Source organism: Symphalangus syndactylus, chromosome 11 (assembly GCF_028878055.3).
Source record: "Symphalangus syndactylus isolate Jambi chromosome 11, NHGRI_mSymSyn1-v2.1_pri, whole genome shotgun sequence".
Taxonomy (NCBI): Eukaryota; Metazoa; Chordata; class Mammalia; order Primates; family Hylobatidae; genus Symphalangus; species Symphalangus syndactylus.
The window spans coordinates 45,746,000-46,025,000 of NC_072433.2; the positions used below are offsets into that span (position 1 = coordinate 45,746,000).

Below are 279,001 nucleotides of genomic sequence, written 5' to 3' on the forward strand. Positions count from 1 at the left end.
ATGTGGTATTTGGTTTTCCATTCCCAGGTTCCTTCACTTGGAATAATGGCCTTCAGCTTTATCCAAGTTGCTGCAAAAGAACTTCTTTCTTTCTTTTTTATGGCTGAGTAGCATTCTATGGTATATGTATGTCACATTTTCTTTATCCACTCATCGCCTGATGAGCACTTAGGTTGATTCCTTATCTTTGCAATTGTGAATTGTACTGCAATAAACATATGCACACAGGTGTCTTCCTGATAGAATGACTTCTTTTCCTTTGGGTAGATACCCAGTAGTGGGATTGCTGGATCACATGGTTGATCTGCTTGTAGTTCTTTGAGAAATCTCTATTCTGTTTTCCCTAGAGGTTGTACTAATTTACATTCCCACCAGCAGGATATAACCATTCCCTTTTAACTGTATCCACAGCAGCATCTATTGCTTTTTGACTTTTTAATAATGGCTATTCTGGTTGGGGTAAGGAGGTATGTCACTGTGGTTTTAATATGCATCTCCCTGATGATTAGTGAGATTGAGCATTTTTTCATTGTTGGCCATTTGTTTATCTTCTTTTGAGAAATGTCTATTCATGTCATTTGCCTACTTTTTGGTGGGATTATTTGCTTTTTTCTTGCTGATTTGTTTGAGCTCCTTGTAGATTCTGGATATTAGTCCTCTGTCAGATATATAGTTTGCAAATACTTTCTCTCATTCTGTGAATTGTCTGTTTATTCCGATGATTATTTCTTTTCCTGTGCTGAAGATTTTTAGTTTAATTAGGTCCCGTGTATTTATTTTTGTTTTTATTGCATTTGCTTTTGGGATCTTAGGCACAAATTCTTTGCCTAGGCCAATGTCCAGAATAGTTTTTTCTATGTTTTTTTCTAGAATTTTTATAGTTTCAGGTCTTAGATTCAAGTCTTTAACACATCTTGAGTTGATTTTTATATGTGGTGAGAGATAGGGATCCAGTTTTATTCTTCTACATGTGGCTATCCAGTTTTCCCAGGATTATTTATTGAATAAAATGTCCTTTCTTCAATTTATATTTTTGTATGATTTGTTGAAGATCAGTTGGCTGTAAGTATTTGGCTTTATTTATGGGTTATCCATTCTGTTCCATTGGTCTATATATCTACTTTTATATCAGTACTATGCTGTTTTGATAACTATAGCCTTGCAGTATAATTTGTAAAGTAATATGATGCCTCCAGATTTGCTCTTTCACTTAGGATTGCTTTGAACTATTTGGGCTCTTTTCTGGTGCCATATGAATTTTAGGATTGTTTTTTCTAATTCTGTGAAAAACAAAGTTGGTATTTTTATAGGAATTGCATTGGATCTGTAGATTTCACTGGGCAGTATGGTCATTTTCATGATATTGATTCTTCCAATCCATGAGCATGGGACGTGTTTCCATTTGTTTGTGTCATCTACAATTTCATTCAGCAGTATTTTGTAGTTCTCCTTGCAGAGATCTTTCATGTTCATGGTCAAGTATATTCCTAGGGTTGTTTTTGTTTTGTTTTGTTTTTTTGCAGCTATTGTAAAAAAGATTCAGTTCTTGATTTGATTCTCAGATTGGCCGTTGATGAGTAGCAGTGCTACTGATTTGTATACATTGATTTTGTAACCTAAGACTTTATTGAATTCATTTATCAAATCTAGAAGTCTTTTGGAGGAGTCTTTAGGGTTTTCTATGTACACAATCATATCATCAGCAATTTGGATTTTCTTTCTTTCCTTCCTTCTTTCCTTCCTTCCTTCCTTCCTTCTTTCCTTCTTTCTTTCTTTTTTTCTTCCTTCCTTCCTTTATTTCTCTTACTTGATTGCTCTGGCAAGGATTCCTTAATTTGCATCTCTCTGACCTGAACATCTTTATCTGTGCTTATTGCAAAATAGAATTCTTGTTTTTTTTTATTTTTATTTTTTGAGATGGAGTCTCACTCTGTCACTCAGACTGGAGTGCAGAGGCGAGATCTTGGCTCACTGCAACCTCTGCCTCCTGGGTTCATGCCATTCTCCTGCCTCAGCCTCCCAAGTAGCTGGGATTACAGGTGCCCGCCACCACACCTGGCTTATTTTTTTGTATTTTTAGTAAAGACAGAGTTTCACTGTGTTAGCCAGGATGGTCTCGATCACCTGACCTTGTGATCCACCCGCCTCGGCTTCCCAAAGTGCTGGGATTACAGGCGTGATAGAAGTCTTATCTCTGTCTTGCTTAAGACGGTACTGATGGATTTGAGATGGGATGAGGAGTAGCAACGTGGAGTTCTCCAGTGTTGTCCGAAGGGATCTATTCCTCATCAAAAATCTCTCCCTACATAACTCATGTAGTAAAAGAAAACAATTTCTGTGGAACTTGTCAATGTTTTTTTAGAAAATATCCATGATTATATAAAAATACGAATATATGAATATTAAATTATATAAATTTCTATCTAAGCATACCAGTTAACTCTATCCCCCCTCAAAAAAGCTTTTTTTTTTTTTTTTTTTGAGACTGACTGGAGTCTTCCTCTGTTGCCCAGGCTGGAGTACAGTGGCAAGACCTCAGCTCACTGCAATCTCTGCCTCCTGGGTTCAACCGATTCTCCTGCCTCAGCCTCTGGAGTAGCTGGGATTACAGGCATGCGCCACCACACCCAGCTAATTTTTGTATATTTAGTACGAACGGGATTTCACCATGTAGGCCAGGCTGGTCTCGACCTCCTGACCTGAAGTGATCCGCCCGCCTCAGCCTCCCAAAATGCCGGAATTACAGGTGTGAGCCACTGCATCCAGCCTTCTTTTGTTTTTTAATGTATACATACTTAAGCAAAAAATGTGGCTTTAATTTATGACATAACTATTGGGAATATAACTCTAGAAAAAATATTGCTAGAGAGTACTGAACGTCTTTACTGATAAAGTGCATATATTTTCAAAGTATAATTAGTATGTAGAGAATAAAATATCAGTTATTCACTTACAATAACATATAAATGATATTTACAGTGAATTATTTTGAGAAATGTAGTTTGATAGTGTTTCCATTAGAAGAAAAGATGAAGCACTCAAGTACAGCAGTTCTTCCACTGCAAAAGGAAATCTGAACTTTTTGTGAAGAGAAAGTAATGTAACCAAGTCCAACCCGACCTCATTCTGCTCCTGCACACCAGCCAATACGTCAGGAGACAAGGAGTTGGGGCAAGGAAGGTGACTTTAGTTTGAAGATCCAGAAAATGAATAAGATAGTGGACTAATGTTCTGAAGAAGCAGCTTAAGTTAGTACAAATGTCAGGCTCTTTTTATGTAAAGGGCTGGCAAAGGGGAGAGGGTTGAGATCCAGAGGGGGCTAAGGACCACAGACACCTGGGAGCCAGCGAGGGTCTGAGGAGGCTGGGAACTTCCTTGTCCTTGGCCAGGTCACAATGTTCCTATAAATCTCCACCAAAACATAGTTGTTTATATACTTCCCCTTTAACCTCAGAGTTAGTTACTAAAACTATATGATTGCTGCTTTTCATTTTATCTCAGTGCTGTAAAATTATCCTTGCCTACGTGCAGGGATAGAAGAAGGAACCTTAAACGGAAATGAAGTTAGTTATGTGAATTATTTTGCTGTTTCACTGTTACATTAAGTCCCATATTTCTTGGTGTGTTTCAGAATCTCCAGTATTATTTTAATGTATAAGAATCGACTATGAGGAGCTGACTGCTGTGTCCACTGCTGTGTCCAGCATGTGACAGTGGAGGAATTCTGGCCCAGCAGAAAGCTCCCCTAGATCCACTGGCCTCAGTGACCCTCAGATGCAGCTGATGTCAGTGAACACAGCCTGGCAGATTGGGAGGCATCGGTGGAGAGGAGGGAACAATGCTGCTTTAAGGTCCAGGCTCACTGCTGGGGAAGAAGTCAGCAGGACTCAGCTCAGGCTATTTCTCCACTGTGGCGTAAACAGGAGACCGAGAAAACAGAGTAGTGCTTTGCCATGCCTTTATTCATGACTTTTCTCCTGGGTAGCCTCAGGCATACCCTTCAGCTGCACAGTGAGTTGAAAGGGCCTTGGCTGGGCATGGTGGCTCATGCCTGTAATCCCAGTACTTTGGGAAGTTGAGGTGGGCAGTTCACAAGGTCAGGAGTTCGAGACCAGCCTGGCCAACATGAAGAAACCCCGTCTCTACTAAAAATACAAAAAATTAGCCAGGCATGGTGGCAGGTGCCTGTAATCCCAGATACTCGGGAGGCTGAGGCAGGAGAATCACTTGAACCTGGGGGCATAGGTTGCAGTGAGCCGTGATCATGCCATTGCCCTCCAGCATGGGTGACAGAGTGAGACTTTGTCTCAAACAAACAAACAGACAAAAAAGGGTCTCTTTTGGAACGTCTTTTTATTTTGGAATGATATATCAAAATTAAGTTTGTTTTACTGTTTATTTTATTATAAAGTTGGAATCTCAGAAAATGTGCAAAAAGTGCATACATGAAAGGGGGGTATCTCTGTAAATCCTGGCAGATACTGGTCACCCTGTGGAAACACTGGGGTCCAGCACTGTGCTCTTGTCTTTTCACCTGCATTTGTGGCCCTGGGGGGAGATTCTCAGGACTAGCATTGCTACGTGCTTCTTTTCTGTATTTTATTTATTTACTTAATTATTTGAGGCACAGTCTTGCTCTGTTGCCCAGGCTGGAGTGCAGTGGCACAATCTCGGTTTACTGCAACCTCTGCCTCCCGGGTTCAAGCAATTTTCTTACCTTAACCTCCTGGGTAGCTGAAATTACAGGCACGTGCCACCATGCCCGACTAATTTTTTTAAATGTATTTTTAGTAGAGACAGGGTTCCACCATGCTGGCCAGGCTGGTCTCAAACTTCTGACCTTGTGTTCTGCCTGCCTCAGCCTCCCAAAGTGCTGAGATTACAGGTGTGAGCCACTGCACACGGTCCCTTTTCTGTATTTTAAATGTTAATAGATATTGTCTGGTTGCCAACTCCTAAATGTGAAACGCTTTATAATCCTAATATTATGTATGAGAATTCTGTCCTTATTCATCATCACGTTAAATATTTATTCATTAAAATTTTTATCAGTCTAAGCAATTTAAATGAGATATGTTTTCCTTGGTTCACCATTGTTGAAATGCCTTCCCTTTTCATGCTAAAGAAAAATTGAGAAGAAACAGAAGATGGCCGAATAGGAACAGCTCCCGTCTCCAGCTCCCAGCCCCAGCGACACAGAAGACGGGTGATTTCTGCAATTCTGCTTGAGGTACCGGTTTCATCTCACTAGGGAGTGCCTAACAGTGGGTGCAGGACAGTCGGTGAAGCGCACTGTGCGCGAGCCGAAGCAGGGCGAGGCATTGCCTCACTCGGGAAGCGCAAGGGGTCAGGGAGTTCCCTTTCCTAGTCAAAGAAAGGGGAAACAGACGGCACCTGGAATATCGGGTCAGTCCCATCCTAATTCTGCGCTTTTCCAACGGGCCTGGAAAACGGCACACTAGGAGATTGTGTCCCGCACCTGGCTCGGAGGGTCCTATGCCCACAGAGTCTTGCTGATTGCTAGCACAGCAGTCTGAGATCACGCTGCAAGGCGGCAGCGAGGCTGGGGGAGGGGCGCCCGCCATTGCCCAGGCTTGCTTAGGTAAACAAAGCAGCCAGGAAGCTCGAACTGGGTGGAGCCCACCACAGCTCAAGGAGGCCTGCCTGCCTCTGTAGGCTCCACCTCTGGGGGCAGGGCACAGACAAACAAAAACTCAGCGAGAACCTCCACAGCCTTAAATGTCCCTGTCTGACTGACAGCTTTGAAGAGAGTAGTGGTTCTCCCAGCACGCAGCTGGAGATCTGAGAACGGACAGACTGCCTCCTAAAGTGGGCCCCTCACCCCTGAGCAGCCTAACTGGGAGGCACCCCCCCAGTAGGGACAGATTGACACCTCATTCAACCGGGTACTCCTCTGAGACAAAACTTTCAGAGGAACTATCAGACAGCTGAATTTGTGGTCTCACGAAAATCCGCTGCTCTGCAGCCACCGCTGCTGACACCCAGCCAAACAGGGTCTGGAGTAGACCTCTAGTAAACTCCAACAGACCTGCAGCTGAGGGTCCTGTCTGGTAGAAGGAAAACTAACAAACAGAAAGTACACCCACACCAAAAACCCATCTGTACATCACCATCATCAAAGACAACAAGTAGATAAAACCACAAAGATGGGGAAAAAACAGAGCACAAAAACTGGAAACTCTAAAAAACAGAGCACCTCTCGTCCTCCAAAAGAACGCAGTTCCTCACCAGCAACGGAACAAAGCTGGATGGAGGATGACTTTGATGAGTTGAGAGAAGAAGGCTTCAGACGATCAAACTACTCTGAGCTACGAGAGGAAATTCAAAACAATAGCAAAGAAGTTAAAAACTTTGAAAAAAAATTAGAAGAATGGATAACTAGAATAACCAATGGAGAGAAGGGCTTCAAGGAGCTGATGGAGCTGAAAGCCAAGTTTCGAGAACTACGCAAAGATTGCAGAAGCCTCAGTAGCAGATGCGATCAACTGGAAGAAAGGGTATCGCTGATGGAAGATGAAATGAATGAAATGAAGAGAGAAGGGAAGTTTAGAGAAAAAAGAATAAAAAGAAATGAACAAAGCCTCCAAGAAATTTGGGACTATGTGAAAAGACCAAACCTACGTCTGATTGGTGTACCTGAAAATGATGGGGAGAATGGAACCAAGTTGGAAAACACTCTGCAAGATATTATCCAGGAGAACTTCCCCAATCTAGCAAGGCAGGCCAGCATTCAGATTCAGGAAATACAGAGAACGCCACAAAGATACTCCTCGAGAAGAGCAACTCCAAGACACATAATTGTCAGATTCACCAAAGTTGAAATGAAGGAAAAAATGTTAAGGGCAGCCAGAGAGAAAGGTCGGGTTACCCACAAAGGGAAGCCCATCAGACTAACAGCTGATCTCTCAGCAGAAACTCTACAAGCCAGAAGAGAGTGGGGGCCGATATTCACCATTCTTAAAGAAAAGAATTTTCAACCCAGAATCTCCTATCCCACCAAACTAAGCTTCATAAGTGAAGGAGAAATAAAATACTTTACAGACAAGCAAACGCTGAGTGATTTTGTTACCACCAGGCCTGCCCTAAAAGAGCTCCTGAAGGAAGCACTAAACATGGAAAGGAACAACCGGTACCAGCCACTGCAAAAACATGCCAAATTCTAAAGACCATCGAGGCTAGGAAGAAATTGCATCAACTAACGAGCAAAATAACCAACTAACATCATAATGACAGGATCAGATTCACACATAACAATATTAACGTTAAATGTAAATGGGCTAAATGCTCCAATCAAAAGACACAGACTGGCAAACTGGATAAGGAGTCAGGACCCATCAGTGTGCTGTATTCAGGAAACCCATCTCACGTGCAGAGACACACATAGACTCAAAATAAAGGGATGGAGGAAGATCTATCAAGCAACTGGAAATCAAAAAAAGGCAGGGGTTGCAATCCTAGTCTCTGATAAAATAGACTTTAAACCAACAAAGATCAAAAGAGACAAAGAAGGCCATTACATAATGGTAAAGGGATCAATTCAACAAGAAGAGCTAACTATCCTAAATATATATGCACCCAACACAGGAGCACCCAGATTCATAAAGCAAGTCCTCAGTGACCTACAAAGGGACTTAAACTCCCACACAATAATAATGGGAGATTTTAACACCCCACTGTCAGCATTAGACAGATCAACGAGACAGAAAGTTAACAAGGATATCCAGGAATTGAACTCAGCTCTACATAAAGTGGACCTAATAGACATCTACAGAACTCTCCACCCCAAGTCAACAGAATATACATTTTTTTCAGCACCACACCACACCTATTCCAAAATTGACCACATAGTTGGAAGTAAAGCTCTCCTCAGCAAATATAAAAGAACAGAAATTATAACAAACTGTCTCTCAGACCACAGTGCAATCAAACTAGAACTCAGGATTAAGAAACTCACTCAAAACCGCTCATCTACATGGAAACTGAACAACCTGCTCCTGAATGACTATTGGGTACATAATGAAATGAAGGCAGAAATAAAGATGTTCTTTGAAACCAACGAGAACAAAGACACAACATACCAGAATCTCTGGGACACGTTCAAAGCAGTGTGTAGAGGGAAATTTATAGCACTAAATGCCCACAAGAGAAAGCAGGAAAGATCCAAAATTGACACCCTAACATCACAATTAGAAGAACTAGAAAAGCAAGAGCAAACACATTCAAAAGCTAGCAGAAGGCTAGAAATAACTAAAATCAGAGCAGAACTGAAGGAAATAGAGACACAAAAAACCCTTCAAAAAATTAATGAATCCAGGAGCTGGTTTTTTGAAAAGATCAACAAAATTGATGGACCACTAGCAAGACTAATAAAGAAGAAAAGAGAGAAGAATCAAATAGATGCAATAAAAAATGAAAAAGGGGATATCACCACCGATCCCACAGAAATACAATCTACCATCAGAGAATACTACAAACACCTCTATGCAAATAAACTAGAAAATCTAGAAGAAATGGATAAATTCCTCAACAAATACACCATCCCAAGACTAAACCAGGAAGAAGTTGAATCTCTGAATAGACCAATAACAGGTTCTGAAATTGTGGCAATAATCAATAGCTTACCAACCAAAAAGAGTCCAGGACCTGATGGATTCACAGCTGAATTCTACCAGAGGTACAAGGAGGAACTGGTACCATTCCTTCTGAAACTATTCCAATCAATAGAAAAAGAGGGAATCCTCCCTAACACATTTTACGAAGCCAGCATCGTCCTGATACCAAAACCTGGCAGAGACTTAACCAAAAAAGAGAATTTCAGACCAATATCCTTGATGAACATTGATGCAAAAATCCTCAATAAAATACTGGCAAACCGAATCCAGCAACACATCAAAAAGCTTATCCACCATGATCAAGTGGGCTTCATCCCTGGGATGCAAGGCTGGTTCAACATACGCAAATCAATAAATGTAATCCAGCATATAAACAGAACCAAAGACAAAAACCACATGATTATCTCAATAGATGCAGAAAAGGCCTTTGACAAAATTCAACAACCCTTCATGCTAAAAACTCTCAATAAATTAGGTATTGATGGGACATATCTCAAAATAATAACAGCTATCTATGACAAACCCACAGCCAATATCATACTGAATGGGCAAAAACTGGAAGCATTCCCTCTGAAAACTGGCACAAGACAGGGATGCCCTCTCTCACCGCTCCTATTCAACATAGTGCTGGAAGTTCTGGCCAGAGCAATCAGGCAGGAGAAGGAAATAAAGGGTATTCAATTAGGAAAAGAGGAAGTCAAATTGTCCCTGTTTGCAGATGACATGATTGTATATCTAGAAAACCCCATTGTCTCAGCCCAAAATCTCCTTAAGCTGATTAGCAACTTCAGCAAAATCTCAGGATACAAAATTAATGTACAAAAATCACAAGTATTCTTGTACACCAATAACAAACAGAGAGCCAAATCATGAGTGAACTCCCATTCACAATTGCTTCAAAGAGAATAAAATACCTAGGAATCCAACTTACAAGGGATGTGAAAGACCTCTTCAAGGAGAACTACAAACCACTGCTCAATGAAATAAAAGAAGATACAAGCAAATGGAAGAACATTCCATGCTCGTGGGTTGGAAGAATCAATATCGTGAAAATGGCCATACTGCCCAAGGTAATTTATAGATTCAATGCCATCCCCATCAAGCTACCAATGACTTTCTTCACAGAATTGGAAAAAACTACTTTAAAGTTCATATGGAACCAAAAAAGAGCCCGCATCGCCAAGTCAATCCTAAGCCAAAAGAACAAAGCTGGAGGCATCACACTACCTGACTTTAAACTCTACTACAAGGCTACAGTAACCAAAACAGCATGGTACTGGTACCACAACAGAGACATAGATCAATGGAACAGAACAGAGCCCTCAGAAATGATGCCGCATAGCTACAACTATCTGATCTTTGACAAACCTGACAAAAACAAGAAATGGCGAAAGGATTCCCTATTTAATAAATGGTGCTGGGAAAACTGGCTAGCCATATGTAGAAAGCTGCAACTGGATCCCTTCCTTACACCTTATACAAAAATTAATTCAAGATGGATTAAAGACTTATATGTTAGACCTAAAACCATTAAAATCCTACAAGAAAACCTAGGCAATACCATTCAGGACATAGGCGTGGGCAAGGACTTCATGTCTAAAACACCAAAAGCAATGGCAACAAAAGCCAAAATCGACAAATGGGATCTCATTAAACTAAAGAGCTTCTGCACAGCAAAAGAAACTATCATCAGAGTGAACAGGCAACCTACAGAATGGGAGAAAATTTTTGCAACCTACTCATCTGACAAAGGGCTAATATCCAGAATCTACAATGAACTCAAACAAATTTACAAGAAAAAAACAAAGAACCCCATCAAAAAGTGGGCAGAGGACATGAACAGACACTTCTCAAAAGAAGACATTTATGCAGCCAAAAAACACATGAAGAAATGCTCATCATCACTGGCCATCAGAGAAATGCAAATCAAAACCACAGTGAGATACCATCTCACACCAGTTAGAATGGCCATCATTAAAAAATCAGGAAACAACAGGTGCTGGAGAGGATGTGGAGAAATAGGAACACTTTTACACTGTTGGTGGGACTGTAAACTAGTTCAACCATTGTGGAAGTCAGTGTGGCGATTCCTCAGGGATCTCGAACTAGAAATACCATTTGACCCAGCCATCCCATTACTGGGTATATACCCAAAGGACTATAAATCATGCTGCTATAAAGACACATGCACACGTATGTTTATTGCGGCACTATTCACAATAGCAAAGAGTTGGAACCAACCCAAATGTCCAACAACGATAGACTGGATTAAGAAAATGTGGCACATATACACCATGGAATACTATGCAGCCATAAAAAATGATGAGTTCGTGTCCTTTGTAGGGACATGGATGAAACTGGAAAACATCATTCTCAGTAAACTATCGCAAGGACAAAAAACCAAACACCGCATGTTCTCACTCATAGGTGGGAATTGAACAATGAGAACTCATGGACACAGGAAGGGGAACATCACACTCCGGGGACTGTTGTGGGGTGGGGGGAGGGGGGAGGGACAGCATTAGGAGATACACCTAATGCTAAATGATGAGTTAATGGGTACAGGAAATCAACATGGCACATGGATACATATGTAACAAACCTGCACATTGTGCACATGTACCCTAAAACCCTAAAGTATAATAAAAAATAAATAAATAAAAAAAAGAAAAGAAAGAAACACATAATTTTTTTTGTTTGTAAGAAGGGAGAAATAAAAGAGAAAGTGAGAAAAAAAAAAGAAAAATTGATATTTCTCTATATTGATGCCTATATATCTACGCATGTCTATAGAGATATATCTAACTGAGCACTTCTCCAAGATTAATATAATTGTGCTACACCTGTTTTCAAAGGTTTAGGATCATAAAATAAATTTTTTCAAAAGCGTTTCCTTTCTAAAATATTTTATTTAATCTATATAACACACTAAGTAAAATTTATGGCTTAATTTTCTTTTCTTATGGAACACCTGATATTGCTGCATTCTTTCTTTTTTTCATATATGTATATATGACAGGAAAGAAAAGAGTGAATATTTTTAAATACTTATAATGTGAAACGCATATGGGACACATCCGTGGAAAAGAGATAAACTGGAGATAAATCACAGGATTAAAATGGGTCATTAATGATGGACAAGGGACTGGATATAATATTGAATCATATGACTAATTATAAGTTCAAAATAAAATACAACTCCGAGCCAGGGATAGATTCCAGTGTGGGGGGGATTTAACTTCAGTGAGAAGAGGATCTTTTATTTCAGAAATGGGGCTGGGCGCAGCGGCTCACACTTTAACCCCAGCACTTTGAAAGGTCAAGGCGGGAGCATCGCTTGAGCCCAGGAGTTTGAGACCAGCCTGGGTAACATAAGGAGACCCCATCCCTACAAAAACTAAAATAAAAAATAATTAGCCGGGCCTGGTGGCGGGTGCCTGTAATTCCAGCTACTCAGGAGGCTGAGGCAGGAGAAGCGCTCGAACCTGGGAGGCAGAGGTTGCAGTGAGTGAGCCGAGATCGCGCCACTGCACTGCAGCCTGGGCGACAGGGTGAGACCCTGTCTCAAAACAAACAAACAAACAAAAAATCTAAAAGACGTCTAATCCACAGAATTGGAGAGAATATCTTTTTGAAAAGCTCGTTAAGTTTAAAACTCTAGGTGTGGAATAAACAAAGACGGGCAAACGCGGACAGGCACCAGCGGACTGGAAGGGAACTCGAGCCGGCGACCTGGGGGCTGTGAACGGGCCTGGCGGAGCCTCCAGCAGCCCAGCGCGCTCCGCAGTCAGCGGCGCCGGGCGTCTGAGAACCCGGCAGAGGCTCCGGCGCGGCGGGGACACGCCCGGAGTCCCAAGAGTGAAGAACCAGGAGTCCCGGAGCCAGGACGCCGGGAGGAGCAGGGGAAGAGCGCGTGGTCTGGCGGGGCAGGGCCCGATCCCGAACGCCGAGGTTCCCAGAACGGCAGCAGCCTCGCCACAGCCTGCAGCAGCCGGGGGCCTAGGCCTGGGTGGCCGCTGGGAGCCGCAGCCCCGCTCTCCAGGCAGCGCGACCCCTCGCGACTGCGGCGCCGCCGGCAGGACCGCGCTCCTTCAGGACGGGGCTGCCCAGCAGCCGATTCGCGTGGCGGGAAGTGCGGGCCGGGGGCGCACGGGAGACCCAGGGACGGCGGCCGAGAGCGTGGAGACCTCGGAGCCCGGGCGCCCAGCCTGTCCTCAGCGCCTCTGTTCTTTAAACCCTGCCACATCCTGAGACCCTGTCCCTGCTCCGGCTGCTTTTGCCGACGTAAGCCGTCTCCTGCGGCCTCCGAGCTCCTTCCCGGGAGGCTTCCCCTTGGCCTTGGCCGACGGCTTGGGTGTCTCTCCTGATGGAGGGGCCTGGGCCTCTCGGGGGCTGGAACGGGAGACCTGCCCCGGCCTCGACGCCTCCCTTCTCCCCTCACATCCTCCCGCCCAGCTTCTCACACACCCGCACGTCCCGTGGCTGGGGGAGGCGGAGACTCCAGGACCCCCAGGCAGGGGCTCCACGCAGTCCCCACAGTGGGAGCCACTCCCTGTCCCTGGGATGAAGACTGGGCTCCGCCTTGTGTAGGAACCGGTGCGAGGGGCTCTGCCTCTCTTTCTCAAAGAGGGGGCTGCTCTTCCACCGGGGTCTCCCTCTCCACCTTCTCCCTCCTCCAGGGCGACGATAGGAGCAGGGCGAACGCTCCCTCCACGCCCCGTGCGTTCCTCGCATCCAGTGATTCTGCCTCTTGCCCACGCAGACCTGCAGTGAACAAAGGGCGCCCCAGGAAGCACAGTTTGGGTCAAGTTCGCCTTTTTTAATTGTAGGACAGCCGCAGGAAGGACGAGAACGGGGAGTTCTCCCCTGCAGCCCCTTTTCCCCACGCCCACCCCCAGTCTTCAGGGACCCATCCAGCTTAAGAGGAAGCCGGAAGCCGTGGTCTGAGCCGTGGTCCGAGGGGAGGGCAAAGACGCCTCGGGCCTATGGGTCTGCAGCGCCCCCAGCTCCCCCAGCTCCAGGGATCTGCGTTAGGTGGGCCGCCCCTCCCTGCTCCTGCTGGGAAGATGCCATGGGCCTTCCATGGCCTCCTCTCCCCAGCTCAATGCCAAGTGGACTTGCAGATGCACAAAGCTGGCAGGGGCCACTATGTCTCCAAGACCTGGCGGGCAGAGGCAGGAGCATGAGTGTCTGCGGGTGCCTGACACGCGAGTGTGAGAGATGGGGCAGGCAGCGTGTCCGCAGGTGTCTCTGGGCCTGTGTGCAGTTGGGAGTATGTGGGCCTGTGCAGAGTCCTCTTCCCTGGATAATTTCCTCAAAACCCACAGTGAGAGGAGAGGGCCCTGGGGGAAGAGAAGTTCCTTCCCTTGTCTTTGAAATGATTTTACTCTGGAAAGGTATTTACTATTAAATGTTCTGCCTTTTTCACCTCAGAATGAAAAATGACATGACACTGTAGCCTGATTACTTTGCATTCTTCGCTCTGATTTTCCAGCAATTTGCATTCCTTTCAAATGCTCATAAGTTGGATATCTCAATGAAATAATCACAACAGGCCCATCTCCTTGAACAGTTTGAAGGTTGCTCAAAAAAGTAAACATTGATCTGCCATATCAACCATATCATTGAACAATCTCACTGCTTAGTGTATACCCAAAAGAAAGGAAATCACTTTATCAAAGAGATATCTGCACTTTTATGTTTGCTGCAGCACTGTTTACGATAACTAATATTTGGAAGCAACCTAAGTGTCCATCAACAGATGAATGGATAAAGAAAATGTGGTACAGATATACAATGGAGTACTATTTAGCCATAAAAAATGAAAGCCAGTCATTTGCAACATGAATGGAACTGAACATCATTATGTTAAGTGAAATAAACCAGGCACAGAAAAGACCAACATCACACATTCTCACTTATTTCTGGAATCTAAAAATCAAAATAATTGAACTCATGGACATAGAGAGTAGAAGGGTGTTTACCAGAGTTGGGAAGGGTAGTGAGAGGGTGGGGGGAGGTGGGCATGGTTCATGGCTACCAAAAAATAGAAAGAATGAATAAAACTTACTATTTGATAGCACAACTTGGTGAGTAGTGTCAATAATAACTTAATCATATATTTGAAAATAACATAAAGCGTGTAAGTGGATTGTAACTCGAAGAATAAATGATTGGGGGGATGGATATCCCATTCTCCATGATGTGCTTATTTCACATTGCATGCCTGTATCAAAACCTATCATGTACCCCACCAACACTATGTATCACAAAAATTAAAAATAAAATAGAAAAAAGAACCATCTCCTTTCTGTACAATAAACATCACAGTTTGAAATCCAAGACTACAGAGCCCTCCTGATACAACATACACTCCATTTGCCTTGAAGAGTTTCCCCTTTGCTCTATACAAAGGTATTTGTAGAAGTTGACATTCTGGAACATTGACTTCTAACACAGCGAGAGGGATAGCCACACATGTGAGATATGATGACAGAGCAAGATTCACTAGTGCATTCTGTTGAAACAGTGAGCAAGCCAAATTCAAGTTATTTTCCAAACTCATTGATTGTAGCCACTTAAAGGTCCGTGGGACACCATCAGGGTTTCTGTAAAACCCGGTTAAGACTTAGAATGTGGACTTGAATGTGATTGTGATCATTATGTAATACTTGCTATAAAAACTCAGGTTGGTGTTGGCCACATATAACAGTCAGGTGGGGAGAGTCAAAGAGTGTTTCTTTGACAAGTTGCTCTAAAGGTGGCAGTAAATTTAATGCCTTTCAGTGTCTCCATTTTGCCATAGACCCAGAGAGAGCGAGAAACACTTGACAATCCCAGACTACTTCCTTAGCTGCCAAGGCTAGCATTTTACCTAGAATGGATTTTTGCTGTGGGGAGAACATGGCAAGCATGCAGAGATGTTTGGCATTTGGTAATACCTGGGTGAGAGTTTTCCAAGCTCTTATGAAGTATATGATGCACAAGGCCCATTTCTAAATATTGGAAACATCTTGCTGTGAAAGCACATGATGTCAGGAGTTAAGAACTTTGATGATGCCATGCACCATCACCAGTCTTTACCTCTTGAATGGGCTTGCACATGGCTGCTCCTGTACTGCTGAAGTCCAGTGCCAGTAGTTTATGTTTCCCCATTATTTCATCAGCCCAATACAAATTATTGTCAAAATTACACCCGGAGGTGCTAATAGGAAAATAATCTTCTGAGTAAATGCATATTTTATCAGTCTCAACTTCCAAAAATTGGTCATCGAACAGTGTGAGTTAGTGTCTTTCTATCTTGGCTGTCACCTTTATTACATTGTAGGGGTCTGAGGTGTGCAGAGTGAACACCTCAGAGTTCTGGCTGCCCTTGTGGGTTTTGCTATCATAAACCCTTTCAAAGCACACATGCCTGATTGCAGAAATGAATATTGTCCCCTGACAATCAATATAGAATTCTGGATCATTCTTCCCTTTACTTTTCCTAATAGCTTCTGCTAAGCTTGCGATATTCTGTGGGATTATATCACATGTATCTGTCATCTGAAATGTGATGCAAGGCACTTCTATCAAAAAGGCCCTTGTCATGCCAGAGAGAACAAATCCTAGATTGAGGTAATCCACATTTCTTATTGTTCTGTAAGTGAGCACTGTCACAGAATAATCAAGATTTTGGTCTTTTAAGGCCAAAATAAGTTGAAATGCCTCAAGGCCAAAATAAGTTGAAAAATGGCTCATGAAAATGCCTCAAGGCCAAAATAAGTTTAAAAAATGCCCCATGAAGAAGAGTTCCTGGGATCTCTTCATTTAGTTTTTGAATTCTCCACGAGAATAAGACATAATGAAAGTCCTTTATTTCCATTCTCATCGTATCACTCACTCTCATCTCAGATGTGGACTTGTTTCTCTTTCCTGAAATCTGATATACTTGGAGTCATAAGGCAAATATTTAGCTATTTCAGATGTGTTGCCTAGAACTATTCATGGAGGCACTTCGCCAGGGTTTCCAAGCACATGAATTATGATATTTGCTTCCACGTTTCCTAGAAGCAAGTTATCATGAGGTTGTGTTTGTTTACTACACATGAACACAATCTGTTCAAGTCTTGATAAAATGGAGGTATATTTGTTTGCAAAGAACCCACACACTTCACAGTGGCTTTCTGTAGATAGATTTGTTGACCTTTATGTATATATTCATTTCCCTCTCCAGATTTTTGAAAACTATCAATTTGCCCATCTTTGGTGGAAAAACAGCTTTTCCTTCTACCTTTCTGCATCTTGTGGCCATGACAAATGCCATTTGCAAAAAAACAGTCTAACAGCACTAGATTGATACGATATTCTTACATTACTCTCTGGATATCTTCACTGACCTTGCTTGTTGTTATGCCATCCTTTAGCTCATTGCAGAATAAAAAAGTGGCTTTTAACTGTTTGAAAATGATATCATAGTAAAATCCAACATGGAAGAGAGATTCAGAAAGTTCATCAATGTCTGAAATCAACTTACACTTTCTAGCAATTCTAGAAGGCATCTTCTTTCTTTATCTTAAGAATTTTGTAGATGGCAGCTATATTAAAACTCTTTCAAGGTATCTTGTAGTGATTATGGATTCACGTCTTTGTATCTTGAGAGAATCATTTTCAATCTCTTTTATTAAGTCTAACATGATTTGGCAAACCAGTGTCTCAACAAGGGAACCAAGTCTGCCTTGGAACTACACATTAAGTTCAAAATAAACTATTTTTCAACTTATCTAGAAATACTAAAAATAAACACCCCTTGACTCAAAAATCTTCTCTGGCACCGCATCTGCATTTATACCCTCTTTCATTGTCATCTTGTGAAATGATATATTACCCGATTTTGCTGGTAAAAACTAATTAGAACACTTATATTTAAATCGTGCTGAACAGTTTACAGAAGTATTTTTCATTTTCTTCTTGTACCCAGTGGCAGAATTTTATGATTCTGAAGCACTTAGACTCTCATCATCTTTTTGCAGAGAAATAAAACAAAACTAACAATATGATTTTTAAAATCAGCTACCTAGGATTTTGTAATTTATGTATTAAAACAAGCATTTAATTTGTTCTCTTTTAAGCTATTCGGCTGCAATGCTTTCTTAAAAACTTTAGATTTGCTCTTCTATGATGTGTTGGGACATGAACCCAGATAAAGAAAGAAGTTTAAGGCCTCATTTAACATGGGTCTATTATTACTTTTCTGTGCATTAAGATCATAAAAACACCATGAAAACTATAAGCCAAAGTGCATTGACTGAATTTTTAATAACAATGAGACACAAAAAACTAGTTACAATTTACTTATTTTATAATTTTATATAAATTTTATATAACAAATATTTTATAATTTTTATAATCTTTTCAAGACACAGGGTCACGCTATGTTGCCCAGGCTGCAGTGCACCATCATTTCACACTACAACCTTGAACTCCTGGGCTCAAGCAATCTTCCTGCCTCAGCATTTGCAGTAGCTGGGACTACAGTTGTGTGCCATTGCACCCAGTTTTTGTAATTTTCCAGTGGTTGAAAGATGGTCAAACCTTAGACAAAGTTCTTAAAATAAGTCAAGCATAGTTAACTATTTTTTTCCTTACCAATTCTATAATTGATACACCTTGTCATTATTGGATTCACTTTGAGATCCCCAGAAATGGACTCCTACTATGAATGAAGTCACATGTTGATGTTACCTATCTAGGGTGATCCAGAGTGTTCTTGGTTGTATTCTTCAAAGAAAGAATTCACTCAAAAGACCAATTAGTAAAGCAGGTAAAAGTTTTATTGGGGCAGTAAAAGTACACTCCAACAGAGGAGTGGGCTGACCCTGCTGGAAACAGCCCCGGGACATTCTGCATTTGATATTCTACGGTCTTGCTTCTTTCGTTGCCCAGTTCTCACCAAGGCTTGGAGGGATCATCCCTTACTGTGGTTCATGTACGTGCACTGGATGCAGTGATCAATATAAATCCCACCTGATGGGGACATTGCTCATTACTGCCACCCGGGAAGGTCATATAGCCATCAAATTTGTACTCATTGCACCTGTGTGGCTCTCAAGAATTCTGCTTTTGCCTTTTTTCTCCCTTGTCAGGATCTAGTTAACCACATTTTGACAGTTTGACCATAGAGTGAGTACTGGGCATCTTAAGAGGTGTTCTGGGCTGTTCCTTCCAACATGGGTACCTCCCCTCCTGCCTGCTAATATCTGACTAACTGCCTCCTTTTACGTTTATCCCTTAAGGAGTTGGGACCCAGAAATCTTTTGGGAAATAGGGTGGAGGTCATTCTTCTGTAGCTACTTCCTGCTGAAAAGGGGCGTCGAGGGTCTTCTGGTCCCTCCTCCTTGCTTGCTGTCATGGCAAGAAGGTTTCAGAGGTTGTTGTTGTCTCTCAAAAGGTTTGACCCACAGTGTCCAGAGGAGACATACAGAAACTTGGTTGTCCTCAGGGGCAGGAAAGAGGTTGATATCCTTGTCACAAGACCATTTGAAGTCTGACGGCTTCTAGATGGGATGAAATAAACTTAGTAGATTCAAGAAGCAAGGCCCAGAAAAGAGAAGAAGGAAGATAGAGGTCAGGGGTCCTAGGAAGGGGAGGAGCCATGAGAATCAGAACCAGGTGACACCCCAGTAGCCTCTTCCCAAAGGTGAGAAGACTAGTTTATGAGATCTCAAATGTGCTCCTGAGCCTGCCCTGATCTCTTAACCCAGATCAGCACTCTTCTCCAAGCACAGCCAAGTTCCTCCCTGAGCTGCAGCCAGCATGTCAAGACCTCTACCATGTTTGAGAACTATAGCTGGGAGAGAACTGACTTGCCACTGTAACTGTTATAGCAAGCAGTTGTTTCTATCTCTTGAGCCAATTCCAGAGACAGGCTGTGGTAGGTTCAGAAGTAAGTGCCAATGCTGGCTATTCCCATCATGGCACCTGTGGTGATGCCAAGCCCAACGAGAAAGGGAATTAATTGAATTGCTTGGTGGGCCCCAGGGTGAGGTTATAAATAAGAGCAAGGGCAGAGAAGCATCACCTGGGGCAATGAGATGCTAGGGGTGAGGTAAGCCAGCATGCGTGTTCTGGTCCAGTTTGCAGAGAGGCAAAGGTGGGCCTGTGTCCCACATAGAAAACAAAGTTCTGTCATAGGTAGACAAGAATGGATATGGAAGGAGGCAAGGTCAATTCCAAACATTACCAATATCCTTGTTGGCTACGCAAGATGTGATATCTGTCACTGAAGTTGCAGCTGCTGGGGGAGCCAGACATGAGTAAGTAGTTTGAATAGGAGGATGGTTCTTATTTTCCCAGAAGAGCATGTGTCTAGTAATGTCAAGAAGAGCCTCCAAAGGGAGTTAAAGATTTGAAATTTTTGCATGACCCCTACTGGCTTGGTAAGGTAGAGAACCTTACTTAGTATTGGGAGATTTCAGTTTCTAGACAAAAAGAAGTATGAGAGGTATTGACAATGGTGATGGTTGTGTTGCAGTGTGCAGGGTTGAGAGAACCCACCAAAGTTCCAGAATCTGTGGCACTAGTGATGGCTAGGGGTACTTGACTGATGGTGATGGGGGAAAACAAGGGGCCTAAAATAGTGCAAGTGGGTTTAAGAAAAGCCTGAAAGTCCCCTTTGCTTGTGTTAGGTACTATACGCATCTCTGGGAAGGTTTTGTATAGAGAAGCCCCAGTGATAGGTGAAGCTAAATTGGGCTTGAGAAGTTGCCTATTCTTGTATCGTGGCTGGGTAGGCTGCTCCTGCCCTGGACAGAAATAATTCATGTGTAGCCCATATGTTGAGGGATAGGAAGATTTGGTGAACTTCAGTAGTTGTTGAGCTGCTTGTAGATTTTTTTTTTATATAGTTATGGGCTGTTGGCGCCTATGAGGGTGATTTTAGCTAGAAGCATTAGTGAGCATAGAGCATGTGGCTGCATGGTCCCAACGAGAACAGATTAGAGCCAAATCAAGATGTCTGTTGATTATGGAAAAAGAAGCTGTTAACTCAGTGAGTATTAGAGAGAACACCACCCAGATTATGGCTTTGAGATTTAAATCCAGGTAGGGCAGAACAGACCTTTTCCTGGCGGTGAGTGGGGAGTGGTATTGGTTCACAGTAGCAAAGACATATTAGTAAACCTACAAGGAGTATTATGATTCATGGTATAACAATCCGAAGCATTATTAATTTACTTATCTTTATTCTTTCGGCTTTGCTTGGTGTTTGAGACCCTGGAGGGGCTCAGTGGTCCAGGTGTCCAATGGGACCTTTACGACTTCCTCTGCCAGAGATGAGTACAGCTTTACCTTGGAGTAGTGGATCCACCTAGTGGTGCCACCTATCCCTGGCACCATAACTGCTGTAGGAGTGGAGAGCAAAACAGTGTAAGGACCTCTCCAAATAAGACTCAGTTGAGAGTTTGGAGTTCCATCCTTCCAAGTCTTGATGAGAACTTGAGTTCTCATCAACTTGAACTCAAGTTCTCATCAACTTGGAGGGTATAAAATTTGGTCAGGATGTGGAAATATCTTTTGATCTAGTTTTTGAGCCCCCCTGCTGAGACTGGGATAGGGAAGTAACATAATTAGTGAGTTGATAAGTTTCAGTATCCAATAGGAAAGCGAAGAAAGGATCTTCCACATAATAACTCGAAAGAACTGAGCTGTAAGTTAGAGGTGGGTATGTTTCTCAGCCTTAGTAGAGCAATATGTAGTAGCTCTGGTCATGGTTTTGAGGTTTCCTGGCATAATTTTTCCAAGGTTTGCTTGAGAGTTTGGTTAATTCTATCAACCATTCCAGAGTGTTGTGGATGCCAGGAGGAATGTAGAAAGTAACTGATTCCCAAGGCCTGAGAAACAAGTTGAGTAAACTGTGAGGTGAAGGATGTACTGTTATAACTTTGCAGCGACCTGGGGATGCCAAACTGGGGGATGACCTCCTTGAGGAGGGCCTTTACTACCCCCACTGCTTTTTCCATTCACATGGGTAAGCTTCTATCCAACCTGGAAAGGTATCTACAAAGACCAGAAGATATTTATACAGGCAGGAAGTTGGTTTAAGTCAAACTGCCAGTCCTCCCCAGCATAAGTACTCCTCCATTGGACTGGCTGGAAAAGAAAAGGAGGTTTGGCTCCTTGTGGGATGTTTAATGTGCAAAGGGCACAGGCCCTGCAAACTTGTTCAAGAGTCTTGGAAAGATTTTTTTTCCCCAAAAGAGCCATTTGCACATTATTGAAAGTTTTTTGTTGCCAAAGTGGCAGGAGTCATGCAAAACATAGCTAACTTTCCATTGAACATTTTAAGGCAGATGTAGGACCTCTCTCAGTTGATACCATCCTCCGGGGCCTCATGTCCCAGTGCCCATTTCTATTCCTCTGGTGAGTACAAGGGGCTGGTGGCTTTGGATCCTCAGTGGGAGGATGAATTAAAGGAGGCTGAGGATGCTCTGCTGGGAAATTTCCTAAGCCATTTATAGGAGAATTATCCACTGAGGGGCTCACAAGAGCCAAAATAGCAGGGTCTAGTTTGCATTTTTAGCAGAGATTCTGATCTTCTTTTAAAGCCATAAAGGCCTGGACATAGGGTACCTCTGACCATTTACCCTGTCACCTGCAAAGTAGGTCCAACTGCAAGATGGTATTAAAATTAAGGCTGCCATTTTCTGGCCAGCCTTCCTATAGTCATATAGCTTTGTATTGAGACCATGCAGAGTTACAAAAGAAAACTACTATATTTTTCTTTAATGTCTGGGGATCAATCTTGTCCTAACTTTTGAGAATGCATCCAAGGGGTGAGTCCAACAGTGTGGAGTGTTGAATGTCCATCTGAAAAACAGAGGGAAGGCCAGGGGAGAGTGAGCATCCTCGCTCTCTGTCCATTCTTATCCATTATGAAAGGGGAAGAGCATCCTCTCCATCTCTTTCCCACACTAGGCCATGCATCTCTAGCCTGTGAGGAGCTTCACACTTCATGCACCCTTACTGCATGCTCCCAACTGAGCGGTGACCTCTTTCTCTCATTTGGTCTGCTGACCCCCCAGGTCCATAGGTCTCACCTCTAATTATAGATGACTGTGCCCAATTATAATTTCGTAGCTTTTTGTCATAACCCTCTGCATATAGGCAAAGCATGTCAAGGACAGTGAGGAGGGCCAGAGACAAGAGGGAAGTTGATTGGTAAATCCTGGAGAATTCAGTGGTAAGAACATGGAAAGAATATTGGGTGCTAGGTACATCCAGGAGACCCCTAGACCGAGACCATAGCACCCGAAATTTACCTAAATTCCTTCTGGAGGTGGAATTAGTGCAGAGGAGACAGTGACAGAGCATTCAAAAAGTCACTCTATTGGAGCCTACCTGGGAAGAGAGAGGACAAAGTAGGTGCATTGGCTAGCAAGAGAGATGCTGCAATGGCATAGGCAGCAGGACCAACTGTGAAGAAAGACAGGGTGGTGAGTCCCCAAAAGTCAGTTGTGAGAATGTGGAAGTAATCAGAAGCCTTAGGGTCTCTGTCAAGAAGAAAGCATTCTGTGCCTGGAGGGGCTCTGTTGGGCATTAGGTGGACATGCTCCAGCTGAGCACACAAAGCAGAGATGCCAGGGAGCTTGATCGGCATGCTCAGCATTCTCATACACTATGCTGGATAGGAGCAGACATGTGAGAGGAGACAGCAGGGAGCACAGCACTTACCTCACAACAGGATGCGAGTCACAACATCAAGAGATGTTGCCAAGCCTGGAGTTCCCAGAAAGTGTCCTCGGTTCTTGTCTTCTTGCAAGAAAGAATTCAGCCAAAAGATCAGTTAGTAAATCTAGCAAAAAATGTATTGCAGAAGTGACAGTACACTTTAAGAGAAGAGTGGGCCAACTTGGCTGGGAGCAGCTCCAATACATTCTGCATTTGATCTTTTTCCTCACTTTCTTCTTTGGGTTCCTGCCTTTGTTCTTGCCCAGTTCACACCCAGGCTTGGGGGACCCTCCCTTACTCCCTTAACCAAGTTTAATGCACACGTGCAGAACCTGGTGATCAAGACAAATTCTACCTAATGGTGGCATTGCTCATTACTATACAACCAGGAAGGTTGTATAGCCATCACATTTGTACTCACTGTTTCCACGCAGCTCTTAAGAATTCCCCTTTTGCCTTTCCCCTTTTTATCTGAATGTAGTTAACACATTCTGACAGTTCAACCATAGAATGAGTGATTACTGAGCACCTTAAGAGTCATTTGGGGGCGTTCCTTCCCACATAGCTACCTTTCCTCCTGCCTGCTCATATCTGACTAACTGCCTACCCTAACAGTTGGATTGCAAGGTTCTTGTTCAACTGAACCTTGAAACATTGAAAGGGTCATGTCCCAGGGAGATGGGAACCCTGTGCAGTTTTACATGCAATTCTGAGTAGGAAGAACAGAATGGATTCTGTTTGGTCACATTTGCTATTTAACTACTCTTGATATCATTGCCATCTTAGCCATAAATCATTCAAGTGATGGTAAGATAGACATAAGTGAACTTCACTTTACAAATTCAAATATTGCTTTAAGTATTTAAAAACTGCTGTACGACTGCACAGCAACAGGCACATTTTACAACAACTGATATTAAAATGCTGTAAGTACAATAGCAATTAAGGATGTACTCATGTAAGAAAATCACAAAACTTTAAACTGAAAAACAGAAGGAATCTTTTTTAGTGTTACAGGTTCATAGAATTCATAAAAAGTATTTATCTTGGATTCCTTTACATAATAATCATCCATATGTGGTTAGGTGTTTGAATATCAATCATTCATATCTGATTAGAAGTGGGAAACTTGAGATGCTACAGGAAAACTTTAAAAACATTATGAACCCAAGCCAAACTAAAATCAATTAGAAAGTAAGCCAAAGCTTCTCAAAGTATACTTTTAGTTGTTAGGCAATACCATTCAATTTCCAAGATCTAACTTAAATGCAATTTTTACAGAAATTTAAAATGTGCCGGTTTAGTTACATGTATTGAAAAAAGTTAACAAATGAATATCTCTTGACAATGAGAGCTCCAAGGACTTTAAAAAAAAGCTGTAAAGTTTCTTTCCTTTCCTTAAAAACACAGATATTTATGACCTTTATTTAAAATACATAAGTCAATGAGACAACTCAATATTTTGCCAAAAAAATGCAAGAATTATATCAGAAGTCTGAGAAGGAAAGAAAAAATGATGCTATACCTACCCTTTGACAAGTCGCTCTCCATTCTGGTATTTGAAGACAATGAGCTTAAGGTAGGAATTCTTAAGTTTTCTCTTGGAATATGTATTCTGTTGAGACCTAAATGCTCATTAAGATTTCCATTGCATGCTGGCTCTAGGACTGGCCTTGTAGTATGAGAAGTAAATAAAGATCCGCTCCACTCTTTTTCTTGAAGAAGTTTGCTACTGACATCTGCTAGAATTTCTTTACGTCTATGAAGATTGCAAAACACAGATACTGAGTATTTTGGGTTTTTTTTTTACAAATTATATCTAAATGACTTGCATTGTTTAAAAAGTCACCATGAGTCAATGAAAGATACCACAAACCATGTTTTAACTCTGAAAATGTATGAGAGCATGTGTATTGTACACAGTTTTAATTTTAAAATTGTTCTAAAGAAGTACATATACTCCTAGAGGATTTTAACAATTCAAACAAAGTAGGGAGGGAAGAGCAAAAGCTATCAATGATGCATGGATTAACAGGTGACATTTGTTGCCTTCTGAAATGGCTCTACTTATAAGATTCTTAAGGATGCCATTAGAAATACTAGTGCTTAGGCTGGGCATGGTGGCTCACGCCCGTAATCCCAGCACTTTGGGAGGCCAAAAGAGGTGGATCACTTGAGGTCAGGGGTTCAAAACCAGCCTAGCCAACACGGCAAAACCCTGTCTCTACTAAAAATACAAAACATTAGCCAGGCATGGTGGTGGGCACCTGTAATCCCAGCTACTTGGGAGGCTGAGGCAGGAGAATCACTTGAACCTGGGAGGCGAGATCATGCCACTGCATTCCAGCCTGGGACAAGAGCAAAACTCCATCTCAAAACAAAAAAAAAGTAAAAAAGCAAATAAATACTTGTGTTTAAAGGGTAACTACATTAAATGATAAACGTGTTAATTTGCTGGACTAGAATCACCATTTGACTATGTATAAATATATTAAAACATCATGTGGTATTCCTTAAATATATAGGAGTACCAAAATATATCTAAAAATATAAATCCAAAAATATTTTACTCTGGTGAAATAACTAAAAGTAAAATAAAGCTAGAAATACCTGTACTTAGTAAGCCAGTTACAGAAAAAAAACTATCTCTCAAAGACACTTTCAAGCATTTCTTTTTACCACCCTTGTACATTTCACCTATTATTTGAGAAGCATTTGGCACTGGGGAATCATTCTGAGCAACAATTCCCTGGGGAGAAGGAGATAGCTGAGATCAAAGAGAACTCAGTCATCTCCAAAGGCAATTTACTCCTAAAATTGTGACCCAGGCATCAGAAGTGGGACCTGCCCTTTTGGACTTCCAACCACCACCTCAGGCTGACCAAGGTGTTATTTTTCACCACTTTGTGAATTATACTTCCTTTCAACCCTGTGTTAATTATTCTCTACTTCACAAGTATGCCTTTATGTGGTGTGGAAAAACTATACAAAATACTTTGTTCCAAGGTGGCCTCTAATGATAATACCAAAGATCGCAATCAATGACAGTTAAATTACTGAGTGCCAGAATGTGCAGAGGAGTAGAAGTACCTGACCCTTTTTCAGTTTAAATTGTAATCTTATAAAAAATAATTAAATTCATTAATATTTCTATATAGGGGAATGCTGACAAACTATTGTGTAACAATATCACCGTCAAAATTATGAAGCTTCAAAGATACTTGGCTGAAAGACTAACAGATCAGGTTAACTAAATAAGAACATTAAGGGGATAAAGAGCCATATAAAACCAAAAAACAGGCCAGGCACCATGGCTCAGGCCTGTGATCCCAGCACTGTGGGAGGCTGAGGTGGGCAGATCACTTGAGGTCAGGAGTTCAAGACCAGCCTGGCCAGGATGGTGAAACTCCAGCTCCACTGAAAATATCAAAATTAGCCAGGAGTGGTGAGAATATGAAAGGTCATACTCAGGAGGCTGAGGCAGGAGAATTGCTTGAACCTGGAAGGCAGAGGTTGCAGTGAGCCGAGATTGTGCCACTGTACTCCAGCCTAGGTGACAGAGTGAGAATCCATCTCAAAAAAACAAAACACAAAACACACAAAAAAACCACATCCAAAATCAGGGGAGTGACATGAATTGTCCTGGATTAATTTTTTTTTTTTTTTTTTTTTTTTTTTGAGATGGAGTCTCTCTCTGTCGCCCAGGTTGGAGTGCAGTGGCATGATCTCGGCTCACTGAAACCTCCGCCTCCTGGGTTCAAGCAATTCTCCTGCCTCAGCCTCCCAAGTAGCTGAGATTACAGGAGTGTGCCACCATGCCCGGCTAATTTTTGTATTTTTAGTAGAGACGGGGTTTCACAATGTTGGCCAGACTGCTCTTGAACTCCTGACCTCAGGTAAGCCACCCTCGGATTAACATTTTAAAGGTAAGCTCGTTTACTAACATTATTTTCCAAAATTGTTTAATCTAGTTAGCTTTGGCTTCCCCCAATCTCATAAACCTGTCTCAATAAAAATTATGCTTTTGAGGCAAATTAATGAGCTTTATTTATTTTCTATGATTCTGTGTTTTGACTTACTTATTTAGTTCATCTGACAAAGATTCTCTAAGTTTTAATTCTTCTAGATACAGCTCCTTATATTTTTCCAGTTCTGTTGTATTACAGTCCGCTTGTGAAGTTTTTGCTTTGTAGAGTTTGAATTCCAGCTCTTTAATTCTAAGTTCCATCTGACTTTTCTTAGTAGCCTTCCTTGCCTCTGTTAACAACTGTAACTTGACATCAGCTATTTTCTGCATCTAAAACAAATTGAAAGGGTACATTAAACAAATAATTATAACCTGAATACTTATTGTGTATTTGTTTCTTTTTGTTTTGGGTTGGTGATCTAGAGAGCATTTCTCAGTATGTGAAAAAAGCAACTGAAGTTTAATATATTTATTATGAGTATCAACTAAATTAATAATTTAATCTGAATTGTAAAAAAATGAAATCATGCTTATGGTAGTACTTATGAAATGTAACGCTCCAAGTGGAGCCAAGATGGCCGAATAGGAACAGTTCTGGTCTACAATCCCCAGCATGAGCAATGCAGAAGATGGGTGATTTCTGCACTTCCATCTGAGGTACCAGGTTCATCTCACCAGGGAGTGCCAGACAGTGGGTGCAGGACAGTGGGCGCAGCCCACCGTGCACAAGCCAAAGCAGGGCAAGGCACTGCCTCATTCAGGAAGCACAAGGGGTCAGGGAGTTCCCTTTCCTAGTCAAAGAAAGGGGTGACAGACGGCACCTGGAAAATCGGGTCACTCCCACCCTAATACTGCGCTTTTCCAATGGGCTTTAAAAACTGCACACCAGGAGATTATATCTCCCACCTGGCTCCAAGGGTCCTACACCCACGGAGCCTCGCTCATTGCTAGCACAGCAGTCTGAGATTAAACTGCAAGGCGGCAGCCAGGCTGGGGGAGGGGGGCCTGCCATTGTCCAGGCTCGATTAGGTAAACAAGGCAGCCAGGAAGCTCGAACTGGGTGGAGCCCACCACAGCTCAAGGAGGGCTGCCTTCCTCTGTAGGCTCCACCTCTGGGGGCAGGGCACAGACAAACAAAAAGACAGCAGTAACTTCTGCAGACTTAAATGTCCCTGTCTGACAGCTTGGAAGACGGTAGTGGTTCTCCCAGCATGCAGCTGGAGATCTGAGAATGGACAGACTGCCTCCTCAAGTGGGTCCCTGACCCCCGAGCAGTGTAACTGGGAGGCATCCCCCAGTAGGAGCAGACGGACACCTCACATGGCCGGGTACTCCTCTGAGACAAAACATCCAGAGGAACGATCAGGCAGCAGCATTTGCAGGTCACCAATATCCGCTGTTCTACAGCCACCGCTGTTCTGCACCCACTGCTGCTAATACCCAGGCAAACAGGGTCTGGAGTGCACCTCTAGCAAACTCCAACAGACCTGCAGCTGTGGGTCCTGTCTGTTAGAAGGAAAACTAACAAACAGAAAAGACATCTACACCAAAAACCCATCTGTACGTCACCATCATCAAAGACCAAAAGTAGATAAAACCACAAAGATGGGGAAAAAACAGAGCAGAAAACTGCAAACTCTAAAAAGCAGAGCAACTCTCCTCCTCCAAGGAACGCAGCTCCTCACCAGCAATGGAACAAAGCTGGGCGGAGAATGACTTTGACGAGTTGAGAGAAGAAGGCTTCAGATGATCAAACTACTCCGAGCTACAGGAGGAAATTCAAACCAATGGCAGAGAAGTTAAAAACTTTGAAAAAAAATTAGATGAATGGATAACTAGAATAACCAATGCAGAGAAGTCCTTAAAGGACCTGATGGAGCTGAAAGCCAAGGCTCGAGAACTACGTGAAGAACGCAGAAGCCTCAGGACTCGATGCGATCAACTGGAAGAAAGGGTATCAGTGATGGAAGACGAAATGAATGAAATGAAGTGAGAAGGGAAGTTTAGAGAAAAAAGAATAAAATGAAACGAACAAAGCATCCAAGAAATATGGGACTATGTGAAAAGACCAAATCTATGTCTGATTGGTGTACCTGAAAGTGACGGGGAGAATGGAACCAAGTTGGAAAACACTCTGCAGGATATTATCCAGAGAATTTTCCCGATCTAGCAAGGCAGGCCAACATTCAGATTCAGGAAATACACAGAACGCCACAAAGACACTCCTTGAGAAGAGCAACTCCAAGACACATAATTGTCAGATTCACTAAAGTTGAAATGAAGGAAAAAATGTTAAGGGCAGCCAGAGAGAAAGGTTGGGATACCCACAAAGGGAAGCCCATCAGACTAACAGCTGATCTCTTGGCAGAAACTCAACAAGCCAGAAGAGAGTGGTGACCAATATTCAACATTCTTAAAGAAAAGAATTTTCAACCCAGGATTTCATATCCAGCCAAACTAAGCTTCATAAGTGAAGGAGAAATAAAATCCTCTACAGAGAAGCAAATGCTGAGAGATTTTGTCCCCACCAGGCCTGCCCTAAAAGAGCTCCTGAAGGCAGCACTAAACATGGAAAGAAACAACTGGTAACAGCCACTGCAAAAACATGCCAAAATGTAAAGACCATCAAGGCTAGGAAGAAACTGCATCAACTAACAAGCAAAATAACCAGCTAACATCATAATGACAGGACCAAATTCACACACAACAATATTAACTTTAAATGTAAATGGGCTAAATGTTCCAATTAAAAGATACAGACTGGCAAACTGGATAAAGAGTCAAGACCCATCAGTGTGCTGTATTCAGGAAACCCATCTCACGTGCAGAGACACATATAGACTCAAAATAAAGGGATGGAGGAAGATCTACCAAGCAAATGGAAAACAAAAAAAGGCAGGGGTTACAATCCTAGTCTCTGATAAAACAGACTTTAAACCAACTAAGATCAAAAGAGACAAAGAAGGCCATTACATAATGGTAAAGGGATCAATTCAACAAGAAGAGCTAACTATCCTAAATATATATGCACCCGATACAGGAGTACCCAGATTCATAAAGCAAGTCCTTAGTGACCTACAAAGAGACTTAGACTCCCACACAATAATAATGGGAGACTTTAACACCCCACTGTCAACATTAGACAGATCAATGAGACAGAAAGTTAACAAGAATATCCAGGAATTGAACTCAGCTCTGCACCAAGCACACCTAATAGACATCTACAGAACTCTCCACCCCAAATCAACAGAATATACATTTTTTTCAGCACTACACCACACCTATTCCAAAATTGACCACATACTTGGAAGTAAACCACTCCTGAGCAAATGTAAAAGAATAGAAATTATAACAAACTGTCTCTCAGACAACAGTGCAATCAAACTAGAAGTCAGGATTAAGAAACTCACTCAAAACCACTCAACTACATGGAAACTCAACAACCTGCTCCTGAGTGACAGCTGGGCACATAACGAAATGAAGGCAGAAATAAAGATGTTCTTTGAAACCAACGAGAACAAAGACACAACATACCAGAATCTCTGGGACACATTCAAAGCAGTGTGTGCAGGGAAATTTATAGCACTGAATGCCCACAAGAGAAAGCAGGAAAGATCCAAAATTGACACCCTAACATCACAATTAAAAGAACTAGAAAAGCAAGAGCAAACACATTCAAAAGCCAGCAGAAGGCAAGAAATAACTAAAATCAGAGCAGAACTGAAGGAAATAGAGACACAAAAAACCCTTCAAAAAATTAATGAATCCAGGAGCTGGTTTTTTGAAAAGATCAACAAAATTGATAGACTGCTAGCAAGACTAATAAAGAAGAAAAGAAAGAAGAATGAAATAGACGCAATAAAAAATGATAAAGGGGATATCACCACCGATCACACAGAAATACAAACTACCATCAGAGAATACTACAAACACCTCTATGCAAATAAACTAGAAAATCTAGAAGAAATGGATAAATTCCTCGACACATACACCCTCCCAAGACTAAACCAGGAAGAAGTTAAACCTCTGAATAGACCAATAACAGGCTCTGAAACTGTGGCAATAATCAATAGCCTACCAACCAAAAAAAGTCCAGGACCAGATGCATTCACAGCCGAATTCTACCAGAGGTACAAGGAGGAGCTGGTACCATTCCTTCTGAAACTATTCCAATCAATAGAAAAAGAGGGAATCCTCCCTAACTCATTTTATGAGGCCAGCATCACCCTGATACCAAAGCCTGGCAGAGACACAACCAAAAAAGAGAATTTTAGGCCAATATCCTTGATGAACATTGATGCAAAAATCCTCAATAAAATACTGGCAAACCAAATCCAGCAGCACGTCAAAAAGCTTATCCACCATGATCAAGTGGGCTTCATCCCTGGGATGCAAAGCTGGTTCAACATACGCAAATCAATAAATGTAATCCAGCATATAAACAGAACCAAAGACAAAAACCACATGATTATCTCAATAGATGCAGAAAAGGCCTTTGACAAAATTCAACAACCCTTCATGCTAAAAACTCTCAATAAATTAGGTATTGATGCGACGTATTTCAAAATAATAAGAGCTATCTATGACAAAACCACAGCCAATATCATACTGAATGGGCAAAAACTGGAAGCATTCTCTCTGAAAACTGGCACAAGACAGGGGTACCCTCTCTCACCACTCCTATTCAACATAGTGTTGGAAGTTCTGGCCAGGGCAATTAGGCAGGAGAAGGAAATAAAGTGTATTCAATTAGGAAAAGAGGAAGTCAAATTGTCCCTGTTTGCAGATGACATGATTGTATACCTAGAAAACCCCATCGTCTCAGCCCAAAATCTCCTTAAGCTGATAAACAACTTCAGCAAAGTGTCACGATACAAAATCAGTGTACAAAAATCACAAGCATTCTTATACACCAATAACAGACAAACAGAGAGCCAAATCATGAGTGAACTCCCATTCACAATTGCTTCAAAGAGAATAAAGTACCTAGGAATCCAACTTACAAGGGATGTGAAGGACCTCTTCAAGGAGAACTACAAACCACTGCTCAATGAAATAAAAGAGGATACAAACAAATGGAAGAATATTCCATGCTTATGGGTAGGAAGAATCAGTATCATGAAAATGGCCATACTGCCCCAGGCAATTTATAGATTCAATGCCATCCCCATCAAGCTACCAATGACTTTCTTCACAGAATTGGAAAAAACTACTTTAAAGTTCATATGGAACAAAAAAAGAGCCCGCATCGCCAAGTCAATCCTAAGCCAAAAGAACAAAGCTGGAGGCATCACGTTACCTGACTTCAAACTATACTACAAAGCTACAGTAACCAAAACAGCATGGTATTGGTACCAAAACAGAGATATAGATCAATGGAACAGAATAGAGCCCTCAGAAATAATGCCACATATCTACAACCATCTGATCTTTGACAAACCTGACAAAAACAAGCAATGGGGAAAGGATTCCCTATTTAATAAATGGTGCTGGGAAAACTGGCTAGCCATATGGAGAAAGCTGAAACTAGATCCCTTCCTTACACCTTATACAAAAATTAATTCAAGATCGATTAAAGACTTACACGTTAGACTTAAAACCATAAAAACCCTAGAAGAAAACCTAGGCAATACCATTCAGGACACAGGCATGGTCAAGGACTTCATGTCTAGAACACCAAAAGCAATGGCAACGAAAGCCAAAATTGACAAATGGGATCTCATTAAACTAAAGAGCTTCTGCACAGCAAAAGAAACTATCATCAGAGTGAACGGGAAACCTACAAAATGGGAGAAAATTTTCACAACCTACTCATCTGACAAAGGGCTAATATCCAGAATCTACAATGAACTCAAACCATTTACAAGAAAAAAACAAACAACCCCACCAAAAAGTGGGCGAAGGACATGAACAGACACTTCTCAAAAGAAGACATTTATACAGCCAAAAAACACATGAAAAAATGCTCATCATCACTGGCCATCAGAGAAATGCAAATCAAAACCACAATGAGATACCATCTCACACCAGTTAAAATGGCGATCATTAAAAAATCAGGAAACAAGAGGTGCTGGAGAGGATGTGGAGAAATAGGAACACTTTTACACTGTTGGTGGGACTGTAAACTAGTTCAACCACTGTGGAAGTCAGTGTGGTGATTCCTCAGGGATCTAGAACTAGAAATACCATTTGACCCAGCCATCCCATTACTGGGTATATACCCAAAAGATTATAAATCATGCTTCTATAAAGACACATGCACACATATGTTTATTGCGGCACTATTCACAATAGCAAAGACTTGGAACCAACCCAAATGTCCAACAACGATAGACTGGATTAAGAAAATGTGGCACATATACACCATAGAATACTATGCAGCCATAAAAAATGATGAGTTCATGTCCTTTGTAGGGACATGGATGGAACTGGAAACCATCATTCTCAGCAAACTATCACAAGGACAAAAAACCAAACACCACATGTTCTCACTCACAGGTGGGAATTGAACAATGAGAACACATGGACACAGGAAGGGGAACATCACACTCCAGGGACTGTTGTGGGGTGGGGGGAAGGGGTAGGGATAGCATTAGGAGATATACCTAATGCTAAATGATGAGTTAATGAGTGCAGCACACCAACATGGCACATGTATACATATGTAACAAACCTGCACATTGTGCACATGTATCCTAAAACGTAAAGTATAATAATAATAAAATTTAAAAATAATAATAAATAAAATAAAATAAATGTAACACTCCAAAGAATAATAAAATCAATTTAAATTCTGAAAAATTGAGCAATATAACTTAAGAATACTTCAAGAGTATAGCATAATTTATAAATCACATTTTTCTTTCTCTATTAGTCTTGTTTTATGCAACTTGTCTTAGCAATCAAATGATTCACTAATGAGAATCATTATTATAGAAGATCAGTTTAGTTACAATAATGATGGCAAGTGAAATATTTAAAGAGAGAAACAGATACCACCTTCCTTCTAGAAATGTACCAAACAAATTGTTATAAGAGAAGTAGAGGAAACACATACAATGTATGTATCCCAAATATAATTTGCACTGAAATGAATGAAGACACCTTATTGATAATAAACTAACCTGTAAAAGTAGACCAGCAGTTGCTAATTGTTCTGCTATCTCCTGCCTTGCTCTTTCTTCGAACTCCCGTTTATGGTGTTCCAATTCACCACGTTCTAACACATTCATTTCCATGCGACTTTTGAGGTTTACTAGTTCTTCTTCCAACTTCTCCTGATCCTTCTGTAGTGTTTCACGTTTCTCTTGCATTGTTTTCATATATAATAATGCCTGTTGAAGAACTTCAATCTCTGCATCCATATGTAGACCTTCTGAAGATGCAGTTTCCACTGCTTCTGTAAGATCAGCCTGCATGAGTAAAATAATATGGTTTGGTAATGAAGAAAGAAGACAGAATGGTCTAACATAAAATAATCATTTTTGAAATTAATTCGGTTGCAATAAAATGTTATCTATACTGCAGTAGATTCTTAAACCATGAATCCTTGAATTACTTAGAAAATCAAAAACAAATTTAAAACCACCAGGAATCACAAAAATATATGTTTTACACACATCATCTTTGCCACAAAACATTTTTATGTGATAGTAGGTTTTCATTTTCCTCTTTAAAATTGCTCCAAGTCACTTCTCTTTTTTTTGTTTTTTGTTTGTTTGTTTGTTTGTTTGTTTTTGAGGTGAAGTCTCGCTTTTGTTGCCCAGGCTGGAGTGCAGTGGCATGGTCTCGGCTCACTGCAACCTCCGCCTCCTGGATTCAAGCGATTCTCCTGCCTCAGCCACCTGAGTAGCTGGGATTAAAGGCACCTGACACCATGCCCAGCTAATTTTTTGTATCTTTAATACAGATAGGGTTTCACCATGTTGGCCAGGCTGGTCTCAAACTCCTGACCTTGTGATCCACCCATCTCGGCCTCCCAAAGTGTTGGGATTACAGGCGTGTGCCACCACACTCGGTCTAAGTCCCTTCTTAGTACAAAGTCTCTTGCCCCCTCACACCCTTTGTCATTCCCCGTAATTTCTAAAAAAGCTTTAGGGACACCATATTAAATTATCCAGACCTAAGCCAATAAATCACTCTGAGAAGGAGACTTGAAAATAAGACTCTAATTAATGAATATTTATGATAAAAACTCCAACAAATTAGGCATAGAAGGAACATATTTCAAAACAATAAAGGCCATATATGGCAAAGCCACAGCTAACATTACACTGAAAGAGGAAAAGCTGAAAGTCTTTCCTCTAAGAACTGGCATAAGACAAGGATACCCACATTCAGCACTCACATTCAACACAGTATTAGAAGTCCTAGCCAGGGCAACTGGGTGAAAAAAAAATGAAGGGCATCTAAATTGGGAAAGAAAAATTGAAATTTCTCTTTGCACATGACCTAATCCTGTATATAAAAAACCTAGACTCCTCCAACAAACTCTTAGAACATTTCATCAAATGGCTACAGAATACACATTCTTCTCATCGGCACATAGAACATTCCCCGGGATAGACCATATATTAGGCCAGAAAACAAGTCTTAGCAAATTTCAAAAACTTAAAATCCTATCAAGTATCTTCTCAAACCACAATGGAACAAAACTAGAAATCAATACCACTTACAATTGCTAAAAAATAATAAAATACTATTCAGGAACAAATTTAACCAAGGAAGTGATAGAGCTCTCCTGCAAGAAAACTACGAAACACTGATGAAAGAAATGGTAGAGGACAAAAACAAATGGAAATATATCCCATGCTCATGAATTTAAATAATTAATATTGTTAAAATACTACCTGAAGGAGTCTACAGGTTAAATACAATCACTATTAAAATACATATTAGTCTATTTTCACACTGCTATAAAGATACTACCCAAGACTGGGTAAAATGTATTTAAAAAGAGGCTTAATTGACTCACAGTTCTGCATAGCTGGGGAGGCCGCAGGAAATTTACGATTACAGCAGAAGGGGAAGTAGGCACATCTTACATGGTGGCAGGAGAGAGAGGAAAAAGTGAAGGGGGAAGAGCCCCTTATAAAACCATCAGATCTCATGAGAACTCACTCACTGTCATGAGAACAGCATGGGGGAAACTGTCCCCATGATCCAATCACATCCCTCCCTTGACATGTGGGGATTACAGATCTCTTCCTCCACACATGGGGGTTATAATTTGAGATGAGATTAGGGTTGGGACACAGAGCCAAACCATATCAAAATATCAATTACATTTTTAACTGGGGAACAAGATGACCAACCAGATGCAGCCAGAAACACCTCCTCCACAGAGAGAAAACAAAATATTGAGTAAACCATCACACTTTGAACAGATTTTGGGGGGAAAAAGCACTCAAAGTCAATAGGGAGGCAATGCAGACACTGAGTTTGAAAAGGAAGGAAGCTGGGAAGCCAGATGGAGTCACCAATCACCAGGACCAGCTCTTGGTCCAGAATTGGACCTAAGGAAGGAGAGAGTGAAGGAACTAGGAGTCACACAATCCTGCCAGGGACTTCTGAGATCCTAGGTACAAGAGATCCCATGATACACACAGACATTTGAATTGGCAGGGGGAACTGCCAGGAGAGTAGGGAGAGGCAGAGCTTGAACATGAAAGGTTTCATGCATGAGGCAGCTGCAGGAAAATATGAGAATAGGCACCCATCCCCCAAGGCTCTCCATCTTTCTGAGTCACTTTAGCCCCTGCTGACAGCCTGACTAGGAGAGACCAGCGCTGCCTTTCCCAAGGGCCTGGAGTGCATCTGATTTGCACACCCCCTTGTTTGCCGGTCTCTTCCCTGGCTCCTGCCTGGTTGCTCCCTCAAGGGTGTACACATAGCACAGCCTCCACTGCCCCACCTGAGCGTTTTTCTGGCAGCCTGAAAGCAGTTTGCCCACTCCAGTACAGCCAGTGCTTGACCTCAGGGTACCAGAGGATATAGCTATGAGACCCATCCCAACTTCCCAGGGTTTGAGTGCACCGTTAAGGGATATTGAGCTGGTATCTGTGGCCTGAGCTCAAGTTGGGGTTGCACCCCCACTCTCAGAACACTGAGAAGAGTGAGGCACAGATTCATGTGCTGGCATGGAAGCTGGGTGTGCCTCCTTCTGCAAGACTGGTCTGGGAAAAGCATAGCCTGTTGGATAGCCACAGACTCCATCCAAGGGAAACCTGTGGCCTGGAACACATATCAGGCCAAAGATTTGGGTTCAGAAGGCTTGGGACAAAACTAGCTCATCAGGCCTTACCTAAAAGCACACATCACAGAAAACCTGATCAGGGGAGCATGAGTTGTATGGTCCTCAAAGCCAACTGCTGAGCAAAAAACTCCAGGCTGTGGGTACCACACCAGCTGCATACCCATGGCACTACCCACCCTGCCCAGGGGACCTTCACCCTTGACCCACAGCATCCACAGACACCTGCAGACATACCCCATATCCCATTCAGACTCTTCCAAGCACAGGGAATCAGGAGGTCCCTGGAGATTTGGAGGACTAACCTTTGGCTCAGGCTGCCCCTAAAGCAAGCTTGTCCTGGGCCCAGCAGCTGCATGCAGACCAGGAAGACTTTGAATGTGGCCCAACACACATTTGTAAATTTTCTTAAAACATGAGATTTTTTTTTGCAATTTCTTTTAGCTCATCAGCTATCATTAGTGTTAGTGTGTTTTATGTGTGGCCCAAGACAGTTCCTCTTCTTCCTATGTGGTCCTGAGAAGCCATAAGATTGGACATCCCTGGCCTTAAAGATGGGGGCTGTGCAGCTGTCCAGGGACTTCTTTGGAGCTAAGAAAGAGGGAGTATGGCACCAGTGATTGAAGGGGATTCTCTGAAGGCTTGGGAACAAACTTTGTGAGAAAGGCATTTCTTGCCTCCCTGCCAACTGTTTCCCCCTCCTCAGAGGCCTGCTCCAAACACACTGATATACAAAAGAGTTACGCAGCTGAGTAAGAGCCTATCTACCAGCCCTTACTCCAAAGCACCATCTATGGGATTGAAGCCAGAATTACACCACCAAACAAAATTAATTCCTTAAACACAGTTAGCCCGTGAAAACCAATGCAGGAAACTAGCCACAACTAAGAAATCCATAAAGGCCAGGTGCGGTGGCTCACGCCTATAATCCCAGCACCTTGGGAGACCAAGGCAGGTGGATCACCTGAGGTTAGGAGTTCGAGACCAGCCTGGCCAATATGGTGAAACTTCATCTTTTCTAAAAAAAAAAAAAAAAAAAAAAGCCTGGTGTAGTGGCAGGCACCTGAATCCCAGCGACTTGGGTAGCTGAAGCAGGAGACTCACTTGAACACAGCAGGCGGATGTTACAGTGAACTGAGATCGCACCACTGCACTCCACCCTGGGTGACAAGAACAAAACTTCATCTCCAAAAAAAAAAAAAAAAAAGAAAAGAAAAAGAAAGAAATTCATAAAGATCCTTGGCCTTCTGAAAGAACACAGAAACTAAACCAATGAACTGTTCCAACATACACAACAGTCAAACACTCAAGGGAAGAATAGGAATATAGAAACCAGAAGTCATATCCAAATGACAGCAATTTCAAAAAGATAAATAAACACTAGCCCTCTCAGATGAGAAAGCATCTGTGAAAGAAGTCCAGCAATTCAAAAAGTCTTAGTGTTTTCTAACCCTCAGAGGATCACACTAGCTCCTCAGCAATTGATCCTAACCAGATTGAAATGCTGAAATGATAGTCTTAGAATCCAGAATCTGGATGGTAAGGAAGCACAATGAGATCCAAGGAAAGGCTGAAACCTAACCAACGAAGCCAGAAAAATAATTCAAGAGTTGAAAGATGACATAGCCATTTTAAGAAAGAAGAAAACTGGGCTTCTGGGATTGAACAACTCACTCTAGGAATTTCAAAATACAATTGGAAGCTCAACAACAGACTAGACCAAGCAGAGGAAAAAACTATAGAACTTGATGTCTGGTCCTATGAATCAACCCAGTCAGATGAAAATAAAGAAAACAGAATTTTTAAAAGTGAACAAAACCTCTGAGAAATATGGGATCACATAAAGATACCAAATCTATGACTCATTGGCATTGTGGAGAAAGAGTAAGTAATTTGGAAACACATTTTAGAATACAGTCCACAAAACTTTCCCCAATCTCATTTAGAGAAGCTGACATGCAAATTCAAGAAATTCAGCAATAAGATACTATACAAGATGGTCATTCCAAAGACACATAGTGAAAAGCATCCAAAAGCCAATGTGAAAGTCATATGGCAGCTAGAGAAGGGTCAGATCACATACAAAGGGAACCCCATCAGGCTAACAGCAGACTTGTCGGCAAAACTTTACAAGCCAGAAGAGTGTTGGCCTATTTTAGCATCCTTAAATAAATTCAAACCCCAAATTTTATATCCTGTCAAACTAAACTTCGTAAGTGAAGGAGAAAAAAATCTTTTCCAGACAAGCAAATGCTAAGAGAATTTAATACCATTAGACCAGCACTACAAGAGATCCTTGAGGGAGTTCTAAACATGGACATGAAAGAACAATACCTGCAACCACAGAAACATACATAAGTACATAGCTCACAGACCTTATAAACAAATACACATTGGAGACTACAAAGCAACCAGATAACAACATCCCGGCAGGATAAAAATCTGACATATAAATATTAGCCTTGGATAAAATGATCTAAATACTCCACTTAGAAGGCACAGAGTGGCAAGTTGGATTAAAGAAAATCAAGAATCAACCATCTGCTGTCTTCAAAAGGCCCACCTCACATATAATTACACCCATAGGCTCAAAGTAAAGGCATAAACTAAGATCTATCATGCACACAGAAAACAAAAAATCAGGGGTCATTATTCTTACATCAGATTAACACACTTTATACCAACAACAGTTTTTAAAAGGGACAAAGAAGAAGATGATAAAGAATGATACACAGTGATAAAAGAAAATTCAACAAGAAGGCATAAATATTTTTAAATATATAGGCACCCAACCTTGGAGCATCGGATTTCTAAAACAAGTACTTCTAGATCTATGAAAAGACTTAGTTAGCCACCCAATTATAGTTAAAAATTTCAACACCTCATTGGCAGCATTAGACAAATCGCTGACACAGAAAAGTAACAAAGACATGCTAGAATTAAATTTGGCATTTCACCTATTGAACTTAATTGACACTTACAGAATCCTCCACCCAACAACCACAGAATGTACTTTCTTCTCATTGGCACAGGGAACACACGCTGAGATCGACCACATGCTCAGCCACAAAGCAAGTCTCAATACATTTTTTTAAAACTGAAAGTATACCAAGCATAATCTCAGACCCCAGTGGAATAAAAATAGAAATCTATACCAAGAATTTCTCTCAATGTCACATAATTATATGAAAATTAAACAACTTGCTCCTGAATGACTTTTGGGTAAACAACAAAATAAAGACCCGATATTAAAAACTCTTGAAAATAAATAAAAACAGAGACAGAATATGCCAAAATTTCTGGGATACGGCAAAACCAGTATTAAGAAAAAAGTTTATAGCACTAAATGCAGACATCAAGAAGATAGAAAGGTCTCAAATTAACAACTTAACATCACACCTACCAGAACTAGCAAAACAAAAACCAAATAACCTCAAAGCTAGCAGAAGAAATAACTAAAACCAGAGCAGAACTGAATAAATTTGAGACACAAAAATCCTTACAAGTAATCAACAAAATGAGATCGATAGCTAGCTAGCTACATTAACAAAGAAAAAATAGAGAGGATCCAAATAAGCACAATCAGAAATGGCAAAGATGGCATTACAATGGATCCCACAGAAATACAAAATATCATCAGAGACTATTATGAACACCTCTATGCACAGAAACTAGGAAATCTAGAGGAAATGGATAAGTTCCCAGAAATACAAAATCTCCCAAGATTGAACCAAGATGAAATTAAAATCCTTAATTGACAATAACAAGTTCTGAAATGGGACCAGTAATTTAAAAACCTAGTAACCAAAGAAAAAGTCCTGAACCTGATGGATTCAGAGCCAAATTCTACCAGACATACAAAGAAGATCTGTTACCAATCCTACTGAAACTATTCCAAACAATCGAGTTTGAGAGACTCCTCCCTAACTCATTCTATGGATACAGCATCATCTTGACATTAAAAGCTGAAAGAGATGCAGTGAAAAAAGAAAACTGCAAGCCAATATATCTGATGAACATAGACACAAAAATTCCCAACAAAACATTAACAAACCAAATCCTGCAACACATCAAAAAATTCATTTTTTTTTTTTTTTTTTTTGAGACGGAGTCTCGCTCTGTCGCCCAGGCTGGAATGCAGTGGCGTGATCTCAGCTCACTGTAAGCTCTGCCTCCTGGATTCATACCATTCTCCTGCCTCTGCCTCCCGGGTAGCTGGGACTACAGGTGCCCGCCATCACGCCCAGCTAATTTTTTGTATTTTTAGTAGAGACGGGGTTTCACTGTGTTAGCCAGGACGGTCTCGATCTCCTGACCTCGTGATCCACCCACCTCAGCCTCCCAAAGTGCTGGGATTACAGGCGAGAGCCACCGTGCCCAACCCAAAATTCACTTTTTTACAATCTAACAGGCTTTATTCCTGGGATGCAAAGTTGGTTCAACATATACAAAGTAATAAATGTGATTCACCACATAAACAGAATTTTTAAATACCATATGATCGTCTCAACAGATGCAGGAAAAACTTTCAGTAGACTTGCAATATTCCTTCATGATCAAAACATTCAACAAATTAGGCATCAAAGTAACATACCTGAAAATAATGAGAGCCACATATGACAAACATACAGCCAACATCATACTCGATGGGCTAACCTTGGAACCATTTTCCTTCAGAACTGGAACAAGAAAAAGATGCCCACTCTCTCTATTCCTATTCAACATAGTACTAGAAGTCCTAGCCAGGGCAATCAGGCAAGAGAAAGGAATTAAAGGCATCCAAATAAAAACTGAAGAAGTCAAACTATCTCTCATATGATTGTACACCTACACAACCCTAAAGACTGTCAAAAGGCTCCTAGATCTGATAGCAATTTCAGTAAAGTTTCTAGTTACAAAATCAACATGCAAATATCAGCAGCATTTCTATACACCAATAATGTTTAAGGTGAAAGCCAAATCAAGAACACAATCCCACTTATAAATAGCCACAAAAAAAAAAATACCGAGAAATGCATCTGACCAAATAAATGAAAGATTTCTACAAGAAGAACTATACACAATGCCAAAAGAAATCAGAAATTAAACAAACAAATGAAAAAAATCCATGCTCATGGATTGGAAGAATGAGTATCATCAAAATGCTTACACTGCCCAATGCAATCTACAAATTCAATCCACACTATTCCTATCAAGCTACCAACATTGTTTTTTCACAGCATTAGGAAAAATGACTCTAAAACTCATGGAACCAAAAAAGAGCCACACTAGCCAAACCAATCCTGAGGGAAAAAAAAGCTGGAGGCATCAGTCTACCTGACTTCAAATTATATTACAAGGATACAGTAACTAAAACACAAGGTTTTGGTATAAAAACAAATACACAGACCAACAGAAAGAAAAGAGAACTCAGAAATTAATCCACATATTTACAGCCATCTGATTTTTGATAAAATGTCAAGAACATCCATGGGGGAAAGAACATTCTCATCAACAAATAAGGCTGGGAACACTGGATATCTGTAGGCAGAAGAATGAAACTAGATCCTTATAGTTCTCCATATACAGAAATCTACTGTAAATGGATTAAAGACAATCGTAAGAACCAAAATTATAAAACTACTAGAAAAGAACATGGCAGAAATGCTTCAGTACCTTGGTCTAGGCAAAGCTGTGATGACTAAAACATCAAAAGCACAGGCAAAAACAGACCAATGAGACTATATTAAAATTAAAGTTTCTTCATAGCAAAGGAAACAACCAACAAAGTGAAGGCACAACCTGTAGAATGGAAGAAAATGTTTGCAATCTATTCATCTGACAAAGGTCTAATATTCAGACTATATAAGGAGCTCAAACAACCCAACAGCAAAAACAAAATTAATAATCTGATTAAAAAGTGGGCAAAGGATCTGAATAGACATTTCTCAAAAGAAGATGTACAAATGGCCAACAAATATATGAAAAAATACTCAACATCACTGATCATTAGGAAATGAAATAAATCTGCAATGAGATATCATCTCACTACAGTTAGAATGGCTACTATGAAAAAGACAGAAAGTAAAAAATGCTGGTAAGGTTGCAGGAAAAGGAAACTCTTATGCACTGATGAAGGGAATGTAAATTAGTATAGCCATTAAGGAAAACAGTATGGAGGTTTCTTAAAAACTAAAAATAGAACTATAAAACAATCCAGCAATCCCACTACTGAGTATTTATCAAAAAGACAGAAAATAAACGTATCAAAGAAATACCAGCACTGCCATTTTTATTTTATCACTATTTATAATTACTAAGATACGGAATCCACCTAAATGTTTATCAACAGATGACTGCATAAAGAAAATGTGGTATCTGTACACAATGGAAGACTATTCAGCCATAAAATAGAATAAAATTATATCATTCTCAGCCACATAGATGACCTTAGAGGATATTATGTTAAGTAGAATAAGTCAGGCACAGAAGAACAAATGCTGTATATTCTCACTCATGTGGGAGCTAAATTTTTTTTTTAAAATGAGTTAATGGTAGTAGAGAATAGAATTGTGGACATTAGAGGCTGGGAAATGAAGGGGAGTGGGGGATGGGGTGAGATTGGTTAATGGATAAAAAATTATCACTAGTTAGAATGAACTCTAGTGTTCTGTGGCATTGTAGGGTGAATATGATTAACTATGACTTATTGTATTTTTTTGAAAGCTAGAAGAGAGGATTGTGAATGTTCACAAAAAAAAGAATGGTAAATGGTTGAAGTGCTGGATATAATAATTAACCTGATTTTATGATTATACATTGCTTACATGTATCAAAATATTACTGTGTATCCTACAAATATGTACAAATATACATGACCACAGAATATAAAAGAAAGCCAGGCATGGGGTAACATGCCTGCAGTCACAGCAATTTGGGAGGCTAAAGCAGGAGGATCCCTTGAGCTCAGGAGTTTAAGGCCAGCCTGAGTAACGTAGTGAGATCCAATTTCTAATATACATAAATAGATAAATAATAAAAATAGAAGAAAAAATTTATCCTATAAAGAAGTAGACTGTGGTCCAAACCTACTGACTTGCCTCTAATGAAGAAATGTGGTAAACGTGACATCATGTGCCTTCCAACATTAAGTTAGAAAACGCCCTCTACCTCACACTGCTTGTCCTTGGAACTTAGCCCCCATGTTGTGAGGAAGCTCAGGCCACAAAGACAGCATAAGAGTTCCAGTGAAGCTATTTGAGCTGCCCTTCCCAAATAAAGTTTCAGTCAATGGCCATCATGAACAACCAGACAGTTAGGGAACAAGGCTTCAGGGGATTCCAGTCCTCCAACCTCTGATTTATCCCAAGTGAAGCTCAGGGGAATGGAGAAAAGCTGTCCTGGCCAAGGTTTTCCCCAGCCACAGATGGCTGAACTAAATAAATGTTATCGGCGACTCAACTTTGGGTAATTTCTTAGGAAAAAATAAACAGAAAATTTTATTTAAACAAACAGACATCAAGAAATAATAACTTACAGGAGCCAAGATGGCCAAATAGGAACAGCTCCAGTCTACAGCTCCCAGCGTGAGCGATGCAGAAGATGGGTGATTTCTGCATTTCCAACTGAGGAACTGGGTTCATCTCACTGGGGAGTGCCGGACAGTGGGTGCAGGACAGTGGGTGCAGCACACCGTGCATGAGCTGAAGCAGGGCAAGGCATCGCCTCACCCAGGAAGCACAAGGGGTCAGGGAATTCCCTTTCCTAGTCAAAGAAAGGGGTGATAGACGGCACCTGGAAAAGTGGGTCACTCCCACCTTAATACTGCGCTTTTCCAATGGGCTTAACAAATGGCACACCAGGAGATTATATCCCGCACCTGGCTCAGAGGGTCCTACGCCCACGGAGCCTCGCTCATTGCTAGCACAGCAGTCTGAGATCAAACTGCAAGGTGGCAGCAACACTGGGGGAGGGGCGCCCGCCATTGCCGAGGCTTCAGTAGGTAAACAAAGCGGCTGGGAAGCTCAAACTGGGTGGAGCCCACCACAGCTCAAGGAAGCCTGCCTGCCTCTGTAGGCTCCACCTCTGGGAGCAGGGCACAGACAAATAAAAGGCAGCAGCAACCTCTGCAGACTTAAATGTCCCTGTCTGACAGTTTTGAAGAGAGTAGTGGTTCTCCAAACACACAGCTTGAGATCTGAGAACGGGCAGACTGCCTCCTCAAGTGGGTCTCTGAACCCCGAGTAGCCTAACTGGGAGGCACCCCCTAGTAGGGGTGGACTGACACCTCATGCAGCCAGATACTCATCTGAGACAAAACTTCCAGAGGAACAATCAGGCAGCAGCATTTGCTGTTCACAAATATCCACTGTTCTGCAGCCACCGCTGCTGATACCCAGGCAAACAGGATCTGGAGTAGACCTCCAGCAAACTCCAACAGACCTGCAGCTGAGGGTCCTGACTGTTAGTTAGAAGGAAAACTAACAAACAGAAAGGACATCCACACCAAAAACCCATCTGTACGTCACCATCATCAAAGACCAAAGGTAGATAAAACCACAAAGATGGGGAAAAAACAGAGCAAAAAAACTGGAAACTCTAAAAATCAGAGTGCCTCTCCTCCTCCAAAGGAATGCACCTCCTCACCAGCAATGGAACAAAGCTGGATGGAGAATGACTTTGACAAGTTGAGAGAAGAAGGCTTCAGAAGATCAAACTACTCTGAGCTAAAGGAGGAAGTTCGAACCAATGGCAAAGAAGTTAAAAACCTTGAAAAAAAATCAGATTAATGGCTAACTAGAATAACCAATGCAGGGAAGTCCTTAAAAGACCTGATAGAGCTGAAAACCACAGCACGAGAACTATGTGACGAATGCACAAGCCTCAGTAGTTGATGTGATCAACTGGAAGAAAGGATATCAGCGATGGAAGATGCAATGAATGAAATGAAGTGAGAAGAGAAGTTTAGAGAAAAAAAAAAAAGAAATCAACAAAGTACCTGAAAGTGATGGGGAGAATGGAACCAAGTTGGAAAACACTCTGCAGGATATTATCCAGGAGAACTTCCCCAGTCTAGCAAGGCAGGCCAACATTCACATTCAGGAAATACAGAGAATGCCACAAAGATACTCATCCAGAAGAGCAACTCCAACACACATAATTGTCAGATTCACCAAAGTTGACATAAAGGAAAAAATGTTAAGGGCAGCCAGAGAGAAAGGTCGGGTTACCCACAAAGGGAAGCCCATCAGACTAACAGCTGATCTCTCAGCAGAAACTCTAAAAGCCAGAAGAGAGCAGGGGCCTATATTCAACATTCTTAAAGAAAAGAATTTTCAACCCAGAATTTTATATCCAGCCAAACTAAGCTTCATAAGTGAAAGAGAAATAAAATCCTTTACAGACAAGCAAATGCTGAGAGATTTTGTCACCAACAGGCCTGCCCTAGAAGAGCTCCTGAAGGAAGCACTAAATATGAAAAAGAACAACCGGTACCAGCCACTGCAAAAACATGCCAAATTCTAAAGACCATCAAGGCTAGGAAGAAACTGCATCAACTAACAAGCAAAATAACCAGCTAACATCATAATGACAGGATCAAATTCACACATAACAATATTAACGTTAAATGTAAATGGGCTACATGCTCCAATTAAAAGACACAGACTGGCAAACTGGATAAAGAGTCAAGACCCAAAAGTGTGCTGTATTCAAGAAACCCATCTCATGTGCAGAGACACACATAGGCTCAAAATAAAGGGATGGAGGAAGATCTACCAAGCAAATGGAAAACAAAAAAAGGCAGGGGTCACAATCCTAGTCTCGGATAAAACAGACATTAAACCAACAAAGCTCAAAAGAGACAAAGAAGGCCATTACATAATGGTAAAGGATCAATTCAACAAGAAGAGCTAACTATCCTAAATCTATATGCACCCAATACAGGAGCACCCAGATCCACAAAGCAAGTCCTTAGTGACCTACAAAGAGACTTAGACTCCCACACAATAATAATGGGAGACTTTAACACCCCACTGTCAACATTAGACAGATCAATGAGACAGAAAGTTAACAAGGATATCCAGGAATTGAACTCAGCTCTGCACCAAGCACACCTAATAGACATCTACAGAACTCTCCACCCCCAAATCTACAGAATATACATTTTTTTCAGCACCACACCACACCTATTCCAAAACTGTCCACATAGTTGGAAGTAAAGCACTCCTCAGCACATGTAAAAGAACAGAAATTATAACAAACTGTCTCTCAGACCACAGTGCAATCAAACTAGAACTCAGGATTAAGAAACTCACTCAAAACCGCTCAACTACATGGAAACTCAACAACCTGCTCCTGAGTGACTACTGGGTACATAACAAAATGAAGACAGAAATAAAGATGTTCTTTGAAACCAACAAGAACAAAGACACAACATACCAGAATCTCTGGGACACATTCAAAGCAGTGTGTAGAGGGAAATTTATAGCACTAAATGCCCACAAGAGAAAGCAGGAAAGATCCAAAATTGACACCCTAATATCACAATTAAAAGAACTAGAAAAGCAAGAGCAAACACATTCAAAAGCTGGCAGAAGGCAAGAAATAACTAAAATCAGAGCAGAACTGAAGGAAATAGAGACACCAAAAACCTTTCAAAAAATCAATGAATCCAGGAGCTGGTTTTATGAACAGATCAACAAAATTGATAGACCACTAGCAAGACTAATAAAGAAGAAAAGAGAGAAGAATCAAATAGATGCTATAAAAAAATGATAAAGGGGATATCACCACCGATCCCACAGAAATACGAACTACCATCAGAGAATACTACAAACACCTCTACACAAATAAACTAGAAAATCTAGAAGAAATGGATAAATTCCTCGACACATACACCCTCCCAAGACTAAACCAGGAAGAAATTAAACTCTGAATAGACCAATAACAGGCTCTGAAATTGTGGCAATAATCAATAGCTTAGCAATCAAAAAAAGTCCAGGACCGGATGCATTCACAGCCGAATTCTACCAGAGGTACAAGGAGGAACTGGTACCATTCCTTCTGAAACTATTCCAATCAATAGAAAAAGAGGGAATCCTCCCTAACTCATTTTATGAGGCCAGCGTCATATTGATACCAAAGCCTGGCAGAGAGACAACCAAAAAAGAGAATTTTAGACCAATATCCTTGATGAACATTGATGCAAAAATCCTCAATAAAATACTGGCAAACCAAATCCAGCAGCACATCAAAAAGCTTATCCACCACGATCAAGTGGGCTTCATCCCTGGGATGCAAGGCTGGTTCAACATATGCAAATCAATAAATGTAATCCAGCATATAAACAGAACCAAAGACAAAAACCACATGATTATCTCAATAGATGCAGAAAAGGCCTTTGACAAAATTCAACAACCCTTCATGCTAAAAACTCTCAATAAATTAGGTATTGATGGGACATATCTCAAAATAATAACAGCTATCTATGACAAACCCACAGTCAATATCATACTGAATGGGCAAAGACTGGGAGCATTCTCTTTGAAAACTGGCACAAGACAGGGATGCCCTCTCTCACCACTCCTATTCAACATAGTGTTGGAAGTTCTGGCCAGGACAATCAGGCAGGAGAAGGAAATAAAGGGCATTCAATTAGGAAAAGAGGAAGTCAAATTGTCCTTGTTTGCAGATGACATGATTGTATATCTAGAAAACCCCATCGTCTCAGCCCAAAATCTCCTTAAGCTGATAAGCAAGTTCAGCAAAGTCTCAGGATACAAAATCAGTGTGCAAAAATCACAAGCATTCTTTACACCAACAACAGACAAACAGAGAGCCAAATCATGAGTGAACTCCCATTCACAATTGCTTCAAAGAGAATAAAATACCTAGGAATCCAACTTACAAGGGATGTGAAGGACCTCTTCAAGGAGAACTACAAACCACTGCTCAATGAAATAAAAGAGGATACAAACAAATGGAAGAACATTCCATGCTCATGGGTAGGAAGAATCAATATCGTGAAAATGGCCATACTGCCCAAGGTAATTTATAGATTCAATGCCATCCCCATCAAGCTACCAATGACTTTCTTCACAGAATTGGAAAAAACTACTTTAAAGTTCATATGGAACCAAAAAACAGCGTGCATTGCCAAGTCAATCCTAAGCCAAAAGAACAAAGCTGGAGGCATCATGCTTCCTGACTTCAAACTATACTACAAGGCTACAGTAAGCAAAACACCATGGTATTGGTACAAAAACAGAGATATAGACCAATGGAACAGAACAGAGCCCTCAGAAATAATGCCGCATATATACAACCAACTGATCTTTGACAAACCTGACAAAAACAAGCAATGAGGAAAAGATTCCCTATTTAATAAATGCTGCTGGGAAAACTGGCTAGCCAAATGTAGAAAGCTGAAACTGGATCCCTTCCTTACACCTTATACAAAAATTAATTCAAGATGGATTAAAGACTTACATGTTAGACCTAAAACCATAAAAACCCTAGAAGAAAACCTAGGCAATACCATTCAGGACATAGGCATGGGCAAGGACTTCATGTCTAAAACACCAAAAGCAATGGCAACAAAAGCCAAAATTGACCAATGGGATCTCATTAAACTAAAGGGGTTCTGCACAGCAAAAGAAACCACCATCAGAGTGAACAGGCAACCTACAGAATGGGAGAAAATTTTTGCAACCTACTCATCTGACAAAGGGCTAATATCCAGAATCTACAATGAACTCAAACAAATGTACAAGAAAAAAATAAACAACCCCATCAAAAAGTTGGCGAAGCCATCTGGGATGTGAGGAGCGCCTCTGCCTGGCCACCACCCCATCTGGGTAGTGAGGAGTGCCTCTGCCCGGCCGCCGCATCTGGGAAGTGAGGAGCGTCTCTGCCTGGCCACTGTGCAACCTTCCAAGTGTGAAGTGACAGCCTTTCTGCAGGTGTACCCAACAGCTCCGAAGAGACAGCGACCATCGAGAATGGGCCATGATGACGATGGCGGTTTTGTCAAAAAGAAAAGGGGGAAATGTGGGGAAAAGAAAGAGAGATCAGATTGTTACTGTGTCTGTGTAGAAAGAAGTAGACATTGGAGACTCCATTTTGTTCTGTACTAAGAAAAATTCTTCTGCCTTGGGATGCTGTTAATCTATAACCTTACCCCCAACCCCGTGCTCTCTGAAACATGTGCTGTGTCAACTCAGGGTTAAATGGATTAAGGGCCCTGCAAGATGTGCTTTGTTAAACAGATGCTTGAAGGCAGCATGCTCCTTAAGAGTCATCACCACTCCCTAATCTCAAGTACCCAGGGACACAAACACTGCCGAAGGCCGCAGGGACCTCTGCGTAGGAAAGCCAGAGATGTTTGTTCACATGTTTATCTGCTGACCTTCTCTCCACTCTTATCCTATGACCCTGCCATATGCCCCTCTCCGAGAAACACCAAGAATGATCAATAAATACTAAGGGAAAAAAAAAAGTGGGCGAAAGATATGAACAGACACTTCTCAAAAGAAGACATTTATGCAGCCAACAGACACATGAAAAAATGCTCATCATCACTGGCCATCAGAGAAATGCAAATCAAAACCACAATGAGATACCATCTCACACCAGTTAGAATGGCCATCATTAAAAAGTCAGGAAACAACAGGTGCTGGAGAGGATGTGGAGAAATAGGAACACTTTTACACTGTTGGTGGGACTGTAAACTGGTTCAACCATTGTGGAAGTCAGTGTAGCGATTCCTCAGGGATCTGGAACTAGAAATACCATTTGACCCAGCCATCCCATTACTGGGTATATACCCAAAGGAGTATAAATCATGCTGCTGTAAAGACACATGCACACGTATGTTTATTGCGGCACTATTCACAATAGCAAAGACTTGGAACCAACACAAATGTCCAACAACGATAGACTGGATTAAGAAAACGTGGCACATATACACCATGGAATACTATGCAGCCATAAAAAATGATGAGTTCATGTCCTTTGTAGGGACATGGATGAAACTGGAAACCATAATTCTCAGCAAACTATCGCAAGGACAAAAAACCAAACACCGCATGTTCTCACTCATAGGTGGGAATTGAACAATGAGAACACATGGACACAGGAAGGGGAACATCACACACTTGGGACTGTTGTGGGATGGGGGGAGTGGGGAGGGATAGCATTAGGAGATATACCTAATGCTAAATGATGAGTTAATGGGTGCAGCACACCAACACGGCACATTTATACATATGTAACAAACCTGCACATTGTACACATGTACCCTAAAACTTAAAGTATAATAATAATAAAATAAATAATAACTTACACAGTAGAAAATGTCCCTTAAAGTAGGAATTAATAAATGCTGAATTTAATTTATTAACAACAAACAATGCTAATGAGAAGCAGCAGACAATTAGGAGAAAAGCATAAGAACTATTGAGGAGAAAGTTTTTCTAAAATTTTCTTCAATTACGAAGTCTGATAAAGCAAAAGAGCCTTTTTAGAATTTGTTCCTCAAGTTATGGGATAAAGATGGTGAGGATGAAAGGAAATATATGATTTGGAGTTGTGAAAGGAAAAAATCTTGGGACCCCAAAATCACTATGGAAAACTCCAGCTGGAAACTGCTTTGGGCAAACCTACCTCCCATTCTATTCCAAGTCACCTCTCTGCTCACTGAGATAAATGCATATCTTACTTGCCTCCTTTGGAAAGGCTAATCAGAAACTCAGAAGAATGTATTCCTTTGTGTATAACCTAGCTGGGACCTGGAAGCTCCCTCCCCACTTTGAGTCTTCCTGCCTTTGCTTCAAGTTGTCCCACCTTTCTGGACAGAACCAATGTACTTCTTACATATATTGATTGATGTCTCATGTCTCCCTAAAATGTATAAAGCCAAGCTGTGAGTTGACCACCTTGTCCACATGTCATCAGGACTTCCTGAGGCTGTGTCATTGGCACGTCCTCAAGCTTGGCAAAATAAACTTTCTAAATTAACTGAGACCTGTCTCAGATCTTCTGGGTTCACAAAGTATAAATGGTGAAAAAAAACTAGCAATATTTGATTTTGTAACCAAAATCAGATGTTTGACCTGATTTCAATTCATTGAAATTCTAAGAGATAAGCAGCTTTGAGTATTTATTAATCAATCTAGTATTCGATGTTTATGTTCATTTCTTTAATGAGGAAATAAAGAGAATATCATGGAACTATTTTTAATCCTCTCAGTAGTAAAATAAATGTGTCCTTTGAATGTTAAGAAATTAAGTACAATTTCCCCTTTATCTTACTTTAAGCCCATTTGTATGAAGAAGGTGAGAGCATCTCATCTTTATTTTGTAACAAAATGCTTCTGCATATCATACAAATTGAGCAAGACATGTTAGTGAACAAGGATAGACATAGACCAGCATATTAGAATTGAGAATCCAAAATTAAATCTGTATGTTTGTGTTCAATTGATTTTCAACAAGAGTTAAAAAACAAATGAGAAAAGAATAGCATTTCCAACAAATGGTATCATCTCACCAAATGCCATATCTAAACATTTATTCAAAATAGAATAGGTAAATGTAAGAGCTAAAACTATAAAATTCTTAGATGAAGACAGAGGCATAAATCTTTGTGACTGCATTTGCCAGTGGTTTCTTAGACATAACACCAAAAGGAAAAATAGATTAACTGGACTTGATCAAAATTTGGAACTTGAACAGGAACCATCAGGAAAGCAAAGAGGAAGGCCATTGAGTAGAAGTAAATATTTGAAAATCATGCATCTGATAAGGGACTTACACCTAGGATATAAAAACAACTCTTAAAATTTAGAAATAAAAAACAATTTAAAAATGGGCAAAGGATTTGAATAGATATTTCTCCAAAGAAGATATACAAATGGTTCATAAGCACATAAAAAGATGCTTAAAGTCATTAGTCATTAGAAGAATGCAAATCAAAACCACAATAAAGTACCACATAGCACTACTAGCATGAAATCTTTTCTCAATCAAAAATATGGAAAATTTTGGCAAGGCTATGAAGACATTAGAACACCTTCACGATGCTGAGAAGAATGTAAAATGGTGCAGCCACTTTGGAAAACAGACTGGCAGCTCCTCAAAGAGTTAACACATGACCCAGCAATTCCACTCATAAGTATAACCCCAACAGAAATAAAAACTTATGCAAACACAAGCACTTTTACATAAAAGTTCACAGCAGCTTTGTTAATAACAGTTCAAACTGGAAACAAGCCGATGGTCCATCAATTGATGAATGGATAAATAAAATGATTGGTATATTCACACAATGGAATATTACTCAGCAATAAGAAGAAATTAAGTACTGATACCTGCTACCACACAGAAAACCCTTAAAATGTTATGCTAAGTGAAAAAAAAAAGTCACAAAAGACCACATATTGTGTACTTCCACTGATAGAAAACATCCAGAATGGACAAATCTATACAATCAAAGGAGACTGGTGGTTCCCTGGAGCTGAGTAAAAAGGGGGAAACTGGTCAGTGATAGCTTAGGGATGCAGAGTTTCTTTTCAGGGTCATAAAAATGTTCTAAAATGGATGGTGGTGATGGTTACACAACTGTGCGAATATACTAAGAAACTGTGAATTGTACACTTTACATGGATGAACTGTATGGTAGGTGAATTATATCTTAAAGTTGTTTTTAAAAATCAAATGGCAAGACTTTGATAAATTTCTTACTTCTCTACTTTGGATGATATACTATACATGATCTGTATATTTCTGTTTTACAATATATTTAAAAGAAACAAAATAGGAAGGAAATGCCTAACATTTCAAGTAGTTTGTAAACTAATCTAAAACATTTGTATTTTGAAGACCAGTATAACAGTCTTTCCTGTACAAGTTATCCTGAAATGCATGAAATATACAGAGATTCTGTACGCATTCACAAAAGTAAAGATAAGAAATAAGACAATTTTCTGAAATAAACATTATCCTCGATTTAATCTCGTGTGCCTCACCATGGCAATAGAGAAAAATCACTAAAAAATACTGTTTCACAGAAAAAAGTCTCACAACTTTTGTGAGATATGATGTCTAATTCTCAACTTTTCCTGAAGGTAAATATTATAAGAAAAACATGTACATACTTAAGAGGAATAAATGACAGAATAAAAGTCAAGAGGTTAAGAAATAAGTACATTATAGTGATAATAAAATTAATTATAATGAAAATAAAAAAGTTGTTTACTGAAATTAGTATACTAAAACACTTGATATTATTTAACCAGCTATAGACTGTTGACGTGTAACATTTTATACATACTTGACTTCTGATTTGACCTGATCTCCTCTTTGAGTCCTGTGTTTCATCTAAATTAACATAACATGGTGTAGCCTCTAGTGAAGGCTCTGATATAGGTTGTTTTTTTACAGTATCAGCCAGTTCTTGAAGTTGTCTCACAATTTCCTGGAAAGATATTTTTGTTATTGATTTTATGTCACCTTATTATTAAATGAGGGTCATAGAATTTAACTCTAACATATATACTTTGAAAAATATTACCACACACATTGATTTACCTACCTTTCCTCATGTGTAATGAACATTCCTGTTCAATACTGAATTCAGTTAAGGACAGAAAAGGTGTTATTTTCTTGCCAAATCAGCATTCTGTAACTTAGACAACAGATACAGCCCATTATACCTGCATCACCTAAGTTTGCAATGCTTAATCATCTACTGAAGTCTCAGAAAGAAATGGGTATGTGAGTGAGACTAGTGGTGGTAAATTCTATACTCTGAAATGTTTTCTCTCTTCTTTATTAGAAGTTCAAATCAACTTCACAATTCCTCATTTATTCAATTGCCTGCTCAAATCCTTCCAATAGATTGCTGTATAGAAATAAAACTAAAATTTCAATGGTCAGCTCCTACACTCTCTCCCCTACTCACTCCATTCCCACTATACGTGAATCCTGTCACCCCTCGTTAGTTTGAACATGGGGACCCAATGCCAAACAAAGAAATCTCAGATTGCTACAATTATCTTTGTACTGGACAAAGTTATATCCAAATGAAATTAGTCATTGAGTCTTGAAATAAAAATTATGCACAAATTACTTGTAAAAACATTCAAAATAAATTACAAATGCCAGTGGTAACAGTAAATCAAATATGGCTTTACTGATATTCACATCTGTCCCAAATGATATTTAATTAAAAGTGGGTCCCATCAAAGAGTTGAGAGGTCATGACAATAATTTGAGATTGAAATAGTTTCAGATTTAAGTCAAACTGACATGAATAAAAATAAAATTACACTAACTTCAATATATAAGAAGCTCCTGAGGGAAAGTCTTATGAGATACAGCAGTACGCTTCAGTTCACCTGGGAAATCTGGACCTAACTGTCAAAATCACCCACTAAATTGAATCTTAATTTCAAAATATTCATTTCAGGTATGAGCATTTCCATTTATCTGTTTCATCATGGTCTCAAAATGTGGCCACATAAAGACATTAAAATTATTATTTCAGGCCCGTTGCGGTGGCTTACGCCTGTAATCCCAGCACTTTGGGAGGCCCAGGTGGGTGGATCACCTGAGGTCAGGAGTTTGAGACCAGCCTGGCCAACATGGCAAAACCCCATCTCTACTAAAAATAGAAAAATTAGCCGGGAATGGTGGAATGCGCCTGTAATCCCAGCTACTCGGTAGGCTGAGGCAGGAGAATCACTTGAACCCGGGAAGCGGAGGTTGCAGTGAGCCAAGATCATGCCACGGCACTCCAGCCTGGGCAACCGAATGAGACTCTGTCTCAAATTTTAAAAAAAGGTATTATTTCAGCAGTGTAAGACTGCATTATTGAAGTTAGTCTCTATCTATTAACAACTTGTAACTTAACCTCTCAATGTTTCATAGGTGACATTATTTCTTTACTCAAAGTAAAGCATCTTTCCAGTCTAACTTTTTTTGCTGGTATGCTTCTAGGCTAATAAAGCAAATATGTTTATAATACATATATTTTTATATTCAATGAGACTCATCATTTAGCAAAAACCAAATATTACTTTACATTTTCTTTCAAGAAGTTTGAAAAATATTTTCTTTCTCAATACTTAAATTTCTTTCTGCTTTCTCTTTTTCATATTTGTACAATCTTTTTTCTATGAAATTGCATTTATTGATTAAATTGTTTTTCTGCTCTAGTAGAAGACTTTGCTCTTGAGCTTGATCTTTCAAAATAGCACTAAATTGCTCTTGGATATTAATTATTGTCTCTTCTTTATTGTCAGCTTTCTTGTGAGCCTCATCCAGTTCCTGTCGAAGTAACAGATTTTCGTTTTGTATTTGAGATAATCTCTCCTCTAGAGATTCTTGCTTTTGAATGTATTTACTCACTTTGCCTTCTTCATTCTGAAACATTTGTTCAATTTCTTTCCTCTGATGTTGTGATTGGGTTAGTTCTCTTTGGACATCTTCTAAAACCAATGTCTTTTCCCTTAGAGCATCTTTTGTCTGGTGCAACTTCATTTTGAGGCTTCTGATTTTATTTTCAGCATTAGAAAGTTTTTCAGAAAGCAGCTCATTCTTATCTTTTAGGTTACTCATATCAAAATTCATTTTTTCCTTTAAATGAAACCACGCTTGTCTTGTTCTCTGGAAATCAAGTTCTACATCTCTTTTTGATGCCTGACTTTGATCACAGTCTTGTATAGCAGCAACTAGTCTACAACGGTATGATTCAGTTTCTCTTTCCAGTCTCTCATGATATGATTCAGTTTCTCTTTCCAGTCTCTCCTGGTTTTGGTTTTTATCCTCCAATTTAAAACTGAACATTTTATTCTCAGCTTTCAAAACTTCAGGCTGTATACTGTCCTGGAATATCATTGTTGCAAATGTTTCCTCTTTCAGCTTCAAAGTATTTTGAAGGAAATCATTCTTTTCTTTCACAATTTTAATCTCCTCAAGATAATTATTTTCCTTTTGCTGGTTCCGATTTTTCTCTGTGTCTATTTCCAGTCTTAGCCTGGCAATTTCTTCCTGCAACATGCAATTTTTATGCAACAGATCTTTTTCCTTCTTATGCTCATGAGAAATCTAAATAAACAAAGGAAACTTTTAGCTAGCATTCAATACAATGACATCTCATTTCTTTCTCTGAAATCAAAGAATATCCTGCACATTTATACAATGAAAGCATTGCCATGAATGAATATCTAACTGGGAAAAAAAAGTTGAATTAAAACTTCAAACCTCATAGGCATAAATTCTCCAAAGGTCAAAGATTTATTTAAAGACAATGAATCCATAAAAGTAAAAGAGAAACCACTAGAGAATGTGTAAGGTTCCCAAAAATGGAAAAACCTTTCTCAGAACAACAACAAACACAAAGGCATAAAATAAAAGATTAAAAAAGTTTGCTACATTAAATATTGGGTTTACACTCTGATATCTAACCTATATACCACCGTATACTAAGAGCCTTAGCTCTGCATATATTTGGACAGATGAAATTTCCCAATGTCCTTTAAGCTCCTTTTTCCTGAGAATATTCTACAGATATACTATTTTTGTACTATTTTTATAGTCAGTTCTAAGAATGACATACATGCTAAATATAAGCATCTCACTAAGCACTTCTATATATATCACTGAACTCAAATTATCACAATTCTGCAAAGCAGTGGTCAAAAAACAAGCAAGCTGCAGAATTTTCCCCAGGTTTTCTAACTCTACTTCGAGTGTGCCTCCACTGAATCACATTTCTTTCTTTAGTGTAAATAAATACAAAAAGAAGCTTTTTTATTTCAAAACACCAATAGTAAATAAGATAAAATTATAGAGCTTTGCTTAGAGAGTCATAAAATCATTTGCCATTGCAATAACTTCTATTTCCTCTTTATAATGTTGGAAAGAGTAATAAATGTGAAATGGGGGAATATACTGAACTATTTTACTAGGAACAAAATACATATTAGTAAAGTATTACCAGTTTATATTGTGGCATACCATTGTGTTCAAACTCTTTGTACTCAAATTAGACACTATTGGAGCAGACTGTTAATCTTCTCAAAAGTAAAAAGAAGAACATCCAAAATATGGTCTCTGAACTGCCTATACATTTTCTTCTTACCAATCAGTGGAAGTAATAAACTAACCCCTCCATTAATATAAAAATAAGATTAAATGACTTTCAACAACTAGAACACGTTTTGTTAGTAGCAAGGGTTTTGACATTATAGAAAGATCATTAATTCCAATGGAAAGTATCAAACGCTTCTGCTTTTCATGAGGCCAATATGAATATCACTACTTGACTATTGCAGACAAATGGCATTAAATTAAGGACATCATTTTATTCAGTGGGCCAAAGGCCAGAACCACCACCACCACCTCATAAAAGACAAAGACAAAAATTGTCTTCTTCCTTCTTTACAACTTGGATTTTAAACGGCCAGATTTAGAGGATGTGACATTGTGGGGCTTCAGGAACAGAAGGAAGCTTCACCCTTTGTGCTCTAAGCTATTCTTTTCCCCACTGCCTTTTATCTTTCTTTTTTATCTGTCTAGAACTCAGCTTTCTACTTTAAAGTCATATACTAAATTTTTGGCTGAGGATTTATGCTACTTATATAAAAATATCATGTATGCCATAACTCACCATACTCTATCAAACAATAGAATGTAGAGGTCTGACTCAACAGAAACATTTGAGAGTTATTAAAAATATGTGAAAGTGGCCAGGCGCGGTGGCTCACGCCTGTAATCCCAGCACTTTGGGAGGCCGAGGCAGGCGGATCACGAGGTCAGGAGTTCAAGACCAGCCTGGCTAACATGGTGAAACCCCATCTCTACTAAAAATATAAAAATTAGCCGGGCGTGGCGGCATGTGCCTGTAATCCCAGCTACTTGGGAGGCTGAGGCAGGAGAATCGCTTGAACCCAGGAGGCGGAGGTTGCAGTGAGCCGAGACCGTGCCACTGCACTCCAGCCTGGCAACAGAGTGAGACTCCATCTCAAAAAACAAACAAACAAGCAAACAAACAAAAATAACAAACAAAAAAACAAACAAAAAAATACGTGAAAGTGTATATACTTCTCAAAAATATTTAAAGTGGTTATAACATAATTATGTGTTGCAAGAGTTGCAGTTAAACAGATACACTACAAAACATGAAAGCACAAGAAACAGGAATATTTCTTACAACTCTCAAGACTAATACATTTTTATCTCTTTTCAGTCATTTCTTCCTTCCCATTGTATTCCCACTTTATTGCTAAACACATCTCATCTTTATGTAAATAGAAGGGAAAACCCTAGGGCTATAATTTTTTAAGCAATTTTCTTTATGCTTAGCCTGGTTCTGAAGGTCATAGGCATATGGATAAATTAGTTTACGGTTTCTTATACCACTTGGAAAACTTAATAGACTTTGCTTGATCAAGGTACAAAGATTAGAGAAAGTTTTTCTGAACTTCAATCATTTAGATAGCAGAAATAATCTATTTCTATGTACAATTACAGATTTAGATAACCCTATTTTACACATGAGTTTCTCATCAGTAGAAACTCAGAATGGATCAGATAATTGATAAAGAGAAAAAACAAAGAGTAGCAACAAGTAAACCTCCAGGAACTCTACTTGTAATATATCTACTTCATTCTTAAACCTTTGCATATCTTGCTCTAATTTTCTTTGTAGATATACTTTTGATGTTCTGTCATGATGTAGTGGTAAAGAACTCACATTTTCTAATTCAGGCACCATGATTTTATAGTTACTAGCACTAAGACTGTCACAGAATGGCTTCTGGAACAAGTCCTGTATTGCTTTTATTTTCTTCTAAGTGTCTATATCTGCAGAAATACTGTGGTTTTTGTTTGTTTGTTTGTTTGTTTGTTTGTTTTTGAGACAGAGTCTCGCTCTGTCTCCCAGGCTGGGGTGCAGTGGTGCAATCTCGCCTCACTCCTTTAATTTGAATCATGTTTTATCTCTCTGGAGGGGGTACCCCATGAATCTAAAAGACCTTTTGGATCATTAGATAGAGGCATATGCCTGATGTCTAATTTGGTGCCTCATGGTATCTTGGTCATATTTTTTGTCATTTGCATATCAAACTCGACTTTCTTTCATTTCCATTGTAACAACTTCTGGGTCCCTTGCTTTTTTGTTTGTTTGTTTGTTTGTTTGTTTTGTTTTGTTTTGAGAAGGAGTCTCGCTCTGTTGCCCAGGCTGGAGTGCAGTGGCATGATCTTGGCTCACGGTTCCTTGCTTTCTTAGAGTCTCTATCATTGTAAAAATTCTCCTCATCTATGTTAAAAACATGTTCATTATCTGGTTTGTTATTTTCACCATCTAATTTACTTTCATTTAAATAAAGCTTAGAAGATGACTGGCAAACATGTACCAAAAACCCAAAACATGAATGAGATATACACACATTTTTGAGACTGGGTTCCATGTGTTCAACAAAATGCCTGGAAGGCTACAAAGACAGACACTCCAGATGCATCTTTTTCCCTCACAAGTATATTATTTGTCAAATTAGAAGGAATTTCCTTTATGTTTGTTTCTCCCTTTGAGCTATCATGGAGTGGCTTCAGAAAAAGCAGTAATTTGTATTTTTCACAGATTTCACCAAACCTCTGATTTAACTCATTTGTGAGAAGTTTTATTTTCCCACTCTAATTTGCCTCATTTAATACACATTTCCTCAGACTTTTACACAAAAAAGTCCTGAATATACAGACATATCCTCTCTATCCAATCCTTATTTTATTCTTGTTCTTGAGATGTTTTTGTCAGATGCAAAAGGGGAAGATTAATTTGCTTGCTTTGTTTCTCAGAAGTTATCTTTGTCAGAGTGCATGTTTTTGTTTTTATTTATTTTTTTATCATACATATAATCTGGTTTATTTTCATGAATATCTTTCTAAGGCAATGGGTAATTTCTCCAAGGTCATAATTAATGATTATATACAATTTCACTCATATACTCTATTTTATTGGACTATCATTTACTTAGTTGCCTACTATTGGGTATGCTATTGTTTCTAACCTTTCATTATTATTAACAGCACAAAGCAAAAATGAATTGTAAAAATTGGTTGTAAATAAAAATGAAATGCATTTTGAACTGTAAAGAAAAACAAAACCTTCCAACATTTAAACACAGACAAAATAGACTCAGAACAATTTTGAAAAAATTCCCCCAGGTGTACCAGTTACCAGCACCACCTGCTATACATATTCATTTTCAAACAGTTAATTGTCATGGTCTCACTCTGTTGCATAAGTTAGAGTGCAGTGGTGCAAACATGGCTCATTGCAGCCTCAACCTCCTGGGCTCAAGTGATCCTCTCATCTCAGCCTCCCATATAGCTGGAAACACAGGCACATACTACCATGCTTAGCTAATTTTTGTAAAAAATTTTGTAGAGATGGAGCGTCACCATATTGCCTAGGCTAGTCTTGAACTCCTGGGCTGAAGCAATCCTCCCACCTCAGCCTCCCAAAATACTAAGATTACAGGCATTAGCCACTGAGCCCAGCAGGGAGCATGTTTTTAAAATAACTTTATTCTCAATAAAGTATAAAGAAAAAAATTTAAACTAATTAAAATTAAAATTTAATTGTTAAACTTCTTAATGTATGTTTAGCTTCTCCCAAATCACAGGGAGAAGTAAAAAGTAATTTGCCTTAGCTAAAACTGCAAAAAAAAAACAAATCAGCAAACTTAACTTCGGCACTGTTGTTTGAACTAAATTCATTTTGTGTTATATCTACCAAAACATGAATTAGCAGATGATTAGTAGTGTTACAAAAGTGTCCTCACTTGAAAAGATTTTACCTCAGCATACACTAATTAGTGAGCACATGCGGTGCAATTAAGTACTTTTTCTAAAGATTACTAACTGGACTGTAGGCAAACTTTGTTAGAAACCAAAATCAATACCAATCAGAAAGAAAAGTAAATTCTCAAATTATAATTCAAATTATATTCTGTAATATGACACTCTGATGTATCCAGTTAAGTCTGCTTAAGTCCAGTTCTAATATATTCTAATATCCACCAATGATGATGGATTAAAAATTTTATACTATTTACTGACTTCCTGCATTGAAATAAATTAGAAAGTTATTGTTCATATCCTAATACCAAAGGTCCCATTCTGCAGAGTATGGTTCTCTTAATAAACAGTTAGGTTGATTTTATGACCCAGTTTTCTTCCTAAACATGACCTGAAGTCAATGAGAGACCATGAGGCAGAATACATCTTTAACCTTGGCATTAGTGACTGGCAATATAAAACTGCACATTTTGAACCACTGGCCATCATGACTCCTTTAACGTGAATCCAACTCAATGGCCATCACTCTTAAATTGTTCATAACTTCTGTTGCTCAATAATATGATTTAATAATTCATGTTACTTTCTTCATCATGCAAACATGTTAATAAAGATGAAAGAGTAAAGAAAATTTTGAAAATGTTTTCTCTCTATTCCAAGGGTAAAGATGAGCTATAAGTTACTATAGATTTTAAAAATCTTTAAAGTTTTATAACTAGTTAAAATGTACTTAAAATTCAATATTAAATAGTAAATTAGAATCTATTGCTTATCAAAGGCTAATCTGAAAGGTAATTTCATTTGGACTACCCTACATTATTAAAGCAAAGAACATAATAGTCAACAAGAAATTTAAATGAAATTGTTGTATACTTGTAGCTCGTTTTCACTTTCTTCAAGTCTTTCTTGCTCTTCCTCTGATATCACTGCTAAGACTTGTTCTGCTGAAAAAATTATACATTTAGTTAAAATGAACTACTTACAACAGTTAGATTAAACTATAGTCTTTATGAAAATAGATTAAAACTAATATTTCATTTTATTTTATACGCTGTGAATTTAAAGGAAGCTTAATCTTCAGCAGGATATTTACTTCTTTAATAAATACTCCTAAGTCTTAAAACTTCAAGAAATCACCTGGGGAGACACTAGACGTCACCAGGTTGAAGATAAACACACATGTCAAACATTCACTCAAAAATGTATCTACCAAACATAAATAAAGAAAACCACCACAAAGAAAATAAAATTTTAACACTCACAAATATATCTACCAAACATAAATAAAGAAAACCATCATAAAGAAAATAAAATTTTAAAATGTGACCCCTGGGGCCTTAAGTGAACACTGGTGGGACCCTGGCAGGACTCCTCCTAGGTCTGTGGTGGTGGTGGACATGGGAAGAGATTCCTCTGCCTGGGGTAATGGGAGGGAAGAGTAGAAAGGACTTTGTCTTGTGGTTTCAGTGCCAGCTTAACTGCAGTAGAATACAGCACCAGTTAGATTTCTAAGGTTTCCAACTTCAGGCCCTGGCTCCCGGACAGTATCTGTGGCCCCACCTGGGGCCTGAAGGGACTCTCACTGCCCTGAATGGAAGGACATAAGACTGGCTGACTTCACCACCAGCTGATTGTAGAGCCCTACAGGCTTGAGCAGTCTGATGCAGTGAAATCCCAGTGGTGGTGGACACAGAGGTGCTTATATAAATCCTCCCCCAGCCCCAGGTAGCACAGAGACAGACTCCCATTTGTTTGGGAGATAGTAAGGGAAGAGAACGAGAGTTTATGTCTGGTAATTCAGAGACTTCTTCCAGCTCTTATTGAACAACCACCAAAAGCATGTCTCTATGAGGCTGCAAACATGACAGAATTACTGGGCTTAGGGTCTCTGACCCCTAATGCAGATATGGGTGCAGTGACCAAAAGCATAGACAATATACCCAAGTCCCTTTGAGTACCTGGAAAGCCTTCCTAAGAAGGATGAGTACAAACAAGTCCAGACTGTGAAGATTACAATAAATACAAAGCTCTTCAATGCCCAGACACAGACAATCATCCACAAACATGAAGACCATCCAGGAAAACATGACCTCACCAAGTGAACTAAATAAGGCACCAGGGGCCAGTTCTAGAGAGACAGAGATATATGACCTTTCAGACAGGTAATTCAAAACAGCTGTGTTGAGGAGACAAAAACATTCGAGATAACACAAAGAAAAAAATTCCAGAACTCTATCAGATAAATTTAGCAAAGAGACTGAAATAATTAAAAAGAATCAAGAAGAAATTCTGAAGTTGAAAAATGCAATTGATGTACTGAAGGATGCATGAGTCCCTTAATAGCAGAACTGATCAAGTAGAAGACAGAATCAGTGAGCTTAGCTTGAAGATAGGCTACTTGTGAAAACACAGTCAGAAGATACAAAAGAAAAAGGCATAGAAAAGAATGAAGCATGCCTACAAGATCTAGAAAATAGCCTAATAAAGCAATTCCAAGAATTAATGGCCTTAGAGAGGAGGAAGTGAGACAGATGGGAGAAGAAAGTTTATTCAAAGAAATACAAAGTTCTTCCTAAACCTCAAGAAATATATCAATATTCAAATGCAAGAAGGTTAGAGAAAACCAAGCAGATTTAACCCAAAGAAGGCTACCTCAAGGAACTTAATAATCAAACTTACGATGATCAAAAATAAAGAAAGGGTCATTTATCCCTGCAGCAAGCAAAGAGAAACAAATAACATACGATGGAGCTGCAATACAACTGGAAGTAGACTTTTTGGTGGAAAGCTTACAGGCCAGGAGAGAGTGGCGTGACATATTTAAAGTGCTGAAGGAAAAACACTTTTATCTTAGAATAGTATATCCAGTAAAAATGTCTTTTAAATATGAAGGAGAAATAAAGATTTTCCCAGACAAACAAAGGCTGAGAAATTTAATCAATACCAGACCTTTCCCACAAGGAATGCTAAAGAGAGTTCTTCAATCTGAAACAAAAGAATGTTAATGAGCAATAAGAAACAACCTGAAATCAATGAATCTTACAAAACTCACTGATAATAGTAAGTACACAGACAAACATAGAATATTACAACACTGTAATTGTGGTGTGTAAACTACTCCTACCTTAAGTAGATTTGAAATCCTCATAGTAACCTTAAATCTAAAAACATACAATGGATACACACACACACAAGCAGGAAATTAAAACATACCAAAAGAGAAAATCACCTTTACTAAAAGGAAGACAAGAAGGAAGAGAAGACTACAGAATGATTAGAAAATAAATTACAAACTAACAGGTGTAAGTCCGCACTTATCAATAACATTGAATATAAATAACTAAACTCTCCAATCAAAATACATAAATTGAACGAATTAATTAAAAATAAACAAGACCCAATGATCTTTTGCCTATACATAGACTGAAAATAAAAACATGACATATGATATTCCCTGACAATGAAAACTAAAAAAGAGAATCAATAGCTATATACTTATATCAGACAAATAGACTTCAAGAAAAAAACTGTAAGAGACAAAAAAGGGAACTGTATCATGATAAAGGGGTCATTTTGGCAAAAGGATATAACAATTTTAAATATATATGCACCCAACACTGGAGAACCCAGATAAATAAAGCAAATGTTACTAGAGCTAAAGAGAGAAAGAGAGCACACTCTCAATACAATACTAGCTGAAGGCTTCAATACCCCACTTTCAGAATTTTACAAATCATCCAGACAGAAAATCAACAAAGAAACATCAGACTTAATCTGCCCTATAGGCCAAATGGACCAAATAAATGTTTACAGAACATTTCATCCAACGGCTGCAAAATACACATTCTTCTTCTCAGTACGTGGATCATTCTCAAGAACAGGCCATATGTTAGGCCACAAAACAAGTCTTAAAACCCTCAAAAAATAGAAACGATCAAGTATCTTCTGGGACCACAATGGACTCAAACTAAAAATCAATAACAAGAGGAATTTTGGAAACTATACAAGCACATGGAAATTAAATAACATGCTGCTGAATAACCTGTGAGACAATGAAGAGATTAAGAAAATAAATAGAAAATTTTTCTTAATAATGGAACAAGAACCAAAACCTATATGATACCATGAAAGCAGTGCTAACAGAGATGAGTACAGCTATGAGTGCCTGCATCAAAAAGGAGACAAAACATTAACAACCTAACATTGCATCTTAAAGAATTAGAAAAGCAAGATCAAACCAAACCCAAAGGTAGCAGAAGAAAAGAAATAACAAAGATCAGAACAGAAATAAATGAAATTGAAGCAAACAAAACAATACAAAAATCAACATAACAAAAACTTGATTTTTTGAAAAGTTACATAAAATTGACAAACCTTTAGTCAGATTAAGAAAAAAGAGAGAAAACCCAAATAAATAAAATCAGAGATGAAAAAGCAGTCATTCAAAAACAAGCAATCGGGAAAGGATTTCCTATTTAATAAAAGGTGCTAGGAAAACTGGGAACCATATGCAGAAAACTGAAACCGGACCCCTTTCCTTACCTTATACAAAAATTAACTCAAGATGGATTAAACACTTAAATGTAAAACCCAAAACTATAAAACCCCTAGAAGAAAACCCAGGCAATACCATTCAGAAAGTAGGTATGGGCAAGAATTTTATGATTAAATCACCAAAAGCAATTGCAACAAAAGCTAAAATTGACAAATGGGATCTAATTAAACTAAAGAGTTTCTGCACAGCAAAAGAAACTATCATCAGAGTGAACAGGCAACCTACAGAATGGGAGAAAATTTTTGCAATCTACCCATCTGACAAAGGTCTAATATCCAGAATTTACAAGGAACTTAAACAAACTTACAAGAAAAAAACAACCCCATCAAAAAGTAGGCAAAGACCATGAACACACACTTCTCAAAAGAAGACATTTATGCAGCCAACAAACATATGAAACAAAAGCTCAACATCACTGATCATTAGAGAAATGCAAATCAAAACCACAATGAGATACCACCTCATGCCAGTCAGAATGGCGATTATTAAAAAGTCAAGAAACAACAGATGCTGGCAAGGCTGTGGAGAAATAGGAACACTTTTACACTGTTGGTGGCAATGTAAATTAGTTCAGCGCTTGTGGAAGACAGTGTGGCAATTCCTCAAGGATCTAGAACCAGAAATACCACTTGACCCAGCAATCCCATTACTGGGTATATACTCAAAGGAATATAAATCATTCTTTTATAAAGCTACATGCACATGTACATTTATTGCAGCATTATTCACAATAGCAAAGACATGAAACCTACCAAAATGCCCATCAATGATAGACTGGATAAAGAAAATGTGGTATATATGTGCCATGAAATATTATGCAGCCAGAAAAAGGAATGAGATTGTGTCCTTTGCAGGGACATGGATGAAGCTAGAAGCCATCATCCACAGCAAACTAACACAGACAAAGAAAACCAGATATCTCATGTTCTCACCCATAAGTGGGAGTTAAACAACCAGAACACATGGACACAGGGAGGGGAATAACACACACTGGGGCCTCTCAGCAGGAGGACAGGAGGGAGTGCATCAGGACAAATGGCTAATGCATGCAGGGCTTAATAATTAGGTGACAGCTTGATAGGTGCAGCAAACCACTGTGGCACACATTTACCTATGTAACAAACCTGCACATTCTCCACATGTATCCCAGAACTTAAAGTAAAATTAAAAAAAAAAAAAAAGGAACAGTAGTCATTACAACTGATTCTGCAGAAATTCAAAGAGTGTTAGAGGCTACTGTGAAAAACTATATGCCACTAAATTAGAAAACCTATAATAAAAATGGTCGAATAGGAACAGCTCTGGTCTACAGCTCCCAGCGTGAGCGACGCAGAAGACGGGTGATTTCTGCATTTCCATCTGAGGTACCAGGTTCATCTCACTAGGGAGAGCCAGACAGTGGATGCAGGACAGTGGGTGCAGCGCACCATGCGTGAGCCGAAGCAGGGCAAGGCATTGCCTCACTCAGGAAGCACAAGGGGTCAGGAAGTTCCCTTTCCTAGTCAAAGAAAGGGGTGACAGACGGCACCTGGAAAATCGGGTCACTGCCACCCTAATAAGGCGCTTTTCCAACAGGCTTAAAAAACGGCACACCAGGAGATTATATCCCGCACATGGCTCGGAGGGTCCTATGCCCACGGAGCCACGCTCATTGCTAGCACAGCAGTCTGAGATCAAACCGCAAGGTGGCAGCGAGGCTGAGGGACGGGTGCCTGTCATTGCCCAGGCTTGATTAGGTAAACAAAGCAGCCAGGGAGCTCGAACTGGGTGGAGCCCGCCACAGCTCAAGGAGGCCTGCCTGCCTCTGTAGGCTCCACCTCTGGGGGCAGGGCACAGACAAACAAAAAGACAGCAGTAACCTCTGCAGACTTAAATGTCCCTGTCTGACAGCTTTGAAGAGAGTAGTGGTTCTCCCAGCACGCAGCTGGAGATCTGAGAATGGGAAGACTGCCTCAAGTGGGTCCCTGACCCCCGAGCAGCCTAACTGGGAGGCACCCACCAGTAGGGGCAGATGGACACCTCACATGGCCGGGTACTCCTCTGAGACAAAACTTCCAGAGGAACGATCAGGCAGCAGCATTTGTGGATCACCAATATCCGCTGTTCTACAGCCACCGCTGTTCTGCAGCCACCGCTGTTCTGCAGCCACCGCTGCGGATACCCAGGCAAACAGGATCTGGAGTGAACATCTAGCTAACTCCAACAGACCTGCAGCTATGGGTCCTGTCTGTTAGAAGGAAAACTAACAAACAGAAAGGACAACCACACCAAAAACCCATCTGTACGTCACCATCATCAAAGACCAAAAGTAGATAAAACCACAAAGATGGGGAAAAAACAGAGCAGAAAAACTGCAAACTCTAAAAAGCAGAGCAACTCTCCTCCTCCAAAGGAATGCAGCTCATCACCAGCAACAGAACAAAGCTGGACGGATAATGACTTTGACGAGTTGAGAGAAGAAGGCTTCAGACGATCAAACTACTCCGAGCTACAGGAGGAAATTCAAACCAACGGCACAGAAGTTAATAACTTTGAAAAAAAAATTAGATGAATGGATAACTAGAATAACCAATGCAGAGAAGTCCTTAAAGGACCTGATGGAGCTGAAAGCCAAGGCTCGAGAACTACATGAAGAATACAGAAGCCTCAGGAGCCAATGCGATCAACTGGAAGAAAGGGTATCAGTGATGGAAGATGAAATGAATGAAATGAAGCGAGAAGGGAAGTTTAGAGAAAAAAGAATAAAAAGAAATGAACAAAGCATCCAAGAAATATGGGACTATGTGAAAAGACCAAATCTAAGTCTCATTGGTGTACCTGAAAGGGATGGGGAGAATGGAACCAAGTTGGAAAACACTCTGCAGGATATTATCCAGGAGAACTTCCCCAGTCTAGCATGGCAGGCCAACATTCAGATTCAGGAAATACAGAGACCACCACAAAGATACTCCTTGAGAAGAGCAACTCCAAGACATAATTGTCAGATTCACCAAAGTAGACATGAAGGAAAAAATGTTAAGGGCAGCCAGAGAGAAAGGTCGGGTTACCCACAAAGGGAAGCCCATCAGACTAACAGCGGATGTCTCGGCAGAAACTCTACAAGCCAGAAGAGAGTGAGGGCCAATATTCAACATTCCTAAAGAAAAGAATATTCAACCCAGAATTTCATATCCAGCCAAACTAAGCTTCATAAGTGAAGGAGAAATAAAATCCTTTACAGACAAGCAAATGCTGAGAGATTTTGTCACCAACAGGCCTGCCCTAGAAGAGCTCCTGAAGGAAGCACTAAACAGGGAAAGGAACAACCGGTACCAGCCACTGCAAAAACATGCCAAAATGTAAAGACCGTCAAGGCTAGGAAGAAACTGCATCAACTAATGAGCAAAATAACCAGCTAACATCATAATGACAAGACCAAATTCACACATAACAATATTAACTTTAAATGTAAATGGCCTAAATGCTCCAATTAAAAGACACAGACTGGCAAATTGGATAAAGAGTCAAGACCCATCAGTGTGCTGTATTCAGGAAACCCATTTCACATGCAGAGACACACATAGGCTCAAAATAAAGGGATGGAGGAAGATCTACCAAGCAAATGGAAAACAAAAAAAGGCAGGGGTTGCAATCCTAGTCTCTGATAAAACAGACTTTAAACCAACAAAGATCAAAAGAGACAAAGAAGGCCATTACATAATGGTAAAGGGATCAATTCAACAAGAAGAGCTAACTATCCTAAATATATATGCACCCAATACAGGAGCACCCAGATTCATAAAGCAAGTCCTGAGTCACCTACAAAGAGACTTAGACTCCCACACAATAATAATGGGAGACTTTAACACCCCACTGTCAACATTAGACAGATCAACAAGACAGAAAGTTAAAAGAATACCGAGGAATTGAACTCAGCTCTGCACCAAGCACACCTAATAGACATCTACAGAACTCTCCACCCCAAATCAACAGAATATACATTTTTTTCAGCACCACACCACACCTATTGCAAAATTGACCACATAGTTGGAAGTAAAGCACTCCTCAGCACATGTAAAAGAACAGAAATTATAACAAACTGTCTCTCAGACCACAGTGCAATCAAACTAGAACTCAGGATTAAGAAACTCACTCAAAACCGCTCAACTACATGGAAACTGAACAACCTGCTCCTGAGTGACAGCTGGGTACATAACAAAATGAAGGCAGAAATAAAGATGTTCTTTGAAACCAACGAGAACAAAGACACAACATACCAGAATCTCTGGGACACATTCAAAGCAGTGTGTAGAGGGAAATTTATAGCACTAAATGCCCACAAGAGAAAGCAGGAAAGATCCAAAATTGACACCCTAACATCACAATTAAAAGAACTAGAAAAGCAAGAGCAAACACATTCAAAAGCTAGCACAAGGCAAGAAATAACTAAAATCAGAGCAGAACTGAAGGAAATAGAGACACAAAAAACCTTTCAAAAAATCAATGAATCCAGGAGCTGGTTTTTTGAAAAGATCAAACAAAATTGATAGACCACTAGCAAGACTAATAAAGAAAAGAGAAGAATCAAATAGATGCAATAAAAAATGATAAAGGGGATATCACCACCGATCACACAGAAATACAAACTACCATCAGAGAATACTACAAACACCTCTATGCAAATAAACTAGAAAATCTAGAAGAAATGGATAAATTCTTCAACCCATACACCCTCCCAAGACTAAACCAGGAAGAAGTTGAATCTCTGAATAGACCAATAACAGGCTCTGAAATTGTGGCAATAATCAATAGCTTAGCAATCAAAAAAAGTCCAGGACCAGATGCATTCACAGCCGAATTCTAACAGATGTACAAGGAGGAACTGGTACCATTCTTTCTGAAACTATTCCAATCAACAGAAAAAGAGGGAATCCTCCCTAACTCATTTTATGAAGCCAGCATCATCCTGATACCAAAGCCTGGCAGAGACACAACCAAAAAAGAGAATTTTAGAACAATATCCTTGATGAACATTGATGCAAATATCCTCAATAAAATACTGGCAAACCGAATCCAGCAGCACATCAAAAAGCTTATCCACCATGATCAAGTTGGCTTCATCCCTGGGATGCAAGGCTGGTTCAACATACGCAAATCAATAAACGTAATCCATCATATAAACAGAACCAAAGACAAAAACCACAGGATTATCTCAATAGATGCAGAAAAGGCCTTCAACAAAATTCAACAGCACTTCATGCTAAAAACTCTCAATAAACTAGGTATTGATGGAATGTATCTCAAAATAATAAGAGCTGTTTATGACAAACCCACAGCCAATATCATACTGAATGGGCAAAAACTGGAAGCATTCCCTTTGAAAACTGGCACAAGACAGGAATGCCCTCTCTCACCACTCCTATTCAATATACTGTTGGAAGTTCTGGCCAGGGCAATCAGGCAGGAGAAGGAAATAAAGGGTATTCAATTAGGAAAAGAGGAAATCAAATTGTCATTGTTTGCAGACGACATGATTATATATCTAGAATACCTCATTGTCTAAGCCCAAAATCTCCTGAAGCTGATAAGCAACTTCAGCAAAGTCTCAGGATATAAAATCAGTGTACAAAAATCACAAGCATTCTTATACACCAATAACAGACAAACAGAGAGCCAAATCATGAGTGAACTCCCATTCACAATTGCTTCAAAGAGAATAAAATACCTAGGAATCCAACTTACAAGGGATGTGAAGGACCTCTTCAAGGAGAACTACAAACCACTGCTCAATGAAATAAAAGAGGATACAAACAAATGGAAGAACATTCCATGCTCATGGGTAGGAAGAATCAATATCGTGAAAATGGCCATACTGCCCAAGGTAATTTACAGATTCAATGCCATCCCCATCAAGCTACCAATGACTTTCTTCACAGAATTGGAAAAAACTACTTTAAAGTTCATATGGAACCAAAAAAGAGCCCGCATTGCCAAGTCAATCCTAAGCCAAAAGAACAAAGCTGGAGGCATCACGCTACCTGACTTCAAACTATGCTACAAGGCCACAGTAACCAAAACAGCATGGTACTGGTACCAAAACAGAGATATAGATCAATGGAACAGAACAGAACCCTCAGAAATAATGCCACATATCTACAACCATCTGGTCTTTGACAAACCTGACAAAAACAAGCAATGGGGAAAGGATTCCCTATTTAATAAATGGTGCTGGGAAAACTGGCTAGCCATAGGTAGAAAACTGAAACTGGATCCCTTCCTTACACCTTATACAAAAATTAATTCAAGATGGATTAAAGACTTACATGTTAGACCTAAAACCATAAAGACCCTAGAAGAAAACCTAGGCAATACCATTCAGGACACAGGCATGGGCAAGGACTTCATGTCTAAAATACCAAAAGCAATGGCAACAAAAGCCAAAATTGACAAATGGGATCTCATTAAACTAAAGAGCTTCTGCCCAGCAAAAGAAACTACCATCAGAGTGAACAGGCAACCTACAAAATGGGAGAAAATTTTCGCAACCTACTCATCTGACAAAGGGCTAATATCCAGAATCTACAATGAACTCCAACAAATTTACAAGAAAAAAACAAACAACCCCATCAAAAAGTGGGCAAAGGATATGAACAGACACTTCTCAAAAGAAGACATTTATGCAGCCAAAATCACATGAAAAAATGCTCATTATCACTGGCCATCAGAGAAATGCAAATCAAAACCACAATGAGATACCATCTCACACCAGTTAGAATGGCCATCATTAAAAAGTCAGGAAACAACAGGTGCTGGAGAGGATGTGGAGAAATAGGAACACTTTTACACTGTTGGTGGGACTGTAAACTAGTTCAACCATTGTGGAAGTCAGTGTGGCGATTCCTTAGGGATCTAGAACTAGAAATACCATTTGACCCAGCCATCCCATTACTGGGTATATACCCAAAGGATTATAAATCATGCTGCTATAAAGACACACGCACATGTGTGTTTATTGCGGCACTATTCACAATAGCAAAGACTTGGAACCAACACAAATGTCCAATAATAGACTGGATTAAGAAAATGTGGCACATATACACCATGGAATACTATGCAGCCATAAAAAATGATGAGTTCATGTCCTTTGTAGGGACATGGATGAAACTGGAAAACATCATTCTCAGTAAACTATCGCAAGGACAAAAAACCAAACACCGCATGTTCTCACTCATAGGTGGGAATTGAACAATGAGAACTCATGGACACAGGAAGGGGAACATCACACTCCGGGGACTGTTGTGGGGTTGGGGGAGGGGGGAGGGACAGCATTAGGAGATATACCTAATGCTAAATGACGAGTTAATGGGTGCAGGAAATCAACATGGCACATGGATACATATGTAACAAACCTGCACATTGTGCACATGTACCCTAAAACCTAAAGTATAATAATAAAAAAATAAAGAAATAAATAAAACCTATAATAAATGATTAAATCCCTAGACACACATGACCCATGAGATTGAACCATGAATAAATCCAAAACCTGAACAGACTAAGAACAAGTAATGAGATTGAAGTCAGCAAAGTTTAGGGGATCCAGCGAAGTCTCCCAGCAAAGTCTGGGACCTGATGGCTTCACTGCTAAATTTTACCAAACATTTAGGGAAGAAGTAATACCAATGCTACTCAAACTATTCTGAAAGACAGAAGAGAAGGGAATAATTCCAAACTCATTATACAATGCCAGTACTACCCTGATACCAAAATGAGACAAAGACACATCAAAAAAAGAAAACTACACACTAATATCTCTGATAAACATTGATGCAAAAAATCCTTAACCAATATTAGCAAAACAAATTCAACAACACATTTCAAAAATTATTCTTCATAACCATGTAAAATGTATCTCAGGAATGAAAAGATGATTCAATATATGCAAATCAATCAATGTGATATAGCATATCAATAGAATGAAGAATAACAATCATATGATCATTTCAACTGATACAAAAAAAAGCATTGGGTAAAAATGCAATATCCCCTTATAATAAAAACCCTCAAAAAACTGGGTATAGAAAGAACACACCTCAACACAACAAAAGTCATATACAACAGACCCATAGCTAGTATCATAATGGGGAAATCCTGAAAGTCTTTCCTCTAAGATCTGGAACATGACAAGAATGCCCACTGTCACCAATGTTATTCAACATAGTACTGGAAGTTCTAGCTAGAGCAGCTAGACCATAGATAGAAATGAAGAACATCTAAATAGGAAAGGAAGAAGTCAAATGATATAATGATATAATCTTATGTTTAGAAAACCTAAACACTTCATTAAAAAACTATTAGAACTGATAAATTCAATAAAGTGGCAGGATGCAAAGTCAACATACAAAAATCAGTAGCATTTTTAGATGCCAAAAGTGAACAATCTGAAAATAAAATCAAGGAAGTAATCTCATTTACAAGAGCTACAAATAAAATTAAATACCTAAAAATTAACATAATCAAAGAAGTGCAAGATCTCTACAATGAAAACTGTAAGTCTTTGGTGAAAGAAATTGAATGGAATAATATTTCACCAAATAATGAAAAGATATTTCATTTTCATAAACTGGAAGAATCAGTATTTTTTAAATGTTCATACTACCCAAAGCAATCTACAGATTCAATGCAATCCCTATCAAACTACCAATGACACTCCTCATAGCAATAGAAAAAAACTGTCCTAAAATGTATATAGAACCACAAAAGACCCAGGATTGCCAAAGCTATCTAGAGCAAAAAGAAAGAAACTGGAGGAATCACATTACCTGACTCCAAATTATACTGCAGAGCTATAGTAACCAAAACAGTATGGTACTGTCATAAAAACAGACATATAGACCAACACAACAGAATAAAGAAGCCAGAAACAAATCCACATACCTACAGTGAACTCATGTTTGAGTTCATACACCGGGGAAGAAGAACATACACACTAGGGAAAAAGATAGGCTCTTCAATAAATGGTGCTGGGAAAACTGGATATCCATATGCAGAAGAATGAAACTGGACCCCTGTCCCTCACCATGTACAAAAAGCAAATCAAAATGGATTAAAGACTTAAAACTAAGTCCTCAAGCTATAAAACTACTAGAAGAAAACATTGGGGAAACTCTCCAGGACATCATTGTGGGCAATCATTTTTTGAGTAATATCCTACAAGCACAGGCAACAAAAGCAAAAATAGACGAATGGGATCACATCAAGTTAAAATGCTTCTGTACAGCAAAGGATACAATCAATGAAGGGAACAGACAACCCACAGAATGGGAGAAAATATTTGCAAGCTACCCATCTGACAAGGGATTAATAACCAGAATACACAAAGAGCTCAAATGAATATACGGGGAAAAATCTAATAATTCAATTTAAAAATGGGCAAAAGATCTGAATAGACATTTCTCAAAAGAAGGCATACAAATGGCAAACACGCATATGAAAAAGTTCTCAACATCACTGATCAGAGAGATGCAAATCAAAACTATAATGAGATGTCATCTCACCCCAGTTGTCATGGCTTATAGCCAAAAGACAGGCAATAACAAATGCTGATGAGCATATAGAGAAAAGGGAAACCTTTTATGCTGTTGATGAGGATGTAAATTAGTACAACGACTATAAACAATAGTTTGGATGTTCCTCAGAGTACTAAAAATAGAGCTACCATATGATCCAGCCATCTCACTGCTGGGTATATACCCAAAAGAAAGGAAATTAATATATCAAAGAGATAACTGCACTCCCATGTTTATTGCAGCGCCATTCACAATAGCCAAGATTTGGAAGCAACCTACACCTTTCACAATAGACAAATGGATAAAGAAATTATGCTACATGTACACAATAGAGTACTAATCGGCCATGAAAAACAATTACATCCTGTCATTTGCAACAGCATAGATGGAACTGGTGGTCATTATGCTGACTGAAATAAGCAAGGCACAGAAAAACCAACTTTGCATATTCTCATTTATTTTTGAAAACTAAAAATTAAAACAATTGAACTAATGGAGATAGAGTATAATGACGATTACCACAGGCTGGGAAGGGTGGTGGGGCAGTGTTGGGGGAGGATGAGGGGATGGTTAATGGGTGCCAAAAAATAGAATGAATAAGATCTAGTATTTGACAGCTCAACAGTGTGACTAAAGTCAATAATAACTTAATTGTACATTTTAAAATAACTAAAACAGTATAATTAGATTGTTTTTAACACAAAGGATAAATCCTTGAAGTGACGGATATCCTATTTGCTGTGATGTGATTATGATACATTGTATGCCTGTATCAAAATATCTCATGTACTCCATATATACACCTACCTTGTACCAAAAAATTAAAAATTAAAAATATACTTAAAAATTTAGTAGAAACATCCCTACATTGTAATGTGGTATACTATTCTCTGCTTCATGGTAGTACCTTATTGATGATTTCCAAAATGACTGTTTACACTTTTATCCATGTGCACCCTGTTCCTAATATCTGAAATGTTTTCCTTTACTATTCTGACAAATTTATTTTCTTCTTTTAAAACGGGTGGCTACGTGAAGTCTTCCTTGATTCTGGTGATTTTTTTAATTAATATCTTTATTCCCCAGATAACCAGGTGTCTCCTTCCTTGGGGCTGCCTTAGTATTTTATTGACTTTTCTACTGCATCTTTACCACCTGAACTGTACATTATTGCTTTACATGACTGTCCCCTTTGTTCCTACACAATAGGGGACAACTTGCAAATCATCTTTGTATAAACAGCCTTTATATATTTTACTCAGCAATTATTTATGGAGTCCTGCTATGTGTCAGGCACTAGGGCTTAAAGAACAAAAATGAAGCATATAGAAAAAATAGAAAAAATTAGCCAGGCATGGTGGTGTGTGCCTGTAATCCCAACTACTCGGGAGGCTGAGGCAGGAAAATCGCTTGAACCTGGGAGGCAGAGGTGGTGGTGAGCCAAGATTGCACCATTGCATTCCAGCCTGGGCAACAAGAGTGAAATTCCACCTCAAAAAAATAAAAAATAAAAAAGTCATTTTAAGAAGTTTTCTCTGGCTATTAGAATATACTACTGCTTGTGTTTTTAAAGAGACATACTGTCAATCGACTTATTCTATGACTACAGTTTTTACCTTCTTCTTGCCCATTTACTACAGATTTTGTCTTACAGTCTGTAGCCCCAGATACATGACTGTCACCATTCTCTGTGTGATTCTTGAAGATCTTCTGTAAAAATTAATAACAACAATGAGTTTCAAGAAGATGAAAAAGAAGCAGTAGTTACATAAAGATTTCCCAAACACTTTCTTTTAAAGAAGGTGTTTTTCATTCAGATAACTTCAAAATAAGAAAAGCATGTGTTGGGAACCTAAATTATTCAATAGAGAAGCTTACATAGATAGGCTCTCTAAATCAAACTTATCTTTTATCTTCACAGGGCTACTGCCTCTGCACACCCAGACTAAAAGGCTACAAGAAATATATTCACAGACTAAATAATAATTTACGTGCATATTGCAGCAAGAGACTAACTTCAAAATACCTAACTCCACCCTACATTGCCAACCAAAAGTAAGAGACCATTTAAAATACTACATAACACACTTGGTGTTATACTTAAAGCATTAAATATTTAAAAGATTTCTAGTTACAGAAAATGTAAATGTTAAGACAGCACAATAAGAAACTGTGGCATACGTCATGTTGCATTTAAACAGAACATGGTAGAAGCTCCTTCATTTAGGTAAACAAGGGCTTGGAGAAATCTACACAGTCTTTGATATCATTTTTACTGATAGAAAAAATGGTTGAATACAACTACAAAGCAATGAGAAAACCTTTAGCTTATGTCTACATATAAGTAAGCAACTATTAGATATAGTAAGCAACACTCTCCCAATAAAAAAATAACTTCAACAAAGTATATCAAGCCTTAGTATAAAAAGCAGAACAAGGCTGGGAGTGGTGGCTCATGCCTATAATCTCAGCACTTTGGGAGGCCGAGGCGGGTGGATCACCTGCGGTCTCAAACTCCTGTTCGAGACCCACCAGGCCAACATGGCCACCTCTACTAAAAACATAAAAATTAGCAGGGTGTGGTGGCACGCTTCTGTAATCCCAGATACTCTGGAGGCTGAGGTAGGAGAAACCCCTGAACCCAGGAGGCAAAGATTGCAGTGAGCCAATATCACGCCATTGCACTCCAGCCTGGGCGAGAAGAGTGAAACTCCGTCTCAAAAAAAAAAGCAGAACAAGAACATTCAGAACATTCATTTGTGAAGCATTTAAAATGTGCCAGGCAACTTAATTGCACATTTTCTTTTCTACACATTATACTAATAAAAATAATGATGATGATGAAGATGATGATGGTAACCCCACTTTCTGGTCATTCCAGGATGTTAACAAGAAAATGATGAACAGCTGAGATCCATTGTTTCCTCTCTGTCCAGAATGTCCTCCTCCTAGACTTTCCCATGGCTGGCTCCTTTCATCCTTTAGTTGACAGTTTCAATGTCACATGCAGAAACATCTCCTCTGACTACAGAACTTTACTGCCACTCCCATCCCCATGCTAACTACAAACCTCTCCAATAATCTCTGTCTCCTCTGTTTTCTTTATAGGAAGTACATTCAACTTGTAAGACTGGGTTATTTACTTGTTTTTCTCTTCTTGCTGCTGTAACCTAAGCCCCCATCATCGATAATTCAGTCTCTAGTTGCCAGGCAGAGTTGGTGCTCAACAGCAGAAATTCACTCAAGGTCAAAACACTTAAATTTCCATGGGAATGTCTCAAGCACCAAACCACTAGATTCCTAGAAGAGTTCTCTAGTAACAGTTTGCTGAAACTCCATGTTCTCCAAACTAGAAATCCACATGCCCACTCTGACTTTCCCAAACTTTTCTTGATGCTATGGTCATTTTATTGCCCTCCGGGTTTACATGAAGCATCCCCAATACTTAATTGAGCCACCAAATACCCCTGTGGATCACTTTATTGTACATTAGTGTACACACTTTCAAGTTTGCAAAATGCTTTCCAATTTTTTAGCGCACTTGTTCATTACACATGCCTAAGAGGTACATACTAGTACCCTTTTTATGAAGGGCATCACTCGACATTCAAATAAGTTAAATAATTTTTACCAGAAATTCATAGCTAGTAAGTAAAAGCACCAGGATAACAACATGTCTTTTGACCAACTTGGTGCTGGTATCACGATACAGCAACTGCTTCTAAGAAGCCAGGCCCCTTCATCTCTTTCTACTGTTGTCACCTTAGAAAAGTCTTCATTTACCATAAAGGTACTCAACATTTTCTTTCTTTAAATATGATTTCTACTTAATAAAACACCACTAAACCAAACTACTGTGTTTATAGCTTCACTTATTTACAATTCCCCATGCTTTTGCTTCTTCTGAAATTTTTTTGCAGATCTATACTAGTCAATCCAAATACAGTAGTATTTTAAGTCCCAGGCATTGTCTTTTCAGGTTTCAAGTTGTACAAAACTACAGTCGAAACTCTTTCTCTCTGAATCTCATTAGCACTTTTACACATCCAGGTAGAACATAGAATCATACATTCGGCCATATATTGACGTGGAACAATTTTTTAGTTTCTAGATAAACTTAACTTTAGAGCCCAAGCTGATTCCTTGTGACTTCTAACCCTGATATTTTTTGCACTATATGACACTGGCTTTTTACACGAATCCTCCAAATTAACAGAACTGTACTATGCAGCAGTGATATACTTTGTACATAATTATTGTACTAATTATGGGCTGATAATGTAAGAAAATAAATTTTTTGAGACAGAGTCTTGCTTTGTTGACCAGGCTGGAGTGCAGTGGCGTGATCTCAGCTCACCGCAACCTCCATCTCCTGGGTTCAAGTGATTCTTCTGCCTCAGCCTCCCGAGTAGCTGGGATTACAGGTGCACACCACCACATCTGGCTAATTTTTGTATTTTTTTAAGTAGAGACTGGGTTTTGCCATCTTGACCAGGCTGGTCTCCAACTCCTGACCTCTGGTGATCCACCCGCCTTGGCCTCCCAAAGTGCCGGGATTACAGGCGTGAACCACAGTGCCTGGCCAGAAAATAATTATTTATGGGCATATGCAGAGGTGCAAAAGTGAAGTGAAAGCATTCTCTTTTATGTTGTAATATCACTGAATGCCTATTTTCTAAAATAATAACTGCAGCAATAACAATAGATAATACCTTGCTGTCCAAATGTGATTGCATGTCTTCCTTTTGTCCTGATTTTACTGTGAATGGCATATCTATAAAATGTTATACACAGATACATTCATGAGAAAATTTATCACTGTGAATTTTATATACCTATACAAGTTTGTCTTCACCCATAAATATTTCAGTGAAACAAAGTAATAGCAAAAAGAAAAAGAAAAAGAATTTCAGGGAATTGAGGAATTGAAGTAGTTTTAGGAAAAAGTTGGTAGTATAAAGAAAGACAAAAAAATTGTGGAAAAGAAATGAATATTATGTTTGGATCTACATAGTTCGGTGGTTTTTCTATTGAAAATACTTAATATACACTGTTTTTCAGAGATATTCACTAACTTACCACCTCGAACATTTTTGAATCAAAATTAAATTTTCATTATTTGTGTGCTCTTGTGGAGCACTCTCAATAATACCCATACCATTTTGTCTTTTTCCATTTGCTGGCTCTGTTGCTTTCTCCTATTAAAAAGAAAAGAACGGCAACTTCAGAAAACATTGTATTTACTCACTCACCCACTCTGTCAGTAAGACAACAAAAATGTGCTGTGTTTATCAGATAATAAGCAATATTTGGGGAGAAGCCAAAAATATAAAGTCAGATCCTGCCTTATATTTCAGTGAAGGTAGAGATATAAAGTATAATAATAATAATAATAATAATAATAATAAATAAAATAAATATAAATAAATAAATAAATTTTTAAAAAGATAATAAAAACAGAAAAGTGTAATCCATGAGTTCTACAACTAAAGTGAATAAAGTAAGTACAGGCACAAGGAAGAGAACAGTCAGTTCTACTTGGGAAGCTCAGGAAATGCTGCAAAGATAGAGCCATATTTTGAAACATAGACCAAGTACACAGTGAGGGTAGGATGGGTTTCTAGACAGAGGAGCATGCTCAAAAGAATAAGGCATGAAATGACAGGGCAAATGAAGGGTACCAAAATAATGCGGTAAAAGTGGAACATAGTCAGAGGAAATGGAATGGAGAGATAAAATGGGAGAATCAGGCCAAACCACAAGATATGGGCCATACTAGAGTGTGAACTTTCCCTATCATGCAATGGGGAACCATTCAAAAGCAGATGAGTTATATATCATTATAAATATATTTTATAAAAGTCACCTTGGCAGCAACAAAAAGATAGAGATGAACATGGTGTGAGGAAAATTAAACAAGAGTATTTCAAAATTATGAGTCAGAGAGTGAATTATGATAATGAGATATAAAAAATGCTAAGCAGGTAGAAAATATAGAATTTGCAAGGGACTGAACTGATGATCTGAGAAAGGGCTGAAATGTAGAAATTTTCCTGCTTCATTGTTTCAGTGCTACTTACTAGGTGTTATTTCCTAGGATGATGAAACCAGATGACACAGTAGATTACAAAACATCAGGAAAGGGTCAAGGACAATGTCTTCAGTGTGGGACATAACAAATTTGAGGCACCCAGAAAGCAAGAGTGGATGATCTTACTCAGGAAAAGCACATAATGTGAAGAGGAGGAATATTTTTAAATTATACTAAACTCAGAATTAAATCATGTAAAACTATACACTTTTCTGAAATTTTGAAAATGAAAAGAGGAGAAAAAATCTTGAGATTCAAAATTTCAATTATATATTTCAACATTTGTTTCAAGGATATAAAATATACTTTTACTAATATACACAAATATTTATTTCTGAAATATTATGGTAATATGTATTTTAAATTGAATGAAAAGATGTAATTCTAAAACATAAACTCAAGATGCTGCTCAAGCAGGACCCCATATTCACATGAGGAGAGAAAATGGGGACTAAAAAATCAAGTCAGGCCAAGCACAGTGGCTCACACCTGTAATCCCAACACTTATGGAGGCAGAGGCGAAGAGGATAGCTTGAGTCCAGATGTTTGAGGCCTCCCTGGGCAATATAGTAAGACACCATTCTCCACACACAAAAATCAAGTCAGCAGAATTCCTGAGTTTTAGAGATGCAAGAATTTATGTATAAGGTTTAACAACTATGAATACTAAAGTTAATAAAGCTTCCTGACAATAACATAAAATGTCTTTATTGCCAGGGATATTTTTAAAATTAGAAAATCATCTTCTAGAGATAACTGTTCATACTTTCTTGGAAATCCTAACTTTCTTATAATCCTATGATAACAGGTAGTTTATTTTAGAAAATCATAAATTTTGATTGCATTTTGATGTGTGCATGTGTGTCGATTATATACCAATATTATTAGAAATCAGAATACCTCCAGAAATAATTTCTGAATTTATCTCATTTACTTTAATATTTTTATTTATTTTTGTGGGTACATAGTAGGTACATTATGCACATATCAATACATATTTATAAGATACATGAGATGTTTTGATATAGGCATGCAATGTGAAATAAGCACATCATGAAGAATGGAGTAACCATCCTCTCAAGCATTTGTCCTGTGAGTTATAGGCAATCCAATTACATTCTTTAAGTTATTTAAAAATATACAATTATTATTGACTATACTCACCTTATTGTGCTAACAATAGTAGGTCATATGCATCCTTTCTATTTTTTGTGCCCATTAACCATCCCCAACTCCTGCCAAACCCCACTGCCCTTCCCAGCTCCTGGTAACCATCCTTCTACTCTATGCACACAAGTTCAATTGTTTTGATTTTTAGAACCCAGAAACAAATGAAAACATGCAATGTTTGTCATTCTGTGTCAGGCCTATTTGACTTAACAATCTCCAGTTCCATCCACGATGTTGCAAATGATTGGATCTCATTCTTTTTTATGGCTAAATAGTACTCCATTGTATATCTGTACCATATTTTCTTTATCCATTCATCTGTTGATAGAACCTTAGGTTGCTTCCAAATCTTAGCTATTGCAAATGGTGCTGCAACAAACATAGGAGTGTAGTTATTTCTTTGATATACTGATTCCCTTTCTTTTGGATAGACACATAGCAGTGGGATTGGTGGATCATATTGTAGCTCAATTTTTAGTTTTTTGAGGCATATCTGAACTGTTCTCCATAGTGGTTGTACTGATTTACATTCCCATCTGTAGTGTACAAGGGTTCCCTTTTCTTCACATCCTCACCAGCATTTGTTGTTGCCTGTCTTTAGGATATAAGCCATTTGAGCTGAGGTGAGATAATATCTCATTGTAGTTTTGATTTGCATTTCTCTGATGATCAATGATGTTGAGTACCTTTTAATATGCCTGTTTTCCATTTGTGTGTCTTCCTTTGAGAGATGTCTGTTCAAATCTTTTTCCTATTTTTTGATTGGATTATTAGATTTTTTTTCCTAGAGTTGTTTGAGCTTCTTACATATTCTGGTTATTAATCCCTTGTCAGATGGGTAGTTTGCAAACATTTTCTCCCATTCTGTGGATTGTCTCTTCATTTTGTTGACTGTATCCTTTGCTGTGCAGAAGTTGTTTAACTTGATGTGATCGCATTTGTCCATTTTTGCTTTTGTTACCTGTGCTTCTGGGGTATTGCTCAAGAAATTTTTACTTAGACTACTGTCCTAGAGATTTCCCCAAAGTTTTCTTATACCAGCTCCATAGTTTTAGGTCTTAGATTTAAGTCTTTAATCCATTTTTATTTGGCTTTTGTATATGGTGAGAGATGGGGTCTAGGCGAGGTGTGGTGGCTGACGCCTGTAATCCCAGCACTTTGGGAGGCTGAGGCGGCTGGATTACCTGAGGTCAGGAGTTTGAGACCAGCCTGGCCAACATGGTGAAACCCCTTCTCTACTAAAAATAGAAAAATTAGCCAGGCATAGTGGTGGGTGCCTGTAATCCCAGCTACTTGGGAGGCTGAGGCAAGAGAATCACTTGAACCTGGGAGGCAGAGTTGCAGTGAGCCGAGATCGTGCCACTGCACTCCAGCCTGGGTGACAGATCCAGACTCCACCTCAAAAACAAACAAACAAACAAAACAAAAAAACCAAACAAACAGAAAAAAAACATAGTGGTCTAGTTTCATTCTTCTGCATATAGATACCCAGTTTTCCTGGCACCATTTATTGAAGAGACTGTCTTTTCCCCCAGTAATGTTCTTGGTGCTTTTTTCAAATATATTTTCACTGTAGGTATGTGGCTTTCTTTCTGGGTTCTCTATTCTGTTGCATTTGTCTGCTTTTATGACAACACCATGTGTCTGTTTTTATGACAGTACCATGATGTTTTGATTACTATAGGTTTGTAGTATAATTTAAAGTCAGGTAATGTGATTTCTCCAGATTTCTTATTTTTGCATAGGATAGCTTTGGCTACTCTGGGTCTTTTGTGCTTCCATATAAATTTTAGGACAGTTTTTTCTATTTCTATGAGGAATGTAATTGATATTTTGATGAGAATTCCATTGAATCTGTAGATTCTTTGAGGTAGTATGAAACTTTTAACAATATTGATTCTTCCAATTCATGAACATAGAATATTTTCCATTTTTTGGTGTTCTATTCCATTTCTTTACCAATGTTTTATACTTTTCATTGTAGAGATATTTCACTTCTTGGGTTAAGTTAGTTCCTAGGTATTTAATTTTACATATAGCTGTTGTAAATAAGATTACTTTCTTATTTCTTTTTCATACTGTTCACTGTTGGCATCTAGAAATGCTACCAATTTTTGTATGTTTATCTTGTATCCTGCAACCTTACTGAATTCATTTATCAGTTCTAATAGTTTACTCGTGGAGTCTTTAGGTTTTGTTACATATAAGATCATCTCATCTATAAACAAGGATAATTTGACTTTCTCCTTTCCAACTGGATGTCCCTTATATCTTTCTCTTGTCTGATTGTGCTGGCTAGAACTTCCAGTACTATTTTGAACAACAGTGATGACAGTGAGCATTCTTGTTGGTTCCACATCTTAAAGGAAACTCAAATTTGGGTTCCCCATTCAGTATGATACTAGCTGTGGGTCTGTCATACATGGCTTTTATTGTTGAGGTATGCTCCTTCCATATCCAGTTGAGGGTTTTATCATGAAGGGAGGTTGAATTTTATCAAATGCTTTTTTGGCATCAATTAAAATTATCATATGGTTTTTATCCTTCGTTCTGTTGATACGATGTATCATGCTGATTGATTTGCATATGTTGAAGCATCCTTGCATCTCAGGGATGAATCCCACTTGGTTGTGATAAATGATCTTTCTAATATATTGTTGAATTCAGTTTGCAAATATTCCATTGAGGATTTTTGCACTTTAAATACGTCATGCCACTCTCTCACGGCCTGTAAGGAGGTTTCCACTGAAAAATCAGATTCCAGATGCATTGCGGCTCCATTGGCTGTTGTTTCTTTTCTCTTCCTGCTTTTAGAATCCTTTCTTTATCCTTGACCTTTGGCAGTTTGATCAATAAATGCTCTGAGGTAGTCTTCTTTGGGTTAAATCTGCTTGATGTTCTATGACCTTCTTGTACTTGGATATTAATGTCTTTCTCCAGGTTTAAGAAGTTCTCTGTTATTATCCCTTTGAAAAAAACTTTCTTTTTTTTTTTTTTTTTTTTTTTTTGAGATGGAGTCTCACTCTGTTGCCCAGACTGGATTGCAGTGGTGTGATCTCAGCTCACTGCAATCTCCACCTCCCAGATTCAAGTGATTCTTATACCTCAGCCTCCCAAGTAGCTGAGACTACAGGCATGTGTCACCACACCTGGCTAATTTTTGTATTTTTCGTAGAGATGTGGTTTCACCATGTTGGCCAGGCTGGTCTCAAACTCTTGACCTCAGGTGATCCACCTTCCTTGGCCTGCAAAAGTGCCAGGATGACAGGCTTAAGCCACCACATCCAGCCTGTATTTCTTGAAAAAGATGAAATTCAGTTTTTATAAGACTGGCTGTAATAAAGATGAACATCAGTGATTTATTAGGGATATGGGCAGATCTGTCAAATTGCCACATCTCTGACAGCTGCAGTGTGAGGCTCATGAGTAGTGACCACTGAGTGGCCAGGACAGCATAAGGTGCTGCAGGAACAGGTGCTTTCTCACTGGTCACTGTATCTTGAAAACCCATGGCCTATGTCCCAAGGCATGGAAAGAGTTGGGGGAAGCCTCAACCCATAGCCACCATCACCTCAGGCCATGAGAAGTATTGCTAGACTACTGTCTATGTTCTCTTAAGGCCCAAGGTCTCCAAAGTCAGTTTGTCATAAATGCTGCCTGGCCTGGGACTCACCCTTCAAGGCTGTGGGCTCCCCTCTAGACCACAGCATGTCCAAAAATGCCATCCAAGAGTCAAGTCTTAGAATCAGGGACCTTCGAGAGCCCACTTCGTGCTCTACTCCCCACTCCCATGGCCGTGCTGGTGCCTAAGGTGCAAGACAAAGTCCCCTTTATTTTTCCTTCTGCTTTTCTTAAGTAGAAAATATTTTGCCCTATAGCCACCACAGCTGGTTATATGCTGACTCTCACCTCAGGCCAGCAAGTCACAGAGGCTCACCCAAGTCCTTCGATGTAGTACCTGGGTGTCACCGTTGTTTATTAAGGGCTTAAGGGCCCTTCAGTCAGCAGGTGAGGAATACTGCCAGTCCAGGACTGGGTCCTTTCCTTCAAGGCAGTGGGTTCCCTTCTGGCCCAGGGTGTGTCTAGAAATGTCATCAGAGAGCCAGGGCCTGGAATGGGGGCCGCCCAACTCTGACCAGTGCCCTGTCTTGCTGCTGTGGCTCAGCTGGTATCTTAGATGTAAAACAAAGTGCTCCCCGCTCTTTCCTCTCCTCTCCTCAAGCTGAAGGAAGGGGCCTTTATCGGAGCTGCGAGCTGTGCAGCCTGAGGTTAGGGGAGGGTTGATACCAACACTCCCTTGGCTACCCCAGCTGATGTCTCAATACGGCATATCTTCCCCAGCCAGCTTGTTGTCTCTTGGCCTAGTTCAGCACTAAGACTCATCTGTGAGTTGCAGTCCTTATGGCCTAGACTGTCTTTTGACATTACTTGGAGACACAGAGTGCTGTAGCCCTCGGTGGCAAGGTTTACAGGCACTCAAGTTCAGACCACCGGGACTGGTGATTTCCCTCTGGCTAGGGCTGGTTTAAATGCTCCCTCCATGGGTGGACATCAGCTGAGTTTGGTCTAATTTTCCTTTTTGCTCTAACAGAACAGCACTGAGTTCACAGCCTCACACTTGCTGTGTTCTCCCTCCCCCAGCACTCAGAGACACTCCACACTATGTCAGGCTGGTAGGGATGGGGGAGGGGTGATGTCAGCCATTCAGGACTTTAAAAAATCTCTTCAGTGCCTCTTTCAGTGACATTAAGTTAAAACTAGGTACTGTGAGTGTTCACCTTACTTTTGGTTCTTATGAAGTTGTTTTTTCCTGTGTAGATAGTTGTTAACTTGGTGTCCTTGTGGTGGTGGGGAACAGTGGAATTTCTATTCCTCCATCTTCTTCCCTGAATTTATTTAAGAGGATTTTACCTTGAAATTTATTTTCTCACTGAATGGATACAATTAAGAACCTCCTTTATATAACCAGAAATTTTAACTAATGAAAAGATTAAATATAATGTATTTATTTATTTTCTTTCTTTATTCTCAGAAACATCTAAAACGGCTATCAAGATTATATGAAAGAGTAAGATAAATTAGTTAAGTCACGGATATGCCAAACACTAAGTTAGAAAACTTAAACAAGAAGCAAGAGTCAAAAATTAAGAATTCATAGTAAATCTGATAAGGCCTAAAACAGATTTCACTGTGCATTATTTATAAACAAGGTTTTACTAGATCAAATATATGATATAACTTTGCTAAATTCAAAGATGTGAGGATATAAATTTCCTTTTTAAAAACTGATACATAATAGATGTGCGTATTTTTGAAGTAAATGTGATGATTTGATATATTCATATAATCAAATCGGGGTAATTGGGGTACCCCTCACCTTAGTTATCTTTTCTTTCAAATGTATAGTAGATTAATGTTAACTATAGTCACCCTTATATTTTCTTTCAGTTCTTCATAAAAATCAGCTATAAGACATTCAGAGGAATCTCAGCAATTTTTTTATTACCTGTCTTTCTTTTCTTAATTTGCATTTAAAATAAGTTCTATCATAATTTATAATGTAAAGAGTTCCTGCGCTCATTAAATCCCACAGTTTCTGATGTGTTTTTACAATAATCTGACTCAACTTGACTCTGTTATTCAATCTTTACATTTATCTTGCCTCTCTTTAACAAATTCTTTCCCTTCATCCCCCTCTTCAGCTTCATATTTGTTAAGCTGCTGTTGTGGGTTGCTTTCTAATTCTTTAGTATGAGTTGTTTCTATTCTGTTTCTCAAAAAGCTAAGGACAAATGATTGTTTAAATTCAGCTCCTTCCAAGAAACAGAGAGAAAAAGCATAAATCTTGTAGGGCAATGATAGATGAATAAAAGTCTCACATAGCTACTACATAGAAAGCTACACTATGCTGGCAGTAAAGACACACATGGATTGAAAGAAGAGACGTTGTAGAGAATGTGCTCTAGGAGGAAAAACATAGGTTGGGATAAATCATTTTTAAAAGATTGGGGAGGAGGGAGAAAGAAACAAACAAAAAGACATAACCTGACCAGTCAATCAAGTATGAGCTTGAAAGAAAGCCAAGGAATAAAGCCAAAGCCAAGGAAAAGAAGAAAAACATCACATACAGTAAGGTACATGGAGAAATACAGATGTAGAGACTTTGGGTCATAGTATATTTCCAATAATACTGAGTAGTATTTATAACTAGCTTTTGGTAAACATTTCTGTGACATAGAATTGAATTGTATACTGTAAAACGAGACATTCAATTAGTTAAATATGGTCATCTACCACTACCTAAAAGCTGGAACATTACTACCTCAGAGAGAGAAAAACGGAAAAAGAAACATTCCATCAACTTTCTACTTGGAGGAAAAATACTAATCAGAATTCTAAGCAGTAATATATAGATTGAAAACATATATTTAGTAGAACATGGGTTGGGGCTTTTAAATGTTTAAATATTTTAAATCTAAAATCTTAATTTATGCTTATAGTTGGAAGATGCTAGAAAATATATTAACACTTTAACCCTCTTTCCTATTGATGATCTATTTCTAATTTATTTTCCTCTTATTTATGACACTTTTTTCAATATAACTCATCTGAATTTATACATCCTAAATATTAAAAAGAAATATAAATTTAGGCTATACCTTATAAATGAATGGATTTATTCATTAGATATGTTAGGCATATTACATAATTGCTAACATTCCATTATATAGAAATGCATTTGTCTGTTCATTCGTAGTACTCCAGGATACAAAAAAAAAATTCCCTAACCTCCAGTAGCTCATAGTAATAAAGGAGTTTTTAAATGATTACTAAATAAATACAAAAACTTCTGAAATCGGAAATATCAGCATGTGATGTAAGGATTTAGTTTGGATATTTTTAAGAACTACAATACAAATAATTCTGAAATTAAGTCCCACCATATGGTTATTAAGAGTCTCTGCTTCTAGAACTGGTTGTTATTTTGGACAAAACAACTATTCTTCAATTAGGTAAAAAGTTTTAAATATAGTCTTAATGAAATGACATAGAAAACACAGTGGAATCTCATTGTAATAAACATTTTGAGAAAGAAAATGTAAATTTCTAAATTTCCACAATTTTTTAAAAATCAGAGGCACGTTCTTGCTATGTTGCCCAGGCTGGTCTCAGACTCCTGGGTTCAAGCAATTCTGCCACCTCAGCCTCCTGAATAGCTTGGACTGCAGGCATGCACCACCATACCCAGCTAAATTTTCACAATTTCTAATATTATTTTAGTCTAGTTACATAACCAAGGATAGAAATAGGAAAAAAGCTCACACCTAAAAACTATATATATCATACTAAAACAATGTGTCTAAGAAAGAAAAGTATATGCTATCTGCTGTACAGTTTTTGAACCAAAAGGCATCAAGGAGATTCCATGGTTACTACAATAAGTAATTAGATCCATTAAAGATTTATTTAGGCATAAGTATTATAAAAGCCATCTTAGTATAACTTAAAAATCACACACAGTAAGAATACTTATTCAAATCAACCTTGACCAAATTTCAAATTTGCTCTGAGAAAGCTTTGCCTAATATAATTTTCCTGTCACTATGTATTTTCCAGCCCATTCTTTTTTCACCCCCACTCCCTCTACATATGTGCCAAGTCTTTGTTATTTATCAAAGTAAAAAATGTTCGAAAATATTTAGTCATGTTTCTATAAAATGGTTTTCTCTAATGAACTTTCCATAACCAACATAATACGATTATAAGTAGATTACTACTAAATTTCAAGAGTAAATGTTATAGAAAATCAGATTCAGAATGAGAAAATTAATTTTGCAAGAGACCTCTTTACCTCAGTATCAAAATCAAAGTCTTCATTAGCTGACATAGGTCGTGAGTCGTCAATAGATGGTTTGTTGAAAAGCCTTTAGAATAAAAATATACAACAAAAATGAGTGTGTTCATTTCTTTAAGCAATTTGAAGGTTCATACCTGGGTGCCCTCCCAAAACAAAACAAAAAAAAAAGTAAATCTTGTGGAAGGTCAGCTATCTGTATTTAAAATAATGTCTCCTAATATAATTAAAATTTGGCCTCTGTTTTGGGAAAGATCTTAATTACCTATTTCTACTTCCTCCTCTCCAAAGCTATGGAACAGTCCACGAAGACTCGCCCTTAGTTCCAAAACAAATCATGACAGCTAATATATTGGTAAAGCCTGAGAATAATTGGGCTTCACAAATTATTTGTCCTGGAGGCACAACTTAAAATCCAAGTAATGGCTGACATAGCTTTTTGTTACCTAAACTGGAAGAAACCTGATAACTTAAAATAAGGTAAAAAGATCCACTGTCCCATCTCCATGATCTATCTCTGGTTCAAAGACCAATCTGTGTCACTTGAAAATGGCAGTCCTGGTTCTTCTGCTTGGAAACCACTTAAGGAGGCCCCCATTGCTTCCCTTTTCCTTAAAATAGTACAGAATCTTCCCTGACACATCTAAAATACTTGAAAGCTAAATGTATGAATGTCAAAGGACAAATGTATGTATTGTCATTAAAAAATACTCTTCCCGGAGATACTAAAACTTAATTATAAAATCTAATTATTTTAGATTTTAGACTCTGCCAAATTCAGGGCCACATAAGGCACTAAGCTCTTAAAAACCTCCATAGGCACTCAGATACCAAAGGAGAGAGACTCCTGGAAAAACAGAGTCCTGGTAGTTGTATCTCTATTTCCCTAAGAACTATCTAAATTTCTTCCTCCCTATGGGCTCCCACTTCCAGATCCCTCTTCTGCAGGGCTCTGTGGCAGTCTCCAACCTTTAAATCTTCAGCCAATAAAAGCACAAATTCCTAAAAGAGTGAGCTCAAATGACCAAAAGACAGAGCTCTCAATTTTACTGCTGCTAGAAAACAAGCTAAATGGAATTTCAGTCGTCTTCCCCCAGCACAGGCATGTTATCAACTACCAAACTTAAGGTCCATGACTGATTTGCCAGACAATCTGACCCCAACCTTACCCTACATGGAAATGGGAAGGACAATTGGTGAATTGGGAAAAGAGGCAGAGGTAAGAGGATATGTGCTCTGGGGCACAGATCTATATAGTTCAGGAACCTTCAGTCCTCTAGTACTGGAGGGACTCGGAGCCATCCCTCTATAAGCTGGGGTGGAAGTAGATAATACTACAATTCAATCTGCTATAGAGACTCTTCTCAGTGGCTCAAATTCTTTTAACATCTTTCAATAGAAACTTTGAAGTTGGTCAGTCACTCTAATTAAACAAACAAAAGAGCAGCAACCTGTTTAGGACTCCCTTGAGCCACCTACTTAAACATGCCTTTCTAGATAACTCCCAACATCCTGCATTCTTCATTACTATAATTTATCTTTATAAAACTTGTCATAAACCCCAATATTCACTTCTCTTTTCTAAAAGCCTTATTCCTATCCAATCCAGTGTTATTTCTCTTCAAACATGGCCTTACCCTACTAATTTAATTCTTTTCCTCTTCCATTGGGTTCCCCAGCTAATTCCCTTCCTAGGCTCATCCACTGTGTTCACTAGACCCACTTTCCCTTTCTATTATTAAAACACTCACTAACAGGATGATAAGGAAGAGTAATGGGCTTTGAAATGAGTTCAAATCTAATTTCTGCAACTTCTTATATCCAAATAAGTCATCTTAATCTCTTTGAGTTTCAGATATTCCATCTGAACAACCACTTCACCAGAATGTTAAACACAGATTGAAGTACTAGAGGGTATTTTGATTAGTCACTAAGATTCCTTAAAATCCTGAAGTTGTGTGTGCTTTTGATTCTGTCTATATAAAAATGGGGAATACTTAGCTGGCAGAAATGGAAAAATAAAACAAAAGAAACACCACAGAAAGCAGAGAAGAAAGTTAACAACTAAAGAAAAGATTATAGAAAAGTAATGGAAGAAGAAAAAAGACTCTTAAAAAAAAGCCCATAGAATTAGGCACGGTAGTGGCCTAAAGGGAAAACTAAACTAGGGATCAATAAGTAGAGAAATCAATTAGAAATAGGCTCTATTTAGATGCTAAATATAACTAACATAATAAGTAAACTTAACATAAATAGCCTTCACTTACAATAAAATAATTCCTCTCTAGGACATGACTGGTCTTGTCTATGTAAAACCCATGCTCCTGTGGCCACAGCTAAGTGAGATCTGCCCTAAAATATTTGATGGTAAAAACAAGATACTGATTACCACTGAAATTGCCAAATATATTAAAACAAACTCAGACTAACCAGGCTTCTAAGAAAAACCATAAATGAGAGTTAACTAAATTTGGCTTTCTGAATTTATCTGGTTTGGACCTATATCTTGATTCCAGTGCTGTACAGGTCTCTGCCAATCTATGCAGAGGGGCAAAAGAAGGGATTTGGGAGCCAGGCAGGCTGCCAGTCAAATCATGGGCCAGCTACTTGTTAACTATGGGGACATGGGGCAATTAATCAACCTCTCTGAACCACAGTTAGCTAATTAGGAAAAAGTAGGTTATAATAACAGAGAACCTTTCAAAGCTGCTGTGATAACTATATGAGATGAGATAACCACATGAAATACTGTCTACCCCAGAGTACAACACTCAACAGATGTTAGTTTATTTTCTCTATATTCCCTCAGGTAACACATAATATTTTAAAACCTGTAAGTCGTACCTTTTTACAGGATTTCCAGGAATCTCATCCACTATTAAAGAAAAAAATGCATTTTAAGTCAACAATAGAAAAACACAGAATATTGAAAGTATAAGAGGGCCCAGTGGCACATGCATGTAATCCCAACTACTCAGGAGGCTGAGGCCAGAGGATCACTTGAGAAGCCCAGGAGTTTATGACCAGCCTGGGCAACATAGTGAGACTCTGCCTTCATTAAAAGAAATCATGTACCCTTTTGTGCATGCTTTAGACCTTTCTTTTTTTTTTCACAAAGTATTCCTTTAGGACCATACCTTGAGACTATACTAGAATTAATATTGATTATACTACCGGTAGGCAATTACTACATTAAGAATTCTTACTTCTCCTCCTTTGTATCAGTCAAAGCAAAAGAGAATGGGATTTGCCAAAATGTGATACCTACAAATGAATTGCTGTGTACAATAATCATAATCCTAACCAAACCCTATCAGACTAACTAGCATCACTAGCAAACTGAGTCAAACTTCAAGAACATGCTTTCTGGACTAATGAACTAGTAGTAGTTAGAACAGAGTATACAGTAATGCTCCCATACCCATGATATGTGTGAAAAAAACACACTCAACATATTTTTCCTCTGCTCTCACACCACAACAGCAATCACCAACACAGAAGACATCTCTGACCAAATGTTGGCGGGCGGGGGGGATTTATCCCCACCAATAAGCAAGCAGTCAGTTCTGCAGCAGACACCAGCTGGGTGTCCTCTAATTCCATTCCCACGTTGTCTAGCTGGAGATAGTGTCAGATCCCACAGCTGAAAGCTCAGTCCCCAAGGCTGCCCCCTCCCCAAACCAATCACAAGCCTGGGCCTTCAGAACCTCTGACCAACTATCTTCAAGGTTCTCACAACCCCACCTTGGGTTTGATTAATTTGCTAGAGTAGTTCACAGAACTTAGGGAACCACTTACTCACATTTCCAGCTTATTGTAAAGGATATTAGAAAGGACGTAGATGAGGAATTGCACAGGGCAAGGCATGGGAGAAGGGGCGCAGAGTTCCATACCCTCCGAGGGTACACCACCCTCCAGGAACCTCCACATATTCAGCTATCTAGAAGCTCTCTGAACCCAGTCCTTTTGGGTTTTTATAGAAGTTTCATTACATAGGCATGACTGATTAAATCATTCATCATTGGTGATCAACTTAAACTTCGGCCCCCCTCCCCTCCCATGAGATTGGGAGTGTTGGAGGTCGGGGCTGGAAGTCCTAACCCTCTAATCATGCCTTGGTCTTTCTAGTGACCAGCCCCCCCATCCTGAAGCTCATTAGGGGCTGCCAGCCATAATGAATCATTCACATACAAAGGGACATCACTGTGGGGATTCTAAGGATTTTAGGAGTTGTATGCCAAGAAAAGGGTTCAAAGTTCGAATACATATTTCACAGCATCACATCTGTGGTTTTGCTTTCTGTGGTTTTAGTCACCCACAGTCACCTGATATAGTTTTGCTGTGTCCCCACCCAAATCTCATCGAGAATTGTAGTTCCCATAATCCCCACGTGTTGTGGGAGGGACCCTGTGGGAGGTAATTGAATCATGGGGGCAGTTATCATGCTGTTCTCATGAGAGTGAGTGAGTTCTCACAAGATCTGATGGTTCTATAAGGGCTTTTTCTTTTTTTTTTTTTTTTTTTTTTTTTTGAGACGGAGTCTCGCTCTGTCGCCCAGGCTGGAGTGCAGTGGCGCAATCTCGGCTCACTGCAAGCTCTGCCTCCCGGGTTCACGCCATTCTCCTGCCTCAGCCTCTCCGAGTAGCTGGGACTACAGGCGCCCGCCACCACGTCCGGCTAATTTTTTTTGTATTTTTTAGTAGAGACGGGGTTTCACCGTGGTCTCGATCTCCTGACCTCGTGATCTGCCCGCCTCGGCCTCCCAAAATGCTGGGATTACAAGCGTGAGCCACCGCACCCGGCCAGGGCTTTTTCTATCCTTTGCTCTGCACTTCTCCTTGCTCTTGCGGTATGAAAGAGGATGTGTTTGCTTCCCCTTCCACCATGATTGTAAGCTTCCTGAAGCCTCCCTAGCCCTGCGGAACTGCGAGTCAATTAAACCTCTTTCCTTTATAAATTATCTAGTCTTGGGTATGTCTTTATTAGCAGTGTGAGAAATACTAATACATCACCCATGGTCCAAAAATGTTAAATGGTAAATTCCAGCAATAAGCAATTCATAAGTTTTATATTGTGTGCTGTTTTCAGTAGCATGATAGACTCTCCAGCCATCCCATTCCATCCCATCCACGACATGAAGCATCCCTTTGTCTAGTGCATCTACACTGTATATGCTATGTGCCCATTAGTCACTGACTTCATCTCCTCCTGACATCCAACCAACAACATCATCAAGGCTCATTAATCCAGGATTACTGGAAGCAGATGATCCTCCTTCTGAAAGTTAATGGTAGCCTAACACTACATCACAATGCCTATATCATTCACCTCACTTCACCCCATTACAGAGGCATTGTATCACCTCACATCATCTTCATAAGAAGAAGCGTGAGTACAGTACAAGAAGATATTTTGAGGGAATATATATACATATATATGTATAAACTTTTTTATAGCATATGTGAAGTCCTAATTAGAAAAAACAAAAAAAGAGTCAGGCTGGCTGGGCCAGAAGAAAGCAAAGAGATAAAGCAAATAAGCTATGTCTTCCTTTCCTCATGGTCCAGAAAACATTTTTTAAAAGAGGAACCAAATAAGTTATAGGTCTCATTTTCTTTCTGGCCCAGGACATATGGCCCTCCAGCACAGATAATGTATATAAGTCACAAACTTCCTGCTCACCATCAAACACTTTAATGTATCAAACCCCTCAGCTGACAGCAGAATGCAAGTTAGATCCCTGCTACCTTGGCATTATCGGTCAGCCTAAGAACCATCCTATAAAATTTCCAGCAAGCCTTTGATCCCTGGCAGTAGGCTTTTCTTTTGCAGGCTGCCCATTGCCTTCTTGCAACATATTTTCCTACCTTCTGTAATGAATCTGCCTTTCTCTAACTGTCTTGGTAAATTATTTTACCGCCATGCCACTGGCCCGGATAGTTGGTACCCTCCTATGACAGTATATTGTTGTCATTGTTCTATTTGATTATTAGTTACTGTTGTTAAGCTCAGACTGTGCCTAAATCTTACATTAAACTTTATCACAGATATGTATGTATAGAAACAACATTGCATATATAGGGTTTGGTACTATGCAAACTCTCAGGCATTCACTGTGGGTCTTGGAACATATCCCCCATGGATAAAGGGAGACAACTGTACTTATTTTGTTGTCATACAACATAGCTTCTCCAACTCTTCAGTTAAAATGCTTTAGTTTAGAATAAAATGCCCTATCACAAGGAAGCTAGGTCTATGGGCATCATACTATGTTTTATGGCAAAACATAGAAAATAGACCAGAGACAAAGATTCTTGCAAATCACTTTCAGCTGCCAGTGGAGAAGAGCTCAAGACAAATCAATGTACTCATTCTCACTAATCCTCTTCTGGGAAAGAGGCTAGTTAAATTTACTTAGTTCTAGCTAATTTCTCTGCCCTATGTGTGATACAAACAAAGTTCAAATTTACTTACCATTTTACCTCCCATGGAAAGAACCACTGAAAAGATCACTTCCTTAAGAGTTTGCCCACTCTAAACCCTACCACTTATTCAGAGAGAAGCTTAAGAAGGAACAGTGTGGAAGGGGTGCCAAATGTTCAGGGAGTACTATCTGATATAAAAAATATATAAAAACAAAATTATCAACTCACTCAAGCTACCCGAATTTGCCAAGAGTTATCACTGTCTCTAGTGAAAGAAAAAAAAATTCTTTCTCACTTCATGTAAACCAAAACATTTTGATTCTCTTGGCATTTCTCATAACAGAGAAACTGGGTTTAGATGAGCCATGCTATAATAGTATAGACTGTGTTCAAACTAATTCCCGAAAGGAAGGGAATCAGTGACGAACATATTTGTTCACCTATGGTATTCACTACATGGTCTTATATTCCATTGCAAGGGATGTATGAAAGACTTTGTGATTTTAGTTTTATAAGGTACAACCTCTTGAGATTATCCCTTCCTACTGCTAATGAGTCTATCGGGACCCACCTCATGGAGCAAAATGGTCCAGTTAGTGCTGTGTAGCACTGTGTAGTACCGCGTGATGCCATTTTCCCCAACCCTCCCCATTATGTGGCAAGTGTCTATAGAAATCACACTTTCTCGCATGTAAAGCATATGTCATCAGATCCTATGCTGACGAATAAAAGGAAAACAAAAGCAAGGACAAAGAACATCTTAAATGACTACATTCAATTACCATGGAACTTTAATTTTTTTAATATTCAAAAGGATACCCACTGATATAGTTTGGCTCTGTGTCCCCACCCAAATCTCATCTTGAATTGTACTCCCATAATCCCCATGTGTTGTGGGAGGGACCTGGTGGGAGATAATTGAATTATGGGGGTGGTTTGTAAGTCTGATGAACTCTGTGGGAGATATTAAAAATGCTGAAGGCTATGCATGTCAGGGGGTCGTGGGGTATATGGGAGATCTCTGTACCTTACTCTCAATTTGCTGTGAATCTAAAACTATGTTAGATAATACAGTTATTAATTTAAAAAAAGATAGTTCCTGAACTTGCTATTATCCTATATTATAAAAAGATATAGTCAGCTTGAAAATTGCAAATAAAGATCAAAGTAATATGATATGAATATTATCTCCCAAATTGAAATATACAAAAACACATAAAGCAAATAATTTTAATCGCATACTTTAATGCTAAATGACGAATTAATGGGTGCAGCACACCAACATGGCACATGTATACACATGTAACAAACCTGCACATTGTGCACATGTACCCTAAAACTTAAAGTATAATAATAATAAAATAAAATTTTAAAAAAATGGATAAAAATGATTGAATATTTTATCTTATTTCATAATTACAAGCAGAGATTTAACACAACATGAACCAAAACTGGTCCATCCATATAATTAGGATAAATGATAATTTTTACTTTAATTTTGAATCAAAAATTATTATGCTTATTTTATCCAACAATTTTACTGAAAGTTTAATCAGATAAGGACAGATCATAATGACCTAATATTGCCATAGTAATTTTTGTACAAATATCTGCCAACTCTTCACCAAATGTCAAAACTGTAAGCAGCACTGCAACTTAATATGAATAATGCAACTGAAACCAGTACCATGTTATGTTACATCATATTATATGCTGTTAAAATAAAATTTTAAGACAACACCAAAAATTATGCCAGGGCCATAGCTACCACACAGCAAAGATTTTATACAGTAGGCATGAGATGAGACCACCATCCTTAGAAAGGCCTTATTACAAGAATGGCCCTGGGCTGGTGTTTGGGACCTTGGATTTGGGAGGGCTCTCACCATTCCCTTATAAGAAGAGTGGCTCGCTGTGCCTAAACTGTTTGTGCAAATGCAGGTTACTCTGAACAGCTGGTTTTCTTCTGGAAGTCTAGAATTTTGGTATATGTGAGGTATATACCTATGTGACTAGCCTCCATCAAAAACATGGATACTGAGACTTCAGTGAGAATCTGCTACTGGTAGACAACTTGTGTTGTCAGAATCTGAGGCTGGGGGAATTAAGCACATCCTGGTAACAGGAGAAGATTCCTAGAGCCTTGTGTTTGCTTTCCTCCAGACTTCACCACATGCACCTTTTCCCTTTGCAAATTTTTCTCTGTACCATTTTATTGTATTAAATGTAAAAAATCAAAGCCCTGAATATGAATATTTGCTAAGAGCTGTGAGTCCTTCTCAGTTAATCACCAAACCTGAGGTGGTCTTGGGAGTCTCTGAAACAACTGCATCATAGAAAATTTTTATTATTTGATGTGTTATATGTAACTACAATCAGAAGGTTATTTTGCAGAGCATCTGTCCCTAATTTATTTTATTTTTTCATATTTGCCTTTCAGATTCCTATATTTCTATAAACATTTGATGAAAGGTATCAACAAATACATAAAACAATGATGGAAGAAAGTAATGTGAAACAAGCAACAATCCTATTTTGACCAGAATAAATTTAGAAACCTTGATGATTCACAATATGTTCTACAATATAAAAGTTTCTAGAGAAAGTGTTTAAAAGATCATCTTAATTTTCTCTAACTCAGCAGGGCTTCATTCATTTTTATAATGATCATGCATCTGGTTGGGTGCAGTGGCACATGCCTGTAGTCCTAGCTGCTCCTTTGGCTGAGGCAGGAGCACTGCTTGAGGCCAGGAATTCAAGCCCACAGTCATGCTTGTCAATAGGTACTGCATGCCAGCCTGGGTAACATAGTGAGACCCCATTTCTTAAAAAAAAAACTAAATAAATAAATAAAAGATTGTGTATCATTCAGGTAACTGTGATAATTGCAGAATAACATATAGCCATCAGATATACTATAATACCGTACTACTGATCATAGAGTTATGTTTTGTTTTCAATCTTTTTCTTCATTTTTTATAAAACAAAAAAAAAATTTTTTTACCTATTAAAGTCAGTTCTTAATAGAACAAGTCAAAATGCCCAAAAAATGCATCCAAAGTGCAGTATGAGTTTTTCATTGTTCCTGCCAAATAGTGAATTTGATTATTAAGGATCAACAGGACTTTTAACTTATTGAAGGGGGAAGAAAGTTATCTTGTATATAGATGACTAAAACGGTGATAGTTTGATTGCCCACATAATCTAATTAAATCACAGTTACTAATTTCTGAAGAAATGTAATTCCAGAAAATCATTTTACATTTAAACAGTGTGAAATAGCTTCCTTCCTTCCTTCCCTCCTTCCTCCCTCCTTTCTTTTCTTTTTTCTTTTCTTTTTTTTTTTTTTTTTTTTTTTTTTGAGACAGAGTCTCGCTCTGTCGCCCAGGCTGGAGTGCAGTGGCGCAATATCAGCTCACTGCAAGCTCCGCCTCCCGGGTTCACGCCATCCTCCTGCCTCAGCCTCTCCGAGTAGCTGGGACTACAGGCGCCTCTGTGGCCCAGGCTGGACTCTAGTCAGCTCGCTGCAGACTCCCTGCCGCCGGTTCCCGTGATTCTCCTGCCCCAGCCTCCGGGCTGCCTGGGATTGCCGGCGTGCGTTACCACCGCTGCCTGCTTTTTCTCCTTTGGCTGGAGGCGCGGTTTCGCCATGTTGGCCAGGCTGGTCTCCAGCTCCTGACCCCGAGTGCTCTGCCCGCCTCGGCATCCCGAGGTGCCGGGACTGCAGACGGAGTCTCGCTCACTCGGTGCTGGGTGTTGCCCGGACTGGAGTGCGGCGGCGTGGTCTTGGCTCGCTGCAGCCTCCGCCTCCCAGCCGCCTGCCTTGGCCTCCCAGGGTGCTGGGATTGCAGCCTCTGCCCGGCCGCCGCCCCATCTGGGAGGTGGGGAGCGTCTCTGCCTGGCCGCCCATCCTCTGGGAAGTGAGGAGCGCCTCTGCGCGGCTGCCCCGTCTGGGAAGTGAGGAGCGCCTCTGCCCGGCCACCCCGTCTGGGAAGAAGTGAGGAGCGCCTCTGCCCGGCCGCCCCGTCTGGGAAGTGAGGAGCACCTCTGCCTGGCCGCCCCGTCTGGGAAGTGAGGAGCGCCTGTGACCGGCCACCCCGTCTGGGAAGTGAGGAGCATCTCTGCCCGGACGCCCCGTCTGGGAAGAAGTGAGGAGCGCCTCTGCCTGGCCACCCATCGTCTGGGAAGTGAGGAGCGCCTCTGCCCGGCCGCCCCGTCTGGGAAGAAGTGAGGAGCGCCTCTATGCGGCCGCCCCGTCTGGGAAGAAGTGAGGAGCGCCTCTATGCGTCCGCCCCGTCTGGGAAGAATTGAGGAGCGCCTCTGCCCAGCCACCCCGTCTGGGAAGAAGTGAGGAGCGCCTCTGCCCGGCCACCCATCGTCTGGGAAGTGAGGAGCACCTCTGCCTGGCCGCCCCGTCTGGGAAGTGAGGAGCGCCTCTGCCCGGCCACCCATCGTCTGGGATGTGAGGAGCGCCTCTGCCCAGCTGCCCATCATCTGGGAAATGAGGAGCACCTCTGCCCGGCCGCCCCGTCTGGGAAGAAGTGAGGAGCGCCTCTGCCCGGCCGCCCTGTCTGGGAAGAAGTGAGGAGTGCCTCTGCCCGGCTGCCCCGTCTGGGAAGAAGTGAGGAGCTCCTCTGCCCGGCTGCCCGGTCTGGGAAGTGAGGAGTGCTTCTGCCTGGCCACCCCGTCTGGGAAGTGAGGAGCGCCTCTGCCCGGCCACCCCGTCTGGGAAGAAGTGAGGATCGCCTCTGCCCGGCCGCCCCGTCTGGGAAGTGAGGAGCGCCTCTGCCCAGCCACCCCGTCTGGGATGTGGGGAGCGCCTCTGCCAGACCGCCCCGTCTGGGAGGTCTACCACGGAGGCCAGAAGGAATGTGGGGGCTGGACGTGGTGGCTCATGCCTGTAGTCCCAGCACTCTGGGAGGCTGAGGCGGGTCGATCACTTGAGGCTAGGAGTTTGAGACCAGCCTGGCCAACATGGCAAAACATATGAAAAATACAACAGACAAACCAACCAACCAACCCAGTGACAACAAAACAGGTCTACCCTGGAGTCATACTCTAATTTTTTCTATTTTCCTCCCTTTCTGATCCTTTATCCCACTTTCTTTTTCTTCCTCTTCCTTCTCCTTCTTCTTTGTCAAATAGAGGATTGAGTTATTATCATTGATCCATACAAAGTCCCTCTCTCATTTTCTTTAATTCCCACTCCCCATTTCTATTCCCTGTCTTCCCATGTGCAACCTTCCTAATGTGTTTGATATGCATCTTTTTGTTTGTATGTATTTTTAGAAAATGTTTATTGTTTTGTGTGCAAAAAAAAAGAAAAAAAAAGAATTTAAAACAGTGTGAAATAAAACAATTTGTATTTGACAATCCAGGACACACTTAAAATCTCGGCAGACCATCATCAGTCACCCTGTCATTGTGGTGCAGATATAAAGAAGTTTATTTAGCATTAGAAAGTAACAGAATACCATATATACTTTAGGATAGGGAGCCAATTCTTTTAAAATCAAATAATAGACATTTGTCAAATATACATATGTTAGAAATGTGTTCTAATAGTACTTTGTTTAGGGATGAAATTCAAAGGGAAGCAGTGAAAGCAGAGATATCACAAGAGGGCAACTGAAAACAAAATTACACTAATAAATAGAGTCAGGTACTGACTTCCCTACTGATGTCACCAGAATTCCAAAAATGCTGAGAACTACTATGTACAGCATATCACCTCATATTTTTCTGCGGTATTACATTAGTGTTCTACAATAAAATATTTAAAAGAAATCATTTAAAAGAAATCCAAACTGCTGATCTGTAAACTATTTCTGATCAAAACTTAAAATTTTGTCAAAGCATGGCTGTATTTTGATTCCATGTCAGAGGAAGGATATGAGTATCTGATAATGGCTTCCAGTTGTTGCTGTCAGGTTTTTGTTTGGGAACACACCCAGAAGAGCTTATCAAGGGTTTGAGTACAAAACAAGCATTTCCCCAAAAACCAGATAAGAAAGATTACACTTTTCCTCATGTGGACCCTTAGGTTCTGACAATTCTGGGAAAATGTTGGCACTCACCAGTCTAGGCCTGACTCTATGTAGGTAGCTGCTGCAGTTACAAAACAATTAGGTAGGATCGTGGTAGGTGTATTCTTCCAGACTTGAACACTGGAAGTACCATGTACCTAAATAGCAGAACTTACAACTCTAAAAGTGTTCTTTTGAAGAGGGTACCACCAAAGAGCTTTTAAAATATTAATTTAACTTACTTTTTAGTAATCTTACTTGTTAGAGTTTATATTCCCCCTCCTTGAAATTCTCATATTTTTAAAATTTTTGCAACACCTCATCCTCTGATAACCTCTCCTACTTTTCTCTAGCCACTGCTCAGGCTTCTTTACTAACTTCTTTTCCTCTGGGAAATGTTGATATTCCCAGGATCTTGCCACTGGCCTTCTGTTTATTCACGTCTTTCCTATCATGGACAAGCTCATTCAGATCTATGACTTTGCCTACATTATTCCAAGTCTGCATCTCCAACCTCAGTTCTACCTCCAGCTAGAAATGCCTAAAATCCAATTACCTACTGAAAATATCCTACATGAATATTCCACTTAACTCAACAAGCACAGAAAGAGGTTAGTCATTCCTGCTGATCTGCTGCTCTTCTCCATTCACCTGCTAATCTCCTACTCCTTCCTCATGTCCAGGTTAAATGCTAGTTCATGACCTGGAAACCCGTAAGTCATCTGAGATTTCTCTCTGTGCCCTAAATTTGTATATCCAATTAATCACTAACTCGTATTATCTCTATCTCTTCTCTGCCTCTGCTTTATATTTCCACTACCACTGGTTCTTAACTGGCTTTTACAGACTACCAACTATTAATATTATTTCTTAAATAAAAAAACAAGCAAAACAAATGAAAAAGGCAAAAACCAAGAGAAAGACCAACATTTTAAAATTACTAAGTAGCGGCCGGGCGTGGTGGCTCACGCCTGTAATCCCAGCACTTTGGGAGGCCGAGGCGGGCGGATCACGAGGTCAGGAGATCGAGACCATCCTGGCTAACACAGTGAAACCCCGTCTCTACTAAAAATACAAAAAATTAGCCGGGCGCGGTGGCGGGCGCCTGTAGTCCCAGCTACTCGGGAGGCTGAGGCAGGAGAATGGCGTGAACCCCGGGAGGCGGAGCCTGCAGTGAGCCGAGATGGCGCCACTGCACTCCAGCCTGGGCGACAGCGCGACTCTGTCTCAAAAAAAAAAAAAAATCCTAAAATTACTAAGTAGCTTTCTAACATCATTTATTTCACCATGGATGGGTGAAACCCTCATAATGGATTGATGCAAGTCCAAGGATTGGTGACAAGGAAGCTATAGCTTTGGCTACTGCAAAAGCTTCCTTTGGCTTCCAGTCTCTTTATGTGGTACTTTCCATCTATCCTCCATATGAGGAGTCATCCAACTGCAGGCCGCAGGTCCAACCCAGCCTGCCTAATGGTTTTGTAAATAGTTTTATGGGAGGTCAGTCCTGCCTTCTGCTTACATATTATCTATGACTGCTTTCACACTACCACGGCAGGGTTGAGTAGATATGGCAGAGACCACATGGCCTGAAATATTTCCCACCTGGTTCTTTTTTTTTTTTTTTTTTCTGAGACAGAGTCTCTCTTTGTCGCCCAGGCTGGAGTGCAGTGGCGCAATCATGGCTCACTGCAAGCTCCGCCTCCCAGGTTCACGCCATTCTCCTGTCTCAGCCTCCAGAGTAGCTGGGACTTCAGGCGCCCGCCACCGCGCCTGGCTAATTTTTTGTATTTTTAGTAGAGACGGGGTTTCACCGTGGTCTCGATCTCCTGAGCTTGTGATCCACCCGCCTCGGCCTCCCAAACTGCTAGGATTACAGGCATGAGCCACCGCACCCGGCCCCCACCTGGTTCTTTACATTAAAAACTTATTAATACCATAATCAGAATGTCCTAATACTCAAATCTAATCTTGTGACTTTTCTGCTCACAATTCTATAATGAATTCCTACAGAAAACATTGCTGCCTCCCTACCCAATGACCATTCCTTATTCTTTCTTGCTGGAGAACCACAAGTCTATTTGAATGTTTATCATCTTAATACCCCTCCCCCTCCCCAACAAGAGAAATAACTATTCTAATTTAATCACAGTCATTACATTTGCTTTCCCAGTGCCTGGTTTAGGAATGAGCATGTGGTGTAACAAAGCCAATAAAATGTGAAAGGAAGCCCACTGCAAGCTTCTGAGTTTTCTCCCTATTTCAAAGAAACATGAGAAGAAAAGCAGCCCTTCCAGCCTTAAGAAATCGTGTTGTGAGAACATGATGTTTGGAGCTCCTGCTAATTAGCCAGCCATGAAAGGAGACATGTACAAAACACTACCAACGGCACAGCTGAAACAGGGACACCAAGTGGGACCCAGTGTTATCACTGAACAACCCACCAAAGCAACTCTGCTTCCCATTGTTTTAGTCACTGTTAGTTAGGTCCTTTATTATTTGCAGCCCAAAGCACTCCACCTGGTAAATTTCCCATAGCCTGCAGGATAAGATCTACTCAGCTTAATAATATAAAGTATTAAAAAGTCCATCATGAGCTTGTCTTACGTAGGTTTTTACCTACTCCCAATCACTCCCATCTCAGTTTTTGCAATAGCAAAATAGAACTGCTCATAAACCCTGCAAAGTTCACTCAAGCATCTTACCTTTTGCACCTGCTGCTCCTTCTCCCAAGCACACCATCTTGTTAGATGTTCCTTCTGCCAAACATACAAACTTGTTAGCTGTTCCTTCTGCCCACATCATCCTTCTGCCTCTTTACCTAGAAAAGTTCTACCCCTTCTGCATGCTTACCTGAAATCCTACCCACTTTTTAACAGCTTTCATTCCTCACCACATACTTCAAGTGTCTGGCACATATTTAACATAATAAGTGATCATTATATGCTTCCAGACAGCATCCAACACATAGTAGTAGACACTGAATGAAGTAGCAAATAATATAAATGAAAATGATCATAACAAGCTCCTGGTTGTTTTGTTTTTGTTTTGTTTTTTTGAGATGGTATTGCTCCATTGCCCAGGCTGGAGTGCAGCCTCCCAAGTAGCTGGGACTACAGGTGCATGCCACCAAGCCCAGCTAACTTTTTCATTTTTTGATTTTTATTTTTAGTAGAGTTGAGGTCTCACTGTGTTACCCAAGCTGGTCTCAAATTTCTAGGCTCAAGAAATTATTTTGCCTCAGCCTCTCAAAGTGCTGGGATTACAGGTATGAGTGACCATGCCCAGCCCTGACTATATTTTTTTTTTTTTTGAGACAGAGTCTCTCTCTGTTGCCCAGGCTGGAGTGCAGTGGCGCGATCTCGGCTCACTGCAACCTCCGTCTCCTGGGTTCAAGAAATTCTCCTGCCTCAGCCTCCCAAGTAGCTGGGATTACAGGCATATACCACCACACCTGGCTAATTTTTGTATTGTTAGTAGAGACAGGGTTTCACCATGTTGGCCAGGCTGGTCTCCAACTCCTGACCTCAGGTGTTCCGCCCGCTTCGGTCTCCCAAAGTGCTGGGGTTACAGGCCTGAGCCACCACACCCAGCCCCTGACTGTATTTTTAAATGTTTGTATACTGTAACATGAAAAAAAAAAGAAGCTTACTCCCTAAAACCCTCTTGATAATTTATTCATTAAATGGACAAGCGTATAAATGAATAAAAATATTTTATTTGAAAATTATTGGCCGGGCGCAGTGGCTCACACCTGTAATCCCAGCACTTTGGGAGACCGAGGTGGGTGAATCACCTGAGGTCAGGAGTTCGAGACATCTGGCCAACATGGTGAAACCCCATCTCTACTAGAAATACAAAAAAAATTAGCCGAGCATGGTGGTGGGTGCCTATAATCCCAGCTACTTGGGAGGCTGAGACAGGGAGAATTGCTTGAATCCAGAAGGCGGAGGTTGCAGTGAACCAAGATGGCACCACTGCACTCCAGCCTGGGTGACAGCACAAGACTCCTTCTGAAAATAAATAAATAAATAAATAAATAAATAAATAAATAAATAAATCTTGAAAAAACACACAGATATGAAATAAGGACAGCTGTAGTCTATTATGAGCACCTTAAAGACCAAGACTACGTGTTTCTCACTGGTAGCTTGCAAAATCAAACTTGTAAAAGTTCTTCAATTAATATGTACTAAATTAAAAGTGTTCTATACAGTTCAGACTGTAAAATGTATTTGATGTCACATGTAGGTAGCATAGTAGCATATCTGTTATTGCGAAGCACTTTTATACTTTTATTATAATATGTTGAGCCTAAAGTTGGACTATTTCCGGTATTCGTTACAATAACCTTTTGGCTACTGGTAAAAGTATTTTGTTCTAACAAAATTACTGTTATCATGACAATTAACTAGTGGAGAGAAGAACTTAACTTGTTCTAATGAAGTAAATGTATCTCATTCAATTTCAAATTAGGAAGAATGAAGTCAATAAGTGAGACCTTGTCGGTATAAGAATATGTAACATGACCTGTGCTTTTCAACGAGAAATTGCTTTTCTGACTTCTACACTTGGTATCTTCAAAAAAATAATTTTCTATTAGTATTAGTGCACACTGGATAAGTTTTACAGTTCTTATTAACATTTGTTTATGGTACCAGAAGGGTATTGCTGAGTTCCCAGTTTTAAAAAGTTACTTTTTTTAGTGACATAAATCACTATGTAATACAGTTAACCTTTGAACAACAGGAGTTTAACCTGCAGCAGTCTAATTATATGCTGATTTTCTCCCACCTCTGCCACCTGAGACAGCAAGGCCAATCTCCTTCTTCCTCCTTCTCCTCAGCCTACTCAACTTGGAGACCATGAGGATGACCCACTTCCACTTCCACTTAATAAATAGTAAATATATTTTTATTCCTTATGATTTTCTTAATAGCCATTTTTCTCTAGCTTGCTTTCTTGTAAGAATATAGTATAGTAACACACATAACATAGCAAATGTCTTAACTGACTGTTTATGTTATGAATAAGGCTCCTGGTCAATAGTCATCTATTCGTAGGTAATTTTGGGGGGAATCAAAAGTTACACACAGGTTTTCAGCTGCACACGGGGTCAGTACCACTAAATCCTATGTTATTCAAAGGTCAACTGTAATTGACATTTATTTACTAAATAAAAGCCTTTTTTTTTTTTGAGATGGAGTTTTGCTCTTGTTGCCCACATTGGAGTGCAATGGCGTGATCTCAGCTCACGGTAACCTCCACCTCCCGGGTTCAAGTGATTCTCCTGCCTCAGCCTCCCGAGTAGCTGAGATTACAGACATGTGCCACCATGCCCGGCTGACTTTGCATTGTTAGCAGAGACGGGGTTTCTCCATGTTGGTCAGGCTGGTCTCGAACTCCTGACCTCAGGTGATCCAGCCACCTCAGCCTCCCAAAGTGCTGGGATTACAGGCATGAGCCACACTGTGCCCAACAATAAAAACCATTTATTTTAAAAATTAAATAGAAGCTCCAATTTCATAATATATCCAGTTTGTTATAATGAGACTATAAATAAAACATACCACATACTAACCTAAAAATCTTTTTTCTTATTTATACAAAAAAAATCATATAAGATTTTAGGGGCTACAATTAAAGTAATGATTCCTTTCAGATGATACTGTTTGAGATTATAAATTATCTACACATGACTTTTTAAATAATTCTGAAATCTAACCTACTAAGAAGAAATTTAAAACACACACACGTGTATATGTGTGTGTATATATATATATGTGTGTGTGTGTATATATGCAATTTACATAGTGAGTTTTTAAACTACTCTTTGGTGATTAAAACTTCCTTATTCTTATTTGTTAATCTATGGTAAAACCATCAAGAGTAATTTACCACTAGAAGTCTTACCTGGATTGCTATTTTGAGGATTTCTAGGTGTCTCGTTTTCTTTGTATTCAGACATTACTTGGTGAATGCTATGTGTAAAAATGAAATAAGTAAAATTACTATTTTAAAACTGATATAAAAATAATTACCAAAAATATTAAATTCTTAGAGTATTTCAAATGATATGTGTTAATTTTAGAATTTTAATTATCCCATATGCTTCCCATTTGTAAGCTCTACAAACTTCTCTTTAAGCTTCTAATTAAAGAAGAAAAAAATAACATGAAGTACTCATGAACTGAAGGCAGTATAGTTCAGTAAATTAACTTGCATTAGCCTTGTGGGCGGCAAGCCATCCAGGTGCCGAGGCAAGAGACCAAGGGCACGAGCTGTTCCGGTATAATAAAATATATAAAATAAGAATAGTTATACTAGATATAGATCATAGAGATTATTATATATTAATATCATTCAGCATTAGCTTGTAGCAATTACTCTTTATTCCAATATTATAATAATCCTCGGTCTACAATCATAACCTAGTAAAAACCAGGCCATACAGAGATAGGAGCTGAGGGGACATAGTGAGAAGTGACCAGAAGACAAGAGTGCGAGCCTTCTGTTATGCCCGGACAGGGCCACCAGAGGGCTCCTTGGTCTAGCGGTAACACCAGCATCTGGGAAGATGCCCATTGCCAAGCGGACCGTGGTCTAGCGGTAGCGTCAGTGTCAAGGAAAAACACCCGCTACTTAGCAGACAGGGAAAGGGAGACTCCCTTTCCCCCAGGGAGTTTAGAGAAGACTCTACTCCTCCACCTCTTGTAGAGGGCCTGACATTAGTCAGGCCCGCCCGCAGTTATCCGGAGGCCTAACCGTCTCCCTGTGATGCTGTGCTTCAGTGGTCATGCTCCTAGTCTGCCTTCATGTTCCATCCTTTACACCTGGCTCTGCCTTTTAGATAGTAGTAGCAAATTAGTGAAAGTACTAAAAGTCTCTGATATGCAGAAATAATGGTGTAACCTATCTCTCTCTCTCCTCTCTCTCTCTGCCTCAGCTGCCAGGCAGGGAAGGGCCCCCTGTCCAGTGGACACGAGACCCACATGACCTTACCTATCATTGGAGATGGCTCACACTCCTTAGCCTGCCCCTTTGCCTTGTATCCAATAAATATCAGCGCAGCCTGACATTCGGGGCCACTACTGGTCTCTGCGTCTTGGTGGTAGTGGTCCCCCAGGCCCAGCTGTCTTTTCTTTTATCATTTTGTCTTGTGTCTTTATTTCTACACTCTCTCGTCTCCGCACACAGGGAGAAAACCCACGGACCCTGTGGGGCTGGACCCTACAAGCCTGACATAATGTAAAGTATCTTAACTCAGAATAAGCCCTAGCTCCATAACCAAAAGCTACTAGTTCTTGGATAAGTTGCTTTTAGGTTCAATGTCTTCTTCTAAAAAGTGAGAATTTTACTGTCTTATTTTACTAGGTTGTTATAAAAATTTAATGAGATAACATATTTTGAATGTTCAGAAAAATAGTGAAGCAATGAAATAATTTGTTCTTGAAATTTATTGGTGAAACTATCATGGAACTGCAAATAAAATCCAATGTGTATTTTTTGTAGGTTCTAATATTGAAATGTTGTGGTACTTGGGAAATGTTATTAAGTCCTAATTTTGTTTATTAGGTGTTCTACTCTTTGTGGCTTAAAATTCAGGGCATCTCATATATTTCATAGTTTGTAACTACATTTATTTATAAACCTATTATCTCATTAAATTAGATAACATAACTGTCTACTGTTACTGAGCTCATCAATCATACCAAAGGCAAAAAACTAATAGATATCAAGACCTGCCTTGGACTACTATTCCTTCTTTACAGACTCAAATTCTGAACCAGTAGATCTTTGTTAGAATGATGCTTAATCTCCATTTTTCACCTCCAACTGACATGAAAGATAAAACTCTTTTTGTAAGTTCCACAAAGGAGATGCAAGTTGACATTTTCTCATTTCTGAGATACATACTAACAATGTATTTGCACACAACATCCCATGTTTTACTCAGCTCCATTCTCATTCCATAGAACACTGTATGTGAATATTTTTGTAGTGAAAATCACAATTTCAATATTAAGTGCCAACCATTTTGCTTTGACTCATGCTGTTTCCTCGGAGCTAGTCAGAAAATTGTCAAATGACTTTCCAGGGACTGCACAAAATATGGACCACTTCATGAATTTGTGTGTCATCCTTATGCAGGAGCAATGCTAATTTTCTCTGTATTATTCCAGTGTTAGTATGTGTGCTGCTGAAGCAAGGACAAAACCCTACTTTACGCGTGAATACTCATGAGTCATGGATGAAACTTAGCTCTGATAAACCCAATAAACCTACTTGAGATTCAGATAATTCTGTCGAATGGTTTCCTGTGAGGTAGAATATGAAAATATTTTTAAAACTTGAGGTAGAAATGCAAGTAATTAGGCCAGGCACGGTGACTCATGCCTGTAATCCCAGCACTTTGGGAGGCTGAGGGCAGGCAGATCACCTGAGGTTAGGAGTTCGAGACCAGCCTGGCAAACATGGTGAAACATCATCTCTACTAAAAATACAAAAATTACCCAGGTGTGGTGGTGCATGCCTGTAATCCCAGCTACTTGGGAGGCTGAGGTGGGATAATTGCTTGAACCCAGGAGGCAGAGGTTGCAGTGAGTCAAGATCGCACCATTGCACTCCAGCCTGGGCAACAGAGCAAGACTCCATCCCAAAAAAAAAAAAAGAAAGAAAAGAAAAAGAGGCCGGGCGCAGTGGCTCACGCTTGTAATCCCAGCACTTTGGGAGGCCGAGGCGGGCGGATCACGAGGTCAGGAGATCGAGACCACGGTGAAACCCCGTCTCTACCAAAAATACAAAAAATTAGCCGGGCGTGGTGGCGGGCGCCTGTAGTCCCAGCTACTCGGAGAGGCTGAGGCAGGAGAATGGCGTGAACCCGGGAGGCGGAGATTGTAGTGAGCCGAGATCGCGCCACTGCACTCCAGCCTGGGTGACAGAGCAAGACTCCGTCTCAAAAAAAAAAAAAAAAAGAAAAGAAAAAGAAAGAAATGAAAGTAACTTGGGAGATTGTCATTATTATGGAAAACATATCGCTTGAGGATAAAACCACAAATTGAAAAAAAAAAGAAAAAGAAAACACACAAATTGGCACCCACTGCTCTAGGGAAGGATAATATAGAACCTTCCGCTCCCTAAGAAAATGTGCTAAACAGCATATAAAGGTGCCTCAGAGTACAGATCTGGTAACAATGGAGTAAGAAAACACTGATCTCTTTCAGCAACATTATGTAACCTCTTTGACAGTTTAGAACAATCTCAACTAATATTTGATAGAGAAAAGACAAACAAGGGCCTCAAAGGATAACTTACCATGAAGGCCTCAGCTAAGTCTAGGCTAAGATGTGGGCTCCACATAAGGTTTTGAGTGTGGGGGAAGGTTGGTCAATTTTCTCACTATGTGTGTGGCTAAAGCTAGGATGCCCAGCTGTCAGAACAGGATGCTGGTGCTTTGCGAACAATGGCTGAGCATATATGTACGTGAACTAAAAAAAGTTACAGCTATGAAGTCTATGTATGAATCACCATGAAAACTGAGGACTCTGAATTAGTAAGAGAATCCCGGTGGGAAAAATCAAGCATTAACAGACTGCAGAACCACTTTGAACAGCAATAATGCAGGAAAAGAATCAATGGAACAACAGAATGATTAGAATGTCCTTTTCTTCCCTTACTTCTGACCAGTAAAAGATTGTCATTTTTATCCTTCTTGGACTTAGGAAACCCTTTAGGTTCTTGAAAAATTAAAAGAGGAGGGTATAGGAGATAGCCCTCAAAAGACCATATGAGATTTTCTGCTAAACTGAACATTTCAAGACCCAAATAATTAATTAGAGGAATCAGAGATGTGGCACTATTTTTATCCTATGCATGTGGCTATACTTGGAGTAAAAGGGACAGTGTCGGGGTCTCTGAGGTAAAGATCTGAAAAGTCCTGAGATAAAGAATTCTGCACCCATTGATACTTCTAACCAATCCAGCCTGATTTCTGGCTGATAAAGTGGACTAACTCACTGTCACTCCAAAATGACGTGAATTAAACTATAAAATCTCACCTGATGTATAGGATTCAATAGCTATAATTATTTTAAGCCTCAATTTAGTGTAAACTAGCTTTCTAACGTAAAAACTTGCCTAGTAAAAGGACTAAAAATGGCATAATCTTCTGCAGCCCATCTAAACATATCTTGGGAAAGCACGTCAGCATTTTGCTGAAGAAGAATGCTGACTATTCTTGCTGATTCACAATGTACAGCAAGAATGAGGGCTGTTTTAAAACACCAGAGAGATAAATTCTTTCTTAGGAACTTTAAGAAAGTTATTTAAAAAACTAATTTGATATCTTTACCAATTTAATATCTTGCCTGTCCATGTAGAATTAAACATTTACATGTACTAACAAACATAAGCATCTTGGGTGCTCAAGTGTTCATCTTCATAAATTACCACCAATGCTTACAAAAAAAAAAAAAGCCTCTTGTGCCAGCAGGGTATTATATCATAGAAGTTGCTAACTTGAAGTCCTTTGATGAGTAAGAAACTATGCTGAGATCCCTTATCTAATGTAGGCAAAGATTTAAAGACAGATATGTTGTAATTCAAAATCAGCTAGGGGTCAGATAAGTAAGAGCCATCTGCAGGCAGGAAACAAAAATACTAATACTAACAGTAATAATAATAATCATAGTAGTTTCAGTTAATAATGCCGATACACATGTGCTAGGCACTGAATTAAATGCTATATATACATATATAGATGTGTATACATAATATACATATAGATATGTATACATATATACACATATATGTGTATACATACATATGTGTGTATACATACATATATGTGTGTATATATACACATATGTATATGAAATACATATACACACATATGTATATGAAATACATATACATGTATATGAAATACAGATATGTATATGAAATACATATATGTATATGAAATACATATATGTATATAAAACACATGTATATATAATATATGTGTGTATATATGTATATATATACACACATATATATATATAAAATCTTTCTTCCACACAACCACCCTTGAAGGATATATTATTATCTTCCTTTTCATATAGAAAAACATATTTGGTGATAAGTAATGTTCCCAGGTCACATTCCTAGCAAGTGAGAAAGCTAGGACTTAAACCCAGTCTTGTATGAATCTAAAGCCTAGCTCTTTTCTCTTTTTCACCCACCTATGGCTTGTCTTCATTAGAAGAAAAAGCTACTCATTTAAAGCTATATTTTCTTCCTCTGCCCATAGCAATTACAAATAAAAACATCAGGGCCGGGTGTGGTGGCTCACGCCTGTAATCCCAGCTCTTTGGGAGGCCGAGGCGGGTGGATCACCTGAGGTCAGGAGTTCAAGACCATCCTTGCTAACATGGTAAAACGCTGTCTCTACTAAAAATACAAAAAATTAGCTGGGCATGGTGGCACGTGCCTATAGTCCCAGCTACTCAGGAGGCTAAAGCAGGAGAATCGCTTGAACCCTGGAGGTGGAGGTTACAGTGAACTGAGATTGTGCCACTGCACTCCAGCCTGGGTGACAGAGCGAGACTCTGCCTAAAAAAATAAATAAAACAAAAACATCAAAATACACTAGAAATGAAATAGAAAAAAACTAATGAACCCACGGTATCTGGTAATAGCAATTAACAGCCATGTAGGGATAACTTAACATTACTATTTTTCAAAGAAAGCAACTTAAAGAGTCATCTAGAGGAAAAAATGATTTTTAATTCCTATTTATGTCTAATATAGCATGTTTAAAGGAAGAGTATATAAGAAGCAGAGGTTAAAAACTACTATAAAAGGATTAAGAAGTTCAATATTTATTAAATCTTAAAGGATACTAAAAGTTAAAATCTACACTTCATACAACTAACAAAACCAATATAAAAACACTTTGGTCAGGTCACATGACCAAAAACATCACATTACAAATAACAAACACCAGTCAATATAATAAGAGAAGATGAATCCTACTATATACTGTTCTCTATGTTGCCCAGTCCAAATAATAGTTTTTCTACTTAACCAATGATTTGTGTTGATATTTTTTACTATATCATAATAATTACAAGTTAATATTCTTATTAATCTAATATTTCTAACTAGAGAGAGTGTTATCACTCTAGAATATCAGTCAGGTTTTAAAAAAAGAACTAATTACTGTACCTTTCAAACTTAACTGCAGTTAAATTTTCTTTTTGCTTTCTTAAAAATTCTATCATTTGCTGTTTTTGTTCATGTACAGCTAGCAAAAATGGTGTGAGTTCATCCTGTAAAACAGCAAGAGCAACTGATAATTCACAACATTATATATTTCTCAACTGAACTGGAAACCTTATATTTATGTAAGTAAGTAAGTCCTTTCCTTTTTATTCTTCTTTGCTTTCCCGTGTGCTGTTTCTTCCCTTGGAAAAACCCCTCCTCCTCCGCCTCACCACATGAACTCTGGTCATCTCCAAAACTCACTTCAATACCAGCTCCAATAATCTTCGCTTCTGTCATAGCACTTAGCATAGTATATTGTAATGATTTTATTGTTTTCCATGTAAACCAAGAGCTTCTTGAGGGCAGGGGCTTTATCTTTTATCTCTATATTCCCAAATCTTAAGACATATTAGTAAAAGCTTCAAGTGTTTTTATTAATGATCTAAATTATTGCGTCTAGACTAGTGTTTCTTAAGCTGCATTGCAAAGAATGTTTACTTTACCAGATGTGTAACACATCCAGCTACAGCTAGGAATAACCTAGAAAGGCTTATAGGCATGCTAATGAGAAGGTGGTTATTTATGGCAAATATAAAAAACAAGAGTTAAATATAAAGAATATTTACCATAAATAAAAAGAATATAGAATTTAGCAGTTTTTTTAAAACTTCTAAATTTTAAAATTCAACTCTGGTGCTAAGGTGATTTATATAAAATATAGGTTATATATTATAAACAAATAGAAACTGTCTTGAAAGCCTTGACATCTTTATCAAAATATACTGTTAAGACGAGAGTTGTCAAATGCTTACAACGGCAAAGGGGGTGACCTGAGTGAGGTACCTAGGTGGGCACCACGGCAAACTAGAGAACACAGGCCTCATAGAAAGGGGTAACCTCTGCACATCAGACCAAACAGTGATGTGGGCTCAAGGGACACCAAATCTGATTCTAAAGAGAAGCCTAAAATCCAGATTTGTATATGAGTCTCCTAAATTTTACATGTTGACACAATTTATGAAGGCAAGTGAAACGTACCTATGGGCCACATTTAGACCACAGCCCTTGCATTTTTAAACTTGCCGTGGATGTGTTGCCAAATGGTTGTGCATAAAGTAAGTGTTTGCATGTAAAATATTTTCTTTCTTTAGTTTCAGATGTTTTACCAAAAAACCAGTCCCCAACATGTAATAAAATTTGCTACTAAGACTCATACTACCCACTTCAATAATTTTTCTAGCATTTATTCATTTAAAATCTATTAGTAAGTAGTTTTCTGAGATTGTTAGCCAAATAGATATTTAGTTCATAGGAATGCTGAAATGAAATGATTAAAAGAATTTATGGCTGAGTGCTGTGGCCCACGCCTGTAATCCCACCACTTTGGGAGGCCGAGGCGGGCGGATCACCTGAGGTCAGGAGTTCAAGACCAGCCTGTCCAACATGGCAAAACCCTGTCTCTACTGAAAATACAAAAAATTAGCTGGGCGTGGTGGCAGGCGCCTGCAATCCCAGCTATTCAGGAGAATGAGGCAGGAGAATCTCTTGAACCCGGGAGGCAGAGGTTGCAGTGAGCTGAGATCCAGCCACTGCCCTCCAGCCTGGGGGACAAGAGCGAAACTCCATCTCAAAAAAAAAAAAAAAAAAAGAATTTGTATCTGTACTCTTAGTAACTGCATGGTTTTCAGGGTTTAAAACTGTCATCCTGATTATGCCAAAATTCTATGAACAGACATACTGATATAGCTCATAATACAGTTTCAACAACAACAACAAAAGGTTTAGAATTTGCTACAATTCTAATTGAGGAAACTCCATTTGTAATAAAGATTTATTGGCCTAATTACCTGAATGGTAACAAAGAGATGTGAAGTCCTGAAGGGGTCAGCCTCCACTTAGTGAAATACTGCCCAGGCTGAGTGCACTAGCTCATGCCTGTAATCCCAGCACTTTTGGAAACTGAGGCAGAAGGACTGCTTGAAGCAACCCAGTTTGAGACCAGCCTGGGCAATATAGTGAAATGCTGTATGTACAAAAAAATTTAAAAATTGGCTGGGCATGATGGTGCATGTCTGTAGTCTCAGCTACTCAGGAGGTTGAGGTAGGAGGATCACTTGAGTTCCAGGAGGTTGAGGCTGCATTGAGCTGTGATTGTGCCACTGCACTCTAGCCTAGGTGACAGAGCAAGATCCTGTCTCAAAAAAAATTTTTAAATGAAAGACTACCCATAGCAAATTTATAAAGACCTGCTGAATGGCAGTAAATAATTAATGGTGGGAAGGAAAAGGTGTTATTCTGTAAGCTGATAGATATTGCCAATAATATTTCTTTTAGCTTCCCAACCACAAAGGTAAAGAAAAATGGGCTAATATTATGGAAAAGGAGAGATTTAAAGGAAGTAGTACCTATCAAACTCCAACTCTTCTAGAGATTTCTTAACTCTAGAAGAGCAATTTATATATTACACTTATCTATTCGTGATTCTTAACCAGGCATGTGTCAGAATTTTGAGGAATTTGCCGTTATTTAGTCAGCAACGGGGTCTTACTATGTTGCCCAGGCTAGACTCAAACTCCTTGGCTCAAGCAGTAGCCCCACCTCAGCCTCCTGAGTAGCTGGGACTGTAGCTATGTTTCACCATGCCTGGCTCCAAGGAAACATTTGTTAACATGTATGTCTAGGCTTTATTAGATTTACTATATCAGAATCGTCAGAGGAGAGGTTAGCTTTGTAGAATTTTTTATATTTCCCTAGGTTACGGTGATGCACAATTCTAGCTGAGAACTAGTGCAGTCGACAATTACTTCCATCATCTCTCACCACATGACCAGTTACCTTTATCTTTGAGGATTTGGCCAAAAAGAGGAAAGACTAAAAGAGTTTTTACTCTCTGTTTTACATTTACTGAGAGTTTTTTCTCTCTCTTTTACATTTACTGAAAACTCCACATAATTTGTTTGGGTAGGAATAGAACAGGGACTAGTAAACTCAAGATCCAACTTGACTTTGCTATTTATAAGCTCCTTATCTTCCACCTTCCCCTCAAGACAGTCTAGATTTGAGAGCAGTGTTTAGACATTTATCTAAGCAGCTGTTTCTGCCAGCATAGGATAAGTCAGTTAATTACTTGCTTAAGGGTTTCCCACTTCATCACCACCTATTCACAGCCAAACTGGTTTCCTCACAGTCCTCCTAAAATTGATCTCTAGATGAGTGAACAACTCATTAACTCTCTCCCAAACTGAAAACTATTATCCCCAAAACTGAAAAGATCTTGTCTAGACACATAAACTGGAAACAAACGGAAAGCAAACAACAACAAAAAAACTCTTCTCGGTATTTTCCCTCAATTACCTAATTTCCAGATTGGTCTGCATATTTCTGGTTGCTCTCCTTACCCTTTCCATTTTTCCCTTTCAAGCCCTGGCACTGAGAGTTAAATCATTTTCATATACATTACTCTGTGTAGGAACTTATCAACAGCATCAAGATTTCTATTTATTTAAAATGTGCTAGTTTTCCTGGCATTTTAAGATAAAGCCTATTTCCAGAGCAAATTTCACTTTCCAGGGTAATTGCATAATAATTAGAAAAAAAATACTTGGAAGGAAAAAATTTAAAAGTATTACCTTTTCAAATTCAGTGTTTTCAAAAATTTTACCATAAATACATTTAAAAAGATATACCCTCTAATGCTTCTTTAAAAGTATCAATATTTAAAGTAACATTTTATAATTATTTCCAAATATTTTTATTCAGGTTATGCTTGAGCTTCCAAATATGGGAAACTGACCTGTACATAAGTCAATGTTAAAACAAATGCATTTCAAATATTTTGAAAATAAAGTTGGTTGATCTATACCTTGTTTGCTGTTTCAATATTGGCATGGTGTAAAAGCAGTTTTTTTGTCATTGGGATATCCTCACTGTAGGTGGCATAGTGTAAGGTAGTATTGCCATAGACATCTGGAAGGTCTGGGTCGGCGCCGTGTTCTAGTAAAATAGTCGCACATTCCTCTTCCTGGCATTGTACCGCCTGTCAGTTAATTAGACCAAGCAATAGATTGTAAATTCTAGGAGTTCAAAATAAGCATTCCACAAGTTTCACCAATGAGTTCTGTTTAAACGAGATGGATTTTATTTTATTCTGTGTATTTGTATCAAATCCATCTCATGCTGAAATCGTTGACTACTATGTACCTTTAGCAGAGCTGTCCTGTTTTTGTTGTCAAAGACATCAAGTTGACATCCTCTGTCTACCAGAAGAGCTACCACTTCTGGATGGCCATTGGCACAGGCCAAATGCAGAGCAGTCCTATAAGAGGGAGACGACATTTTTAGGAAACTATTGGAAATCATAAAATCATAAAATCATCTGAAAACATAAAATCATCTATATAATTATAAACATTGAGTAGCATGTGATTTCTCTGCCTTCCAAACAAATATTTAATTTTTTGTGAAGAAATCACACTTTTTACTCTCTCTTATTACTCACTATATTAATGAAAGAGCAGCCTATTTCAATAGAAAGACCTTGGATTTTGGATTCAGTACAACTTGGACCGGAATCCTACTTTAAACTCTGTCACTTCCGACTTATTGCTTAGCCTTTTTTGCCTCAATTTCCTCATTAATAAAATGGGGTTAAAAATACTGGCTGTCTCACAGGACACTGTTGTGATGCTTGCATGAGACTGTACAAAGTATTTAGACAGTTCCTAGCACAAATAACAGCTCAGTATTTCTTAGATATTACAATTTTTACTAATACTACTACTTAACAAATACAAGATTTTAGTTAAGTAAAATGATACAATTATATCTTCTTTGAGATACGTTTAAAGATTAGAGGTAACATTGCACTCTGATCATTCTAAGTTGCTCACTTGCTCATATTTTAACATCTTTGACATTGGAATCCCACTTACAATTCTTGACTTATTACAACTAAAATTGGCAACATTTAAATAATTCTCTTATTGAGACATAAAATGATGGGGCATCACAGAATCCATGGTGTCTTGTAATAAGTAGAATTGGTATATACAACACATCTAGGGCCGTTCTAGTCATATAAATGGCATTTAAATAAATTTTAGTTCTTAAAAGTACTACGGAATGACAGGACTGAAAATAAAGATGACAACAAATGTTTAAAACAAACTCATTCTTACTTTGATTTTCAAAAAAAAAAAAAACACTTTAAGCCAAAAGAAATTCAGAATTCAAATGAAAGCATATGGCTTATTTTATTTTCTATTTAGATTTATAGAATGGATGTAAATCAGACACTTTCAATGATTAATATTCACATTTAAGACTGTTATAAACTTTCAAAAGAGTAGTTAGAAGTTATATTTTGCGGCCGGGCACAATGGCTCATGCCTGTAATCCCAGCACTTTGGGAGGCTGAGGCAGGCAGATCATCTGAGGTCAGGAGTTCAAGACCAACCTGGCCAACATGGTGAAGCCCTGTCTCTTCTAAAAATACAAAAATTAGCCAGATGTGGTGGCGCACGCCTGTAATCCCAGCTACTCAGGAGGCTGAGGCAAGAAAATCACTTGAACCCAGAAGGCGGAAGCTGCAGTGAGCCAAGATCAGCCAAGATTGTGCCATTGCACTCCAGCCTGGGCAACAGAGACTCGGTCTCAAAAAAAAAAAAGTTCTATTTTGCTATTTTCCACCTTCAGAAATGGCTTAAAGGAGGACGGAAAAGCTTCAGTTGAGATTAAGTTATAATACTCCAATTTTAAATCTCTCAGCTTGCTCAAGCTAGGCAGGTAAATATGAAGTTTTTAAGGATGAAAGCGTCCTGAAAGATTGTAGAATATGTGCACTACATAACAGGTGTCCAGCCTCTGTTTGATGAATAAATCGATTGAAAGAATGGAAGCTGTGCGTGGTGCCTCACATCTGTAATTGCAGCTGTTTGGGAGGCCAAGGTGGGAGGATTACTTGGGCCCAGGAGTTTAAGATCAGCCTGGACAACATAGCGACACCCTGTCTCTACAAAAAGTACAAAAATTAGCCAGGCATGGTGCGCACACCAGCAGTCCCAGCTACTCAGAGGCTGAGGAGAGGATCACTTGAGCACAGGAGGTCGAGGCTGCAGTGAACCATAATTGTGCCACTGCACTCCAACCTGGGTGAGCTCCTGTCTCAAAAAGAAAATTATTTTATTTAAAAAAACAATGGAAAAATACAGTTGGGGAGTTCAACATTTTTAAGGAAAACTCCCATAAGATAAAGCAATACTTTTGTAATAGTAATAATCACTTATATTTGCTATTTTTTATTTTCATAAGGACACAACTAAAATTTTTAATCTTTTTTTCACATATGTAGTAAATCTGTATATAGTAAAAACACATGTATGTAATGAAAATATACTCATAATAAAACCTTTAAGCACAAATAAAAGGATTCCCCCTTCTCCAAAAGAGGCTAAAAGTTAACTGAAGAGACCAAACCACAAAAATAAAATAATAGAAAGTGAGAAATTATTTTTATCTAGGCAAGTTTCATGTATTCTTCTTTTCCCAAGGATTATTTCATTAATAATAAGCCTTTACTATAACTTTTATACATGCTCATTGCAGAAATCACAGACAAGAAAAAAAAGGTACTTACAGTACAAATGCCCAGGAATAAATGTATTCATATTTGGTACATATTTTCAGCTAAAACAAGAGTATAGTCTATGTGTATGTACACTCAAAATAATTTTTTCTCAATTTGTATAGCAAAGTACATCTTCACATGTCAAAATAAGTCTGTATCTAGTCACACCTTCAACGGCTACTATTCCATCCTATGGATGCACTAAAATTTAGTTCTAAAATCCACCATATGAGTTTTTCTTAATACATTGAGGTTTTAAGCAGTACTGAGAAAAACAAGTTGGATGTATCTCTATTTTTTACAAATATTTCAGTATAATGGAATTGATGAGTGAAGGGCATATATGTTTTTTTAAATGTGGTGCTTATCACCAAATTCTCTACTTGAAAAGTCATCAGCAACTTAAACTTTAAGCAGCCGTATAAGTACCACTGTCTTCATCGTCACAAACTTTGTGGATAGGAAACAGTATTTTATTTCTTTTTTAACATGAATTACTTCTCTTACAAGAAACACTAAATATTTTTTCCTATGTCACTTATAGATCTACAAAAGAAGTACTTTGCCCAAATTTAGAATTATTTTCTTGTTGATTTGAATTATCTGTAATATGAAGATACATTTTTCACCTGATGTGTGTATGTAGTATATGTGTGTGTGCTATATGTATGTAGTGTAAATATTTTGCAAGTAGGTTGTCTTTTTTTCTTATTTACAGAGTGTTTTAAGTTTTATTTTGCTAAATCAACCTGCAGAATGCTTGCTTGTGAAGTTCTTAAGAAGGTCTTTGTCAACATATAAATGTATCTATATAAATAGGCATGTGTGTCTTCTTCTGGTACTTTCCTTATTTTGTATACTTAAAACGTTTGATCTATATTTCATCAGGAACTTATTTTTGTGACATAAAAATCTAGTTCGTTTTCTCCAGACAGCAGGCATTTCATTTACGAATAATTCACCCTTCCTACTAATCTAAAATGTCAACATTATCAAGCTCTAAATTCTTACATATATTTGGGCAATTCTAGATCTTCTATTCTGTTTCATTCATTTACTGTCTTTTCAGCTGTTAATAAACAATTTGTGGAAATTAATAGCACATTTTGATATATAGAAATGCCAGTCTTTCTCACCTCATTACAAAAAAACATTTTCATGTCATCATAATAGTAAAACACAGACAATAAGTTTAATTTTAAAATGTTAAAACTTTAATATTTTTATCTGGTTTATATAAAGTTGATAGACAAAGAGCTCACATCTTGAGAAAAACGAATCTTCCTACTCAAGAACAGGAACGACTTCCCACTTCAAAGTTTCCTTCTAAGATTCCTCAGTAAAGAACGTATTTACGTAGATGTACATTTATATAAAAATAAATATTAGATATAATCTGAAGAATTTTTAGCCCAGAAGTTGAAATGTCATGGGAACTATTGCTCTCCTTATGCACCTGTCTATAGCGTATATAACATTACGTTGGCCAGGCGCAGTGGCTCACGCCTGTAATCCTAGCACTCTGGGAGGCCGAGGCAGATGGATCATCTGAAGTCAGCAGTTGGAGACAAGCCTGGCCAACATGGTGAAACCCCATCTCTACTAAAAACACAAAAATTGGCCGGGAGTGGTAGCGTGCACCTACAATCCCAGCTGCTCAGGAGGCTCAGGCAGGAGAATTGCTGGAACCAGGGAGGCAGAGGCGGCAGTAAGCCAAGATCGCGGCAGTAAGCCAAGATCGCGCCACTGCACTACAGCCTGGGCAAAAAGAGCGAAACTCGTCTCATAAAAAGAAACAAAAAATATGTTTTGAAATGTGTCCATTCAACATAAAGTGCTGTATAGACTTAATTAACCCCTCCAAGGTTTCCCCAGGCCAGGTGCTGTGGAGCCTGCGGAGGCAGGAAAGCCAGGACCCCGGGATCAGGAGGGCTCGCCCCCCACCCCGCATCCCCCCGCCAAAAAGGGGGCGCTTCTCCCACACACCCGCCTCCTCCCAGTCCCCGCCCCCAGCCCCAGCTCCTGTCACCTTTTCTTCTTGTCTCTCTCATCCAAGTTAGCGTTCCCGCGCGAAAGGATGCGCTCCACCTTGGAGACTTCACCCCGGCTGGCAGCTCTGTGGAGCTTGCCGAGGTGTTTCTCTCGGATATTGTACCCGCACTGGGCGAAGGGGCTGTCATCGCGCTCGGCGACATTGTCCCCCCTGCAACACCACCAGCAGGTGAAGGAGTCGGAGGGCCCCTGGCCCTTCTGGCCCCCGAGGCCAGAGCTCCTCTTCATGGCGGAGGCTATCAGAGACACATCAGCACCAGTCCGCCTATCACAGCCTCATGGGCCCAATAAGACGAAGCCACTCTGGTCAGCCACCACCTCCAACCAGGAAATTTTGCGGTTTCCAAAGTCAGAGGCAGTAACAAGCGAAGCCAACCAGCCAAGACGCGCCAAGCAAAGCCGGTACGCCCGACTGCGCATGCGCACCTCTGACAGCTCCGTCACTGCGCGTGCGCACAACCAACAGGTGGCCAACCGTTCTCAGCGCGCATGTGCATGGCTCACGTGTCAGAAACATCGATGACAGCTTGTCACCAGCCCTGCGTTCCCGCCCGACGTCAGTGAGAGTTGGCAGAGTTTTCAGGACATTCCCCGGAAGGGAAAGGTATCCTGAACTTCCAGCTACTCTAGCCCCAGTCACGTGTGAAGACGGCATTCCCACGTGGAAACACAGGACTGAGGCTAGAGCAGCTAGAGAACCTTGGGATGCCTGAAGGCCTCGCCTGGGGAAACCCCCAAGAGGACATTCTCTGGCGGGCGGAGCTCCTTGCAAATCGCAGCTGCAGCTCGGGCGCCAGCGAAGGCTGCTGAGCTCAGACCCGAGGACCTCAGAGTAGGCAGCGCACCACTCCCTGCCCAGCCAGCAGACCCTCCCAGCACAGCTTCTGGTGCCTGCCTGTGCCCGCTCCCCTGGCTTGTGCCCAGAGCCACCTGGATGGAGCCCAGCGGCCGGTTCCGCCCCTACGCAGCCACTGCCGCCGCAGTCCGGCCTGTCCGCCTTGGTTGAGACTGACCCCGGGGCCCGCGCTGCTGGAGGAAAGACAGAGGAGATGCTGGGTTGCATTCATCTGTGTCATATTAGAGGCTTTCCTCAGCTGTCTGGGGATCCTGCGCGGTCTGCTCTATTTAAAAGGTCAGGACACTACCACACTGATTGGAGGCTCAATCCCCTGATGCTTAGCAACTGTGAGCTTTACCAGACGTCAATCATGGGGCATTCCCTATGAATAAGAATAAAAACAGCAAACTGAATTACAAAGAAACATGAATGACACGGTTCTTATGAGCTCATCAGTGTTTTATTGAACTTTCTTCAATCTCCCTCTGAAAAGCAAAATCCAGAAAATGGTTATTTCACCATCCTTCTATAACTCCAGAAAATTGAGGTGTATGTACACTTGAGATCAAATGATCTCTGGGCAGTTTTTAAAAATATATTCATGTTAATATCTATAGTGCAATAATACAAGAAACTGAGGAAGGGAAATACATCTAAAGAAGCTGAAATAAAATATTCAAATCAAGGTATAGAATTTTACTACCTGCCATAAATTCAAGGTCACACTGAGGGTGGACCATAAGGACAGGACACAAAATTAGTCAACACAGAAGGTTATCCTTTCTCCACATCAGTGTTTTCATCTCAAATATCAAACCCATACCCCTCTAGGGCACTCCCTAAATTCCCTATGCTATACCATTTGAGATGTTTAACTCTCCATGATTGAGGCAAAATGTACTGCATATAACTTAAATAAGAACAAAGTAGGCCTACTCATTATGATGAATCATGTGAATAAAAATTAATATAAGCTTAGATTTAAGCTAAAATAGAAATGAAATCTGAAAAACTCCATGTTATAAAAAGGAACAAGGAAGGTATTCATGTTACTAACTTATCTACAAAATCTAAACCAAGATAAAGTAGAAATTCAATTGAAAAATCAATGTGATTTGGGAGGCTGAGGTGGGTGGATCACTTGAGGTCAGGAGTTTGAGAACAGCCTGGGCAACATGGTGAAACCCCATATCTACTAAAAAATACAAAAAAAAAGGCCAGGCACAGTGGCTCACGCCTGTAATCCCAGCACTTTGGAAGGCCAAGGTGGGTGGATTACTTGAGGTCAGGAATTTGGCCAACATGGTTAAATCCTGTCTCTATTAAAAATACAAAAATTAGCCAGGCATGGTGGCTGTAATACCAGCTACTTGGGAGGCTGGGGCATGAGAATCACTTGAACCCAGGAGACTGAGGTTGCAATGAGCTGAGATCATGCCACTGCACTCCAGCTTGGGTGGCAAAGTGAAGCTCCATCTCAAAAACAAAACAAAATAAAATAAATACAAAAAAAATTGGCTGGGCATGGTGGCGGGCACCTATAATCCCAGCTACTCAGGAGACTGAGGCAGGAGAATTGCTTGAATTCAGGAGGTGGAGGTTGCAGTAAGCCAAGATAGTGCCACTGCACTCCAGCCTGGGTGACAGAGCAAGACTCCATCTCAAAAAAAAAAAAAAAGTGATTTTTTTTTAAGTTGAATAAATGGTTTTTATCTTAAGGCATCACATCTAGAGGCAAAAATTTAAAAAAAGAATAAAAGGTTTTAATATCAACATTTGGCTGAAACTGATGCAGAAATGAACATTACTTTTTAAACCTCTTTGCAACAAGATTTTTTAAAAGTAAAAATACCTTTCAATGATCAAATAGTAAATCTAACATAAATCCTACATTTAGTAGCATCCAAAAAATAAGAATTATTTTTTACTCAAATTTAAGAAACAAACGTAACCACACTTAATGGGAAAAAACGTAATACTCTTTCTAAAGCATGAAAACAGATACCAAAATACCGTGTGTTCTTCAATGGACCACATATGCTACACTGACACTACGGCCCATAGTGGGTTTGAAAAGATATAACAAGATTCAATTTTGTTATTTCATCACTATAATTTTAATCATTAGGCATATTAATGTCACATACAGTTTTTAAAATATAAATATTTTTTAAAGCTGTTTTACAATATGATACCAGGAACACCCAGCAGATACAGGTTGTACAGTTAATCATTTTGACTGTGTCAGTAATATAATCAGAATACTGTAACGGTAAGAGAAAAATACTTTTTTTTTTTTTTTTTTGAGACAGGTTCTTGCTCTGTCACCCAAGCTGGAATGCAGTGGCGCAATCACACCTCACTGCAGCCTCAACCTCCTGGGCTCAAGGATCCTCCAGCCTCAGCCTCCTGAGTAGCTGGAACTACACGCATACACCACTACACTCAGCTAATTTTTTTTTAATTTATTTTTAGTAGAGACAGGGTCTTACTATGTTGCCCAGGCTAGTCTTGAACTCTTGGGCTCAAGTGATCCTCCTGACTCAGCCTCCCAAAGTGCTGCGATTACAAGTGTGAGCCACCACCTGGCCCGAAAAATACCTTGTTTTTAATCATTCCCATTCAGCAATAGTGAAAATGCTCTGTGTACAACATTGGCTCTGAATAACACGTTTCATTTCTGCTTCAAACCTCCTATGCTGTCTATCGCTGTTTTGATGACTGCATAGCTCAACAGAAAAATGCATCCCATTGACGTCTCAATAATAAGTCTGATTAGGCAGATAAATTCCCAATCATAAAAGCTTTTATTTTAAGACAAGTATTATGCAAATACAAGATGGAAATCAGACACACTGTAATTGGGATGAAAAGGCAACTCTAAGAAGAATGCTATACATATGACACCTATTGTATTTTTATGCACTAGTCTTGCATTCCCTTCCCTTCTTCCTCATCTTTGAAGCGCTAAAGGTAATTACACTAAAAAGTTACTACCAGGCTTAATACGAGAGAACCATGTGTACAAGAAAGCAAGACTTTCAGATAAGCAATCTCCAAATATTTTCTATTTTATATGCATTTATGATTTTTCTTATAAAGAGGGAGTGTTTTATGTGCAACACCTGCAAATGGAAATAAATCTACCTTTTACTCAAGCCCAAATAATCAAATATAAAATACAGACAATACAGCAAACTACAATGGCAGCAGTGATTCTTAGGGCAGCATGTGCAAAATCCAGTATTTTGCTATCTACTTACATCACTGTGGTCAGAAAAGAAATGTGCCAAAACTACCTTTCCCATTCCACTTGAACTGGTTCCCCACAATCCCAACAAACATCTCCTGTGACATTAAGTTGTCATCAGCTTGCGTGATCCCCAGTTCACTCAACCTTTTCTTCTTTATCTGGCCTTTCTGTGTGGAGGCAGCAATTAGTTCATTTACAATTTCACAATTTCCCTCGACTTGCTCAGAAGGGTCAGTTCTTGCATAAAGCTCCATTTTACCAGTTGCACACTGAATCAGCTCTTCTAGATCCACTCTTTCAGCCACATCTGGCTCTCCACTTGTCTGAATTTTAAGCGCTTTATTTTCTGCAGAAACAAACAAATAATAACAAAGTTAAATATACAAGCTAACCCAACAAAAACATATATTTCTACACAGTCTGTTAGAGCTTTCAAGTTTTTTTCAGCAAAGGATTTCTGCTGTCCCCTAACTGGATTTTACAAAATTGTTTGCCATAAGATTCTCAACAAGCAGCTGCCTTGCTTTCTATGCCAAGGTTCCCTGACCCTCACACAGGATCACCAATTTTGAACTCTTCCTTTACCCTTTTCATCCCAGAATCACTTTTACTCAACAGACATTTCCTGGATAGTTACTATCTGCTAAGCACTGTGTTAGGAGATAGGATGCACAGATTGATAAGATAGTGCCACTTTTCTAAATGAAGTCCCAATCTAGCAGCTAATTCTAGAAAGGCCCCATGATCCCCACCCCCTGGTATTACTTTCATGCCTATTAAATGGCAGAAGAATTTTGCACTGTAATTTTACAATGTAATTAAGATTGCTAATCAGTTTTCTCCAGCTGGTTGCTAAAGAGGGAGTCAGAGAAATTCAGAGCATGAGAGATTTGCCTTGAGGGATGTTCTCTGTTGCTGAGATGGGGGGGCCATGAGGCAAGAACCTGAGAGCAGCCTCTAGGAGCTGAGTGCCAGCCCCAGCAAACAGCCAGCAGCCAGCAGCCAGCAAGAAAATGTAGACTTCAGACCCATGAGCTAAAGGGATGAATTCCGCCAATCAATGACATGAATGCGTTTGGAGGCAGAGTCTGCCCCCAGAGCTTTCAGATGAGTCCTGCCCAGCTGACACCTTTATTTTACTTTTGTGAGACCTGTGAAGAAATAAAGAACTTGCAGAGATGTAACTGGAGCAGATCCTGAAGGATGACAAGGACTACCCTTTAAACTGAAAAGGCTGATTAAATAAATAAACTGCTTTAAACTTTCCTCACCTACATCAAAGCTTAATCCTTCTCTATGACTGAGACTTAATAGTGATCTACATCATAGCTTGAAGTTCACAGATTTCCACTGAGTTAGCTACCCTTCGCTGCCAAGAAAGGCAGGTGACAGCAAGGCATTTACTTCCACCAATAAAAACAGAGGTAAACTCCACTATCCCCTCCAGGAAATGCAGCCTTCAACCTGGCACATTCATTTCACTGCCTCCAGCCTTAACAAATGCCAGTAGGAGCCACCATTGCTGTCACACAACCACTGTTGCTGTCACACACCCACCATAGCATCACACACCCACCATTGCTATCACACATCCACCCTCATTGGAAGCTAAGCATGATAAGGGAACTGCACAGAAACCACAACATCAAGATTTTGAATGACAGTTGAACTAGTTGACCTTGAAAGTTTCTTTCACGGTCTATAATTTTATGACTTTATCAAGCTTCTCTCTCTCCATGCCCAAGCATATCCCAACAACCTTTTTTAAGGAAGAGAGGAAAACTCAGATCCTTAATCAGCATTTAATGCTGAAATAAATTATGTCTGGTTTTTATATTAAAAATACTAAATATACCTTCAGTTCCATCTTCAGCATTTTCTTGCAGGTCAGAGAAAATTGTAGGTTTCACCAAGACAACACCATAACCTTCATTATTATGTATTATATTATTCACCATGGATATCTTGGGAATGTCATAATGTTCATCTAAGAAGTCCTGTGACATTGAAAACAAATGTTTTAGGAACTGTCATATTCAACATTTCCTGCCTTAAAATTCTTCTTTATTCACACTATACTAAAAATAAAGAGGAAAAGCTATGTTTAGTCCCATGTTGTAGTACAGTCTGAGCCCTTAGTGACACAGCTTTTCTCTGTCATTTCTGCAGATCTATAGGTAACAAAGCATTCTCACAAGAGATTCCAATCACTGATATTATCGAAATGTGTATACTGTTTATGCTTTTCAAAACCAGAAAATAGAACCCAACAATTTAATAAAGCATAATTTGTAGGTGAAGCCATTCTATCCATTGAAAAGTAGGTGTTCTGGCCGATGCTCACCTTAATGAGGATCCCTTCCTTGCAGTGATGGATCCCATTGTCACTCAGGGTGCACCGACTCCCAGGGTAGATTTCTATACCAGCACCCTGTGAGTCACAGTTTGAGATAATGACAATCAGTTTTTAAAAGGCAAGACCATAAGAGTTTATTATAATTACTTCTTAGCCTTTAACACAGTACAAATGTACAGCACAAAGATAAAGTATTTTACAGATAAGTTTTATCAGCCATTTTTAATCAACATTTCCATTTGTTCCATTTCTAGCAAGTTGTTGACAATTTATCATTTTCAAAACCACACACACACGCTAAGAGTGCCAACACTTGATTCTTGCTCTACTTGCTTTCATTCTAGATAAATGTTTTCTGATTCTGCCAAGAAAAAAAAAAAGTCATTTAACAATTTTGTTAAAAGACGCACTTATTCAAAATGACCAGTCTCTCAGATACTCAATTAGTTGGAGAAAAGTATTTGAATTTAATAAAATATTGTAATTTGAGGATAGAAACAAGACCCCACATTTTCCAAAACGTGTCAGTTTTAAAATACCCCAACCCAACTTAAAAATCATTTCTATGAGTCAAACAATGGCTTTCCAAGTGGGAACCATGACTTCTACCTCCACCAGTAACAAGATGATGCCCATCTACCCCCAACCCTGTACCTTCTTGTAGTAGTATCAGAGAAGCCAAGTTAAAACAGAAGATCCAGATTCTCACAACATAATACAAAAATATCCAACTTTCATTTGAAAATCCCTTGTCATACCAAGAATCAGGAAAATGTCAAAATGAATAAGACAATTAATAGATGCCAAAACCAAAATGTCAGATATGATAGAATTAACTGACAGTGATTTTAAAGCAGCCACGATAAAAATGCTTCAATAAGCAATTATGAACAAACATAAAACCAATGAAAAATGAAAGTCTCAGCAAAGAAGTAGATGATATAAAGAACCAAATGGAAATTTTAGAATTGAAAAATACAATAACTAAAATAGAAAGCTCAGTGGATGTGCTCAACAGCAGAATGAAAACAACAGAGGAAAGAATCAGTGAACTGGAAGACAGAACAATCAAATTTACCCAATAGCAGGAAAACATACTGAAAAAAAAGTAAACAGAGCTCCAGGGATCTGCTGGAATATAACAAAAGATCTAATATTCATGTCATCAGAGTCCTGGAAAGAAAGAGGTGCAGCTAAAAACATACTTCAAGAAATAGTGACTAAAAGCTCCCAAATTTGGCAGGATTTGGATAATAAGCCTACAGGTTCAAGAAGCTGAGCAGACACCAAACAGGATAAACTCAAAGAAATCCATGCCAACATACATCATAATTAAACTAGTGTAAGCTAAAAACAAAAATCTTGAAAGCATCAATGAAAATTTTATGCCTTACCTATAGGAGAGAAAATGTGATTGACAGCATCAGAAACCATGGATGTCAGATGAAAGATACACAGTATTGTTCAAGGGCTAAAAGAAAAAAAATTGTCAACCCAGAATCCTATAACCAGTGAAAATATTCTTCAGGAATGAGGAGGAAATCAAGATATTCTAACAAGAAAGGAAAATAAGAAAATTTGTCACCAGCAGACCTATCTTCATAGAATGACTAAAGGAAGTTATCTAAACAAAAAAGAAATGATAAAAGAGAAGATCTTGGAACATAAAAAAGAAAAAAAAAGAACACAGTAAGCAAAGATATAGGTAAATACAATAAGCTTTCCTTCTCTTGAGTGTTCCAAATTAAGTTCGACATTTGAAACAAAAATCATAAAATTCTCTAATATGGTGCTAGATGTATGTACGTAAGGGAAATGTTTAAGACAATTATAAAAAGGAGATGGTAAAGAATAAGAAAAGGAGGCAAGGTTTCTATACTTTACTTGAACTGGTGACACCAGTAAACTGTTATGTACATATAATATACAACCTAGAGTGACCACTAAAAAAGCTATATGAGGAGATATTCTCAAAAACAAATGAAATTCTGGAAAATGTTCGGGTATCCACAGGATGGTAGAAAAAAAGCAAGTCAAGAAATGAAAAGCATAACAAACAGAAACCATGAAATAGACTAAAGATTTAATATCAATAATTAAATGTAAGTGGTCTAAATACAATTAAAAGACAAAGATTGCCAAAGTGGATTAAAAACATGACTCAACTATATGCTGTCTACAACTCACTTCAAACGGAATATCGGCAAGTTGAAATTAAAACAATAGAAAAAGACTATTCAACAAGAAGAGCTAACTATCCTAAATATATATGGGTGCATGTAACTATCCTAAATATATATGCACCCAATACAGGAGCACCCGGATTCATAAAGCAAGTCCTTAGAGACCTACAAAGACACTTAAACTCCCACACAATAATAATGGGAGACTTTAACACCCCACTGTCAACATTAGACAGATTAACGAGACAGAAAGTTAACAAAGATATCCAGGAATTGAACTCAGCTCTGCACCAAGCACACCTAATAGACATCTACAGAACTCTCCACCCCAAATCAACAGAATATACATTCTTCTTAACACCACATCACACTTATTCCAAAATTGACCACATAGTTGGAAGTAAAGCACTCCTCAGCAAATGTAAAAGAACAGAAATTATAACAAACTGTCTCTCAGACCACAGTGCAATCAAACTAGAACTCAGGATTAAGAAACTCACTCAAAACAAAACCACTCCACTACATGGAAACTGAACAACCTGCTCCTGAATGACTACTGGGTACATAACGAAATGAAGGCAGAAATAAAGATGTTATTTGAAACCAACGAGAACAAAGACACAACATACCAGAATCTCTGGGACACATTTAAAGCAGTGTGTAGAGGGAAATTTATAGCACTAAATGCCCACAAGAGAAAGCAGGAAAGATCTAAAATTGACACCTTAACATCACAATTAAAAGAACTAGAGAAGCAAGAGAAAGCACATTCCAAAGCTAGCAGAAGGCAAGAAATCAGTAAGATCAGAAAAGAACTGAAGGAGATAGAGACACAAAAAACCCTTCAAAAAAATCAATGAATCCAGGAGCTGGTTTTTTGAAAAGATCAACAAAATTGATAGACCACTAGCAAGATTAATAAAGAAGAAAAGACAGAAGAATCAAATAAATGCAATAAAAAATAATAAAGGGGATATCACCACCGATCCCACAGAAATACAAACTACCATCAGAGAATACTATAAACACCTCTATGCAAATAAACTAGAAAATCTAGAAGAAATGGATAAATTCCTTGACACATACACCCTCCCAAGACTAAACCAGGAAGAAGCTGAATCCCTGAATAGACCAATAACAGGCTCTGAAATTGAGGCAATAATTAACAGCCTACCAACAAAAAAAGTCCAGGACCAGACAGATTCACAGCCGAATTCTACCACAGGTACAAAGAGGAGCTGGTACCATTCCTTCTGAAACTATTCCAATCAATAGAAAAAGAGAGAATCCTCTCTAACTCATTTTATGAGGCCAGCGTCATCCTGATACCAAAGCCTGGCAGAGACACAACGAAAAAAGAGAATTTTAGAACAATATCTTTAATGAACATTGATGCAAAAATCCTCAATAAAATACTGGCAAACCGAATCCAGCAGCACGTCAAAAAGCTTATCCACCACGATCAAGTTGGCTTCAACCCTGGGATGCAAGGCTGGTTCAACATACGCAAATCAATAAACGTAATCCATCATATAAACAGAACCAAAGACAAAAACCACATGATTATCTCAATAGATGCAGAAAAGGCCTTCAACAAAATTCAACAGCGCTTCATGCTAAAAACTCTCAATAAACTAGGTATTGATGGAACGTATCTCAAAATAATAAGAGCTGTTTATGACAAACCCACAGCCAATATCATACTGAATGGGCAAAAACTGGAAGCATTCCCTTTGAAAACTGGCACAAGACAGGAATGCCCTCTCTCACCATTCCTATTCAACATACTGTTGGAAGTTCTGGCCAGGGCAATCAGGCAGGAGAAAGAAATAAAGGATATTGAATTAGGAAAAGAGGAAGTCAAATTGTCCCTGTTTGCAGATGACATGATTGTATATGTAGAAAACCCCATCGTCTCAGCCCAAAATCTCCTTAAGCTGATAAGCAACTTCAGCAAAGTCTCAGGATACAAAATCAATGTGCAAAAATCACAAGCATTCCTATACACCAATAACAGATAAACAGAGAGTCAAATCGTAAGTGAACTCCCATTCATAATTGCTTCAAAGAGAATAAAATACCTAGGAATCCAACTTACAAGGGATGTGAAGGACCTCTTCAAGAAGAACTACAAACCAATGCTCAATGAAATAGAGGACACAAACAAATGGAAGAACATTCCATTCTCATGGATAGGAAGAATTAATATCATGAAAATGGCCATACTGCCCAAGGTAATTTATAGATTCAATGCCATCCCCAGCAAGCTACCAATGACCTTCTTCACAGAATTGGAAAAACTACTTTACAGTTCATATGGAACCAAAAAAGAGCCCGCATTGCCAAGACAATCCTAAGCCAAAAGAACAAAGCTGGAGGCATCATGCTACCTGACTTCAAAATATACTACAAGGCTACAGTAACCAAAACAGCATGGTACTGGTACCAAAACAGATATAGACCAATGGAACAGAACAGAGCCCTCAGAAATAATACCACACATCTACAACCATCTGATCTTTGACAAACCTGACAAAAACAAGAAATGGGGGAAGGATTCCCTATTTAATAAATGGTGCTGGGAAAACTGGCTAGCCATATGTAGAAAGCTGAAACTGAATCCCTTCCTTACACCTTATACAAAAATTAATTCAAGATGGATTAAAGACTTACATGTTAGATCTAAAACCGTAAAAACCCTAGAAGAAAACCTAGGCAATACCATTCAGGACATACGCATGGGCAAGGACTTCATGACTAAAACACCAAAAGCAATGGCAACAAAAGCCAAAATTGACAAATGGGATCTCATTAAACTAAAGAGCTTCTACACAGCAAAAGAAACTACAATCAGAGTGAACAGGCAACCTACAGAATGCGAGAAAATTTTTACAATCTACCCATCTGACAAATGGCTAATATCCAGAATCTACTAAGAACTTAAACAAATTTACAAGAAAAAATCAACCCCATCAAAAAGTGGGCAAAGGATATGAACAGACACTTCTCAAAAGAAGACATTTATGCAGCCAACAGACACATGAAAAAATGCTCATCATCGCCGGCCATAAGAGAAATGCAAATCAAAAACACAATGAGATGCCATCTCACACCAGTTAGAATGGCCATCATTAAAAAGTCAGGAAACAACAGGTGCTGGAGAGGATGTAGAGAAACAGGAACACTTTTACACTGTTGGTGGGACTGTAAACTAGTTCAACCATTGTGGAAGACAGTGTGGCAATTCCTCAGGGATCTAGAACTAGAAATACCATTTGACCCAGCCATCCCATTACTGGGTATATATCCAAAGGATTATAAATCATGCTGCTATAAAGACACATGCACATGTATGTTTATTGTGGCACTATTCACAATAGCAAAGACTTGGAACCAACGAAAATGTCCATCAATAATAGACTGGATTAAGAAAATTTAGCACATATACACCATGGAATACTATGCAGCCACAAAAAAGATGAGTTCATGTCCTTTGTAGGGATATGGATGAAGCTGGAAACCATCATTCTGAGCAAACTATCGCAAGGACAGAAAACCAAACACCGCATGTTCTCACTCATAGATGGGAATTGAACAATGAGAACACTTGTACACAGGGTGGGGAACATCACACACCGGGGCCTGTCGTGGGGTGGGGGGAGTGGGGAGGGATAGCATTAGGAGATATACCTAATGTAAATGACAACTTGGTAGAGATGACTGTCTGAAGAGAGTGGGAGTACACACATACATCTTGGTCCCATATTTCATATATTCATTTACGGCTTAAACCAAAACTACTTCCCCAAGAGGACAAGAGCTTCTACCTTGGCGCCATATAAATCCGAGTTCTTCATTAGAAACTCTGCCGATGTCCGCACTGTGACTCCGGTCGTCTCACACTGCAGCACACAGTTTTCCAGCGTAGTCTTACCACGGTGAACAACTGGGATGAAAACACACGCTGACTGTTTTAAGAAGTAATGTGCCTTTTCCAATGTTAGAGATAGCCTGGTGCTGACATTAGCTATGGTCTAAATATTTCTCATGGCTATCATTTAAATTTTCTTACCTAAATTACAAATTCATAAAATATAAAACAATGACTATTTTGAGTTATTTTCTACAATCTAAAAGCAACATTCTTTAAAAAGAATGACTTGACCTCAGATACAAAAGCACTTTCCATTACCAGAAAAAAAAAGTATCAGAGAGCAATTTTGCTGAGTATCTCGGAAGAAAAAGACCTTGATTCAAGAAAGGGGATACAAAGATTCCAGGAAACAAACATTACTCCCATGTGGAGATAACTTCAGTCTAGTGCTACCCTGAATACAGAGAAAACAGACCACAACACTGGGAAGTTTTAAAAGAAAAAAATCACCACACAGAAAAGAAACTAATATTAAATAACAAATTATCGTGAATAGGCTATTTTTCACTTCAGGGTTAAGATTGCTAAGTCATCACGCTATGTACATAAAAAAAAAATTATTTTCTAGGCCGCATGCAGTAGCTCACACCTGTAATCCTAGCACTTTGGGAGGCCGAGGCGGGGCAGATCACCCAAGGATCACCAAGGAGTTCAAGACCAACCTGGCCAACGTGGTGAAACCCCGTCTCTACAAAAAAATACAAAAATTAGCCAAACGTGGTGGCGGGCACCTGTAATCCCAGCTACTTGGGAGGCTGAGGCAGGAGAATTGCTTGAACCCGAAAGGTGGAGCTTGCAGTAAGCAGAGATCACACCACGGCACTCCAGCCTGGGCGAGAGAGCGAGACCTCTGCCTCTCGGGTTCAAGTGATTCTCCTGCCTCAGCCTCCTGAGTAGCTGGGATTACAGGTGCCTGCCACCACGCCCAGCTAATTTTTTTATTTTTTAGTAGAGACGGGGTTTCATCATGTTGACCAGGCTAGTCTCAAACTCCCGACCTCAGGTGATTCACCCGCCTCAGCCTCCCAAAGTGTTGGGATTACAGGGCGTAAGCCACTGTGCCCAGCCTAAATGAGTAAACTTTTTTTTTTTTTTTTTTTTTGGAGACGGAGCCTCGCTCTGTTGCCTGGGCTGGGGTGCGGTGGTGCGATCTTGGCTCACTACAACCTCTGCTTCCCTGGTTCAAGGAATTCTCCTGCCTCAGCCTCCAGAGTAGATGGGATCACAGGCGTGTACCACCACACCTGGCTAATTTTTAGTAGAGACAGGGTTCCACCATGTTTGCCAGGCTGGTCTCAAACTCCTGACCTCAGGTGATCCACCCTCCTTGGTCGCCCAAAGTGCTGGGATTGCAGGCGTGAGCCACCACGCCCAGCTTCAAAAATAATCAGTCTTCCATACACACTCATATCCCAGAGATATTGCAGGTTGAGTTCCAAACCACCACAATAAAGGAAATATCACAATTAAAGTGAGTCACACAATTTTTTTGGTTTCCCAGTGCATACAAAAGTTATGTTTACAGGAGTCTGGGGTGGGTGTATCACTTGAGGCCAGGAGTCTGAGACCAGCCTGGGCAACATGGCAAGACCCCATCTCTAAAAAATACAAAAATTAGCCAGACGTGGTGGCACACGCCTGTAGTCCCAGCTACTTGGGGGGCAAAGGCAGAATTGCTTGAGCCCAGGAGTTTGAGGCTACAGTGAGATATGATCATGCTATTGCACTCTAGCCTAGATGATAGTGAGACTGTCTCTAAAAACAAAAAAAAAATAAAAGTTGTGTTTATACTAATGAGCATATGAGTTTATACTAATGAGTACTATGTTTATGATGCATCTATTAAGTGTACAAAAGCATTATGTTTTTTAAAAATGTATACATCTTAATTTAAAATACTTTGTTTTGCTAAAACATGCTAACAATCCTCTGAGCCTTCAGCAAGACATAAATCTTTTTGCTGGAGGAGGGTCTTACCTCAATGTTGATGGCTGCTTACTGATCAGAATGGTGTTTGCTGAAGGTTAAGGTGGCTGTGGCAATTTTTAAAAATAAGACAACAATGAAGTTTGCCACATTGATTGACTCTTCCTTTCATGAAAGGATTTCTCTGTAGCATGTGATCTTGTTTGATAGCACTTTACCCACAGTAGAAAGTTTTTCAAAATTAGAGTCAATCCCGTCAAAGTCTGCCTCTGCTTTACCAAGTTTACATAATACTCTAAATCATTTGTTGTCATTCAACCATGTTCGCAGCATCCTCCCCAGGAAATTCTATCTCAGGAAACCACCTTCTTCGCTCATCCGTAAGAAGCAACTCCTCATCTGTTCCAATTTTGTTATAAGATTGTAGCAATTCAGTCATGTCTTGAGGTTCTACTTGCTATCATCAGGCTCTAGTTCTCTTGCTATTTCCACCACATCTGCAGTTACTTCCTCCATTCAAGTCTTGAACCCCTCAATCATCCATGAGGGCTGGAATCAACTTCTCCAGAACCTCTGTTAATGTTGAGATTTTAATCTCCTCCCATGAATCATAAATGTTCTTAACGACATCTAGAATGATGACTCCTTCCCAGAAACTTTTCAATTGACTTTGCCCAGACCCATCGGAGGAATCACTATCAATAGCTGGTATAGCCTTAGGAAGTGTATTTCTCAAATAGTAAGATTTGAAAGTCGAAATTACTCCTTGATCCATGGACTGCAGAATGGATGTTATTAGCAGGCATGAAAACAACATTAATCTCCCGGTACACCTCCATCATAGCTCTCAGATGACCAGGTACATTGTCAATAAGCAATCATATTTTTAAAGGAATCTTTTTTTTTTTCAGTAGGAAATCTCAATAATGGGCCTAAAATATTCAGTAAACCACGTTATAAACAGATGTGCTACCATTCAGGCTTTGTTGTTCCATTTCTAGGGCACAGGCAGAGTAGATCTGGCATAATTCTTAAGGGCTCTAGGATTTTCAGAATGGTAAATGAGCACTGGCTTCAACTTCAAGTCACCAGTTACATTCGCTCATAACAAGAGAGTCAGCCTGTCCTTTGAAGCTGTGAAGCCAAGCACTGACTTCTCCTCTCTAGCTATGAAAAGTACTAGATGGAATCTTCTTCCAATAGAAGGTTATTTCACCTACATTGAAAATTTGTTGTTTAGTGTATCCACCTTCATCGATTACCTTAGCTAGATTTTCTGGTTAACTTTCTGTAGCTTGCATCAGCACTTGCTGCTTCACCTTGCACTTTTATGTTACAGAAATGCTGCTTTCCTTAAACCTCATGAACCAACAGCTGCTAGTTTCAAACTCTTCTACAGCTTCCTCACCTCCTTCAGTCTTCATAGAATTAAGGAAGTTAGGGTTCTGCTCTGCAATACACTTTGATTTAAGGAACGTGGTGGCTGATTTGATCTTCTGTCCAGACTACAGAAACTTTCTGCATATCAGCAATAAGACTGTTTCGCTTTCTTATCATTCATGTGTTCACTAGATAGTGCTTTTAATTTCCTTTATGAACTTTTCCTTTACATTGAAAACTTCACCAATTGACACAAGAGACCTAGGTGTCAGCCTATCTCAGCTTTCGACATGCCTTCCTCACTAAGTTAAACATTTCTAATTTTTAAATTTAACGTGAGAGACATGTGACTCTTCCTTTCACTTGAACACATAGATGCCATTGTAGGGTTATTAACTGGCCTAATTTCAATATTGCTGTGTCTCAAGGAATAGGGTAGCCCAAAGAGAAGGAGAGAGATAGGGGAATGGCTGATTGGTGGAACAGTCAGAACCCACACAATTATCAGTTAAGTTCACCATCTTATATGGATGTGGTTCATGGCACCCCAAAACAATTACAGTAGTAACATCAAGATCACTGTTCACAGATGAGCATATTATCTATAGTTTAAAAAAAAAAAAAGGCTTGCAATATTGTGAGAGTTACCCAAATGTGACCCAGAAACACAAGGTGAGCACATGCTCTTGGGAAAATAGTGCCAATAGACTGGCTTGAAACAAGGTTACAACCTTCAATTTGTAAAAAAAACAACTCAGCATCTGTAAAGTGCAATAAAACAAGGTATGCCTGTACTCAAGAGTGGCATTTCATTAAATTCTATCTTCCAGAGAGAGTACAGTTTTCCTTCAAATCTTAGAACAAATGATACACCAAACATTCAGATACTTACTTAAGATTCCCTCTACAGCATCGTGCTGAACAAATTTTATGCCTGAGATTTTAATATCAGCACCGGTGCAGTCCACAAAAGTGTCGCCTTTGCCCCTCTTTTCTATCACAATGTCATCTGGTAGGCCATATCCTAAGGAAGAGAGAGCAAGAACACTCAAGATGGGTGAGGAAAAATATCTAAACATGAACACTTTAGAACAGGTTTCTCTAGTTCAAATGACTGCAGGTGATAAATGAGACCAGTCAATCACGTTGCATTTAAATAAAAATCTATCTCCCCACACATCCTGTATAATTTAAATCAGGATATCCAGTTTTTAACAATAACAACTCTCTGACTAGTCCCCGTATCAGGGAGACTACCCTATCAACTATCCCACATCAGCTCAGTACTAAATTCACTTTCAAAAGTGCTATAAAAAATAAATAATGAGGCTGGGCACCGTGGCTCACACTTGTAATCCCAGCACTTTGGGAGGCTGAGGGGGGCGGATCACGAGGTCAGGAGACCAAGACCACAGTGAAACCCCGTCTCTACTAAAAATACAAAAAATTAGCTGGGCGTGGTGGCCTGTAGTCTCAGCTACTTGGAGAGGCTAAGGCAGGAGAATGGCGTGAACCCGGGAGGCGGAGCTTGCAGTGAGCCGAGACTGCGTCACTGCACTGCAGCCTGGGTGACAGAGCGAGACTCCGTCTCAAATAAATAAATAAATAAATAATGTTCAAGACCAGCCTAGGCAACACAATGAGACTCCATCTCTACAAAAACCAAAAAAAATTAGGCGTGGTGGCATGCACCAATTACTCACTACTCAAGGAGGCTAAGGTGGGAGGGTCACTTGATCCCAGAATTTTAAGGCTGCAGTAAGCTATGATCATGCCATTGCACTCCAGCCTTCATTCTGGGTGACAGAATGAGACCCAATCTCAAAAAATGATAATAATAATAATAATAAGGACTTACAGCTGAGTCAAAGAACTTTAAAGCACTCACCCTTAGAAGTTTGTTTCTAACTCTAACATTCTATGATTCTAATATAAATTACATTTGAAAAAACCTAAACAGTTCTCAAGATGATCTAATTTGAATATTCTCTTAAACAGTTGGCTTAAAATCTGACAAACTGACTAGTTACAGTTACAGGAAAAAAAACAGTCTACCTCATTGACAAATAAAAAGCATCAGATCGAGGCTGGGTACGGTGGCGCACGCCTGTAATCCCAGCACTTTGGGAGGCTGAGGTGGGCAGATCACTTGAGGTCAGGAGTTCAAGAGCAGCCTGGCCAACATGCAGAAATGCTGCCTCTACTAAAAATACAAAAGTTGGCTGAGTGTGGCATGTGCCTGTAATCCCAGCTTCTCAGGAGGCTGAGGTGGCAGAATTGCTTGAACCTGGGAGGCGGAGATTGCAGTGAGCGGAGATCATGCCACTGCACTCCAGCCTGGGTGACAGATTGACTCTGTCTCAAAAAAATAAAGCATCAGATCTCAGTGAGGTGCAGTGGCTCACGCCTACAATCCTAGCACTTTGGGAGGCCGAGGCAGATGGATCACTTGAGGTCAGGAGTTCAAGACCAGCCTGGCCAACATGGAGAAACCCTGTCTCTACTAAAACTACAAAAATTAGCCAGGCATGGTGGCAGGCACCAGTAATCCCAGCAACTCAGGAGGCTGAGCCAGGAGAATCGCTTGAACCCAGGAGGCAGAGGCTGCAGTGAACTGAGATCACACCACTGCACTCCAGCCTGGGCGACAGAGCAAGACTCCGTCTCAAAAATAAAAACAAAAAAACCATCAGATCTGTGTAAATGTTACTCAAACCATTAATGCAAGCCCAACACCTGAGTAGGCTTACAAAAAACTGGAGTATCAGAAAACTAAAGAATTCGCTTGACTTCCATTATAAAACAGAACCACATAGACAAAGCTGTAAGAAATAACTCTCATTGTCTAAAGGCGAATCTTTGAGAAAATGCAAGCAGTAACTGTTTTTAACAAGCAAAGCCACTCAATGTATCTACACTGGAAGAGGACAAACAAGGCTTTGGGGGCCCTAGAGAATGCAAGGGGACTCCACACACTGGAATGCTACCGGGGTGGACTCTGGATGCCTGAATTATGAGTGATTTTGTTTCTGATTGTTGTATGTATCTGACTGTACTTTGCATATTTTCTACAATAACCATTGCTTTTTATCATCAGAAAAATTAAAAGTACAAAAAGAATTGTATATTGAGAAAAGATTTTTACACAAATTTTTATATAATTATGTATTTCTTTCCACTTCAAACATAAAACCATCACCTAAATGAATGGATTTTCAAAACATCAAAGAAAAACCCTATTGTAAGTACTATTGACACCCTGCACATAGTAGGTACTCAATATATATCTCTTGTTATATGGGTTAGCTATAGATCACTATCAGATGAGCTTGAATCTTACTCACGAACACTCCATATATGCACACTAGAGATACCTTCTGATTCCCCAATTCTCAGACCCATACTGTTAGTCAATATACAGCCATTTTTATACTTAACTATCAGCATTCTATATGTCTATTTATGACACTCTGGCAATTACATTAAAATTTCCTCACCAATCTAGGAAGAACTCTTACCTACCATACAAACTATAATATCAGTGTTACTTCCACTATGCCAAAAAATAGTGTTTTTATCACAGTGATTTATCTTGCAGATGTGTTATTTATATACACACATCTATTATACATCAAAAATTGGAGAGTAGAAAAGAACAAAAATTCCACACATAAAATAAAAAAGGGGGTGAGATGATGTACTAGGAACAGGAGAAAACTAAACTTCCAACCTCAGTTCCATTTAGAAGTACTGACAAGATAAAGAGCATAGCTTAAGCAGTTTCTGAACAGCTGCACAAGTCCCAAAATGATATATGATTTTTTGCATTACAAGCTTCACTGCTAACTTGAAGCTATTTTGGTAAATAGTTGAACAGGTGTAACTAAATTTGACATGTTATGAAAATATACAGGACCAAGATGAATAATTTTAAAGTAACCTAAATTTAGAAATCACTCTAAATGAACAATAAGATTATAACTGTGAAAAAGTTATTTTTTTTTTAGACAGAGTCTTGCTCTGTCACCCAGGCTGAAGTGTAGAGGTATGATCTTGGCTCATTGCAAGCTCCACCTCCCAGGTTCAAGCGATTGCTCTGCCTCAGCCTCCCGAGTAGCTGGGATTACAGGCGTGCAACAACATGCCCAGCTAATTTTTGTATTTTTAGTACCGACGGGGTTTCACCATGTTAGCCAGACTGGTCTCAAACTCCTGGCCTCAAGTGATCTGCCCACCTTGGCCTCCCAAAGTGCTGGGATTACAGGCGTAAGCCACCACACCCAGCCCAGAAAGTTATTTTTAATAGAATCTTTCAACATTAATCTTTTCTAAAGTATACTTTGGTCAAGACACAAAGTGTAGCATTTGTGACATTCGGCAAGCATTTAGAGAATTAAGATAATTGGTACCAATTTCAAGTTAAATGCCCTTCATTATACCTCTCACGAAAATAAGCTAAGTGTGAAACAAAAAACAAAAAGCCATGCACTAACATATCTGCAACATCTATAAGAGCAAGCAACAAATTTTTAAAATACTAAAATTTTTTAAAATATTGCTAGGAATTTTTTTTTTTAATTCTAGAAATTAGATTTCCTTTCCATAAACCACCTACAATCTGGAAAGTATGCTTCTTCCTAATGGTCTTTTTTCTATATGAGCCTATGAACATCTCCCCAACATACACACTGCTACAAAGAACCACAGCTCAAGTTGCTGAAACACTGGGTCAACCTCTTTTAAGCTTTCCATGTCCTTAATGTTTCAAGGCAGCTCACTAGAAATCAAATAGGTTCAAATCACATTCTTGGAGTTTCAACAAAATCGATGATTTATTGTCTACTTAAACATATCACGTGTGAGAGTTTGGCTGTGTGTCTTCCATACTCACCTTCCAACTCAATGGAGTCAGCAATGGAGAAAGTGCCATGTACCACATAATGGCCAGGACAAACAATAACAGTGTCACCTTCAAAGCAGGCATTTATAGCAGACAATGGATCACTATGGAACTAGAAAACAGTAAGAACACATTTGTAAATATACACTCCAAAAAAAGTAATTTGAGTATTACTCTAGGTGCCCTCATGTCTTACTTTGAAAATAGAAGCCAAAAACTGCATATTGAAGCATCTCCTTTGATAGCGCACTGACCTAACACATGCCTGGTAAGTGACTACTGCTGACGAAAGGCAGGGCTCTCACTACTTCCCATGCACAGAAAACCATCTTGGGAAAGCTCCTGTAAATACTTTGTGGGATTTGTGAAAACCTGTGGTGAATCAGAAGAAAAAAAGCCACCTGGAGTGAGAAACTCTCCGTTTACCTGAATTTCTCTTTCTTCCTCACCAGGCTCCGGGCAAAGCCTGTCTGTGAGCAGGGACCGCAGGAGACCAGCCATCATGGTGGAGGAGACCACATGAGTGATCTTCTGACCGCTGGGACGGACACCCTTTGCTTGGATATTAGAATTCTTCTGATAACCAAACACATACCTTAAAGAAACGAAACAGGCCTATCAGTAAGACAGCGAGTAAAAGATGCTGACTAAGAATTACAAAGACACACATACCTCAACAAAGGATTCTCAATGAGTTTCAGCTTTTGTTTCAACTGCTCCATCTCCGAATACAATTTTAACCCTTCCACCATGGAGATATTTTCCTGCTCGGAATCAGAGTTACAATTTGACAAACTGCTTCTCAGATTTAAAAATTTCCTGTAACTCTCTTCACATTGAGACAACAGATTGCGGTAGTCAACAATAAGTCCTGATGGAACTCGGTCTTCAAGAATGTCATAATGCCTGAAAGTTTAAAAGCAAAGTGAAATCCACTGCCTTTCAGGCACATTTTCCTATCATTAAAACAGCCCACTGAGCACTCCAAGACCCAGTAAGAAAAGTGTTCTACAGTATATAACTCAGGTGCATGTTTTTTTGTTTTTTTTTTTTTTTTTTGAGACGGAGTCTCGCTCTGTCACCCAGGCTGGAGTGCAGTGGCGCGATCTCGGCTCACTGCAAGCTCCGCCTCCCGGGTTCACGCCATTCTCCTGCCTCAGCCTCTCCGAGTAGCTGGGACTACAGGCGCCCGCCACCACGCCCGGCTAATTTTTTTGTATTTTTAGTAGAGACGGGGTTTCACCGTTAAGTCTTTCTGAATAGCACTATAATAACAATAAGTGGAAGCTGTTGAAAATTTAAAGCACCACTTCCATACTTTCCAGACTAATTTTTCTCCTCTTGAGGAGTTGTTTACTTTTTTTCTTGGATCCAAGCATTTGTGCTTTAGAAACACTGAAAGTTCATGTTGCACAATTTTATTATTTAATAAGAAATTATTTTCTTCTGATATATTAGATTCAAAAGCTTAATAAGAAGGTGGCGGGGGGCAATTTGGGAGTGGGGGTAGGGAGAGCAGTTTCTCAAATTGTTCCACAGCAATGTTTAAGATTACCATATTTTTCATGGATCTGAATATGACTTTAAAAATTTTTTAAAGATTACCATATTTATAGGATCAAAAAGTAGAAATGACTGAAATAATCTAGTCCCTCCTTCCATTTAAAGCACTATGGCACAAAATTATGCTGAATATTCCCTAAGGAAGATTATTAAAGAATTTCAAAAAATAAGCCCTTGAGATTCGGAGGGGGAAAAAAAGGTGCCATTACTAAACTAGAGAGTGACTGAAACAAAATAACCTTGTACTGGACAACCATACTGGCACTTCACATGTATTAATTTATAAACTTTCTCAAATATAAAAACAGAATACAGAGTATTTCTAGATGCAATAAAATAATTTGTAAATGCACAATCAAGTTAACAGATATAAAATTAATGGGTTTAAAAATAAAGTAAAATAGGCCGGGCACAGTGGCTCACACCTGTAATCCCAGCACATCGGGAAGCCAAGGCAGGCAGATCACTTGAGCCCAGGAGTCTGAGGCCAGCCTGGGCAACATGGCAAAACCCTGTCACTACAAAAATACAAAAATGAGCCTGGCGTGATGGCATGCACTTGTAGTCTCAGCTACTTGGGAGGCTGAGGTGGGAGGATGGCTTGAGCCCCAGGGGTCAAGGCTGCTGTGAGATCATGCCACTCACATGATCTTGACACAGTAATTATGCCACTGTAGTCCGTACTCCAGCCTGGGCGACAGAGCAAGACCCTGTCTCAAAAAACAAACAAACAGATGCTCAGGGCCCCATCCAGACCAATTAAATGGGTCTCTGGACGTAGAGGGGTATTTTTTTAAGTTCTCTGGGGATGCTAATGTGTAGCCAAGAGTGAGAACGATTGCCTTAAATGATGGTTTTTTTTTTTTTTAATTTAGTCATGCTCTAAATAAGATAGGGAAAAACAAAAGCAAGATAGAACCATGTCTTAATCAAATTTACATCAGACTATGAACACTTAAACATTTTGAAGGAATAAAAAAGAAACTTTTCCCGCTTTTCAAGTAAGTGAATTAGGTGAAGTTTGAAAAGCAAGGATTTTGTCTACTTTGGTTAATCCAAAACAAACTGAGTGAACAGCTGTGGAAAAAAAAGGGAAAAACAAAAAAATTTAAAAATTTTAAAAATAAAAAAAGAAATTGAGGATGAAACCATGTTCTACTAAGTTGTGAAGATTAAGACTCAAATTTTAAAATAAGTTTCTTAGCATTTCCAGTATCCATGCCCGTTAGCTTATTTCTTTTCATTATATCGATACTTCATAGTCTAGAAGCAATGAAGTAACATTTGTGTCACAGATCCCGAAGTTCTGAAGCAGTGTTGGTTTTTTTCCAGACCTCCTTTAGTCATGTATAAGCAGTGTGTTTTGAAGCAGAAAGGAAAAATTTACTGCACAGTACAAAATCCAGACAGTCTGATTTGATCTTGCCTGTTGATAGCCCCACTCCTATCTTAGCCCAGAGACCTTTTTTAAGTCTGCCTACATTTGATAACATTCCAGTCTCTCCATCAAGTACCACCGTGTCTTCTGCATAACTACACACAATTCCTCCCTTATGCCTTCCCATCTGCCAGTGATGTACAAGCTATGCATGTAAGTCATTGCTTGTCATTAGCACATGCAAGGCTATCAAATCAGAATACAATTTTTTTCCAAGTAAAGGCTGAATTCGTCCAATATACGTTATGTTCCCTTATCATATTTCACGTCAATCAAAATCAATCATTTCTTTTTAAGAGCAAGGGTATCAAACCTGGAAAATATTCAAGCTTATTGAAATTTTGGGATTTTATTGAATATGCTATGGAAAAATAGGAAACGTACAATGGAAAAACTGGAAAGCCTGAATAGAAATCATAGCCCATTTATGAAGAGCTAAAATCAGACATACATAATTCTAAACCAGGTAGAACTATTAATCAGACTTTCAAAGTTTTTTTTTTGAGACAAAGTCTTGCTCTGTCATCTAGGCTGGAGTGCAGTGGTTCAATCACAGCTCACTGCAGCTTCAAACTCCTGGACTCAAGCGATCTTCCTGCCTCAGCCTCCCCAGCAGCTGGGACTAGAGGCGTGCCCTAGCACACCCAGCTAATTTTTTTTTTTTTTAGGTTTTGTAGAGGTGGGGTCTCACTATGTTGCCCAGGCTGGTCTCAAACTCCTAGGGTCAAGAGGTCGTCCCGGGCTGGGCACGGTGGCGCAGTCCTGTAATCCCAGCACTTTGGGAGGCAGAGGCGGGCAAATCACTTGAGGTCAGGAGTTCGAGACCAGCCTGGCCAACATGGTGAAACCCCGTCTCTACTAAAAATACAAAAATTAGCTCGGTGTGGTGGCGTGCACCTGTATTCACAGCTAGTCAGGAGGCTGAGGTGGGAGGGACACTTGAGCCCAGGAGATTGAGGCTGCAGTGAGTGAGATCACACCACTGCACTCCAACCTGGGCAACAGAGTGAGAGCTTGTCTCAAAAAAGTCGTCTTCCTCCTTCGGCCTCCCAAATTACTGGGATTACAGGTGTGAGTCACCATGCCGGGCCTCACATATTTTTTATTTTATTATTATTTACTATTTAAGCCAAGAGAAACTCACTAAATCGACTTGAGTTCCACAAAAATGTAAAGGCTTACAGTCTTATCTTCTCATCTCATCTTTCACATGGGGGAAAAAAAATCATCTTTCAAACGAGGAAAAAAAAATCATCTTTTACCCGAGAAAAAAATTACCTTCTACAATTATTTTTTTGGAGTGCAAGTTATATTTTATTCTTATTGCGGTATTGCCTATGAAGTTACTGCTTATGAATGCAAGAAAAAATTACTGGTCTTAAAGCACCATCTAGTGGGAAGATAAATGCCACATTTAATAAGGTCATTAAGATTTAAGGCAGGAGGCTGACAAAATATCCTAAGGTAGATCTGTTAGTTCAGCCTGCTGTGTTTCACTACAGAAACTTAGAGTAAAGCCATATACCTTTAAAGTATTCTTTACAAAATTAAAGCCAAAAAGTCTTCTATAATTCAAATAATGTCACTGTTTTTCAAACAATCGAATTTAACAAAGGGCTTCTTAACCCACTAGTTCAATTGAATTTTATTCAAATTAACAAAACAGTGAACTACTAATTTAGATGTTCTTGAACTTCCTGCTTTTAGACTCAATTTATAAACACTAAAAGCAGGCTTCTCTGCACTTGTACAAGTTTCATTTAATGACTTGTCAAGGGGTGATACAATTTGTACATCAGTTTATTTCTGTCTATGAGCTCCTGGAAAGAAAATTAGAGAGAGAGAGAGTGAGTGTGTGTGTGTGTGTGTGTGTGTATCTCACACAGGCAAAATTAAACCATGGGTAACTATTTTTCCAACACGTACAACAAGGTCAGCAATAAATACTTACAATCTTAATCGAGGTTCAACACATCTGACAAAATAATCGTATTCATCCTCCTCTTCTTCATCCCAACTCCTCCAAATGTTTTGGTAGAAAAATCTGAAATGGAACTTAGTATCATTCAAATTCTATCACTTGCTCAAAACATTAGGATTTTGGGCCGGGCGCGGTGGCTCACGCTTGTAATCCCAGCACTTTGGGAGGCCGAGGCGGGCGGATCACGAGGTCAGGAGATCGAGACCACGGTGAAACCCCGTCTCTACTAAAAATACAAAAAAAAATTAGCCGGGCGTGGTGGCGGGCGCCTGTAGTCCCAGCTACTCGGAGAGGCTGAGGCAGGAGAATGGCGTGAACCCGGGAGGCAGAGCTTGCAGTGAGCCGAGATCGCGCCACTGCACTCCAGCCTGGGCGACAGAGCGAGACTCCGTCTCAAAAAAAAAAAAAAAAACAAAACATTAGGATTTTGGAGAGGTGAGAGCTAAAGAGTAAATCAAAACAATTCTCATATCTTAGAGAATGCTGCATATTTGCTATGGTTGATAGTCATGAGTCACAAAACATAGAGACCTTTTTTGGATCAACTAAAGAAGAGGTTTCTCCACATTGGTTTTATTAGGACTTTTTTTTTTTTTTTTTTTTTTGAGATGGAGTCTCACCCTGTCTCCGCGGCTGGAGTGCAATGGCGTGATCTTGGCTCACCGCAACCTCCGCCTCCTGGGTTCAAGTGATTCTCCTGCCTCAGCCTCCCGAGTAGCTGAGATGGCACCCACCACCACGCCCAGCTAATTTTTTGTATTTTTAGTAGAGCTAGGGATTCACCATGTTGGCCAGGCTGGTCTCAAACTCCTGACCTCGTGATTCATCATCTCGGACTCTCGAAGTGCTGGGATTACAGGCGTGAGCCACTGCGCCCGGCCAGAACTTTCTTTTTATTGGAAGAATTATTTATTGACCACCAGTACCTGGATGGATGGTAGTGCCATTTGTTGAGACAAAAAACACTGAGAGAGAAACAGGTTTGGGGTTGAAAATAACAGAGGAATATACAGCCCAAAGCTCCAGGGAAAGGTCAGGGCTGGAGACATAAACCTGGTAGCTATCAACACATTGATGGTGTTAAAGCAATGTATAAGATCACATTATTAAGGACATAATCATAAGGCAGTGGTTCTCAACCCTCATTGTACATTGGAGTCCCCTGGGACACTTTTAAAAATTGATTCCCCTGCAATTCCAGCTACTCAAGAAGCTGAGGCACAAGAATCACTTGAACTGGGAGGCCGAGGCTGCAGTGAAGCGAGATCGTGCCACTGCACTCCAGCCTGGGCAACAGAGTGAGATTCTTTCTCAAAATAAATAAATAAATTTAAAAACAAGAACAATTAGTTCCCTCTCCCAGACCAATCAATCAGAATCTGGTGGGGATGGGGAAGGTGCAGGGGAATCATCAGCATCCATACTTTTCTTTTCTTTTTTTTTTTTTGAGATGGAGTCTCGCTCTTGTGACCTAGGCTGGAGTGCAGTGGCGCCATCTTGGCTCACTGCAATCTCCACCTCCCGGGTTCGAGCAATTCTCCTGCCTCAGCCTCCTGAGTAGCTGGGATTACAGGCATCCACCACCACGCCTGGCTAATTTTTGTACTTTTAGTAGAGAGGCGTTTTGCCATGTTGGCCAGGCTGGTCTCGAACTCCTGACCTTAGGTGATCCCCCCTGCCTCAGTCTCCCAAAGTGCTGGGATTACAGGCATGAGCCACCGTGCCCAGCTGTATCCATATTTTTTTAAAGCTCTCCAAGTGATTTAACAAATTTATTACGGAAAATCCTAAACATATACAACAACAGAGAAAATAGTATGATGAATACCATGTATCATGAGGCAGCTTCAACAATTACCAACTCACAATCTTATTTCACCTCTGCCTCACCCAGGCACCCTCTGCTCTCCTCCCCCACCATCTTGATATTGGATTTTTTTTTTTTTTTCAGATGGAGTTTTGCTCTTGTTGCCCAGGCTGGAGTGCAACGGTGTGATCTCGTCTCATGGAACCTCCGGCTCCTGGGTTCAAGTGATTCTCCTGCCTCAGCCTCCCTAGTAGCTCAGATTACAGGCACTCACCACCATGCCCAGCTAAATTTTTGTATTTTTAGTAGAGATAGGGTTTCACTATGTTGGCCAGGCTGGTCTCAAACTGACCTCAGGCAACCCACCCACTTCACTCTCCCAAATATACTGGATTATTTTGAACCAATCTCAGACACATCAGATCATTCACAAATTTTTAGTATGTATCTCTAAAATAAATCTTTATACCAAAAGTTTTAATTCCTTAATATTACCAAATATCTAGTGTTCAAATTCCCCTAATTGTCTCCTGCTGCTCTTTCACAGTTGACTATCAGGCACCAAATGAGGGTCCACTGCTGCCCTTGACTGACACATCTCTTAAATCACTGTTAGCCTACACATTACCTCTCCCTCTTTTTTCCCTTGCAATTTATTGACTAATTTCCCCCACTCTAAATTTTGGTGATTATATCCCCATGGGGTCAATTTTTTTTTTTTTTTTGAGACAGTGTGTTGCTCTGCTGCCCAGGCTGGAGTGCAGTAGCATGACCTCGGCTCACTGCAGCCTCCAACTCCTGGGTTCAGGCGATTCTCCTGCCACAGCCTCCTGAGTAGCTGGGATTACAGGCATGCGCTACCACGCCCTGCTAATTTTTGTATTTTTAGCAGAGGTCGGGTTTCGCCATGTTGCCTAGGCTGGTCTCGAACTCCTGGGCTAAAATGATCCGCCCACCTTGGCCTCCCAGAGTGCTACAATTACAGGTGCACCCAGTCCCCATAGGTCATTTAACATGTACTTCATGTTATTTCTAGTAAACCGACAGTAAGATCTACAGACCTGAGGGCCTTCAGGAAGGATTTTTTGCAAGAATACTTCAAGGAAGGTGTAATGTACTTCTGTCAAGAAGCAGGAAGAGCAGAGCCTCATTCCTGGCCAAAGCCACTGTCTGTGTGGAGTGTGTACATTTTTCCCATGTCCACATGGGTTTTCTCCAGGTACTCTGATTTCCTCCCACATCCCAAAGATGCGCGCATGAGGTGAATTCTGTGTCTACCTTGTCCCAGTCTGAGTGTGGGTGTGTGTGAGTGCACTCTGTGATGAAATGGGCTCCTGTCCACAGCTGGTTCCTGTCTTGCGCCCTGAACTAAGGGAATAGGCTTTGGCCACCTGCAACCCTGAACTGGAATAAGCAGGTTGGAAAGTGAATGAATACAAATTACTGTCAAACAAAAATTCATAAAGTATACAATAATCATACAAATGCACAACAATGAATGCTGTGGCATGAAATCGCTCAGTGAGCCCACCATGTTTGTCATTGTTTTGAACTGGGTGATGGTAGGAGGTGCTCCTTATAATTTCCGCTTTGCAAACATTTATTCCTTGATTTACTCATCACTACAATGACCACTGTCACTCACTGTTTCACCAAAAATTGGAAATTGGGTCAATAATTATCTTGTTTGCATTAATATTTCTTAATGTATGTATAGTTCACATTTATTTCAATGTTTAAGATTAGAATCGTTTGGGGTCTTTATTTAGAAGTTTGATGATGTTTTCATGACCAGAAATATGCTGTAGAAACTTTAACTTTTGTTTATATCAGTCAGCCTATAGTAAAATTGGTTTCATTAACATCGCAGTTTCTAAGAACCTACCGACAACAGTAACTGAGGACTTTACTACAATGCCTGGCCATGTCTTTTTGTGAGGTTAACATTGATCAACAGATACAGGTTGTCAGCCTGATCTACCCTCTGTAAAGTTCTCTTTCCCTAAAGGTTGCAGCAGTCATTGATGTTCACTGTCTAGAACCTTTATTTCATTAGTGGTTACAAAATACTGATATTCTATGACTTTCTTCATGTATTGGTTGGAATACTTTTATAAAGAAATTCCTCAGGTGATTCCAAAGTGGTTGGTTCCAAGGTTGATTAGGGAAAAAACAGTAGATGGCCTAGAACTGATCCCTGGGTAACTCCGACATTCTAAAGTTTGAGCATGAGAGGAAAAGCTGGCCAAGATGACTAAGAAAGCAAGCCAGTAAGACACCAGCTGAACAGTGGTGTCCCAGAAGCTGAGAGGAAAGTGTGTGAAGAAGACAGGAATGATCAAATACCTAGAATGTCAAGAGGTCAAGCAAGATGAGATCAGTGAAATGTTGACTGAATACAAGAACATGGAAGTCTTTGAGCATAATTTCAGAGATGAGGTCAGGGTAGAAGTATTACTGAGACGCCAGGAAGTATAGACTGTGATTATATATAACTCTTTCAAGAAGTTCTGCTGTGAAAAGGAAGCACTGAAAATGAAACCAGCCATCTCCTAATTATTGTAGATTGGGCTATTAGTCCCTTCACCCTCTAGTGGAGTCTTTTGTTGTTGTTGTTGTTGTTGTAATGAACTTAAGCATGCCTCTACTCAATTAAAAAAACCTCTGCTGGCTCCCTTTTAGCCCTCAAAAAGAAGTCCTGAACGTGGTACTATAAATAGATTCATAATCTGGCCCTATTGCACCTCTCCTGCCTCAGAGCCGTTGTACATAAACTCTCAATTTCACAAACTCTTTCAAACCTCCATGTAACTTGTTAGCCAAGCTGCCAGAAGTGCCTTCCACCTTTTCCACCTGGTAAGCTTATAGTTCTATTCCATGACTCGGCTCCAATGTCATCCTCACCAGTACCATGACAAGCATTTACACATCATTCCCATCTGTACCTCCTGCAGTGTTGATTCTTTCAAGCCAGAAATGTGGAAGTCAGCCTTGACTTCTCTCACCTCACTTACATCTTCTCATCTCTGATATCCACTCGACCACCAAGTCCCAGCCATTGTACTTTCTCAGTAAGCCTCCATCCGTCCTCTCTATATCCCCACTCTAGTCCTCTCTCTTGCCTCTTAACTGGTCTCCCAATTCCATCTCCCACCATTTGTTTTCTACACAGAAGCCACAATGAACCCCTGAAAACACAAAGCAGCACTTTAGGGGACTGAGGTGGGAGGACTGCTTGAGCCCAGGAGTTCGAGACCAGCTTGGGCAACACAACGAGACCCCCATCTCTACAGAAAAATTTTGTTAAAAAACTAGCTGAGTAGTGGTGGCACATGCCTATAATCCCAGCTGATCCAGAGGCTGAGGCAAGAGGATGACTTGAGCCCCACAGTTTGAGCCTGCATTCAACCACATGATTGCACCACTGTACTCCAGCCTAGGCAACAGAATAAGACCCTGTTTCCAAAAAAACAAAAACACAAAACACAAAACTAGTCATATTCGCCCAAGAATAAAAATGTTTCAGTGGCTTCCCACTGCTCTTAAAGACAAAAATGACTAACCAGCTAACAAAGCCCCACACTGTCTGGCCCCTGCCAACCTCTCTTATCTCATTTCCTAGGTCTCTCCCAGCACTGTCTGTGTTCCAGCCACGCTGGCCTTTCAGCTCCTTAAACACACTGAGCTCTTAAATATTTTCCCTTCCCCATCCCTGCCTCCCCTTTCACCCAGCTAACCCAAGTTCAAATGTCATTATTCCAGGAAATAACCCTAGAACAGCAACTTGACCTAATCTTAGGACACTCTGTAATTCGTCACAGCACTCACTGCTATTTCCAATCATGCAGACATCTGTGTGTGATTATTTCATCAAGGCTCATCTCCCACCTTTAGATTGACAGCTCCCTGATGATGGTGTGTCTCATGCACCAGACATACCCCACCCTTGACTAAGGACCTGGCACTCAAATATTCATTGAATCAATGAACAAATGAAATCCCTCATAATTTGACCTTCACTGGGCACTGATCCAAATCTCAGCCCTCAAAATGAAGTGTAAATTTAACCAGGCTCCTCTTCAAATAATACTACCAAATAACATTCCAGATACTTATTTTTCTACGAACTTCTATGCCCATAGAGATTAGCTCCCTGATTCCTAATTTCCTAAACTTATCAGTTATCCCTTTATCTTCAAATGCTTCAATTGACAGATTTTCTTTAATGAGAAAAATAGAAGAGAGTTATTTTGGTTCTGGACAGAAACCGGTTCTTTAGATTCATTCTGCTTGGCCCAATACTGAACATCTAGGGTTAAATGTTCTTGCATACAATTAGAAACTGTCCGTAAGATGTTAGCAGCAGGGCTTGAAACACTCTGCTTCTTTGCAGAGCATTCAAGTTAAGCTCAGCAAAACCACGTTAACTCACTAATGGTATAGAAAATGGAAAGTACTTTTTATACTACAAAACACCAAGCAATATTACTTACATTATGGTCATTATATATTGCTCAGTCTTCCAGTTCCTGAAGGAATATAAGTCTATTTTTGTTTGTTTTGTTTTTTGTTTTGTTTTTTTTTGTTTTTTTTTTGAGACGGAGTCTCGCTCTGTCGCCCAGGCTGGAGTACAGTGGCGCAATCTCGGCTCACTGCAAGCTCTGCCTCCCGGGTTCACGCCAGTCTATTTTTAAATAGCTACAGGTAAGCCTTCTTTGGTGAAGATCCAAAATAACTATCTATATCAGGAACTATCCAACAAAAGATTGATCTGAAAAATTGTTTAAATCATACCCACTGATCCAGGTATGGGCTTTCTTTCCCACGGAAGGGACAAGGGGTCCGCTTGTGCAGTGGAAATAACAATGGCAAAAAAGGCTCACAGGCAGGAATACATCCCCTAAGGATCCTAGAAGCAGCCTAAGAAAACACTTGCTTTGACAGACATATGCTTGGAAAAAATGTGTATTCATCTTTTAGCAGTACACACACCACGGTATATAACCTTCTTCACTGTCTTTCTCTTCTTCTACTTTCTGTACTCTTGTATTGAAATATACCAACCATAAACCTTAACATCCACAACTTTTAAGTCAGTTTATAAATATAAACAAACCCAATTAAGAATCCCCTACTTTTGTTAACATTTGTGAAAACCAAGTAAAAGATAAACAGGAATTCTTTATACACTTGGCCCTTGAAGAACACAGGTCTGAATTTTGTGGAGTCTACTGATAATTTACAGAGTGTGCCAGCCTCTCCTGCCTCCCTTTCCACCTCTCCTCCACCTGTTTTGCCTCTGCCGCCCCTGAGGCAGCAAGACCAATCTCTCTTCTTCCTCTTCCTCCTCTGGTGAAGATGATGAGGATAAAGACCTTTATGATGATCCACTTCCACTTAATGAGTAGTAAATATATTTTCTCTTCCTTATGAATTTCTTGACATTTCCTTTTTTCTAGCACTTTATTATAAGATAATACACATAACATACAAAATATGTTCTAATCAACTATTTATGTTAATGGTAAGGCTTCTTTTCTGGTCAACAGTAAGCTATTAGTAGTTAAGTGTTGGGGTAGTCAAATGTTATACTCAGATTTTTGACTGTGTAGGGGTGGGGGGAGATAGGCACCCCTAAACCCCACATCATTCAAGAGTCAACTATACTAGTTTTGTCAGCTTTTCTATAAGTTTGAAATTATCATAAAATGATCTAAAACATTTTTAGACCAGGTGCACGGTGGGTCACACCTGTAATCCCAGCACTTTGGGAGGCCAAGGCAGGTGGATCACCTGAGGTCAAGAGTTCGAGACCAACCTGGCCAACATAGTGAAACCTCATCTCTACTAAAAATACAAAAATTAGCGGGACATGGTGGTGCACACCTGTAATCCCAGCTACTCGGGAGGCTAAGGCAGGAGAATTGCTTGAACCCAGGAGGCAGAGGTTGCAGTGAGCTGAGATCACACCACTGCACTCCAGCCTGGACAACAGAGCAAGACTATGTCTCAAAATTAAAAAATAAAAAAAAGATTTAAAACATTTTTAATTTTTTTAATTTAAAAAAGATTATCCTATCTTTGGATATTTTTAAATATTGCAATGACCAAGTTTACAGTTGAGTTTTAAATCTGGGTCTAACACAGACCAGAATTACTTCATTTCATCCAACGTTTCTGGCCACAAGATTATTTTTCTCAACTTTTTTCCTACCTGACATGCTCAATTGCAAGGGCTGTCTGGTCAAACACTCCTGAATCATTAAACACCACCCACAGCTCCTGCAGGGGCAACCGATGCTCCTTCAGATCGAGGAGCTCCTTCATGCACTCCATGGTAAAAGTGCTCACTTGAGAGTCACAGAGGTATGGTTCAGCAAGCCTCACCACTGCCTTCAAGGCTGCAAAGTCCACATCTGTGACCTGAAATTTAAAATAATGTGACTTAACACATGGAAATCAAAATTAAGATACACCTATAAGACACTACTGACAACCTGATTTTTTTAAAAGCATACATCATGAGTGGGGAGGCTTTATCCATAATATAAAGGATGAACAAGACAGGCTGCCTCTTACCCTCATGGAGCTTACACTGTAATCAGGGAGATCAACAAACACAATGGTAACCAGTAGGTGACAGAGAATAACTAGCAGGGGTGGGGATCTGGTTCTGCTGAGACGGCCAAGGAAGTCAGCTCTGAGACAGGCTGAGGAGGATGAGAAGGAAGCGGCCATCTGAAGAGCAGGGAAAGCACAGAAGGCCTGTGGCAGAGACAGGCTTGGCAGCTGGAGGAGCAGAAAGGCAGTCCTTCTTGCTGGAGCCAAAGGGAGGAAATGGAGGAGGGGGGCGGTGTGCAGTGGAGCAGCAAGACATGAGGTGAGAAAGAGAGGCAACAAGACCAGGACATGAAGGACATCTGAAGGAGCTTGGATTTTACATGTTTTCTATACAATGAGAAGCCATAAAGCCAATACTAAGCCCTTGGTAAAGACAATGCATTAGGAGTTTTAAGCAGAGAAATGGCATGCTTCTGTTTTAAAACAATGACTTTCATTGTTTCCAGAGAACTGATTGGCAGGGGGGGCACTATCATAACCAAATGAATAGGCCTGAACTTCAACCAAAACATATTAGCCCAATCCAAAATTTTAAAACTCACAAGCAATAGCTGCAATCCACTGCCTCGTACATAATCACTGTAGTATGTGATGCCATTTTCTAAGGGAGCTGCAGCAACAACTTGTATTCATACTCCCTGGTTTGACATTTTAGTTTACTAGGGCTTTTTGTGGTCAGTTAACAAACACTGAGAAAAATTCAAAGCTGTAATTAGAATGCAAATGTAAAAGGCCTAGTCAGAAGAAGAATAAGACTGTTTTTACATTCTGCAGTGGGACACACTGTCAAGAGATTAACCACATATAAACAAATTTGCTAGGCAAAACTGGGCTAGTTTAAAAATGCCTCTTAGCGGAGGTTGCAGTGAGCCGAGATCATCCCACTGCACTCCAGCCTGAGCAACACAGTGAGACTTCATCTTAAAATAAATAAATAAATAAATAAAAATGCCTCTTAAGTCTGAGCTGCTTAATGAATTACAATTAAGAAGTTAAAAACTTTTTTGAAACCATTACCTTCATAATTAGGCCTAATTTTTTAAGTGATCTCAAATACCTTCTTTTAATTAATTTAAACCAGTTTAATTCCCTGGTAACAACTCCTCAGTTGCCTTTAAAATTTGCAGAACACTTCCTACAGCATGGCAATTAGATGTGAAAAACATGCTATTTGAATCAGCTCATAAACTTTAATTAAAAATAAGCACTTTGGATATAACAGTCTGAAGTAAAGTGCTTATAGCTAGAGACAAAGGTCTTAACAACAAAATTAACCTTACCTCAACCAGCACCTTGAACACGTTAGTGTGCCAGACTGCCCGCCATCCAGATGGCTCAAGGACCTTCTCCAAGAACTCAGCTGTGAATTCCTGTACCTCAGAGGCCTTGCAGTCAGCTACAAACAAATTAAACACAGGAAGAATTAAGAATGCATAAATCAGAGGGAAGTTAATAAATCCACTTAAATCCACTTTCTCAGAAACAACTGGCAATCTGAGGGACTGAAACAGATAATCTACTTGTAAACTAAAAAGATAAAAGACGCAAAAAACCAGCCAGGCAGTGGGTCATGCCTGTAATCCCAGCACTTTAGGAGGCCGAGGCAGGCGGATCACCTGAGGTCGGGAGTTCGAGACCAGCCTGACAAAAATGGAGAAACCCCGTCTCTAGTAAAAATACAAAATTATCTGGTGTCGTGGCACATGCCTGTAATCCCAGCTACTAGGGAGGCTGAGGCAGGAGAATCACTTGAACCCGGGAGGCGGAGGTTGCGGTGAGCCGAGATCACACCACTGCACTCCAGCCTGGACAACAAGAGCGAAACTCCATCTCAAAAAAAAAAAGGCAAAAAACCTACTCACCTAAAATGTAATCTTGATAGGCTCTGAATCGCTCATAGAACAAAAGTTGATTTGTTTGGAAAATTTCTGGGAAAAAGGTTTTTCCTTCTGGCATAAAACTTTGTAAACTAGAACCTGGCTTATCACGGTAGCTACAATCACTGCATGAATCTTCATCTTGGAACAAACCTAAAAAAAAAAAGCAAAAATAAGCAAGCTCCAGTGCCTTATTTGAATGCTTCTATTTTCATATCCTTGCATAGAAATCCCAAATAAAATACAAACAAGAATTTGAATATGGATAGTCTACTTACCTCTACCAGTGTGAGAAGAAACTAGTTTTCCAAACTTAAAAATATTTCAAAATCCAAATTCTACTTCAAAACAATAAGAGCTTAAGATCTTTCACAGTTAGATTTTTGTTGTTGTTCTGTGAGGTTTTGGGGGGAAGCAGAAGGCTGTTTTTGTTTTTGTTTTAGAAACGGTCTCATTCTGTCACCTAGGCTGGAGTGCAGTGGTGCGATCATAGCTCACCACAACCTCAAACTCCTGGACTCAAGCTACCCTCCTGTTTCAGCCTCCTGAGTAGCTAGGACTATAGACATGCACCACCACATCCAGCTGGAAGACAGTTGATTTTTAATTCAGTGGAAATCACTCAAGTTCTGCAAAGCATACAGCCTGTGATTTATACTACAGTTAGCAAGTGATAATAATCAAGTATCTTAGTTATTTATTTTCCAAAGCAATTCCATAAAGCTCCTTTAAGAAAGGGAGCTGACTTCCTCTCAGATGGGTTAAACCCTCCCTTTATTTCCTACAATATCAGTCTGTCAATTGCCCCTCAATAAACAGGGACGAGAGTCTTAATAATCCATAAGGTTTACTTCAGTAAGGTTATTAGATTCCTCCTCACTAATTTCAATGACTGTCTAAGGAAAAGATCAGAAAATGCAAATCACATTAGGTTTCAGCTGTATATAATGTTTCATAAGGTATGATTCAGTCAGTGGCATATCTAATTATGTATAATAAGATGTTTTTAATAAATGAAACAACTACTAAATAAGCAATGCTAAAAAGGGTACATTTAGAATGCAGAGTAGTTTCCAGAGGTGGTTTCAGGGAAGGTATCTGAGCTGTTAGCAGATACCTTTTTTCTCCCTCCCCCTTGATTTTCTCCTTCCCTTTCCCCCTTCCTTCCATTTCTTTGTCCCTGTTCAGGCCACCAGAAGTACTTGACCCACAAATGACCAAAGTGTACTCAAGAGTCTACTGCTCACAAACACTGATGCACATGAGCCTTAGAAGGCATCAGTACCTTACTGGTTATGTGACAATGCCTCAGCTTCCTCGCCTATAAAGGGAAGATAATAGTACATCTACTTCAATTAAGAAGATTAATTATTTGTTAATAATTTACAACAGTGCCTATTACATAATGTATATGTTTGTTAAAGAAATAGTAGTACTTCAGCACCACTTTTTTTTTTCCAGCACCATTCTTTATAGCTTTATGGCTATAATTAACATATAGAAGTTATATACATTTAAAGTGTATAACATGATGGCCAGGCGCAGTGGCTCACACCTGTAATCTCAGCACTTTAGGAGGCCAAGATGGGAGGATTACCTGAGGTCAGGAGCTCCACACCAGCCTGGCCAACAGGGTGAAACCCCATCTCTACTAAAAATACAAAAATTAGCCGGGTATGGTGGCAGGCGCCTGTAATCCCAGCTACTTGGGAGGCTGAGGCAGGAGAATCACTTGAACCCAGGAGGCAGAGGTTGCAGTGAGCCAAGATTGTGTGCCACTGCACTCCAGCCTGGGCAACAGAGTGAGACTCTGCCTCAAAAAAAATTAAATTAAATTAAAAATAAAGTGTGTAACATGATATTTTAATATACCTATACATTATGAAATGATTACCACAGTAAAGTGAATTAATATTTCCATCACCTCGCATAGTTACCTTTTGTGTGTGTGTGGTGTGAACACTTATGATCTACTCTGTTAGCAAATTTCAAGTACAAAATTTGCGGCGCATTGCACCATCACGTCATTGCCTATTAATACTGTAATAATAATACAGTATTATTAACTATAGTCACCATGCTGTATGTACATCAGATCCCCAGAACTATTCATGCTGCATAACTGCAACTTTGGACCCTTTGACCAGCATCTCCCCATTCCCCCCACCAACTGGCAACTACCACTCTACTCTCTTTCTGAAACTTCCTCTTTTTTAGATTCCCAATATAAGCGATGCCATGCAGTATTTATTTTTTCAGCCACTTTAAAAACTTTTATTTCACTTCAACTTCACCACAAGTACAACCATTGGCATAGTCTTCCAGATGGGAAAACTGAAGCCAAGTGACTTTTGCCAGTTGGAGAGGTGGGTTAATAGTGGAATTGTCACACTTAATGTTTTCTCACTTTGTTGGGACTCTCTGCTAACACCGAAAGTGTTAACGTAAAAACATGAACCAGCTTAAAATACCAGAAAAAAAAAAATAGTAATGAAACTTTATGAGGAGGAAGAAAGGGCAGAGAACTAGGAGACCCCGGTTCTATTTCTGGACTCTGGCCCAAGTTGGCGCTCCTCATTTTGGACACGTCACTACCCTCCGTGCACAGGACAGCCATCTAGGCCAAGGGTCCAAGCTTTCCTCTTCTTCGGAAAAGGGAAGTGTGGTTCGTGATCTCCTTTGAGACGCAAATGAAAAAGACGACCCCTTGAGCAACAGTTCCCGCAAAACCCATCCAGCTTGGGAATTCCTGGCCCAATCCAGCTCTCTCCAATCTCGGGACGGGCTGAGGCCAGAGAGTGCAGGGAGATGGGGAGATGCGGATAGGGAAGAGAGGAAGTCCCCCACCCCTGGGTACCGCCCGACTTTGACGTCCCGTCACTGGGTCCCGGCAGCGCACCGCCGTTCCCGCCACCCTGGACAGAGGGTCCGGGAGGCCCGCGACCCAGGCGCCCACCTAGGGTCCCGACGCCCCAGGCCTCCGCTCAGAGGCGGCTCCTCGGGCCCGGCACGGTGAGCTCACCTTTCTCCAGAGACGCCGGCTCCTGCTCGACCGCCCAGCCCGTGCGCTCCGGCGCCATGGCCGCTGCCTCCAGACCGCTGCCCGTCAGCGACCCGTCAGCCATTTCGAATTTCCGCGGACGGCCGCCCAGGCAACGACGTGATGACGCAGGCTCTGCTGATTTGATAGTCGGGCCGAGGCCGTGGACCAATTAGAGTCCGGCCCCGCTCCAGCCCCCACCAACACCGCCGCCGCGCCCCAGGCTGAAGCTGTTCTTGTTCAAGTGCCCGGCCTTTGCTTTTCTAGGATGAACTTGAAGAAGGTCGAATTGGGACATAATTTGGAATGATTTTCGAAAAAAACGAACGAGCGGCCGGGCGCGGTGGCTCACGCTTGTAATCCCAGCACTTTGGGAGGCCGAGGCGGGCGGATCACGAGGTCAGGAGATCGAGACCACGGTGAAACCCCGTCTCTACTAAAAATACAAAAAAAATCAGCCGGGCGTGGTGGTGGGCGCCTGTAGTCCCAGCTACTCGGAGAGACTGAGGCAGGAGAATGGCGTGAACCCGGGAGGCGGAGCTTGCAGTGAGCCGAGATCGCGCCACTGCACTCCAGCCTGGGCGACAGAGCGAGACTCCGTCTCAAAAAAAATAAAAAATAAAAAATAAAAAAATCAGAAAAACAGGCAGGGTGTGTTGGCTCACTTGAGGCCAGGAGTTTGAGACCAGCTTGGCCAACATGGCAAGACCCCATCTCTACAAACATACAAAAATTAGTCGGGCATGGTGGTGTGTGCCTGTAGGTCCCAGCTACTCAGGAGGCTGAGGCAGGAGAATCCCTTGAACCCAGGAGGCAGAGGTTGCAGTGAGCCAAGATTGCACTGCTGCACTCCAGCCTGGGTAACAGAGCAAGACTCTGTCTCAAAAAATAAAATAAAATAAAATAAAAATTAAGGAAAATGTCAAAATGCTGGTGAGGATACAGAGCAACTGGATCGCTCAAACATTGCTGGCGGGAATGTAAAATGGTAACAGCTACTCTGGAAGACAGTTTGGCACTTTCTTAAAAGAAACATAGAACTACTATATGACCCACAACCATAATCCTGGGCATTGATCCCTGAGAAATGAAAATTGTGTTCATGCAATCACCTGTACACTAATATTTATAGCAACTTTATTCCTAATAGCCCAGAACAGGAAAAAAAAAAAAAAAACCAGATAGCCTTCAATAGGTGAATGGTGAAACTGATATCTCCACAACATGTGTATCAGTCAGAGTTCTCCAGAGAAACAGAATCAATAGATTTTACACACACACACACACACACACACATGCACGCACGAGAGAGAGAGAACTTTAAGGAGGTAGGTCATGCAATTGTGGAATCTGGCAAGTTCACAAACAGGCAGGCTGGAGACTCAGGTAGGAGTTGATGCTGTAGTTTTGCAGCAGTTTCTTCCTCTCCTTCCTCAAGGGAAACCTTGTTTTTTGCTCTTAAGAACTTCAACTGATTGTATGAGGTCCACCCACATTATCAGTCTCCTTTACTTAAAACCATTGATTGTAGATGTTAACCACATCTACAAAATACCTTCACAGCAATACCTATATTCTTGTTTAATTAAATGACTAGGTACTATAGCTTAGCCACATTGACACTTAAAACTAACCATTATACCATACTTAGCAATTAAAAGGAGGAAACTACTACTATCCATAACAAACTGGATGACTCTCCAGAGAACTTTGCTGAAAAAAAAAAAGCCAATCCCAAAAGGTTACATACTATATAATTCCATTTATGTAATATTTTTGAAATGATAAGCTTTTAGAACTGGAGGAGCAATTAGTGGTAGCCAGAGATGGAGAGAGGGGTGGGGGTGGATGGGAACAGGAAGGAGGAAAGTGTGGTCATAAAACTGCAACATGAGGATCCTTGTGATGCTGGAACTGATCAGTTTCTTAACTGTGGTGTTGGATAAGTGAACCTACACAGGGGATAACTTGTGTAACACTACACTCACACACACACATGCCTATAATACATATACACACATACAATGAGCACAAGTAAAATTAGAGAAATCTGATTGAGGTTAGTGGATTGTATCAATGCCAATACCCTCATATAATAGATACTGTGTCATTCTATATTTCCACATATAAGGGATACTATTATACTACATGTTCAAATGTTACCATTGGAGGAAACAGGACAAAGTGGCCATCCTCTGTGTCATTTTTTTTTAATCAATTTTATTAACTTAAAATTTACATCAACAAAATGCACCCATTTTAAGGGTACACTTTTTTTTTTTTTTTTTTTTCCCGGCTGAGTTATTTCTTTATTAATTTTTTTGCATACAAAAACAATAAACATTTTCTAAAAATACATACAAACAAAAAGATGCGTGTTAAACATATTAGGAAGGTTGCACATGGGAAGTCGGGGAATAGAAATGGGGGTGGGAGTTAAAATAAATGAGAGAGGGACTTTATATGGATCAGTGATAATAACTCAATCCTCTATTTGACAAAGAAGAGGGAGAAGGAAGAGGAAGAAAAAGAAAGTGGGATAAAGGATCAGAAAGGGAGGAAAATAGAAAAAATTAGAGTATGACTCCAGGGTAGACCTGTTTTGTTGTCATTGAGTTGGTTGGTTGGTTTGTCTGTTGTATTCTTCATGTTTCACCAAGTTGGCCAGACTGGTCTCGAACTCCTAGTCCGAAGTGATCAACCCGCCTCGCCCCCCAGAGTGCCGGGACCACAGGCGTGAGCCACCACGTCCAGCCCCCACATTGCTTCTGGCCTCCATGGTAGACCTCCCAGACGGAGCGGCCAGGCAGAGGAGCTCCTCACTTCTACCCAGACACGGGGCGGCCGGGCAGAGGGGCTCCTCACTTCCCAGACGGGGCGGCCAGGCAGAGACGCTCCTCACTTCTTCCCAGACGATAGGTGGCCGGGCAGAGGCGCTCCTCACTTCCCAGACGATGGGTCGTCGGGCAGAGGCGCTTCCCACTTCCCAGACGATGGGTGGCCGGGCAGAGGCGCTCCTCACTTCCCAGACGATGGGCGGCCGGGCAGAGGCGCTCCTCATCTCCCAGACGATGGATGTCCGGGCAGAGGCACTCCTCACTTCCCAGATGGGGCAGCCGGGCAGAGGCGCTCCTCACTTTCCAGACGATGGGTGGCCGGGCAGAGGCGCTCCTCACCTCCCAGACGATGGGTGGCCTGGCAGAGGCGCTCCTCACCTCCCAGACGATGGGTGGCCGGGCAGAGGCGCTCCTCACCTCCCAGATGGGGCGGCCGGGCAGAGGCGCTCCTCACTTCTTCCCGGACGGGGCGGCCGGGCAGAGGCGCTCCTCACTTCTTCCCGGACGGGGCGGCCGGGCAGAGGCGCTCCTCACTTCTTCCCGGACGGGGCGCCCGGGCAGAGGCCCTCCTCACTTCTTCCCGGACGGGGCGGCCGGGCAGAGGCGCTCCTCACTTCCCAGACGGTGGGTGGCCGGGCAGAGGCGCTCCTCACTTCCCAGACGATGAGTGGCTGTGCAGAGGCGCTCCTCACTTCTTCCCGGATGGGGCGCCCGAGCAGAGGCGCTCCTCATTTCTTCCCGGACGGGGCGGCCGGGCAGAGGCGCTCCTCACTTCCCAGACGGTGGGTGGCCGGGCAGAGGCGCTCCTCACTTCCCAGACGGGGCGGCCGGGCAGAGGCGCTCCTCACTTCCCAGACGGGGTGGCCGGGCAGAGGCGCTCCTCACTTCCCAGACGGGGCGGCCGGGCAGAGGCGCTCCTCACTTCTTCCCGGACGGGGCGCCCGGGCAGAGGCACTCCTCATTTCTTCCCGGACGGGGCGGCCGGGCAGAGGCGCTCCTCACTTCCCAGACGGGGCGGCCGGGCAGAGGCGCTCCTCACTTCTTCCCGGACGGGGCGGCCGGGGAGAGGCGCTCCTCACTTCCCAGACGATGGGTGGCCGGGCAGAGGCGCTCCTCACTTCTTCCCGGACGGGGCGGCCGGGCAGAGGCGCTCCTCACTTCTTCCCAGACGGGGCGCCCGGGCAGAGGCGCTCCTCATTTCTTCCCGGATGGGGCGGCCGGGCAGAGGCGCTCCTCACTTCCCAGACGGGGCGGCCGGGCAGAGGCGCTCCTCACTTCTTCCCGGATGGGGCGGCCGGGCAGAGGCGCTCCTCACTTCTTCCCGGGCGGGGCGGCCGGGCAGAGGCGCTCCTCACTTCTTCCCGGACGGGGCGGCCGGGCAGAGGTGCTCCTCACTTCTTCCCGGACGGGGCGGCCGGGCAGAGGCTCTCCTCACTTCTTCCCGGACGGGGCGGCCGGGCAGAGGCGCTCCTCACTTCTTCCCTGACGGGGCGGCCGGGCAGAGGCGCTCCTCACTTCCCAGATGGTGGGTGGCCGGGCAGAGGCGCTCCTCACTTCCCAGACGATGGGTGGCTGTGCAGAGGCGCTCCTCACTTCTTCCCGGATGGGGCGCCCGGGCAGAGGCACTCCTCATTTCTTCCCGGACGGGGCGGCCGGGCAGAGGCGCTCCTCACTTCTTCCCGGACGGGGCGGCCGGGCAGAGGCGCTCCTCACTTCTTCCCGGACGGGGCGGCCGGGCAGAGGCGCTCCTCACTTCTTCCCGGACGGGGCGGCCGGGCAGAGGCGCTCCTCACTTCTTCCCGGACGGGGCGGCCGGGCAGAGGCGCTCCTCACTTCTTCCCGGACGGGGCGGCCGGGCAGAGGCGCTCCTCACTTCCTCCCGGACGGGGCGGCCGGGCAGAGGCGCTCCTCACCTCCCAGACGATGGGAGGCCGGGCAGAGGCACTCCTCACTTCCCAGACGATGGGTGGCCGGGCAGAGGCGCTCCTCACTTCCCAGACGGGGCGGCCGGGCAGAGGCGCTCCTCACTTCCCAGACGGTGGGTGGCCGGGCAGAGGCGCTCCTCACTTCCCAGACGGGGTGGCCGGGCAGAGGCGCTCCTCACTTCCCAGACGGTGGGTGGCCGGGCAGAGGCGCTCCTCACTTCCCAGACGGGGTGGCCGGGCAGAGGCGCTCCTCACTTCCCAGACGGTGGGTGGCCGGGCAGAGGCACTCCTCACTTCCCAGACGGTGGGTGGCCGGGCAGAGGCGCTCCTCACTTCTTCCCGGACGGGGCAGCCGGGCAGAGGCGCTCCTCACTTCTTCCCAGACGGGGCGCCCGGGCAGAGGCACTCCTCATTTCTTCCCGGATGGGGCGGCCGGGCAGAGGCGCTCCTCACTTCCCAGACGGTGGGTGGCCGGGCAGAGGCGCTCCTCACTTCCCAGACGGTGGGTGGCCGGGCAGAGGCGCTCCTCACTTCCCAGACGGTGGGTGGCCGGGCAGAGGCGCTCCTCACTTCCCAGACGGGGCGGCCGGGCAGAGGTGCTCCTCACCTCCCAGACGGGGCGGCCGGGCAGAGGCGCTCCCCACCTTCCAGATGGGGCGGCGGCCGGGCAAGGGCTGCAATCCCAGCACCCTGGCAGGCCAAGGCAGGCGGCTGGGGGGTAGAGGCTGCCGCGAGGCCAGACCACGCCACCGCCCTCCAGCCCGGGCAACACCGAGCACTGGGTGAGCGAGACTTCGTCTGTAGTCCCAGTACCTCGGGAGGCTGAGGCGGGCAGAGCACTCGGCGTCAGGAGCTGGCGACCAGCGTGGCCAAGATGGCGAACGCGTGCCTGCATGCAAAGGAGAAAAGGCAGGCAGCGGTGGTGGGCGCCGGCAGTCCCAGGCAGTCCGCGGCGCGGGCAGCAGCAAGCCGAGTAGATTGTAGCCTGGGCCAGAGAGGAGAAAGAAAGAAAGAGAGAGAGAGAGAGAGAGAGAGAGAGAGAGAGAAAGCAAGGGTACACTTTTATGTTTTGACAAATGTATACAATCATATAATCACCACCACAAAAAAAGATGTAGAATATTTTCATCATCCCAAAAGATTCCTTATGTCTCTTCCCAGTCAACCACCCTCCCCACAAAACCCCTACTTCTAGATCCTGGTAACCTTGATCTACTGTCACTATAGATGTGTCTTTTCTAGGTTTCATATAAATAGAATCATAGCGTGTGAATACTGTATGATTCCAGTTACATGACATTCTAGAGAAGGCAAAACTATGGAAACTAAAAAGATCAGTGGTTGCCAAGGGTTGGAGGAGAGAGAGTGGGATGAACAGGCAGAAAGCATAGAGGATTTTTAGGGCAGTGAGTCTTTTCTGTATAGTACTATAATCATGCATACATATTACAGTATACATTTGTCAAAATCTATAGAATGCACAACACCAAGAGTGAACCCTAATGTAAATTATGGACTTTAGATTGATAATGATGTGTTGTCAATGCAGGTTCATCGGTTCTAACAAATGTATCACTCTGGTGGGGGATGTTGATAATGGGGGAGGCTGGGGTACGGTATATGGGAACTCTCTGTACTTTTCACTTAATTTTGCTGTGAACCTAAAACTGCTCTTTAAAAAATAAAGATTTTTTTAAAAGAAAAAGATAAGAACAGCTCACAAATCTTAAACGCAGCTGATACATTCTTTTTAACTTTTTTTAATTAAAAAAAAAGGCTGGGTGTGGTGGCACTTTCGGAGGCCACGGCGGGAGGATTGCTTGAGCCCAGGAGTTTGAGACCAGCCTGGGCTCCATAGTGAGATTTTAAAAGAGAAGAGAAAGAGAGGAAAGAAAAGGAAGGGAGGAAGGGAGGGAGGGAGAGGGAGAGACAGAGAGAGAGAAAGGAAGGAAAGAAGGAAGGAGGGAGGGAAGGGAGGGAGGGAGGGAGGAAGAGAAAACAGCTCAGCGCCTACCAGACCTATAAATTTTAGAGTCTTCAGGGCTGGATCCACCTCTCCTTCATGTCTCTGTTCTTTCACTGGGCAATTTAATCCAGTCTTATTACAACTACAACTCTAATATGTATGGACCATTTTTCTTAGAGCTAGCTCTCCATATCCCATTGTCTACTACATATTTTAAAATCCGCAGGTCCAAACCTAAACTCTTTATCAGTCCCCTCAAACTTGACCTCCATCCAGGATTCTCCACTTGAATACATGATACCATTATCTATCCAGTTTCTCAAGAGAAAATAGAGGAGTCACCTCTCTACATCCAATCCATCAGCAAGTCTTGTAATCCAACTTCCAAAACGTATACCAAATTCTTAACAGTTCTCACTCCTTCTCTGCAATCATCATCCTATTCCAAAATATGATCATCCCTTATCTGGGCAACTGCAATTACCTCTTAATTGGTCTCTGCCTCCCCAGCCTAGAGTAAATTATCTGCTATTCTTATAGCCCCCTGCATTCTTCCTATGCAGCTCTTATCACAATTTACACTTTTCTGGTTTTCCTGCCTCCCCTTTAACAGGCAGCACTGGCCAGCCTGGTAGCTTACCCTTGGAATCCCAGTGTTTTTGGGAGGCCAAAGTAGGAGGATCCCTTAAAGGCCCGGAGTTTAAGACCAACCTGGGCAACATAGCGAAACCCCATCTCTACTAAAAATTTAAAAATTAGCCAGGCACAGTGGCCCGCACCTCTAGTCCCAGCTACTCGGGAGGCTGAGGCGAGAGGATTCCTTGGAGCCCAGGAGTTTGAGTCCGCAGCCAGTTATGATTGCGCCATTGCACTCCAGCCTGGGTGACAGAGCGAGAGGCTCATCTCTTTAAAAAAAAAAAAAAGAAAAGAAAAGACAGCGAGCTCTATGAGGACAAGAGTCAGGTCTGCTTTCTTATCATCTTGTCCCAGTGCTCTGCACACTAGCTGGCAAAATAAATGTTCATAGAACTCATCAGTAAGGAAATCAGGACATGGCATGCTTACTGCTGAGGACCAGGCCCATAGCCACCTTTCCAGTAGGCTCCTTTCAACAGAGGGGCTGTCCCCGTTGCACTTCCCATGTGGTTTGGTTTACAAGTGTTTAACTTACCAGCAACTTCTTCTCAGGATCACACATGTGCCTCTGCATGCAGTGGAATTCTATTTGGTCTTTGATTCATGTCCCTTCTCAGAAAGGCCTTTCATGACCACCAATCTAAACTAGATCTCACCTCATCATCCCATCATCCTCCAGCACCACACCCAGTTAGTTTCCTGCAGTGCATTTTCACAATCTGTAATTATGAATTTTTCTCTACTTGTTTGTTCTCTGTCTCCCCCTGAGGATGAGGACTATGAGAACGATGTTCTGTCCACTAATGTCTCCTCAGTACCCAGTACAGAGCCTGGAACCTGGTTGGAGCCTAATAAATATTTCTTGAGTGGATGAAAGGATTCATGGAAAGTCCTCTTGGCCCTCATTAAACAACCAGTTCCAAAACATGGGCACCTTCTCAGAAATTGGAATGAATGTGATTTTTCTGCTTCAATTCTCACTAACCTGCCCAGAAACCTCCTGGATTCTTGGAATGTCTGTTAAGAATTCTGGCTATCCCAGTGAACATTTGCACACACAGCACAGCTGGGCTGGCGGGTTCATGATGCAAGGAGGCCCGTTCTCCCCTCCTCCACCACCCCCATCACTGCTCTCACCCAGACCTTCCTCCTGTCCTCCTAAGGAAAGTCCCCTAGAATGGAACAACCTCTCCCTCAGGAAGCCTCCCAGCCCTTTTGTCTGGGGTAGCCTCACATTTTATTCTTCCTCAGAGGACACTCTTGAACAGCTGGGGTGATGTGCCCTGGGAAAGGCATCATTCTGTATAGTCCTGAGCTCAGAAGCAGAGCCAGGAGGCATTGTCTCTTTTGGACTAGGGGTTTCTTCTCTTCTCAACCCATACCTGAGTCTTAGTTCAATCCACACAGTCCCATGACTTTAAGCTCTGTATACATCTTCACTCCTCAAAGCCTCCCCCTGTGGACCAGCAGCAGCACCTGAGAAAGTGTTCGAAATGCAGATTCCCAGGCGCTGCCTGGTCCTACTAAATCAGCGTCTGCATTTTAACAGACCCCCAGGTGACTCACAGCACACAACAGTGTGTTCCTCCATGCCTGATGACTCCCAAGTTACCTCCTGTCCTGACACCTGTCCCAGCCACTCTGCAGCTGCTCATGTCACATCTCGGCCTGAAGCCCATCAGGGATCTGAAAACCAACATGTCCAAACCAAACTCTTAGTTCCTGCTCTCTAGGCCTGCTCCTCCCCACACCTCTGGGCCATGATATCTTCTGGCGCAAGACACTCCTTAGGCACTGACTGAATAACTCATTCTTCACGGTCTGATTAGTTGCTCAGTTGCTGAATTGGAGGCCAAGAAGAGTTGTAAGGAGAGCATAACAAGTGATAAAAAGCCTCAGGGCCAGGGCACAATTGTGCACACCTGTAGTCTCCACTACTTAGGAGACTGGAGGGAACCTTGAGCCCAGGAGTTTGAGGCCAGCCTGGGTAACATAGCAAGACAGTCTCTTAAAAAAAAAAAAAATGTCTGATGAAGGGGTGGGTTGCCCCTCCACACCTGTGGGTATTTCTCCTTAGGTGGAATGACAGACTTGGAAAAGAAAAAGACACAGAGACAAAGTATAGAGAAAGAAATAAGGGGGCCCAGGGGACCAGCGTTCAGTATATGCAGGATCCCGCCGGCCTCTCAGTTCCCTTAGTATTTATTGATCATTCTTGGGTGTTTCTTGGAGAGGGGGATGTGGCAGGGTCATAGGATAATAGTGGAGATAAATGTGAACAAAGGTCTCTGTATCACAGACAAGGTAAAGAATTAAGTGCTGTGCTTTAGATATGTATACACATAAACATCTCAATGCCTTACAGAGCAGTATTGCTGCCCTCACGTCCCACCTCCAGCCCTAAGGCGGTTTTCCCCTAACTCAGTAGATGGAACATACAATCGGGTTTTATACCGAGACATTCCATTGCCCAGGGATGGGCAGGAGACAGATGCCTTCCTCTTCTCTCAATTGCAAAGAGGCGTTCCTTCCTCTTATACTAATCCTCCTCAGCACAGACCCTTTATGGGTGTCGGGCTGGGGGACGGTCAGGTCTTTCCCTTCCCACGAGGCCATATTTCAGACTATCACATGGGGAGAAACCTTGGACAATACCTAGCTTTCCTAGGCAGAGGTCTCTGCAGCCTTCCACAGTGTTTGTGTCCCTGGGTACTTGAGATTAGGGAGAGGTGATGACTCTTAAGGAGCATGCTGCCTTCAAGCATCTGTTTAACAAAGCACATCTTGCACAGCCCTTAATCCATTTAACCCTGAGTTGACACAGCACATGTTTCAGAGAGCATGGGGTTGGGGGTAAGGTTATAGATTAACAGCATCTCAAGGCAGAAGAATTTCTCTTAGTACAGAGCAAAATGGAGTCTCCAATGTCTACTTCTTTCTACACAGACACAGTAACAATCTGATCTCTCTTTCTTTTCCCCACAGTCTGAGGGATGTTGGAGTTATACAGCATTCCAACACAGTCCCCTCTTGTGTCCAGCTTAGTGACTTTATCATAACGAACTCCATCCATGTGTGTCAACTTGGATACATCCCAAAGGATTGCTGAATAACGAGAAGAGGCAAATGACATGCCGGACCTATAGGAGTGACCACTAGCGCTGTCTACCAAATATTTCCAGTTCCCGTAGGCACAAACTTTCCCATTCCTTAGAGCTAGGTGATTCTGTTACAGCAGGCAGGTAGCCAGGCAGGGGCAGCTTTCTTTTTGAATGTCTCTGGTCTGAATTCTTTCCTTCAAGAAGACCAAGAACCGGAGGACTCCTTCGCCCCTCTGGGTAACAATTCCACATGACTCGCCCTGGCCATGGAAATATGAGAAGCAACATGAATCACTTCTGGATGGAAGCTTTAAGGGACAATCCACTCTTTTTTTCTTCTTCCCTTTCTCAGCCTCTGGGCCTGAGTCTCTTAGTGGCTCCAATGAACAGATCCCTGTTGTAGACACTTGTCAACCATGTGTTGGAGTGAGAAATAAATATTTGCTGAGCCACTGAAATTTTGGAATTATTTGTTACCACACCAAAGCCTACCCCTTCCTGAGTGATACATCCACACACGCATGCACACATACACACAGACACACACACACACACACACACACCACAAATAGATATGTTTTCTGAGAACATACCATATTATGGAAGTATCTTTAGGGCTGGGTGCGGTGGCTTGTGCCTGTTATCCCAGCACTTTGGGAGGCTGAGGCAAGAGGATTGCTTGAGCCCAGTAGTTCAAGACCAGCCTGGACAACATAGGCAGACCCTGTCTCTACAAAAAATAAAATTACCTGGGCATGGTAGTGCACGCCTGTGGTCCGAGCTACTGGGGAGGATGATGTGGGAGGAGGATCGCTTGAGCCCAGGAGATTGAGGCTGCAGTGAGCTGAGATTGCGCCACAGCACTCCAGCCTGGGTGACAGAGGGAGACCCTGTTTCTAATTAATTAATTAATATCCCATATATCTTTTCTGTAAGTAATCCATGTTCACTATAGAAAAAATAGAAAATTAGAACAAGCTTTGGGCATCTCATCACTCACAAGATCTCATCATGGTCTGAGAAAGCCCATTCCCTTCCACCCATCTCAGAAGCTAAATCTACTGTGTGGCACCCACACAATTTGCTTTGCTTATAGATGCAGTTCTCCACCCACTTAGGATTTAATTGGCTTGGAGTGGGGCCCAGGTATTCACATTTTTAAAAAATGCCTTTAGCCTAGGTATGGTGGCCCATGCCTGTAATCCCAGCACTTTGGGAGGCAGAAGTGGGAAGATGGCTTGAATCCAGGAGTTTGAGGCCAGCCTGGGCAAGAAAGCAAGAACTTTGTCTCTACAAAAATAAAAATTTAAAAATCAGCCGAATGTAGTGCTGCGCACCTGCAGTCCCAGCTACTCGGGAGGCTGAGGTGGGAGGATCACTTGAGCCCAGGAGTTCAAGGCTACAATGAGCTATAATTGTACCACACACTTCAGCCTGGAAAATAGAGTAAGACTCCATCTCTTAAAAAAAAAAAAACTGCCTTCCCAGCAGCCCCAGTCAGGGGCTTATAGATAAAACTCCCATCTCCCTGGCACAGAGCACCTGGGCAAAGAGGCAGCTGTGGATGCAGCTTCAGCAGACTTAAACATTCCTGCCTGCCAGCTCTGAAGAGATCAGTGGATCTCTCAGCACAGCATTCGAGCTCTGCTAAGGGACAGAGTGCCTCCTCAAGTGGGTCCCTGACCCCCGTGCCTCCTGACTGGGAGACACATCCCAGCAGGGGTCAACAGACACCTCATACAGGAGAGCTCCAGCTGGAATCTGACAGGTGCCCTTCTGGGATGAAGCTTCCCAAACGAAGGAACAGGCAGCAATCTTTGCTGTTCTGCAGCCTCCACTGGTGATACCCAGGCAAATAGGGTCTGGAGTGGACCTCCAGCAAACTCCAGCAGACCTGCAGCAGACGTGCAGCAGAGGGGCCTGCCTGTTAAAAGAAAAACTAACAAACAGAAAAAGAATAGCATCAACATCAACAAAAGGATGTCCACACATAAACCACATTCGAAGGTCACCAATATCAAAGACCAAAGGTAGATAAATCCACAAAGATGAGGAAAAACCCTCACAAAAAAAAGCTGAATATTCCAAAAACCAGAACACTTCTTCTCCTCCAGAGGATCACAACTCCTTGCCAGCAAGGGAACAAAACCGGACAGAGAATAAGTTTGATGAATTGACAGAAGTAGGCTTCAGAAGGTGGGTAATAACAAACTCCTCTGAGCTAAAGGAGCATGTTCTAATTATAACCCAATGCGAGGAAGCTAAGAACCTTGAAAAAAGGTTAAATGAATTGCTAACTAGAATAACCAGTTTAGAGAAGAATAAAAATGACCTGATGGAGCTGAAAAACACAGCACGAAAACGTCATGAAGCATACGCAAGTATCAATAGCTGAATCAATCAAGCAGAAGAAAGGATATCAGAGATTGAAGATCAACTTAATGAAATAAACTGTGAAGACAAGATTAGAGAAAAAAGAATGCAAAGGAATGAACAAAGCCTCCAAGAAGTATGGGACTATGCAAAAGACCAAACCTATGTTTGACGGGTGTACCTGAAAGTGACGAGGCGAATGGAACCAAGTTGGAAAACATTCTTCAGGACATTATGCAGGAGAACTTCCCCAACCTAACAAGACAGGCCAACATTCAAATTCAGGAAATAAAGAAAGCACCAGAAAGATACTCCTCAAGAAGAGCAACCCCAAGACACATAATTGTCAGATTCACCAAGGTTGAAATGAAGGAAAAATGTTAAGGGCAGCCAGAGAGAAAGGTTGGGTTACCCACAAAGGGAAGCCCATCAGACTAACGCTGGATCCCTCTGCAGAAACCCTATAAGCCAGAAGAGAGTGGGGGCCAATATTCAACATTCTTAAAGAAAAGAATTTTCAACCCAGAATTGCATACCCAGCCAAACTAAGCTTCATAAGCAAAGGAGAAATAAAATCCTTTACATAAAAGCAAATGCTGAGAGATTTTGTCACCACCTGGCCTGCCTTACAAGAGCTCTTGAAGGAATCACTAAATACGAAAGGGAAAAACTGATACCAGCTACTGCAAAAACATACCACATTGTGAAAACCATCAATACTGTGAAGAAACTGCATCAACTAACAGACAAAATAACCAGCTAGTGTCGTAAAGACAGGATCAATTTCACACATAACAATATTACCTTTGAAAGTAAATGGGCTAAATGCCCCACTTAAAAGACACAGACTGGCAAATTGGATAGAATCAAGACCCACTGGTGTGCCGTATTCAGGAGACCTATCTCACGTGCAAAGACACACATAGGCGCAAAATAAAGGGATGGTGGAATATTTACCAAGCAAATGGAAAGCCAAAAAAAAAGAAAAGCAGGGGTTGTAATCCTAGTCTCTGATAAAACAGACTTTAAACCAACAGGCTGGGCACGGTGGCTCACGCCTGTAATCCCAGCACTTTGGGAGGCCAAGGCGGGTGGATCACGAGGTCAGGAGATCGAGAACATCCTGGCTAACATGGTGAAACCCCATCTCTACTAAAAATACAAAAAATTAGCCAGGTGTAGTGGCGGACATCTGTAGTCCCAGCTACTCAGGAGGGTGAGGCAGGAGAATGGCATCAACCCGGGAGGCAGAGCTTGCAGTGAGCCGAGATCGCACCACTGCACTCCAGCCTGGGCAACAGAGCGAGACTCCGTCTCAAAAAAAAAAAAAAAAAAGGCCAACAAAGATCAAAAAAGACAAAGGAGGGCATTACATAATGGTAAAGGGATCAATGCAAGAAGAAGAGCTAACTATCCTAAATATATATGCACCCAACATAGGAGCACCCAGATTCACAAAGCAAGTTCTTAGAGACCTACAAAGAGACTTAGACTCCCACACAATAATAGTGAGAGACTTTAACACCTCATTGTCAATATTAGATAGATCAATGAAACAGAAAATTAACAAGGATATTCAGGACTTGAACTCAGCTCTGAATGAAGCAGACCTAAGAGACATCTACAGAACTCTCCACCCCAAATCAACACAATATACATTCTTCTCAGCACCACATCGCACTTATTCTAAAGTTGACCACATAATTGGAAGTAAAACACTTCTCAGCAAATGCAAAAGAATGGAAATCATCACAAACAGTCTCTCAGACCACAGTGCAATCAAATTAGAACTCAGGATTAAGAAACTCACCCAAGACCACACAACTACATGGAAACTGAAGAACCTCCTCCTGAATGACTACTGGGTAAATAATGAAATTAAGGCAGAAATAAATAAGTTCTTTGAAACCAATGAGAACAAAGACACAACGTACCAGAATCTCTGGGACACAGCTAGAGCAATGTTTAGAGGGAAATTTATAGCACTAAATGCCCACAGGATGAATCAGGAAAGATCTAAAATCAACACACTAACATCACAATTAAAAGAACTAGAGAAGCAACAGCAAACACATTCAAAAGCTAGCAGAAGGCAAGAAATAACTAAGATCAGAGCAGAACTGAAGGAGATAGAGACAGGAAAAACACTTCAAAAAAATCAATGAATCCAGGAGCTGGTTTTTTGAAAAGATTAACAAAATAGACCGCTAGTCAGAGTAATAAAGAAGAAAAGAGAGAAGAATCAAATAGTCACAATAAGAAATGATAAAGGGGTCGGAGAGGCTGAGGCAGGAGAATGGCGTGAACCCGGGAGGCGGAGCTTGCAGTGAGCCGAGATTGCGCCACTGCACTCCAGCCTGGGCGACAGAGCGAGACTCCGTCTCAAAAAAAAAAAAAAAAAAAAAAAAAAAAGAAATGATAAAGGGGTATCACCACAGAAATACAAACTACCATCAGAAAATACTACAAACACCTCTACGCAAATAAACTACAAAATCTAGAAGAAATGGATAAATTCCTAGACACATACACCCTCCCAAGGACTAAACAAGGAAGAAGTTGAATCCCTGAATACATCAATAACAAGTTCTGAAATTGAGGCAATAATTAATAGCCCACCAACCAAAAAAAGCCCAGGACCACACGGATTCACAGCCGAATTCTACCAGAGTTACAAAGAGGAGCTAGTACCATTCGTTCTGAAACTATTCCAATCAATAGAAAAAGAGGGACTCCTTCCTAACTCATTTTATGAGGCCAGCATCATCCTGATACCAAACCCTGGCAGAGGCACACACAAAAAAAGAAAATTTCTGGCCAGGCGCGGTGGCTCACGCTTGTAATCCCAGCACTTTGGGAGGCCGAGGCGGGCGGATCACGAGGTCAGGAGATCGAGACCACGGTGAAACCCCGTTTCTACTAAAACTACAAAAAAAAAAAAAATTAGCCGGGCGTGGTGGTGGGCGCCTGTAGTCCCAGCTACTCGGAGAGGCTGAGGCAGGAGAATGACGTGAACCCGGGAGGCGGAGCTTGCAGTGAGCCGAGACTGCGCCACTGCACTCCAGCCTGGGCGACAGAGCGAGACTCCGTCTCAAAAAGAAAAAAAAAGAAAAGAAAAAAAAAAGAAAATTTCAGGCCAATATCCCTGATGAACATCTTTGTGAAAACCCTCAGTAAAATACTGGCAAATCGAATCCAGCAGGCCATCAAAAAGCTTATCCACCACTATCAAGTTGGCTTCATCCCTGGGATGCAGGGCTGCTTCAACATACACAAATCAATAAACGTAATCCATCACATAAACAGAACCAGTGACAAAAACCATATGATTATCTCAATAGATGCAGAAAAGGCCTTCAATAAAATTCAACACTCCTTCATGCTAAAAATTCTCAATAAACTAGGTATTGATGGAACGTATCTCAAAATAGTAAGAGCTATTTATGACAAATCCACAGTCAATATCAAACTGAATGGGCAAAAGCTGGAAGCATTCCCTTTGAAAACCGGCACAAGACAAGGATGCCCTCTCTCGCCACTCCTATTCAACATAGTATTGGAAGTTCTGGCCAGGGCAATCAGGCAAGAAAAAGAAATAAAGGTATTCAAATAGGAAGAGAGGAAGTAAAATTGTCTCTGTTTTCAGATAACATGATTGTATATTTAGAAAACCCCATCGTCTCAGCCCCAAATCTCCTTAAGCTGATAAAAAACTTCAGCAAAGTCTCAGGATACAAAATCAACATGCAAAAATCACAAGCACTCCTATACACCAATAATAACAAACAGAGAGCCAAATCATGAGTGAACTCCCATTCACAATTGCTACAAAGAGAATAAAACAGCCTGGAATATAACCTACAAGGGATGTGAAGGACCTCTTCAAGAAGAACTACAAACCACTGCTCAAGGAAATAAAAGAAGACACAAACACATGGAAAAACATTTCATGCTCATGGATAGGAAGAATCAATATCGTGAAAATGGCCATACTGCCCAAATTAATTTATAGATTCAATGCTATCCCCATCAAGCTACCAGTGGCTTTCTTCATAGATTAAAAAAAAAAAAAACTACTTTAAATTTCATATGGGACCAAAAGGAGCTCATGTAGCCAAGACAATCCTAAGCAAAAAGTACAAAGCTGGAGGCATCACGCTACCTGACTTCATACTATACTACAAGGCTACAGTACCCAAAACAGCATGGTACTGGTACCAAAACAGATATATAAACCAATGGAACAGAACAGAGGCCTCAGAAATAATGCCACATATCTACAACCATCTGATCTTTGACAAACCTGACAACAGGCAATGGAGAAATGATTTCCTGTTTAATAAATGGTAATGTGAAAACTGGCTAGCCATATGCAGAAAACTGAAACCGGAACCCTTCCTTACACCTTATACAAAAATTAACTCAAAATGGATTAAAGACTTAAACATAACTAAAACCATAAAAACCCTAGAAGAAAACCTAGGCAATACCATTCAAGACATAGGCATGGGCAAAGACTTCATGACTAAAATACCAAAAGCAATTGCAACAAAAGCCAAAGTTGACAAATGGAATCTAATTAAACTGAAGAGTTTCTGCACAGCAAAAGAAACTATCATCAGAGTGAAAAGGCAACCTAGAGAATGGAGAAAATGTTTGCAATCTATCCATCTGACGAAGGGCTAATATCCAGAATCTACGAGGAACTTAAACAAATTTACAAGAAAAAAACAAACAACCACAGAAAAAGGCAGCAGGGGGACAGGGAGTGGAGATATGAACAGACACTTCTCAAAAGAAGACACTTATGCAGCCAACAAACATGTGAATAAAAAGCTCATCGTCACTGGTCATTAGAGAAAATGCAAATCAAAACCACAATGAGATACCATCTCATGCTAGTTAGAACAGTGATCATTAAAAAGTCAAGAAACAACAGATGCTGGAGAGGATGTGGAGAAATAGGAACACTTTTACACTGGTGGTGGGAGGGTAAATTAGTTCAACCATTGTGGAAGACAGTGTGGTGATTCCTCAAGGATCTAGAACCAGAAATACCATTTTACCCAGCAACCACATTACTGGGTATATATCCAAAGGATTATAAATCATTCTACGATAAAGACACATGCACACGTATGTTTATTGCAGCACTATTCACAATAGCAAAGACTTGGAACCAATCCAAATGCCCATTAATAGTAGACCGGATTAAGAAAATGTGGCACATATACACCATGGAATATTATGCAGCCATAAAAAAGGATGAGTTCCTGTTCTTTGCAGGGACATGGATGAAGCTGGAAACCATCATTCTCAGCAAACTAACGCAGGAACAGAAAACCAAACACTGCATGTTTTTATTCACACGTGGGAGTTGAACAATGAGAACACATGGACACAGGGAGGGGAACGTCACATACCCGGGCCTGTCGGGGGGTGGGAGGTTAGGGGAGGGAGAGCATTAGGAGAAATACCTAATGTAGATGACGGGTTGATAGGTGCAGCATAGATATATGGCACATGTATACCTATGTAACCTGCATGTTCTGCACATGTATCCCAGAACTTAAAGTATAATAAAGAAAAGAATAAAAAAAAAAGATAACACAAATAAAATAAAATTACAAAGAGAAAAAAATGACTTCCAGCAATTCTAAGGTACAGCTGAGAATGAAAACCACTGCCTTCCATCATCGCACACACCTGCCCCTTCCCTGTCTTCCCATGCCTGTTACTGTTTCTTACATTCCTGCTGAATTTGACCAGAATTGTTTCTTAAGTACAAACATTGTCTAAAGTGGCACTTTCTCTTTCCAGCAGCTCAGAGAACCCATTGCTTGGGTGCTGTCTCCTGAGATCCTGACTTGATTAGGTTTCCAAGGTTTTGTGTACATTGTGGGCACACACGATGAAACTGCCTAAAGACCAGAATTAAGTGCTCAGCAGTGACCCACGCAGACAGATGGATGTTCTGACCCAGTGATATCCACCTGGAAAGGGTTTGCAGCATGGCAGACCAGTTGGGGGGAAACTTCCATCGCCCAAATTCAGAAGGCCTTTTATTTCCCCTAGTTACCTCTTACTCTCTCAGAACTTTTTATACAAACAAAAGATACAAGAGGGAAAAAAGTCAAGAATTTTATTTCATGCTTCTGCCTTTACAGATATTTTTTATGCCCAGAAACAGTGGCAACTAATATTCCAGGGTATAAATATGTAACATATTTTAAGATAGACACTGTTCTAAGATTCATGACAACATGATGGTCTAGTCAAAATAGTGTCCTATTTTACATATGAAGAAACTGAAGCTGGGTGCGGTGGCTCTCACCTGTAATCCCAGCACTTTGGGAGGCTGAGGTGGGAGGATCACTTGAGGCCAGGAGTTCGAGACCAGCCTGGGCAACATAGTGGGACCCCAGGTGTGGTGGTACGCACTCATGGTCCCATCTACACAGGAGGCTGAGGCTGAAGGATCACTTTAGCCCAGCAGGCTAAGGCTGCAGTGAGCCATATTCACCCCACTGTTACTCTAGCTTGGACAACACAGGGAGACCCTGTCTCAAAAAAAAGAAAAGCGATAAAAGAAACTGAGACACAGAGGCTAAGTTGCCTGGAACAAATAGCTAGCAAGTGATAGTGAGCATTTGAATCCAAGCCACTTGACTCCAGACAGAGCCTCTGCTCTTAGCCACTGTGATCTAGTGCCACTTACAGGAACAGTAGTGGGGAATAAATTGGCTTAGAGGAGGGGTCCCCAGTCCCTGGGCCACAGACCAATACCAGTCCCTGGCTTGTTGGGAACTGGGCCGCATGACAGGAGGTGAGTGGCAAGTGAGCAAGCGAAGCTTCATTTGTATTTGTAGCTGCTCCCCATCAACTGCATTACCCTCTGTCAGATCCCCAGTGGCACTAGATTCTTACAGGAGCGGGAACTCTATTGTGAACTGCGCGTGCGAGGGATCTAGGCTGCACACTCCTTACGAGAATCTAATGCCTGATGACCTGTCACATTCTCTCATCACCCCCAGATGGGACTGTCTAGTTTCAGGAAAACAGGCTCAGGGCTCCCATTGAGTCTACATTATGGTGAGTTGTATAATTATTTCATTATATATTGCAATGTAATAATAATAGAAATGAAGTGCACAATAAACGTAACGCACTTGAATCATCCTGAAACCATTCCCCTCACACCCTGTGTGTGGTTTCTTCCATGAAACCAATCCCTGGTGCCAAAAATGTTGGGGACCACTAATCTAGAGTAAAAATATTGAATGAGCATATAGTTACCAGATGTTCTTAAACGTTGGAAGAGGAAGTGCAATGCAACACAGTGCATATGTGGGTGCTGGATGGATGAATGTGTAAATGTTATGGAGGGTGCTGAAGACGATGAATGCTTTCCTGCAAGAAGGAATACTGCTAATATCCAAAGGGGCCGATCTTGAGCCACTGCCTCCCAGGGAGGAAAGCTCTTTATGTATCATGAAGAGACTATTTGGAGGACTTAGGCAATGTTAAGTATAGCTGAGGAAGAGTTGGCTGATGTGGAAATAGAACCCCCCTCCCCCCGCCGAATGCTGCCATATTAACACCTACTATTTGGCCTCATGGTTGTTACCTTGCTATGCCAGCCTGAGGGGGTAAAGCGACCTCAACCTCCCCTCTTGCCAGCCCTTGCTGCTTCCTTCCAGGAGATTTACAGGGTGCAGAGGGCATGACCAGGAATGCCATATTCAAGATGGCAATGGCGTGGGTGATAGTGTGCCTCATCTAAGGGCCTGCCATCATCAGCTGGGACTACGTAGCCAGAAGAAGCATTCTGCCCTGAGGGGAAGAGTGGTACAACTGGTGCTTCCTGATGACAGCCTCCAGCATTGAATCCTTCACCCTCTCACCAGTGTCATTTACCTCAACTTGAGTATCCAGGTAAGATTCAGAAGCACACCTCCCTGAGGAATGACAACATTGCCCCCAGCTGAGACCGCGCAGAGATGAACTTCAGGGGAGAAAAAAGAAACACATGTCACATTTTTTCTTAAACCGGAAGAGAGGAGGAGCAGGAGGAGAAGAGACCAGAGCCCCTCTCCCAGGCACCGGGGCTTTCCTTGGATGCACTGAGACTCAAGATTTCTCACCTCTGCAGGTGGACCTGAGAATCCCACGCAGAAGAACCGTTACAGGGCAGCGAGAATGCCTGCAATGGCAGCAGACAGCCGGGCCTCCCCAGCACGGCATCTCCCAGGATAAGCGAGCATCCACGTCGCTGGACATCATGGTGTGTGCATTTGTCCTGTGCTGGGCTCCCTACACTGCTCGTGATAATCCGAGCTGCCTGCCACGGGTCACACATCCAGCACTTTCTCTATGAGACACGCTTCTGGCTTCACTGGCTGAATTCAGCTATCAGCCCTCTTCCGTACCCATTCTGCCGCGAGTTTCAGAAAAGCATTCCATCAAACCGCTGTGTCCTGGAAAGGCCGAGCGAGATCCACCCACCCCCATATGTACATGTGACAGAAACTACTCTTGTACTCTTAATGGTGGAGGCTGTCCAGGTTCTTGGCGTCTTGAACAAAGAATTGGACAAAACGCACAAAGCAAGGAAGGAATGATTTATTGAAAATGAAAGTACACTCCACAGCGTGGGAGCGGGCCTGAGCATAGGGACTCAAAGGCCCTGTTACGGAGTTTTTGTGAGTTTCAATACCCTTTACTTGGGGTACGCCCTATGTAAATGAAAAGGATGAAGTAAAGTTACAAAGTCATTTACGGAGGACAGCCTATGGACATCATAGCAGAAGTGTGAATAGGCCTTATGTTCCCTGCCTCCATACCCTATTTTCCTGCCTCAGTACCAGATCACCTAAACCCTCATAAAGGAAAATTTTAAAAATCTCAGGACCCTCAAACTCCCTATGCCAAATGGAAAGTTAAGCCTCAGGCTGAGTCATGCAACACCCTCTTCCAAATGAACAGCTGTTACCAGCATTACACATCAGCCAGATCCCCAGGGAAAGGTCGAAGGCCTCAGGAATCTCCAGATGCTTCCACAGATCATTCTTCAGTAAATTTGTAACCACCCAATGGGTTCACCTTGCCCGCTGTCTAGACAGAGCTGGTTTATCAAGACAGGGGAATTGCAGTCGAGAAAGTAATTCACACAGAGCCGGCTGTGCGGGAGACTGGAGTTTTGTTTGTTTGGTGTTTTGTTTTTTGTTTTGTTTTGAGATGGAGTTTTGCTCTTGTCACCCAGGCTGGAGTGCAGTGGCACGATCTCAGGTCACTGCAACCTCCACCTCCCGGGTTCAAGCGATTCTCCTGCCTCAGCCTTCTGAGTAGCTGGGATTACAGGCACCCACAACCACGCCCAGCTTTTTTTTTTTTTTTTTTTTTTTTGTATTTTCAGTTGAGACGGGGTTTCACTATGTTGACCAGGCTGGTCTTGAACTCCTGACCTCAGATATCCACCCGTTTTGGCCTCCCAAAGTGCTGGGATTACAGGCATGAGCCACTACGCCCAGCCTGGAGTTTTATTATTACTCAAATCAGTCTCCCCGAGCATTTGGGGATCAGAGTTTTTAAAGATAATTTGGCAGGTAGGGGCTTGGAAAGTGGGGAGTGCTGATGGTTCAGGTTGGAGATGGAATCACAGGGGGTCAAAGTGAGGTTTTCTTGCTGTCTTCTGTTCCTGGGTGGGATGGCAGAACTGGGTGAGCCAGATTACGGGTCTGGGTGGTGCCAGCTGATCCATCGAGTGCAGGGTCTACAAAATATCTCAAGCACTGATCTTAGGTTTTACAATAGTAACGTTATCCCCCAGGAGCATTTGGGGAGGTTCAGACTCTTGGAGTCAAAGGCCGCATGACCCCTAAACTGCAATGTCTAATCTTGTAGCTAATTTGTTAGTCCTGCAAAAGCAGACTGGTCCCCAGGCAAGAAGGGGGTCTTTTTGGGAAAGGGCTGTTATCAATTTTGTTTCAAACCATGAACTGAATTCCTTCCCAAAGTTAGTTTGGCCTATGCCCAGGAATGAACAAGGACAGCTTATAGGTTAGAAGCAAGATGGAGTCAGTTAGGTCTGATCTCTTTCACTGTCATAATTTCCTCAGTTATAATTTTTGGAAAGGTGGTTTCAAATTCTTTACTGGCCTCCCATAAACAAGGACAAGTCAATCGTAACTTCAGATCTGCAATCCAAGTCTAGCTCCTAAAACTAAAGTCCGTTGGATTGCACACTGATTGATAATTTCCATTACGAGTGTATCTCCCCAGATGCAAAACAAAGATAAGATCAGCCATTCCTCCACCTACCCAGAGACATCTGCGTCATTGATTCTTCCTTTACTTCTCTTTTTCCTTCAAACACTCACCTTATCTATGTAAAATATAGAATTACTGGACACTAAAATCTCCCAGGACTGTAACCATTCGCTTTATTGCCTACCTGCCCTTCTTCCTACATGCCTTCCCTGTCCTCCTTTGAAGAAAATGTATAAATAATAAAACCTCCTGAAAACATCTTTGGAAATATGGCCACAGATAGGCCTGTGGCTCACAGTTTTCCCAGACATGCCCCAAAGCTGGCTGAATAACCCTCAACTGATTGAGCCCCTGACCTCGGTCACTCATTTCAGCTGTCACCTGCTATGATCCATGAAGGAAAGGGTCACAAACACTTCCCTAGGCCCTGCCACCAACTTCACTTTAGTCTTTGCCACAAGGAAACATGGAACCCATATAAGAAATGGGTCCCTACAAGCTCCTTTAAAATGTGATATATGGAATTGCCCTCCAGGGCTTTGTACTCAGAGTAGTCAACAGCATGGAGTTTACCCGGGGGCTTATTAGAAATGTGGGCTCTCTGACCCCACTCCAGACTTGAATTCCAGAATCTGCGTTTTAACAAGATTCCCAGGTGATTTGTATGTTTAAAAAAGTTTAAAAAGCAGTGGGGCCGGGCAGGGTGGATCACACCTGTAATCCCAGCACTTCGGGAGCCCGAGGTGGGTGGATTCTTTGAGGCCAGTTTGAGACCAGCCTGGGCAATATAGCAACCCCCCCCGCCATCCCACACCCCTAAAAAGAAAAAGAAAAAGAAGCATTGGTCCCAGGGATCCGTAGGAAGATAAAATGGCTGAGAAAAATCATTTTGTACTACCCCATCTCCTGTGGAGACATCCTATTGAAGGCTTAAAATCACTGCAGCTCAAGTTTATGTTATTTTACCAAATTTCCACACAATATCCTAATCAATCCATTTTATTCCTTGATAAGGCTCGCTGTTTAAATATATTCAACCCTTTTGTTTGTACTGTTCTGGGGTTTTTGTTTTTGTTTGTTTTTGAGACAGAGTCTTGCTCTATTGCCCAGGCTGTAATGCAGTGGGGAGATCTCAGCTCACTGCAACCTCAGCCTCCTAGACTCAAGCAATTCTTGTACCTCAGCCTCTGGAGTAGCTGGGATTCAGGCATGTGCCACCACACTCAGCTGATTTTTTGTATTTTTAGTAGAGATGGGGTTTCACCATGTTGACCAGGCTAGTCTCAAACTCCTGGTTTCAAGCTGATCCACCTGCCTCGGCCTCCCAAAGTGCTGGGATTACAGGTGTGAGCCACCACGCCTGGCCTGTTTGTACTGTTAATGGAAAAAAAAACTGTAAAATATTTGTTAAAGGTTTATTCTGAGCCAATATGAGTGACCATGGCCTGGGAAACACAGTCTCAAGAGGCCCTGAGAAAGTGCGCCTGGGGCAGTTTACAATTTTTCTTGTTTTTTGTTTTGAGACAGGGTCTCACTCTGTAGCTCAGGCTGGAGTGCAGTGACACGACCACAGCTCACTGCAGCCTCGACTTCCCAGGCTCAGGTGATCCTCCCATCTCAGCCTCTCAAGTAGCTGGGACTGTAGGTGTGCACCACCATGCCCGGCTAGCTTTTGTATTTTTGTAGAGATGCAATTTCACCATGTTGCCCAGGCTGGTCTTGAACTCCTGGGCTCAAGCGGTCCACCCACCTTGGCCTCCCAAAGTGCTGGGATGAGCCACCATGCCTGGCCCACAGTTTGCTTTTTATATGTTTTAGGAAGGCAGGAATTGCAGATAAAATCACATCAATACATGGAAGGTATACGTTGGTTTGGCCTGAAAAGGTGGGACATTTCAGAGCTGCGGCTTACAAGTCATAGGTGGCTTTTAGGGATGCTTTAGTTGGTAGTTGGTTGAAAGAGTTAAGCTTCATCTAAAGACTTGAAGTCGCCGGGCGCGGTGGCTCACGCTTGTAATCCCAGCACTTTGGGAGGCCGAGGCGGGCGGATCACGAGGTCAGGAGATCGAGACCACGGTGAAACCCCGTTTCTACTAAAAATACAAAAAATTAGCCGGGCGTGGTGGCGGGCGCCTGTAGTCCCAGCTACTCGGAGAGGCTGAGGCAGGAGAATGGCGTGAACCCGGGAGGCGGAGCTTGCAGTGAGCCGAGATTGCACCACTGCACTCCAGCCTGGGCAACAGAGCGAGACTCCGTCTCAAAAAAAAAAAAAAAAAAGACTTGAAGTCAGTAGAAAGGAATGCTTAAGTTCTGATAAGGTGGGAGGTGGTCTGCTGTCAGTCATGCGATGCTTTATGAGAGTCAGGTTGGAAAGTAAGCCACATTATCCCGAGTTAATAAAAAACCCATTTAAATGAAGATTTCATGGTTTGTAAAGTGTGACTTAACCCCTACCTTGCAATGGACTTAGGCCTTGTTTATAATTTAGTATCTTACTGCCACAGTGTTTTGTCAGTCTTATATTTTTTTCTTTCCTTTCCCCCCAAATTCAAACAAGTGTCAGTAATGATTTTTTTTTTTTTTAGATGGAGTCTCGCTGTTACCCAGGCTGGAGTGCAGTGGTGCAATCTCAGCTGAAATGATTGTCCTGCCTCAGCCTCCCGAGTTCAAATAATTGTCCTGTCTCAGCCTCATGAGTAGCTGGGATTACAGGCATGCACCACCATGCCTGTCTAATTTTTGTATTTTTAGTAGAGACAGGGTTTCACTATGTTGGCCAGCCTGGTCTTGAACTCCTGGCTCAAGTGATCCACTTGCCTCGGCCTCCCAAAGTGCTGGGATTATAGGCATGAGCCACCACGCCTGGCCAATGATCTGTATTTTAACCTTAATACTGGTCAGTTGTGCCTAAACTCCAAAAGCAGGGCGGTACAATAGGGTGAGTCCAATCTCCCTTCTCATCATGGCCTAGAACTTGGTTTTTCAGGTTTCACTGGGGTCTCCTTGGCCAAAAGGGAGTCCATTCAGTCAGCTGGGGGGCTTAAGGTTTTATTTTTAATTGACGGTACTAGTATATGAAAGTATTCCATCACCTTTGTGTATATAGTTAAAGACAAGTCTTGAAAAAACAATGACAGAACCTGATTTCTAAAAATGTATCAGGCGGATTTTACATTTTACTTTGTTACCCTCCCTCTTTTATTTTTTTTCTTTCTCCCTTCCTGTCAGTGTGCATAGATTTTACATTTTACATTTGCAAAACCATACCAGAAGATATGGCTCCTTTCCAGTGCAACGTCTCTGGGTAGGTAGAGGAATGGCTGATCTCCTCTTGTCTTTGCTCTGCACATGGGAAGATAAACTCGTAATGAGCATTATCAATCAGTATGCAATTCAATGGACTTTAGTTTTGGGAGCTAGAGTTGAATTGCAGAACTGAAGTTACAATTGGCACATCCTTGTTTATGGGAGGTCAGCAAAGCATTTGAAACCACCTTTAGAAACAATTGTAACTGAGGAAATTATGACAGTGAAAGATATCAGACCCAACTGACTCCATTTTCTAACCTTTAAGCTGTCCTTGTTCATTCCTGGGCATAGGTCAAACTAACCTTGGGAAGTAATTTATAGTTTGACTCTGAAACACAATTGATAATAGCCCTTTCCCAACAGTTACGAAGCGTCCGAAGGTTTGTTATTCTATTTCGCTAAGTGAAAATGGATTTAAGTCACAGCCTAAGATTTTACTTATTTGAAGACACTACTGACACAAGGCTGAACACAGCAATGAGTGGCACAATATACAATCTGGCTGGGCAAGATGGCTCATGCCTGTAATTCCAGCACTTTGGGAGGCTGAGCCAGGTGGATCAAAAGGTCAGAAGTTCGTGACCAGCCTGGCCAACATGGTGAAACCCCCGTCTCTACTAAAAATACAAAAATTAGCCAGGCATGGCGGTGCACGCCTGTAATCCCAGCTACTCGGGAGGCTGAGGCAGGAGAATCGCTTGAACCAGGGAGGCGGAGGTTGCAGTGAGCCAAGATCGTGCCACTGCACTCCTGCTTGGGTGACAGAGCAAGACTCTGTCTCAAAAAACTATACAGTCCATCTCCGGAGATTTTGGAAGCATGGACCATTTTGTTGGACAATGCAGGGTGCCCTACTGGAGTAATCAGCAATACAAGACCACAAGCCAGGAAACATTTGTCTTTAATCAAACCTAAGGCAAGTCACTACTCTCGGGAATTCAAGTGTACAGCAAATGTATAGATACCGGCACCTGAATCAGTGTCTGTTGTCCATGCCCACAGCATCCCCATAGGACCAACCCCAGCAAACAGGAAGATCTCCTGCACAGATTCCTCTACCTTTCATTTACAATATGCAGTCTGGAATTCCCATTGTCAAAGACAATTCTGTTGGGAAATCCTTTCTGCTTGAGCTTATTACTTTGAGGTCTCTGAATGAGACAGCAAATGTAACAGAAGACCCCTCTGGAACCTAGACTTTGTGTTTAAATCCCCTCAGTGCCTGTGGTGGTGCATTTATTCCTTGAGGTCTGTCACATTTCTCAGTGGCTCTGAGAGTTGCACATGAACTGTACACTACAAGTGCTCATCATTCTCCTTCTAGGTGCTCTGATGCCTGATCAACTCAAACGCCTCTCTCTTTGAGCTGTGTGTATCAGCAAGGGCTGTTAATGGACAGGGTGTTTTCGCAGTTCATTAACCTGATGACCACCAATTTCAGGATTGAGGATGAGTGAGAAACATGAATTTCTAGGCAAAGAAGGGATCATCTGGACTCTAAGAATCACTGGTTTCCTGGGTGGAGACAGGAAAGGGACGGTAGGAAAGTCTATACGGCAGGCATCTCTCATCCAGTCACAGCATCTTCCTAGATGTGTCCTCCTGAGCTATCCCCTAGTCTTGGAATTTAATGCCATTCAGCACCAAGCTTGCCCTGGTTCAGCGTTTCCATCCACCTGTGAAGGATTCCCCACCACACCCCAATTAAGGACAGGTACTTTTTTGTAAGATACAATAAAAATTACTAAAAAAGGAGAACAGGGAATAGCAGACACACAAAACACAAAGCCAAATGTTTATTACATCCAATAGACATAAAATTACTCTGTCAAATTGCTATAAAAGGTTTTAAATGCTAAGTCAATTTCTAAGTATCTATTTCACTACAGACAGCCAAGAGTATAACTTGCTTCAGCCCATGGTTCTATCTGAGTAGCCTGGGACTGCAGGCCAAAGCACTGGCCTCAGAAGACTAAATCAACTATTGGACTTGACATTCCATGAGAATTCATACAACCCTCTGGAGAACTTCCCCATCTCCAATCCCTCAAAGCTCTTCTTCACTGCTCTCCTGGGCATACCCTTACCATCTTCTGTAACTACGGGTCTGTCTTCACAGCAGAATAACGTTCTTGAAGCTAGGGACTATGATCTTCTTCACCTTTAGATTCAGTGCCTAACTATATCTGGTACCCAGTTTTTGTTCAACAAAAAAAATCTGTAACTTAAGGATACTAGCAGTGCTTTTGTTTCACTTTTATTTACTTTTGTTGGTTTATTATTTTTAAAATTGGGTTTACCTCAACCCAGAAAATAAGAGATAATTTACACACTGTACTGACATTATTTTACTTGCAAACCAACCTCTTCAAGTATTCTCGACTCATGTCTTTTCTACTATTCCCGTTGTATTTCACAAAACATGTAAATAATATGGACATGTCAAGCCATAATCAGGTTTATACGGGGTAAACTAACACCTGCAAAGAACAGAAAGGGTTTGCTGGACTATGACATAGCACAGAATGGCTTAACATTTGATACATTTTAGTGGTACTAATTTTATAACTTTGGGAAACATCTGTTCATGTAAAGCCCAGCAAGGGCTAGTCATCAAGTGCTAGCAATGGGAGGGCAGATGGTGAGGGGTTAAGTGATATAGTCATTTGAAAATGTCTATAAATTCTCCCTTCAAGAGGTGGAGCTTAATTCTCCTTACCCTTGAATATAGGCTAGACTTAGTGACTCCCCACTTACAGAATAAGGCAAAAATGAGCATGTCACTTCCACGGGGAGGCCACTGAAAGGCACTGTGGTTTCCTTCTTGCTTTCATACTCAGGGGAAAGCCAGCCACCATGCTGTGAGGAACTCTATGGAAGGGCCGTCAAGGAGAGGAACTGAGGCCTCTGCCTAACAGCCAAGTCAGTGAGCAGAAAAGTCAGCCCCAGCAGTCAAAGCATCAGATGACTGCAGCCCCAACCAGTATCTTGCTTGCAACCTTATACCACACTCTTCGCCAGAACCACCAGCTAAGCTGCTCCCAAATTCCTGATCCAGAGACCTGTGAGATAAATATTTGCTGTTTTAAGACACTAAGTTTTGGGATGGTTTATTATATAGTAGGTAACTAGTATCGGTGGTGAGCCTTTGGAAGGTTTATGTGAATTTAACATGCCTTGGGAAAAGCAGGGTAAAGTTGAGGAAAGAAAAGGGGTATAAATGACTAAAAAGAGTAGATGCTGCCTTGCTCAACAAGTGCTTAAAACTAGAGTTAAGTGAGCTCTGTGAATATATGAGAATGACTATTAAACTCTATAGCCATTCTACTAGTTCTTTTTATCAATTAAAGATAGTATGAAAGGGGAAAAAAGCTCCAAAATTGTTAATAGCATCTTTATTGTTTCACTGGTGCAAAAAAAAAAAAATCATAATTGTGATGCATTTCCTGCTAAATTTACAATGAAGGTGATACATAAATTATATAGATCACAAATTTTCTTTTATACTATTTAAAACCCAATTATATTGATAAATATGTCCAGAGGACAACGTAGGTTCTTAATGGATGGCTGAGTCCAAATATGCAAAATATAGCTTCTGGTTTTGACCATGGTGCTTTAAAATTCTCAAACATGCATTAATATATTCTAGTTTTAGGGAAAATCTTACACATGGCCTTATCTTGCAATTTAGGGAAAAGCCCAAGATGAATTTCACATACACTATTCCTTTCTTCTAAATTAATCTCAAATTGGACTAGAAAACAAGAGAGACAGACACTTTTGGGTTAGTACTCCCCAGGAATGAAGAAAATACACAATGAACAATGAAGCAAACAAACAAACAAAAAAAAAAAGAAGGAGAGCTTCATTAGTAGCCAAGATAAGTGCTTGTGGGTTTTTTTGTGGGTTTTTTTTTTTTTTTTTTTTTTAAAGATCACAGGAATTTTAAATAGCAGATCAGTCATGCTACTTGGGGTGATCAGAAAGACTTGAACACTTACCAAGTGAATAATTTTATTAAGGTCCTGAAGGTGAGTGTCCGGAGGTGCTGGGTAAAACACATCACAGGTAAGAAACGGGAAACCTACCTCAGCATTTCTGAAAGGCACAATCTATGGAAGGGAAACCTAGCGTAATAAAACCCTCACTGGATGTACATGGAAAGGAGTATGGTGAGCTGTTTCCTTTTTAAAGGATGAGACCTTCATAAATTGGCCCCTCAGATTCTGGTGATTCCCGCCGCAAGCGCAAATGCTCCAGTGTGTTATGAAAATGTTTGTTAATCTGCTCTGTTTCTTCACTGGATTCAAGATTCGGGAGGTCTTCTCGAATCTTTTGGATAAGCTGGTTTAAAACCTGAATTGTTACCTACAAAAGAATATGTACAAATTCATGATCAAGCATGTACTACAAAAAATGAAAGGCAATTTAATAAAACTGTTTTGAGGAGTTTCTGTTACGCTCATCAATTCCCTGAGTAATTATGAAAAAAGAAAGATGGGGATACAATTCCTAGTTTGAACAATTACTGACTATCAAAAAAAAAAAAAAAAAAACACAAAAAACCCTTTCATACAAGCAAAATTGGCCCGGCGCAGTGGCTCATCCCTGTACTCCCAGCACTTTAGGAGGCTGAGGTGGGCAGATCACTTGAAGTCAGGAGTTTTGAGACCAGCCTGGCCAACATGGTGGAACCCCACCTCTACTAAAAATACAAAAATTAGCTGGGCGTGGTGCCGGGCGCCTATAATACCAGCTATTCAGGAGGCTGAGGCATGAGAATTGCTTGAACCTGGGAGGCAGAAGTTGCAATGAGCTGAGATTGTGCCACTGCACTCCAGCCTGGGTGACAGAGCCAGACTCTGTCAAAAAAAGAAAAACAACCAAAATTTTATTTAACTTACGAATCTTGACCAAAACTGTATTGCTAAAAGGATACTGCGTTTAGGAATTATTATTATATTATTATTATTATTATTATTTTTGAGATGGAGTTTCACTCTTGTTGCCCAGGCAGGAGTGCAATGGCACAGTCTTGGCTCACTGCAGCCTCCACCTCCCAGGTTCAAGTGATTCTCCTGCCTCAGGCTTCCAAGTAGCTGGGATTACAGGCGCCTGCCACCACGCCTGGCTAATTTTTGTATTTTTAGTAGAGGTGGGGTTTCACCATGTTGGCCAGGCTGGTTTCAAACTCCTGACCTCAGGTGATCTGCCTGCCTTGGCCTCCCAAAGTGCTGGGATTACAGGCATGAGCCACCACGCCCAGCCTACGAATTATCTTAAACTAGAACATTATGACAAATTAGCCTATTATTTGACATCTGTAAATTATTTTATATTTTTTAAATGAACAGTGATTAAAGTATCAGAATGATAAACTTTTGTACATATCAAATCTCCTAAGAGTAGGAAGGGAAAATATTAGTTTATTAACAACACTTTACTAATTCACTTACCGCATCATTTTCCTTTTCATAAAAATAGATATATCTGTTCAGAATTTCTATAAAAAGCTGCACTTGTAGAGAGGGGTCCATGCACTGATTTGCTATTTTTAGAGCTTTCTTTAGGCACTCCATTACCCTCTTGCCTCCGTGAAGCTAAAATAAAAGGGCAGGGGGACAGTGAAGAGATTAATGAAACATCCCGTTTTCATACAAAGAAACACAACACTACCGTGCTCTTTCATGTTTTAAAGGGACACAACAAATTTAAATCCTTTTCATTCTCCTCTTTCTTGTTTCGAAGTTTACAGCTGTATCTTTTTAAAAACAGGTAGCGGTTTGAACTTGCTATGTTACAATATCCTCAAAGCAGAGGCTTCACTACAGGATGAGACTCTCTTTTTTAACAAAACAAAGCAATTTTGTTCATCAGATTTCCAAGCACCCCAAATGTTTCGCCTCCAGAACACAAGGCCATGACAACTGATCCCTGTTAGCGATCCTGTCTGCTATCATGCAGTCAGGAATGACCTTACCTCCTCTCCATTTTTGTCCGTGTTTCTGCCAGACCAGAAGAGATGTGCACAGGTGCTCACAGCTCGGCCCTGATCAGGTTTCTTTAGAAGTTTGGATGCAGCAAGGGCACACTGAGTCCTCAGAGGTTCGTGATTCTCTTCACTGAAGCACTTCATCCTTTCAAAAGTGCCAATGATCAAGGTGATGGCAGCTAGCTGTGCTTTGGAATCACTGATTTCATCTTCATACAGAGAAAATGCCTAGTGAACACAAAGCAGAAAGGACTTTCAAGGACCAACCATCCTCTAGTTGAGCATTTTCCAAAGTACTTGTCACCAAACCTCCATCCTGTGAGACTTCTGCAGCCTTCATATCAGAACATGCTGCACCCTCTCCTGAGAGCCACGGGACACAGCTGAGATGGAAAAAAAGCTAAAAAGTTGCAATAAAGAAACTTCTTTCAACTTTGTTTAACCCAGGGTTCCCAAACTGAATTTTGGGAATTGAGTGCATTTCCCAAATTTCATGTTCCATGAAACACTTTTACCATGACCCACTTGGAAATCTTAGATTTCATCAGCAAATGATCAACACCAGTCAATTACGACAATAATATTAATAGGTTCCATAATGGTGGGAAGGTGGTAGTCACATATTCAGTAAAAGAAGAGCAAATTCATGTGCATTACCACCATGCCTGCAAACAAGCAACTGAACCCAGCAGAACTGACGTGACAACGCAGAAAAAACAGATAATCACCTGGGACATGAATTCATATGCGACTGTTTCATGATTTTCAAAACCAATTTCCCCAGCAGCTAGTGCTCCTTGAAGAAAAAGTCTTAAGGGCAATTCTGCCAGCTCTGCTTTGATCAAAGCACTGATAGTCTGGTGGGCAAATGAAAAAATCTTCTGGCATTTCTTTTCCCATTTGTCATCCTAAAACAAGAAAGAACATTTTAAGTTACCTTACGTTCAAAATTAACTTGTTCCAGGATATCCATTTTATTTAAAACTTTTAATAGAACAAAATAGTGAATGCAGTAAGTTGGGTGCACAGTTTTCCTGTCATTTTCCTTCTGTTTCAGTTATAGGGCAAACAAGTAAATCAAGCAGGATGTCTTCTCAAAACATCATTTGAGGTTAAATCGCCTTTGCAATGTTAATGTATTTGGTATTTGTTTTTTCCTTTTGAGACAGAGTTTTGCTCTTGTTGCCCAGGCTGGAGTGCAGTGGCGCAATCTTGGCTCATTGCAACCTCCGTCTCTTGGATTCAAGTGATTCTCCTGCCTCAGCCTCCCGAGTAGCTGGGATTACAGGTGCCTGCCACCGCACCCAGCTAATTTTCTATTTTTAGTAGGGGTGGGGTTTCACCAAGTTGGCCAGGCTGGTAACTCCTGACCTCAAGCGATCCGCCCGCCTCAGCCTCCCAAAGTGCTGGGATCACAGGCGTGAGCCACCGCACCCAACCTGTTTTATCTTTCCTTTTTTTTTTTTTAATAAGCTCTGTTATCCAGCTGGAGTGCAGTGGTGTGATCACAGCTCATTGCAGCCTTGAACTCCTGGGTTCAAGTGATGCTCCCACCTCAAGACTCCCGAATAGCTAGGACTACAGGCTCGCATCACCACACCTGGCTAATTTTTATTTTTTTTTGGAGAGACAGGGTCTCATTCTGTTGCCCAGGCTGATCTTGAACTACTGGCCCCGAGCAAACCTCCCGCCTCAGCCTCCCGAAGTGTTGGGATTACAGGCATGAGCCATCACACCTGGCTGATAAAATTGTTTTTTCTGATTTGTAAGTTACATTCCCAAATTGGAGAAAATTAGAAAAATACACAAAATCATCCACACATCATCCCTAAATCTACCACCCAGGGATAATCATTGGTAACATTTGGATGCTAAATGTTTCTTTTTTTCTATGTAAATGTAATGTAACTGGCATTTTTGTGTGTGGTTTTCTTTTTTCTCTTTGGCGCGATCTCGGCTCACTGCCACCTCTGCCTCCTGGGTTCAAGCCATTCTTCTGCCTCAGCCTCCTCAGTAGCTGGGATTACAAGCGCGCCACCACGCCCTGCTAATTTGTGTATTTTTAGTAGAGAAGGGGTTTCACCTTATTGGCCAGGCTAGTCTTGAACTGCTGACCTCAAGTGATCCACCCATCTCAGCCTCCCAAAGTGCTAGGATTACTGGCATGAGCCACTGCATCTAGCCCTTATTTTCTTGAGAGTTAAAACAAAATTGATTCACACTTCAAGTAATTTGTATCTAATTTTTCTTTTCTTTTTTTTTTTTTTTTTTTTTTTGAGAGGAAGTTTCCGTCTTGCTGCCCAGGCTGGAGTGCAATGGCATGATCTCAGCTCGCCACAAACTCCACCTCCCAGGTTCAAGTGATTCTCCTGCCTCAGCCTACCGAATAGCTGGGATTACAGGCATGGGCCACCACACCCAGCTAATTTTGTATTTTTAGTAGAGACGGGGTTTCTCCATATTGGTCAGGCTTTTCTCAAACTCCAGACCTCAGGTGATCCGCCTGCCTCAGCCTCCCAAAGTGCTAGGATTACAGGCATGAGCCACTGCGCCCAGCTCTAATTTTTCTTTCACTTATGTTGTCCTAACAATTTTCCCGATACTAATTCGAAATCATTTTAATGACTAGAAAATATTATGGAGACTGGCTATGGCATAATTTATTTAACTATTCCCTTTTAGAAATAATCTCTAATATTACAATGAATGTTCTATATACACTAAGCTTTATTGAGACCCTAATTATTCCCTTAGTATAAATTCTTGGAATTCCACTTGCAAGTAAAATTATTGGATATTTTAACACCCTACTTACATACTGCCAACTTCCTAGAACTATTATAGTAATTCACACTGCCAACATTAGATGGGAATGAATTTTCATCACACCATCACCATTGCTGAACCTTATTTTTCATTTCTCTTTGCCAATTTGATTTCTTAAAAGGTTAGCTGTTGTAATTACAAGTGAGGTTAAGTATTTTATCATGATTGACTATCCAAATTTCTTCTTGTTAAAGCAATCAGTTCTCTTCATTTTTTTTTTTGTTTTGTTTTGTTTTTTGTTTTTGAGACGGAGTCTCACTCTGTCGCCCTGGCTGGACTGCAATGGCGCGATCTCAGCTCACTGCAAGCTCTGCCTCCCGGGTTCACACCATTCTCCTGCCTCAGCCTCCCAAGTAGCTGGGACTACAGGCGCCCGCCACCGCGCCCGGCTAATTTTTTGTATTTTTAGTAGAGATGGGGTTTCACCGTGTTAGCCAAAATGGTCTCAATCTCCTGACCTCGTGATCCGCCTGCCTCGGCCTCCAAAGTGCTGGGATTACAGGCGTGAGCCACCGCGCCCGGCCAGTTCTCTTCATTTTTAAAAGATGGCGAGAGGCTGGGCATGGTGGCTCATGCCTGTAATCCCAACACTCAGGGAGGCCAAAGAGGCAGGAGGATTGCTTGAGTCCAAGAGTTTCAGACCACCATAGGCAACATGGTGAGACTCTGTCTCTACAAAAAATAAAGAATTAGCCAGTGTGGTGGCACATGCTTGTAGTCCCAGCTACTCAGGAGGCTGAAATGGAAGGATCTCTTGAGCCTAAGAGTTCGAAGCTGCAGTGAGCCATAATCATACCACTGTATCCCAGTCTGGGCGACAAAGACCTTGACTCAAAAAAAAAAAAAAAAAAGTGACAGTGGCAGTCATAGACCTTGGCACAGTGCATGACAACACAGTAAGAAATGCTAGTAAATAAGTAAAGGCTAGTTACTTTTATTTATTTGCCCTAAATTGATTTGATCCCCAGAATTTTCTTTTTTTTTTTTTTTTTATTTTTTATTTTTTTTAATTTTTTTTGCATACAAAAACAATAAACATTTTCTAAAAATACATACAAACAAAAAGATGCGTATCAAACATATTAGGAAGGTTGCACATGGGAAGTCGGGGAATAGAAATGGGGGTGGGAGTTAAAATAAATGAGAGAGGGACTTTATATGGATCAGTGATAATAACTCAATCCTCTATTTGACAAAGAAGAGGGAGAAGGAAGAGGAAGAAAAAGAAAGTGGGATAAAGGATCAGAAAGGGAGGAAAATAGAAAAAATTAGAGTATGACTCCAGGGTAGACCTGTTTTGTTGTCATTGAGTTGGTTGCTTGGTTTGTCTGTTGTATTCTTCATGTTTCGCCAAGTTGGCCAGACTGGTCTCGAACTCCTAGCCCGAAGTGATCAACCCGCCTCACCCCCCAGAGTGCCGGGACCACAGGCGTGAGCCACCACGTCCAGCCCCCACATTGCTTTTGGCCTCCGTGGTAGACCTCCCAGACGGAGTGGCCAGGCAGAGGAGCTCCTCACTTCTACCCAGACACGGGGCGGCCGGGCAGAGGGGCTCCTCACTTCCCAGACGGGGCGGCCAGGCAGAGACGCTCCTCACTTCTTCCCAGACGATAGGTGGCCAGGCAGAGGCGCTCCTCACTTCCCAGACGATGGGTGATCGGGCAGAGGCGCTCCCCACTTCCCAAACGATGGGTGGCCGGGCAGAGGCGCTCCTCACTTCCCAGACGATGGGCGGCCGGGCAGAGGCGCTCCTCACCTCCCAGACGATGGGTGTCCGGGCAGAGGCACTCCTCACTTCCCAGATGGGGCAGCCGGGCAGAGGCGCTCCTCACTTTCCAGATGATGGGTGGCCGGACAGACGCGCTCCTCACCTCCCAGACGATGGGTGGCCGGGCAGAGGCGCTCCTCACCTCCCAGACGGGGCGGCCGGGCAGAGGCGCTCCTCACTTCTTCCCGGACGGGGCGGCCGGGCAGAGGCGCTCCTCACTTCTTCCCGGACGGGGCGGCCGGGCAGAGGCGCTCCTCACTTCTTCCCGGACGGGGCGGCCGGGCAGAGGCGCTCCTCACTTCCCAGACGGTGGGTGGCCGGGCAGAGGCGCTCCTCACTTCCCAGACGATGGGTGGCTGTGCAGAGGCGCTCCTCACTTCTTCCCGGATGGGGCGCCCGGGCAGAGGCGCTCCTCATTTCTTCCCGGACGGGGCGGCCGGGCAGAGGCGCTCCTCACTTCCCAGACGGGGCGGCCGGGCAGAGGCGCTCCTCACTTCTTTCCAGACAGGGCGGCCGGGCAGAGGCGCTCCTCACTTCTTCCCGGACGGGGCGGCCGGGCAGAGGCGCTCCTCACTTCCTCCCGGACGGGGCGGCCGGGCAGAGGCGCTCCTCACCTCCCAGACGATGGGAGGCCGGGCAGAGGCGCTCCTCACTTCCCAGACGATGGGTGGCCGGGCAGAGGCGCTCCTCACTTCCCAGACGGGGCGGCCGGGCAGAGGCGCTCCTCACTTCCCAGACAGGGTGGCCGGGCAGAGGTGCTCCTCACTTCCCAGACGATGGGTGGCCGGGCAGAGGCGCTCCTCACTTCCCAGACGATGGGTGGCCGGGCAGAGGCGCTCCTCACTTCCCAGACGGGGCGGCCGGGCAGAGGCGCTCCTCACTTCCCAGACGATGGGTGGCCGGGCAGAGGCGCTCCTCACTTCCCAGACGATGGGTGGCCGGGCAGAGGCGCTCCTCACTTCCCAGACGGGGCGGCCGGGCAGAGGCGCTCCTCACTTCCCAGACGGTGGGTGGCCGGGGAGAGGCGCTCCTCACTTCCCAGACGGTGGGTGGCCGGGCAGAGGCGCTCCTCACTTCCCAGACGATGGGTGGCCGGGCAGAGGCGCTCCTCACTTCCCAGACGGGGCGGCCGGGCAGAGGCGCTCCTCACTTCCCAGACGGTGGGTGGCCGGGGAGAGGCGCTCCTCACTTCCCAGACGGTGGGTGGCCGGGCAGAGGCGCTCCTCACTTCCCAGACGGTGGGTGGCCGGGCAGAGGCGCTCCTCACTTCCCAGACGGTGGGTGGCCGGGCAGAGGCGCTCCTCACTTCCCAGACGGTGGGTGGCCGGGCAGAGGCGCTCCTCACTTCCCAGACGGTGGGTGGCCGGGCAGAGGTGCTCCTCACTTCCCAGACGGGGCGGCCGGGCAGAGGCGCTCCTCACTTCCCAGACGGTGGGTGGCCGGGCAGAGGCGCTCCTCACTTCCCAGACGATGGGTGGCCGGGCAGAGGCGCTCCTCATTTCTTCCCGGACGGGGCGGCCGGGCACAGGCGCTCCTCACTTCCCAGACGGGGCGGCCGGGCAGAGGCGCTCCTCACTTCTTCCCGGACGGGGCGGCCGGGCAGAGGCGCTCCTCACTTCCCAGACGGTGGGTGGCCGGGGAGAGGCGCTCCTCACTTCCCAGACGGTGGGTGGCCGGGCAGAGGCGCTCCTCACTTCCCAGACGGTGGGTGGCCGGGCAGAGGCGCTCCTCACTTCCCAGACGGTGGGTGGCTGGGCAGAGGCGCTCCTCACTTCCCAGACGGTGGGTGGCCGGGCAGAGGCGCTCCTCACTTCCCAGACGGTGGGTGGCCGGGCAGAGGTGCTCCTCACTTCCCAGACGGGGCGGCCGGGCAGAGGCGCTCCTCACTTCCCAGACGGTGGGTGGCCGGGCAGAGGCGCTCCTCACTTCCCAGACGATGGGTGGCCGGGCAGAGGCGATCCTCACTTCTTCCCGGATGGGGCGGCCGGGCAGAGGCACTCCTCACTTCTTCCCGGATGGGGCGCCCGGGCAGAGGCGCTCCTCATTTCTTCCCGGACGGGGCGGCCGGGCACAGGCGCTCCTCACTTCCCAGACGGGGCGGCCGGGCAGAGGCGCTCCTCACTTCTTCCCGGACGGGGCGGCCGGGCAGAGGCGCTCCTCACTTCTTCCTGGACGGGGCGCCCGGGCAGAGGCGCTCCTCATTTCTTCCCGGACGGGGCGGCCGGGCAGAGGCGCTCCTCACTTCCCAGACGGGGCGGCCGGGCAGAGGCGCTCCTCACTTCTTCCCGGACGGGGCGGCCGGGCAGAGGAGCTCCTCACTTCTTCCCGGGCGGGGCAGCCGGGCAGAGGCGCTCCTCACTTCCTCCCGGACGGGGCGGCCGGGCAGAGGCGCTCCTCACTTCTTCCCGGACGGGGCGGCCTGGCAGAGGCGCTGCTCACTTCCCAGACGGGGCGGCCGGGCAGAGGCGCTCCTCACTTCCCAGACGGGGCGGCCGGGCAGAGGCGCTCCTCACTTCCCAGACGGGGCGGCCGGGCAGAGGCGCTCCTCACTTCCCAGACGGTGGGTGGCCGGGCAGAGGCGCTCCTCACTTCTTCCCGGATGGGGCGGCCGGGCAGAGGCGCTCCTCACTTCTTCCCGGATGGGGCGCCCGGGCAGAGGCGCTCCTCATTTCTTCCTGGACGGGGCGGCCGGGCAGAGGCGCTCCTCACTTCCCAGACGGGGCGGCCGGGCAGAGGCGCTCCTCACTTCTTCCCAGACGGGGGCGGCCGGGCAGAGGTGCTCCTCACTTCTTCCCGGACGGGGCGGCCGGGCAGAGGCGCTCCTCACTTCTTCCCGGACGGGGCGGCCGGGCAGAGGCGCTCCTCACTTCTTCCCGGGCGGGGCGGCCGGGCAGAGGCGCTCCTCACTTCTTCCCGGACGGGGCGGCCGGGCAGAGGCGCTCCTCACTTCCCAGACGCTGGTTGGCCGGGCAGAGGCGCTCCCCACTTCCCAGACGGTGGGTGGCCGGGCAGAGGCGCTCCTCACTTCCCAGACGGTGGGTGGCCGGGCAGAGGCGCTCCTCACTTCCCAGACGGTGGGTGGCCGGGCAGAGGCGCTCCTCACTTCCCAGACGGTGGGTGGCCGGGCAGAGGCGCTCCTCACTTCCCAGACGGTGGGTGGCCGGGGAGAGGCGCTCCTCACTTCCCAGATGGTGGGTGGCCGGGCAGAGGCGCTCCTCACTTCCCAGACGGTGGGTGGCCGGGCAGAGGCGCTCCTCACTTCTTCCCGGACGGGGCGGCCGGGCAGAGGCGCTCCTCACTTCCTCCCGGACGGGGCGGCCGGGCAGAGGCGCTCCTCACCTCCCAGACGATGGGAGGCCGGGCAGAGGCACTCCTCACTTCCCAGACGATGGGTGGCCGGGCAGAGGCGCTCCTCACTTCCCAGACGGTGGGTGGCCGGGCAGAGGCGCTCCTCACTTCCCAGACGGTGGGTGGCCGGGGAGAGGCGCTCCTCACTTCCCAGACGGTGGGTGGCCGGGCAGAGGCGCTCCTCACTTCCCAGACGGTGGGTGGCCGGGCAGAGGCGCTCCTCACTTCCCAGACGGGGCGGCCGGGCAGAGGCGCTCCTCACTTCCCAGACGGGGCGGCCGGGCAGAGGTGCTCCTCACCTCCCAGACGGGGCGGCCGGGCAGAGGCGCTCCCCACCTTCCAGATGGGGCGGCGGCCGGGCAGGGGCTGCAATCCCAGCACCCTGGCAGGCCAAGGCAGGCGGCCGGGGGGTAGAGGCTGCCGCGAGGCCAGACCACGCCACCGCCCTCCAGCCCGGGCAACACCGAGCACTGGGTGAGCGAGACTCCGTCTGTAGTCCCAGTACCTCGGGAGGCTGAGGCGGGCAGAGCACTCGGCGTCAGGGGCTGGCGACCAGCGTGGCCAAGATGGCGAACGCGTGCCTGCATCCAAAGGAGAAAAGGCAGGCAGCGGTGGCGGGCGCCGGCAGTCCCAGGCAGTCCGCGGCGGGGGCAGCAGCAAGCCGAGTAGATTGCAGCCCCATTTTAAGAGCCTGCGGTAGAGAGGTCTCAGAGTTGCTATAATGGGCCAACTCCTGGTGAGGGGTATTTAGTTGTTTGCAATTTTCCCGAATGAACAGTTCCCATCACCCGAGGATGAGACGGGATGACACACACGAAGTGCCCCGCACAGCGTCGTTGTAAAGCGTTGGCTGTTTTCACCTCCGGCCGCCTCCTGTGAGCCCGACCATGTGCTTTTTGGGCTTAGGTCGGAGGCGGCCTCCAAGATTCTACAGGCCATTGAGGTCATAACAGGCGTCCCCATCAGAGTCTAGTCCTTAACTAGCTGCGGGTAAGTGCCCGGACTAACTGGCCTCAGTTTCCCCTCGAAGCAACGGGAGCAATCGCACCGCCGGCAGGACATCTTGTGCGGGGCGCGAACTGACAAAAGTCAGGATTTGCAGAAGTTCCCACTCGGTAACCGATCCCCAGAATTTTCTTATCTTATAACTGAAAGTTTGTATTCTTTGGCAACTACTGTTTTAGTCTTTGCTTACACAAGTCCAACCTTTTTTTTTAGTGACTGGTTCTCCCTTTGTTACCCAGGCCGGAGCGCAAAAGCACAATCATAACTCACTGCAGCCTCCAACTCCTGGGCTCAAGGTGTCCTCCTGCCCTAGCCTCTTTTTTTTGAGACGGAGTCTTGCTTTGTCACCCAGGCTGGAGTGCAGTGGCGCGATCTCGGCTTACTGCAACCTCTGCCTCCCGGGTTCAAGTGATTCTCCTGCCTCAGCTTCCTGAGTAGCTGGCATTACAGGCATGTGCCCTCACGCCTGGCTAATTTTTGTATTTTTAGTAGAGACAGGGTTTCACCATGTTGGCCAGGCTGGTCTCAAACTCCTGATCTCAGATGACCCGCCCACCTCAGCCTCCCAAAGTGCTAGGATCACAGGTGTGAGCCACCACACCCGGCCCTGCCCTAGCCTCTTGAGTAGGTAGGACTATAGGCGTGTACCACCACACCTGGCTAATTTTTTAATTTTTTTTTTTTTTAGACGAGTTTCACTCGTTGCCCAGGCTGATGCCCAATGGCACGATCTCAGCTCACCACAACCTCTGCATCCCAAGTTCAAGTGATTCTCCTGCCTCAGCCTCCCGAGTAGCTGGGACTACAGGCATGCGCCACCACGCCCAGCTAATTTTGTATTTTCAGTAGAGACGGGGTTTCTCCATGTTGGTCAGGCTGTTCTCGAACTGCCAACCTCAGGTGAACCACCTGCCTCAGCCTCCCAAAGTGCTGGGATTAGAGGCGTGAGCCGCCACACCCGGCCTTTTTATTTTTTAATAGAGATTGGGTCTTGCTATGTTACCCAGGCTGGATGAATTCAACTTAAAAAACAATTCTACATATAAATGAAGTGATACAGTATTTGCCTTTCTGTGTTTGGCTTATTTTACTTAGAATAATGTCCTCCAGATTAACCCCTGTTGTCATAAATGGCAAGATTTTCTTCATTTCTATAGCTGAGTATTATTCTACTATGTAGAGAATATGTGTGTACAGCCGGGCGCGGTGGCTCACGCTTGTAATCCCAGCACTTTGGGAGGCCGAGGCGGGCGGATCACGAGGTCAGGAGATCGAGACCACGGCGAAATCCCGTCTCTACTAAAAATACAAAACAATTAGCCGGGCGTGGTGGTGGGCGCCTGTAGTCCCAGCTACTTGGAGAGGCTGAGGCAGGAGAATGGCGTGAACCTGGGAAGCGGAGCTTGCAGTGAGCCGAGATTGCGCCACTGCACTCCAGCCTGGGCGACAGAGCGAGACTCCGTCTCAAAAAAAAAAAAAAAAAAAAAAAAAAGAGAATATGTGTGTACATACATACATATACACACATATACAGACACATATATACACAATTTCTTTACTCATCTATCGATGGACACTAAGGTTGTTTCCATATCTCAGCCATTGTGAATAATGCTGCAATAAACATGGGATTGCAGGTATCTCTTTGAGATACTGATTTCCTTTCCTTTGAATACATAACTAGATGTGGGACTGCAGGGTCACATGGTAGTTCTAGTTTCAGTTTTCTGAGGAACCTCCATACTGTTTTCCATAATGGCTACACTAATTTATATTCCCACCAACAATAAACAGCATTCCCATTTCTCTACATCCCTGCCAACACTTGATTTTCTGTTTTTTTGGTAACAGTTATTCTGACAGACGTGAGGTGACATCTCATAGTGGTTTTGATTTACATTTTCCTGATAAATGATGTTGAACATCTGTTCATATACCAGTTGGCAACCTGTATGTCTTCTTTGGAAAAATGTCTATTCAGATCCTTTGCTCATTTTTAAATCAAGTTATTCATTTGCTTGCTATTGAGTTGCGTTCCATATATATTTTAGATATTGGCCACTTTTCAGATGTATAGTTTGCAAATATTCTCCCCCATTCCATTGCCTGTCCCTTCACTCTGCTGCTTGTTTCCTTTGTTGTACAGAAGCTTTTTAGTTTATTAAACTTATTTTTGCTTAAACTTATTTTTGCTTATTTTAAGCTTATTTTAAACTTAGTTTTTGCTTATTTTTAAACTTATTTTTGCTTTGGTTGCGTAGGTTTTTGGTTTCATATCCAAAAAATCATTGACCAATGACAAGGAGGTTTTTCCCTATGTTTTCTTGTAGGAGCTTTATGGTTTCAGGTCTTTAATCCATTTTGAGTTCATTATTATATATGGTATAAGATAAGAGTCCAATTCCATTCTTCTGCACGTGGATATCCAACTTTCCCAATGCTATTTCTTGAAGAGATCATTTTTTTCCCCCTTGTGTATTCTTGGTGTTCTTATGAAAGATTAGTTTATTGCATATGTGTGGGTTTATTTCTAGACTCTCTATTCTGTTCCATTGGTCTATGTGTCTGTTTTTATGCCAGTACCATATTACCATACTGTTTTAATTACTATGGCTTTGTAATGTAGGCTGGTTGCTATTTTTATTGTTATATTCACAAATTCCTATCCATAAATGCTGGTAAAGAGTGAATGATACGCTGGCCTAATAAAAATTGGCCAAAAGCTGCTGTTTCATGCTGGTAGGTCTACTGCATACATCTTTTTTCTCTATTATGAGAAAATCAAGTCTGTACTGAGGCCGGGTGCAGTGGTTCACACCTACAATCCTAGCACTTTGAGAGGCTGAGGCAGGAGGATCACTTGAGGCCACAAGTTCGAGACCAGCTGGTCAATGTGGCAAGACCCTGTCTCTACTAAAAATACAAAAATTAGCTGGGCATGGTGGTGCACACCTGTAATCCCGGCTACTTAGGAGGCTGACACACAAGAATCGCTTGAACCCAGGAGTTGGAGGTTGCAGTGAGCCAAGACTGAGCCACTGTACTCCAGCCTGGGCAACAGAATGAGACCCTATCGCAAAACAAACAAACAAACAAAATTAAGTTACTGAGGTTGTTCCTTAACATTAACCTGACTGTCCAACTTTCAGGTACATGAGCTTGAGGTATTTTCTTCAAAACTACACCATGAAGACTCAAGCCATGGTTCCATTTTGAGGAAGAAAAAAGTTCATAAAAAGCTGCCCACAACTCATGATATTATTCAATGATATGCCTTTAGAGAGAAATGACTGCAGTGCTAGGCCCTCTCCTTAGGTTTTAAAGCTAACCTGAATTAGAACCTAGGAAAGAGTTTCCGCATAAAGTCACACTGCTTTAATCTTGCATTTCTAAGTGCCTTTTATGTGATCCCTCAGTTAGTATGTGATCCACCAACATCACCGTCAGGAACGCTTAACACAGGATAAGTAACAGAGAGTTGGCGAAAATGGGATTTTATTATACCACTGTCTATTTTTGTATGTTTGAAATTTTTTATAATATAAAACAAACACACACACACTCAGAGTGATGAAAAAGGAAAAAAAGTACCTAAATACTTAAAAGTAAACTCACCACTTTAGAATTCTCTTTATATCGAAAAGCCAGCTGGTAAGCTGCAAATACCAAAGGTGGCAGTGTGAAGCGAATCCGCTGATTTCCACCAGCTCCAAAATGTTTTCGTGCTGTGTTCAAAATCTGACCCAAAAGCATTAAAGAAAAAAAAATTTCCAAACTATGATTAATCATTTGTGAAATAAATGTGGGCTCTAATAATCATTGCTAACATTTTGTGAATATATACAATGTACCATACCTTATGGTAGGCAATTTACATATTTCTTATCTCCTCAAGTTGTCACAACAACCCAGAGACAGATACAATTCCATTTCACAAATGGGGAAGACTGAGTTTCAGAGAGGTTGTATAACCTGACCAAGGTAGTGAGTTAGAAGCAAAGATATATTTAAATATATTTTCATACACACATGTGCAAAGTATGCTGCACTGATAAAGAATGTAGGCTCTGGCCAGGTGTGGTGACTCATGTCTGTAATCCCAGCACTTTGGGAGGCCGAAGGTGGACAGATCAGTTGAGGTCAGGAGTTCAAGACCAGCCTGGCCAACACAGGGAAACCCTGTCTCTACTAAAAATACAAAAATTAGCTGGGCGTGGTGGCGCACACCTGTAATCTCAGCTACGGAGGAGGTTGAGGCAGGAGAATTGCTTGAATCCAGGAGATGGAGGTTGCAGTAAGCTGGGATCACGACACTGCACTCCAGCCTGGGTGACAGAACAAGATTCCATCACAGAAAAGAAAAAAGAAGAAAAGAGAAAAAAAAACAGGCTGTGAAGATACTCAAGAGACTCACATTTTTTTTTTTTTTTTTTTTGAGACGGAGTCTTTCTCTGTCCCCCAGGCTGGAGTGCAGTGGCGTGATCTCGGCTCACCGCAACCTCCACCTCCTGGGTTCATGCCATTCTCCTGCCTCAGCCTCCCGAGTAGCTGGGAATACAGGTGCCCGCCACCACGCCCGGCTAATTTTTTGTGTTTTTAGTAGAGACGGGGTTTCACCGTGTTAGCCAGGATGGTCTTGATCTCCTGACCTCGTGATTCGCCCGCCTCGGCCTCCCAAAGTGCTGGGATTACAGGCTTGAGCCACCACGCCCGGCTAAGAGACTCACATTTAAAAGCAGATGCTAATACTTATTAAATGTGTGGCCTTGGGCAAATTATTTACCTTCTCTTAGCCACAAGTTTCTATAAACTCCTAAGGTTGTTGGGAAGATCAAGTGACACATGTGAAGTCTCACCACTACTTAGCACAAGGCATATGCTCAGTAATATTAACTATTATTATGATACAGAACAACTATATGCATATTACTGGTACATCATATCTCCTCATTCAAAAAAATATTAAGACCATTTAAGTCAAGGAAAATGCTAACATACTTTAAAAGAGCTACTTGTGAAATATTCCATGAATTCTGTGTTTTTCTTGGATTTTTTTTTTCTGAAATGGCACAACATAGAGCCAATTCAGAAAAATTACAAGAAAAACACAGAGTTTATAAAATATTTTTAGTATATGTGACACAATGGCATTCAGGTTTTGTGAAATTCCTGATATGGTAGATGAATAAGAGAATGCATTTCCCCTAGGGGCAGCCAGAGCTAATGACCCTATCATTAAAGATCTCCATACATGGGAATAACCAATCAGCCACATGCAGAAGGCATACTTTTTTTTGAGACAGAGTTTCACTCTTGTTACCCACCACCATGCCCAGCTAATTTTTTGTATTTTTAGTAGAGATGGGGTTTCACTGTGTTGGCCATGCTAGTCTTGAACTCCTGAACTCAGGTGATCCATCCACCTCAGCCTCCCAAAGTGTTAGGATTATAGATGCGAGCCACCATGCCCAGCCGGAAGGCATAGTTTCTAACTACTACATTTGGTATGCAATAGAGAATGAAAACACACAGATACACACAATCTCACATAGAAACATAAGAGAATCAGTTAAAATACTCAGTCACTCTGTACAGATCATATAGCTCACAAAGCACAACGCCACAGTCCTGGAATGTTTGTCACTCAACCAAGACAAAGACCATCACATTATCAACAGAAGTCAGCCTCTTATTTCACACTGATTATGAAGCAGTACAGGAGTGTCAACTACAATGAAGAAAGTCAACAGAAAGAGATGAGACAGTCAGGACGTCCTTAAGCAAATGTCTTTTTCATCATAGCAGCCTAACAGCCTTATGCATCCAAGAATGGTTAAACTACTTTGCCCAAACAATAAATTAAGCAGTCAACCATGCTAACCCTTCACTAAAATAAACTACCTATCTATTATCAGTCACTGATACCCCTACTCAGGCAACATGTTTTATCCATTTCACAAAGATTCCCTGTGGACTAATAATAAAGAGAGAACCTCATGTGATTGTTCTTTATCAGAAAAAAAAGTTAAGAAAAAGGCAAAATGAATTTTTAAATCTTTCATCAAAAAACAAAAACATTTTCAATATGACAAATATAATTTATACTTGTGAATTTGGAAAAGTAAAATTAAATATAAGAATTGTATTTCTTATAAAGTTTATTATAAGCAATACATAGTTCAGAAAAAAATGAACATGGAATAATTATGGGCACTCAAGTAAAAGAAGACAGACTTTTTTGTAATTCTCAGATGGTCTTCAAAAGAAATCAGAGCAACTGAATTGTTACTCACATGCTCCAGAAGTTTACAAACAATTATGTGTTTATACATAAAGTAAAGGCCCATGGATGCCATGAATCTCTTTTTTTTTTTTTTTGAGATGGAGTCTCGCTCTGTTGTCCAGGCTGGAGTGCAGTGGCACAATCTCGGCTCACTGCAACCTCCGCCTCCCAGGTTTAAGTGAATCTTTAATTCAGTTGCAATTCCTTCAAAACCATCTAAGACCAGAAAGTGAATTAAACCATTTTAAGCACTTGAACATGTGATTTCACTAGGAGCTGATACGGGGATATACTAAGGGTAAACTCATACCAAGTACTGCTGGTCAGGGTCCTCAGAGTGCAGCAGATGAATGAAGCGACCCACAAGGCTCTGCTCATCAGCAAAATCTTCTGGATCAGGGTCTTCTACAGGTTGATCTGGCTGATCTTGAATCAACGTGGATACCAAATTCATTATGGAATCCACCTGTAACATGCAAGGCACAAGAAACCCACTGACGTGAAACCACTGGCATATAAAGCCACTGTCAAAAGTGTTTCCAGTTATAAAATTAAAATACAGTATCAACAAGACATTCCTTTTTGTGGTGAGAAAGTCGATACACATGTATGTCATACACACATATGCAGACAAAAGTCTGGAAAGATATGCACAAAATGTTAATTAACAGTAGTTATTCTCTATCTGGTGGAATTATAAATCTTTTATAATTCTTTATACATCTTCAATTTTTAATTTATATAACGAATAAGTTACTTCTAAATTTTATTTAGTATTGAATTACCCTCCCCTCCCATCTCAGGTATCTAGGTCCAAAGTCTAAAAGTGTAACACTGTTTCCCTAAAATAGCACGTAGGTATTCTCTTACCTGGTCTTGAGAGACAATTTCTGTGTTATAATCCAGAACATTACTAAGCACATAACAACTCATGCCCTTTCTGGACTCGTAGTCAAAGTATTCAAAGAGTGGGTGAAAATGTTTTAATTTCAAGACTGTTAAAATATTGTTGTAAGTGTCAACTGGTATTTTCAAAAGTCTGGTGAGTTCCTTTGAAACTGCACTACTGGTAGCAATACTACAAAAAGAAAAACAGAAGTCCTAATGAATAAAATTAACTTTCTATACACAAATAGCACTTGTTCCATAAGAATTTGAAATTTTTCATTACACATTAAAGGAAATGGGTCAAGTGAATCACACCACCACAGAAGACTATAACAACCTCCTTTCAAGAGGATAAAAATGCTTATCTAAACACAAATATATATTCATCTATTATTTTTCTGTTCATACAAAACTAGATACAGTTTCCAACTCATGAACAGATGGTATAGCTACAGTTATGATGACTGTCTAGAATTCGATGACATTTCTAAGGGAAGTATTTTAAGTGGTAGTTTGGTTCCCAGGGGGCAGCCAACAAGTATTGTATATTCATGATGAAAATAAGTAGGAAAGAAACTCCATGCAAAACCAGGAATTCGACACAATAGAAAAATACATAAACTATTTCTTCTGCATCGGATGTTGGTGATTAAGGAAAAACAGGCTGACTGACTTTTAGGTAGTCGTTAGTAAAATAATTCTGTAGATATTGAGGCATATTGGGGCATTTATTACAACCTCTTTAGAGGTTGTTATTTCCAATTATTTTGTCTATTTTTACTTTAAAATTCACTTGGGGAGAAAGACATAGATACATCATTTAGTTTTTTTAATTTAAATATTTTTTATTTTTTATTTTATTTTTTACTAGAGACGGGGTCTCGCTATGTTGCCCAGGCTGTTCTCAATCTCCTGGACTCTGATTCTCCCACCTCAGCCTCCTGAATAGCTGGGATTACAGGTGCAAGCCACCACACCTGGTACATCATTTAATTTTCTCTCACACTTATCATTCCATATCTGGACTTGTTTTCAGTTCGCACACACACAAAACCAAAAATGACCAAAAGAAAAAGGGTAACACAAAGGGAGGAAAAAAAGAAGAAATTTTCTTGATGCAGGTAAACCACTGGAAGAGAGATAGAAAGGAGGAAGATTACATGAGGTAAAATTCTGAAGAATATGTCAGGGGGAGGCAGGCCTGGCTTGACCCAAGTTGACAGCAGTGGGGAATGGGGCAGGAAGGGAACTGCTGGGGAAGGTAACAGGATCAGAGCTGCCCATAGTGGCCACTAGAGGACGCCATAGGTCTAGGACAGAACAGCTGAGGAGGCTTCGAGTTGGAAATAGTACTGTTGATATTTCCTTTAAATCAAAGCTCAAAATAGAAAAGATATTTAAACCAATTTAATTCTGCACCTTAAATATACATAGCCCCTCATTTTTCACCATGTGCTCATTCGTAGGAAAACACTACTTATGGAAATAAATACTGCCTGACAAAGTTTCCTTACCAGTTTAAGAACAAACTCATTCACATGCAAGCTTGTCCAACCAGAAGCCCACAGGCCGCATGCAGCCCAGGATGGCCTTGAATGCGGCCCAACACAAATTCGTAAACTTTCTTAAAACATTATGAGTGTTTTGGGATTTTTTTTTTTTTTAAGCTCATCAGCTATCGTTAGTGTTAGTGTATTTTATGTGTGGCCCAAGGAAATGTTTCTTCCAATGTGGCCCAGGGAAGCCAAAAGATTGGATGCCCCTGATACACAGAAAGGGATCCAAACTGGAGACACTGGTCCCTGAAGACTGCCTACGGTCCATAGGTACCACACTTTCATTAATATAAAAAAAACCAAGTAATTGGTCACTACTTTCTGCCCCTAATAGTGCTAAGGATGACAATCTTAATGCATGATTAAAACAAGACAAATGCCAGCAGTTCAAAAAACAATTGAGAAAGAAAAGCAAATCTAGGACAAAAATATCTTTATGAGGATTTTTACAAAAATGTAACTGACTTACTGTTCAAGGTTGAGCTTATTGAATATCTCCACTGTTGTTTCTAGAACTTTATCAACATAGTCCACACGATCAGGGTAACATTTCATGGCAAGATTAATGAGAGAGACTTGTAAAGATACAACATCCTCTGAAGGCATGTCTTGTCTAGACTGGAATGTTTAGAAAACCACACAATTTATTTTAAACAATTGTAAAAGGAAGGCAGAGAAGTTTCAAAATTTTCAGAACTTAGGAGAAATGCTACACAAACCTGTATCACTGTAGCCACCTGCTGTGAAAATATATCGAAAAGTTTAATATCTGCTGGGATTCCAGGTCCATCTTCACGGTGAGCAAATAAAGCTAATCTAAAAAAAAAAAAAAAAAGAAAAAAGAAAAAAAAAAACCCTTTATTTTAAAAGATATAGGGTTTGGGTAGTGAGATCATGGATGACATCTTATTCTTTATTGCTTTTCTATATTTTGTATGAGCCCAAAAGGTTTTTTTTTTTTTTTTTTGAGACAGAGTCTCGCTCTGTCGCCAGGGCTGGAGTGCAGTCACATACTCTCCACTCAATGAAACCTCCACCTGCTGGGCTCAGGCCATCCTCCTTCCACCTCAGCCTCCTGAGTAGCTGGGGCTAACAGCATGTGCCACCATACCCAGCTAATTTTTGTGTTTTCTGTAGTGATGGGGTTTCACCATGTTGCCCAGGGTGGTACTGACCTGGACTCAAGCAAGCCTCCCTCCTTGGCCTCCGAAAGTGCTAGGATTACAGATGTGAGCCACTGCACCCGGACTCCTCAATTCATTTTTAACTAAACACTTTTGCCAATGAAACCTTTTTCATCAGCATTCTTATTTCATACCATAGTAAGTAGATTTTCAACAAGATAATTCTCTCAAACTCTTTGAAGCATAATTAAGTAGATATGGACAGAAATGCATTAAAGTGACAAATGTATTCAACAACCATGATTTAAATAAATAACCTTTAAAAAATAGAAGTACATAGACTATTTTAAGATACTGCATTTTTACTAAAGCTTGAAATACAGCTAAGTCTAAAATTCATAAAATTAACTTTTATTTCCCACATCTTAAATTACTCAAAATAATATGTTTCATTATCATTATCTGTTTGTCAGAGTCACAACTACATCCACATTTTGCTATGCCCAGAAGCATCACTACTGACACAGATGTGTAAGTGACATTACAGGCAACTCAGGAAAATCCAGTTAGTAGCCTCCTTTAAGAGTGGGCCTGATAAGTATGGAATTTTTGCTGCCCAGGATTGAGCTGATAATTTGGAAAAATTTGTTATCTAAATTCTCAAGACTTTAAAACTAATAACTTAGTTTTTTAAAAAACATACAAAAGGTATCTGCAGAAATAAATCTTCTCTTAGGTTTCTGGTTTCATGACAATGCTTACAAGTGTAAGACAGATATTATGTACTACCACACAACATGGCTGCAAAAAAGTCACCGATTGGCCAAGCGCAGTGGCTCATGTCTGTAATCCCAGCACTTTGGGAAGCCGAGGCAGGCGGATCATTTGAGCTCAGGAGTTTGAGACCAGCCTAGCCAACCTGGAAAAACACTGTCTCTACTAAAAATACAAAAATTAGCTGGGCATGGTGGTGCATGTCTGTAATCCCAGCTACTCCGGAGGCTGAGACACTAGAATCACTTGAACCTAGGAGTCGGAGGTTGCAGTGAGCCGAGATGGTGCCACTGCACTCTAGCTTGGGTGACAAGAGTGAGGCTCTGTCTCAAAAAGAAAAAAAAAAAAAAATCTAAGAAAATAAAAAGTAAAAAGTGGACATACTAAACATATGTGATACTTAAAATTTTTTCTTTAAGAAAATGTGATGATAGAGTGATTACTTAAACATTTTCAATCATCTGTATCTTACGGCTACTCTAAATCAAATGAGTTCCCACTGCAAGATACTTACATCATGATAAAAAACAAATTTTGTTCCTCAATATGATCTTTGGATTTGTACGATTTAAAAAAATAAGTCTGTAAAATGTCTTTAAATGTCAATTAAACACACAGAATAAAGATATTCATTATCTTCATGTCTCCTGCATATTTAAGTTAAGCCTCTTTCATGTCTAACCTAGGCAAGTACCTAGTCCTCATATACTCACAAAGCTAAATTATTTATAGTATAATTAAATTAAGATCATTGGTATGATAAAGATGTAACAGAAACAAATAATTCAAAAAAATGTTTAAAATTCATTATTCCCAAGTCAGAGCATTTATCCTCCAGTGTTGGAAGGTCTTACCTATCAATTAAAGCAATGATTATGTTTTTCACGTTTACATTCTGGTGTAACTCAGCACAGGCCCGAAGAAAAGGATTCAAAGTCTGGAGGTGAAATTCATCAGGGAAAACCTGAAAATCAAATGATCAATACAAATAAAAGTATTTCACATAATATTCTGGACTCACATATGGTAAAGTTCACATTTGTGGGGAAAAAAACACTGTATTCTTATACAACTAAATTCAAACACATTACTTTTGAACCTCTCTACTAAACATAAGCTCAGACAGAAATATTCCAATAAACAAAGTGCACCTAAAATTAAACTAAACCTATAGAGACCTAGAATACTCAGATTACTCATTCCTACATTTTGGAGGAAAATAAACCACATCGATACAAAGACCAAGGTATAACTTAGAAACAGAAAATTCCTATTTTTAAATTATTTTTAGAAGAAGCAAGATTACATGAAAAAAAAAAGAAACACTAAAAAATTTTTTTAATTTTTTATAGAAATGGCATCTTGCTATGTTGCCCAGGCTGGTTTTGAACTCCTGGCCTCAAGAGATCCTCCCACCTTGAACTCCCAAAGTGCTGAGATTACAGGTGTGAGTCACCACACTCCACAAGGAAAATTCTTTATTCAGGAAAGCTTATTTCCTATTCCATCAAAATTTTTTCAAAACAATTAAATTTAATGAAAGATAAAATAGGTCATTTAAAAAAATGAAATAAATGTTCCCACCTACCTGAATAATACACTCCATGAGATATTCTTGAGCCAAAGCATCTCTACAGTTTACAACTTGCTCCAATATGCCAGTCAAAACAATCTAAAAGAGAAAAAAACACACATAAGGGTTAAAATCTGTTTTCGAAATCTTAAGCTATTCTTCTAGTAACACATTTGAACTACTAACTTGAAAATCGTATTTGAGATTTTTCTCAACAAGACTTCACCACTTCTAAACTTTAAAAGCTTTTTTCTTTTTGAGACAAGGTCTTGTTCTGTTGCCCAGGCTGGAGTGCAGTGGCACAATCTCCACTCAATGCAACATCCACCTCCTAGGCTCAAGCCATCCTCCCGCCTCAGGCCTCCTGAATGCTGGGACTACAGGTACGTTCCACCATGCCCAGCTAATTTTGGTAATTTTTGTAGAGATGGGGTCTCCCTATGTTGCCCAGGCCTGTCTCAAACTCTTGGACTCAAGTGATCCATCTGCCTTGGCCTCTCAAAAGTGAGCTTTTTTCTTCATGGCTTGTGCTTGTATATCCTCAGAAATCTTTGTCTAATCCTAGGTCAAAAAGATTCCCTCTGTGTTTTCTTCTAATAGTATTAGGTTCTGTATTTAGGTCTCTGATAGATTTTTGTGTTTTTTCTATATGGTATGAGGAATGGGTCAAGGTTCAGGTTTTTTGTTTGTTTGCATATAAACATCCAATTGTTCCAGAATCACTTGCTGAAAAGGTTGCCTTTGTACTTTTATCAAAAATAACTAATCATAAATATCCGGGTCTATTATGGATTGTCTAGTCAGAGATCGGTAAACTGAGCTGCTGCTTGTTTTTACAAATAAAGTTTTACTGGAACACAGCCAGCCCCATTCACTTCCATATTGTCTGTGACTGCTTTTGCACCATATCTGCACTGTTATTAGTTGTAGACCAGGGGTGTCCAATCTTTTGGCTTGAAGAAGAATTAGAAGAAGTATTGTCTTGGGCCATACATAAAATACACTAATAATAGCTGATGAGCTTTAAAAAGAAAAAAAAAGGCAAAACATCTCATGTTTTAAAGTTTACAAAGTTATGCCGGGCCACATTCAAGGCTGTCCTGGGCCGCAGGTTGGACAAGCTTATTGTACAGCATATGTCTTACAAAGCCAAAAACCATTTATTATCCGGCCCCTCACAGGTAAAGTTTGCCATTCCCTCTTTTATTCCCCTCCATTGATTTGTGTGTCTGTCCTTTTCACCAATACCACACAGGCTCTCACTGTAGCTTTAGAGTAAATCATGAATTCAGGTTGTTTGGGTCTTTCAACTTGTTCTTCCTTTTCAAATTTGTTGTAGCTATTCCAGGTTCTTTGTTTCTTCATATAAACTTTAGAATCAGCTTCTTAATTTCTACAAAAGTCTGCTGGGATTTTGACCGAGATTACACTGGATCTATAGATCAATTCTTTTTAAATGCTATTTTGACAATATTAAGTCTTCCAATCCACAAACACTGCATATATATCTTTCTGTTTAAGTCTTCTTCAATAACAGCCATTTTAAGATGTTTTTCAATGTGCTATTGTATAACAGAAATATTCTGATTTTAAAAATCAGATTTCAGTTTATCTCAGAACATAAGAAGAGGTAACAAAAATATATAAACCTGTTTGTAACGTTCCACATTTACACCTTCCAACTGACTGAGGCGCACCAAATTTGTTCCCACTAAAATTCTCAGTTCTTGTCTTTCTCGTTCTCTTTTTTCTCTATCTCGGCTATGTCCCTGATGCTGCATTCGCACCCAGAGCTTGTTCATTTCTGCAAAGTTGAGCAGTACAAAATCCATGGAATCACTGATATCTCCAGTTGTTTCTTCACTGCAAAGAAACAGAAAAGTCTTTACACAGTATTTACAGGACCAACTTACTACCATCCCTCTCCTTTGTGTATTTCCTACTTATCTCTATAGTACACCAGTGTTTTATAAAAAATCACTTTCAACTTCATTGGCTTAGTGTTAAATTTCAAAGGGAATAGACTCTAGGGTAAAAAGTACCTGGAGAGGACAGTATAAATTTAAAGGGCAAATTACTTTCCCCACCCAACTCCTTATCCTGAGCCAACTGGACTTGCTCTTATGGCAACTTCCTTAATTCAAAAAGGCTAGAAGGGTGGGCATGGTGGCTCATGTCTGTAATCCAGTGCTTTGGGAGGCCAAGGCAGGAAGATCGCTTTAGGCCAGGAGTTTAAAACTGGCCTGGGCAACATAATGAGACCCCATCCCTACAAACCAAAAACAAAAACAAAAGGCTAAAAAATGTAACACTTAGCGTGTACTGCTAACTACATCATTTTACTGTTGAATATTTTGTTTTTAATTGGAATGTAAGCTTTGTGAGGGAAGAGACCATGGATTTCCTGCTTTATTTTTCTGTCTCCTAGGATGGAGACCTCAGTACCTTTCAAAAATTGTTATTGATTGCCTAATTAAATGCTCAAAATGGACAGTCAAAACATAATGAAGCAAATAACTTCATCAATTTCTCTACATTGTTAAATGTTTTATCTTTTCTGTACTGTTTTAAAAGAAATTGATGCAGATATATTAAAAAACATTAGAAATAAATGATATATTAAAAACCTTAGAAATAAATGAAAATATTAAAAAGAAAAAAATCTGTTGGGGCAAACTGAAAAAAGATTAAAAATTAAAAAAAGAAAGAAAATAAATGAATAAACTTTTTAAAAAAGGAATGAACTTCTTTAATCTGTCATGTGAACAGCTCACCCCACCCCACTGAAGACCACAGTTGGCTGACCATCTGCCCCTGCTGTGGGATAAAAGTACAGTAGACTTTAATGCTAGAATACTAATTACACAGGAGACAGGAGTGTCTCTGAATGGCTTTTATTTTTCCTTCTCTGGAGTTAATAGCTAACTCGTAACAGATAATTCAAATCACTTATATTCCAAGGTAACTAGCAGTCTATAAATTATAAAAACTGATAGACACTAAAGGAACAATTATGAAATCCAGCTGGCTCACACTTTATTATTTCATTACGAATTCAATTTCCAAATATAACTCTCTTAAAAAAGTTGTATTTTCAAAGAAGATTTAATGTAGTGGAAAAAATTACATTAAATGAAAAAAGCAGGTCCTAATAATCCAAAGATAAAATTTGCATAAGAGTACATTTTATATCATACCACATATACTGAGGAGTTCTATATGACAAAGGAAATCTATATACAAATGTTGCCTAAATGGCTGACTGGGTGGAAGAATTATTGATACTTACTATATTTCTGTACATGTTTCCACACTTTTATACATTCTACAATGAAAGAAATATTGCAACAAAATCAAGAAAGAAAATCACTTACTCTGTTGGCTCTCCTTCATCAGGTAAGATATTTCTGGTACACTGAAGAAGGTAATTTCGAAGAAACAGACCCCTCAAGGGATGCTGCACACCACGGCACATTTCTACCAAATCTTTCAAAATATCCTTCCTGGACTGAGGAAATGACTTGACATATACAACTCCAACTGTGATCAAAAGGTAACTAGGAGAATTATGAAGAAATGCTGATTAGAAATCAAATATTCAAATCAAGAATTTATTTCCAAACACACTGAACAAAACATTAAATAAACAAGACAGGTACCATCTTGTTTTCTCCCGCATGACAAGGAAAAATCTCATTTAAAATATAACCACTGACTGACCTCTAAAAAAACTATACACACACACACACACATATATACTGTATATATACAACATAGATATTACCTTTAAACCTATTAGGAAGAGAACAATTATATTAATTTTTCTAACAGTCAAGACATTAAACAAAATAGCAAGCATGTCCATTTTTTCTATTTCCAAAATTCCTCAAATATCTACATAAAACGTATATCTAGTTACTCTAAAACAAATAAGAGAGTATCTACCAAAATGTTAATCTCAATTTGTTAAGAAATTACTCTTAAAACTTTTTCTTAAGCTGATAATCATAAAGGACATAACATAAAGTGGGAAATACAGACACAAAAGTTCTCTGATTTGTAATTACTTACAGCCTTGGGATAATGTTTCCGGCATACTGTACAAGTTCATAGAGATCTGCCACTTTCCTTCCTTTAGCAAACTCATCTGTCAGGTAGACCTCCAAGTAGTGCAGTTCATCAGAAATGGCCATATCTTTTAATTATGATTAAGGACTAAAAATAAAAATAAGCCAACCTAAACAAAACTTTGAAACTTGTTGGAGTCATTAGTAACTACTGGGCAGATATCTTAAGTTTTAGTCCTTTAAGAAAGTGTTCAAGTGAAGGAAGAATTTTAGCTGGACTTTTCTTACTTTAAAATAAGGGTTTTAAAGCATGTGTGGTGAAGCAAAGCAGTAAATACAATGGTTACCTGTCAGACTGCTAATGGGTTTTGAAATGGCGAATGATTAAATTCCTGTCCATTTGAGACTGCTGCATAACAAAATCTAAGTATTAAAGAACCAACTGTGTCATAGCCTAAATATCCTCATGAAGGGTCTGAAAATTGAGATGCACTGACAACACACTTAAAGACGTTTAAGCATAGGAAAGGAGTACTCTCAAAGTGTTTTTCACACTTAGCACATCTGCATGGAGGAGTGCCATGTGACTCAGATAACGAAGAATAAGATAACTCCAGAAAAACTTCATAAAGAACAAACAAAATTGGCCTTATCAAGAAAAACGTATGGTCCAAATGTTTAGTCTTCAACATTCAAAAGATACAAAGTTCATAGTAGCTCTTTGGTGATAACATAGAAGTCCGGAGTTCACCAAGCATATTAGAAGCATGTTTTAGAGCATCCATAAGCTTGTTTTTGTCCTACAGAAATACCAAGAGAATAAATGAGAATGCTTAATTTAAATAAACATTTATCTTGGTTGTACAAATTCTTTACATCAAGGACTTGTTACATAGTTTTAAAAGTATACTGCACTTAAATGATTTTAACCACATAAAAAAAATCAACTTAGATCAGTTCACCTTGCCGTCTCCACTGAAAAAGAATCTTAGTAAGACTTAACATAGCTAAGACTGCAAGCTTCTTGATAGAATGCTAATCTTTTCAATCTATAGAGACTAGGAAATAGATCCATTCATCACATTTTACCTGCAATCAAGAGAACTGGCATACTGATTCAGGTGAAGGAAGATACTATCCTGACATGGCTTTGTCACGGGTTAAAGACTCTTCAGAGCTGTCTGAAATGACTATGTATGTAAGTTTGCTTTCCTCTTCCATTCTTCAAGCCCTCACAATGCCCATATGTTCCACTTAACTCAGAAATGCAAGCAATTCCTTGAGATAGAGGAAACACTATCCACACACAGGAAGAGAAAGAAGCAAGCAATAGCAAACCCATCTTCTCCATTCCAAGACATTTATTTTTCATTCCCAATTTGTTAGGAATGAAACCAATAAAAGATACAAGAGCATATTACTATGCTTTAGAAAGCATAGTAAGACATTTTACAAAGGTAAGATAGCATCATCTTCGTCACAGTAATTTATAGTTTAAAGTACTAACCAATTTGGCTCAATTCCTTACATTTTAATCCAGAGAATCAACAGTATCTACACAGATTATCTCTTACTTTATCTTTTAGAATATAAAAATATATAAATAAGTGTTAAGTATAATTTTTAAGCTAGCTTCTACAATAAATATATCTATTCAGCAAAGAAATTAAAGTTTTCAAGATATTTAGGGAAAAAAGCTGAATAATTCAAATGCAAAGCATTTAAATCTATTCATTCAACAAATATTTACTGAGTACCTATTATATGTTAAGTATCCCTCAGGTCTGAGGTATAGAACCAAGGAGCCTAGTAATTCTGGTCAGACACCGGTGTGGTAATAATACAGTAATGTATAAATAAAAGGAAGAGTCTCTTGTTCTTATGAGCTTGTATTCTAGGAGGGAAGACAGACAATCCCAAACCATAAATATACATGTGAGTAAACAGGGCTCTTTGTTGAAATTGCTCTACGAAGTGCTTGAGGGAGATGAGGCTGAAGATAGATGCTGGTAGACAGTGAAGATTAGATTTACCAGAAACACCTGACTCTAGAAGACACTGCACATGCTTCCTTAGGAACACACGAACTGCAACTGCGCCTCCCACATCTCCATTCTTACCAGGCATCTCTTCATTTGGAATGACTGGACCTTCACAGCCTGTATGGCTTCATCCAAGAGCTTTTCCTGCTCATCCTGAGGGGACTGCTGTGTTGTAGGCTGAAAAATAAAAAATTCCACAGATGTCTCAAGCACATTCTTCTAGCAAATATGTTATTTCTATACTTCTAGCCACAGTCCTTCTCCAAGAATGTCACAAAAGGATCATTCCAGCTCTACACCTCAAACCCATTTACCAAATTTTTTTTTTTTTTTTTTGAGACGGAGTCTAGCTCTGTGGCTCATCTCCGATGGTGCAGTGGCGCCATCTCCGCTCACAGCAAGCTCCGCCTCCCGGGTTCAAGCCATTCTCCTGCCTCAGCCTCCTAAGTAGCTGGGACTACAGGCACCCACCACCACGCCTGGCTAATTTTTTTTGTATTTTTAGTAGAGACGGGGTTTCACCATGTTAGCCAGGATGGTCTCCATCTCCTGACCTCGTGATCTGCCCGCCTCGACCTCCCAAAGTGCTGGGATTATAGGCGTAAGCCACCGCACCCGGCCCAATTATTAACAGCTGCTGCACATAGAGTCCTGCCCAATCGCTGAAGTTAACAGAGTAAGACTGACAAAGGAGAACAGTATGTGTACAAAGAATTGCCTCTCTCTCAGAAAGTAGGCTGGCCTCGAAGAAACTTGCAGTGGCACTTCATGGCTGTGTTCTGCTAACACACTCTGAATCCAACCCAGACATAGCCATCTGACCAATCGAAATCTTGTGATAGGTGTAGCCGAAACCAATCTCTACAGCCTCTCTTTTCCTCTAGACTACTTATCATCTGCATTTCAGTCTATTCTTAGACAGACTAAGGAACTAGTTTATGAGAACACTGTCCAGCCCCTCCTTGGCAATATATAACAAAAGACCAAACAGCCTAGAAATAAAATAGCCAAAATTGTTAGTGACTTATAGTGGAAAACAATAAAGAGCACTGTCCTCAAATAGCTTACACCATTTCAAATATACTGATCTACAGCTACAGTAGACAAAATATATCTAGACACTCTACTCTTTGCCATCAACAAAAATCTGCTTGCAAAATGAATTCAATCTCCATGCCAAAAAGAATTAACCACTTCTTCAAGTCATATAAACACTGTTTATATCTCCACCAAAGCATGCATCACATTATTATTATAAATGATGGTCATTTTTACATCCTTGGGATCCAACACACTGCTTGATACATAATGTGCTCCACAAATGTTCACTGAATAAATGAATACACTGGTTTTAGAATGTTTAGATATTTAACAAAACAATGACTGAATAATTAATGGATGAATAAACAAATTGTGGTATATACATACAATTACAGAATATTATTCAACCATAAAAAGGAAGTATTGCTACATAAACGAAACTAGAAAACATCATGCTAAATGAAAGAAGCTAGACATAAAAAGCCACATATTGTATGATTCCTCTAATATGAAATATTCTGTATAGGAACAGAAAGTAGACTGATGATTACCAGGAGGGAGGCTGAGGGGAATAATCACTTAACGGGCACTGGCTTTCTTTTAGGGGTAGGGAAAATGTTTTGAAACCAAAGGTGGTGATTGTACAGTATTGTGAGCATACTAAATGCCACTAATTTGTTCACCTTAAAATGATTAATTTTTTGTTATGTCATTTCACTTTTATTTTTTAAAACAATGACTAAAGACAAAATGCCTCTCACACAATGAGTTGAAGAGGTGGAAGGCAAAGACCTACACATCAACCTGCAAGTAAAATCTGGTCTGTTTCATTATCTAAGAAAAGCAAAACAACATTTCATTTTGAGATTAACAAAGAAAGTTGAGTAACATAAAACCCACTTCTGAACTAGCATAGCTTATAAAAATTGAAAACTTTCTCTTGTTCTAACTTCGGAAAGAGAAAAATATTAACTGAATAATGAACAATGCCATGCATCTCCCTTTTTTTCCCCCATGAAAAACTCTAGTAAACTGAGCTCTGCTGCAAGCACTCTTCCTCAGAAGCACAAACAAATTTCAAAGAAAAAGTTAGATATCTTTTAAACTTCGCTTAAAGGGAAAATGAATCCCAGTGGAACTATTACCATAAAATGCTGGTTTCAGAGGCAAGGATGACACCAGCATTTAAAGATTCTGACTTAATGAAATTTACTGTTCATCATGGGCTAGTCTTCTCTGAACTTTAGTGAAACCAGGCCATCATTTGGAATTTTTTGGCTCCTTACCTCTGGACGCAATAGATTTAATAATAATTTGAATCAATGGATTTCATTAAGTTCAACTGATCCATTTAGTGATAAACAGTGATACATCTGAATTTTTTTTATTTTTCTTTATGATACATCTGGATATTTTAATTAAAAAACGACTTCTTGTTGTGGTAAAATGTACCTAAAATTTACCATTTTAACATTTAAATGTACAGTTCAGTAGCATTAAGTACATTCACATTAATACAGTTACCACCATCTACCTTTAAAACTTTTTATCTTTACAAATGCAAATAGAAACTGTAGCCATTAAACTTCCATTCCGACCCCCCAGGCAATTCTACCTTCTTTTCTCTGAGTTTGACTACTCTACATACTTCATATAAGTGAAATCATACAATATTTTTACTTTTATGTCTCGCTTATTTCACTGACCATAATATCTTCGATGTTCATCCATGTTGCAGTATGTGTCAGAATTTCCCTCCTTCTAAAAACGAAGTATTTCATTATATATCTATATATATACACACACACTACATTTTGTTTATCCATGGACATATGGGTTGTTTCCACCTTTTGGCTGTTGTGTATGATAATTTTTATTATATAGCAAACGAAACTATGGGTATAAAGAGGTTACAATCAGTTCCAAAAACATTTGTATAGAATGACTAGAAAGATTTAGTGATGTATAAACAAAAGAATGCAATTTTAGGAAAATTCTTCTATTTTGTTTCAACTGAGCTTAAAATAGAAATGTAAATACAAAATGCTGAAGATTACAGATATGACTTATTACAAAGTAAGCTACAAGACATAAAGCTATAGTAAAGCAATCTATTTTTATATATTACTCATAAAACAGTGGTTAGGCTAGCAACAGCTATTCTAAGGGCTATTCTTGATGCCTTCCTATGAAGTGTCACATAGAGCCTTAACAGTCATTAAACACAAGCCAATTAACCGGTGTTTCCTCAATCATGAAAGTGGTTTTCCATTTGTAAATGACCGTACTTCACAGCTACATGGATCAGAAGAAAATGGAAACCCTACAGAATGGGGATCAAATTAACATTTGTGATTAGGCCCACTTTAGCTTGAGACCCACAAACAGCCCTCTCAAGTCTACAGTTCTAAGGTGCAGAGCAAAGCAAAGGTCATCATGAACTGATCACTTGGAAAACTACACTCCACTCAAACAATGTGCTTTTGTTTCCTCTTCTATGAAACAGAGATGAGAGTACATCACTGTTATGAAGAACAAATGAAACCAACAAATGAAATCAAAGCTCAAAACGTGCCTACTACTTAGTAATAAGCACTTAATAAGTGCTACAATTATTATTCAGTTTAGATACAAATAATTATCTCCACTTATGTTAGAAACCTATGTGGTTCAATCCCCCTGCTCATATGCTGTAGATGTAATCTGACAGTACAATGTAAACCAAATGTAACACTCATTTCTTCAAACAAAGGTACAGAATATCACGTTAATGAAAGAACTGTTTTAAAAATGATGACATGGCATACATTGACAACTGAAGTAGAGAGAAATAAGGATGATGAGGGCATGACAACTTCAAAGTATAATTTGAACACCAAACGGCTCTAACTTCATTTCCAATACATATCCCCAAGAATCCTCTGATGGAGCACACTGAACGTTCTGGCTTCATCTATTAGCAATACCTTTTCTTTCCACCTGGAGAATTTCTTCCCATCCTCTTTATAGTCTCAGTTCAAGTTACTTCCTGTAGTCATTCCCAAAATCCCCAGGCAAAACTATCCCTCCATGACCCCAAAGCACTGAGTTGACAATGTTAGTAAAGCAATCCACACACTGTATTACAGTTAAGTTCTACAAGCGTGTCTCCCCCAGTAGCCTCTTAAGTTCGACACTGGTACCCAGTGCCACAGTCCGTGACACTGAAGGCACACAAGATGTTTGAAGAATTGAAGTGGATTCTGGAATTTTAGGGCTGGGAAGGGCCAAAGGGGCCAACACTTGCTTTCAGATGCAGAAGTGCGACACCAAGAAGACTAAGCGACCTGCCTAAATTATAGACAGTGACTGTGAAAGAACGAATACTCAAGTTTCCTTTCCCAATAAAATTCATGAGGACAAGACTGTGTGTCTGGCAGATTGCTCCCAACCGGTTCACCCAACAAAGAATCGGAGTGTGTAATACATCCTCAATTAAGTGTTTTCCATTACAAAACAATATAAATGTCAATCCATAAACGCTGGGAAACACACAAATCCTAAAGTTAAATTTTGCGCCAGTCTTGTATCAATTCCTAATTATAAAAATTCTGAGAAACAGGCAAAATCACCTTGTACGGCAACATGTTATATGAAAATTGTATTTGTAAAACACTTAATCCTTTCTGGCATTAAGACATTTAAAGTGAAATCTGTTTCCAGGCTTACAGATTTAGAGAAGCCTATCTACACAGAGTGAATAAGATAATTAAAGCGGACATACAGTATATACTCAAAAAATTTACTTACACAGTGCAGGCTATGTCAAACGCTAATAAAATGCAAGTGACAACTTGCCTTTGTGGGAACCAGACACAAAGATTCACATTTTGAGGAAGTTCAAGTCTACCGGCCAACAGCCACACCACGATTTGCTGCCGTCACAGAGGGGCCCTAAGGAGAAGGACTGCTTCCAGCAAGTCAAATACTTGGATTTCATCAATGGAGAGACAAAAGAGCCAAGGTGCGCCCAATGCACAAATGCTAAAGGAAACAATCAGTCTCCTTTGCGACCGTCAGGATTAGAAGACAGCCTGAGTCCTTCCAGGAAATTCATGTAAGCAGGTCCCCAGAACTCGCTGACAAACACTGCAGCCGAAGGCGTGTATGAGGCCAAGAAAGGCCGAGGAACCACTGCGACCCCTCCAGGAGGGCGCGGGGACGGCCGAGCACAACTAGGCACAAAGGTAGAAACGCAACATCTGGGCGGGTCCCGGCGCCACCTCCGAGTCTCAGGGCCTCCACGCGCACCGGGGGCCAGACGCTCAGACCTAGGACTACGGGTCCCCTCGTGGTGGGCAGGTGGCCGATTCCACTTAGAGGAGGCCGCAGGCCTTCATGGACCCCAAAGCCTACATGCCAAGTCACCCCCACAGAGAGGCCGCCCCGTCTCTCAGCAACGGCCGCAGCCAGGAGCCGCCGCCCACCCCGGCCCGGATTAGCCTGCCCGCGGCCTTCCTCCTCCTGTCCCCTATCCCGCAGGCCAAATCGGGCTGGTCTTAGTCCCGAACGGTCTGTGGGGCCCCTTCTCCAGTCGCTGGGGTCCGGGGCGGTGGGAGAGTGCAGGGGCTACAAGGAGGGTCGACCCGGGTGCCACTGCCCCCCCAGCACTCACCATGGCGACTCCCCAGAGCCTGCAGCAAGCAGCACCCACCCCGCGCGGAGCCTCCCGCGGTCATGTGACGCTGCGGCGCCTCCAAGCCCCGCCCTCTCTAGCCCCGCCCCCGGGCCCCACAGGCGGCTCATTGATTGGCCTACTTCTAGGAACCCAAGTCTCGCGTGCTTACTGGCCCTGGCCACTTAACGCTAGGTGGACGGACCTGGGCGCCAGCCAATCTCACCACCGCGTGCGAGAGTGGGCGGAGCGGTGCAGGGCAGGGGGGATCGCCCGGCGGCAGGCAGGAGACAACAGGAGGGAGAGGCAGTGTGTGATGAGTTTGTCAAGAAGGAATGGAAGGAGGGGGAGCCGACAAGTCCACGTTCACCATATCTGCGTTGGCGAGTGCGCTAGTGATGCGCATTCGCAAAAGGAAGACCCTGATTGGCTTGTGGGACGGTCTCCACGTCCTGTCCTAACCAATCCAGATGCGCCGGGGGTGGGGCCTGTCTCTCACTGGCCGGTGCAGCCTTTGCGCGCGGGTTTCGTTGCCCCGCGGCGTTCGCCGGAATTGTTCGCTTTAGTGCGGTGGTAGTCATGGGGTCGGAGCTGATCGGGCGCCTGGCCCCGCGCCTGGGCCTCGCCGAGCCCGACATGCTGAGGTGAGTTCCGCCTCGCGGCCCTGGGCCCTCGGGTGAGGCCCGCGCCCTTCCCAGGCGACGGGCGGCGCAGGAGTGACGGGGAGCGCTAGGGCCGGGCGGGATTTAGGGCCTACTTCAAAAAAAACTTCCCGGCCGTGGGCTTGAATGAGATGGCAAGAAGGGCGATGACAAACGGCGATGGCACACGTCCCTGGGAACAGCCAGCCCTGTCCGTGGGTAGCACACGGTGGTAGAAAAACGAGCCAGGGATAACTTTCTGCTCATTCCGCCAACGCCTACTGCAGTCGTGTTTATAGCGGTGAACCCGACAACGAGGCGCAGACCCCGCTGTCTGTAAGGGCGAGGACTGTGTAGACCTTAACCGGGCCATGCGCCAGAGCCACTGGGCTTGGGGTGGAGCGCGGCCTAGCGGCTGCCTTTAACAAAACAAACAAACTCGGAAAAGCAGGCGCCGTTCCTGCTGAGGCCGGATTGATGGCAGGTGTTAGGCGAGGAAAGATATGGCAAGAGCAGCCCAGGCAGGGACGACAGCTCCTGTAAAAGCCTTGAGATGGGAAGCAGGATCCGGGGTTCGAAATAAATCCATTGTAGCTAAAACGTGGAGCAGTCAGGCGAGGGAAGGCAAGGAAAAGAGCACTTAAAAGATTTGAAGACACACCTGCAGGACTCGGTAGTCTTTTAGAACAGTGGTTCTCAAAATGTGGTTCCTGAACCAGCAACAGCCATGTCATCTTGTCACTTGTTAGAAATACAAATTCTTGGGCCGGGCGCAGTGGCTCACGCCTGTAATCCCAGCACTTTGGGAGGCCGAGGCGGGCGGATCACAAGGTCAGGAGATCGAGACCATCCTGGCTAACACGGTGAAACCCCGTCTCTACTAAAAATACAAAAAAAAATTAGCCGGGCGAGGTGGCAGGCGCCTGTAGTCCCAGCTACAAGGGAGGCTGAGGCAGGAGAATGGCGTGAACCCCGGGGGGCGGAGCCTGCAGTGAGCCGAGATCGCGCCACTGCACTCCAGCCTGGGTGAGAGAGCGAGACTCCGTCTCAAAAAAAAAAAAAAAAAAAAAAAATACAAATTCTTGGGTCCCATCTCAAGCCTACTGATCAGTAACTCGGCCTAGGACCCAGTAATTTGTTTTCACAAGTCCCCAAGGTGATTTTCGCCTACAATCAAGTTTAAGAACTACTGATTTAAAGGAAATAGGAGGAAAGGAGGAACCCTGGTCCAACCCGCCTGTGTCTGTGATAGTTGATGCTTGTTCCAGTAATGGAAGGAGGAAAGAAGGGTTGTTTTTTTGTCAAAATTTTACTTCCTTTTGCCTGAAAGCATTTGAGCACAGTGATGTTTGGAGTCAGTGCTGGTTCTGTCTTCCTCTCCCCAGAGGATATGACCTTCATTCCCAGCCCCAGATAAACGTGCCACAGGAGTTAGGCTTAGTGTGAAGCTCACCAGGCTGTGTTCATTGTTTACCAACGTGTTGAGCAAACTTCTGAATAAGTTGTAGCGAACACACTGCCCTTTTAACCAGGAAAGCAGAGGAGTACTTGCGCCTGTCCCGGGTGAAGTGTGTGGGCCTCTCTGCACGCACCATGGAGACCAGCAGTGCAGTCATGTGCCTGGACCTTGCAGCTTCCTGGATGAAGTGCCCCTTGGACAGGGTAAGTAGGTCCCACCGAATGTCTGAATAATCCAGTGCAATACTGAAGCTCTTTTAACTTTTGGTTGAACTAAACCCCAGTAAAAACTCTTGTTTTAGAATTGTCTTGGCTATTCTTGTATGTTATTCTGGAAATACTGTAGAATCATTTTGCATTGGAAAAAAATTTTTTGCCATGTTTTCTTTACTCTTCACTGTTTTCCCTGACCACCTCTTTCTCGGCTAGAGGCCATCTTCCACATTGCTGCTAGCATTATCCTCCTTTTAAAGCAGGTATTTCCAAACCCCTATGCTTTTCTTCCAATGTCACAGTGTTTGAGAGAACAAGCTTTGCGGTCGGGAGGAATTGCGTATTGAGATCAAATCTCCACACTAGCTACCTCTGTTAGCCTCCAGTGTCCTCATCCATAAAGTGAAGATAAAATATCCAATTTCGCTGGATTATTATGAGGATTAAATATACATAACACCGTTAACACAGTACCTGTGTCATAACGGTACACTCATTAAATGGTAATATTAAAAACAAAGCTTTGTTGATGACCATCAAACTCTCCAGCCTCTCTTGAATCCTGGCCTCAAGCTACAGTATTCACTTAACAGACTCTGCAACTCAATGATTTGTGGCTTTGAAAATGCAATACCGCCGGGCGCGGTGGCTCACGCTTGTAATCCCAGCACTTTGGGAGGCCGAGGCGGGCGGATCACGAGGTCAGGAGATCGAGACCACGGTGAAACCCCGTCTCTACTAAAAATACAAAAAAATTAGCCGGGCGTGGTGGCGGGCGCCTGTAGTCCCAGCTACTCGGAGAGGCTGAGGCAGGAGAATGGCGTGAACCCGGGAGGCGGAGCTTGCAGTGAGCCGAGATCGCGCCACTGCACTCCAGCCTGGGCAACAGAGCGAGACTCCGTCTCAAAAAAAAAAAAAAAAAAAAAAAAAAGAAAATGCAATACCTTGTTTTTTCCTACAGTGCTCTTCTGGTAAACTCCTATTTGTCTTACATGACCCTGCCTTATTGTTACATTGAAACTTTCCTCAAGTCTCCCAGACAGAGCTGGTTTCCCACAGTGGATCCTCCTGTTTCTTTTCCTCGTTTCCTTTTCCTCTTACAGACACACAAACACACACACACACACACACACACACACACCGCCCCCTACTCCACTCCCGCTACTTCTCTCCTTCCTTTTCCCAATAAATTACACGTTAGCACCTTTGTATAAACACAAGTAACCATATATGTGTTTCCTGTGGTTTTTTACTGCCTGTTTTGACTATATTAATATTGTGTTACAATTTTAAATCATCTGTGCATATGCATGACTGCCTGCCTTTGTATAGTTTGAACTCTTTGAAAGCAGTACTTCCTCAGCCTGACATGATTACCAGTTTTTTGACTAAATGAAGCTAAACCTTTAGGTAGAGTGACTTGCCACAAAATTAATTTTGAAAAGTTATACTGCTTATTAAACAAGTGTTTAAGGGTACTAATATATAGAACTTAAGGTTTTTATGATTTGTGTATGTGCTTTTCCTTTCACAGGCTTATTTAATTAAACTTTCTGGTTTGAACAAGGACACATATCAGAGCTGTCTTAAATCTTTTGAGTGTTTACTGGGCCTGAATTCAAATATTGGAATAAGAGACCTAGCTGTACAGTTTAGCTGTACAGAAGCAGTGAACATGGCTTCAAAGATGCTAAAAAGGTATGGGGCATAAAGAACCTTAATTGAAAATGTATACCAATAGGCCGGGCGTGGTGGCTCATGCCCGTAATCCCAGCACTTTGGGAGGCCAAGTCAGGTGGATCATGTGGTCAGGGCTCAAGTGACTGGGCTTTGGGGTCAAGTGACTCAAGACCAGCCTGGCCAATATGGTGAAACCCCATTTCTACTAAAAATACAAAAATTAGCTGGGCGTGGTGTCATGCACCTGTAACCCCAGCTACTCGGGAGGCTGTGGCAGGAGAATTGCTTGAACCCAGGAGGTGGAGATTGCAGTAAGCCGAAATTGCATCACTGCACTCCAGCCTGGATGACAGAGCAAGACTCCGTCTTGGGGCGGCAGGGACCAGAAAATTTATACTGATAGATACAAATTATCCATTGTCCTATTCTGGTTAATTTTCAGTCTTAAAAAAAAATAACTCATGTTAAGTGACAGCACACATATCCATTTTAAAAGCTTGTAAGTTCTGGTTTACACTTTCAGTCTCTTTTCAAACAATATTTTCTAACAGATAATTCTGCAATAACTTCTCCTTAAGCTATGAGTCCAGTCTTCCCCAGACACAGCAAGTAGATCTTGACTTATCCAGGCCACTTTTCACTTCTGCTGCACTGCTTTCAGCATGCAAGTAAGTATTTCATTAAACATTCAGAAAAGTTACCAATTTACAAGTGGGTTTTTCATCCCCAAGGAATACTTCTAATTTAGTTGATATCAATTCAGAGCATATTTTCCCCTAGAAATAATATTAGGAATATTGGCCAAGTGACCATATTCCCAGTTTATCTCATAATGTAGCTAACAACTTGGAACTAGTGTTGCTAGAATTTCACTAGCCAAATAGCAGCTGTATACATATGCTGGGAATTCTGATTTCAGTCTGCCTTTTATAAGAGATGATATCTGTCATTAAAACAATCTTCATGTGTGATTTTCTGCTCATATTTTTAAAAAAGTACTGGCTGGGCCAGGCATGGTGGCTCCCGCCTGTAATCCCAACACTGGGAGGTGGAGGCAGGAGGACTGCTTGAGGCAAGGAGTTCAAGACTAGCCTAGACAACATAGTGAGGCCCCAATCTCTTAAGAAAAAAAAAAAAAATTAGCTGGGTGTCAGCGCATGCCTCCAGTCCTGGCTTCTCAGCTACTCGGGAGGCTGAAGCTGAAGGCTCACTGGAGCCTAGGAGTTGTTGGTTATAGTGAGCTATGGTCATGCTAGTACACTGCAGCCTAGGCAACACAGCAACACTGTCTCTAAAAAGAAAAAAAGCACTGGCTACAACTGTTCTTCAAGGAATTTATAACATATTTTAGTGATAAATTCTCACATCTGAATCTTAAAATTGTGGGTTATCTATGTGTATACTGAAATGTTACCCTGGAAATATTAGTAATTGTTGATATCTTTGTCTAAAGTTATCTTATTTTTATCTTGCCAGAAAACTCCTTAGAAAACAAAATGTAGTTGGCCCTTAAAGAATGGATTTCTCACTACCTACCCACTAATTTTGGTATGCTTGGCTTTATTAGGTACATACCTAGGAGTATTAATTGGCATTTGTGGAAAACATCTCTTCAATTCAACAAAAGCGTGTGCATATATGGAGAGAGTGTAGCTGTTATTGTAGAAAACAGAATAGTCAACCCTACTTTTGAAACCATATTACGCTGAGTAAGAAAAGGTCTTGACAGGTCTATTGTCCTGAAGAAAAAGTTTATTTTGTGTTTGTAATTAGTGGTTGCTGTGGAGTCTTATTAGGAGAGTTTGTTTTCAGGGTTGGGGGGGGAGGGTTGTTACATTCCTGTAATATAAATATCCTGTGAGTTAAAATGAGCGGAACATTAAAAAGTCCTATGATTATCATTCATTAAATTAATCTGAGATTTACTAAAGAGTTCTAAAAGTGATGAAGCACTACAGCAAATGTCTTTTATGTGCCCCTTTTGTTATAAAACAGATCCCATGTGCATTTTAACTCTCAGTCCAATAAACGACAACTTAGCATAGATAATAACATGTTTGGAATGAAGGAAAAAAACTAGACAGAGGCTCTTAAAGCATGGTCAAAAAGAAAATAAGTTGATTATCTGGTTGCTCCAGAGAAGAAGACTGTACAGGTCTTGAGAAAAGCAAGTTATGAAATTGTTTTGTAGGATTCTAAAGCTGAAAGTGGATAAAAACAAAATGGTAGCCACATCCGGTGTAAAAAAAGCTATATTTGATTGACTGTGTAAACAACTAGAGAAGATTGGACAGCAGGTCGACAGTAAGTATTCTGTAGTTCAAGAATGCGTCATTTGAAAATGTAGTACTTTTGCTTGTAAAAGTCAAATATTTTCAAATATGTAAACTGGCTGCTTCCTAAATTCCATATTACATGTGGACCAGGTATGTTTTTATTGATGTTTCTAACCTATGATTCCATGAATCTATGCCTAGAAAATAGATTCTCTATTAACATGTTCCCATGTTAAATACCAGCCTATAGATACATAAGCCAGGATAGAAATGATTCTCAAGTCTGACGAGAGGCCAAAAAGAGAAGTCTAAGATCATTTGTCTTCTCCTCCTCATATTTGATCAGTTAAGGTGTCTAATTTTATTTGTGATCCAAAACATGCCCAAATGCTGAAATTGAGGACAGGAGAAAAATTAACCTTGATAACACTTCTTAAAGGAGAACCTGGAGATTTAGCTACTCCACCACGGAAGAGAAAGAAGATAGTGGTTGAAGCCCCAGCAAAGGGTAAGTTTTACTAACATGGTACTGACATTGACATTTTATGCAGTGAACAGCCCAGTGCTGCTCTAGCAGCTTGCCTGACAGGAATCCAGTTTTAAGTAAATTCTGACTGTGAATCATTTGATAAGACCAGTTTTCCAAGCAATCAGTAATGGAAGTAACATCGTTATTGGGTAATTAAGAATATGGCTGGTCTGGCACAGTGGCTTATTCCTGTAGGAGGCTGAGGCAGGAGGATTGCTTGAGCCCAGGAGTGCGAGACCAGCCTGGGCAGCTACAGCTAGGTATTTGTCCTACCTGGGCATGGTCTAATGGGAAGTCCCTAGTTGTATAACCAGTCAGCTGGTTGGCTGTTTGTGATTGGCTGGGGATTATTTTCGTCTTTCGGAGGTTCTTTTCCCCCCACAAAGAAATGTTTCCAAGTTAAGTTCCAGTTTGCTTATAAGAGCTTTATCTACAAAGACAATCTCAGGCAAATGGCTGCATTATTGTTTTAATACCACCTACTGGCTATGTGATTTTTTGATTTTTTTGTTTGTTTGTTTTTTGGTTTCTCTTTTTGAGACATGGCCTGGTTCTATCACCCATGCTAGAGTGCAGTGGCACGGTCTTGCTCACTGCAGCCTCCACCTCCTGAGCTCAAACCATCCTCCCACCTCAGCTTCGCGTGTAGCTGGGACTATAGGCATGTGCTACCACACCTGGCTAATTTTTGTATTTTCGATAGAGATGGGATCTCACTATGTTACCCAGGCTGGTCTTGAACTCCTGGGCTCAAGTGACCCGCCCCCTTCGCCTCCCAAAGTGCTGAGATTAAAGGCATGAGCCACTATGCCCAGCCACTGGCTATGGGATTCTAAGAAAGTCTATAATTTCTGTGAGCCTCAATTTCCTGACCTATAAAATGTGATTAATATTATCACCTATTATGGAGTGTAGTAGGGGTTAAATGAAATAATGCTATTTAAAGTATTTGGTTCAGTGCCTATCAGGCACCAGTTAAGTGCTTGATAGATGTTAGCTATTATTAGATGTCTTGGAATGCTTGGAGTGTAAGGGAGAGAAAAAAGTGATAGCTAAGCTAGGTGTGGTAGTGTGAGCCTATAGTCCCAGCCGGGTTCCCAGCTTCTCAGGAGGTGGAGGTGGGAGGATCATTTGAACCTCAGAGTTTGAGTGCAGCCTGAGCAACGTTACAAAACCCCATCTCAAAAAAAAGTGATAACTGCTGTTTCCCCACGTCATTTCAGTATCTTTTCTATTGTAGACAGTTTAAACAAGTTTACCTTTTTTTAATTTCATTTCTAAGCATAAGAATTTTGAAATTCCTTTTGGTAATTTTCTGTCAGAAATGGAGAAGGTAGAGGAGATGCCACATAAACCACAGAAAGATGAAGATCTGACACAGGATTATGAAGAATGGAAAAGAAAAATTTTGGAAAATGCTGCCAGTGCTCAAAAGGCTACAGCAGAGTGATTTCAGCTTCCAGACTGGTATGCATTTCAAACCAATAGTACATTGCCGCCTCCAGGAAGACTTGACGGCTTTGGGATTTTGTTTAAACTTTTATAACAAGGATCCTAAGACTGTTGCCTTTAAATAGCAAAGCAGCCTACCCGGAGGCTAAGTCTGGGCAGTGGGCTGGCCCCTGGTGTGAGCATTAGACCAGCCACAGTGCCTGATTGGTATAGCCTTATGTGCTCTCCTACAAAATGGAATTGGAGGCTGGGCGCAGTGGCTCACGCCTGTAATCCCAGCACTTTGGGAGGCCGAGGTGGGTGGATCACCTGAGGTCAGGAGCTCAAGACCAGCCTGGCCAACATGGTGAAACCCCATCTCTACTAAAAATACAAAAATTAGCCAGGTGTGGTGGTGCGTGCCTGTAATCCCAGCTCCTCAGTAGGCTGAGACAGGAGCATCACTTGAACCTGGGAGGCAGAGGTTGCAGTGAGCTGAGATTGTACCACTGCACTCCAGCCTGGGTGACAGAGCAAGACTTGTCTCATACATGGATGGATGGATGGATGGATGGATAGATGGGATGGATAGATAGATAAGATAGATAGATAAGATAGATAGAATAGATAGATAGATGGAATTGGAGCCATTTTGCTTTAAGTGAATAGCAGTCCCTTATTCAGAATATAAAATTCAGTCTGAATGGCATCTTACAGATTTTACTTCAGTTTTTGTGTAAGGTATTTTTTGTTTAACTAAATCAATATATTGTACAGCCTAGGTTAATAAATGTTATTTGTGTATGCATTCAAGTTGTACTTGTCATCAGTTTGGGGGAATCCTTCTTATGCTAAAAGCTATGTCTCCTCTAACAGGAAAAAGCCCAGGTTGCTGTCCACTGAGCCACACTGCCCACCAGACCACAAACTCAAATCAGACTTTAAAACCTTGCTCAGCCACTTATCACCTGTGAAACCTTTAGCAAATTAATTAACTTTTTTATGCCTCATCTATAAAGTAGGAGCAGAAATAGTACCACCTCGTAGATAATATGGAGGAGTTTCTGAGCCAATACATATAAAGCATTTAGCACAGCACCTGCTATGAGTAAGCATTTAGAAAATATTAGAATAGAGAAAGAATCTCACATATGGAGGTCTCATAATGAATTAAACATTAGCACCTTTTTATAAAATCAAGCCTTTTTTTTAATATCTACATATTGAAAAATGTAAACTTAGTACATACTACTTATTTTCAGACTATGGAAAAGGACCTTTTCATGGATGGTAAGAAGTTCCTAAAGGCATCATGCCGGATATGATTTTAACTAAAATTAAGAATATATGATATAATTAAGTATTTCCATGATAAAGGGATTGCATCCAAATGTTTAAAATCTACTTAGAATGACATCAGTAATAATAATGGTTGCCTTTTATCTGCTACAGGTAATGAATAATACCTGCTACATAGATCTAGAATGACTAAAGGTGATGTCTCTTTTTTCCCCCTACCCTTTGTAGTTTTAGAACTTTAGCAGACTAAGGCTAAAGAAATACCACAATCAAATGGTCCCAACATAAGCATGTCTGGCAAGGCCTGTGGTATTGGGGAATGAACATGAGCTCTGGAACCACACACACTTGGGCTTAAATTCTGGCTCTGCCACTTCTCCCCTAACAAACAAAAGCCCAAAATCTTACTGAGCCTAAGTTTTCCTATTTATAAAATAGAAAAGCTGGGCACAGTGGTGTGCACCTACAGTCACAGCTACTCGGGCCAAGGCAGGAGGATCACTTGAGCCAAAGAGTTTAAGTCTGTAGTATGCTATGATCACACCTGTGAATAGCCACTGCACTCCAGCCTGGGCAATACAGGGAGACCCCATCTCTTAAAAAAAAAAAAAAAAAAAAAAAAAAAAAAAAGAATAGCTAAAATAGAAATACCTGCCTTGTGAGGATTAAAGGTACTATTGTATTTGTGAAGTGCATAGCATTTAGAAGGCATTCACTAAATAGCTCTTGTTATGGCTTTGATGCAAAATTGATAAATCTTCCTCATTTATTAAGAAGGTATGTAATTTGAGACCCAGCACAATGGCTCAGGCCTGTAGTCTTAGCACTTTGGGAGGCTGAGGCAGGCAGATTGCCCGAGCTCAGGAGTTCAAGACCAGCCTGGGCAATATGGCAAAACCTCATCTCTACTAAAAATACAAAAAATTAGCCAGGCATGGTGGCAGGCGCCTGTAGTCCTAGCTACGCAGGAGGCTGAGGCACGAGAATTGCTTGAACTCAGAAGGTGGAGGTTGCCGTGAGCCGAGATTGTGCCACAGCACTCCAGCCTGGGTGACAGACGAGACTATCTTAAAAAAATAGAAGCTATGTAATTTGTTATTTGGTGCCAAGATTTAGATTTCTAGCTTTGAGTCAAAAGCAATGTACTTATCACCCTGTAAAGTTAAGCACATTCACCTACTTAAAAATTGTAGTAAAATATGTGTAACAAAATACACTATCTTAATCTTTTTAAAGTGTTTATAGTTAAGTATTATGTAGTCATTTTGTTTTGCAACCAATCTCCAGAATTTTTTCATCTTGCAAAACTGACTTAACCATTAAACAACTCCCCATTCCTCCCCACATCCCCTGACAACCACCATTGTACTCACTCTCTGAATTTGACTAAGGATTCATGTAAGTGGAATCACAGTATTTGTGACTGGCTTTTTTCACTTAGTATAATGTTCTCAAGATTATCCATTGTTGTAACGTGTCAGAAGTTCCTTTTTAAAGCTGAATATTCAGTTGTATATACCACATTTTGTTTATTCATCCATCAATGTGACACTTGGGTTGATTTGAGTAATGCTGCTATGAACATGTGTGTACAAATACCTCTTGAGGACCCTGCTTTCAATTCTTTTGGGTATACACTCAGAAATGGGATTGCTGGATCATATGGTAATTCTATTGATTGACTGACTGAGATGGAGTCTCACTCTGTCGCCCAGGCTGGAGTGCAGTGGCGTGATCTCAGCCCACTGCAAACTCTGCCTCCCGGGTTCAAGCAATTCTCCAGCCTCAGCCTCCCAAGTAGATGGGATTACAAACACCCACCACCACACCTGGCTAATTTTTGTAGTTTACTTAATAGAGACAGTGTTTTGCCATGTTGGCCAGGCTGGTCTCGAACTCCTCATCTCAGGTGATCCACCTTCCTCAGCCTTCCAAAGTGTTGGGATTACAGACATGAGCCACCACACCCGGCCTCTATTTTTAAATTTTTGAGGAACTGCCATAGAGGGTATGCCATATTACATTCCACCCACAGTTCGCTTTCTCTACATCTTTGCCAACACTTGTTATTTTCTAGTTTTTCTTTTTTTTTTTTTAAATAGTAGCCATCCTAATGGGTGTGAGGTGTTACCTCATTGTGGTTTTGATTTGCTTTTCCCTAATATTAGGGGAAAGATGTTGGGCATCTCTTCATGGACTTGAATAGACATTTTTTAAAGAAAATATACAAACAGCGAATATGCCCCTTTTTGAATCAGGTTGTTTGGTTTTTGTTGTTGAGTTGTAGGAGCTCTTTATATATTCTAGATATTAACCCTTATCAGATATGACAGGTAAATATTTTCTCCCATTCCTTAGGTTGCCTTTTCACTCTGTTGATTATGGCCCTTGATGCATGGAAGCTTTTAATTTTGATATAGTCCAATTTATTTTTACTTCTGTGGTCTGTACTCTTGCTATCATATCCAAAAAATCATTGCCAAATCCAATGTCATGAAGCTTTTCCCCTGTTTTCTTCTAAGAGTTAAATGGTTTTAGCTCTTACATTTAGGTCTTTAATCCATTTTTAGTTAATCAGGCACATTCACTTTTAAATTACCCTGTTAAGATGTGATTCTGATAAATCTAAAATTTCTGAGCCTTGTTTAAGTAGCATATGAGAATAAATATAAGTAGTATTGTCTGTTTTTTCTTTATGCCATGAAAGCAAGTAATGGTATATTTTGATTATTTGCAATATAATATGTACTTAGTTATTTTTTAAATTAGTTGGGGAGTGGAGGAATTACCTTAAAGCAGTCTTGTCCAAATGCCCTCCTGGGAAGCCTTTCTGCAGTTTTCTAACACAGTTACAATCCCAGTGATGAATGCTGTGATGGTTAATACTGAGTGTCAACTTGATTGGATTGAAGGATACAAAGTTTGATCCTGGGTGTGTTTGTGAGGGTGCTGCCAAAAGAGATTAACATATGAGTCTGGGCTGGGAAAGATCCACCCTTATTCTGGTGGACACGATCTAATCAGCTGCCAGCAAATATAAAGCAGGCAGTAAAACGTGAAAAAGAGACTGGCCTAGCCTCCCAGCCTACATCTTTGTCCTGTGCTGGATGCTTCCTGCCTTCAAACATCGGACTTCAAGTTCTTCAGTTTTGGAACTCGGACAGGCTCTCCTTGCTCCTCAGCTTGCAGACAGCCTATTGTGGGACCTTGTGATCACGTAAGTTAATACTTAATAAACTCCCCTTTATATACATACATATATATATATATATATATACACACACACATTTTTTATATATATACACATATATATACACATTATATATATATATATATCCTGTTCTGTCCATCTAGAGAACCTTGACTAATACAGATGCTTACTAGTTAGTGAATTTGTGTGTTTCAGTACTGTTGTTATAAACACTTTTTGGAAGCTCACTTCTTTAACAGTTCTTCATGGTTTAACTGATTAAAACTTTTTTTTGTCATGAATGTTTTCAAATACAACAGTAAAGAGGACAATATAATAAAACCCATACACATCACCTAGACCCAAGTTATTAGATGTTGCCATACTTACTTAACTATACCTTCCTTTTTCTCTGAAGTCATTTAACCACATTACCTCACAAAATTAATAGTAACTCTATCATCAAATGGGAAATTCATAATCTAAATGTCTCAAAAATATCTTTTTATTGTTTGCTCAAATCAGGGTCAACACAAGGTTCGCACTTGACATTGAGTTGTGAATTTTTAATTATAAAAGTAATACATGCGGGCCAGGCGCAGTGGCTCACACCTGTAATCCCAGCACTTTGGGAGGCCGAGGTGGGCAGATCACGAGGTCAAGAAATTGAGACCATCCTGGCCAGCATGTTGAAAGCCTGTCTCTACTAAAAACACAAAAATTAGCTGGGCATGGTGGTGCATGCCTGTAGTCCCAGCTACTTGGGAGGCTGAGGCAGGAGAATCCCTTGAACTCGGGAGGCTGAGGTTGCAGTAAGCCAAGATTGCACCACTGCACTCCAGCCTGGCAAAAGAGTGAGACTCCATCTTGGAAAAAAAAAAAAAAAAAGGAATACATGCTCATTGTAAAAAAAAATAAATAAAGATTCAAAAGGTTCAGAAAGATAAATGAAAAGTGGAATTCCCCCTCTCCCAATCACCCACTTTTCACACTCCACTGTTAAGTTTCTTGCATATCCTACAATTTTTTAATGTACATACAAGCATATGTCTCTTCACAAATGGGATGATACCATATATACATTCTTTAATTTTTTTAAGAAAAAATGGCTTTCAGTATATCTAGATCTATCTATAACAGCTGTGAGGTATTCCACTCTATGGATGTGGCAAAATTCATTTAACTAAAACCAAACTAATAGGCATGTGTTGGTTGTTTTTACTGGGCCATTAGCAACAGTGCTATAGTAAACATCATTTTGCATAAATCTCTATACAATTGTTCAAGTACGGAAGGATAAATTTCTAGAAATAAAATTTCTGGATGAAAGCATGGGCATGACTTTTATTTGGATACATATCCATCAAAAGTGGGAGAATGCCATTTTCCCCACACCCTCACCAATTCTTCACCAATCTGACAGGTGGAAAAAGTGGGCCCCAACTACCTTTTAGAGTTTCTCTGCCCAGCAGTTTCCAGTGACTGTACATGCAAATGGAAAAGTCCCATTAGAAATAGTTGACCCAACACAGTTGCAATCAAATATTTGAGCTAAGTACACACCAGCAAAGTACTAAAAATATCCAGAAAAACTCAAACTTCATAAAACCTCAAATTTCAAATCAAGGATGCTAAAATCCACATAGCTCACTTGTGTGGGCCTGGCCTAAACAGACCCCTCAAAGGAACTTTGGAGGGAAATTGTTTCTCTAGGTAAGGAATAACAGCATAAAGGGAAAAAAATTAAAATTGGTAGATACAGGATTCTCTCTAGATCTGCCCAGTCCAATATAGATGCCACTAACCACATGTGGCTATTAAACACTTAAAATGTGGCTAGTGCAACTGCAGAACTGAATTTCTAATTTTATTTAATTTTAATACATGTAAAAGTGGATACTTCAGTTATTGGAAAACTGAGTTATGTTTCAAACAACTTGAGTATGTAAATACATTTTCCACAGTAAGTTTTAAGAAATCTAAATACAGATTAAGTACGTCTGATGAAAACCTAGCATCTGAATTGACAGGTTTTTTTTTTGTGGGGGGTGGGGACAAAGTTTTGCTCTGCCACCCAGGCTGGAGTGCAGTGGTGTGATCTCAGCTCACTGCAACCCCCACCTCCTGTTTAAGTGATTCTTGTGCCTTAGCCTCCCAAGTAGCTGTGATTACAGGTGTGCGCCACCACGCCCAGCTAATTTTTGTATTTTTAGAGATGGGGTTTTACCATGTTGGCCAGCAATCTGCCCACCTTGGCCTCCCAAAGTACTGGGATTACAGATGTGAGCCACCATGCCCAGCCTTGACATGTGTTTTTAAGTGTAAAATATACCAGATTTTGGAGACTTAGTATGAGAAAAAGAATATAAAATACCTCTCTTTTTTTTGAGACAGAGTTTTGCTCTTGTCGCCCAGGCTGGAGTTCAATGGTGTGATCTTGGCTCACTGCAACCTCTACCTCCTGGGTTCAAGTGATTCTCTGGCCTCAGCCTCCCTAGTAGCTGGTAAAATATCTCAATTTTATATTGATTACATATTGAAATATTTTTGATACACTAAGTTACATAAATTATTAAAATTGACTTTCAATGGGTTTTGTTAGAGAAGCTACTAGAAATGTTTTAATTATGTGTATATCCTGTACTATATTTTTGTTGGGCAGTGCTACTCTAGATATGGTAATTAACTACCTTTTTCTGGGGAGATGTTTCATAGCATTCTCCAGAATCTTAAGTCCAAAACGGTATGAATGACAATAGAACTATAAAATATACTCTCTAGCTCCTTCTGGAGGCTGCCCTCAAAAAACCTTTTAAAGAAAGATAACTGACATCTAAAAAATAAAGACATTTTACTAAATCACTATCACTGTCTCATCAAAGGACAACTTCCAGCAGCTGTGTTTTCTGATGTTCATTCTTCAGCTGACCAACTTGGAGGAGGCCTAGACTTGCTGGTACTGAAACTGTTAGTTCCCAACAAGGGTTAGCCTTCCAGAGGAAACGTAACAACTGAGAACTGCAGCAGCAGGATAACCTCTCCACCTGCCTACCTCTCTGTCAAAAAACAAGAGCCTCTGTTATGAGACAAAAATCCTGAAAGGTGGTGAAACTGTTGCATGTCTAATTAAAATCTAAAATTCACAACATCGACTAAAGCTGCTCACCTGAGGCCAAGCACAGTGGCTCACGCCTATATTCCCAGCTCTTTGGGAGGCCAAGACAGGTGGATCACCTGAGGTCAGGAGTTCGAGACCAGCCTGGCCAACATGGCAAAACCCCATCTCTACTAAAAATACAAAATTAGCTGGGCGTGGCAGCACACGCCTGTAATCCCAGCTACTTGGGAGGCTGAAGCACAAGATCACTTGAACCTGGGAGGCAGAGGTTGCAGTGAACCAAGAACACACCAGTGCACTCCAGCCTGGGTGACAGAGGAAGACTCTCTCAAAAAAAAAAAAAAAAACTAAAGCTGCTCACCTGAGAAAAAAATGGGAATAGCACAAAAAATCATGTAGAAGTAAGGAAATTTAAAAGATTGTGTATTTTTTAATAATAAAGTACTCCTTTTAACCATTTTACAAGTTAGTAAAGTATCTAAATATACATGTATACAAGTTCGTAAATGTTAGTTGAAGCTGGGTGTGGTGGCTCACACCTATAATCCCAGCATTTTGGGAGGCTGGGGCAGGTGGATCGCTTGAGCTCAAGACCAGGTTGGGCAACATGGCAAAACCCTGTCTCCACTAAAAATACAAAAATTAGCTGGGTGTAGTAGTGGGCACCTATAGTCCCAGCTACTCATGATCACCTGAGCCCAGGAGCGGAGGCTGCAGTGAGCCAAGATCACACCACTGCACTGCAGCCTGGGCAACAGAGTGAGACCCTGTCTCAAAAAAAAAAAGTGTTAGTTGCTTGTCATGTTGAGAACAGTATGATTTCAGTGAAGGGATGACAGGGCTACTCTAATGCATATAGAAAAGTGTTTAAATGTACACTGGACCTTTGAACAATGTGAGGGCCAGGAGTACCTACCCCCTTGCAGTCGAAAATCTGAGTATAACTTTTGTCTCCCCAAAAACTTAACTACTAATAGCCTACTGTTGACTGGAAGCCCTATCAATAATATAAACAGTCAATTAACACCCATACACACATATGTGTGTGTGTGTATACATATACTGTATTCTCTTTTTTTTTTTTTTTTTTGAGACGGAGTCTTGCTCTGTTGCCTAGGCTGGAGTGCAGTGGTGCAATCTTGGCTCACTGCAAACTCCGCCTCCAGGGTTCAAGCAATTTTCCTGCCTCAGCCTCCCGAGTAGCTGACATTACAGGCATCCGCCACCCCGCCCCACTAATTTTTGTATTTTTAGTAGAGATGGGGTTTCACTGTGTTGGCCAGGCTGGTCTTGAACTGACCTCAAGTGATCTGCCTGCCTCAGTCTCCCAAAGTGCTGGGATTATGGGCATGAGCTACCGCACCCGGCTTATATACTGTATTCTTACAATAAAGTAAGCTAGAGAAAAGTTACTAAAATCATAAGGAGGAGAACATATGTTTACTATTCATTAAGTGAAAGTGGATCATCATAAAGGCGTTCATCTTCATCATCTTCCTGTTGAGTAGGCTGCAGAGTGGGATGAAGAGGAGAGTATGGTGTTGCTGTCTCAGGGGTGGCAAAGGTGGAAGAAAATCCATGTATAAGTTGACTGTGCAATTCAAACCCTGTTCAAGGGTCAACTGTACATGTATATAGGAAGTGTACGTGTAGAGTGATAACACTGAGAGTGCTACAGCCTGAGGCAGCAGAAGAGCAGCTTTCCTTTATGTCTCAGGATGTATCATTTCTGTGTTTCTCAGAAAGCTGAACCTCATTACATTCTTATCTCTTTCATAAATTGCCTATCAGCTTCCAGACTTACAAGACCAGAAATTTATAACCAATACAGAGGGGTTAAGACAGGGCAGAATTAGGAGAGAGGTGGAGGTGTGTGGAGATTTTAAAAGTACACTCAAAATGATCACTTCTCTGATTTGGCTATGACAGTTGACATATTTTGACATTTCAAGTGATGCTGATTCTCAAAAGGGAGCATAAGTTAAAGCAAGTTTGAAGATCACTGTCCTAAATCCACATGGCTTGACACAAGAATGGGGTAGTACAATAAAATCTCATCTCACACCTGAGCAAATCAAAATTCTAGGAATTCTTTGTACTGGAGGAGATAATACTGAATAATATGTCCCCTGCAAAGTAGTCTACTGAGTTCTTTAATCAATGTGAGTTTAGAATTTAAATTCGACAGATGCAAAGTACCTACCTAAAGCATCCCTACACTTACCACCAAAAGTAGGTACATTTGAAAGGTACACAGAGCATTTCACACGTAGTGATCTTACAAGGCAGGAAAAAAACGTTCTTAGGAAGCTTCTTTACAGCCACTTTTCATCCACAAGGAAGGCAGCAGCCATAACCATTTTTACAAAATAAGTGGAATCAATAATACCAAAAAACCAAATTATTTAAATGTTTGAGTCATCTCTTCACTTCACCACTGGCCTCAGTAATTTCTGGACCCATTGGAGCAGCAGAGTTGAAGATTAGGGAGAAGTTGGAAATTTCCTTAACCTGTTAGCAGCAGTCACCACATAGAAATGTTTCTTGAGGCAAGGAAAGAAGAAAAGAAAAGAAAAAGCATATATTTTAGACCAGTGTCTTTATGAAGAAACAATAAAAGGATTTAAGTGAGTCCAGCCACTGGAGTTGGTTTAAATCTGATAACCTAAAGGGGAGACAAGTTTCTAAAATAATTATGGAATAGTCACATGACTTTCAGAGGCATGTTGGGAGTAAATATGAAGTGGGAAGATACATCATCCTGCCCCCTTTTTTTTCTTTTTTTGGGGGAGGGTGTCGGGGGTGGGGATGGGGTCTGGCTCTGTTGCCCAGGCTGGGTGTGATCTTGGCTCACTGCAACCTCTATCTCCTGGGCTCAAGCAATCCTCCCGCCTCAGCCTCCCAAGTAGCTGGGATTACAGGCAACCACCACCACAACTGGCTAATTTTTGTCTTGTTTGTAAAGATACAGTCTCACTATGTTACCCAGGTTTATCCTGCCCTTTTCACATGAAAAATGGAGCACCCTAGAACAGTGTCTTACTTTTTTTTTTTATCAGCCTACATCATGCTTTGATAGAACAGTGTTTTTCAAATTGTAATTCACAACCAAGCAGTGGGTCATGAAATCAAATTGGTGGGTTGTGAACAGCGTTTAAAAAATAAAACCAAGTGGCACAGAATAGAAAATATCAGAATACATCATACTCTGTTAAAGAAAATGTTGTGATTTTTTTTTTTAAACAGAGATGGGAGTCTCCCTCTGTCACCCCAGGCTGGAGTACACTGGCGTGATCACAGCTCACTGCAGCCTCAAACCCCTGAACTCAAGTGATCCTCCCCACTCAGCCTCCCGAATAGCTGGGACTATAGGTGCAGGCTACCATGCCTGAGTCAAATTTTTGTTGTGTGTGTGTGTGTGTGTGTGTTTCCCGGTATGTGTGTACACGTATAGGTATTGTTGTGTACTGGCTCCATACATAAAGGGTTTTGTTTGTGCTTTTGGATCCCCAGTGAGGATCTAAGTCCATATTAAATTGTTGGAAGCCACTTCCCTGGATCACAATTGCTTTTAAGATAGGTTTTATGTCCATGGTACTAAAGAATTCTGTTGTAAACAAAATTATAAAGTTTTAAAAGTTTAACAGGCCTTTCTTATCTTCCATTGCTGAAATGTGGAAGAATCAGGCCTCAAGCTCTAAGCAGTTAGTTCAGGAGCTTCACTGTGATTGCCACTGAGAACATATGCTTAAGCTTCATTCTGTCACTTCAAGTGTCCATATAAGCACAAACCAAATGTAAGTTTTATGCCAGTTACTTTTGCTCTGTGACATTTTTAAATCAAGCTAGCAGCTTTTGACATGAGAGAGATTTTTCCCCCTAAATAATCTTTCTGTTTAGAATCAAAATGTAAGTAAAAACTTGGCTACAGGCTGGGTGCAGTGGCTCATGCCTGTAATGCCAGCACTTTGGGAGGCTGAGGCAGGAGGATTGCTTGAGGCCAGGAGTTCAAGACCATCCTAGGCAACTTAACAAGACCCTTTCTGTGCAAAAAATAGAAAAGTTAGCAAGGCATGGTGGTACATGCCTGTAGTCCCAGCTACTTAGGAGGCTGAGGTGGGAGGACTGCTTGAACCCAGGAATTTAAGGTTACAGTGAGCCATGATCATGCCACTATACTCCAGTCTGGGCAACAGAGCAAGACCCTGTCTATAAAAACAAACCCAAAAAGAAGAAAAAAAGAAAAGAAAACTTAGCTGCAGTTTTTTCCAAGGACAGATTAGGATGACAAATTCCACCTTTACTAAGAGAAAAACCAAATACCTTCCATTTTCTTTGAGCTATGTATTTCTGCAGCAGTAGTTGGGATTTGAGACGAGCTTTGGATCTTGAAGCTTTGGCAGGCAAATTATTCAGCCACTCGTGTTTCAGGCACTGTGTGGCACTCATTCTGCAGCTGTGAAATCAAAGAGCAGTTAAGCCTTTTAGTTGGAGTTGCCTTTTCTCGTCCATAAATCTGTTCAATGGGTAGGAAGCCTGAGTCAGTGGAACACATTAATCATTTAGGCAGATTCATGCCATGTACCAAAAAGGGAACTCCTTGTGTCTAAAATTCCCTCCCTTCAAAGTGCCAGAAGGTCGTCAGCAAAATGTTCTCTGACCTCTATAGCGGGAACATATTCCAGTGATTCGGGGAGGAACCACTTCCCAGAGGGGGATGAGAAGTTGAGGCAGGGCAGTAGGAAGGCTAGCTATGCCTGGAATTGCTCTTAAAGAAGCAAAAGAACAGGAAATTTGAAGGAAGCTCATTTCTCCTTCCAGAGTATAAGGGCAACTTGTTCATCTGACTTAGAATTTTTTTTCCTCTCACATAACTTTTCACAGTCAGAAGCAAAATTGTAAAAGTCAGGGAAACACAAGCTGTCTTAAGAGCCCAGACTCTTGGGCCTTAGCCTTGGGTTGTTAATACCTTTGGTTATGTCCAGTTATTACCTTATTCTGGGTATCACAAAACTCAAATGGCTTGATCCATGGCTTTGATATAGATGCTGAAGCCTACATAGATCTTCTTCACCAAGAAATAAGGTATTCAGATCTTTATTCTGGAAATAACATCTGCATATCTCAGTTCTTTTTTTCAACCTTAGCCTATGACAACTGATAACTTGCAGATAGGACCAATCTACACATGCTTCTTTCTAAAACTATATTTTATGCCCCTACTTGTTTGTTGTTTCATTGATTTCCTGTCCCTTTCTCTGTTCCCTTTATTTTTCCAAAGAAGTAGCAAACTAAGAAATCTTGAATGGAATTTGTCCACAGGAAGAAGGACCTTCATGGTCAGCAGTCCTGCCCAGCTCCCAGACCTGGGGTCCCCATCAGAAGGGCCCATGAGTGACAAGCAATGAAAGGTACCTCTTCTCTTTGACCAGCAACCGGGAAACAAAGTCCTTGGCCTCCTCCGAGAGCCCTTCAAAGGTGTCAGCATCAAAGTCCCAGCTACAGTTTACAATGAAATTCATGGTCTCTGCATCTGTTTCCCCTAGAAATGGGGACAAGCCACTGAGTCTGTAGAAGAGAGAAAGGACCATCAGTAGGTGGAGGCCACATTTGCCAACATGCATCAGCAGAATAGAGAAGCTTACTGAGTTCAAGTGGACCTAGCCAGAACCAAGAGGGTTCAAAAGAAAAGCACCTCCACTACTTCTCCGCAGGATGGAGTCCAGTGTGTTCATTAAAGGGAGGAAGTGAAAGGATTTAAAATTCGGAGGCAAGAATTTTTGGAGTAACTCCCCTCTTGTGCTCACCTCTTTCCACCTCATTCCTGAAGTAAAGAGTAAAATTAGGGCCCAACTTGGTATGCCCAGTTATCAAGTACACATTGATTTAATTTTAGAAATAGAAACAGCCTTCCATGTCCTTGAGACAGCCAGGTTTATTTAGATGCTACCCAGGCCCCAAGCCAAAGGAAAATGGGCTTTATTAGGCTCCCGCTTGAGGGAGGGTAGAGAATCAGGACACCCTGACGGCCAGCCTTAGGGATCTGAACTTCCCCAGCCTGGTGCAGCTCCCATATCTGAGTGCAGGGACAGTGCGTAGCAGTTACACAATAATCAGGAGACCAGAAGTAAAACATGACTTTACCTCTGAGGAAGCAGCCACAGGAAGTCCACAGCCAGACAGAGAAGAAAACAGGGAGTGCAGGGGTTCAATGATGCCACAAAGGGTATCCTGCCCTGCCCCCCCATCCCCTTACCCCTTCGGTGCACTCCAGCCTCATTTGGGTTTTTATTTTGTTTTGTCTTTAAACAGGGCCTCATTCTGTCACCCAGGCTGGAGTGCTATGGTGCAATCATAGCTCACCGCAGCCTCAAACTCCTGGCATGATCCAGCTCCATTTGTACCAAAGCACCTGCATGTCTTTGCTGGAGGGCTTTCTCTCCAGCTGAAGCTTGCTTTACCCACCCAGAAGTATCAGGAAATCAATTCCACCCCATCTCCATTAGTCCACAAGGAAAAACTGGTAAGAGTTAGCGTATAAATACCCCCTAGATGAAATAACTCTCAGGGGGTATTCCATGATGGATTCTGGAGTTCCCCAGCAGAATGAAACTCCTGTTGCCCACAATCGGGCCTTACTCTTGGGTCATGAATACCTTTGTTATTTTCAGTTATTACTTTTATGTCTCAGTATCAAAAAATTCAATGGCTCAAGCCATAACTTTTTTTTTTTTTTTTTGAGATATGGTCTTGTTCTGTCACTCAGGCTGGAATGCAATGGCATGATCATGGCTCATTGCAGCCTCAACTTCCCAGGCTCAAGCAATCCTCCCACCTCAGTCTCCCTAGTAACTGGGACGATAGGCACGCAACACCATGCCCAGCTAATTTTTTTTGGTTTTGGTAGAGACAGGGTCTCCCTATGTTGCCCAGGTTGGTCTTGAACTCTTTGGCTCAAGCAATCCTCCCACCTTGGCCTCGCAAAGTGCTGCGATTACAGGCATAAGCCACCATGCTCAGCTCAACCCATAACTTTGATACAGCTGCTGAAGCCCAAGTAGGCCTTCCTCACCGAGAAACAGGCCTTTAGACCTTTGTTCCAGGGAATAATATCGGCACATCTCAATTTTTTCAATATTAACCTACTAAAATGATAACTTGGAAATACGACTGCCTTGTAAATACAGTAACTGGCTTGATAACATACCCTTCCCTGGCTCCTTTCCTTCCTCATCTCACTACCCTATTCCTCTATTGGGGTATCCTGGGGTTACTTCCCAAATAGACTACTTGTGCTAAAAATTTTGCTTCTAAGATTACCCAAAGGAAGACAAATGACCCCCGTCCCCACTTTAGAGCCAGGGTGCTAAGCACTCACAGCATGTAGGTGATGACTCCCACACTCCACATGTCTGTGGGGAATGAGACAAACTCATAGTTGACAACTTCTGGGGCCAGGAACTCAGGAGTGCCGAAGTTCACCTTCAGCTTCTCTCGAGGCTTGTACCTGGGGAGGAGGAGAGGGTACAAAGAACCATGGGGTGAGGCCTGGGAGATGTGGTGCTGGGGCTCATTTCTGGTGGGATGCAGACTTTCCCCACTTCCCATCAGCCATATGGCCTGGACCCCACACCCACATTACACCTGTGAATTACTGGGGAATAATCAGATCCAGGTCCCAAACTTCAGGCTTTTCTAAGTCAGCGATAGAATCAGAAAACTACAGTCTTCCTCCTCCAGGCATTTGCTTCTTTCAGTAGTCAAATTTATAGAAACAGAAATTAGCAAGGGGTTAGGGGCAGGCGGAAAATGGGAAGTTATTATTTAATGGGTATAGAATTTCAGTTTTGCAAGATGAAAAAGTTCTGGAGATTGGTTGCACAACAATGTGAATGTACTAATTGTATATATTTATGGTATATATGATGCCTTTTTTTTTTTCTTTTTTTGAGACAGGGTCTCACTCTGTCACCCAGGCTGGAGTGCAGTGATAAGATCTCAGCTCACTGCAACCTCCACCTCCCAGGCTCAAGCAATTCTCTCACCTCAGCCTCCTAAGTATCTGGGGCTACAGGCACATGCCACCACATCTGACAAATTTTTTGTATTTTTTGTAGGGATGAGGTTTCACCATGTTGCCCAGGCTGGTCTCAAACTCCTGGGCTCAAAAAATCCGCCTGTCTGGGCCTCCCAAAGTGCTGGATTACACGCGTGAGCCACTACACCCAGCCAGTATATATGATGCTTTGATACATGTGTACATTGTAGGATGGCTAAATCAAGCTAATTAACATAAGTATTACCTCACATACTTATTTTTTGTGGTGAGAACACTTAAAATCTATTCTCTTGGCAATTCTGAAGTATACAATACATTAACTATAATCACCATGTTGTACAATGGCTGTCTTGAATTTATTCCTCCTTTCTAAGTGAAATATTGTATCCTTTGGCCGACATCTCCCCAGTGCCACCTGCCCTGCCTTCGGTAACCACCATCCAACTCTCTGCCTGTAAGAGTTTGTCTTTTTTAGATTCCACACCTAAGTGAGATCACGTGGTACTTGTCTTTCTGAGCCTGGCTTATTTCACCTAACATAAGGCCCTACAGGGTCATCCATGTTGCTGCAAATGACAGGATTCCCTTATCTTTTGAAGCTGAACAGTATTTGTCTGCGTATATACACCCCAGATTTTTTATCCACTGATGGACACTAGGTGGTAACTTTTATGTTACGTATTTTTTTAACCACAATTCCAAAAATAAAAAATTAGAAAAAGTTCTGGACATGAAGTTTAAGGCTAGGAAGAGAGTCAATGGTTGAGTGGGAAAGGGGGGCAAACAGGGTGTTTTAGAATCACTCTTGAAGAAAAAGAGTCTCTAGCTAAAATTTCATGGGCACTTTATTTGCCAGATACTATGCTAAAAGTTTTATACATGCATAGCATCTCTTTCCCTCCCCCCAATAGCCCTATGAAATAGGTAGGATTATTGTCCCCATTTTATAGATGAGGCAATTGAGAATAACAATAATAAAATAAATAAAATGAATATTCTGCCAATATGCCCTGCTTCCTTTAAATCAGCTTTCAGAGAGCAGTCTCCTCTCCTCCAAATTTGCTGAGAGCCAGGCAGACAAAGACGCAGCGCCAACACAGCTGAGCCCATCCAGTGAAAGAGCAGCAAGGTGCCGGGGGTTGAAGGACTGGGCCTAGGGGGGCAAGCCCTCCTCTGGCACCTGCCCCTCCCCTCCCAGCAGCTGACCCAGGACTCAAGGATCAGGAGCTGAATTCCAACTAAGGGAACAGCCTTCCCCTCAAGGAGAAGCCCCCAAAGCCACTCTCCCAGGTTGCATTACTGTTCCCAGTGCCTCATCATGCCCCACAGCCACACCTCATGTCATGTGACTTTGTAGTTCCCTCCACAAGAGGTGTAATATATCACCCCCCACCCCACTGACAGTGGGCCCATGCCAACCTAGGCCATCAGAACTTGTCCTCTTTCTCCTTCACCATCAGCATGAGAACGAGGGCACACGGAGCAGACCCACCCTCACTGACCTGCACCCTGGATGCAAGCCCAACTGTGCCCAGTCTAGATCAGCGACTCCCAGTTAGGGGTATGTGGGTAAATGCTTCACAATCATCTATTTGTTTTTGTTGTTGTTTTAAAGCCCTGATTTGTAGCATTTGCAATTTCTGTGGTGTAGATACCAATTTCACCATGGTCAATGTCAAGGTATTATCATGACGTCACTGAACGAAGGTGGGAATTGCTGCACAGCGGCACCCCCGTCAAGTATTTCCACCATAGAGACACGATGGGCAGAAGCAACCTCAAGCACAGAGCACAGCAGCATAGTTAGGAAGCAATGGAGTCTGAATATTTAGTATCTTCTATTTTAATTTCTTTATTTGTAAACTTATAGAATTTAATTCTTACTAATGGCTGTGTTTAACAACTGGATTACAAAACTCCTTATCATGAGCTAATACAGTAAGTACTAGTTAAAGTTGCATCCAACATACCACTCCCCCAGCTAAATCACAAATGTATGGATGGGAATAAATTACTGTCATGTTAACCCTCTGGTTTTGGGGTGGTTTGTTACACAGCAGTATTGCAGCAATAGCTAACTGAGACATTCACCCCAAAGCTGTCAAAATATCCACCAAAACGCTCTCTTCATATTCTTAGCACAAGTCAATCTATGGCCATAAGGTCAAATAGGAGATCGTATCCTCACAGGGCTTGGGGAAGGCATCCTCTTACTCTGCCAAAGGATCTGATGAAATGGGATCTTTTGTGCTCTGACTCTAGTCTGAGCACTGGACTGGGAGTCAGGGGACTCCCAACATGTTTAAGATAATTTCCATTGTGTCTCCAGCCTTAACCCTGGACATGTCACTATTTAGATGCACTGATGGCTCTCACTGCCTGGCCTGGGACAACCCTGGTCCCTCTTGCTGGAGGTCCTGATATCGGAGAATTGTACAAATATGTGCCTCCACTGCACCAGGAGCCATGTCCCTGCTGAAAACCAACTTTATTTTCAATAGTTTGTATTGGGGAGAAATTAGCATTCCCTTTGTCTTTACAAACATTTAGTTATTCTGCAGCATGAAATATGCTTCCTTAACCTGCAAAACCCCCACAGATCCTCTTGGAAAGATACAGTGCCAGGAAAGAAGCAGGCCAGTTTGGCAAAAAACAATTTGCTAAATAAAACTGCTGAATGACCTGTGTGCCAGATGATGGAGGTTGTTTTTGACGTTTTTGGTCCACCTCACAGCCAGAACCTGTGTCTCTGCCAGCCTGGTCCCACGGAGTGTGGTTTCCTGCATTATCATGGGTTTTGGGTGCCTGCCCATCACCAGAGCCCAGCTGTTTTCCATAAGTGGCCTGCTCTTACATGTGGCACCATGTTTATTTTCTGGAACTTGCTCTCTGCTTCTGGTTCCGCCAGCAGAATTCTTGCCCTTGACCAGGTTAAGGAATTTGTCTGACAGTTTTGAATGGATTGGGCACTGTAGTGTTATGGGATAGATAGATGGATAGATAGATGTTATGAGAGAGATATATAGCCTGCATATATATATATGTGTGTGTGTGTGTGTGTGTATGTGTGTATATATATATATATATATATATATATATATATATATATATATATAGTCCTCCCAAGGCAGGACTCTAATCTGACTGTGGATCAAAAGACTCTCATTCTAGAGAGGGTCCTGCCCCCTACCCTAAAGGAAGGAATGAAACACAGAGAGGCTAAGAAAAAGACAGGCCTTGCTGGGTTTAGATCATGGGCTTTTTGTCCAATCACCTTTCTATGCCATTGTCAATCATGCCTATGTATTGATGCCTCCATAAAAGAGGCACAGGGTTGGAGAGCTTCCCGATGGCTGAACACGGGGAGATTCCTGGAGAGGGGGGGGCACCCAGGGAAGGCATGGAAGCTCCATGCCCCTTCCCCCATACCTTGCCCTATGCCCCTCTTCACCTGTATTCTTTGTAATATAAACAGGTAAATGTAAGTAAGCATTTCCTTGAGTTATTTGAGCCATTCCGGCAAATTAAGCAAACCCAAAGAGGGGGTCTTAGGAACCCCAACATGAAGACATTCCATCAGAAGCTCCAGAGGCCTGCACTTGTGACCAGTGTCTGGGGGAAGAGGGGGTATCCTTGAGGACTGAGCCCTCAACCTGTGGGATCTGAAGCTATCTCCCGGTAGGGGATATCGGAACTGAATTGCAGGACACCCAGCTGGCATCCACTGTTCGCTGGTAGGGAACCCACCTGCCCGCTTTTGATCACAGAAGTCTTCAGTGTTGTTTGTTGTGGTGTGAGAGCAGAGGAAATACAATTTGAGAGTTTTTCCCCAAACAGCCACTCAGCATGGAGGCTTTTGGCTTGACTAATTTTTGGTAAATTGACCTACAGCCCTTTTCACCTCCCCACCAGGTAAGACTCTGTGGCCTACAGGATAATGTTCAGACATGTGAGCCTCGCATTCAGGATTCTCCATTAGTGCCCTCGTCTTCCACTGTATGTTCCCCTGACCGGCCCACACATACATGGCATGCACCCTATTCTCAGCCCATAACTCACAGGGCCCCCCACCTCCCCTCCAGGCAGTGCTGCACTAGAGCTGGCTCTCAGGTGCACGGGAGTCCTGAGTGCCTCTCCTTCCAACTCCACCTTCAGTGATATCATCTTGGTAGCGTGTAATTAGCAAACACTGGCAAAGATTACAAATCAAACCCATCCCCTCTCACTCCCCACTCCCCCAGGTTGGTGCTGAAGCATTTGCCAGCATAGCAGCATTGCTTGCAGACAGCAAATCCTGTCCACCAGTCCCTGCCAACCGCTCAGAAAAGCCTTCCCTGATTCCAGGGGCGTCCAGTGATTGCTTCTTTCTCGGTGTTCACAATGTGTCCCTGCAAATGCTCATTTGGCAGCGGGCCATCAGGTATTTGAGAGTGTACTGCATACACCAGCGTGTGCATTCTCAGTGAAGACAATATTGCCCCATGGGGGACAAACACTGGTTCTTGGGGGACAAAACAACCTTAGCTATTGCAATGGTTTATGGCTCTCCAAAGGGCCACAGCACATAAACAGATACACAGTACATCAGTGGTATTAAATTTCATGGCATAGGGGGACTAGGCGATTGGGGAAATAAAGTCAAAAAGGGCTCACTACGGGGCAGGCAGTGATAATGAAATAGGTTGAGAAACACTGCCCTAGTGTATACAACGTGCAAGCATGTGGGAGGCATCTGAATTTTATAGCACATTACCAGGGAAAATACTAAGCAATTTGCTAACATGATAGAATGAATGTGATTTTCTTTCTGTTCATGAACTACAATACACTGTGTGATAGAGACCCTGAAGGCCTCGTGGGATGATGTGAAATTCCTCCTGCAGTTACACTAGCAGCACATGAGGCACTGAAAATGCATCATCACACTGCAAATGGGTAACGTTTACACTTCAACCAGTGGAGGAGTGACCAGGAAGACCAGCACTGAGGGTGTAGGTGCTGCTTGGGAGGCAGGTGCTGGAAGGCAGAGCTGAGCTCAGGCACGCGGCTCTGCATCCAGGGGCGATGCTGTGTTTCCTTCCACTAGTGGATGTAGTGGAGGATACCGCATGGCCATGAAATAACAAAACTACTTCTGCATGGAAAACAGCCATCAGGGCCAGGCGTGGTGGCTCACGCCTGTAATCCCAGCACTCTGGGAGGCTGAGGCAGGTGGATCACTTGAAGTCAGGAGTTCAAGACCAGCCTGGCCAACATGGTGAAACCCTGTCTCTACTAAAAATACAAAATGAACCAGGCGTGGTGGCAGGCGCCTGCAGTTCCAGCTACTCAGGAGGCTGAGGCAGGAAAATTGTTTGAACCCAGGAGGTGGAGGTTGCAGTGAGCCAAGGTTGCACCACTGCACTCCAGCCTGGGTGACAGAGCAAGACTCTGTCTGAAAAAAAAAGAAGAAGAAGAAGAAAAAGAAAACAGCCAGCCATAAGGAGAGAGAAGGAGCTTCCAGAAGAGTTAAAAATTCAGCTGCAGCTGAAAGACCTACCTAGAAGATATATGATTCGGCCTGCCATGGTGGCTCATACCTATAATCCCAGCACTTTGGGAGGCCAGGCAGGCGGATCACGATGTCAAGAGATCGAGATCATCCTGGCCAACATGGTGAAGCCCCATCTCTACTAAAATACAAAAATCAGCTGGGCGTGGTGGCGGCCAACTGTAATCCCAGCTACTTGGGAAGCGGAGGCAAGAGAATTGCTTGAATCCAGGAGACAGAGGTTGCAGTGAGCCAAGATCGTGCCACTGCACTCCAGCCTGGGTGACAGCATGAGACTCGGTCTCAAAAAAAAAAAAAAAGACGTGATTCCCAGAGAAATGTCATTCTTGGAGGAAACAGAATCCTGGAGCAATCCTGGAAGCTGGGCATACAACTGCTGCCATGTTTACAAACTGAGGATGCCTGAAGGTTTAGGGGAAGCCTTCCCAAATGCCAAGGGTCTGCTACTACCACTGCCAAGAACCCACACCACTGGGCATGCATGCCGTGGGCAGGAGCTCTCCAGGCGCACAGTACTCAGCACACATGTGACTGGACTTCACAGCACCTATCTGTGAAGAGAGTAGGGTGATGGTGAAGGGGGCTGCTGAGTGGGGTGCTGGGCTGCTCAGTTCTGTGGGTTCCCCAGGCCTCCTGGGGCCAGGACATGCTGGGCTATGCGATGCATCTGTCACCACCCCTGCCCTCCAGGAAATGACCAGTTTAAATACAAAAAGTGAGCATGTGACAGTGTTGGGTGGTGCCATGGGTAGTGTGGCACCCCTGGGCTACACAGCAACATTAGCCACACTGCACTAGGCTTCAGGCATTTTAAGAGACTATGAGATTTTTAACGTCATATACAATGGGCCTGATGTGGTGGCTCACGCCTGTAATCCCAGCACTTTGGGAGTCTGAGGCAGGAGGATCACTTGAGGTCAGGAGTTTGAGACCAGTCTGACCCACTTAGTGAAACCCCATTTCTACTAAAAATACAAAAATTAGCCACGTGTGGTGGCGGGCACCTGTAATCCCAGCTACTTGGGAGGCTAAGGCAGGTGAATTGCTAGAATCCAGGAGGCAGAGGTTGTAGTGAACAGACATTGCACCATTGCACTCCAGTCTGGGTAACAGAGCAAGACTCCATCTCAAAATAATAATAATAAATAATATACAATGTTTATTTATTATTTATTTATTTCTAAACAGGGTCTAGCTCTACTGCCCAGACTACAGTGTAATGGTGTGATTTTGGCTCACTGCAGGCTCAAGTGATCCTCCCACCTCAGCCTCCCAAGTACCTGAGACTACAGGTGCTCACCACCATGCTGGGCTAATTTTTGTATTTTTTGTAGAGATGAGGTCTTGCTATGTTCCCCAGGCTGGTCTCGAACTCCTGGGGTCAAGAGATCCTCCCTCCTTGGCCTTCCAAAAGTATTGGGATTACAGGCATTAGCCACTGTGCTGGGCCTACAATGTTTACTTTATGCCCTGAAACTTGAGAACCTAACCTCCCAGATAGGATGGGTCCACACTTTCTGTGTATTTTCTCATTTAACCCTCATGACCACCCCCATGCCAGCAGGTAATGTATTATATCACCATTTCACCAAGATGTAAACCAGTCCTGAGTGGTTACAGAAACACCTACCCATGGCACCACCCAACACTGTCACATACTCGCTTTTTGTATTTAACCTGGTCATTTCCTGGAGGGCAGGGATGGTGACAGATGCATCGCATAGCCCAGCACCTCCTGGCCCCAGGATGCCTGGGGAACCCACAGAACTGAGCAGCCCAGCACCTCGCTCAACAGCCCCCTTCACCATCACTCTCCTCTCTTCTCAGACAGGTGGAGTGAAGTTCAGTTAATTCCATAGCATTTTAGAAAGAAGCAGAGCCCACAGCACAAAGCCAGCCCATGCAAGAGCAACAAGGCCTGTGTGCAAGTCAAAGGCCACCAGCTTCTGTGCACAAGAGCTTTCTTGCATCAGTTCCAAAACTTAAGCATTAGCTGGGTCAGAAGTAACCATACCCAAAGAGCCACAAAGAGTCCCAAGGAATTTTGTTAAGGTATCTAAATAAAACCCCCTTACCTTCTGGCCAGCCCAAAGTCAATGATCTTAATTTGATGTCCCGTCTGATTGACGCACAATATGTTCTCCGGCTGGGAAAGAAAGAAGTCTGCTTAGCCCAAGCAGTAGCTGAGGAGGTCTGCAGCTGCCACACTTGTGTATAGGCCTCCGTTTTCCAGCCTTCAAGGGACACGAATGGCTCAGGGCAGCCCTGCAAGGGCTGGATAGATAATGGAAATACACGAAGAGGCTGGTGAGACAATAGGGATTGGTGTGGAGTGTGGGGAACTGGAGGCTCCCAGACTGTGTAAAGGGGCAGCACTACCCAGTCCCAGACACTGGTCACCACGTAGGAGTGCAGGCACAATGCCAGAGTTTCTCAGTCCTCAAGAGAAGCCGGGAATTCAGGGGTTTTTTGTTTGGTCAGTTTTGTTTTTAATTAAAAAAACAGAGATGGGGTCTCGCCATGTTGCCCAGGCTTGTCTCGAATTCCTGGGCTCAAGAGATCCTCCAGCCTCAGCCTCCCAAAGGGCTGGGCTTACAGGTGTGAGCCACCATGGCCAGCTAGGAATTCAGGTTTTTATGTCAAAATTCCATGCTTTTAAATGTTAACAACTAAATGAAATCTAAACTCACGTCTCAGAGCCCAACAGAATACCTCTGTGATGTATAATTGGCCCATGAGCTGCTTGTATGGGACTACTGGTTTGGGGCTGGGTTCCCAACCCTGGCTGTACATTGGAATCATCAGGGGAGCTTTTAAAATGCCAATGTTATACTGGAATGCTAAGAGAATTTAAAAAAAAGAAAAAGAAAAAGTCCCAGTGTCCAGGCCTCAATCCTGACCAATTACATCAGAACCTCTGGGGTGAGACCAAAGCATCACTGGTTGGTTAAGGAGAGCAGAGCTGCTGAATGTCCACCTGCCATTCTGCAGTGACAGCTGTGGCCCATGGCATGAGGGTGGCAGCCTTGGCACGCCTCTCCTCTTATGGCATTTGGATCAGCTCTGAGGCCCTGAGGGAGTCTGGAAGGATGCTCGCTGCTCGTGCATGACAAATTTGAGGGTATGTGTGTTGGGGGCTTGAGGGACAGAAGCTGAGCGAAGATGTAGGGCTTATGATAGACAGGACTTGCAGACCCAGGATCCAGTGCCTGAGGCCCAGTGGCTCATTACCTGGTTCTGTAGCCCAAGATGAGTCCCTCCCCATTCCTGAAGATTTAATGTCTCCATATGTAAAACGGATGTAATAACCTCTTCATGTCTGTTCCCCCAGAGGGTGTGAGGATAAAATGACATAACATGCATGAAACACTTTACAGCTTCCAAAGCAAATGTCAGCTACTGTTTCTCCCAACAGAAGTTTTCATTGTTATTTATGTTACAATGGAGTTGTACAATTCCTCAGATAGGTGCAAGAGAATGGTGTTTAAAAATCTCTGTCTTCTATATAAGATCTAGAATAACACTGTCCAATAAAAATATAATGTGAGCCACATATATAGTAATTTAAAGTTTTCTAGTATGCACATTTAAAAAGGTCAAAAGAAACAGGTGAACTTAAATTTTAGAACATTATAAGTAATACAAATAATACTAATTTTTACCATAAAACTCACCTTTTTTGGGGTGGGGGTGGGGACAGCATTTCACTCTTGTCGCCCAGGCTGGAGGGCAGTGACACGATCTCGGCTCACTGCAACCTCCGCCTCCCAGGTTCAAGTGATTCTCCTGCCTCAGCCTCCCGAGTAGCTGGGATTACAGGTATGGGCCACCACACCCAGCAAATTTGTTTGTATTTTTAGTTGAGACGTGGTTTCACCATGTTGGCCAGGCTGGTCTCAAACTCCCGACCTCAGGTGATCTGCCTGCCTCAGCCTCCCAAAGTACTGGGATCACAGGCGTGAGCCATCTCGCCCATCCGGAACTCACCATTTTAAAGTGTGCAATTCAGTGATTTTTAGTATATTCACAGAGTTGTGTAATGATATCACTAACTAATTTTGGAACATTTTCATCACCTCAAAAAAAAAAAAATAAACCATACCCATCATCAGTCCCTGTCCATTGTCCCCTCACTTCCCACCCCATGGCAATCATCAATGTATTCTCTTTCTCTGTGGATTTGCCTATTCTGGACATTTCATATAAATGGAATCATAAAACATATGGCCTTTCATGTCTGATTTCTTTCACTTACCAGAATGTTTTCAAGGTTTATCCGTGTTGTGTAGCAGGTATCAGCACTTCATTCCTTTTCATGGCTAAATAATATTCCACTGTATGGATTAGACCATATTTTGTTTATCCATTAACTAATAAAATTAATGAGTATCTGGGTTGTTTACACTTTTGACTATTATAAATAATGCTGCTAAAACCATTTGTGTACAAGTTTTTGTGTCAACTTATGTTTTAATTCTCTTAGGGGTATAGCTAGGAGTAAAACTGCTGGGTTATATGGTAATTCTATGTTTAGCATTTTTAGGAACTGCCAAACTTTTTAAAAAGTGAATGCACATTTTACAACCCCACCAGTAATGTATGAGGGTTCCAATTTTCCCATATCCTAGCTAATGCTTTTTTTTTTTGAGATGGGGTTTCGCTCTTGTCGCCCAGGCTGGAGTGCAGTGCCTTGATTCCGCTCACTGCAACTTCCGCCTCCCAGGTTCAAGTGATTCTCCTGCCTCAGCCTCCCGAGTAGCTGGGATTACAGGCACGCGCCACGACACCCAGATAATTTTGTATTTTTAGTAGATACAGGGCTTCTCCATGTTGGTCAGGCTGGTCTCAAACTCCAGACCTCAGGTGATCTGCCTGCCTTGGCCTCTCAAAGTGCTGGGATTACAGGCATGAGCCACCGCGCCCAGCCTTTAACACTTTTTATTGTCTGTCATTTTTACTTTTTATTGTAGTCAGTCTAGTGGATATGAAATAGTATCTCATTCTGATTTTGATTTACAATTCCCTAGTGACTAATGATGCTGAAAATCATTTCATGTGCTTAGTGGCAATTGTATGTTTTCATTGGATAAATATCTATTCAAATCCTTTGACCATTTTTTAATTGGGTTATTTCTTTCTATTGTTGAGTTATAAGAGTTTGTTATATGTTGTAGATACAAATGCTTTACCTGATATATGATTTGGAAATATTTTCTCCCATTCTGTGAGCTATTATTTTACTTTTCTCATGGTATCCTTTGAAGTATGAGATTTTTTTCATTTTGATGAAGTCTAATTTATCTCTTTTTTTTTAATTATGTTTTTAGTGTCATATCTAAGAAACTATTGCCTAATCCAAGGTCATAAGAATTTATTACTATGTTTTCTTCTAACAATTTTATAGTTTTAGCTCTTACATTTAAGTCTACAATCCATTTTGAATTAATTTTTGTATATGGTGTGAGGTAAGGGTCCAACTTCATTCTTTTACATGTAGCTCCCTAGCATGGGGTCCCAGCACAATTGTTGAAAAGACTATAATTTTCCCATTGAATTATCATGGCACCATCGTCACAAATCAATTGACCATAAATGTAATGGTTTATTTCTAGACTCTCAAGTGTATTAATTTGATGCACATATCTAACCTTACATCAGTAATACACTGTTTTGGTTTCTGTAGCATTGTAGAAAGTTTTGAAATTGGGAAAAGTTAGTCCTCCAAATTTGTTCTTTTTCAAGATTGTTTTTGTTATTCTAGGTCCCTTGAATTCCCATCTGAATTTTAGGATTTCATTAATATCTGGAAAGAAGCCAGTTATGACTTTGATAAGGATTATGTTGAACCTGTAGATCAATGGGGGAGTATTGTCACCTTAACAATATTACATTTTCCAATCCATGACCATGGGATGCCTTTCCATTTATTTAGGTCTTTGAATTATCTTAACATTTTGTTGTAGTTTTCAGAGAATGTCTTGCACTTATTTTGTTAATTTTTTTCTAAGTATTTTACTCTTTTGATACTGTCACAAATGAAATTATTTTCTTGATTTGATTTACAGATTGTTCAGTCCCAGTATTTAGAAATACAATTGATTTTTGTATATTTGTCTTGTATACTGCAACCTTGATGAATTTATTAATCCTAATAGTTTCCTCTCTTTAAGATTTTTTATATACAAGAGCATGTCATCTGCAAATAGAGACAGTTTTACTTCCTTCCCAATCTGAATGTCTTTTATTTATTTTCTTGCCTAATTGCCCTAGTGATAGCCTCCAGTAAAATGTTTAACACAAGTGGCAAGAACAGATATCCTTGTCTTATTCCTGATTTCAAGGAGAAAACATTCAGTCTCCTACTACAAACTACAGTGTTAGCTGTGGATTTTTCACAGGTGGCCTTTATCAGGTTGAGGAAGTTCTGTTCCTCATTTGTTTATTATTTTCATCATGAAAAATTTTTGGATTTTGTCAATTATTTTTTCTACATCTATTAAAATAATGACATGATTTCATCCTTTATTCTATTAATATGGCACATTATGTTGATTGATTTTCATATGTTAAACCAATCTTGCATTCTTGGGATAAATTCCACTTTGTCATGTATATAATCCTTTTTATATGTTTTATTCAGTTTGCTAACATTTTATTGAGAATTTTTGCATCTATATCCATAAGGGATTTTGGAATTTTGGTCTGTAGCCCTCTTTCCTTGTGATGTCATTGATTTTGGTATCAGGATAAGATTAGCCTCATAAAATGAGAAGGAAGCGTTCCCTCCTCTTCTATTTTTGGAAGAATTTGTAAAGGTGTTAATTCTTCTTTAAACATTTGTTTTTTATTGCATTTGCTTTTGGGTTCTTGCTCATGAAATCCTTGCCTAAGCCAATGTCTAGAAGGGTTTTTCCAATGTTATCTTCTAGAATTTTTAGTTTCAGGCCTTGGATTTAAGTCCTTGATCCATCTTGAGTTGATTTTTGTATAAGGTGAGAGATGAGGATCCAGTTTCATTTTCCTACATGTGGCTAGCCAATTATCCCAGCACCATTTGTTGAATAGGGTGTCATTTCCTCACTTAATGTTTTTGTTTGCTTTGTCAGTCAGTTGGCTGTAAGTATTAGGGTTTATTTCTGGGTTCTCGATTATGTTCCATTGGTCTATGTGCCTATTTTTATAACAGTACCATATACTACTCAGCCATAAAAAGGAATGAATTAATGGCATTTGCAGCCATCTGGGCCAGATGTGGTGGCTCATGCCTGTAATCCCAGCACTTTGGGAGGCTGAGGAAGGATTGCTTGAGTCCAGGAGTTCAAGCCCAGCCTGGGCAACGTGGTGAATCCTTGTCTCTATACAAAATACAAAAATTAGCCGAGTGTGGTGGCACGTGCCTGTAGTCCTAGCTACTTGGGAGACTGAGGATCACTTAAGCCTGGGAGGTCCAGGCTGCAGTGAGCTATGATGGCACCACTGCACTCCAGCCTGGACAACAGAGAGAGGCTCTGTCTCCAAAAAAGAAAGAGAAGAGAGAGGAGAGAAGACAGAGGAGAGAAAGAGAGAGAGAGAAAAGAGAGAGAGAAAGAAAAAGAAAGCGAGAGAGAAAGAAAGAAAGAAAGAAAGAAAGAAAGAAAGAAAGAGAGAAAGAAAAGAAAGAGAAAGAAAGAAATGAAATAGAGAGAAAGAAAGAAAAGAAAGAGAGAGAAAGAAAGAAAGAAAAGAAAGAGAGAGGGGGAGGGAGGGAAGAATGCATCGTAGGATCTCCTTTTGTGTGTCTGTGAGTCATGCCAGCTTGCTCACAGAGAAGTCCCTTCAGCACGGAGGCCTGGCGGGAGGAACTTTCACTGTGTATTTTACACACTACTCTGTTGTCTATATTTGTTACCAAAAGCCTATGTTCCCTTTTGAACTTTTAAAAAAACTAATCTTAAAGGTATTTTTAAAGAAGAAAAGCTCATTGTTTCACTTAATCTTCAAATAATACTCAAAGAGGTACAATTATCCAGATGGAAGAACTACAGCCCCAAGAGGCAGCAAGAGTGGCCTGTCCCAGACTTGAGAACTACAAAATGACAGAGAGCCAGGAATGGAAGCCGGGACTGTCTGTGGACAGAGCTCTCAATGGTGAGAGCACGCCAGGGGCTAGGGCACCAGGGGCCCCTACCGCATGCCCAGGGCAGAACCCACCTTGAGGTCCAGGTGCAGGATGTAGTGCTGGTGCAGGTAATGCACGCCCTCGCAGATCTGCCTGGTGAACAGGACCACATCCAGCTCAGTCAGGTGGTACTTCTCGTCTGTGATCCGGTCGAAGAGCTCACCCCCGTCCACGCTGCCAGAGCAAAGGCAGAGGCAGGCACCAGCCTAAGCAAAGGCTCTTCAGGGCTTGTCCACTGTCATCACGGGGCCAAAAGAGGCCAGCCCGGGTAGGCCCACCGTCACACCCCATGGGTCACAGGGCTGCTGCCACTGCCCTTGGGTTTTTTGTGTGTTTTGTTTTTAGACAGAGTCTCACCCTGTTGCCCAGGCTGGAGTGCAGTGGCATGATCTCTGCTCACTGCAACCTCCGTCTCCTGGGTTCAAGTGATTCTCCTGCCTCAGCTTTCCGAGTAGCTGGGATTATAGGTGCTCACCACCACACCTGGCTAATTTTTGTATTTTTAATAAAGACAGGGTTTCACCATGTTGGTCAGGCTTGTCTTGAACTCTTGACCCCACGTGATCCACCCACCTCAGCCTCCGCCTCCCAAAGTGCTGAGATTACAGGCATGAGCCACCCTGCCAGGCCTGCCATTGGGGTTTTATTGGGACCTTTGCTCCAGTCCACTCCCAGCAAAGATTAGGGGTGGTAAAAAGGAAGTGACAGGTCAAAGGGAAGAGGGGATGGCCATCAGTGTTGATGATCCAGGCACGCTCTGGATGATCCTGACCAGGACTGCAAACTCATTCGCCTATGGAGGCCAACTTGGACCTTTGTGGCATAAGCCTAAATGGGCCAATAAGGCCATACGTGAAGCAAACATGTTCTGAAGACACACAGTCTTTTGCTTATCTTTTCTTTTTCCACTTTCAATAAGGACATGACATGACAAACGTTTTACTCTCTTCAGCTCGGCCTGTAAGGAAGACAGCAACACAAGCACAAATATGAACGGCCTCTGAGCGCTTGGCCCCAGCGCTGGGGCGGTTGGGAGTGGTGGGGATTGTGGCAAAGGAAGCCTGGTCACCCTGTATACAAATGGCAACCCCTGGGAGCTCCCACACATCATTTCCACCTGGAAAGGCAGGCCCAGCATTTACTACATCTTTTATGTTTTCAAGAAAAGCCAGATACCTAGGTTTTAATGTGAAGCTTCCTAATTTCCAATGGTTAACAACAAATTCCACATTACTAAAAACAGGCAGAGTGTGGCTCACACCTGTAATCCCAGCACTTTGGGAAGCTGAGGCAGGAGTATCGCTTGAGTTTAGGAGTTCAAGACCAGCCTGGGTGACATACCAAGACCTCATCTCTACAAAACAATTTAAAAATTAGCTGGGCATTGTGGCACATGCCTGTGGTCACAGCTTCATGGGAGGCTACAGTGGGGGATCACTGGAGTCTGGGAGTTCAAGGCTGCAGTGAGCTGTGATCACACCACTGCACTCCAACCTAGGCGACAGAGTAAGACCTTGTCTCTAAAAGAAGTTTCAATTTAATTTAATTTTCAAAAAATTACTGCAAATAGTATAGGTCAATTGACATACATATACCTGCAGGTCAAATCAGGCTCACTGGCCACTGGTTTGTGACAAAGTTGCTTTGTCCTCCACATTCCATATTGGAGGTCAAATAGCCAAGCCAGAGAAGACAGGATGACACGACTCTGGACGTGCCAGGAAGGGGAAAGGACAGAGAGGGCTTTGCCTCGAATGAACGCTCTAAGCCCCAGTGCTGAGCCCTGGCTTGAGAAGAGGCGGCCGCCCCACCTCTGATACTCACTACTCCATGACGAGGGTGCAGCTGTGCTTGCTCTCGAAGGCGTCATAGAGCTGGATCAGGTTCACGTGGCTGAGCTGGTTCATGATGTTGATCTCGTTCTTCACATCCTCCTTGGGGGAACCAGAGGACAGAGGGATTTCCAAGCAAATGAGTCAGGAAGAGGAGCCAGCTGACCTCTCAAGATAGACACAGAACTCTTCATCCTTCCTTAGTTTCCTATTCTCACACCAGGTCTCCCTGACTCAACACCCAAACCAGATTCTACAACACAAAGGGCCTGAGTGTGACCCACTCATCTCACAGACAGGAAACCTAAGGCCCAACAAGGACAGGACCTTTTTGCCCCAGGTCCCACAGGCAGCTCTACAGAGCTGCACCTGGACACCTGCGCATGGTGGGTGGGTCTGGACCCAGGGCTGTGAAGGGGACTTCCTGACTAGAGGGTGGGAATCCTGGAAAAGAGCAGGAATAAGTAGCATTTCCAGCTCAGCATGGGAGCCTGGGGGCCCTAAGGGAAGGAAAGGAATCCTGAGGCTGGCCACAGGGACCTGGCCCAGGCAGATGCCTCACCCGGTCCTTGGCACTCTTCATTTTGATGATCTTGGCGGCCAGTGGGAGGCCTGTGGACTTCTCTGTGCACCTGTGGACCTGGCCAAACCGACCCCTGCAGAGACATAGCCACATGGCAGGCTGAGAGCCCAGAGGCTCATCCCACACCCATCCCTAGACTTCTGGGTCTGACTCCTCCACACACAGGCCATGTGGACCATCCTACATCCCAGTGTGCAGCCTGTCATCACCCCAAAACCCTGCTGGCTATCCTGAAACCTGCAAAGCAACTCTTCACCCCACACTACCCAGGCCATTCCGCATCCCGGGGAACATCCCCTCACCCCACACCACCCGGGACATCCTGCACCCCAGGGAACATCCCCTCACCCCACACCACCCAGGCCATCCTGCACCCCAGGGAACATCCCCTCACCCCACACCACCTGGGCTATCCACCCTAAAGAAGCTTCTCCTCATCCCACCTCATGTCGGCTTTCTGGCCACCTCCAGGCTGTGCCTCCCATACCCACAGGATGCCTGCTCTCCTGAGCCTCCCCTCCCCGACGCCACGTGGGCTCTCCTGTCCTCTCAAGCTATTCTCTTTCCCCCACTCTGTGGGCCACCATGCACCCCATGCTGTATGGGATGTCCCACCCCAGCCTTGGCTCCATCAGCTCGAGAGAGAGTCATCCTGCAGCACCCACCCCAGTTCTCCAGGTGGTCCCGACCCCGCCCCGTGACTCCTGCTCTAATCCCCCCCACCAAGGCAGATGCCCACCTACCCTCCCAAGACTTCGTGCTGGCACACCTCGTAACCCGCCGAGATGGAGGTCTCCTTGACGCTCACTACCCGGTGTTCAAAAGGAGCTGGCGGGGCCGGACTGTCATCTGCTCAGGAGGCAATAAGGACCCGTGAGCCTCCTCTGTGCAGCCCACACCTCTCGGTCACCTATGCCAAGACCCACTCAGCTTCCCTTGGTCCACCAGGCCCTACGTACAGCCCTGGAATTTGAAACATTTTCTCCAAACCATCTCAGTAGAGCCATCCATTTGGCAGAGAAGGGAGCTGAATGTCAGAGAGATGAGGTGACCACCGAGGTCACACAGGGAGCCTGTGACAGACAGCACTCAAACCCAGGTCTCCCGGCACCCAGGACAGTGCCCTTGGCAAGGCGGAGAAGTTATATCCAGTCTGTTCATGAGGTCTAGAAGGCAATCCTAGTGGATCTGTGTGGCCCGCAGGAAACAGAGGGCCCACGTGGACAAGGTGATGGGGCAGTTAGTGACGCCACTATTTTTAAAGGGACTGTAAAGTCAGGGCTGTGGAAACTCGCGAGGGTGTTATGAGAGGGAGGCAGGTGGAAAAATAAACATCCACCCTCTCTCCTCTCACCCTCCATCTCCTGCCAGCTGAGCCCAACCAGAAGCTCAGCATGACAGCCCGTGATGGAGCCAGGGGGACAGGCCTCGGGGGCACAGGATTGGGGAGGGGGTGGACAGGGGATCTGTCTGCAAGGGAAACAGACGACGGCCAGCACTTGGAAAGGTTTGCTTGTTTGTTTGTTTGTTTGTTTGTTTGTTTTTTAATGGTTTAGGGTTGTTTTATTTTAATCTTGTCCTTCAGAGGTGATATGAATACTTAGAAATGTTACAGGAAATAGACTAAATGAATAAAACAGAATCTAGAACACACAGCAAGTGCAGTGGTGTGAACCAGTTGTGCACCAAGGGCTGGAAGGAAGTCGGCTCGGGCTGGCGTTTGTTCAGGGATCGCCATGGGAGCACTCTGCCTGCTCTCCAACTACCGGGAACACTGACAGCGGTCCGTGGACAATTATCAGACCAAGGAGGGTGTGACCCTAGGGCTGGAGGGGTTGAGGGCTTTTAGAACAGAAGAACACACCCTGGGTCACTAGCCCGGGTGGGTGGGAATGGCTGACAGTGGTCACAGACACCAATTCAGGTCTTCGCTTTTTAACAGAAGCCTTCTCTCTCTCAATCCAAAATGAGACTCATGGTGGCAAGCTCAGGCAGACAGGTGGCAGTAAGAAATCTCCCCAGTGGCCAGGCACAGCGGCTCATGCCTGCAATCCCAAAGCTCTGGGAAGCCGAGGCTGCAGGATCACTTGAACCCAGGTCAAGCCTGCAGGGGACGATGATCGTGCCGCTGGACTCCAGCCTGGGCAACAGAGCAAGACCCTGTCTCCAAAAAAGGAAATGTACTCAGGTGGGCCACACGTGTGCCCTCTCCCTTACCTCTGCAGCCAGCCCAAGTTCAGGACCTGCATCTTTGCGCCTTGGTCTCCAGCCCCAGGATGTACCTGGAGATGTTCCCGACTCTTGGACGCCCCCAGACTCACATGATCTACCCCTGGAAGCTACAGGAAGACTCCCCAGGAGTAGGGGCTCCAAACTCCCTCCCCTCAGGGCTCATGTCTAGCTGGGCAACAGCCCCACTTACCCAGAACCACGCTGCCAGCCTCGGTACCTGGGGGTGTCCTCCTTACTGCTTCGGCTCTGCCCAGAGCCCTGGCTGCACAGTCCTGCTCAGGCTCAGGGTTTCCCGCCCCTGGGCCTTTGCCCTGCTGCAGGCCCAGGGCCCCAACCGCGTGGTCGTTGTCATCGCTCCTGGCCAAGCCTGGTCTCGTGCCAGTCTCAGCCCCAGCCCTTTGCTCTTCCTCTGCCTTCACTCCCCCGGGGCTGCTGCTCTCCTGCAGCGGGGAGAGCGCTCTGGCTCCTTCAGGGGTCTGTTCTCCGGGCTCAGTCCCAGGGACTTGGAGGCAGCGCCCAGTCCCAGGTGGGCCCTGCTCACCTGGCTGGGCAGCTGCTGGAGCCTCTGTGGTGAGGGTGGGTCCAAGGCTGCCCCTGCCTGTCACCAGCATCTCCCCAGGAGTATCCATCTCTTGTATGTGGATGGAGATCCTGGGGTGGAGAGAAACATGGTGCTGAGGTTAGAGGCAAGGACTCTGGAGTCAGAACAGACGTGGGTTCCAATGCCCACTGCTGCCATCATTGACAATGGCCCTGGGGCCCTGCTAGACAGGACACGAGAGCAGGAGCTGGCTTCAGTGGCAGTTGGTGCCATCAGCTCCCAGGATCCCACCAGATGAGGGTCCTGGGAGGCTTGAGAATGGACAGAGGTGAGGACCATACACCCCTGAGAACCTGCTTCTGTCCCAGGAGAACTGAGGCTTGTAGGCGGGAGGCCCCGGTCCCTCTACCTTACCCTGGGCCCAGTTTCCCTTTCACTTAAATGAAGAGAAGGAGAAACCAACTCAAATGTCACACTGGAAGCCCCAGATCAGAACTATTTGTTTAAAATCAGTCAATTCCAGTTGGGTACAGTGGCTCACAACTGTAATCCCAGTGCTTTGGGAGGCCAAGGTGGGAGGATCCCTTGAGACCAGGAGTTTGAGACCAGCCTGGGCAACATAGCAAGACCCCATCTCTACAAAAAATAATTTTAAAAAACTTGGCCAGGAGTGGTGGTCCCAGATACTCTGGAGGCTGAGGCAAGAGGATTGCTTAAACCCAGGAGATGGAGGCTACAGTGAGCTATGATCATGCCACTGCACTCCAGCCTAGGCGACAGAGTGAGAGACCCTGTCTCAAAAACTAAAATAAAATAAAATCAGGCAATTCTCATAAAAGACTAGACTTTCTGTTCATCTTGAACAAACAGAAGAGCTGGCTGTGCTGGGTCCATGTGCCCACGTGGTTGAGGAACAGCTCTCCACCTCAGCACAGACCCTGCGCACCCTGGCAATGCCCCAGCTCACTTCACTCATTTTCACTGCCCAGACTCTGCAATACTAGGGTTTGTGGGCCCCGATGGAGGTGGGAAAGGCCCTCTGAGCCCCGACCTCTAGAAGGAAGGACCCTGATCCTGGCAGTCAAGTCACCCAGGAATCCAAACCCTCCCTCTCCGAGTCTCCCCAACTCTGGCTGCCTCTTGGTGGGGCTTCTTTTTGCTGGGCCACAATCCCACAGCACGGGGTCTATGTGTGTTAGTGGGTGAGGGTGACAGTGTGTGGCAGGGACTGAGTCTCAGCAGGGAGGCAGGTGGCCTCGATTCTGGGCTTAGCTCTGCCAGCAGGTTGCTGGACAGCTTTGGATAAGCCTGGCCTCAGTTCTCTCTTTTGTCTTCAGGGACAGTGATACCTTACAGATGCACCAAGAGTCAACCAAGAGAGGAAGGCACAAATGCAGGGGTTCAAAAGGGCTAAAATGGCGCAACTGCTGTGGAAAACTGGAGGCTCTTCAGAAATTAAAAGTAGGATTACCGCATGTTTCAGCAACTCCACTTCCGGGTATATATCGCAGAGAATCCAAAGCAGGGTCTCCAAGAGACATCTGTACACTCATAACTGTAGCAGCATTACTCACAACAGCCAAAAGGTGGAAGCAACCCAAATGCCCAGTGACGGATAATAGACAGAAGGTGGTGTCTACGCATTATACAGCACAGAATACTATTCAGCCTTAAAGAGGAGGGACATTCTGACACACACTACAGCATCAATTGACCCTGAGGACATTGTGCTCAGTGAAATGAGCCAGGCACGAAAAGACAAATCCTGTGGCCAGGTGCAGTGGCTCACATCTGCAATCCCAGCACTTTGGGAGGCCAAGGAGGATGGATCACCTGAGATCAGGAGTTTGATACCAGACTGGCCAACATGGAGAAAACCCATCTCTACTAAAAATACAAAAATTAGCTGAGTGTGGTGGCATGTGCCTGTAGTCCCAGCTACTTGGGAGGCTGAGGCAGGAGAATTGCTAATCGCTTGAACCCAGGAGGTGGAGTTTGCAGTGAGCTGAGATCATGCCACTGCACTCCAGCCTGGGTGACACAGTGAGACTCCATCTCAAAAAAAAAAAAAAAAAAGACAAATCCTGTATGATTCTACTGATATGAGGACCCTCAAATACTCAGATTCACGGAGACAGAAAGTACAATAGTGGCTGTCAAGGGCTGAGGGGCAGGAGGTGTTATTTAGTGGATGATGAATCTCAGTTTTGCTAGATGGAAACGGCCTGGAGATCTGTCTCACAACAACGTGAATATACTTAACACTACTGAGTGTACACTTTTCAAAGGTTAAGATGGGATTGGGCACTGTGGCTCACACTTGTAATCCCAGCACTTTGGGAGGCTGAGGCAGGAGGATCACTTGAGGCCAGGGGTTCGAGACCAGCCTGAGCAACATAGTGGGACCTGTGTCTACAAAAAAAATAAAAAATTAACCAGGCATGGTGGCACATGCCTGAGGTGGGAGGATCACTTGAGCCCGAAAAGTGGAGGCTGAAGTGAGCCGAGATGGCACCACTGCACTCCAGCCTCGGTGACAGAGTGAGACCTTGTCTCAAAAAAAAAAAAAAAAAAAAAGGAGGGGGGTGGTGCTAAGATGTTAAATTTACATTATGTGGTTTTTATCCCTATTTATTTTATTTTTTTTATTTATTTATTTTTTTTTTTTTTTGAGACGGAGTCTCGCTCTGTCGCCCAGGCTGGAGTGCAGTGGCGCAATCTCGGCTCACTGCAAGCTCCGCCTTCCGGGTTCACGCCATTCTCCTGCCTCAGCCTCTCCGAGTAGCTGGGACTACAGGCGCCCGCCACCACGCCCGGCTAATTTTTTGTATTTTTTAGTAGAGACGGGGTTTCACTGTGGTCTCGATCTCCTGACCTCGTGATCCGCCCGCCTCGGCCTCCCAAAGTGCTGTGATTACAAGCGTGAGCCACTGTGCCTGGACAGTTTTTATCCCAATTTTTTAAAAGAAAACAGTGAAGCCTTTCTCCAGCAGCTAAAGGCCCCATCCCTGTGTCTGAGCTGCTGGACCTCTCTGATACACCTGTCCCTAGGTGCGTGTGACTCACTAGATGGGAGGTAGAAATTCTTCCAACACTGTGCCTTGGCACTGGGCATGGTTCGGTAATGACAGGTAGGAAGGGAAGTGTGGCATCCATGGCAAGCCACTCCAAATCTAACTCAGGCCTCCTGCCAGACCAAGGGACACAGGAAACTGCTGCCAGTCAATGGTCAGCTGAGAAGGCCAGCAGTCATGACTTCCCTTTGGGTCTTCACTTGCAGGGGCATGGAGTGAAGACCCTAAAGGCACTTACAAGCAGCTCCTGCCACCTTCAGTACCCAAAGCTGTCTACCCACCATGTGGCAGACTCACGGCAGGCAGTGCTGACCAGTTCCAGCTCAGTGCCTCAGTAGTCATGGCCTCAGGATCCTCTGGGTTTGTTTGTTGTTGTTGTGGTTTGTTTGTTTGAAATAGGGTCTCACTTTGTCTCCCAGGCTGGAGTGCAATGGTGTGATCATAACTCACTACAGCCTCAACCTCCTGGGCTCAAGTGATCCTCCCACCTCAGCCTCCCCAGTAGCATGCATGGATTACAGGTGCACGCCACCATGCTCACGGTAGCCCAGCTAATTTTTGTAGAGATAGGGTCTTGCTTTGTTGCCCAGGCTGGCCTCAAGTTCCTGGGCTCAAGCAATCCTCCTGCCTCAGCCTCTCACAGTGCTGGGATCAAGGCATGAGCCACAGGGCCCAGCAGGATCCTCTGCACAGGCAGCCATGGCCCGTCAGAGCTGATACTTGACTTCGAACCTATTTTCCTCAAAATACATGTCTGAGGTGAGGAAGGGCAGGTAGTGATCTCCTCACTTCCTGAGGCCGCTGCAGGTCTGCTGGGCCTGAATTCAGCCAAGGGTTGAACCTGAGAGAGAGAACTTTTCTTCTCTCTCAGAATCTTTTGAGGTCCCTAACAACTTCATAGACAGTTCACCCCCAGCCCCAGATTCCACATTTAGTGTCCTGGTTCCGATCCCGAGATGCCTGCCAGGAACCCCTTCCTCTAGCCTGTGAGGCCTCCTGGGAGGCTCCCATTTCCTCCTAGAACCAAGTCTGACAAATGATCTGGGTTTCTCTGCCTGTCACCACAGCAAACACAGACACCAGATCCACTCCCTGAGCCAGGCCTGGGTTCTCCATGACAGGTCAGGGCCACCCCGGGCAGGCACAGAAGATGCTAGGAAACACCACGTCCCTCCGAGAGAAGCCCGGGGGCACAGCGCCCTTCAGCAGGGCTGCTCTGGGGACCAGGATGTGCTGGGGAGGGCATGAGAGTCTGCAGGTTCTTTACTCTGCTACAGACGTCTGCCGAGAGCAGGTCCTCAGGCTGCGTTCTAGGGGCAGGGCAGCTGCCACGACTCCACCTCCAGGACTTCCGCGCGAGCCTCCCGAAAGCCCCTGGGGCTGACTCAGCCTGCACCCCTCTCACATTCCTGAGGGCCCTGTCCTTCTCTCCCCGCCATGTTATTTAGAACTTAATTAAATGCCGACTTGAGGAAGCAGGATGGTGCAGTGATTGGGGCACAGGTTCCGGAATCCGGTAACCCGGATTCAGATCCCAACTCTATGAATTCCTAGCTGTGGGGCCCTGGGCACTGGGAGCCTAAGTATTCTCATCAATGAAATGGGGATGACAACCACATTCACCTCCTGCGGATGGCTTGAGAATAAAAGGTGAACCCGGTGAAATGCCCAGCCAATGGCCAGCCCGGGGGCAGGTGCTCCGTGAGCCCCATCTTTTAGCTACTGTTAGTACTGATCTAAGAGCTAGTGATTCTCAACCCTGTTCCCCACTAGAACCACCTGGGGAGCATGTAAAAAAAAAATCTAATTCCTGAGACTCAATCCAGACCAATTCAATCAACATCTCCAGGCATCTTTATTTTCCAAACTCCCCCCAGTTATTTCTAGTGGGCAGCCGGTGAGCAGTGGTACTCTAAGCTCCCAGAGGCAGGGCCCAGGCCTCCTCCCCATTCCCCTCGCAAGAACAGCCCAGGAACATGTATGCAGTGGATGCTGCCCACGGCCGAGCTCCAGCGAGGGGCCACAGTCCATCCCCTCCCTCGCCCAGCCTGTAAGAGCTCCCCTTACCTTGGAGGTGTTTCTCCACCACTGTGGGCTGCCCTGGCCTGGGCTGGCAGCCCTGGAGGCCCTGGGCACTGAGGGCCAGGCCCTGGAGTCAGCCTCGTGCCTTCCTCTAAGGGCTCAGGGTCAGGCCTGCTGGACGATGCTCCTTGTCCTGCACCTGGTGCAACCTCCAGGCTCGAGGAGACCACATTGACCCTGCCGGGTACTGGAGCCAATTTCAGGCCAGTCCTGAGGTTCTTGCTGGGTGTCTCAGGAGCCTTGGCTTCCACCTTTGTGGGCAGGGGCAGGTGGCCGGGGAATGCCTGGGCTGGGCCAGGAACACCATCTCCCTGGCCTGGTGAGACCACTGCCTGGGCGGGGTCAGCTCCCAGCCCTGATGCTCTGACGGGGGGCAGCCTCTCCACTGTCCCCTCCAGCACATCCGCCTTCTGGCTCTCTACAGGAAAACAGGCAGGACAAAAATGCACTCCCATGTGTAGGAGTCTGCCACAAAGATACTGCAAGGAATCTGCACAAGGCCATTCAGTGCTCAGGTTTATAATAGCCAAAGACTGGAAGCAACCCAAATGAAAGGGGCTGGTTGACTAAACCATGATGCATCCAACAAGGAGTGTGGCACAGCCGTGAAAAAGGAGAAATTAATATCTCTATGGAAGCCTAGGCAACACAATGAAAGCTTGCCTCTACTAAAAATAAAAATTTTTAAATGAGTTGGGCATGGTCACATGTGCCTGCAATCCCAGCTACTTGGGAGGCTGAGGCAGGAGGATTGAGCACAGTAGATAGAGGCTGCAGTGAGTCATATTCATGCCACTTGCACTCCAGCCTGGGCAACAGAGTGAGACCCTGTCTCAAAAAAACAATCTCTAAGCACAGCTATGGAGTGATCTCTGGATATACTGTAAGTGAAAGAAAGCAAGGTGGAGAATGGTGTATCTGGCATCCTGTTTCTCTAAGAAGGGAGCATGTGTGAGTGTGCATGTGTGCACATGTGCACATAACCACTGATCATGTTGTCTAGTTAGACTGGACCTCAAGGGAAGGAAAAGACAAAAGTTTTTTAAATGGTTACTTACGTATCAGGGGAGGAAGCGGGGTGCAGAGAACAAAGGTAGAAGATAGACTTCTCTTTTATTTATTTTTTATTTTTGAGACAGAGTCTCGCTCTTGTCACCCAGGCTGGAGTGCAGTGGCGTGATCTTGGCTCATTGCAACCTCCACTTCCCTGATTCAAGCAATTCTCCTGCCTCAGCCTCCTGAGTAGCTGGGATTACGGGCACATGCCACCATGCCCAGTTAATTTTTGTATTTTTAGTAGAGACAGTATTTCACCATGTTGGCCAGGCTGGTCTCGAACTCCTAACCTCAGGTGATCCACCCACCTCAGCCTCCCAAAGTGCTGGGATTACAGGTGTGAGCCACCGTGCCCGGCCTCTTATTTTTAAGTAAAAAAAATTTTCATAGTGATGGAGTCTCACTATGTTGCCCAGGCTGGTCTCAAACTCCTGGGCTCAAATGATACTCCTGCCTTGGCCTCCCAAATTGCTGGGATTACAGGAATGGACCATTGCACCTGGCCTCTAGACTTCTCTTAATACACATTGTTTTGTCTATTTGACTTTGG

At 41.8% G+C, this 279,001-nt stretch overlaps 5 protein-coding genes, 1 long non-coding RNA gene and 1 other non-coding gene across 17 annotated transcripts in view; 2 read left to right on the forward strand and 5 right to left on the reverse strand.

Moving 5' to 3' along the window:
- Nucleotides 1-17,911: 17,911 nt before the first annotated feature.
- Nucleotides 17,912-125,388, reverse strand: LOC129492617 (ankyrin repeat domain-containing protein 26-like). Of its 2 annotated transcripts, XM_063611899.1 has the most exons (14): nt 124,969-125,388; nt 120,515-120,629; nt 120,177-120,350; nt 116,276-116,379; nt 109,982-110,049; nt 106,774-106,827; nt 94,465-94,495; nt 91,618-91,690; nt 54,870-55,013; nt 34,431-34,718; nt 27,419-27,636; nt 24,869-25,098; nt 23,343-23,423; nt 17,912-22,478 (listed from the first exon to the last, which is right to left on the reverse strand). In XM_063611899.1, exons 1-13 carry the CDS (start codon nt 125,217-125,219, stop codon nt 23,344-23,346), a joined length of 1,830 nt encoding a protein of 609 aa, XP_063467969.1. In that variant the 5' UTR covers nt 125,220-125,388; the 3' UTR covers nt 17,912-22,478; nt 23,343. The 2 variants fall into 2 exon arrangements, 1 of the variants encoding a protein (XP_063467969.1); XR_010114216.1 differs by lacking the exons at nt 17,912-22,478; nt 23,343-23,423 and adding an exon at nt 25,607-25,710 and having other exon boundaries at nt 25,041-25,098.
- LOC129457861 (U6 spliceosomal RNA) lies at nt 112,175-112,277 on the reverse strand. Its single transcript, XR_008649413.1, has one exon. It is a non-coding gene; the product is annotated as a U6 spliceosomal RNA (small nuclear RNA).
- A 3,229-nt stretch (nt 125,389-128,617) lies between the features above and the next one.
- Nucleotides 128,618-164,219, reverse strand: SHCBP1 (SHC binding and spindle associated 1). Of its 6 annotated transcripts, none has more exons than XM_055298710.2 (13): nt 164,071-164,219; nt 161,034-161,201; nt 160,452-160,567; nt 158,765-158,973; nt 150,714-150,806; nt 146,434-146,667; nt 146,188-146,356; nt 145,753-145,873; nt 141,754-141,885; nt 137,449-137,567; nt 131,427-131,513; nt 130,938-131,079; nt 128,618-129,428 (listed from the first exon to the last, which is right to left on the reverse strand). In XM_055298710.2, the coding sequence occupies exons 1-13, from the start codon at nt 164,171-164,173 to the stop codon at nt 129,103-129,105; spliced, it is 2,019 nt and encodes a 672-aa protein (XP_055154685.1). In that variant the 5' UTR covers nt 164,174-164,219; the 3' UTR covers nt 128,618-129,102. The 6 variants fall into 6 exon arrangements, with proteins under 6 accessions (XP_055154685.1, XP_063467965.1, XP_055154687.1 ...); XM_063611895.1 differs by having other exon boundaries at nt 161,148-161,201; nt 164,071-164,196; XM_055298712.2 differs by lacking the exon at nt 146,434-146,667.
- Nucleotides 164,220-194,504: 30,285 nt separating this feature from the next.
- Nucleotides 194,505-229,660, reverse strand: VPS35 (VPS35 retromer complex component). Its single transcript, XM_055297977.2, has 17 exons — nt 229,449-229,660; nt 223,832-223,930; nt 222,415-222,511; nt 221,716-221,839; nt 221,019-221,201; nt 219,294-219,507; nt 217,660-217,743; nt 216,926-217,035; nt 214,893-214,989; nt 214,643-214,791; nt 212,600-212,807; nt 212,040-212,195; nt 209,062-209,184; nt 197,228-197,407; nt 196,488-196,727; nt 195,964-196,107; nt 194,505-194,875 (listed from the first exon to the last, which is right to left on the reverse strand). The coding sequence occupies exons 1-17, from the start codon at nt 229,449-229,451 to the stop codon at nt 194,696-194,698; spliced, it is 2,391 nt and encodes a 796-aa protein (XP_055153952.1). The 5' UTR covers nt 229,452-229,660; the 3' UTR covers nt 194,505-194,695.
- Nucleotides 229,661-229,909: 249 nt separating this feature from the next.
- ORC6 (origin recognition complex subunit 6) lies at nt 229,910-238,484 on the forward strand. The gene is given in 7 exon segments (XM_063612746.1): nt 229,910-230,092; nt 231,622-231,751; nt 233,295-233,458; nt 234,019-234,108; nt 235,632-235,744; nt 236,156-236,224; nt 237,568-238,484. Coding segments are annotated over 7 exon segments (759 nt in total). The 5' UTR covers nt 229,910-230,027; the 3' UTR covers nt 237,696-238,484.
- Nucleotides 238,485-243,489: 5,005 nt separating this feature from the next.
- LOC129457799 (UPF0547 protein C16orf87) overlaps nt 243,490-279,001 on the reverse strand; it is a 132,273-nt gene continuing 96,761 nt past the window's right edge. For 2 of the 5 annotated variants that reach the window (XM_063611892.1, XM_055233300.2), the window contains exons 3-13: nt 277,381-277,813; nt 271,889-272,349; nt 270,210-270,315; nt 269,446-269,539; nt 268,876-268,985; nt 267,084-267,225; nt 260,969-261,039; nt 252,662-252,790; nt 250,699-250,851; nt 249,607-249,739; nt 243,490-247,826 (exon numbers count right to left, since the gene is read on the reverse strand). In XM_063611892.1, the coding sequence (XP_063467962.1) occupies nt 247,767-247,826; nt 249,607-249,739; nt 250,699-250,851; nt 252,662-252,790; nt 260,969-261,039; nt 267,084-267,225; nt 268,876-268,985; nt 269,446-269,539; nt 270,210-270,315; nt 271,889-272,327 (1,437 nt within the window). In that variant the 5' untranslated portion in view covers nt 272,328-272,349; nt 277,381-277,813 and the 3' untranslated portion in view covers nt 243,490-247,766. The remainder of the gene's footprint in view (nt 247,827-249,606; nt 249,740-250,698; nt 250,852-252,661; nt 252,791-260,968; nt 261,040-267,083; nt 267,226-268,875; nt 268,986-269,445; nt 269,540-270,209; nt 270,316-271,888; nt 272,350-277,380; nt 277,814-279,001) is intronic. The other 3 variants (XM_063611890.1, XM_063611891.1, XM_063611893.1) reach the window with 2 other exon arrangements.
- LOC129457804 (uncharacterized) lies at nt 270,657-273,682 on the forward strand. Its single transcript, XR_008649379.2, has 3 exons — nt 270,657-270,694; nt 271,438-271,654; nt 273,577-273,682. It is a non-coding gene; the product is annotated as an uncharacterized lncRNA (long non-coding RNA).

Bases quoted from the DNA above. Each gene is read 5' to 3' on its own strand.
- VPS35 (XM_055297977.2), bottom strand. The intron at 221,840-222,414 runs GTATCTTTTGAA...CATAATTAAAAG, and splicing joins AAAGAGCTACTATGAACTTT to ATATGGCCATTTCTGATGAA. The intron at 212,196-212,599 runs GTAAGAGAATAC...TGCATGTTACAG, and splicing joins AAATTGTCTCTCAAGACCAG to GTGGATTCCATAATGAATTT.
- LOC129492617 (XM_063611899.1), bottom strand. From the start codon at position 125,219: ATGAAGAGGAGCTCTGGCCTCGGGGGCCAGAAGGGCCAGGGGCCCTCC. The intron at 120,630-124,968 runs GTGACAGGAGCT...TCCCTCTTATAG, and splicing joins GAGAGAGACAAGAAGAAAAG to GACTGCTCTGCATTTGGCCT. The intron at 23,424-24,868 runs GTAGGTATAGCA...CTTTCTTGCAAG, and splicing joins GGAGAGCGACTTGTCAAAGG to AAGACAAGAACCGAGGACAC.
- SHCBP1 (XM_055298710.2), bottom strand. From the start codon at position 164,173: ATGGCTGACGGGTCGCTGACGGGCAGCGGTCTGGAGGCAGCGGCCATG. The intron at 150,807-158,764 runs GTAGGAAAAAAG...GTTCCATTTCAG, and splicing joins CTTGCAATTGAGCATGTCAG to ATTTTTCTACCAAAACATTT. The intron at 131,514-137,448 runs GTAGAAGCTCTT...TGTGACTCACAG, and splicing joins CGGATTTATATGGCGCCAAG to GGTGCTGGTATAGAAATCTA.